The following is a 248,778-nucleotide window of genomic DNA, read 5'->3' on the forward strand; positions in this document are numbered from 1 at the left end:
GAAACCATTGTCAGAATCCATTCACATATGAAGGCATATGTGAATATTTTGATGTATTTCTTCAATATGTAAGAAGCAGTTTCTCATAACTCCAACTACTTACTCTGTGAAAGTTATCCTCCCCCTTTCTTTATAGATGAGGAAACAAGCTAAAAGATTAAATGATTCAAGGTGATTCAGAAAGTGGATCCAAGACCAGTTTTCTGCCTAAATCTCATACTCTTTTTAGTACTACATTCTTATACTTATTTCGGTAATGTAAAACAGACAATTTGAGATATCTCTGGTGAAGATATTTTATTTTTCATAAAAATATAATTGTACAATGCTCTTCAGAGAAAGAAAAATCCTTTCAATGCCCCCAAATACCATGTGGTTTAACAGTTATCTTCCACTCCCTTAAAACTAAATATATAATTGATAATAAGCAACTGATTTCTTGGGAAATGTAGCATTTATATTTCCCTTTATTTTAACTAAAGGCAAGTCCAGTTAGACCTATACTTTTGTAATAAGCCAAATCAAATCTATTATAATTCAAAAACAATAAAAGAAAATGCTAAATGGTAAAGCTGATAAATACTGCCAATTAGCTGGTAAACTGTGATATGAATTTGCTGCAGTAAGATAGATTCAGACTGGAATACAATAGAAAGATTTCAGATAAAATAGAAAAAAAATTTAAGAACTTTAACCATATCCTAAAACTTGACCCAGTCAAACTTATTCCATATCATGTTCAGTTGCTCTAATATATGGCAGGTCTGTGCTACATGGATGACGGATGATGACTGGGCTAAATACACAGTTTCCCCCGCACCTTCCTTTCTTTGGGTGAAGAAGAAAACATGACTCTGGCACTCAGGGAGCAAGGAGAATAGCACTGACCCAGGGAGACTGCGCTCACTGATTCTCACCCTCTTCTGTTCTCCCTCAGCCTGCCAGGACAGGTACGTGAGCGAAACTGGGATTTCAGTACGCTGCTCCTGAACTGAAATGGGGACAGAAACCAGCCGTTTAATCAGTGACATTTATGAACATGCTTCAAGTGGCCAAAGCGTGCAGTCAGCACAACACTCAGAGCAATCATGTTCCTTTTTAAAACCAAGGCGCTTTCTCTTGGTTTTGATCTACTGCAAAAACCAAATAGCTAGGTTTTGGAATAAACTCAAATAAATTGTAATTTACTTTCACCCAAAATTATACATCTTCTATCTGACCTGAGGACAACATCACTACTCTTGTAAAGATGCTGGGGGTGGGGGATATAGCTCAGATAAATAACCCTGTGATTTAAAATTACAAAAAGAGAAGAAATACTTCAAGCACAATGGAGACATTGCATTGAAGAGCCACATTCGTTTTGGAATGTTTGCTTTGAAAACAACTGTTCTGGGGAATTCAAAAGGTACCGAACATAGTAACATACAATACATCTTGGGTTGTTTTGCAAAATAAAAAATATACATTTGAGTAGACCAGAAGGCAAAACAGACCCATTATAGTCTGAACGCTACATTTAAAACACTGAAATTCTGAAGGCCTAAATATTAACAATCCTTTATCTGTATTTGTTATCCTAAAAAGACATTAAATACTCTTATCACCCCCATCCACCCAAACACAGAGAGGCCCAACAGTCTGGGCTAGTGGTATATCAGTAGTCACACAGGACTGGACTAGAGATCAGAGTTTGCAACCTAAGTACGGGAGGCACTTTATTCAAATGCATAGCCTAAGAGAAGGGCATGGGGAAGTACCTTGTAATCTGAAACTACGCGGTCCATCTCATGTTCCACCTTACAGACAATGTATTATATGACGCCTCCTCAAAAACTACCATTTCATAACAGAATGTAGTTTGTTTGGAAGTCAAATATTTGCTTCGTTAGAGCCAAGGACCATTATAATTTAGCAGCAACAGGGAACATATCTCCTGATTTAACTATGGGAAAGAAAAAAGAGAGGATCTCAAAGGGGAAACCAAAAGGTTCCTGGGTCTATTTTAGTGTATCATACTATGAGTTGGATTCCTCGACCATCATGCCATCGGGAGGTCAGGAAGACAGCAGACGTAGCTGCAGTGAGAACTGGAAAGGACTACTCTGCCCTCTGCACCTCCCAGCTGTGGTGCTGTGCACAACTCTAGCTCCAGTGTTTCACTCCAGAGTGGAGGCATCGCTGGGGATGAACCAGACGCACACCTACAGTGTGTTTCTTTCTGGCTCAGAACACATTCATAAGGAAACTCATGTCAGGGAAGAAACTAAGTGTTCTGGTTATGGCTACAGCCATTAGGTCTACCAGCAATTTGTTCATTTTAATCCAGGTCTCCTGAGGCAGAAACTCAATCTCAGCAGCTAAAGTTACTCTATTTTCTTTAGAAAAATTTTCCTAGTTGACTGCCCAAGGAAATGTGTGTGAACACTCAATCCTGTCCTCCCCACATACACATATAGACATACGATAGAAATACACACAGACATATACACTTTAGGTTGTCAAGATGATGTACACTGCTGAAATGCCTAAAAGGTTATTTCTTGCTTAAAAATAAAATTTGACTGATAATTCTCCAAATATGGACTGGGCCCTAACAAATTTTTATAAGTACAGTTTGAGAGGACAGCAACAGAAGTTCCAAATAGAGGCTGTCTTGAGGGCTTTCCTGATAGATGCTTTTAACAAGTACATTATTTAAAACAGGCATATCACTATGGGTTATAAAAATAGAAATGTATCTATTTGTTAATATATATTCACAGCTTATGCTGGAATGGCTCACAGGAGAAATCGTGGTTCATGCAGAAAACAGACGTTACTCAAGTAAATATAAAGAAATAAGATTAGGTCCATAAAGGCCAAGAACTTAGTCAGTAATCAGCCCATTTGGTTTCTCTTTGTAGGGCAATCAAAAACATGACAGGACGTGACACCTAAACAAACATACACATACAATTACATGGAAGGAATATAAATTAACCAATAAAGCAAGGTGGAGTTAAGGTGCAAAAATACAATCTTTACCCATTTTTCTCTACCCCTGTGGTTTCAAGCATTGCAACATGTTAAATGCCATGGGTGGCAATACCAACCAGGACAGGTCTTGAATGTCTGTAAATTTTCTAAGTGTTAAAAGTTAAAGCAAAACCCTTTGAGATCTATGATCACACATTTGGTAGAAATTGCAGATTTACAGAGATGACTATGGAGCAGTAGGTAGTAAATGGAGCCAAGAAGTATAATATTGTCCATTCATCCTTCATAGGAATCAGGATACTGATTTCAGTCACTGACTTATCATTTTATATGATCTTCACCCTGAAAAATAAATCAAAGTTACCAATGTAAGAATGTTTTTAAGATCATTTAGTTAATGTGTTTTAAAATGCAGCTGACTTGTCTGGGTAAATCCCTCCCATTGATCTGCCAACAGCAACCAACACTCCACTATGAGAGGAGAGTATACTCAGCCCACACGAAGTGTGCACCTCAAGTACCCAGCTTGGGTGTTAGGGGAGGCTGTGCCACTGAACCCTACAGGATATCTACTACATTAGGCCATGCTACCAAGACAGAGAGTCATAGCAGCTCTACCTAATACATAGAAACAAACACAGGGAGGCTGCCAAAATGAAGAGACAAAGAAACATGGCCCAAATGAAAGAACAGATCAAAACTCCAGAGAAAGAACTAAACAAAATGGAGATAAGCAATCTATCAGATGCAGAGTTCAAAACACTGGTTATAAGGATGCTCAAGGAGCTTAGTGAGGACTTCAACAGAATAAAACAGATCCAGGGATACACCAATTGAAATGAAGAACAATTTATAGGGGAACAACAGTAGAGTGAATGAAGCCAAGAATCAAACCAATGACTTGGAACATAATGAAGCAAAAAACAACCAATCAGAACAACAAGAAGACAAACAAATCCAAAAAAGTGAGGACAGTGTAAGCAGCCTCTGGGACAACTTCAAGTGTTCCAACATTCACATCATAGGGGTGCCAGAAGGAAAAGAGGAAGAGCAAGACACTGGAAATCTGTTTGAAAAAACAGTGAAAGAAAACTTCCTTAATTTGGTGAAGGAAATAGACATACAAGTCCAGGAAACACAGAGAGTCCCAAACAAGATGGATACAAAGAAGCCCACTCTAAGACACATCATAATTAAAATGCCAAAGGTTAAAGATGAAGAGAGAATCTTAAAAGCAGAAAGAAAAAAGAAGTTAGTTACCTACAGGGGAGTTCCCATAAGATTGTCAGCTGATTTCTCAAAAGAAACTTTGCAGGCTAGAAGGAATTGGCAAGAAATATTCAAAGTCATGAAAAGCAGAGATCTACAGCCAAGACTGCTCTACCCAGCAAAGATATCACTTAGAATCGAAGGGCAGATAAAGTGCTTCCCAGACAAGAAAAAAAAAAACGAAAGAAATTCATCATCACCAAACCATTACTGTATGAAATGTTAAAGGGATTTAAGAAAAAGAAGATCAAAACTATGAACAATAAAATGGCAAAGAATACAAATCTAAACAATTGAATCTGAAAAACAAACTAAGCAAACAAGAACAGAGACAGAATCATGCATATGGAGAGCTTTTGATGATTGCCAGATGGGAGGGATATATTTGGGAATGGGTGAAGAGGTGGAAGAATTAAGAAATACAAATAGGTAGTTATAGAATAGCCATAGGGATGTAAAGTACAGTATAGGAAATGGAGCAGCCAAAGAACTTATGACGCATGGACATGAACAATGGTGGGGGGATTGCTTGAGGAAGTGGGGTTGCTGGGTGGAACAGGGCAAACGGGGAAAAGATCAGGATAACTGTAATAGCATAATCGATAATATGTAAATAAAAAATAAAGTTTGGTATCTACAGGAAGGCTGTTTTAAAATATAGACTGAAAAAAAGCCTGAGTTGATTTGCCTTTTTTCCCCTTAACTCAATTTAGATTAAGCAAATGTTATATCATCCTTGAATTTTATAAATTTTTTAAAAGATAAAAGTTTATAACATTTCAAGTGCTCCCAAATCAATCACAATGATGAAATCAATGACGTGACATCTTCATTCTATAATCTATAGTCTCCTTATTAAATGGTGTTGGGACAACTGGATATTCACATGCAAAAGAATTTAGACTTCTACCTCATACCATATAGAAAAATTAGCTCAAAATGGATCAATGACCTAAATATAAGAGCTAAACTAAAATCTATTAGAAAAAAGATAAGGGTAAGTCTTCATGACCTTGTATTTGGCAATGGGCTGTTAGATGTGACATGCAAGGCAAGAACAACAACAACAAAAAATAGATAGCCCTGGCCAGGTGGCTCAGCTGGTTGGAGTGTCATCTCATACACTGAAGGGTTGAGGATTTGATTCTTGGTCAGGGCACATACCTAGGTTGCGAGTTTGATCCTTGGTCAGGGCACATGCAGGTGGCAACTGATTGATGTTTCTGTCAATCAATGTTTCTCTCTCACATCTATGTTTTCTCTGTCTCTCTCCCTTACTCGCTCTCTAAAATCAATAATCATATCCTCAGATGAGGATTAAAAGAGAAAGAAAGAAAAATAGATAAACTGGACTTCCTTAAAATTAAAATCTCTTGTTCACCAAGGGATACTATCAAGAAACAGAAAAGACAACCTACAGAATGGGAGAAATATCTGAAAATCATATATTTGATAAATGTTTAGAATCCAGTTATATAAAGCACTCTTAACATTCAACCACAGAATGAAAAAGAACTCAATCAAAACCTGGGCAAGAGACTTAAAAGAGACATTTCTTCAAAGAAGATATACACATGACCAACAAGCATAAATATGAAAAGATGCTCAACATCATTAGTCATTAGGGAAATGCAAATGAAAACCACAACCAGCCCTAGCCAGACAGCTAAGTTGGTTAGAACATCATCCTGATATAACAAAGGGTATGGGTTCAATCTCCAGTCAGGGCACATACAAGAATCAACCAATGAATACATAAATAATTGGAACAACAAACTGTTGTTTCTCTTTCTCTTTCTCTAAAGATCAATTAATTAAAAAAAAGGTTTTTTTGGTGCCCTGGATGGTGTGGCTCAGTGGATGGAGTGCCTGCCTGGGAATCAAAGGGTCACCAGTTTGATTCCCAGTCAGGGTACACACCTGGGTTGCAGGCCGGGTCCCCAGTGAGGGGCACAAGAGAAACTACCATACATTGATGTTTCTCTCCCTTTTTTTCTCCCTCCCTTCTCCTCTGTCTAAAAATAAATAAAATCTTAATTTTTTTTTGTTTAAAAAAGCACAACCAGACACCACTTCACATCTACTAGGAAAGCTATAGTTTTTAAAAACAGAAAATAAAAAGTGTTGACAAGATGTAGAAAAAAGGGAAGCTTCATATTTGCTGGTGGGAGTGTAAACTATTTCAGCCACTGTGGAAAACAGTTTGTGGTTTCTGTAAAGGTTAAATATAGAATTACCACATGACCCAGCAATTTCACTTCTAGGTATATACCCCAAAGAAGTGAAACAGTTACTCAAACACACACTTGTACATGCATGTTCATAGCAGCACTGTTCACAATAGTCAACAGGTAGAAACAGAAATCCATCAATGAATGAATGGATAAACAAGTTGTGGTACTGATATACAATGGAATATTATGCAGCTATAAAATGGAATAAAGTACTGATACATGCTACAATGTGGATAAACCTTGAAAATATTATGCTAAGTGAAAGAAACCAGACACAAAATGTCACATACTGTATGACCCATTCATGTGAAATACCCATGTTAGGTAAAGCCATAGAGACACAAAGAAGATTCATAGGGCTGGAGGGAGAGGATAATAGTGAGTAACTGCTTAATGAGTTTGGGGTTTTCTTTTGAGGTGAGGAAATGTTTTGCAACTAGATAAAGGTGGTGATTTACAACATTTTAAGTAATAAGGAATGTTACTTTAAAATGGTTACTTTTTGAAGTAACTTTAAAATGGTTAATTTTATGTTATGTAAATTTCACCTTACTAAGAAAATTCTTTACAGCAATGGGCTACTATACAAGATAGAGCCTGGGCTAGGCGAGGACCCTGCACACCTTACTTACCCTTCTGCTATTTCTTTGTCTATTAAAACAAAAGTATAATTCCTGAACACAATTATTGGAATAAATACTTAAAATACTTAAGTGAAAATACTTTGTAAATTGTAAATCAAAATACAAATAAAAGGTGTTATTAATAATAACTATGGTACACTCCCATTTATGAACTCGTTCAACTTAGTAAGTCTTCCATAAATTTATCAGTTGCTCTTTATAGACCTCATATACAATGCATTTCAATATTTAGAATCTAACCATTTCACTCAGTATACTACAAACAACATCGCCATTTTATTTATTGAAAGATATGCAGGGGGAAAAAAGTCACACAGAAGAAAGTGGTCAGTAGAAATCCTACTTTAAGACGCTCCTCTACATGTATATAAACTGTCCATCTATTGCACTCACAGGAATTGCTGTTAGCGTCTGTTTTCCCAGCTTTCGTGTGCCTGTTTAAGTTCTGCTGAGATTTGCTCTGCTCTTCTCCAGTGAGTAGTGCCTTTATTTCAGAAGGGATTTTTCCTTGGTCCATTGCCATACACCACTGCTTGTACTGAAATATTTAAAATATATTTATGTAATATTTTACTAGTTTGAGTTCAGAAACCACTGGTAGAAATGCTAGACATAAGAACTCCCATGCCCAGAAATCACACTGGCTGCTGGAAATCCCACCCTCCATTGTCTTTCCTATTGCCAAGCCAGGACAGGGGATGAGGCCTGCCACCTTCCACAAGAGGGTGAGAACTGCTGCTCGATCTTCTGGTGATGCACTGCAGTATCGCTCAGATTAAAAAGGTCCCTCTGGTTATAAGAATGTGTCTCCATAGTGTGCCACTAACTAGAATTCATCTCTTTTGGCTAATGCTCACATTATTATTTCTATTCCTAAAATAAATATTTTAGTAATTCCTTTCTCTCTTTCATAAACATTCATTAAACATCTACTTTCTACTAGAGTAAGTACTATGGACTCTGGGGTATACAAAGATTAATCAGCTGAAAGATTATGTCCTCAACTGCAGAAGGTGAGAAATAATTTATATTGGGTTGGCTAAAAAGTTCGCTTGTTTTTTTCCCATAAGATGGCTCTAGTAGTGCTTAGTTGTCTTTAACTTCATTTGAAACAATTTTGTTAGATTGTATAGTAACAGCTGTAATATCAGTGTGCATTTAAAAAAGACTTATCAAAATTGGTGAATTTTTGTGTAGCCATTTCAATATTGAAGACGGAAGATAATACACAACATTATTGGCATATTATGCTTTATTATTTCAAGAAAGGTAAAAACGCAACTGAAATGCAAAAAAGGATTTGTAAAGTGTTTATGGAGAAGCTGCTGTGATTGACTGAACATGTCAAAAGTGGTTTGTGAAGTTTTGTGCTGGACATTCCTCACTTGATGATGCTCCATGGTCGGGTTGACCAGTTGAAGTTGATAGGGATCAAATTGAGACATTAATTGAGAACAATCAATGCTATACCACATGAGAGATAGCCTATATACTCAAAATATCTAAATCAATAAAGTTATTGCTGAAAATGAAAAATCTGCCTTTTAGTTTACAGAAAAAGCTGAATGGACCTTTGAGCCAACCCAATTGCATAAGTCAAATTTCATATACTAACAAAAAATCTACTGAATAGTGTATTTCTGAACTTTCTTTATGCCTCAACCTTATTTTCTTACCTTCTAAAAAGCAGTGGTAGCCTGTTCTACCTTTGTTATGATCATAGTAGTATTCTCTCTCTCTTCTCCAACCTGCCACCTCCTCCCCAAGCTCACAGTAATGGGGCTTCAATTCTCTTTTACATTTCTACAATCACTACCCAAAATCTGAATGAATAGCCTTGGCTGATATGGCTCAGTGGATTGAGCACAGGCCTTCGAACCAAAGGGTTGCTGGTTTGATTCCCAGTCAGGGCACATGCCTGGGTTGTGTGCCAGGTCCCCAGTAAGGGATGCGTGAGAGGGAACCACACATTGATGTTTCTCTCCCTCTCTTTCTCCTTCCCTTCCCCTCTCTCTAAAAGTAAATAAATAAAATCCTTTAAAAAATCCAAAATCTGAATGAATAACTGAAAGCATGAAACATGCCAAATAAATAAATGTTTAAACACAAATGGTATCATACTAGTCATATTGTTATATTGCTTTTTCCACTTAGCAATATATCATAAATGTTTTTCTACATTAATAAATATATAGGTGCTCTGTGATTTTTACTGGGTGCAAAGTAGTCCAATATATGAATGTAGTATAATTTATTTAACCAATCCCCTATTGTTGTACATTTGGGTTATTTTCCATTTCTCTTCTATGATAAACAATCCCTCAGTGAAATAGTCATGTACATTCCACTCCTACCAGCAGTCTGTGAAAATGCCTCTTTGCCCACATACTGGCTGACCAGCTGACCAATGAATATTCTTTCCCGTGTTTGTCAACTGGATAGGTGAAAATTGGTTCCTTCACGTTTTAACACACATCTCTTTGACTGGGAAACAGAGGATTTTTTTTTCATGCATTTATTGACAGACTTTCTTACCATTTCCAGTTCCTCTCTGAGGGCACATATGGCTCTTTCCCGACTGGATACCAATTCTTCCAAGTACTGATACCTCAGTTTCTTTCTGGCCCGGCACTCTCTTGCACTCTGTCGGCTCCTCTCAAGTTTTGCCTTCAAGTCGATTTTGGCTGGCTTTCGGCCACGCTTGCCGGGCTTCTTCACTTTGCCTCCAACCACCTTCAGCAAGAGAGAGAAGACAAAATTTTTTTCTCTTAGTTCCGTGTCTACAAAGGTGACTACGGCTGCCTACTAGCAAGGAAAACATTTACAAATAATAAATTAATAAAGCCTGTGGAACTCAAAAAGTACAACCCCATCAAATGCCTCATGAGGCTTTGCTTCATAACTTTTTTAGTACTTTTGATACGATGAATATGAGAGAAGAAATAATGTAAGCTTTCACTATTTTTTCAATAAAATTTAAATAGTTTAACAGTAAACTTTATAAACCATATGTAGCTAGATAATAAAAAACTAAATGATTACCAAATTTTTATTGACTTGAGAAAATAATAAGTTAAAAAAGTCAATATTCAAAATTGTAAGTTCAGTATGATCTCAACGTTATAAAACACAAAGAAGAAAGGATGTTAACCAAAGTTCAATGAGGATTTCTGATAGGTGTGATTATATTAGCTTTTTTTCACCTGTATTTGTTATGATTCTTAAATTTTTACAATTAGAAAAATATAAAATTTATATGTAAAATTATGTATACATAAAAACAAATATGTATTCTAAGCAATATGGCTATAAATTCCCTCTTCAAATTCGTTGAGCTCAAAGAAACAGAAGGGAAGTCCCTGAAATTTTCAGGATAATTCTTTCCTGTCTTTAGAAGCCTATAATTATAACCCTAGACTGTCTCAGGAGATTCCTACCTGTTATTCATTTACCTGCATAGGCACAATTTTTTGGTGACTGGCAAAGTAATTTAATCTCCTTCATTGTTTAGCTTTGGAACCTCCCCAAGTTCTTATACAACATATAACTATGAGGTAAAGATGATGAATTTTTATATACATGAAACTAGAACTTACATATCAAATAAGTTTTCTTCAAAGCAGTCACTGTAAGGGGGTGGGGGTACATTTATTCCAGTGAACAAGCACTTTTGGAAAGAGCCAATTTCTTACAAGCCACAATACAACATGCCTTTAGAGGCTACATTATTTTAGAGCAATACATTTTTCTTTAAATTTCCAAACAACTGGAGCATCCACTTTGTTTATCTGATGAGGTTCTGAATGATGTCCAGTTCTTTCTGAAAACTACCCTCAGAGAATAAAAATGTCAGTGTACTGAAAGGAATATTGCTTTGGTGTTAAAGGACGTTCTAAAAGAGAAACACAGGCATATCATTAGAATAAATGCAGAAACCTTTCCAGGTAACAAAACTCAAAGGACCAATATTCATTTGGCTACAGAAATGCTGATTTGTTGGTTTGTTTGAAATCACTATTAATATCATACACCAACAAGGCCTAGTAGTACCCTATAAAGATCAGATCGTTACTATGCATAATGGCTAGGTCAAGAAAACCACAATTTAAATGTGGATCAGCCACATTTACCAGACCCTGTATCATAACATGATGGCTAACCACCGCATCTAGTATTTTACAGGATGGCTCTGAAATGAAACTGAATACTCCAAGGGAAAAAAATCTTTCCTTTCCATCACCATCTTAAAACCTAGTTGATTCAGTACTACTCCTAAATTAGTTTCAACTTTTCAAAACTGGTCTTTTAAAGCTTTTCTATGCTGCATCATTCCAATATAATGATACGCATCTCAGGAAATCTTCCTTCTATGTCAATATTTGACTAGCAATTCCAGGATGGCTAATTAATCCAAATACTACTATGGACTCAATTTTAAATTATGTTTACATCACATCAATTGCACAATTTTAATAAAATATTTTGAAATCATCCCACATTAAAACAAAGTATATTTACTTTGCTACAGTTTTTAAAAATATATATTTACAGCACAAACTCATGTCTACAGTGAAATAAATGGTAATCACATCTATTCTTTATGTAGTAAAATGAGTCATCACACAACAGTATAATCCAATACCTCATAGATTGCTGTTTTTAATTAATGCAGGAGTGGCTACTTTTGAAAAGAACAATCATAAAAATCAAACAGAAGTTATAATCCTTTGTTTAGTTTACATGGTAGCAAAATATTTAAATTGGAACTGTTTTATCCCCTTTTTATTAGAAAGGCATATAAATGAACCCAGGGTTCCTGTATTTTATGTCATCTCCTGTAACATTCCATTTAAAGCCATGTAGCCACCACATCTCGAGCTTAACTTTTCCTGAGGAAGTTCTGGCTTTTGGTCCCAGCTAACATCTGATTAGTGTACCAGTTTTCAAGAGTCAAGCACATCACAGGATTGTTGTAAACTTTAAGTAGAATAATGTGTGACAGAACTTTGTAAAAAAAAAAAGCATTATACAAATATAGAACCATACTAGTTGCTAACAATAGTAGTTAACTGAACTTTATATATTCCGTAAGCCATAAAGATTGGGATGGATAGGGGAAGTTAACTAGAAACTAGGAACCAGAAACTAAAACTGAAATTAACCCCACAAATTCCTTAAATATCTCTAGGCCAAAAATCATTCTTACCTATGTTTCATAAAATTTTCACAAACTCAGTGATAACTACATTGTCCCCTTGCTCTTTCCTACCTCCTCTGGGAGAAAGCTTTTTTCTCATCTGTATTTTTTATGATTTTTAAATGGTTTCTAATTTATGTGTTGAAAAAGGCTGGGAATTAAAATGAAACTACTGGATTTGGCCCAGACAGAGTTCTGGATCATTCTAAATGAAACCGTTACGGAGAAAGACAGAATAATCTGCGAAGGCCCAAGTGTGGGGAGCACAGGCTTCCCGGTCAACGGGTGTGCCTTCTGCAGGAAGAGGCGAGACTGCAGCTGCGTGCTCTCCAGGGCCTTGTTCAAATGAGGGAGCCTCCAGTGTCCAGAGTAAATACTATCCCGAAGGCTCTTGAATCATTTTAGTTCTAGCTCTTTAGGTACAAAGAACAACAATCTAAATTCAGAGCTAAATCAGGTGTGGTGGGGGAACAAGGCCTTGCGTTAGGCCCTCTACATGTTGTCTCGTATTATTTCACCCCACCTCAGGTGAAGTAAGTTCTCTTTTCCTCATCTTTTTCAGGTAAATGGGGAAAGTTAACTCCTTTATTCAACAATCATTTACTGAACACCCACTATGCCCCAAACACTAAAATTCTGGGAGTACTAAAACAGGACAGGGTCCTTACTTTTCAATGTATTTAGACTCGTGAGACATAGCAGACACAAAAGAAACAATAATGTTACAAAGGGCAGGATAACTGTACATACGGGAGTGCTGGTGGTGGACACAGACATACACAGAGGTACGCACAGTGATCTCTTTATTGTATAGACGACAACATTTTAGTCCAGATATTTTCAGTGTCAGAGAAGGCTCTGGATCCAAGTCCCCTGATTTGCATTGTAGCAACTTGTCACAAGGTAACTCACTCTCACCAAGCATGCCTATTCCTCTCCAGGTTCTTAGGTAACGCCCATTCACTTGAACATATAATTCCCTGAAAAGGCTCTACCTACATTAATATAGCAGTGTTTCATATGCACTGCTGTATCAATGCTATATAGCCATTCATTTAATCCAACTTGCTGTAGCATTAGGCACCTGATGGAAGGCAATGGTGAGGTTAAGTAACAACCTTTTTCATTTTATGCTTCTTTGAAATTTTCATCTACTGTTATGACTCTCCACTCCCACCCACTGCAGTCATGCCAATTTATTCCTCTATAAGATCTCTAGTTTAGCTCTTCCTCTCATTCCTACTACCTACATTAGTCAGGGTCCTACTCACAGATTATAATAATAAGTTCCCAATGGGTCTCCCTACCATCTCCCCTTTTCTACCCCCACTTCCCTAGTGAATCTATCTTGCAAAGAGCTGCCAAGTGGACCTTTCTTTTCAGCTTAATACTACCGTATTTGTACTTCAAGTTATCTTTCTTCACTGTAAAAAAGTAAGACCTGGTCATTACAGAACGGATAAACTTCAATGGCCCTTTGGCCATGTCACTCTCCAGCTCAAGAGAAGACCTTTGGCTCAGCACTGCTTCCTACGTCACCATACCCAGTGTATTAATAGTTGCCTGTGGCTGCTGCAACAATGACCACAAGGTGGCTTAAAACAACAGACATCTATTCTTTCTCCTCTGGAGGACAGAAGTTGGCATGCAGCTGCACTCCCTCTGGAGGCCTAGGGGAGAATCCATCTTTCATTTTTTCCAGGTTCTGGGGCTGTCAGCATTCCTTAATTTGTGGCCATAGTAATCCAACCTCTGCCTCTGTGGTCATGCTGCCTACACATCTGTCTGTCAAATCTCCCTCTGCCTCACTCTTATGAGGACACTTGTCATTGGATTTAGGGCCTATTCAGATAATCCAGGATAAATTCTTCCTCTCAAAATCCTTCACTTAATCACAGCATTTTGCCATACAAAGTAACAGTCACAGGTTCCAGGGGTTACGACACGGATACAGGTTTTTAGGGGCCACCAGTCAGCCCACAACATCCAGGTTTCCTCTCACCCAGCCACTCTTCTCCTCCATCATTCCCAACAGGCAGGCAGCCTCCCTATCAAGTCAGGTCAGTATCCCAAGGGACCCCATCCTGTGCAGTCCTGCCTATTTCTCAGCATTTCTTTAAATGTTCCTTCTCCACGCCCCCACCACCCAAAGGGCAAATACTATGCCTTCTTTGGTTGTGATCAGCTCTAGCCTTCTTTCTTTGAAGCCATGCTCTGCCCTTTATTGCTTTTTTCCCAGATTTTTGAAACATATAGTTAATATCATACTGAATCTATATGTTCTATTGGGTTTTTGGTTGTTTTGGGTTTTTTAAGTGGCCTCACAGATTTAATTTCTAGCTCTTCCAGTAGTGAGAGTTCCTCAGGCACAGAAGCTATGTTTTCTGCTACTTATGCAACCCCCATTGTATCCAGCACAGGACCAGGCATTTATTAAGACTGATCATTAAATGAATAAATACAAGGAAAATTAGCAATATTTTAAAACTGACTTGTCGATTATTACTACCAACAACTTATAGAAATATGTTTTAAAAAGTCTCCCCATAAGGGATACAAAATCTGAAAAACCAATTAAAGACTCTTACTATGTTACCACTCTTTTTGTACTTATTTATATCCTGATGCTCTAATTCTTAAGACAACTCATACAAGCTTCAGTTTGTTAAGTCTAAGAGAATTAGTGCATTTACATGAAGGGATAGCATCAGCCCCATTTAAAAAGGAAAACAGCAGGAAGGCTTGTTTCACCTTTCTTTTAAAAACAAAGTGGAAAGTTATCTCCAGTTGCTTAAAGAAAAATAAGGTAGATATGTATGCGGCCCAGACACTGCTCTTTACCACTTGAAAGAATCAAAACAAGTAGCTGCATTTTCATTTGGTGTCAGGGCTCCCATAACTTCCTTCCCAGCTGTGGGTTAGACTTTTTCTCCTATTTATCAGATCTTCAGAAAGAGACAAAGTCTAACCATATCTTCCTGCTGCTAACCTTTCTACCAGCTTTTCTAGTCAACAGGAGAAACAAGATGAAGTAGGCAGCTCTGAAGTGAGAGAGCTGACCTCTGCCTCTCCGGATCCCTATGCCTCTCCCCCTCCCAGCCATGACTGTTTGAAGCTAAGTGTAACACTACCTATATGTGTAGCATTGCATGAAACTCTTAAGAACTAACTGTATAAGAGTGGTCTATACTTAAAACTGTCTTTGCTTCTTTCCCAGCCATGTTTCCCAGCTGCTACATTTTAGTTTCTGCCCTACCGCTCCATTGAAACTTTTCTGGCCAGGGTCAAAAATAATCTATTTTCCAAGTCCCATGGATACTTTTTCACTACTTACTTTACTTGAATTTTTTTGTAGCATCTCATATTAGAGACTAAGTCTCCTCTTTAAAATTCTCTTCTCCCTTAGGTGGCATAACAGCCTCTGTTTTTCTGGTTCTTCTGTGTCACTAATCTTTCTTTTTCCATTTATTTCACTAAGTCCTATTCCTCAGCCTCTTCTGATCATTTTAGAGTTTTCCAGGATTCTGTCTCTTTAGCTACCTTATGTCCACCTTTTTCACTCTTGAAGGATTTACACATGCTGCATTAACCACAGCCTACATTATAACAGGCTCTAAATAATGGTCTTCTGTTCAGGGCTTTCTTCTGAGTAAGCTAACCAAGCTAGTGAGGAGTCAGAAAGGACTAGCATTTACTGAGAATCCATTATGTACTAAAAGTTCTTTTGATATAGAATCACATATATAGTACATTTAATTTTCATAACTGTGGTTTTATTAACACACTCAATTTACAGGTGAAGCAATTCAGTTCTAAAGAGATGAAATAATCTGTCCAAAATCATAATAACTTGAAAGGGGTGGAAATGAGATCTGAACTCTGGTTATATGCCAAAATCAATGTTCCTTCCTAATTAGACCATCTCCCTCTAGTCTTGACCCAGTTCCTTCATCTTTACCCTCCTTAATCCATTCTCCATATAGCTATTAGTATTTTTGTATGAAAATACAAATCTGATGTTGTCACCTCTGCATTAAGATCCCTCAATGGCTCCCCAATATCTGTGGCCTTTGTCTTCAAACTTCAGTGAGCATATGAGCCACTCAACTGGGAAGCCTATTAAAATTAAAATCAAAATTCCCAGGCCCCATTCCCAGTCTGATTCAGCAGGTGTCTTCTTTATTTTACACACTGAAAAACACCAACTCAAATTTTTCAGCTAAACTTGCCAGGCCCTCATAAACTTTCAATCAGTATCTCTGCCCACACCTCTACTTGTGCCTTGTGCTCTAGCTCAGGAGTCAGCCAACTACAGCTCTGCTGGAAGCCAAAACCAGCCTGTTGCTTGTTCTGATAAATAAAGTTTTATTGAAACAGCCACACCCATTCATTACATTCTGACTGCGGTTGCCTTTGTGCTACAATGGCAGAGTTGAGTAATTGAGACAGAGATCACATGGTCAGTGAATACTTACTATCTGAACTTTTGCAGAAAATTTGCCAATTCCTGCTCCAGCTGGTACCAAAATACGTATCTGCCAATGCAGTATGCTTTAGTACAGGATATTCCTTCCCTCTTCCCCATTTTCTGGGGGACTCCTATTCTTCCTTATGAATCCTTATACAGATTCATTCCTACTGTTCAAACCCATGTCTGACATACCCAGACAGTCAGGTGTCCATTCTAGTGCCCCTCAAACCACTTTGCCTCTATTGCCCTCATTTCTTACCTCACTATACTGTAATAATTTTTCTATGTGTCTGCCTAGCCCACTGAAATGTAAGCTCCTAAGAATACTTATAAAATCTTATTGATCTTTGTATCTCTACTGTCTAGCACAATGCCTGGTACATATTAGATGCCCAACAAATGTCTGATGAATGAATGAATAAACTTTTCTGCAAAGAGCAAAACATTATTTAAACTTCAATTTTAATTGATTGTGTAGTATTAAAATTTGCCCCTTTGGGTTAAACTATCTGTAAAGGCACCCAAGTTAAAATGCACATGTAACCTGGATAGGAAAGGAAGGCACATTAAAACATTAATATCTACTGACAGACATTTATTTACTAGATGAGCTGGATCTCAGGCCCTAGTCTTGTGGAAAGTAGTGGTAAAGCAGAAGGACAGAAAAAGCAGACAATGCCTGGGCTTCAGGTGCTGCCAAAGAGGGCAGCTCCACCTGCAGCAAAGGATGGCTAAAGGGCCAACAGGAGCAACGTCAGGGGCCAAAGGACAGGTCTGGGAACATCAGAGAGATTTTTTTGACCAACTTAAAATTTTTGTGAGAGCAGCCACTACTCAGAACAAGTGACTAGAAGATAAGAACTGGTTGTCTTACCTAGGGAAGGTGTAAGAAACCTCATTTTCAGATAACCATGTGTCATATGGGTGACAGGGAAGTATGGAAGAGAACAGCTGCCTGTATTAATATATAGTGACCAGCAGCTGGCCCAGTCTCTCATCAGCCCCTCAGCTGGAACCTGATGCCCTGCCAGACTGGGTAATAATGTACAGTGGTCTTTTACCAGCTCAGAGTCTGCAGCAGGAACACATCCGGTCTAGGATATTTCAATTTATTTGTTCATTTATTCAATAAACATAAAATTCAAATATAAAATAAGAACCTTCTGTCTATGATTGAAGCCTCTGAAAAAGTCACGATTTTCTTTGTAACTGAATGCAACAGGTAAGGGAGAAAAGGCTTTCATAAGAACAAGCACTTTTTCCTAGAGGTGGACATGTAGGTAGGCTCGGGAAACTACCTTTCTCACATAACCTAATGGTTTGGGGCCCAGCTTAAGTTCATTTCATGTCTCATCGCACTTCCCCTGTCCCATTTGGGGGCACAGGTAGGAGCAGAGGGTAGTAGGGTAGACATAAACAGAACCATAAATGTTATGTGCGACAGTACACACTTAAGAATTACTAAAATGTGCATGTCAGGTGCCTCCTACACTGTGCAAAGGACCAAGGAAGTCACTGCTAGGAATAGTAACATTTTTGAGTGCCTACTATGTGTTAGACTCTATACTTGATGCAGTATCTCCAATCCTCAACAAAGCCTGTGAAGAAGGTACTAACCTCTTAACAAATAGGATGGAAGGCCAGAGAGGTTAAATAATTTAGCCAAGATTTGTTCCTTCCCAACTAACCGAGTGGAGATCTACTCAGTATTTGAACTCTGGTACTTAGCCCTTTCCCAAGAATGCACTTTTAGATATCCAACATAGTTCTTGCTCACCTCCAATTTGCTATTATCTGTATACTCTGTATATATCTGTATACTCTGGCTGGTTGGCTCAAAGAAGCACAAAGATTAATAAAGCCCAGGTACATCAGGGCTTTGTCCATAACAACATTTTGTTCCAATTCAATTCAATCACTATTAACAATTTAGCACTCTATGCTGTACCAGGCACAATCCTACACACTTAGGAAGCAAATCTGCACTCACATTCAAATCTGTCCTGCTCTTATTCCAGGAAGCTAGATGGCAGAATGTGGAGAGCCTTTGGCAAACCCGTTCACTGCCACTGATGAAAACAATTCAGGATACGGAATCTTTATAAAGGGTGGTCCTCACATTATCATCTGTTTTTTGACCTGCTCCTTCAAATACTGCCTCTCCTCTATCATTGCTGCTCCTGCTCACCTCCTGCTCTTCCTGCTGCCCTGGCCTCACTGTCGCTGTCAGTTTGTCATCCGTTGTGCTCTCACCAGTACAGCTGCTGTGCTTCCAAGCCTCAACCCTTACCTTCCTTTATACAGAAGAAACTGGAACTCGAGACTCCACCACCCATATATAATGTGGGGGAGAAGTGTGTTTGTGTGTGAGTATGTATGTATGTACTACAACAGGGGTGTCAAACTCATTTTCACCAGGGGCCACATCAGCCTCGCAGTTGCCCTCAAAGGGCCGAATGTAATTTCAACTCCTTAAGTTAAGGAGTAGTTACATCTATACAGTCCTAAAATTATTTCGGCCCTTTGAAGGCAACTGCAAGGCTGATGTGGCCCCGGGTGAAAATGAGTTTGACATCCCTGTACTAGAAGGACAATACAATTTTGTAGGACTCTTAACAACGGAGCACAGAAAAAGGCAGGACCGGGAGCTGCCAAAGCCTCATTTAAGGGCTGTTTCACACTACCTGGCTGCTGAAAGCAGTCCAGTCCTGCTGTGCCTGGCATTTAGATATAACTCACCCAAAACTACGCCAGGGAGACAAGGTGAAAGTAGTGCATTCACAGAGGCACTATTCACCCACACACATCTACAGTGGACTTGGTTTTCCACAATTATTATGGATTTAAGAAACTCGTGGAATCTAAAATCTTTCATAAAACAAAGATTCAATGAAAAATGAAACTGAATTTATTTTGCATACCTGTGGACCCTATAGGAAGTAAGTTATGAACAGTCTATCCCCCAAATTTAACTTCACCCTATTAGGCAAAACAATAAAATTTTGTCCCCCCAATACAGTTTGCTAATGTTAGAAATAACTGCTATGTGATTTTATAGGTAAGTAAAATAACCCCAAAACTTATGTATTATTCTTGGACTTACTTGAATTATTGAAGACCTTCTGAAAGTTATTAAGTATTTCAAAGATGTGAAAAGGAAACAACTGAAAATTATGTAGAATATTCTGTGAGAGTCACAAATCAAGAAAATGAAAAAAAACCTGTTTTTTTTGGCATTCTTAAACAGCAATAATATTATTTTCTGGGTAAGATAAAAGATATAGTATGCAGATTTAATCTCAAAATTAACACTGAAAGATCAAGCTGGCAAAGACTTTTTCAAAGTTATTTTCTGATTTTTCTGGAAAATATTCAGGGCTCCCCATTTCTGTCTTAGAAATACCACTTCCTATCAGGAGGGGTTTGCTACTTCACAAGTGGGCTGTTTCTCTAGTGAGGCACCATTCCAGAGCACTGCATGGGGCTTTCCCTTCTACCACTGTTCTCAGAGTCTTCTGCGGGATCAGGAAGAGGAGATAATGTAGAATGACACAGACAGTAGAGAGAAGCTCTAAATCTTTTCAATCTCTCTGATGATGGGCAAAACAAAAACTTAACAGCAGCAAAGTGTGATGGTTACCTGGACGGGGAAAGGGCACACAAACAAACAAACAAACAAACAAACAAAAAAGCTATCTCCAGCAGCATGCCAAAGACTGTGGAAAGTAAAACCTCTAGATAGCATAGAGAAGGAGCAATTTCCACTTCAAAAGTTGGCAAATGCTTGAAGTCTGATGATCAATAAACTGACCGTCCCTATCTTCACGAAGTAAAGGTAAACACTAATGAGGCTAGACATAAAGAAATAGGTTGTACAAAATGAATTAAACAATGAACATTGCCTGCTACCTTATAATCACAGGGATAAGTGATTTAAAGGGGGTGGTGATAGATCATTAAGGTAGATTATCAAGAAAGAATTCACTACTTTTTTTAGAGAAGTCTTTCCAGAGGAGGTTAGATTCCAGACTTTGGACGAATAGCAACAGGAGCTTAGCAGAGTGTTCCAACCAACCACAGGAAAATAGTTCAGAGGGGGAGTGAACTGATTATATGAATGGGGCATTGAGTAAGGGAACAGGAGAGAAGAAAGGGGAATAGTCAAGGGAAATAGGGCTCGTTCACGGTGTCCTAGTTAAGGTCACCAAACTACAGAAAGGCTGGGAGGGGCGTGGGGGAGGGCAAAAAGGAAAAGCAAAGTAATTTCTTCACTTATCTCGGCAGGCAAGTCAAGAACTAGGGTTTGCACTTCCTGGAAAAGCTGACACACAGACTTGTCTTGGGAGTGAAAATTTCCCAGGGTAGAGGGCCCTTTCTGGAACAACGCAGCCCGCTGTTCCCTGGATTCCTGGCTAGGTGCCCTGGGGTAATAAGTGAAGGCGCGGGGATGTCTAAGGCAGGTGTTTCCTGGGTGTCCGCGTGGACTACAGTACTGAGGCTCAGCGGCGGGACCAGCACTTAGGCGACAAGCAGGCGGCGGCAGCAGCTGCGCGTGCAAACCACAGGACTTACCTTACTGTCATCCATCGCGGCAGACAGGCCAGCCTGGCCAGGCGCTCCCTCCCCCAGCCCTCCCCGGCTCCGCCGGCCTGGCCCGGCCCGGCCCCCGCCCCGGGGGAAGAAGGGGATATGGTTCTGACTGCCTCCTCCTCTCGCCTAACAGTTCGCTTCCCTGATGCCACAGTCACGGGGACGAGGGACCAGTTCAGGAATGGCAGAACGGACCCTGGAGGCGGCCCAAAACGCCTCCCTTCCGCGCCACCGCCCCCTCCTCCCCCTCCATGACAGTCCGGGTGTGTTTACAGACGCCGCGGAGAGCAGCGGGGAGGGGAGGGTGGGCGGGACTGCTGCACGAGGAATGGCTCCGTCGGCTGCCGTAGCACCGCTGTCTTCTGGGGATTGTAGTTTACCTTACCGTAATCTGTACGGGGCTGACTGGAAGAAAAACTACAATGTCCACAGAGCCTCAGCCTAGCGTCTGTTTTCCTCCTGCCCCAAGTGCTGCGGAGGCGGGACCATGACGGAAGCCAAGACTACGCTTCCCACAGTTCTCCCCCTTGGAGGTTTTGGCCCGTGGGTTCCAACGGCTTGGGCACTGGGAGGTGGGAGTTTGGGGCCCCCGCGGAGGCAACCCTGAGGTGAGGGCCCTGAGAGCAGGCCTTCCTCCGGGACACCGCGGATACCCTGAAAAGGTGCAACCGCTTGGGGAAACAAATTGGCGGTTCCTCCCGATGTTAGAGTTACCATATGGCCAATATTTCCACGAGAATATGTCCACATGGAAACTTTCACAAGACGGTTCTGTCCTAGAAGCTTTATTCATAATAGAAAGTAGAAACAACCTAAATGTCCATTAGTGGATGGATATCACATGATGAATAGGCTAATTGAGGTATATTTTTAGGGCTATTAGACCATAAAAAGGAACGAAATACTGATCCATGCTACAGTGTGGCTAAGCCTGGAAAACATGCTAAATGAAAGAAGCCAGACAGGAAAGGACATATTGTATGTTCCATTTATAAAGAAATGTCCAGAATAGGTAAGTTTAAAGAAAAAGTTGATGAGTGGTTGGCAGGGCAAGGGCTGGGGAAACAACAGGGAGGGGAGCTGGGAATGGGGAGTGATTGTTAATGGGTGTACTGGGTTTCTTTTTGAGGTGATGAAATGTTCTCACATTGATTTGGTGTTAGCTGCACAGCTCTGTGAATATACTAAAACCCACTTAATTGTACATTTTAAATGAGTAAATTTTATGGTATGTGAATTATGTCTCAATGAAGCTGTTAAAGAAATAACTGAGTGTTGCTGGGGCTGGTGTGGTTCAGTGGATTGAGCACTGGCCTCCAAACCAGAGAGTGGCCAGTTCAATTCCCAGTCAGGGCCCAGGCGTGGGTTGTGGGCCGGGGTCTCCAGTGGGTGAGAGAGACATACACTGATGATGTCTGTCTCCCTCTCCTTCTGCCTTCCTTTCCCTAAAAATAAATCAATAAAAGTCTTTCAAAAATAACTTAGTGTGTTTGTGTAGTCCTGATTTAATCAAGTTAGTGAGCTTGTTGTTGCAGCCTGTCAGGCCATTGAGAACTTGGCAAAGGTTGTGTGCTATTTGATGTTATTCTGGAGAGCCCTGTGGCACCTTTCAGACACTTTCAAAACTCAGTCAAGGTACAGTTCCCAGATTCAGCAATAAGTGCACAAGACACATGCAATATTTGAGACACACTTATTTTTTTAAAAGTATTCATTTCTTATCTGAAAATGAAAATTAACTGGGTGTCTTTTATTTACATCTGGCAACTCCATACTGAGGAGGAGTATATAGGCAAGTTGAATCGTTTCTGTCTGATCTATATAAGCCTTCAGAGCACAGGTGGCAAATACAAGGCCCACGGGCCAAATCCAGCCCTCCACCTTGTTTCTACCCAGTGGCAGTGCCGAGCTCTCGCTTAACTGTATGGAGTAGTTACAGTTATACAGTCCTCAAATTACATTCAGCCCTTTGAAGGCACCCACGAGGCTGATGTGGCCTCTGGTGAAAATGAGTTTGACACCCCTGCTTCATAGGCACTATAAAGAATGTCACTCCTTCCAAATAAAATGGAGCTTAGGACTTCTGGTCAAGATGGCAGCACAGGCTGACATGGCCTGCCTCTTCACACAACCACATCAAAATTACAAGTAAAATATAGATGAACTATCCTTTAGGCATATCTGAAATTGAGTTGAATGGAAGTCTGACAACTACCGAAAAGAAGAAACCACATCCATCCAGGCTGGTAGGAGGGGTGCAGACGCAGAATGGGCTGGCCCCATATCCACATGGATAAAAATTTGGGAGAGATGTCTCTGGAGTGAGGACTCCCAGACCCACACTAGGTCCCCTATTCCACGATTCCAGTACCAGGAAGATAAGTCCCCACAATTTCTGGCTACAAAAACAAGCTGGTATTGAGTTGGAGGAGGCTGCTAGAGCCCTAAGCAGTTCGTCTTGGGGAGCCACACACCAACTCACTCAGCCTCGCTCCCACTGAACTCCAGTACCAGGGTGGCAGCTTGAAGGGCACCAGTGGTATACAGCAGGAGTGTCAAACTCATTTTCACCAGGGGCCACATCAGCCTCATTGTTGCCTTCAAAAGGCCGAATGTAATTTCAACTCCTTAACAGTTAAGGAGTAGTTACATTTATACAGTCCTAAAATTATTTCAGCCCTTTGAAGGCAACCACAAAGCTGATGTGGCCCTGGGTGAAAATGAGTTTGACACCCCTGGTAAACAGGAAGAGACTGAAGTGTCTGGCATCAAGGTGAACAGAGGCCATTGTTCCTGTGCTGAGTCTTCTCCCCACAGAGCCAGCAGGCTGGTGCCGTATCTGAGACTCCATCAATTTGGCTAAAACTGTGTGACCCACTTTGGAGATTCCCAGAAGCTCTATCCCACCCAACTTACAAGCCCACCCAAGTTGCTTTTCCATAAGAATGGCTGGTCTTATCTCCTAAATCCTATCCAACAAGCAACAGCTGGCTTCAATGAGCTCTAGCAGCAGCCAGATTAGAGTCACAGCTTGGCTTCACCTGGGAATCTCCAAGCCCAGCACACGTAGAGGCCATCTCAGATTGCTTTATAGCTCAGGTAGGGTGCCCCAGGCAAAACACAGGTCAGGGGTGCTGACCTTGGTCTGCATCACCCAGGAAACCCCTGGGCAAGTGCACCCAGTGAACAGCTACAGACCATATGAGAGCACCACCACCCTTCCCCTCCATGGCTGATCCTCCATGGAGGGCGGAGATTGGTGGTCAATGGTAACAGCCAGTCCTTGCAGCTGACTGGCCTGGATAAATCCCTCCCATTGACCTGCCAAAAGCAGCCAAGTCTCAACTATAAAAGGAGGGTATACTCAGCCCACACAGAGGACACACCTTGAGTACCCAGCTTGGGTGATAGGGAAGGCTGTGTCACTGGACCCTACAGGACACCTAGTACATTAAGCCACACTATCAAGACAGGGAGTCAAAGCAGCTCCACCTAATATATAGAAACAAACACAGGGAGGCTGCCAAAATGAGCCAAAGAAACATGGCCCAAGTGTAAGAACAAAGAAAAACTCCAGAAAAAGAACTAAAGCTGTTAAACAAAGTGGAGATGAGCAATCTATCAAGTGCAGAGTTCAGAACATGTTATAAGGATGCTCAAGGAACTTAGTGAGGGGCTCAGCAGCATAAAAAAGACCCAGTCAGAAATGAAGGATACACTAATTGAAATAAAGAACAATTTACAGGGAAACAACAGTAGAATAGATGAAGGTGGGAATCAGATCAGTGACTTGGAACATAAGGAACAAAAAAAAATCAGAAAAACAAGAAGAAAAAAGAATAAAAAACAATGAGGATAGTATAAACAGCCTCTGGGACAACTTTAAGAGGTCAAACATTTGCCTCATAGGGGTGCCAGAAGGAGAAGAGAAAGAGCAAGAAATTGGAAATTTATCTGGAAAAATATCGGAAGAAAACTTCTCTAATTTAGTGAAGAAAATAGACATGCAAGTCCAGGAAGTACAGAGAGTCCCAATTATGATAAATGCAAAGAGGCCCACTCCAAGACACATTATTATTAAAAGGCCAAAGGTTAAAGATAAAGAGAGGCTCTTAAAAGCAAGAGAAAAAAAGTTACCAGAAGGTTGCCAGATTGGTGGGTGAAGGAGGAGAATGGGTGAAGAGGTGAGGGGATTAAGAAATACAAATAGGTAGTTACAGAATAGCCATGGGGATGTAAAGTCCAGTATAGGAAATGGAGTAGCCGAAGAACTTAAACACATGACCCGTGGACATGAACAAGGGAGGGGGGATTGCCTGAGGGAGTAGGGGTGCTGGATGGAGGGGGGCCAAGGGGGAAAATCAGGACAACTATAATAGCATAATCAATAAAATATAATTAAAAAAATAAAATACAGCTTAGGCAAATAACAAGGTTAGTAATGGGTGGCATGCTGGGGTTGTGGCTGTGGCTGTTGGGCCCAGCCAGGCGTGCACCCTTAACCCCTAAAGCGCATACCTGCCTGTCTGAGAATTGCCTAGCCACTTTCTCTCTGAGGATCAAGGGAGCAAAAGTCTGTGCTAATGCAGGCTCTCTTCTGCTTCCCCACCTAATAACCCTTTTGCTCAACACCTGCAAGAGTTCCCTTCCGCCTCCTCCTAGCCTCCTCAGGTACACCCTTGCTGCTGCTAAGCCCTGTCCTTCAGGGTGGAACTGTTTTTCTCCAGAGTTAGTTCTCTGCACTCTTCCTGCATCCCAACTCACAAAAGTGCACCCGGCCCTTCTGTAAGCATGCTTATCCACCCTGCCCTGCTATGGATGGCCATGCGTGGCTGTGTGTGAGCAGCTCACTGACCCAATTAACAGCCACTCTGGAAGGAGCACTAAGATTGTTTGAACATGTAGTGGAAATTTAAAATCTTGCAGGGGAAGTATGTACCCCAGCTTCAGAAGAGTGGTCTTCTGAAGGGAGGGGACTGGGATGAAGAGGGTCTTGGGTGGTTTGGCTGTGAATTTAACTTTTAAAGAGATGGAGCAAATATGTTAAATCTGGTGGTGGAATGCATGTTATATTGTTCTGCATATTTCCGTGCCTTTTTTAAAAATCCTCACCTGAGGATATGTTTTTATTGATTTTACAGAGAGAGAAAGGGGAACAGAGAAGAGAAACAGCAATGTGGGATAGAAACATGGATTGGTTGCCTCCCATACACGCCTGGCCAGGGATCAAACCTGCAACCTAGGTATGTGCCCTGACCGGGAATCAAACACACAACCTTTTGGTGTATGGGAGGACACTCCAATCAACTTAGCCACCCAGACAGGGCTGAATTTCTGTACATTTGAAATATTACATAATTAAAATAGGAATTAACTTTTTAAAAACTGTAAACACTTTAAAAGTGGAAATACTTTATTTAAAATTTTTTAATTTATAAAAATAAGCCTTACCTTGACTAGTGTTGCTCAGTTGGTTGGGGGGTCATCCTGCAGAGCGAAAGGTCACTGGTTCTATTCCTGGTCAGGGTACATGCCCGGCTGGGATGCATAGGAGAGGCAACCCATCAATGTTCCTCTTTCACATCAATGTTTCCCTCCCTCTCTTTCTCCCTTCTTCTCCCTCTCTCTAAAAATAAATAATAAATAAAATCTTTAAAAAAATAAAACTAGCCCTGGCTGGCATAGCTCAGTGGACTGAGCTCAGGCTGAGAACCAAAGTGTCGCAGGTTCGATTCCCAGTCAGGGTACATGCCTGGGTTGCAGGCCATGACCCCCAGCAACCGCACATTGATGTTTCTCTCTCTCTCTCTCTTTCTCCCTCCATTCCCTCTCTAAAAATAAATAAATAAAATCTTTAAAAAAAATAAAACTTAATCACATTATAAAATAAGACTTTGTAAGTGGAAGAAAATCTTATTAAAGAAGTTTTGTGTAGTTATATGTTCAACATTTGCAGAGAAATACCCAGAATGGGTAACATTGGTGAGGAAGATCAAGGGGGAGTATTAGCTTTTATAAGCATAAATCCTCAAGAACTTTATAATTCAGGAAGGAGAAATTCACACGTATGGAAGACTATGAGCAATCACTAAACAAGACATCTGATGAAAAATAATACAGATCAAGTTTAATATCTACATGCTAACTTGTTCAGAGTGGGTAAGGAGAGCCAAGCATCAGACTGATTCCTAGAAAAGGAAAAGTGAACACAGTAAATGTATTCTCTCTCTCTCTCTTTCTTTCTCTCACTCTCTCAGGAGTGGGAGGAAGTTCAGAAGAAAAATGTGCTCTCCAGATCCTGGGCATACTTTATATCCATGGTTTTTAGTTTCTTTTTCCTACATCGCCTTCTCAAAAAGAACTTCTAAGGCATGCAATTCTTTTTTAAAAATGCCTTCAATTTTCTCCTCCCCCCCAAACTTCTCTCCCCAGCATACACACATATACTCTCAGACACCCCACAAAGAGGCACTGTTGGTCTATGATGCATCAAGCCTCTGCTGCTGCGGTGGAGTTTCTTGTAGTGAATTCCTAAGCAGCATGGCACACACCCACACCCACTAGGTCTGCATGCCTTCCCTGCCCTCATCCCTCTCCCTCCTGTTCTCCTTACCACTAGGCTCAAAGAGCACAGGTGTCTAAACAGAGCCAAGATGATCATGTTACTCCCTGGGCCACATGGGTCTGCTTGGCACATGTCCCTTGGGGAACATCAGAGAAAAAAGAAGCTCATTAAAATACCTTGTTAGGCTCCAGCTGGTTTTCCATTAAATTTGACACATAAGGGTCTAAGAATTTAAAAATTTTCTAGCCCTTGCCAAACTTTCATTGGAAATGAAAATTGCTTAATTCAATCCTGGCATGGAGATGTTTGCTAGACCCATCTCCAATCTAGAAATAGAAATAATTAACAACAATGCCTACCAAGAAAGAAACACCTTTGTGAAATCTCCCGTGGTAATTCTGACCCACCGTAACATACTCCACACACATGGGGAAGAAGGTATCCTGGAGTCATCACAGAAGTGACCAGCTGTTACTTCTCTGTCCCTGCTTGTCTTTTCAAAGAGTTGATCATCTGTCGCTGAGTAATAAAAATTTTAAAACAGCATGGTTATACAGTGAATTTGTGGATAGTTCAAATTTTGACAAAGAGACTGAGAAAGGAAAAGAGGAAAACTATTCAAAGAAAAAAACAAACCTCTGATTGAAGAGAGGTAGGGGGTGGCATGAGATTAAGTGAGGAGGGTAAGGGAACAAAAATTAACCTTCTTGTAGAAACCTCGAACAAGGGGAACAGTACAATATTCTACATGCAGGAATGCCATGGCTACGTTGATATGTAAATCTGGCACTCAAACAACAGAGTATTATTGCTGCTGATATGGTAATCTTGAGAGGTACAGAGAAAAAGTGGGCAGGTCATGTGAAATTTGTGAAATGCTTGAGGTGAGCTCACTGCTGAAGTATTAGTCACATCTTGCTTCATGTGTGTTTTGTTCCCAGTTTACTGTATAGATAAGTATTCCTCTGTACTTTTTGTTCTCGAGAAGATTAGTTTATTTTCATGAGGCTTTAAAATATTTCATCTCAAAAGTTTATTTCTGTTCTAAAAGGCACTTTGCAAAATGCCTCCCTTCTTTGGCCTACTCTGACAAATATGCCTACATTTGCATACAGCACAGTACCTATTTACTCTGCATTGGGTAGAAAGTTCAGAGGCAAGGGCCTGAAGGAACACTTTCAGACTGAGCACATAGCTCAACCTCCAGCTTGTCAGCAGGAGCAAAATAAATAAATAATTCCAAGAAGGACTGAAACAGTGTGTTGACAAGGAAAATGAGACCCCATCAGCATAAAAATAAGGAAGAGAAAATGAAGGTCAAGGAACCAAAACGCTCCATGTTCAAACTTTGCCCAGCTCCTCCCCTTCACCAATGTACTGAAACCTTCTCCTCAAACTCAACAGCTTTTCTTAATATTATCGTAACTATCATTTCTACTTAAAATACTGCTATTTTTGAAGTACAGCAGTATTAACCATTATATATACACACCTCACCCAGTAGAAAAGAGTAAAGTGTGCCCTTATTTGAGGTAATAATAGGAAATTTATTTGACCTATAAGCAACTGCCTAAAACTGAACTAATAACTACCCTTTGTAAGAGATGGCTTGCTAAGCACCACTGTTAGTCCTTTACACTTTAGTATGAATATGCTTTTTTTCCACCACTTACTTGCTACCTACAGATTAGTTTAATACAGGGTTTAGGTGTGGAAGAAAAGAGAATTCTATGGTTTTGAAGGATTTGGGTAGACAAGATTGCTGTGGTGGAACTTGATCATTTAAAGAACAGCAAATGGACACTGGATACCTGTAGTGTTAGGGCGACAGAGATAGGAGACAGATGAAGAACCAACAAGTAAGCAGGTACCTTCTTTCACAATCCTCCTGAGGGTTTACCCAACAGAAACACATTAGACAAGTACATCTTATTCTACTGACTCAGACCTGAAGAAGTTTAAACTTACAATGGCACATGTCATAGAGTAAATTAAAAAAACAAACAAAAAATCCAGCCCACATAATTGATCAGAAAACTTTTTATAAAAGCAGCTTTCTTCCCTCAAAGTTCACTTTTGAGGTTGTTCCCAGTGTAAGATTTGGTAAGCCCAGGGTTGTTTGCTGAATGAAAGTGTGGCAGAGCTCCTCTTCTAGAGCTGGTGTTTTTAAGGAGCAAATCACTCTGGAATCCTAGGCTACTCAGGAAGGAGTGTGGTTTTCGTACCTGGAGACGTTAGGAAAGCCACAGAGGAACCATTTCTTATTTGTGAATAACCTTAACTGCTTCAAATTTTGCTTTAATCTTCTCAGTTTCTAAGGGGGAAAAATGCAACCTAAAATTTGCTGTTGGGACCTCACCAGATGTACTTATGACCCTAAAGATACAGTCAAACCACAAATAGTATTTATGAGAATTTAGTGTTAATATTTCCTGCCTCCAGTTAAATGCTGTCTATTGCTAGATGCAAATACCTTTGACTCTTTCTTTCTGGCATTACTTTTTAATATTATGGATGTTATGATTTTTCTGTTTGGTATATGTATCTATATTTATTTTTTACTCAATTATACATACTTAGATTAAAATGTCTTTTAAAGTATATTTTCAAGCCCTTCGACTTTAAAGGCTTCCTGCAACTATATAAGAAGACTTCCATCCCAGGATATATCTTTAAACCCTTTTTCTTATACACAGAATTGTTTCCAAAAACATTTAAGTCTGAGGCTGGTTAATGTCAATCTTCTTTGATCAATACAATGTTACCTGAATGGTACAGCACCTATTATTCTGTATGATAAAACATGATAATAGTAGTAATACTACTTGACAGTAAAATATTTGCCTGAGTATTAGCTCATAGGAATGAAGGTATTGATTGCTACACAGTTGCTGACCAATTGTGCTAACAGTACAGGGTGGGGCAAAAGTAGTTTTACAGTTGTTTGTACAGAAAATAATACAATAATAAATAGTAATATAAGAATAAATTCTGTGTTTCACATCACAGCTGTAAACCTCCTTTTGCCCCACCCTGAATTTCTGTCACCAACAAGCAGTCTCTGGTGGAACGGCATGGTTGTTCTAGCTAACATTATCCTTAAAAGTTAGCAGGAAAAAGTTCTTTTATCTTAAAGTAATTTTATCTTAAGTAATGCTGCCTTGCTAGTTCTGCTGAGCAGCCATCTCTGTCTCTGCCATTCATAAATGAGTCCAAATCATTGCTTGCTTTGTGAAATAGTTCTAAAAATGTATATTCTAAGTCTATCTCAAATGGGTTTCAAAGGACACCCTTTGATTCTTATTTTGTAAACAAATCTGTGTTGACTCTGCCGCCACTGTTTATGATTGTTATAGATTCACAAAAAAGCTATTTCTCAGCCTTTTCCTATCCAGTTGAAGATGAAATGTATTGTTTTAAAAAAGTCTCTCCACACACATGACCCCTGTGAACTTGGAGTGGACCTGGCCGAGCAGTTTCTAACATCGACCACTCTCTTGGCAGCGGCAGTCACCAGAACTGTCTCAGTAACACCTCCCATCGTGTGCGGATGTGTGTGGAAGAACACTTCTGCTTGTTCATGTTTTAACTCGAGTAAAATTATTATTCTGGTCCTGGCTGTTGTGGCTCAATTGGTTGGAGTGTTGTCCCATATACCAAAAGGTCGCAGGTTTGATTCCTGGCCTGGGCACATGCCTAGGTTTTGGGTTTGGTCCCTGGTTGGGGTGTGTGCAACAGGCAACTAATTGATGTTTCTCTCTCACATTGATGCTTCTGTCCCTTTCTCCCTCCCTCCCTCCCTCCCTCCCTTTCCCTCTCTCTAAAATCACTGAGCATGTCCTTGGGTGGGGATAAAATAAAATAAAATAAAAAAATAAAATAATTCTGTTTCCATTTCTGTCCTGGACTTGGTGCTGCCACACACTTTCTGGGACCTTCTACTAGAACTTATGGGGCATGTAACCACAGTGACCTATAGGAAATTTATATAGGCATATACATATTTTTCATGCAAATACTAAGCTTTTTGTTCCTTTCATTTTTTTCTCTTTAAGTTAGATCAGCCACCTTGTTTCCCCCCAAAGATGGTATTATCAGAACTGAGGGCTGATACAACTAACTAGTCTGTTATAGGACTCATTTTATAATGATCATAAGAATGTAAAAGTCTTTTAAGAGTTTAATGCTACAGCCTCTCCTGACACTCCCACTGCCCTCATGATGAGGAGATTCAAAACACAAAAGTAGCGACACCCTGCTTCAGCTTTTATCAGGACTACATATTGTCCATTAAACGTTTCACAGATTGACTTTACATTTAAGCTCTGGCCTCTAGATATTTTTCTAAGGCAGAGTATTCAACAGAAAGCAATTTTATCTGAAGTAACACTGCCTTGCTCAAATAAGCTTCCTGAGTTGTATCAGTTCCAGTTCGAGATGGCCTTTGTGCTGGCTAATGCACATGCAGTTAGGGCTTGTGCAAGGAATGCTGACCTCTCACTGGAGTGTTTGGCACCTTGGTCATCAGCCTGGACTCTTACCTGCTCCTCCACGCTTCACCCTTTCCCTTTTTTTTTGTGGGATTTTTTGTGTTGTGTTCTACTGTTGTTGTTGTTTTGTATTTTCAGACAGCAGGTCCTAGGAGCGGGGGTTATTCTTTCCCTAATCCTGTAAGATTTTCTCCAGTTTGTTTTCTCTTGGGAAGCTTCAGGCCATCTGGTGAGTTTCCCTTAGATAGCCTCCTTTCTCACTCAGCACGGAACTTACCTACTGATCTGCTCTGTTCTGGCTGCTGCAGGTGAGGTCCAAATACATACTTGCTCCCCACCTGCCCAGTTATAGCTTCAGAGGAAAAGATCGTACTTCCTCTCCATGGTAACCCCCATCCTCCTGACCACCTCCCCCCCGCCCCCACACACACACTGTTGGATCCCTGAGGTAAGTGGTACCAGCTACACTTGCCCAGTTTCCTGCCCTCCAGTTGTGTTTTCCCTCATTCAGGCTTGGGAAGAGCTACTTCTGCAATTTCTCCAGGTGCCAGCAGGCAGCTCAGTCCTTAGCCAATCAAAGTGCTAAGGTACCCAGCACAGCTGTTCTCTTGTTTCCACAGGTGCTATTGCTAATTTTGGAGGGGACAGTTTGTTGTGGGGAGGCTGGTGACGGAATCAGACCCCCTTCAGCATTCTTCAAGGGGGCTGCCTTCCCAGATTTCTCTCTTTAACGTTTGCAGCAAACAGGTGGACACTCCAGTGGTAGTGAATTCCTGGGTATTTTTACCCAACATCCCAGAGACAAAATGACAATGTTATTGGACATGTCATACAACCAGGCATATGAGTAATGTCCTCATTAATCAATTTGCCAAAGAAAACAGGTTGCTACCTAAGCTTGTTTGGAGAGATGTTAGCTATGTGAAGGAAGAAAAACTCAGCCATCTGCTTAAAAAAGTACACTGTCAAGATTAAAATGACATATACTTGGTGACGTGGTGTGTTTCAAAGTTAACCTTTCCCTATGCAAGACAGCACCAACTGTACAGTGGACACTCAAGTAGTTGTTACAGGAACCTCCCTGTAATGCCTTTGGTAGTGCCCTTTGTGTGGGGACTGAGGTAGAGATAAGATGGAATCCAAGAGAGAGGCAAGTGTTACCAGATTTGTCACTCTATTAAGAAATGTCACACTATAAAGAAAACCTTCTGCTGAAGTATGCTTGATTCATTTTTTTTTAATCCATCCATTCATTTATGAGATGGATTGAGTGCTCTTTCCCACCACGTGTCGTGCTATACACTAGGCACATGAAGATTAATGAGACAGGGTCTTTGCCCTCAAGGAGCTTACACGCTAATGGAGGGTTCATTTGCATACTTCTCTGAGCACTTAAACAAATGCCTGAAGGATAGCATATTACATGGGATAATAAAGGTATACATATGAATAAAATACAGAGAAGATCTGGGGGAAATCTTTCCTGAAGAGCTGATTTCTGAGCCAGGTCACAAAGGATGAGTATAAGCTTTTCAAGCAGGCAAGGAAAATAAAAAACATTTGCGAAGGCATACCAACATGAAGTAACAATGGGGGACTGCAGATAATTTGGTTTGGAGTAACGTAGGCACCTCAGGAGATGGGAAGAGTGGTGTCAAGAGCTAGGGCCAAAGAAGTTGACAGGAGACAGATGATAAATCACATTGAATGTCAAGCTGAAGAGTGGGGACTTAATTTGAAGGTGCATGGGAGCCACTGAGAGTTTAAGCAGGAGACTGGCAATTAAATCTGGGGGGAGCTCAGCTCTTTCACATGCAGTTGGCGGCTCCTCAGTATCTCTTATTTTATAATATCACATTACATTATATTGTGCCACACTTACAGTATGTGCTATATGATGCTGTGGTATATGGCATTTAATATTATTGTATAAGGCCTGACATATATTAAGCTCTGAAAATCTGATGAGTGAACAAAGACTCTGACATAAGTCTCTCACCTTTAGTCAGATGGTGGCAGCAATGACAGGACCATAGGCCAAGTCTCATGGCTTTCTTTTTCTCCAGACTCTTTCTGTCACTCACTAGCAACTAGTGACAAAGGAGCTGTTGGGAGGTCTTCATAGATATGCATTTCAGCTATATGACAATGCCCAATATATATTCCAGAAATTAACTCCACCATCACTGAGAATTTTCATTTAATCTATTGTAATATCTCCGGGAAAGGACATTAAGTTTTAAAATGGTAGAAAAAACACGGAATTCACTCTAGAGAAGTCTCTTATTTTCACTTTTGCTGAACTATGCCTATTTGCAAGGTGAGTGATAAACTGGAATGAATGAATACCTGTACTGTTTTTGATCCTGCAGCCAGGAGCCTGCAGATGTGGAGGGCCAACTATATGCAGTGTTCTATGTCACTTTGTATAGAGGACTTAAGCATCCATGGATTTGATATCCATGGGGATCCCTGGAACCAATATCCACCCCCAAGGCAGATACTGAGGGACAACTAAGTTTGGGGGGAGTCAAAAGTTATACACATATTTTTTACTGTGCTCTAAACTCTCTCATTGTTCAAGGGTCAACTATAATTCTATTTATTAATCTTTTCTCTATGACTTCTAGATTTTTTGACATACTTAGAAAAACCCTTCTCCATAACAAGATTATCACAAACATTCATTGCTTTTTTCTACTACTTTATGATTTCATAACCACTTATCCTAACACCATTTATGGAATATTTTTCCTACTGATTTGGAATGCTCCCTTTATCTAAACTTATTTTGTTTGTACTTGGGCCCATTTCTGGACTGTCTAACTTTCTCCATTGATCTGCCTATCGATTTCAGCACTATACCAACTATTTTAATTAGTGTAGCTTTGGAATCTATTTAAAAACATAATGGATTTAGATTTTTATCATACCATGAAAATATTCCTAATGACATTACAATAGTGGATACGTGTCATTATACCTTTGTCCAAACTCATAGGACGTACACGACCAAGACTGAACCCTAAAATAAAGTATGGACATTGGGTGATTATGATGTGTCAATGTAGGTTCATCCTTGGTAAAAAAAAATGTACCATTCTGAGGAGTGATGTTGATAACGGGGGAAGCTATGCATACGTGGCGAGGTGAGAATACATAGGAAATCTCTGTGCCTCCCTGTCAACTTTCTTGTAAATCTAAAACCGCTCTAGAAAAAAAATAAAGTCTTTAAAAAATAAAATTTAAATTTAAAAAATCTAAGGGAACTAATTTTCATTCATCATGCTATTCTCATATTTATATTTCCAGATGATCTCTGTTCAAGTGCCAATCAAAATGTAATTATATGCTCTGTTGTACAGAGTAACAATGGCTAGTAAGATGATTTAAGGATTCTTAATAGCTAGTATAACTTTTATTGTTTTCATTTCCAATATTGTGGTATAAACAACATTGATTCATATCTACTTTTCATATAAACTTTTGGCTGAACACTGTTTGACAATGCCCCACTGTTTACTCAGTCTCCATAATGAACCCTCTGAAATGCACAAAAATAGGCAGAGCCTACTGAAAACTGGAAACACCAGACCTGTTGAGAAAGAGCGCTCGTGTTCATCATGCTTCTTTTCCCATAACGGCAATAAACGTAGAGGCCCAGAACCAGCACACACTGTCTTTTTCTCCTTACCAGGTATCTCCCATCTATGTATTTAGTTAGAGATGCAACTGTTCAGTCTTAGGGAAAGAGAAATTTACCAAAAAGTACTAAAAAAAATTTGGAATCTTAGTAACTGCAGTCACTGTGGCCAAATGCTAACTGTTACGTGGTTTACCATAGGCTACATCCTCCTTGAACCCAAGCCTTCCCCTTCTTGAAGTTCACAGGCATTCTGAAGGTCTCTGGAAACATATGAGTCACAGGTAGGGGGTTCGGAAATAAAAAGTTAGAAAGTTCAGAAATTACAACCAAAGGGAAATAACCAATGGTTTGTTGGTAAGTTCTGTCCTTCCTCATCATCAACACCCCCAAGGTCTGAAAGTTCAAAGCTAGACGTGACCTTTCTAGGACCTGCCTAGGGAATTTCTCGGTTAGGCTCCCAACTTCTGACTCCATTCATCTTGAGGTTTCAGATGGGCACTATTTTAACTACCATCTGCAGAAAAGCTGGGGAAACAGGAACCGATAGACTCAAAATAAGAAGTGGTTTTGACTGGCGTATGTGACCCTGAGCCAGATGCCTTGTGAAGTCATGAACTCTTCCTTTGAAGACTTTCTGCTTGGGTGCCTTAGATAGGTTTCCTGAATTGGGCCAGAGCTTGGCTGAAATGATCTTTCAGTCAGAGTGTGCGTGACTCATGGAAAGCTTCCCCAAGAAGGTGGCAGCCAAGCCAATCTAGAATGAGGGTCAAATACACAAAAGGGAGAGGACAACAGAAAACAGCATTTCAACTAGAGGGAAAAGTACAAACAAAGGCATGGAGATGTGATACGGCATAGCAGGAGCTACAAATAATTCAGTGCTGTATTTTTGGAATATTAAATGCCAGGTAAGGAGTAATAGGGATAATGTTGGAGAAGTAGGGGGTGACTGGGTCCCTGGGGAGTCCTGATATACCATGATTAGAAGATTTGGCTTTATCTTACAAATGTCTGAAGGGTTAAGCAGATGAATGACATATAATAGCCCATATATAAATATCATAATGATGACCTCAGCAAAAAGAATATAAGGCAATTTTGAAATTAACCTAATTAATGAAAGCTGGTGAGATTCTTGTCATTTATGTGCTAGAGGATCATCATACTATTCTAAGACTGACAAAGAGAAGTCTCCACCTAGCTTCTTACACTGGGTTAGGACGTTGCTGGGTTTATATATTTATTTATTTTAATTTTATGAAATTTATTGGGGTGACATTAGTTAATAAAATTATATAGGCTTCAGGTGTATGTACAATTTCATAATACACCATCTGTATATTGTATTGTGTGTTCACCGCTCCAAGTCAAGTCTCCTTCCATCACCACTTATTCCCTCTTTACCCTCTCTTACTTCCCCCGAGCCCCCGTTTCTTCTGGTAATCACCACACTGTTGCCTGTATCTATGAGTTTTTGTATTTTTTCTTAATCCTTTCACATTTTTTCACCTAGCGCTCTAACCACCTCCCCTCTGACAGCTATCAGTCTGTTCTCCGTATCTCTGGGTCTGTTTCTATTTTGTTTGTTAGTTTATTTTGTTCATTAGATTCCATATATAAGTGAAATCATATAGTATTTGTCTTTCTCTGACTGGCTTATTTCACTTAGCATAATACTCTCCAGGTGTTGCAAAAGGTAAGACTTCCTTCTTTATTCATTTTTTTTTATGACCAAGTAGTATTCCATTGGGTAAATGTACCACAACTTTTTTATCCACTCATCTACTTATGGGCACTTGGACTGCTTCCAAATCTTGGCTATTAAAAATAAAACTGCAATGAACATAGGGGTGCATATATTCTTTTGAAATTACTGTTTCAGGTTTCTTTGGACATATTCATAGCTGGATTTATCTATTGGAAAGATCATACTAGTAGTGTTGCAGGAAACTGTTTTAAGGGTATTGAGACTAGAAGTAGGAAAATACGTTGAAAGCATTATTGGAATTGTGTAGGTGAGCAATGATAGGGGCTTGAACTAGGGCAGTAAGTAGAGACATGTGTTGAAGAAAAAAATATCAGCAGATGTGTCTGAGGAGATAGTGTGGCACAATGTAGCCGCAATGAAAAAGTACCTCTTAGAAAAGATCCAACTGACTGATAACCCTCGCTTCTGCGCTCTGAAATCCATCACTGCTTCTTGCTAAGGTTATGCTTCCTTCAGGCTGTTTCATGAGTGAATGTGGGAAGGATATTAAGGCAGGCCCATTCTGGGAAATGTGGGACTTCTCTGATGGCAAACTTAGTTCAAAGATGTTTCATCAGCTTTGCTGAACTTTCTTAGAATTGCACTACCGTCTAAGATTCTTCCATTAACTCCCTCCCTCCCTCCCTCCCTCCCTCCCTTCCTTGATTCATTAGGGTTTGATGGCTCTCCCAGAGAACCTGGACTAAACTTATGGTGGGTAAGCTTTTGGGCTTTGGAGTCACAATAACCAAGTGTGAATCTGGCCCCACAATTCCTAGTTTTGTAAGTTCAAGTAAGCAATTTAATCTGTTAAAAGTACCAGTCTTCTTATTTGTGAAATCATGATAATTCTTGTATTAAATTCATGAGGTTTATAGAGTTCATACATAGCACAGTGTCTGGCACATAGAAAGTGCCTGATAAATATTAGCCATCCTTATTATTAGATATGGGGAATGAAGGAGAGGAAGAAGTCAGGGGTAATGCCTGGGTTTCTGGCTATTTACAATACAGGGGTAGGCAAAAGTAGGTTTACAGTTGTTCTTTTGGAAAAAGATGTGAAGGTTATGATTATGACAATAGCTTTATTAACTCAAAAGAATGTTACAATGTAACTGTAAACCTACTTTTGCCCACCCCTGTATGTAAAGTCATCACAAATATTCCTCAAGTTGACTCTCTTTTTTCATATAACAGATATCCTTTTTGGGTACAAAATAGATTAGGAAATCCTTCCTTTCTTTTCTCCCACTCCTAAATTTCTTGACTCCTCCAGTTCTTATGGCTATGGAAGATAAACTGTTTTTTAAAATTTAAGTCAAGTTGGTATACAATCATAAATTGGTTATATTAGTTTCCAGTGTACAATAGAGTGGTCCAACATTTTTATACCTTACAATGTGATCAATCACGCTGCTAATTCTAGAATCATCTGTCACCATGTAAACTTATCGTGATAATATTGACTATATTCCCTTTCTTTTTTTTCAAGCATCCCCTACTCCCTCCTTCTAGTAACCATCCCTTTGGTCTATATTTCTATGGTTTGTTTTGTTTGTTTATTTTGTTTTGTTAGATTCCACATGTAAATGAAAACACATGGTATTTGTCTTTCTCTGCTTGACTTACTTCATTTAGCATAATATCATCTAGACCCATCGTTGTTGCAAATAGCAAGATATCATTCTTAAAAGAATGATATATTTCTATTTGTGTGTATATATATATATATATATATATATATATATATATATATCACCTTCTTTATCCATTCGTCTATTGATGGACACATGGGTTGTTTCCATATCTTTGCTATTGTAAATGATGCTGCACTGAACATAAGGGTGCATAAGTCTCTTCAAATTAGTGTTTTCATTTTCTTTGGATAAATACTTAAAGATTAACTATTAAATGCTACATTGAAATGGACATAAAAAAGACTGCTCACCTCTGGGGTTTAGAGGGTTGGTCTTTCTTTCACCGCACTACCCCAGGCACTCAAGTTCCCAGGAGGGGATGAGCTGTGAGAATATTCTTCTGCCCTGTGAAGGAAATGCCCATTCTAAAGCTCCTTCCTGTAAGAGGGAGAAACGTTATCTGCCTTCCTTGAGGATCTGAAAAACTAAATGGGGAAACTCCAGATTAAGTGCTTTTTATAGAGTTTTATTTAGAACAATTTAACTATTAAATATGAGATAGCAAGCACACTGCAAAGTGCGTATTAGCAAATGATCTTCCTCTCTCCGAAACACACTAAAAAACTTAACAAAGATGGAGTTAAAACTAGCAAAATGGAATGGAAAGGGAAAATGTAAACTCCTAAACAAAATTTTAGGAAATGAATGGTTTAAACCTGGTATGGAGAAAGTCTGGCTGATCAGAGGTTTATATGAAAAATACCACAGGTTTTAGAGTAACTGCCAGCTCCATGGAGCCAACAGTGTCATTTTGGCTTGTAAAGAAATGAATGTAATCTTTGGCTGTATAGTACTGTAGAAGTATAATACCCTAATAATGGGAAACTTCAGTTTCCTCATCTGCAAAATTAGGGGCTGGATTAGATGATTTCTAAGTCTCACACAGCTCTATGATTTTCTAAGTGCATGACCTGAAGACTTTAAAGTTCTAAACCTGAATTGCTACCTATTCAGGAAATGACCATAGAAAAGATAAATAGGCTTGATGAAAACAGATAATCCATTTTAATCTGGTTGACTTTATAGCTTGACTGATCTCAGGAGGGGGGCAGGGAGATCTTTCTGCGTGCCAAAGTGACCCACAGATACCTCCCAAAACAAGTGTGGCAATGAGACAAACTTGCGTACGTCTATTTTGCACCATGTCAAGCTTTACACAAAACAATCTTTCTTGAGGTGGCAGGCTTGAACAACCAGTTTTTCCCGAAGTCTGCCTGATACACGTTTACGGAGAGCTACTCTGTCATTCCTCTATCTTGCCATAGCCTTGAAAGGCCCCTCCCAAGCCAACTAGTTGCCTGTTGACATTGGTAATCAAGGATTTCAGAGGCAGAAATCAAGGTCAACATGGGCAGAAATGACAGAAAGGACTAGAGAGCCCTGGTACACAGGGCCCCCTTACTAGGCTGTGCTGTATATGAGTTGAGGGAGGGCATAGATCCAAATTTTAGCCACAGCGTAATAGGCAGTCTGTGATGGTTTTGTGGGTAACCAGTGAGTTCCTCCCTCCATCAGTGCTGCTACCATTCTCTTCTGGACCCGTAAACAGGCATTTTCAGCATTTTAAACATCTTTTGAGAAAAAGGCATCAAAAGAGACCAATCATGGGGAATGCAAAGCTTTAATAAAAATAGAATTCCAAATATTTCAAATGGAATCTCTTTGTCTAGCTAAAAGAGATTTAGAGAATGGATCAGAAAGCCTGCATTTTCTTCGTGTTCTGCAATTAACCAGGTGCATGCCCTCAGGCAAGCCGCTCAACAACCCTGGGCCCCATTTCTTCACTTGTAAAATGAGGAGGAACACTATCTAGCTACTTCCAAGAGTATCAAAGTGCCTTTCGGCTGCCCTGGGTTATGGAGGACCCCTGACCTAGGAACAGATTATATACTAAGCAAGAAAGAAACTGTAGATAGACTTGGAGGTGATCTCTGTGAAGCCAGTTAGAAGAAGGACCCTAGAACCTTGAAGGTATGGTTCCGAAGGGCAATAAGCAAGAACTGAAATCACAGGGCTCCCTGGTTCCTGCCCCAGGTAAGTCCCTCCCAGGTACTGGCTGAGTTGCTCTGTGTCTCACTTTCTTAACTAGGTCAGACAGAAGAGGTCACAGAGGGTGGGGCTATGACCAATGGATACCATTCTCAATGTTCTGGAAAAAGGACAGAGGTAGCAAAAAGGCCAGAAGAGGAGTTTCCACTGCACATTAGCCTCAACTGACTATCTCATTCTCTTTCCAGATTGGAAGGGACATGGGAGCCACGTAGCTTCAGCATCCCTGGCTTCTTAAATACTCATCACCTCAGCAGCACAGTCACCAACTGGGACAAAGAAATCAAGATCTGGAACCAAACAGGGTAAGTCCAGGTGTTGCTAAATTAGATGTGCTTTTGGAGCTTTTTCTGGGATCCATCTACATTTATGTTTTCAGGGGAGACGTCTTTTTTTTTTTAACTGTGGTATAATATACAAAACATGAACTGTGCCACTGTTAACTTTTTAAATATACAATTCAATGGAGAAGCCTCTTCTGAGCATTTAGTTCTCTCCTGATGCTGATGTATTTATAGACTGTGTGCTCCCTACTAACAAAGTTTTTGATTATTCTGTAGGGTCAGACTACAGGGTCCCATCAGTTAAGCTGGGTTTGGCTCCTGCAATAGGGGAACACCCCAAAATACCAGAAACAGGACAGGAAATTATTCAGTGGTCATTTCTTCTTGGTACAGGCTAAGATCGTATTTGCTGCTATGTCCCTTTATTTTTATCTCTGCCTTGGCCCTAACCACTTGTTGAGACCTGTGGCTTGCCCCTGGGCTTGCTTTCTTTCATTATACTGCATTTTTGTTCTCTGACTCCTGTCTTACTCTGACAATGAAAAACCTCTTTTTCCTGGGATCAGGCTTGTCTTGCCCCTCAGTGATCCTGCATAGCTTATTTGTCAGACGTGACTGACAGCTTCTGCTCTCTACCTGAGCTCCAATCCCACATCCCTGACTGCGTACTGGTCATTTCCTCCAGAATGTGCCAGTTCTTCCAAGCATATTCTAACATGTACAAAAACAACCTTCATTTTTTTGCTACAAGCCAGATGCCCTTATTACCTCTGAGTCCCTGTCAATAGTTCATTAAGTCATTTCTTTTTTTTTTTTAAAGAGGAGTGTCTTTTTATTTGTTTATTTTTAGAGAGGGAAGGGAGAGAGAAAGAGAGAGAGAGAAACATCAATGTGCGGTTGCTGGGGGCCACGGCCTGCAACTTAGGCATGTGCCCTGACTGGGAATTGAACCTGTGATGCCTGATTCACAGCCTGCACTCAATCCACTGAGCTATGCCAGCCAGGGCTCATTAAGTCATTTCTACAGGAGCCAAAGTCCCCTTTGATTTAATCTCCTTTCATTGCCTTTAGCTGCTCAGTCCCTAAGAACAATCAGATTTTCTTTCAAACACTGACCACTGTTTCCATCCTTTCCTCCACCCCCCACCCCATGCCCATTTGTAGGTCCTTGCCACTTCTGACATGGTCTATTGCTGTGTCCACTCTTTCTCTAACTGAAGTTTCCGTGCCAGGCTGATGCCAGACCTAGACCTAACTTCATTAATCAAGTCATGTCTGTTCAAAACCTTGAAGTTCTTCCTTATTCCTGTCCTGTAGGCTTCTTGCCCTTATCAGGTTGTTAAAGTTTCCCCTAATTTGATCCCATTATAGAAAATTCTTCAGCCAGGCAGCTATGCTGTAACAGAAAGTTTAATGGACATGAAATTAGTGGACCTGCTTTCAGATCCTAGCTTTGTACTCAGCAGAACCACCTTGGGCCATTCAGTGACTGTTGGAGTCTTAGATCTCCATTTGCAAAATGGGGGATAATATCTATATCATAGAGAATTTTATGAGGACTTAATAAAATAAGTATGTGTAGAGGCAGGTTAGCATTGTGCTCAGAACCCACATTTGAGCTGACTACCTTGGTTTAAATCCAGACTTTTTTACTCAGTAATTATGTGACCTGGAGCAAGTTCCTTAACCTCTCTGGGCTTCATGCTTTTCATGGGTAAAATAGAGATACAACAGTGCATACCTCTTAGGTCTGTACATATATTGAGATAATATATCCAATGAGATAATATATGTAAAGTACTTAATACATGCCTGGCACATTGTAAGCTGTAATAGATGTAAGCTATTACTGTTATTATGTGCAAGAGACCTGTTGCTTGACACTTAAGGAGCACTTAATAAATGTTTGTTAACTTTGTTGATGAATTCACCTTATCCACATGATCTCATTTCCCACTAATTCTTGCTATGCACATTTTTGTGCCACCCTTCCTCCAGGCAGGTTGACCACCTCGACTTTCTATTAAAATATCTTCCACTTTCCTTGTCTTTGGTTTTGGTATTTCTCTTTTCCAGACTGTCAATTTCTCTTCCCTGCCTCTCCAAATTCTTCCCATTCTTTAAGGTCTATCCTAAACCCTGCCTCCAGGAAACTTCCCCTAATTACTTATTTTTTCAAATCCTCACCTGAGGATATATTTATTGATTTCTAGAGAAAGAGGAAGGGAGGGAAGGAGGAAAGGAGGGAAGGGGGGAGAGAGGGAAGGAGAGAAAAACATCAATGTGTGAGAGAAACAAAGATTGGCTGCCTCCTGTACATGCCCTGACCAGGGATGGAACCCGCAGCATTTTGGTTTATAGGACAATGCTCTGAGCCAGTGCAGCCAGGGCTCCCTCATTATTTCTGTACTTACTGATTTCTCACTTTTCTAAACCAGTTACCTTTGATTCGGCATCTTGTACATTCAGATACTATTTCCTGTATATTCATTTATCTTCAACTAGTTTAAAAGATATTCCTCAGTCTAGCATTGTTTCAGAATACACAGTAAAGACAGTGAATGTTTAATCTACTAGACTATTTTATCAACTCTGACTATCTCTTGGGATCGCATCCCCAGATTATAGTTAGGGTGGAATTTGGAGAAAGGGAAACACACATTGTTGTTTAAGGGTGAGGATAGATCCAGAATTCTGAAACAATTTTTCTGAACTAGAGTCTCTTATCAGTAGAATGACACCTGAAGGTGGGCAGATGAGGGAGGTGGGGGAGTAAGAAGCTACATGGAACAAGGCCCTGCGGCCTCTGGCCAAAGTGTTGGAGAAATGCTTAAAGATGGGGTCTCTGCAGTTGAAGGGCTGGAGGCAGACCATAGCTGACACAGACAGAAAAGTGTCCCCATTCGAATTTGGTTCTTGCTATGACAGGCTTTGCCTTTAACTAGTTTCTCAAGCTTCTTACACCATGACACAACATTTGCCCTATTGAGAAACTGGTTTTGCATGAAACTTCCCATGGCTTGAAGCAAGTATCCATGACGGTGTTTGCATACCATTGGGGTTTTACCCCTCCCAGATGTGCCAATAAAGATGAAGTGGCATTGAGATGACGTGATATGAAGGACATCACTGCAGCCTCCAAAACTGAAAAGGCTGGAACTATGTGAAAGTTCATACCAGGATTTCACAATCACAGTGAAGGCCAAGAAAGACTAGTCCAGATACAAGGTAAAGAACGTCGTCTTTGCCCCAGTTCTCACGAAGCCTCCTTTGAGAACTGCAGCCTACACTGATCTCCCGTCTCTGAACTCCTGTAGTACATACTGTCTAGACTATACAGTTCAGTCCCTCATTTTACATGGTCTTCTAAAAATTCTCTACGTGTTACTTGTGTTCCCCTAGCTAGTTGTAAGCTTCTGAGAACACAGACTATCTCTTAAACTCCTTTGCTATCTCCTGTGGAGCTTCTCAAAACAGTTTAACTCAGTGTTTGGTACAATAAGATTCTCAACAATAAGTGTTGATGATATGTTTTTAGAAACAGGAATTCATAAAAGGTGGTTCCACAAAGAGAAATAGAAGACTTGTGTTTCTCTTTTAAAGTTGTGGGCCATGGGAGTCCACCATCATCTATGGTGCTGTCAGCAGCACCAGCCTCCTTTCATCAGTCAGGGAGCTGAGACAGTACAGGTGGGACACAGGGTTCCAGTGGCTTCCCACTTAAGAGAGAGCGATGTGCTGCCCTAGAGCCTGAGACCCCTTCCTGGTTCCCCTTCTGCCCCACCACACAGCCATGCAGTAAGAGCAGTGAGGAGTATGAGAGATCGGGGGACTCAACGCCTTTATTTTGTAGATGAGGAAACTTGGGGTTCAGGAAGGAGCAGCTGAGGGTGGTGGAGGAAGGACATGTGGGTTCTGGAGTCAGCATTGAACTCTAATCCCAGTGCTGCCACTTTTTAGTTGTGTCATTTGGGGGAGTCTCTTCATGTCTTGGAGCTGTAATTTTCTCATTTTTAAAGTAGGGTAATGCCTACCTACAAGGAAGTAGTAAGAATTAAGTGAGATAATGGTATGGAAATACAGTGCTTGGTAGTTAAGAGATGCCCAATACCTGTTGACCCTCTTTCCTTTCCTTCTCTTGAGTATCCTGCCCAAAGTTATAAAAAAAATGAGTAAGTGCTAGCCTCTCTTGTTTTCCAAGCTAGATATTCTTTCAATCACACACTAAAGCAAGCCTTCTACCCACTACAGAATTAAGATTGACCATTTAAATATTTTTAAATTAACTCCACTGGGGATTTGGACCAATTTCTTTGGAGCACATTTATTTGTGTCAAGAAAAAGAAATTAAAAGACAGAAATACTGAATTTCAGAGCAAAATTCAAAGGTATGGAGGTTTTCCCCATTTCCAACCACACTATGTGAACCCTGGTGATCCTAAAATAGTACGGATGGCCTTTTACCCCTTAAAAAAAATCTTGTCTCTGATATATTTACAGGCTTTGCCTTTCAACCTGATATTTTTCACCTGTTTTTCTTAAACATACTCTTCTGTCCATTAATCATCAGTTGGAACTAAACAGTGCTGTTGAGGTTCTGTTAAAGAAATACAAAATATGCATTGATAATGATCATCATGGACTTGTGGAGTAGGTTGAGTCTCAGAAATGAAATGGACATTCACATCATTTGTAAGAATTAATGCTTGGTGGTAAACCTTTCTTTCCCATGCTGGAGAAGATTTACTGGGATTGTTATTTCTTTTTCAAGTTTTAGCTAGTTAATATTCATTGTGTTTGGCTGCAGATATATTTCTAAGCATGGAGCAGAGCCAGGAGTAGACCAGAAGAACAATTTCAGGATGAAATACCCCCTCACTGTAACTGCTACAATGATCAAATTATGATCGACAGTTTGTCATTTAATGAAAAGGGTAGGTCTTATAAGGAAGAGGAGCAAAGCAGGAGCAAACCTCCCTGAAGTTTTCTTTGTGGAAGGTGTGTTAGGCACAATAATTCCCCCTCAAAGCCCTGGTCCTAATCCTCAGGACCTGTGACTGTTAGGCTACATGGCAAGGGGGGATTAAAAGTGCAAAGGGAATTAAAGTTGCTAATTATCAGACTTTTAACAAAGAGGGATTAGTCTGGATTATCCAGGTGGGCTCAATATCATTTCAAGAGCCCTTTACAGGGGGAGAGGGGTCAGAGGAGAACCAGAGAGAGCATTAATGATGTGAGAAAAACTAAATCCACTGTTGCTAGCTTTGAAGATGGAAGAAGGGGCCATGAGCCAAGGACTGTGGCAGCCACTAGAAGCTGGAAAGAGCCAGAAAATGGATTTTTCCCCCTAGAGCATCCAGAAGGGAACACAGCCCTGTTGACACCTTGACTTTAGCCCAGCAGTACCCATTTTAGATGTATGAATTCCAGAACTATAAAATAATAAATTTGTGGCCCTGGCCAAATAGCTCAGTGGTTTAGAGCATCATCCTGATATACTAAGGTTGTGAATTCAATCCCTAGTCAGGGCACACATGAAAAAGATAATACGGTTGTGTTGTTGTCAGCCACTAATTTGTGGTAATTTATCTATAGCAGCAATAGAAAACCAATACAAAGGGTTTCGCCAAACAAAGGCTGACAGACCATTTTGCCAAAAAGATGCTGCCTGGCATTCTGGGATTTCACCAAATCATGGGCAACCTTTAAAGTTCCCAAAGGAACTGAGACATAAGGAGAGGCTAAAGATCAATGTCAAGGGAGCAGAGTGATCAGCAGTTAGTAGAGTGCTTCTCATGTTTGGCTCCATACGGGATGGAGAAGAATTATAACTCATAACCTCTATTATTAACAGCTCTATTTGGTATTTGTATCATATCTTAAATTTCACAAAGGATGTCACTTAAATAGTCTCATTTAATTCTCCCATCAAGCCTATGAGGTGGTAATTTTTACTATACTATTTTGTAAACAAGAAAACTGAAGCTTAGGTAGTTAATTTTCCTGAAATCAGACAATAGTAAGAAAAGTTGGGATTCAAACAGATCTGGTTCCAAAACATAGGTGCTTCAGTACCTTGATATCGGTTCTGTAGGTAGAGCCATTCAGGAAGGAAGTCAGTACATGTAGAAACTGCTAACTAGTTAGAGTAATGTCTATTAACAAATGGAGGTTGTGGGGAGAGGTATATACTTTATGGTGGATATCCACTCTCCATATGTCTGCTTCTCATAAATGTAAGAGTCTTCCTAGAATGCACCTATTATCAAAATCATCACTGGCCCAGCCCTGGCTAGCGTAGCTCAGTGGATTGAGCACCTGCTGTGAACCAAAGTAGTGCAGGTTCGATTCCCAGCCAGGGCACATGCCTGGGTTGCAGCCACAGCCCCCAGCAACCACACATTGATGTTTCTCTCTTTCTCCCTCCCTTCCCTCTCTAAAAATAAATAAATAAAATCTTAAAAAAAAAGCATCACTGGCCCAATGGTGTCTTCTTGGTAAATGTTTTAATTCACTATTTATCATAAACCTAAATTTGACATACAAGGTCTGTCTGGAGAAAGTCCAGCCATTGTTAATATAATGAGAATGGTTTGTGTGACATCGATGTAACCTGGCAGCCAAGGAGAGTGTACTGGAATGCGCATGCGTGAACAATGATGACTTCACTGTTGACCACTTCACTGTACTAGTCAGTGAGAGAGGTAGAAGCCATTGAGTGAGTGAGCATATGTACTGTCTGGCCGTTGCATTCAAAATACCTGAGTGAGTACAGCAATGAATCTGCATCATATTTTGTGTGAATCTTGAACATTCTTCTGTGGAAACTATTTGGATGATTCAGAAGGCTTTTGGGATGATGCAATGAGTGCAGCACAAATGCTTCAAAGATGGTCGAGCATCTGTTGAAAGTGACCCATGTTCTGGATGGCCTGAAACAAGCAGAACACCTGAGAATGCTGAATGTGTACAGGCTGAAATCAACAAAGACTGGCGACTGACAGTGCAAGAACTAAAGCTGATCTGGGGATTCCAAAAACTACTGTGTCTGAGATTCTGATGCAGGATCTTGGCATGAAATGTGTCGTGGCAAAATTTGTTCTGTGGCTTCTGCTGCCAGAGCAGAAGGAACATCGTACTGCAGTTGCTAATGATTTGATTCCAACCTCTACTAATGAACTAGATTTCCTCAAGAAGGTCATAGCCGGAGATGAATTGTGGGTCTACAGCTGTGATCTGGAAATGAGAGCCCAGTCATCCCAAGTCATCTGGTTCTCCATGACCAAAGGCAGTGAAGCAAAGTCACAGCAAGATCAAGACCACTTTAACCATGTTTTTTGAGTGGGAAGGTATTGTCTATCACCAGTATGCCCCTCCAGGCCAAACAGTCAGTAAATACTAACTACCTCAACGTTCTTCATCAATTGAGAGATTCAATATGATGAAAATGGCAGCAGCTATGGGCAAGTGGTGATTGGCACCTTCATCACAACAATACACCCTCTCATGCATCACATCTTATGCAGAGTTTTTTGGTGAAACATCAAATCACCCAGGTGACTTAGCACTCCCACAGCTCAGATGTGGCACCCTGCAACACCTTTGAAAGGGAAGATATTTCAGAATGTCAATGAGATTCAGGAAAATGAAATGAGGCAGCTGGTGGCTATTCCAATAAAGGATTTTGCAGTGTTTTGAACAATGGAAGAAACACTGGGAGAACTCTGTGAGGTTCCCAGGTACCTACTCTGAATGGGACTGAATTGTTCTATGTACCTTGTATCTTCTTCACTAGAGGTCTCTATTTTTCATATTACTTCCTGGACAGATCTCATACAAGTAAAATATAGGTCAAGCCTACCTCCCTCACCTGAATCAGACCTCTACCCTGTTTCCTATTTCTTTTAAGAATTTTGTTACTAAGCAAGTCATTTAGACTCAACAGCTATAAAAACAATAACAGCTAATACTTACTGAGCATGCATTCCAGTTATTATGCAAGCATTTAGACGTCATACATTTATCCTCCCAACAACCCTATGAGGAAGGTACAATCATTAACCCCATTTTATAGATGAGGAAATTGAGGCTTACATAAGTGGCCAAAGGTGACACCCTAGCATCATCTTTCATTGCTCATCTTCTTCACTCTCCATAGATTATGAATCACCAAGTCCTCTCAATTTCCCCTCTGTGCATATTTGTTGCTTTCTTTCCATGTCCATTACCACTGTACCAGTCTTGCCCCTCCCCCCTTTTTAATCCTCACCCAAGGACATGCTTACTGATTTTAGAGAGAGGGGGAAAGGAGAAGGAGAGAGAAGGGGAGAAACATTTATTGGTTTCCTTTGTATGTGCCCCAAATGGGCATTGAAGCTGCAACCTAGGCATGTGCCCTGACTAGGAATGGAAACCACTGCCTTTTGGTTTACCATAGGATCCTCCAAACAGCTGAGCCAGAACAGCTAGGACCTGGCCCGTTTTGACTTATGCCTGAATTGTTGCCACAGCCCAACATAGTCTATCTTTTCCCATGATCCCCTTTCTTAGATCTTTCTCATACGTGTATGCTTTGGTCAGACTAAGCCACCTAAAGTCCCACTTTTATCTCATCTATTTCTAAGTTCAAACCTTTAAACTGGAGAAGGTACACCCAAATGTCCCCAGAGGTTTATCCTTGGACAGTGTGATGCTGTGATGGTAGTAATATTTTTTATAAATTAAATAATTTCATTATGTTAAAATTAAAAGGGAAATATGTTACAACTATAGGTTGACATTACAGAACAAGATACATAATAAAGATAAGCACACATTGTACTGTATAAATGTATAGCTCAGACTTCATTTGTTCCTGCACTGGGGAGCTCTCACTGGTCATCTGACCATCCTAAATATGCAATTCTATTTTTTAGAGGCAAATCTTGGCATAAAAATTTATGTAAATGTGCTTAGTGTTTCCTATGTATTTGTAAACTTCATTATTAGTATTAAAATAAAGGTACATGATAAAAGAAAAATTGAATCAAAATACCACCAAAAGATTTAGGAATAAAAAATTTTCTCTCTCTCCCAAGGGTAACCATCGATTAAGGTGATTTATATATTTTTTTACACTTGACACTTTTCTGTAATTTAAGACTTTTAGCAATGTACATGTTTTGCTTTATAATAGCAAATAAGACCAATAAAGAATAATTTTAAAAAGAAACCAAATTTTCCACCATTCCCTGGTACTTATAACAGCTAAATTCTTTGGCTGAGGCCCTATGTAATCTGGCTTCAAACTGCTTTCCAGGCTTATTATATACTATTCAATACAAATGTTCTGCTTCAGTTAAACTATTGTAAACACTATTTCCCTGCTGTGTTTCTAACTGTGTGTTTTCTCTTCCTGGAATGAGCTTCCCCATTCTCTTTTAATATCCCAATTCAACCTATTGTTGAAGATCTAAGTCAGTTCCACATACAGTCTTCCTAAAAAAGGAAGGAATTGGTATGTAGTGAGTATTTACAGCATGGGCTATGTACTATATTTGGTGCTTTATTTGTTATTCATTTGAACTTCAAAACAGCTCTGGATGGCTTGTATTAATTACCTTCATTTTACAGATGAGGAAACTAAGTGTCCCTCCAGTCACAGAGGCAGTAGGCAGCAGAGCTGGAATGTGTAGCTGGCTAACTGTCCTGCCTCAGCTCAGTGAGCTGTCATTTTTTCCAACTTTTGAAGCATATGCCTAAGTAAGCGGGACCAATAATCACAGAAGCGCATTCTAAGATTGCTTTTACCGTTATTTTGAATACCTTATATTTTGTATTTTTGTTATTTTGTATGCCTTATATTTTGTATTTTTGTCTATCTTAACAAAACCTCCCATGGGAAAACTAGTGTTTGAGTTCTAACTTGCTCTTTCCTAACTATGTGTCTTTAGGCTAACTCTTTAACCTTTCTTACCCTCAACTTCCTCCACTGTAAAGTAAGAAAGATAATAATAATACCTCACTCTTAGGGTTGTTGTGAGAGTTAAAAACTCAATATATGCTTTGTACAAAGGAGCTGATTGTTGTGTGTTTGACTGAACATGGCAATATTGGTTTATTTTCAAATTCCATTTAATTCCTAGTTTCTTTATAGGGTTTAAGATATTCCTAAAACTCAGTGACCTCAAGAAGACCAGGCTTTTATCTTCAATATATTAAAAAACTGACTCTAGGGCAGGACAAGGGAGAGTAATGGGGGAAAATGGGGACAACTGTAATTGAACAATGAAAACAAAAAAAGGTGCTCCACAAAAAACCAAACAAACTGATTTTACATGAAATGAAAAAGTACTTTTGTACTTTTGCACTTTTGTTATTTGGTCAGAATATCCTGCCTTGCTGTTTAACCAACATTGAACAAGAGGTTCAGTAACTTGTTAAAGACTGTTCCTAACGGTAAATGTTTACTTACATTTATAAACAAGAATGTTGTTAGGGAATGTTGTCACTGCTAGTCCCGAAAGCCCCTGCGAATTTTTAAAGCTGAGCACATTGAGACCTATATTTACTTGGAAAATGAAAAAAAAAACTACTTAAAAATCCCCAACCTTCAAAAGTAGACATCATTTTTTTTCATATTCTTTATATCAGAGAAAAAAAAGAAATCACTGTGTCCATTCCAATTATTTTCCTTTAGGATCAGAGGAAAAAAAAGCAAAATTCACAAATCCATTTTAGCCTTTCATTGTTTTCAGCCTTTTGAAAGATGAATATACACCTAATATTAGAAATGATCACTCTTTTATCCTTAATATTTTATTTCACAGTTATTAAAAAAACTTGTCAAAATAACCTGGACAAAACCCCCAAATGTGTGTTCTACACGATAGTGAAAATAAAGTTTGGGCTATAGATATCAAAAGTCCATCTGCAACTTTTCTGCGACTGCGAAATTCTCATTTCTCAGGGTACTTCTCTAATACCTGTTTGTTATGAATTGTTCAATTAAAACAGAACAGCTTGGTTATCAGGGCAGTGGGATCTCGTGGGGTTTAAACGTCCCACACCTGTCTGTAGGTAGGTATTACCCTTTTTTTTCCTCTTAACAGTCAAGTTTCTTGAAAGAGTTGTTTCTGTTCTACTGAGGTTTTTTTTCCCCCCTTCCTTCTTATTCCCTTTTCAGCTCACTGAAATCCTGCAGAGGCAAGATTGTTTTCAGTAAAACCACTTTCTCCACAGTTACTACGGCTAAATCAAATAAAGTCTTTTCAGACCTGTCTAGTGGGGCTTCTCTAAGTATTAACTCTCTGGAAATATACTCTTTCCTGCTGAAACTCTCTTTTTTCTGGCTTCTGTAACAGCCATGTACAACACTGCTTTCTTTCTGCTTTTCTAGTTTCTCTTTCTTAGCCTCCCTATCAGCTTCTTATGGATTGACTCTTCCTGAAACATCAGTATTCCCTTGATTCCCAACAGCTTTTTTCTCTTACTCTCCCTACATGATCTCATCCACTGGCCACGACTGCAATTAAATATGACAAATGGATCCCAAATCTTTATTTCCTGCCCAGACATGGCCTGTGAGCTTCGGACCCATAGATGCAACAGTCTACTCCTCTAGAGGCTCCTCTATAGGCACCTTGAAGTCAACGTGCTTAAAATTCAACTTTCCACCTTTCCAACTGCCATAGTAAGCAGCACTATTATTCACCCATTTGCTCAAGCCAGAACCCTAGGAGTCATCCCTTGATGCTGCCTTCCCCTTAACAGTTCAGATCTAAGTGGTCAGCGGGATCCTTTTGATTCTAGTTTTTAATCCCTCTTACACTTGTTTTCTATTTATATTTAATTCTCAAATTTATACAAGTGTCTCTTATCTTGCTTTATATCCTCCCCACCAAACCATTCTTCATATAGCAAAATGCAGATCTGATCTGGTCATTTTTCCTGCTTAAAATCTTTCAGTGGCTCCACCATTGCATACCTTGAGTAAGTAAGGCCTGACCCCTTTGGCATAGCTCACAAGGCCTCTATGATCTTGATTCTGCCTAGGTGTGTAGTACAGGCTACTCAGATCCCAGCTCTTCCATTCAACTGTGCGCTCTGGAGCACATTAATTGTAAAATGGAGGATTAAATGATGTAATTTTCAATAGATGTTAGCTAATATTTTAAATTATGATTAATATCCTTCTTTATATGTCTTTGGGAAATAGTACTATTATTTCCTTAAGATAAATTCTTAAAGTGGAATTGCTGGGTATACATTTTTGAAGACTTTTGAAAACATATTGCCAAATTGCCCTGCAGAATAGTTATACCAATTTATGCTCTCACCAATGGTATTGAGAAGGCCTGATTCTTCACACTCTTGATCCAATGCTGGGATTAACCATTTAAAAATCTTAGCCAAATGGTAAGTGAAAAATCACCTAGTGTTTATAACTTTTATGTCTATTTACATATTTTCCACAGAAAATAGGTAAAGATCAGATATACACTGAAAACAGGGAATGTTACTGCTATGTACCCTTTCTTGGTTATACGTCTCATTTTGACATGGAGGTTTGTCATCTCTGTCCAAGCTGGATTTTATGTCCTTAAACTCCATTATGTCTCTCTTTCCTTCCATTTCTCTAGGGATAAGCATACCTCTGTTTGAATTCAATGACTGAAACACTTAATTCCCATTGGACTTTTAAGCACTCTATTTGGTTCAGTTTCTTCATAAACCTTTAGATGAGGAACACGGGTGAGAGTTGGGAGACCTGTTTCTAATTCCAGTTTAGTCCCTAACTAGCTGTGTATCCTGGGGCAAGCCACTTAAACTCTCTGGACCTTCACTTGCTCTTACGTAAAGTGAGTGGGGTGGTACCAGGTAATGTCTTAGGTATCTTCTAGTTCTTACATTACACAGGTAAAATTTTTCTTCCAGGAAGTTCCTTTGGAGGCAAACTCTTGGAATACTTCCTCTTACTTTGCTGCAAATACGTCCTGCTCTCTTGCAACACAATGTCACCTCTTTGAGGCAGAACTTGCCTCTTTCCAGAACTATGATTCATTTGTATGGTGCCATGAGCCCGAGGACAATAGCAGCAACTACCACCCAAAAAGCACAGCCAAGACTTAAGTGTAAAGTAGGTCACAGTTATTTTGTGGATAGCAAAACCCTTTGAAAATCTGTTGAAAACTAGAGACCTGCTCACAGAAACACACATAAGTATATATGCACAAAATTTTAGGGAGTCCCTAGACCCTCTGAAGCCTATTATGTATTACCTATAGATCCATGAATTCTAGGTTAAGAACATTTGATTTGGGGATATTAAAGGGAACCCTGGAGATAAACCAAATTACCAAAAATATTTCCTTCCTATTGGAAAAGGGTGCTGCTAAATATTTATAGAATATTATTAAAACTTTTAAAAACCAAAATAATCATGCATACATGCTTAAGTCTTTTAGAATAGAATGCAAACTCCTCACCATGCATTACGAGGTTCTACACCATGGTTCCTGCCCACCCTTGTTTTATACTTTTGAGCTCCACTGGCCTCTTTTTTGCCCTGGGAACACACCAACTTTCTCCAACTCATTCTTTCTGCTGGAGAGTCTCCCAGTGATTTGTTTCCTCTGCCCAGATGGCTTCTCTTGTCATATGGGCAGAGGAAACAGTTCAAATGTCCCCTCCTCATGAACGTGTTCGCCAACCACCTTTGTATCTATCCTCAAATTATTTGCTAGGCACAGCGCCAGTTTTCCCCCTGCATAGTCAGTCTTGTCACAGTCCTGGCCATAGTTTTTGTTTATTTGCTCTTTGTCTTCTCTCCCTAGAAGAATGTTAGTTCCAGGAGGGAAGCGGCTTTGCCTCTCTTATTTATATCTGTATTCCCAGAGAGGGGCACGGTGCCTGTACATACTGGGCTTAGGCACTCGATCACCAATTGTTAAATGAATGCTTAAATTTTAGCCAGGGATGGATGAAAACCTTAAGAAGGTCTAAGCACAAAAGATTATGGTGCTCCTCCTCCATTAATTCTAATAACATGTTTTTGTGTCCTACTCCCATATTTAACTCTAACTAAAAACAACACTAAATTAACCATACATTTACATGTACTGAAGTGAATATAGCTTATTTGTAGATTAATGATCTGATTTAAGGCCTTGGAGCCCCTGTTTTGCTGGTGCCCTCAATGGATGCATTTTGTCTGCCTTTGGAGAGCCTAGCACTCACGTGTCCCTTTAAATAGGCTGGAAGCAGTTTTAGGTTAAGCAGGTTTGTCTGTGCCTAGAAAAAACCTTGCAGCAATTTTGATAGTAATTGTGTTCATCTCTAGATCAATTTGGGAAGAATTGACATTATTTACTATATTGCTCCTTCCAACCCATGAATGTAGTAAGTTTCTTTAGTTATTTAGGTCTTCTTTAATTTCTTGCATCAGTGTTTTATAATTTTCAGCATATAGATTCCATACATGGCTCATTAGATTTATATCTAAGTATTTCATAGTCTTTGGAGCAATTGTAAACAGTACTGTGTTTTTAATTTGTTTCCACATGTTTGTTGTTAGCATATGTAGCTCTTTTAGTAGAACAAGGAGAAATGCACTGTTTAGTGAGTTAAACTTGTTCACTGTTAACCTGGAGACTAGTAACTATTTATCCTGATAGTCAAGAACCTCCATAATGTGCCTCTAAATCCCTTAAATTTAACCCAATTCTTAGTCACTCCACACAAATCTCTACTATTAGGTCTACTCATCCCCTCACCTGAATACACCTTATTCATTCCACCTCGTGTCTTTGCTCTGCCATTCCCACCCCCCCCACCCCCCGCCCCCAGAACAGTCCTTCCACTGAGCCATTTTCCCCCAAGTTGAAACTGAACTATACTTCAAGGATGAGGTCAAAGCATTCTTCAGCAGAGGCCTTCCCTGACAAACCCTACATTGCTCCTTTTCTCAGTTAGATTCTTTTAATCAATATTGTATGCCACTCAATCATTCATTTAGTTTTGAATTAGTTTTAATCTCTTTCCTAATTAGATGATATACATCAGAGAGGCTCCCATAATGGCTATCATAGAACCACAATACTTGAAAGGCACTCCAATTTAATTGCTGTATAGATGTAGAAACGGGAGAGAGGTTTCAAGATGTGTCAGAGGAAGGCTGCTGAAGGTGCAGTGCAGCATGTGTCGGGTATTCCACTAATTCTGAGTCTTCCACCCAGGCAAGATCCTTGCTCTCCACCACTAGAACAAGGATTCTCTCTCGTTTCCTTCCTCTCCCCAAATCCCAGGATCTCCAACTAAGCATATTTGAAATGCAGATCCTTTCCAACTACCCCTTCAAAACTTCTAAAACCAGCGGGTCTAGGGTTAGATTTTAAGCGGTTTTTCTAGAGCTCAGATAATCCATGGGAGTTGCAGTAACATTTCCTGGCCACCAGAGGACAGGGAGCAGCGGGGAAGATTGCTTCCCCTTAGCCAAAGCTTTAGAGGTCAAAGGCAGAAGTAGAACGTGGGCTCTCCATCTACGACTTTCAGGCTTTTTTTTTTTTTTTTTTTTTAATACTAATGGGCTCCTTTTCCTCCTCCAGAAGATGGGCCAGAAGTTCCCAAGGGCTTACCCCAATGCTAACCTTAAATGATTAGCAATCATAATGCACTTTAGTTGCAAGACCTAAAGGCAGAAAAGTATGGAGATGTTTTATCTTCCTCACCCACCCCAAACCTGCTTTTCAGTTCTTGAGCCAATTAAAAAAAAATCCCTTAGGGAGGGTCCAAATGGACATTCCACAACAAAGATGTCTTTAGGGGCCAATGTCCCAAATGTAGTACATTGCAAATGGAATATTTTAGGAGCTAGATTATTCCTACACATAAATTCTGGCTCGAGCAGTGCATTCGCAGTGTGCTTTTCCGTCATTAATCACATCTTTGTTATGTGATATCCACGTGAGTACTTCTCAGTAGAAGCAGCTTCATGCTCAAATGCTCAAAGAACACTGGAATAAAGCCCCGATTGTCCTATTCAGTGATTCCAAGTCCTGGTTTGTCACCACCTCAGGTCTCTAGTTTTTCAAAGTGTGTAATGTGTCTCAAAACAAAGGTATTGTAATTAATCCAAATAAAAAATGCACAAAGTGCATAGAGTTAAATCTCAGGGTCTGGCACCTCTCAAGAGGCAGTGAACCTCTGGTCTCATTTAAAGATGATTTTGCACTGCCCGATGTAGTAAACATTTTTAGAGAATTTTTAACTACTCATATCGTTACATTTGTAAATATAAATAAGCATAAGAAAATATAGCTAAGTAAAATAATAAATGTTAGGAACATTCATGTGGAGGGTCTCAACGACAAACATAATAGCTGAATGCCCGAAAACACCAGTGTAATTTTTCTTAAAGTACCTGTAACTTCTCTTTCATAACAGACGGCAGTGCCTTGCATTTTGGATTCGTCAGACTTTTTTAAAGTGACTGTAATTCTCTCAAATCATTGTTTGCGTTTCTTCAAGCTGGTGAGGCCGCTGGAAACAGCCCAAGGAGGAGGAAAAGGGTCTGGGTCTCGGCGCGGGGGAAACCCTTCAGTACCTGTTGGGGCGCAGCGCTGAAGGCGCGCGGCCGGGGCGAGGACCCGGCGGGGAGGGGTCGGGGGCCGGTAGCTCGGGGGCGGAAGGAGGAGGCCGCGCGGCCGCCTCCTCGGGCAGCCCCGGCTCCTCCCAGCGGCGCCAGCGAAACCTGCCTCCGAGTCGCCGAACTGGGGAACGGAACGTGACCCGACCCCTCCCCGCGTGGCCGGAACGGGGCGAGGAGCCGCGCTCCGGGCTCGGGCGGCCCCGGGATGGGCGGGAGGGCGCGCGGCCCCGCCCGGCGCCCACCGCCCTGCCCTCGCCTGTCTCCTCCTTTCCCCCGGGCTCCGCTGAGTTCATTCACTGGGATTGGTTTCAAGTGACGCCATCTCTTTATTTTTAAACCAATGACCTCATCCGCGCTTGAAGTTTCCTGACCAGCGACTCTTTCTCTTTTCCCCCACCCCCCCACTCCACCCCCCCGCCTTTTCCCCTTTTTCTGTGTATCACTGTTTGGGGGGGGGGCTTTGGTCAGTTTTTAAACGATTATTATCACCCCTTCCTCCCCCTTTCACGTTCTCCACGCGGCCCCCCATCTTCACCTCCCCAACTTTTTCACTCCTTTCAACATTGTTTTTTCAAGGCTGACTGGGGGTGGGGGGAGTGAAGAAAATTTGCAAACGTCTCCTTTCTTCCTAAGCCTCCCGCCCCCGCCCACCCCTCAGAGAAGGAGAAGATAATATAGTGAAAAGAAGACGAGGAGAGCGCGACGGGACGGACGGAGCGGGAGCGCAGCCGCCCTCCCGGCTCCGCAGCGGCGCCTCGAAAGTCCGAGAGGCGAGGGGGGACCGAGGGGTGACGCCGTGACAACCTTCGCTTCCCCCACAGGGAGTCGGGAGGTCGGCGGCCCCAAAAGTAAGTGGCCTCGGACCGGCCGCGCGGACAGTGCGGGCGGGAGGGTGCGGGGCTCGGGTCGCCCGCCCGTGCCGGTAGCATGGACGCTCCGCGGCTCGCCTCCACTCCGGACGCCGGGCGCCGCGCTCTCGCCCCGCCGCCTCTGCCTTCCCGGGCGTCCAGGCCACCTTTTCGGAAGGCAGGGTGGGGGCGACCGCGGCCCGTTGCCACACGAAACGTTTGAAGCGGGGGTGTAGGCCTGGCTGGGGGCCGGGCCGAGCGGTAAGGGGGCGGGCGGCTGGGCGCGGGGACTCGGTCCGTGCGGGCCCGGCGGCCGGGTCCCGCCGCGGAGCAGCCCCTGCGGGTAGCCGCGGTGCTTGCGCGGGCGAAACTGCTCAGTTGCAGGCGCGTCTGTTACTCAACACGCCTGCCAAATGGGGCCCCGGCCTGACTGTTCCTATTATCCCAAATTCGCCTTTGGTGTAAGCAGCGAGGCCACCTAGGTGGTGACGGCGTTGCTTTCTTAAACCCAACTAACCTAGCAACAACTCAATTTTTCATACTCGGGGCCCGAGTCATGATCTTGGGGGACCTGGTGCGCCGTGGACTTCTTTATTCACATTAGTCATAAAACGTGAGAAATAATCATAACAATAATAATAAAAAAGCCTTGGGTAGACAGCTGAGGATCTGTTTATCATGTGTGGTTCCATGTAATAAAACACCAGGAAGAAAAATATTTAGGTAAAACTGGGTTTACTCCTAAAACACACACATACACACACCGGTAATTAACGAGAAAATATAAGTGGACCTTAAAATGAATGGATACTGCAAATTCTAAACAGGATTATTAAACGTTGGCTGCAAAGATCGTCAAGTCCTGGGCGTCTCAAATTGTTCGCAGAAAGCACACCTCTAACCAGCCTATGATGGATAAAGTGGGGAGGAAAAACCTGTTGCATAATCTCATTTGCCGTGGGGTTTGCAGTGCCGTCCCCCTTGAATGAAGGGGAAGTGCGTTAAGATGCAGGGTTTTAAAAACTCAAGTTTTTATTTACCCAGTGCTCTGGCTGCCACTTCTGCTTTAAAAGACTGTAAGTAAACACTCTGCTCTTACAAGTGAACCAAACCTATCAAACCTGTTTAGAAAATGAACAGGTATGTTTCTTTTCTTTCTTTTGAGTGAGTGTGTGTGTGTGTGTGTGTGTGTGTGAAATTTACCATCCACGGAAGACCTTATGTCTACTATTTGGGAAACTGAAGGCTGTCAGAAAAATGCCTCTTTATGTCACTCATTTAATGGAGTGCACAGAGGTAACAACTGTTTCCTCAAAGGATTTGTACTCTTGTGAACTTCATCAAGAAAAGAGATTTCTAAAGAAAAGAATTCTTACCAGTTGAGTTACTTTTTAATTATTTACTTTTCCTCGAGAATCATGTGTATTGGTGGACACACAGTTTGGGAGACTGTGATTAATTAATTAACTCTTGTGGAGTTCTAGGTTTAGTGAAGGCAGCAGCCTGGAGAAGTAAATTGAAAAGCTAAAAACTTACAGCTCTGTGTAGTTACTTCAGTCAAAATGTGACTAGGCACGGTGAAGAAAATTTAAAAAGAAAAAAATAAAGTTGTGGAATTTATTGAGTTTGAGGACTATGTGAAAGGTTGCTGTTAAAAATGCTTGGGGGTTGGTTAATATTTAATGTCTTATGTAAAAATTTGAGCTAAATTACACCGGCTCAAAAGTTGATTTTTAGGTAAAATAATTTGTACTTACCAAGGGTCCACATGGAAGAAAAATTTAAAATGAGTTTATTATTAATTCTGCTGGTAATATGGTGACAAGTGTATGGAAAAAAAGTCATTTCAGGCACTATAAACCTACATTCAGATGTAAGATAACTGAGTACCTGTAAAGGAAGGAAAAATAGTCCAGTAAAATTGAGGATGAGGGGGTCTCTTTGGCCAAAAGCTTAATGGTAGTAACTGAAAATGGGGGCAAAAGAGAAGATCCTGTTAACCCAGTCCTTTTGCTTATACATTTGAAACTTATTTGTGGAAGTGAAGCAGAGATGAGATCTGAGGTGGGTGCAGAGTTTAGGCTGGGATCAGAAGGGCTAGGGTTGATGCGTGAATTTGTTTGATGCCGTCCTCTGTAAATGTCTATTCGGAATTAAATTCCATAGAGTTTTTGGTCTGTGGGATTATGTATTGATGAAGCTGACGTACATAGCTGTCCAATATTCATGTTTTTCGACCAGTCATAATATCCTACTAAATATAATTTGCTGGAATTACCAGTGTAATTTATCCTAGAAACCCAACTTTTCCTGGAATATCTTTTAAAAAGTGGAGTTTTCTATGCTGTGTTGTTTGGACTAAAAATTTCCCTGGATGTTTAATGTTTTTTAAAATGCTTTGCAGTCAAGAAAATAGTACTTTAAATTGAAGAAGTAAATGAATATAGGAAGTCTGATTTAGATCAGAATCCCAAGAAAAGGGAGAAAATATATCAGGGGAAACAGAAACCAGATTTTATGACAGATTGAAAAAACTAGTTAAAAGGGCTTCATAGAAAAAAATCACAGTTGATGCTTGATGGGCTTTTAAAAAAATTAACTACATCAAAATTTAAAACCAAAACAGTTATCTACCATCATAAAAGAAAATGTTGCTAACGTTGGCTTAAGTAAAAACACAATTAAGAAATTAAATCTTGGTCAAAGCCACATATGATACAGTCCAAAGCCAGATGTCATTTTCTTCTTGATTTTCTTGTGTTGTAGGTAATTTGATATTTTTGTACATTTCATTAGCCCAGATGATCAAGGGTTGGCTATGTGAAGAGGTGAGGTTCAAAAAAGGTTGCTGGATTTAGAGAAGCAGGCTCAGGCCTTACGAAGATGCCATTCTTATACATAGACTAAGAAAGGGAGTTTGAAATGTAATCAAATAAATGATTGAACTGGATGAAATAGGAGTGGCTCAAAAAGAAGTATATAAGGCAGATTATCAAAGACAGGGACAAAGAAATAATGAAAGCTTGCCAGGGGTATGGTCAGTAAAGAAGGAAATGGGATACATCTTGGCATAAAAGGAAAAAGGCATAAAGGGAAAAAATACCTTCCTATCCGTCAGCAACAAGAAGAAGGTAATGAAACTTCACCTCTTTCTTGATTGAGGTTAGATAGATATCACCAAAAACTCACAAGATTCTTTTATTACATAAAAATTTTAATCTTGGGGGAGGTAGGATGGATAAATTATGAGCATAAGTTATAATTGTATGAGCATGTAAAACTTGAAATTGCCAAAGACATTTAAAATAGAGGGGGGCCCACTACAATTTCAGTTGAGTAATTGGAAAGGAAGGGGTAAGTTATAAAAAGTTGAAACTTATTTATTTCTAAATTAATTACAGATATAAATTAATCAACCCAAAACACTTATTAATGAGTGTTTTTGAGTAAAGACTCATGTACTGAGGTGGATATCAAAAGTTGGGGATCTAGGTTCATGCCTTTAATAAGGACAGAATTATTAGTATTTTAAGGCAGGTATGTATATATGCAAAGATAAAACAATTATCAGACAGCAGGGAAGTGCCAAATTCATGGTGTAAAGGAGAATGAGATTGGAGGATTAGGTGAGGTAATCTTCATAGAGATAATGGAATTTGACCCTGGCTTTTTAAAGTATCATCAACACATGTATGGAGGAAAGGAAGTGGGGAAGGTCAAAGAAGGAGGCCATTCATCCATCTCTTCATTCAGCAGATTTATTTGGATTCTGTATTATGTGCCAGATGCTGTTCTAGGAACCGAGCATAGAGTGGAGAATAACAAATTCTTTACCCTTATGGAACTTACATTCTAGTGGGAGAAGAAGGACAATAACCAAGTAAACATTACGTGGAAAATATGATGTCAAGTGGTGATGTTTTGTGAAGATAATAATGAGCAGGGTCAGGAAATTATAAAAGGCTAGTTCTAGTCCCACTTATTCTGTGACAAACATATTTTGCCTATGATATACTGGTAAATAATGTTAATGATATAACCTAATATTTATTTGCAGACTAAACCAATTTGAAAAGAAGTCTACACATTAACTTCATCTTTAACCAATTTTAAAAAAAGAAACCTACAAAATGTTTTTTAGATTGAAGTATGTAAGCTTTGAGTTTTTAACTCCTCATTAACAATTTATCTACTTTTTTTTTTTGCTGCCATTTGCTAAACTCATTTTTTGCAGTGAGGTTAATATCATTGTTTATAATTTACTTAGGGTTGTGATATATCAAGCTTTATACTTAGATTCTCCATTAGGAACAACGTCCCAATAGTGCTATACAGTAAAACTAAATTCTAAGAACAGTTTGTTTTGATGGGCCTTGTGTGATTGCATAGGAAACAAAAGTTGTATAGACAGTATATGTAAGCTACTTGGCTTTATTACCAGATGGGTAAAATAGGTTAAAGGGTCTCTGGGTCTTGTCTACATGGTATAGAAATAAACAAATAAATTTGGACTATGTTGTGTTCCATGTATTTAATTATGTCCCTTTAAAGATTTGCAGGGGATTTAGTGGTCTCACTGGAAATACTGTCTTAAAATTGGCATTTTTACTCCCTTACAAGTAGTAGAAACCTGAAGCAAAGTGCCAGTTCTGAAATGGGGAAGTCTGGATTCTTCCTGCCAGTATCTGACTGCCAGGTTTTGTTGTTGAGATGATGTCCTTTACAGTGTCAGCTAAAAAGTTCTTGATGACTATTTCTTGTTTTTGGACATATTTATAAAGTACTTTTCAAGCATTCTTGAAGAAATATGTTCCCTTCCCTTCTCCATTATTTCTGCAATTTTAAAGATAAAAAAATTATAGGTGAAATTGAGGTAAAGGATTTATATTAAGTGTATTACTTTGGAAATTTTTTCTGTATGCAATCTAACCAGTTTTCATCGACAGTTCATTCTGATACACTTATGTAAATCTATGGAAAAGAAAATTTTTAGAGGAAGTAGGAAATATTTCAGCATTTGATACTTCAACATTCCTTTGATTTTCTTCTAAACGTAATACTCAATTTAGAGAAGTATTGTAGGTAAGAATACCGGAGTCTGTGGTATGTGTGTGGTAAAAGCTAATGTGACGTGTACTCTTCAAAAATGTTTGAGAAGGATAGTAAAACTCAGATTTGTTTTAGTGTCTGGATGAGAAGTGGGGCAAACTGTGGTTTTCAAGAAAAAGATGTACTGTAGATTGTAATGGTATATGGCAAGGTAATTAATGTTAAAAATCCTCATTCTTCCCTTTGAAATTAATGTGGAAAGATATACAGAGAAATATATGCTACTTATTTGCATTTTATAAATTAAAAAGCCCAAACAACTCATTCTGGGATAGTACCTGGTAGAGTTGTTTTTTGATGAATGTTTGCTGAACAAATTGAATTATTTTTCACAGTTGTTACTTTCTATTGTGGTTCTAGTACCTGTCTAGCTTAAAGCACTGGTTTTTGAGGTTTGAGTTGAAATGCGAAGGGGGGTAGGTTGCTTTACAGACTTAGGCATGTACCTGACTTTTTTGAGCAGTATGCTCACTCTGAAACCTGGACCCTGACCTCCAGATTGCCCGACCCTGTGGCTGACCTGACCTCATTTTTTTTGTAATGGCAGGTGGTTGTTTTGTATCAACTTCTCTTTCTGAGCAGCTGAGCTGTGTCTTCTTCTTGTTACTTCTCAGAATACTGAAGTGTCACAAATATGGCCTATTTTGTAGTGGGTTTCTTTTTTTGCTTTTATTTGTTGTTTGGTTGGGGGAGCGGAGAAACATATTCCTCAGGAAGACAGTTTGTTTTGTGGGGGTTTTTTAAAAGATTTTATTTATTTATTTTTAGAGAGGGGGAGGGAGGGAGAAAGAGAGAAACATCAATGTGTGGTTGTCTCTTATGCACCCGCTAAGGGGACCTGTCTCACAATCCCGGCATGTGCCTTGACTGGGAATCGAACCTGTCACTCTTTGGTTCACAGGCTGGTGCTCAATCCACTGAGCCATACCAGCCAGGGCAGGAAGATAGTTCTTGGTTTTATTTTGTAAGCTGCTCATAACATATTAAGCATGGTATTATTTCTTTTTTCTTCCTAGCTTTTACTAGAAATCTTGTTTTCCTTGAAAGTAAACTGATAAGAATCATGTTTTGATGGTACAAACTAACAGGCTTCGTTGGGGGAGACAGTCAGGAAATTAGAACATGGAGTATATATTAGGTGGTATTTAAGAATTATAACCATAAATTTTTTATCTATATTGTTGATATTGTGAGAATGTTAAAAAAAATATTCATATGTTAAAGGTACATATGGAAGTATTTATAGGTAAAATGAGTGGTCAAGATGGAGGCATAGGTAGACACGGTTAGCCTCCTTGTGCAACCATAGAAAGACTTACAACCAGATCTCAAAACTAATTACACCCAGAACCATCAGAAAATTGAGCTGTATGGAAGTCTAACAACCAAGAGTTCAAAGACACATTCATCCAGATGGGTAGGAGGGGTGGAGTCAGGGAGACAAGCGAAGAGGATGCTTTGTGTGGGGTGGAAAGGTCGTGGTGCTGGTATTGGCAGCAGACCGGTCAGGAGGGATACCTTGGGGGTAAGCGATTCCAGCTCCAGGCCAGACTGCATAGTGCAGGGTTCTAGTACAGGGAACATAGATCCCCATTACCTCTGGCTGTAAAAACCAGTGAGGATTGGGGCGGTGGAAGAAACTGTCAGATTTTTGCTGCTTAAAGGGCCAGCATGGTCTTATACGCAAACCCACTCACTCGGGTATTCACCACCAGGGCAGCAGCTGGAAAGGCACCAGTTGCACATAGGAAGGGGGTGAAGTGACTGGAAATGGAGCAAGTGCTGGGCTAACCTGGGCTAATCGACAGAAGCCAGGTGGCAGTATTTTCCCCTTTCTGAGCCTTCCCCACACAGCCACAAAGCAGTGAAGCAACTGGCAATCCCCTAAGGCTTTGCCCCACACAATTTACAGGTGCCTTTCTACATAGGCCATGCTATTAAGATGGAGTAAAAGCAGCTCTACCTAATACACAGAAAAAAAAACAAACAAACCCACAGGGAGGCTGCCAAATTGAGGAGACAAAGAGACAAAGAAATATGGCCCAAGTGAAAGAACAGAACAAGAACTGAGAACAAGAACCCAGAAAAAGAACTGAGCAAAATGGACATAGCCAACATATTAGATGCAGAGTTCAAAACAGTGGTTTATCAGGATGCTCAGAGAACTTGAGTATAGCTCCCCCCCCCAAAAAAAGAGGAAGAAATGAAGGTTACACTAAATAAAATAAAGAATAATCCACAGGAAACCAACAGAGACGGGAAGGAGGCTGGGATTCTAACCAACAATTCGGAACACAAGGAAGAAATAAACATTTAACCAGAACAAAAAGGAGAAAAAAGAATTAAAAAAAATGAGGCTAGGTTTAGGAACCTCTGGGATATCTCCAAATGTGCCAACATCCAAATCATAGGGATGCCAGAAGGAGAACAGGAAGAGCAAGAAATTGAAAACTTACTTGAAAAAAGAATGAAAGAAAACTTTCCTATCTTCGTGAAGACATACAAGTCCAGGAAACACAGAGAGTCCTAAACAAGTTGGACCCAAAGAGGACCACACCAAGACACATCATAATTAAAATGCCAAATGTTAAAGATAAAGAATCCTTTTTTAAAAAAGATGATTATTTATTTATTTTTAGAGAGGAAGGGAGGGAGAAAGAGAGGGAGAGGAACATTGATGTGCTAGAGATACATCAATCAGTTGACTCTTGCATGTCCCTAACCAGGGACCTGGCCCACAACTCAGGCATGTGCCCTGACTAGGAATTGAACCGGCGACCCCACTGGTTTGCAGGCTGGCACTCACACCACTGAGCCACACCAGCCAGGGCAAAAAGAATCTTAAAAGCCACAAGAGAAAAGCAGAGTTACCTACAAAGTAGCTCCCATAGGACTACCAGTGGATTTCTCAAAAGAAACTTTGCAGGCAAGAAGGGACTGGCAAATATATAATTCAAAGTGATGAAAAGCAAGGACCTACAACTTAGGTTACTCTACCCAGCAAAGCTATCATTTAGCATGGAAGGGCAGATAAAGTGCTTCCTACACAAGGTAAAGCTAAAGGAGTTCATCACCACCCATCACCACCAAGCCATTATTACAGGAAGTGTTAAAGGGACTTATTTAAGAAAAAGATCAAAACCATGAACATTAAAAAGGCAACAAATTCACAACTATCAACAACTGAATCTTTAAAAAAAACAACTAAACAAACAATGAGAACAGGAACAGAATCATAGTCATGGAGATCATTTGAAGGGATATCAGCTGGGAGGGGGAGGGGAAAAATGGGGAAATGGTGCAGGGATTAAGAAGCATAATTGGTAGGAGCAAAATAGACAGGGGGAAGTTAAGAATAGCATAGGAAATGGAGAAGCCAAAGAACTTACATGCACGACCCATGGACATGAACTAATGGGGGGATTGCTGGAGGGAAGGGGGTACCAGGCAGAGGGGGGCAAAGAGGGAAAATTATAACTTTTTATGCTATTACAACTGTAATACATAATTAATAAAACATTTAAAAAATGAAATCATGACTAATATTTATTTTAAAAGTTACAGGGTAAGCACAAACACAAGAAATAAAATAGTATTGGCAAATTTTTTATTATTAAAGCTGGATAATAGGTACATCGGGGTTTGTTACCACTTTCTGTACTTTATATAATTTATAATGTATATAATTTAGAAATAGTTATAATTAGTTAAGTGGTATAGTTAAACTATGCATTAGCAATTATAACTTTAAGGGAAGAAATCTAATACAGTAACCTTATGTGAGTGGATATTTTAGCTAATTGGCTAATGAAAAATCTTCACTTTGCATTTTTTGTAAGTTCTGCTTTTAGTAATATATTTTTAAGAAGGGAGAACTTTGTAAAAATATAGTCATTAGAAATATTTAAAACTCTCTGAGACCTTGTAATAATATACCTGTAGTTGATAAATTGCTTTTTCATATTTTGTCTTTTATCCTCAGAACAAGACATGAGTTATCCATTTTGCAGCTGAGGAAACTAAGGCCTTAGGGAGATTAAGTGATTTATCCGTATCTCAGAGCCAGTAAGAAGTGGTGCTAGAACGGATCCGAGACCTTCTGATTCATTTTCAGGTACCCAATTCTCTTACACGTAAATAATTATAAGTGCTTTTTTTTAAACCTGCAGTTTTCAAAAATTCTGGTGCTTTTAAAAATTATTGAGGATCCCAAAGATGTTTTGTGTTTGTGGACTATGTCTATCAATATGGAGTATGTTAGAAATTAAAACTGAGGAATGTTTAAAAGTGTTCATCCATTTAAAAATAAACTCATTAAAGGTTAATGTAGATAACATACTTTTATGAAAAGTATTTCAAAACAAAAAAATACAGTGAGAAGTATGGTGGTGTTTTTACATTTTGCCATTCTCTTTAATACATTGCTTAATAGAAGACAGATGGATTTTCAGTACTGCTTTTCAGTCTGTTGTGATATGTTGTTTGTTTGAAGTGTATAAAGAAAACCCAGCTATACACAGATACATAGGTGAAAAAAGGTGGATGGAGTATTTCACTATCTCCTCACGTAATTGTGAATATTCTTTGTTACATCAAAACTCAAAAAATGGTAGATTCTTAAAGGTTAGTTGCAGTGTTAACTTTGAAACCGTATCAATGAATTTTTTGTGCTCTATAAGATTAAAAATCTATTGGTTCATTTTGCACTTTGAATGGATCTTTGTGTATATGATTTTATAACATCATACACTGGTCATTTGAAAAATAATGGTGTACTGAGTTTGCAGATTTTTCAAATGTTGATATATTTGCTTATACAAATTACATTAATTAAGATGACCATTAATCTCATCAAAAAAGTCTTTAAGAGTTGGAAAGCAGTCAAGATTTTAGTGTTGAGTTCAAGTTGTCCATAATTCTATTTTTTTCTTAAAAGCTCAAATGTTATCATTGGTAACAGATATTGCCAGTTTTTCCTTGAAGTATCAGGCTCACTTTATTCATTTCGGAGAAAATGTTTGACAAATACCTGAGTCTGAATAAACTATAAGTTGTCTGCCAGTCATTCTCTTAAGCAAAAATTGTATACTATGAAGAAAAAACGTGTAATTTAGCTCACAACTCAATTTTGTACATGCGTTTCCTTAAGGCAGCTATTGCTTTAGGTATGTAGCAGGACAGATTTTTGTGTGTGCTTCCTATTTCACCGCACAGAATGTTAAAAAGAAGTTTTCTAGGGTGAGATTTAATAAAATTAATAACTTTTATCAAAAACATTGAAAGTAAAACTGGCTTTTTAAAAATAATTGATAGACAATGAGGAATATAATTATTACTGGTATAGTTTTGTCCCCCTGATTCATGATAAAGCACTAGCACTTTGTTTATTGCTTTTGTACCATCAGAGCAGATATCAACATGGTTGTTTCAGGATAAATCATGAGATGCAAAAAGTTATTTAATGCTCTGAGTAATTCAGCAGCACTTGTATTTGTCGTCAAGCATTCACATACAAGATGACCTTTTTTGATAATTAGTTGGCATGGATACTAGGATGAAAACAAAACTGGAAGTCCATCCACATCCATGGATTTGTCCACTTATAAAGCAAAAGTACTATCCTTGAGGCAAGATATTAACTTGTAGTTCATGTTAGCAGTAAAATATTTAATTTGATGAGATACTGCATCATTGGTAAGTGGCATTGCTGTGGTTTCCTCTGACTTTTCATTCAGCAGACATTCAGGAGTGTCCACCCTACAAAGCTTTACTAGTTCCTGGACTGTAGTGTGCACTGCTTCAACCAGAGCTGTCTGATAAGTTACCCACTGTGATGCTTCTGTGGCTTTTTCATTTCTAATTTGAAAACAATGTTTTGCTTTTAAAGAGCTTATCACATCAGTGTTTAAAACATTAAATTTATTTATCTTTCAGTAAATTCATTTGATGATAGCAAGAATGAAGATGATAGCAGGTATAATCAAGATTGCTATGCTAGGAAATACAAGTAATAAGAACACACTGAGTAAATTTCTTTAAAAAAAATGCATACTTAAACCTTAAATTTGCTACCTTAGAAAATTCTGAGAAACAAGAATATACAAGCATAGGTTTCATTAGCTGCCAGAGCGATACATTATCACCACACATCGTGTGTCCTTTGGATTCACTGTTGTACACTCATGAGAGAATGAGTGTGAAAAAGGCAAATAACCTCTGTGTATGACTAAAAATAGTGGTGACATGGTGAATCCCCTGGAACGGTCTCGGGAACCTCCAACCAGGAGTCTCTGGACCATACTTTGAAAATGATGATATAAACTAGTACGGTGTCTTAATAGATTTTTAGAGCAGTCTCACATCGACATCTGTGTCAATAAAGTATTGTTTCCATTTTAACTAATTAATGTGCCAGGAAGATGGGAATGTGCTAGTGTGTGGGTGGAGCTGGGTGACCCAGAGACCGTAACCAGTAGAAGGTCATATATCATCAGTGAGTGGTGGGATAAAGGGTAGACAGGGCAGGAGTCGGCAGAAGCACTTTACTATAGCTTAAAAAATGAGCTTTTGCTTTTCCTGTGTTTTTCTTTTTAAACTAAAAAAGGACTGAGTCCACATTTGTGTACAAAATACAGTGTTCCTTAAATGTCAGGGTCAGTCAGCCATTTTTCCCTCGAATGTCAACAGGAGAGAGCTGCTAATGTACTTGAGAGGAGAATGGATGCTCATGGCGGTTGTTTGTCCCTTCCACGTGGGGATGCTGTTGGTCTTTTCCTTTGTGGAAGCTGAGGGATGACAAGACACATGAGGTTAGAAAGAAGACACTGTGAAAGAGGGGGAAGTGGGAGCAGACATTGGTGATGATTGGTGAACAGCTATCGGCAAAGTGGGCTGTGGACGGACAGCAGAGATCAGCACTGAGGGTACAGAGGAAGACGTGGGTAAACTGGGCTCTCCCACGCTCTGGGCACAGCAAGAACGGGGCCCAGGGCAGTGCAGAGATGGGCGAAACAGGAGTCATGGGGATGAACATTATTTGAAATATTTCCATCAAAATGTGGTTGAAATAACTATTTAAATAATGATAGTGGATAGCCCGACTTTTAATGTCTCACCAGTATTTGAATTCTGTGGTTATAGCCACAGGAAAAGAACAACAATGCCATGAGTTAGTTTGTGGGGATGGTAAGTTGCTAAGCTTCGGTTATAAGCATGGATATATGAAAATAATTGACTGAGTCAGGATTAGAGCTATAAATTCAAGATGAAATTTTAACACTTCATTTTATTACTAACAGATAGTTATGACTAAGGAGACAGAAGTGTTTAGTTAAAAAAGATTTATCATTTATCAGTTTGTTATTTATATGGTACTTAATTCCAAAAATGATTTGAGATGCAGAAGCAACTATCAGAGTCAGTAACCAAAAACAAACATGATCTGAATTATGTTTTTTCCCTAATATTTTCTCTGCTGATGACATTTATGTCAATAGGGTCATACAGTTGAGGTACTGTAACTGTAGAGTAATCAAACAGGTCTCTGTCTGCTCTGCAGGAGAAACGTAATCCTGACACTTTTTAGTTGCATGTAGTGTAAACAATATATGTGTATAATGTGAGTGAGATTGGGCAGGAAAATCAGAGCATGCCACAGAAAAAAAAATTTTTTTGTAAATTTCAGGGCTGCTTTCAACTGCAGTTGACAGAAAGCTACCAACAGAGGCTTAAACTATGACCTGCTTGTATATGCAGTTCAGAGCAGTTTTGAGGTGGTCTCATGGTTGGTCCAGCTGCTCAGTCATGTCCCCAGGATCTCTCCCATCTTTGACTCTGCTTTCGTGTGTTCACTCATTGCCTCAGCTTTAGGTATCACATCCCTTCTCAAGGCAAGGAGGAGGCAGGAGACAAATCAAGCGATCCTTCCTCCTGTGCTTGCCTAACAGAGAACAAACCCTTTCTCAAAAGCGTCCATTTGGTTTTCTCCTCAGTATCATTTACTTGAACTGTTTCACAAGACTTCCCCACTCACAGTAGAGACTCGGGAAGTGGTGAATGGCTAAGGGAACAGGATTTCCAGGGTTGGTGTAATGGGCATCATGTGTCATTTCCTGGGCTTACATTGCTTGTTACCCAGGAAAAACTGGAATTCTGTTAGCAAGTTAGAGGGGAAGAAATGTCTGTTGGGTAGCTGGCTATAGACACACAATGTCTATTGTGTGTCTGTCACAAATATGCAGAAAGGGAAGCACGAAAGGTATTAAGTAATTTGTTACCTTTTTTTTTTAGTCTGGAGACCATTTTAAGTGTTCCCTACAAACAAGGCCACATCCATTTTCTTTCTTATTTTGGTGGGAGATTATGCAGACTTGTATCCTGATTAGTTGTAGAGCTAATTTAGAAACAATAAGGTCTCAGTTTTCTCAACTGTTAAATAAGAATATTGTATTAGGTAATCTCTGAGGTGACTTCCAGTTCTAAAACTCTTATCTCGTTTTTTCCTTGTCTTTTGACTATTTTACATTTTATTATCTTTTTTTATTAAAAAGTCGACAGGATTAGAGAGAGGATATGAAAATGTATGGCATTTTTAGGCATCTTTTTAATTTTTATTTATTTTATTCATTTATTTTTAATTTTATGTGCCCCAGGCATGAAACAGCTCTGGCCACCAACACAGGCATCAAGCTAGGGTGAACTAAACACTTGTTTTTTGGTCATCTTGATAGCTGGGTATTACCTTCACTAAAGATCTTGGTGGTATAGAGCAGCGATTTTCAACCAATGTGCTACAAGAATTTTTAAGACATGCAATACCTGACTATTTAGTCAGGGGTACTAACCAGTCTTTTTCCTTAGATTGTCAAATAAAAAAATGACAATGGCCAATGTAACAGTAGCTGTCCAGTGTGAACAAATCAAAATTATACCTATTTTTTGTCATATTTTTGGCTGCAGAATTTTAGTTATTAGTTTATGTGTGCCATGAGATGAAAAAGATTGAAAATCACTGGTATAGAAGGTTAAAGCCAGAAATAGATTTTGGCTTTGTGGCAGTTCCTCATATTCTGCCCCAAATTTCCATTAAAAATAGAAAACTAGTTGCATTTTATTTTAATAGAGGATCATATACATATGTGTAATAATCAAAATACCCTTAGTATTATACAGTGTTCTGAGAAAATGCCCCTTGTCCCAACAGAGGAGGCATTTTAAACACTGTTGTTAAAAACTTGGCAGAACATCCCCCTTTGGCCTTTGTTCTTATTTGTTAATAGTGTTCGCACTGCATATTTGCCTTAGATAAAATTAAAGGACAACTAAAGGAAAATGATTGCCTTCATGTACTATAGCAACTAAACTTTATTTGAATGAGGCAGAACCTTTGATGTTTCAGGTGCTTGAAAATGGGATTCTACTTGTGTTACAGAGACCGCAGTGATCTGGTTCCTCACGTAGAATCCTGTCAAGATTGTATGAATTTAGGTACACAGTGAATTGAAACTCATATTCCCATTTTAACAAGTTACAAAGCAATTACACTACTTACAAAAGAGGTTGTAAAAACATTGACCTGAAAAGGGTTACCCTTCTATTTATCAAAAATCTTACAGAAGGATCCCACTGTATTTCATTTGTGGTTTGTCAGCATTAGGCGATCCTAGGGATAAACATTATTAACTATGGCACTTAGGGGCCAAAAAACATCTGCAGTTTGGGGTGTATTTTTAAGAATAAAATGCATGTATGTGTATGTGTTTAACAGCTTCTTTAAACAGCTTAAGGGCAAGTGTCTAATTTTATTACCTAAGAATATCCAAATATCAGAAGCTTTTCTTCTACTGAAACCCCTTTAAGCATGTAACTAAAACAATTGTTTTCATTTTTCATTATGTGAATGACTAAGAGCCTTGTTAATGTAAATATTCAGGAAGCTTGATTTTATAGCTTCTTGATTTTATAGCCAACAATAAAAATTATGTACAGCGGAAAACCCCTTCTTTTCTTGTCTGTAGTCCCAACTGAAAGACAGACTCAAGTGTTTTTTTCTGGCCAATGAATGACCTGTGACGCAGGATCGTAGATGCTGCCAGTGGCTATCTCGTTACAGAATGTAATTGATGTGATATCACTTTAGAGAGATATAGTATTGGGATGGGGGAATTTCCAAGTGCCAAGTGTTGGGTAGTATGGGAACCATTTGCTAGGAAAAAGTTATTTTATACAAATTTTAAGTAAAAGTTATTGTGAAATCAGTAGAGATTTTTGTTAAAGAAATGACCTTAATTCATTCCTTAAAATTCCTTAAAATAAGCACTTTGGTTTCTATGTCTAGTAAGCTTTTTTCTGAAACAAAGATTCATTCTTTTCCCCAGTGGTCATCAGCACGTCATTGTAATGAGCATGAACAAATATTTACTGAGTGACTTCTAAGAGTGAGGTGTTAGAAGGGATGCAAAGAAGTAAAGCATCACCATCTTGGTCATCAAGGAGTTTATTATTGCCAGCATTTCTTTATTGGTTTAAACAAGTTACCATGAAAGTCTCCTTATTCTTTACCCTCAGGGTTCTTCAGCTGGGGGTCCAACACACCATTCCCCACTCTTGTAGGCTGAGAGAGAAAGTCACAGTCAGAAGCAGAGGTCAGTCCACCCAAAACCCTCTCCTGGCCGTTTTACCTCTCTCTTATGACTGCAGACTTGCACTGCTTACTCAAGAGCAAGCAGTGTGCTCACTGGCTGCTTCTGCCGGGTAGTTTGGGAGGAGGAAGGCAGTGTGCTCAAGCAGCTCTTGGCTCTTTTTAGAGTATGAAAGGTTGGGAGGGACACAGCAAGAAAAAGTAACAGCCCTATTGCTGTTTTCTTTCTTCTTTTTTTTTATTGAGGTAAAAACAAAATTTACCATTTTAATCATTTTTAAGTGTACAGTTCAGCAGTGTTAGCTATATTCATGTTGTTGTGAAACTGCTTTTTTGAACTTTTCATCTTACAAATCTGAAGCTCCAGATGCATTACAAAACAAATCCCCTTTTCTCCCTTTCTCCCCAGCCCCTGTTAACGACCATTCTACATTATTTTCTATGAATTTGACTGTTTCAGCTACCTTATGTAAGTGGAATCATGTAAGTGTCTTTTTGTGATCCATTTACTTAGTATAATGTCCTCAGGGTTCATCCATGTTATGTCATCTGACAGGAATTTTTAAGCTGAATAATTGAATCATTGTATATATGATCACATTTTGTTTATTCATCTGTCAATAGACATTTGGGTTGCTTTTGGCTGTTGTGGATAATACTGCTATGGACATGGATGTACATATATCTCTGGGAGACCCTGCTTCCAGTTCTTCTGGGCATACATTCAGAAGTGGAATAACTGGATTATATGGTAGTTCTACTTTTAATTTTTGAGGAATTGCCATACTATTTTGCATAGCGGTTACACCATTTTGTAATCCCACCAAAAGAGCACAAAGGTTCCAATTTTTCCACATCATTCCCAACATTTATTGTTTTCTAAGTTGTGTTTTATTTGTTTGCTTTTAATAATAGCCATTCTAACAGGTATGGGGTGATATGTTATTGTGGTTTTGATTTGCATTTCTCTGATGATTAGTGGCACTGAGCCTCTTTTCATTACTTGGCTAATCATTTATATATCATCTTTGGAGAAATGTCTACTTAAGTTCTTTGCCCATTTTTTAATTGGGCTATTTGATTTTTCTTTTTTATTGAGTAGTAAGATGCCATTTTCTTTTAAAAATATGAATAGCACCTTAGAACTAGTCACAGATTGGGTTTGCTGTAGTGCAGGGCTGAAAAACAGAGTGAGTGGATATGCTAACTGCAGAGTAGCCTCTCCCATCTCTGCATTACCAGTGAAGCTTGCTTAGTTGAGAACTTTGTACTCCAAAGAGGGTAAAACAACTGTGGGACATTTACATAATGGAATACTACTCGGCCATAAAAAAGAAGAAAATTTTGCCCTTTGTGACAGCATGGATGGACCTAGAGAACGTTATGCTAAGTGGAATAAAATACCACATGATCTCACTCATATGTGGAATCCAATGAACAAACTGAACTAACAAGCAAAATAGAGACAGGCTCAGACAGAGAGCAGGCTGACAACTCTGGGTGGGGGAATTAGGGGGTGGAGGGATTGAGCAAAAAGGAAAAAAGACTCATGGACATGGACAACAATGCGGTGATTCCTGGGGGGAGGGGAGGTATAAGGGGGTTGAATAGTAATGGAAAAAATACAATAACAATAAATTTAAAAACATTAAGAAAACAGAATTGGAGGCCTCAGATTCATACTCCTCTTCCTCATTACCTGCAAAATCAGGAGGGTGGACAAGACAATACCCGAGGTATCTTGCAGAACAAAAATTCCGGGTTTTGAGAGTATTATCTTTTACTAACTGACTTCTAGCATCTAAAATTTCTTTGGAACTTTGGTGGTATCTGTTCCCTAGACTGAGAAATCTTTGTATGGCTAGTATGAAGCACTCCACCGAAGGTCTTGGACCTTTAGTTTTCTGACTTTTTACTCTTACTCATTTTTTCCTTGGTATTGCTTCAAATCCTGGGCTGAAATGTTAATTCTTTAACGGCTGCTATACACAGTCTTTCATTGGGCATGCCATGGAGAGGTAGAGCTTGCACTTTGCCCTGGAGCTATAACAACAGTTGTTATATCTTCTTACAGTCATGAGGAAATAGAAGCCAAAGTTCATTGGATAGTGTATTTGTTGTTTTAAATACGTAGAGCAGACAGAATAACCAATTCAAATTCAGTGTGTTTTCATCTCTGTAAAATCAGCTATATTTTTGTTTTAAATGCCAGCTTTAAACATTACCCTGAAACAGACTCACAGATACAAAGAACAAACTGATGGTTGCCAGATAGGAGGGGGATTGGTGAGGGGACTGGGTGAAAAAGGTGAAGGGAGTAAAAAGTAAAAATTGGTAGTTACAAATTAGTCACAGGTATGTAAAGTGCAGCATAGAGAATATATTATAGTAAATAATATTGTAATAACTATGTATGGTGCCAGCTGGGTACTAGAATTATTGGTGGGGCATCACTTCATAAATTATGTTAAGTGTCTAATCACTCTGCTGTCTACCTGACACTGCTATAAAATAATATTGACTGTCAGCTGTAATTGACAAAAACATATTACTGAACTGATCTGTTTATTCCTTGTCCGTGACTTTCATAGTGGTACGTATCACAGCAATTAAAGGAAAGAAGTGTGATTGTGGTGGTTGAGGTTGAAGGGTACTGTGGACTCTGCTGTGATATACTTAGAATTACTGTTAGGTTCCGTTAGGTTGATACTTTAATTTTTTTGCGTCTTACAGATTCTATCTGTCAGGTAACCAGTCTTTAAGGGAACTTAGCTTAGTTATATGGAATTTAATGTTATTGCCATATGGTGCTATGATTAAAATGCTCTAATGCTAACAGTACTCTATGAGGTAATACGGTAAACAAGCCAAATATGGTAAACCAAATAGGAATGGAGGAGGAATATGCATGGTGACTCAGTAAATGAGTTATTGGAAATTTCTGCAGGAGAACCCAATATATCTAGTCTTGTATTGTCTTTGTGCTTGACTGTGGCATCTACATTGCTTTCTGGCCTGTTGCTAGCATTGGAACATTACCAAATACTAAACACTTTTGCCAAAATACTAAATATAGCTGGGTGTGTGAGCGAGGAGGTCATGCAGGGGACTAAGGCAACTTTACAGAGCTGTATTGTAGGAAGTTCCACAATGTTCGGGGCCACTCTAGGTCATTCTTAACCTGGATTATACAGTCAAGTCAAGGATTGAAATGCATTTGGTAACTTTATGACGATTGCATTGCAAAAGATTAGGCTCTGAGGGGGCTTCTCATCACCATCCCTCTGATCATAGGTTTGTAATTTAACTATGAAAAAAATACAACCACCAGAACACTGGTAAAATGAAAAGGTAAAACTAACATATGGTCAATTACAACTATAGGCCAGAATTCATTAATGTCATTTTTCTGAATCAGGTGTTAAGATTCCCTGCCATATGATAGCATTTCAGAAGTATATAATACATAAAACAATCAGATGTTTTAATTATTTTCCTTTTATTTATGTTGCATGGGAAATGTCTTATTTCAATAATATAATTTCATTTGTGGTTTCTAAAAGTATATAGTGTTACTGTTATTACAACATCAATCATCATTTGTAGTAGAAGTTCTTTTTCCTTTGGATGCTTCAAAATCCATACATTAAACTTTAGAGTGGTATGTGAGGCTCTAGGACTGTGCCTTGGTCACTGTGTCTCTGATGTGCTTTGTACTTGGTGGGGAAAGATCTGTCAGGAATTATGACTGAAGTGATCACAGAATTCTGGCTAGAGGGTAGCTTTTAGGATATCATTAGACTTCATTTATCCATGTACCTTCTTATCTATTATTACAGTAACTTAAGATTTGCCTATAATTTATACAATAATAAGTAGGCTTTTCTAATTAAATAGGGCATATATGTATAAAAATATTTTGATAGTATTAAAAAACCAGTTAATATAATTCACTGTAAAAACAACTGCAAGAAAGTAGAAAAACCATCTGACTATCTCAATGGATTCAGACAAAGCAGTTCTTAAAATCTAGTATCTGTTTATGACAAATAACTCCTAACAAATAAAACTAGGGACTTCCCAAATCTGATACCAAGATCTGGTGAGGATGCAGATCAAATGGAGCTGTCATATGTTGCTGATGGGAATGCACAATGGTGTAACTACTTTTGAAAACTGTTTGGCAGTCTCATAAATATAAACGTACCTTTACCACATGACTCATCAGTCCTACTGCTCTTAGGTATTTACTTAAGAATAATGGAACCTTATGTTCACACAGAAAACCTGTACTTGGATGTTTATGCAGCTTTATTTATACTCACCAAAAACCAGAAAGAACTCAAATGTCCCACAATGGTGAATGAATATACAAGCTGCGGTACATCTCCACAAACTATTGATGCGTGCAGCAATGTGGATGCATCCTGAAACATTTTGAGTGAAAGAATCTGCTCTCAAAAGGCTATGCAGTATGTGATTCAGTTTAAGTCATATTCTAGAAAGGCAAACTGCAGGTATGGAGAACAGGTCAGCGCTTGCCAGGGTCTGAGGGTGGGGACAAGGTGTTGATTACAAAGGAGTGGCATGAGGGAATTTTTTGGCGTTATTGAGAACTTTACACCAAAAAACATAAATTTACACCAAAAAGCTTTATATAAATTAAAAATAATACTTTTTAAAAAGTAAGTTTAGTAATATTCCTAGATACCAGGTCAATATAAAAAATCTGTATTTCTGTATAACAGTAATAACCAGAAAATGAAATTTTAAGATGACATAATATCATCAAAAAAATATCAATACCTAAGACACAACCTAATGAAAGATGTCCAAAACCATTACGGAGCTGATTCCAAAATTTATATGGAAATACACATGGTAAGAATATCTAAGGTAAGAATATTGAAGAAAAACAGACTTGCAGGATTTACACAGTTAGGCATGCAGTACAGGATAAACAGATTGATGGAATTGATAGAGACCAGAAACAGACCTGTAAATAATTACAAAAATTGATAAATCTAAGTATATATATTTGTGTGTGTGTATACACACACACATACACACAATTTATGATTAAGATGGCATTCATTATACAGCAGTGTGGAAAGAAAAATCTTTTTTTAATCTTTATTGTATTTAGTCCCCTTATATTCCCCTCTCCCCAGCAATCACCACACTGTTGATCCTAGGTCAGTTGCCTATCCATATTTTTAAAAAACTTGATTTTGACCCTATCTCTTATCATACACACACAAAAATTCCAGGTGAAGTGTAGATTTAAATATAGAAGGTTTAAAAAGCTTTTAGAGGCTCACAACACATTAGTCATCAAATAAAACCATATGAACTGCCACTGCACATGGACCAGAAAAGCTAGCATTTTAAAACAAATACAATTTAAAAACTTGAAAAGATCAAGTGTTGCAAGGTTGTAGAGCAACTAGAAGTCTAAATACTGATGGTGGAATTGTAAATTGATACTTTGGAAAATGGGTAGTACAATATTATGTTAAAGCTCTAATACTCATCATGCCTCTGACCCAGCAGATCCACCTCTAGGTGTGTACCTAACAGAAAGGTGTACTTACATTCGCCAAATGACGTGTATAAGAATGTTCACAGCACAATTCATAGCAACTCCAGACGAGAGACAGCCCAAAGGGTTCCTTAGTAGGAGAATGGATAAATACATTGCCTGTCGTATTTTCAATGAAATACTGTATAGTAGTGAACTGTTGCTAATCACAACAACATGAGCTCAAATATTATGTTGGGCAAAAGAGTTCAGGCACAGAAGAGTTCAAAAAAAACAGGCAAGACTAATCTGCAATGCAAAGTCCTTTAGGGAGGAAGGCGGGTTAGTTGATGGGATGGTATATGAGGCTGGCGTCTGGAGTCTTCTATTTCCTGATTGGGTGGTACTTATATGAATATGTTAAATTTGTAAAAGTTCTTTGGACTGTATAGTCATGCTGTGTATGCTTTTTGGTATATATGTTTATAATTGAATTTTTAAAAGTTAAAAGAAATTTTTAGAGTTAACCATAGGAGTGATTGGTATCCAAGATTGTATTAGTTGTTTTTTTTTTCTCATTAGAAAAGTTCATAGTATCAATGTTGTAAGAAAGCAAATTACTTGTATCTACAAATACAAATAACTAGCTCCATAAATAAATATAGAGAACAGGCTTAAATTCTTTCCTAACTAAATCAAGACGTTCCCAGGCTTCTTGAATTTTTTATTGCTTTTGTTACTAGGGGTAAACCCATTCTTCCTGTATCCTGCTTTCATTTTGTTTTTTTCCCTTAACAAAAGAACATATTTTTGGAAACCATTCTATATCAGTGCATATAGACAGAATCTTTCTTTTTAGATAGTCATGTGGTCATATTGGTTATACATTTAGTCTATATCTCATTCATTGACATTGAAATTGTTTCTGTTTCTGACTCTACAATTAAAATGTTTCAGTGAATAATATTTCACATATAATATACTTGAGCAAGTATTTATATAGGATAAATGATTGGAAGTAGAATTTTTATTTTTATTTATTTATTTTTTGAGTTGGAATAAGAGATCACTATCTTTATTGTCCTCATTTGAAATAACATTCTTTTATTTCATTTTCAAATAACATCAGAGTTACATGAGACCAATCATTGGTTAGGACTTTTCTATTTTATTTAGCTTTGATTTACATCAGCACTTTTCAGCTTGGCAGCTGCTTCCACAGGCAGCCATCTCCTGGTACCTCCAGGGGACTGATACCTGGGTCCCAGCCCCCAGAATTGAATGAATTTTTTTTTTTTAGAGAGGGGGAGGGAGGGAGAAAGAGAGGGAGAGAAACATCAGTGTGTGGTTACCTTTCATGCACCCCGCACTGGGGACCCAGCTGCAACCCAGGCATGTTCACTGACTAGGAATCGAACTGGTGACCCTTTGGTTCGCCAGCTGGAGCTTAATCCACTGAGCCACACACCAGCCAGGGCTGATTCATTGAGTCTTATGTGTGGCCAAATTTTTAGATTTTATTTAAAATTTTTTTTTGTCTAGAAATAATTTTAAAATCACAGAAAAAATATCATTGTCTACTGTTAACATTTGCTTCTTTTTCTTTATCACTTGCTCTCTTGTTGCATGATGTATTTTTCCAATTGAGAATAAGTTGCACTCATGAGGCCCAAGCACTTCAGTGAGTCTGCAAAGAACAGGGACATTGCTGCCCATAGTAGAGCTGTCACTGATTTAATACCACTGTCCAGTCCACCCCTTGTATTCTCATCTTCTCAGTTGATCCAACAAGATTCTTCATAGCATTTTCCCCTCTAGTACGGGATCCAGTTTGAGGATCAAATGCTGCATTCACTTGTCATGTATCTTTTTAGTTTTCTTTACATTGCTAGTTTCTTGGCTTTTCTTTATAGTTTTTTTTTTTTTTTTTGAGTAAAAACTATTTGGGATACAACTTAAATACCATAAAATTTTGTGAATTGAGATATAATTCACAATTATTTTAAAGTTTACTGATCTGTGGTTTTTTGTTTATCTGCAGAACTGTGCAATTATCACCACTGTCGAAATCCAGAACATTTCTGTCATTTCCAGAGCAAACCCTATATACATTAGCAGTCACTCCCCAACTGTCCTCACTCTTCCCCACAGCCTCTGGCAACCACTAATCTACTTTCTGTGTGTATAGATTGGCCTGTCCTGGGTATTTCATATATATGAGTTCATATGCTATGTGGCCTTTTGTGTGTATCTTCTTTTACTTAGCATAATGTTTTCAAAGTTTAGGGATGTTGTAGTAGGTGTCAATATTCATTCCTTTTTAATGCAGAATAATATTTCATTTTGTGGATAAATACCACATTTTGCATATCCATCCATCAGTGGGTAGCCTTTTGGACCATTATAAACAATGCTGCTATGAACATTCTTATTTAAGCATTTGTGTGTCCATGTTTTCAGTACTCTCATATCTAAAATCCTAGCTCACTGTGTCTCACTATAGCGCTCTGCAGAACTTTCTTGTCCATTGTTTCCTGTGGGGTCTGTAGTGGATCATTAGTTGTCAGAAACAATTGGCAGACATGGACCAGGCAGTTTAGTCACTCCGAAGTGGTCTGTAGACTAAAGAGGTTGAGGACCGTGGGTCAAGAGCCTGACTTCTCTGTAACAATTATTATAGATTGTCCATCTCCTAATAGTTCATGCTTTTTGCCTACCTTACTGGGCCTTCCAATAAAATGGACTAATTTTACTAAGGGTTCCTCTCGTTTTTCCTGCTTAGCTTTGTGGATGATGCTGTTGAGCAGAAATAATGTCAGTATCGTCTTGTCAGATAGCTGTCTTGTGTTTGTGTTTGTGTTTGTGTTTGTGTTTGTGTTTGTGTTTGTGTTGGAGGAGAGGACTGTGTATACCTGCAGTCTGAAGGAAGATGAACTGTCTTCCCCACCCTGCTTTCCCTCTGCTAAATCAGTGCCACAGTGAAAATCAGCAACCTACCTGTCTCTTGAAGATGAACCTGTTTCCTGGCAGGAAGCCCCCAGCCGTCAGGGAACAGCTGAAAAAAGGTTGCCTTCAGAATCCGAGGGAGAGTTTGGTGGCTAGAGATGTCCTCACTCCTTCACACTTCTCTTGGCCAGAGGTTGCTTGTGAATACAAAGAGATTGTGTAGCAGCACCCTAAAGAGTTGGGGTAGTAGGGCACTCCGAGGAAATAAATGTTGGTGAGATTTCTCACTTCTTTCTTGTTGACTTCCAGACATCACCACTAGAAATTCTTTACCTTTCTCACTCTTGGGTCACTTATATACTAGGCTGTGTAGGTATGTGTGTATAAGTTTTATTTCTACAATACCATCTTAAATTGTGTCCTCCAAAGGTGACTGAGCAAAAAGTGTTGCACAACAAAATAGATGTTCAAAAACTGTTGTGTATGTGAGTGAGCCACAAGTTAGACCCTCTATTCCAGGGAGACTGTCCAATGAGCATTTTCTAGTCATGTTTCTCTTGTATGTCAGTCAGGTATATTATTGAATAAAAACTGACTCTGGTTGAATGCCACATTTTTAAAAAAAAAGTAATTGCAGGTACAACCTTGAGAAGGGTGAGGAGGATGTCCTTTATTTAATGTAATATAGAATGTTTGGCTGGAGGCCCAAATCTTGGTTTCCGTCAGCAGCTTATTAAATGCAGTTTTACAGGACTGGATTAGAGGGAGGAATTACGAAAGGTTGCCTGCCGGTAGTGACGGGGAATTCCTGTGTGGAGATGTTTAACTTGCATTCATACACAGGTGAACACTGAGCTCTGTCTTGTCTCCTGCTAACCTTTAAAAATCTTTTCTTAACACATCTACACCTTAAAAATGATGGAGAAAGATTAGAAGCTGGATTGCTTCAACTGTAAATTCTTTTACTGAGCCGGAACGAGGCTCCATGCCCCAGCACATCCTCGTGCTCTTTCGGTGGTCCTCGCAAGTCAATTGTTGTGCTCCTTCATTATTCTCAGAATTAAAGAATTTGTGACGTTGGGAATTGGATCTATTACCCGACCATGTATTCAGGACCCCAGACTTCCAGCAGATATTGTAAAACCCACACCTCAAAATATAGGTCAGATGAATTACAGTATTGTGTGTGTCACCAAATTTCTGCTTTCCTTCTTCCTCTTAAATTTTGCCTTCCAAGTGGCCCATGCTTTGTGACCCTTTCCTTGGGAGGAGGTAAAGAATCCATCTCTACCTGTTTGTGTAAAAAGACTGATGCCTGAGCCCCAGACCCCAGAGATTCTGACTGACTTGCTTGAGGTACATCAGAGTAGCTACGAGTTTCCCAGGTGATTTTTAATTTGCAGTCAAAGTTCAGCACTGTTGCATTAGCCAACATCTCCTCCATTAATTCTGGATCAAGTTACTTTCTGTTTAGCAAATGTTGTAATTCACGAAGTACTATCCTTCTGCACACTATTCTCACAGCAAAAGAGCTTCTGGTTCCAAGGTTCCTTATTTTTCATGAGTGTTCTGTGCGAAATTGTTGTCTCAGCGTTTTGTCCTTTCTTTCATACATTTGTCTGTAACTTCATGGCAGGCTGGCATTTGGTGAGACCACCTCTCTTCACAGCCACTCATGTAGAGTGCTTAAAAGGGTATGTTTTTTCTTACTTTTTGAAATCTCTTGCTTTCTGTGCCTTTCACAAGTCTATTAAAATTTGCAGAATATTTGGTAAGCCCTATAGGGTTGTGGAAAGCACTGTTCTGTAGAAGCTGTAGTTTCTGTTCCACCATCAATGAATTGTGTAACTTTGGGTCAATACGTAACATTTTGTAAAAGGGTTATTATTAACCTACCAGAAGGCATGCATTAGACTAAATGGAAATCCTGTTTCAGCGATAAGATTTAAGTTTTTCTCTGGCTGACCTCCCATTCCTCCCATTATTGGCAATAACCAACTTCATTATTTTCAGTTCAATGACAGCTTTTGCACCTTTATGTCCTCCATGTGAGAGAGACTGAAAAATCAACAGGTTGTGAGGACTTATTGATGATAAACATTGAAAAAAACAGGTGTGTTTTTCACACTTGCCTGATCCTAAGAACCTCCTGGGCATTTGTTAAAAATGCATATTCACAGTCTACACTACAGACCCCAAGTCAGGCTCCAGGGGAGGGGCCTGGGTAATCATTTAAAAAAATATTTAATTAAAGTATATTTAAAATTTTTAAAATTAAATTTAAAATATGGCTGCAAATTTTTTTTTCAGCAGAAGGAAGTTTGCATTGAATGTTACTCTGTGTCTGAAATAACCCAGACCAGATGGAATAAGTGACTTACTGCCTAACTACTTAGAGGCTTGTTACTCAGATGTCACTTTTTGATGGGATTTTCACTGGTTATCTTATTGAAAATTATAAATTCCCCTCCCCTACGTACATCGGTGTACTGCTGCCTTTATTCTTTACGTGTTCCTTTCATTTGAATCTTTTAAAATGAGAATATATTCCAGAAATTACTTTACTGAAAATACTAAGATACAAAATTGGGACATTAAATGCCATGCTAAAATTGGAGTAAAAAGAATAGAATAGAAAAAATTTTAATTTGGACTGACATTGGTTGATTGGGCTATATAAATTTCAATTCCATAATATATCATCTGTATATTGCATCGTGTGCTCATCATTCACAGTCTAGTCTCCTTTGGTCACTGTGTATTTGATCCCCTTTACCTTCTTCATCTTCCCTCATCCGATGCTCTGATAGCCATCATACTATTTTCTGTGTCTGCAAATTTGTTTTGTTTGTTCATTTGTTGCTTTCTGTTACACATCCCACATGTGAGTGAAACTATATGATTCTTGCCCTTTTCTGTCTGACTGACTTCTCTTGGCACAATACTCTTAAGATCCATCCATGTTGTCACAAATGGCAGTATTTCATTCTTTCTCATGGCTGAGTAGTGTTCCATTTTATCACATTTGTTCATCAGAATTTTTAAATGATTCTTGTGATTAGACAAAAGTGGGAAGCTGCTCATAGGAAACTGAATGTAGTTGGTTTTCAGTAAATGAACACATGCCTATTCCACTAACTCATTTAATTTTTCTTCCTGGAGTTTTACAGATTAGCTATGGTCTAAAACCCCAGAATTCAGAAGAAAAAAACACTATTTGCAAGAGCAAAAAACTGAACATTTACTGTATTATATGTAGAGGGCCTTTTAGTCTCTGATATTTACTGCCTTGTGGAGCTTAATGTATCGATAGCAACTGTTAATGGTTTGGGTTTTTTTTAACCTATTTGACAATCTCTGCAGTGTGATAAAAGAGTAGAGCTTTGTAAAATAAACATTATTCTTAGGGTCTGTGCCATGGACTACATTTTAGATGAGATGGCGAAATTAGATGTTTTGGTATTTAAGTCATTGAGTTTCTTAATAGACAATGCTGTGTCCTTGCTTTATACTGAATTTCACTTGTGGCAGACTTAGTGTATTTGTAATGATTTTGTTTTAAATTTTAATTTGAAATATGGTCTTTGATACTGAAGGTTACATTTGGAAAAGGAACATTGCCTTGCGCTATATCATATATACTTATATTGCTTTGTATGGGATATATATATAATGCCTTGGAGCCTGGCTGTCATGGGGATATGTAATTATATTTTTAAAATCACTTTAATTATGCCCTGGCTGGCGTAGCTCAGTGGATTGAGCGCGGGCTGGGAACCAAAGTGTCCCAGGTTCGACTCCCAGCCAGGGTACATGCCTGGGTTGCAGGCCATAACCCCCAGCAACCGCACATTGATGTTTCTCTCTCTCTCTCTCTCTCTCTATCTCTCTATATATCTCTATCTCTATCTCTATCTCTATCTCTCTCCCTTCCCTCTCTAAAAATAAATAAATAAAATCTTTAAAAAAAAATCACTTTAATTTTTTCATGCTACTAAGTCATTGTTGAATGAATCTGAGATTCTGTATTAAAACTTACTTGGGTTGATGATCATACAAAATATTTTTTTACTTAGCTCATGCGGAGAATAGGACTCAGTATTTCAACTTCCAAATCTTCTTTCTTCCTCTGAATGATGTGAGCATGACTTGAGTTGTGATGAGTTGTGACCGATTAAAAATATGTATATTTATTTCCTGTTGCAAGTGATTTACGTTTATAATGAAAAATTTGGAAATTACTGAAGACTGTGAGAAAGTCTCCCATAATGCCAACATTGAGTCCATCTGTTTACATTCTACTTTCTTTAACTTTGGCCTTTTCATATGCCTAATTCTCCTGGTTTTATAAACAGTGATCTGCCTACTACAACTTGAACCTGTACATACTGCTCATTTTGCTTGATACTGGTCTATTTGAAGCAGGGACAGAATAGAGTACTGAGATATTTTCAGATGCTTTATGGTGGAATAATTTAATAATGTAGTTGAAATAGCCATTTTCATGGGCACATTCAGGCAGGAAGTCAGTTATTTAGTAAGGGTATATTTTGTGCCAGGAACACTGCCTTGGATTTCGACCATCACCAGTCTCTTGGGTCTTTCTTTTCCTGTCTGATTTTGTCGTCACCATTCTAGGCAGAGCCATCCTTGGAATACTAAAGCTGTGTGGTTGTAACTAGTCAGTCTCCTTCCATTTTTTCCTCATTTCAGTCAGTAGAAAGTTATGAGTGAAGCTCTTGCAGTGATTTTTCAATATTTTGTTCAGAAAGCACACAGTGGCTCGGGCAGCTTTAGGCTTTCAGGAAACCTCACTAGAGTATTCTGTTTCTCGCTGATAGAATCTGTGCTCCAGCCAGGAAAATCTGTACAGCCGTCCTCCTACCTTAGCTCATGCACTTTCCTTGTCTGGAATTTTGTTCCCTCTTCTCTGTGGCAGCTCATGTCCCTGTTTTCTTTCAAACTCTAGGACGCCTTTCTCTTCAACTTGCTGTACATCTGCTGGCATATTATCTCTCTATATTTTTCCAAATGTCATTGCTCAGCTACTTAATATTAGGGATCTTCTATCTCTTCTGTTTTTCCCCACAGGGTCCTGTATTGGTTTAAAAACCTATGTTGATTTAACTTAAACCAATACGGGCACTGACATTTTTCAGGGTGGGAAACAGAGGCTGTGATAGGAAGGTGTTCACTGCTGTGTGTGGCTTGCCCAGACCTGACTGACATCACGCTGGAATTTGTAGAGGGAGCAGAATGTGATACCATCCAAAGTGACAGAATAACCTCTTAAAAAAGAAAAATAACCCCAAACAAATAACAAATAGAAACACCATTTTCACAAACTTTCATTGTAGAGCAAGTGTTTTGTGGGGAATCTCATTTTTTTGGACTAAGGTATTTATTTTATTCTGTGGGTTGTGAGCCATGACTATTTATTTTACTATTCAAATTGTGTGGGATGTCCTTTATAAAAAACATAGCCAGTAGAGTTCCTAGGAGCTGAGATAAGGGGCCTGTAATTATTTAGTGTTCCACTCTGCCCTTTCTTATTTCTCTTTGAAGATCCTCTGGATGGGGTTTTGCTCAAAGGGGAAGAGAACTGACGGCTCACCCCATGTTGGGTGGCGGGGCAGGCCAGGCAGGGAAGCTCCTGGCCGGGGTGTCAATTGGACTGTAGGTGAAAGATAGCTTTGTCCACACGTGTAGAGGTTGCTTTCTGCTTTAGGAACCTGGGTAGTAGATTATAAAAGAAATCAGATCTTGTTAGTTTTCTTATATCTAGTGTGAAAACATAATTTGTGCCGTGCTCTGAGAGTTTAGATAGAAGGTTAACCTCTAGTCTCTAGATCATCAGGGCATTTGAAGGCTATTGAACATGTGAGATACTGAATGAATCATATCTACTCAGTATAACTGTGGATGAAATAGGAAATTGGAAAAAATTTTACCTCTATCCTCCAAAATAAAAGTTTTTATTTTACCCTAACAAGTAATCAGAAGATTTTAAAGGTTGATAAGACACCTGAATCCATAGATGACGATCTTCAAAACCATCCAGGGCAGTTAGGATTACTCATTATAATAGTGTGACATTAGGGCCTCAGCAGCCCCCCCAAAACAGACAAACAAACAAACAGAAAATGGATTAAGGATGATAGCTTAACTGTAGAAAGGAGACTTCCCTCTAATCATGAAGAGAGAAATGAAGATGATACGAAAGGGAGGGGGAGAGACAGGGAGTCAGCAAAGCCTCTGAGAACATATACGGGCACAGAAACTGCAGTTACATGATGTGATGGAGCCAAACTGGAGGGAAAAGACAGGAGGTGAAAAGGACAAAGTGGAAAAGAATTGGATGAGGACAGGGAACGTCTGGCTCTCGGCGTTGGGCTGCTCTGCAGATCTTGGAGTGCATGCTGCCCTGTGTGCTGTGATTCTCCCGCCCAGGTCCTGGCCTTGTCATCTGCTTTGCCCTGTAGTGGTGGCTTCCGGATATTAACTGCACCCCCCTCCCCTCCCCCACCATCAGGACCCCTGAAGGAGGGGCAGATGTAGCAACTTAAATTAGCACAGCCTTAGGAACCTAGAGTGAGCGGGGATGCTGCAGCCCCCTGGCCTTCCTCCCCTTTTTTCTTCCTTACCTGGGAGAGTAACAGGTTCCAGGGGAGACTTCTATAGAGAAGTGGAAGTTCTTGCCTCAGAGCCAACCTTGGAAATTCACCGCAAGAGAAATGATCTGGCACGGTGGCCATACATTTGTGGAGCCGTTGCCCAGGAATCACCCATTTAGTTTGTGTGCTGTAGGGTATAAACTCTTAACTCCTTAACGTGACTTCTTAATGATCAAGTCAGCCCTGCTACTCAGACCCTGGCAGGACACCCTTACTGAGTCAGCCCCAAAGTGCACCAACAGCGTTGTTGTGTTTTTGGTGAAATAATCCTCAAATGTTAAGTGATTGCAGGATTCCTCCTTCTGCAGGTGAAAAAAAAATAGGCTTAGGAATGTCAAGTGACTCTTGATAGGACACATTAGCATCTTTGAAGAAGAGCTGAAGTTAGGAACAAAGTCTCCTGAGTCTTGGTACAGTTTTTTGGTTTTTTTTTTAAACAGTGCACCATACAGCCTCAGTGTTTCTAAGTTCCTGGGATTAGTTTTGGTGTCAAGGGTCAAAGAAACTGAGCAGGCCCAGGATGGCGGTACAAAGCTTGTGGTGGGGTTTTGTGACTGTTGGGTTTTGTAGCTCCTGCTTTTACTGTTAGTGGAGCTGAGCAAGGGGCCTGCAGCTACCCTTGGGCCTGGCTGGTGTCCCATTTTTGAGGCCCCAGAGTTATTTTTAGCCTCAGGGCCTTGGAAGCAGGTGTGGTCCAGGCTTGAAGGCCACGCCTGGAATGTGTTCAACTCTTGTTGTGCACGTCTGTTTGGGAGCTGAGAATAGTGACGAGGCCACTCTATACAGGACTTTGTCAAAAGAATCTGCTTTTGCAGCGAGAGGAAGGAAAGTCACACTATGTTTCATTTGTAGTCTTTAAACAGGTTTACTTTGGAAACTTTATCAAATGAAATACATTTTAAGAGTTAGGGAATATATTAATTTTGAAAAGAAAACTAGCTATAAATCCTTTGTATATAGAAGAAACTCTGTATTATGAGTCATACCCCACTGACCTGTTTTAAAAGCCCACGTATATAAGTCACAAGTGTGTGATTTAAAATTTAATTTTTCTTGTTCCACCCCCACAAACATTATTGTTATGGAGAGTAATTCTTTCAAGTTTTTTTGTGAAGCAGAAATTCAGCTTTTGCCTTGAGGGTAAACATAAATTTTCCTCTATTGTATTTGTTCATTTTCTTACCTCACCCAAATCCACACCTTTGTTAACAGCATTGGTGAGGAGGAATGCAAGCAGGACTTCTGCAGATCTAGGACCTGGTGCTGGGGTGCGTCGTGCCCTTTTCCTGAATTTTTTTTCACTTTCCAAGATTGTGGAAAAGAATATAACAGTATTTTTAATTGCCCAAGCAGAACTATTACGTGTGTTTGAGGTCCTACTTTACCTACTGTTCTGTAACCTGATTTTATTTTCTTAATATATCATGACCATCTTTCATTGTCAAAAACTATGCTTTTGCACCATCCTTTTAAAATGTTGCATGATACTATGTCATAGGATTTTTCATAATTTATAACTTACTTATCCATTTCCCTTCTCTTGCTCATGCTCTTCCCTTTTCCAATATTTTTAACATGCGTTTTAACTGAAAGGTGAGACAGTGCCTTGTAAGTCACTTTGCAAGTATTCTTGTAAGCCATTTTGACATCATTACCTGCAGAAGAATGTAGTTTGGCATTCTAGTTTTGCTTATTTTAGTATTAAGAGATTTAAAGTAGGAAAAATTCTGGAATATTATTATTATAAAACTTGGGCTCAAGTGGAGATGGTGGGAGAGTTTGGTGTTGATGATTTTTTATTGTGTCTCTTGCTTGTTCCTAGAGCCTTCTGATCTTCGTTGGAAAAATTAAATTACAGCCTCTCTTCCCATTAGACTGTGTTCTAAATTGTCCAGATATTTACCCTGGTCATAATATCTTTAATAATTGAGCTCTTTGTCAGGAAACTACACCTTATCTTTCATGCAGTGGAATTTTGTTGTTTCGGAGGTGGGGCGGGATGAGGATTATAAACTCACATTAGTGTTAACCAGCTGCTTAAAATACAGTGACCTAACTTAGCAAGTCCTCGTGATATTTGATACACCTGAGACGGAGAGCTCCTCGAAAGCATTTTTCATTATTTTAATGGAATGATCCTTTAAACTAACTACTTCCTTGTTATATAGATCTGTTCAAGTATTTATCTTGTTTAACATGTCTTTGATATTTTCCTGTATTCTGCGCTATAAAACCAAGATTCTCTTATTAGGTACAAAATGTTCATGGAATTGGAAGGATTGTATTAAATTAACAGTAGTTTAATCTTTCTTATTACAGAATTTCCTCTCATTTCTTTGGCAAATAATGCACTAATACAGGAATCAAAGTTTCTCTGTTTGTAGTTTTATGGAAGAAATAGTACTAAACTTTCTTGTATGTGTATTATAAAAGTTTAAGTACCTGGAAATGCTTTATAGATATAGCCATAGTTCTGAAGAAAAACTGAACACCTGCCACATCTTTTATGGCCATTTGCCCAATTCAGCATTACCTTGGCCAATATACACATTGGCCTCAAGCATTTGACAGAGACAGAGAGCTGCAGTCTCCAGGCATCCAAGCAGCTCACTCACCTCCCCCGTGATCTTGACTTAACCATTAGAGTAAGGCCTTCTCTGACTAAATTTTAACCACCTATCCCAGCTCTTCCTTCCCTGCTTTACTTTTTCTCCATAGTACTTACCGTCTGTCATAACAACGTTCTGCTTTTGTTGGTGGTTTTTAATATGTGTCTCCCGTCACTAAATTAAGAACCAGGAGGACAGGAATTTTTGCTCACTTCAGTTTTGCAGCATTCCCTGCTGCAGTTCCTGACCCTTGTTAGGTGCCCAGGAACTATTAGTTGGCTGAACTTGTTACAGTAGGCCTGGCAGATGCCGAAGAAAACCAGGATGCACAAATTAGTTTCCATTTGACCTCTTTTCGGTTTGTTCTGAAGCTCTCCTCTTCAGCCTCTAGAACATCTTTATTATAAACATCCTTCCAAAACATTTCTCCTTAACTCTCAGATTAAGCCAACCCCCTGTCACATTTTCTCTTGCCCAGGGACTCCATCCAGGACCTTCCATTCCCACTCCCTCAGTACCTCCACCCTTATCTCTGCGCCCCTCTTCTAGTAGGGAGAGTCCTTAGTTCTCAGGCAGGATTCCAGGAGGAAGCACTCAATGGAGAGAGGTACGTGGTGGAGCCTTAGGGGTGGCGAGGGCTTTGTCTAGGACACATGGTTTGGTGGAAGGAAGAGGAGAGCTCAGGTGGATCAGGGATGGGGACACTGGTGCAACAGGTGTGCATAAACAGGAGGCAGTGCTAAGGAGGAATGATGGAGGCTCCACCTGAGCCCATCAGTCCCACGAATGCCTTAGCAGAAACTTTGTGAAGACTTCTCCCAAACCTGGACTCTGTCTGGGCTGGACTGTGTCTGCAACAAAGGCATTACATTCAGCCTTTGAAGGATGGCAGCTCTTCCAGCCTTTATCTGTGGATCCTTGAGATGTATGTAAACAACCCAAGCCTCTGATTGGAGTGAGTTCTTTCAACGTGCTATTAAGTAGTGAGAGGTGGCTGGATTTTACAGTGCTAACAAGTGTTGTTCTATGTCTAGTACTTTCTAAACAGTTGTGCTTCAGGCACTCTGTCCAGTTATTACCACCGCTTGTCAGAATATGTGTCCTCTAGTTTGGGCTAAGAAAATATAGTCAAGACATTAATAAACAACTAAAAAAACATATGAAGATCATAAAGCCTTCTTGCCATTGGGTTGTTTTGTTTGTTCTTTGTTTTGATACTAAATATATTTTACCAAATACCAGACATCAGAATTTATGTCAGGGTTAACCCACAGCATATGAGGCAGAGTTGCTGTAGTCAGTGTAGAGCGATGATGGTCCACAGGCAAGGTGCTCTGCTTGCTTCCAGGCATCATAACCTGCTTTTTCCTCTTGTGATTTGTTCGATTTTTCTATTATTGAAAGTCTGCTTAAGGTTCCATTGAAAGGTTGTTTGGTGTATCTTGTTGCCTATTTCTTCAGTTTTATTGAAGGAAAAAAAAATTTAAGACTAGCCTGTAGTTTAATAAAAGTAAACTTCTCACCTGATTATATCCTTTCCATAAATTCTCTGAGAATTTGAACTTGAGCTCAAGCCCAACCAAATAAGGCTCAGTTGTTCTCCTCGCTGAACAGGCCTTTTAAGCACCCCATAACTGTAGGATCCTTTTCCTTTTGAGAATTTCTCTGTAAAGAGGAAGTTTTTAAAATGGAAATGTGCCTCTCTGAGGGGTAACCCCTGCCTTCTCATGGATCCCACTTTTTAGACCAGTGGGCGTGTTCATGAGCTTTGTCCCTGACCCTGCCTGCTGTAGGCCTTGATGTGGGCCTTGGGAGCGGAAATGTTGGGGCAGCAGTGCCTGGTGTTGACAGAAAATAACCCACGGGTAGATGTGGAAACAGTGTGAGAAGGGTTCTCACTTTTTTTTTTTTAATATGCCTAGTGTCAGTATGCCTGACTTAGAAGCCAGGATTGTGTCTGGTAAGCTGAACAAACTAATGCCTCATCTGAGAAGGGGAGAGAGATGCTTAATAGAATCATTTAAAAAGGACCTTAATCTTTTTAGAATTTTCTGGTTGGGCACCAGCTTTAAAGGCTGCAAGTACTGAACAAAATCAAAAGAAAACATTTTTTGTCTTAGCTAGTTACTCTAATGGCAAGTATTGGTTTTTATACAGTTAGACTTTATATTGTTAATAAAACAGACTCCACAAGTTTGCTTTATCATTAAAATAATCTTGACTTATGGTTCTCTGACATAACTAATTTAGTAGTATACTTTATTTCACTGATATTCTATTTTTTATTATCCTCACTCAAGGACATGCTTATTGATTTTAGAGAGAATGGGAAAGGAAGGAGAGAGAGAGGGAGAGGAAAGTAATATTGATGTGAGAGAGAAACATCGATCGGTGGCCTCTTGCATGTGCCCCAATCGGGGACTGAACCTGCAACCCAGGCATGTGCCCAGTTTGGGACTTGAACCCACAACCTTTCAGGTTACGATTGGAATACACTGAGCCACACCAGCCAGGGCTTCATTGACAGTCTTGCAAAGTTGGGTACAGAGTGAATTTCAATAAATAAAACTCTACTGATTTCCATTATAAAGTCATAGATACATTTCTGTAGGTAACCAAATGGAATTTAACGCATGAAATAAATGACAGAAAAACTTTAAAAATTGTATATTAAAAGGGAAGGTTCTTATACAACTGATGTTAATATTAAATGTTGTAAAATATGAAATATAAATTGCTTGCTGAAATGTGGGCTATATCTAAATTGGCATTTCTTTAGGGGACTTGCCCATTGTGTTCCCTGGCTTGTATAGTCATTTTGTTATACTAACATGTTGTCTCAGCCTGTCTCTAAACCTTCCTAGATAAAGTCTTTAAAAACCTTTATTTCTGGAAGTGGGATACTTTGCAAATATTTGTTTAGTGGCCTTGGTTAAGGTTACTGGTGTTGAGTTTGATAAATACTAGTTTATTGACTTTTATTTTAGAGAAATAGAAAGCTTTATTGTATGTATAGAAAAGGGTTATTTATGGTAGTTGTCTTCTGAAAGGAGATAACAGCAAAAGTGCCTCTCACGTAATCGAGTTCGGAAAAGTCGGACATTGGGCATAAAGGCGTGATAGGAGGGCCCCAGCTGGCCTGGGGACAAGGTAAGAGGGGTGTAACTTAATCTTCATTTCACTTCCACTCTTTTACTTCAATTACATTTTCATATTAGGGTCACGTTTACCAGACCTTCGCTTGGTCAAGGAAAGGGTCTTTCTGTATCTGGAACTACTGACTCCGTTTCTCTGGGTAGTATTGACCATTTTCTGCCCGGTAAGATGGTTTGTCCTAGCCAATCTTTGGTGTCAGTGGTTTGGGCTCATGAGACTTGGCTAAAGGGAAGCAAAGATGAGAACTTGTAATTCGCCTTTTGCATGTTTGCTGTCATCTCCCTCCCTTTGTCCATTGATCTGCTAACCCAGATAACTGCTTTGTCCCATCCGGATTTTATCATTGCCAGGAGCCAATCAGACTTGGAGACTCGGTGCCATTGTTGGAGTCAGCTTGCTCTTGTTCTCGGATTTCCACTTTCTGTGTCACCCGGGCACTCTCATGGACAAGTCACGTCATTCTTTCTCAGTTCAGTTTCATTATGGGATGAGCACTTAGGGAAAACAGGGTCACCCAGTAGGAGGAGCCCTGGTTGGGGAATCAGACAATCTGAGTACAGGACCTTGCATTGCTGCGAACTGTGTCACTGAGCCGTCAGGACTTGATTCAGTGCTATAGCCTTGGCAGATGCTATGAAAGGGTATTAGTTGATTGGCCAGGACGAATTTTGTGCTCTAGTTTCTTCATTTGAAGGCAGAGATGACTTTTGTACCTCATTGCCATTAAGCTATACTAAAAATAAATACATTAATATAATGAAGACAAGAAATGGACTGATAAGGTAGTCTCTGGAGCTGATTTGTAACAGGTCAGGGTGGATGCAATGATTTCTCAGGTGCCTTCTCACTTTGTGTGCCTGGCTTTGTATAAGGGGCACAGCTTGGTTGAAGCTGGTCTGTAGGAGGGTGGAATTGCTTCTGTTTTCATCTGCCGAGTGGTGTCTTTTAGATTCCAGATGCAGGGCAGCTCTGTTCACCATTTTCCTGCTTTTCTCTGTATAATCTGTAGTTGCTTTTTCACTTACTTTAGAAAACTTAGATAATTTTGTCTTCAAAACAGAGTTTGTGAGGAGACAGGGTAACATTATATCCACATTTTCCAGATGAGGAAACTGTGGTTCAGAGATTATGTGATCTGTCCAGAATTACATAACATGTAAGTGCAGGGCCACTTCTCTCTACATCCTGCTGCCTCTTCTCTGTGCTTCCCTTTCTAATTTGTAGGTCTGAACTTCAGAAGCAGGGGCTCAGAGATGTTTGGGGGCTCTACAATTCTGGTCTGAAATCACTTAATCAAATATTTATTCAGTATCTTAAACTGTTTTTGGAACAAGGAGGATTATATTTAGAAAAGTGTCAACTGAGTGTCTTAGGTGCAAAACACTGTGGAGGTGGGAACTGTGATACAAAACCTCTGCCATCAAGTACGTTACCCTCTAGAAGTTGAGTGCCCATGGATGTTTCGTTTTATGTAGCAGAGAATTTCACATAAGCAGAGACGGACCAGGGGAGATAGGAATCTGAAAATGTTGAAGGTCAGGATGAGGTCCAAGCTATGGGCACAGAACTCCAACTAGTATTAGGAAATGGTCGATGATAGGAGTTTGGTAAGAACAGGAAGCATTGGGTCTAGTATGAAGGGCTCTCTGTGTGTAGGTTGCAGTCCTAGGTTAAGGTATGAGATTTTCTAAGGAGGGAGTCAGTGATTCTCTTAAGAATGAGGCACAAGAAAGTGAGGGGTGAGCCTGTGGAGAGTCAGGGAACTCTGAGGGGGGTGAACTTTGGGGGACTGGCCAGGGTTATAGCTGAAACTATTTTGGGTGGAGCCGGGTACATCACAGGTGCCCATCAGTTAGCTCAGCAGTTGGTATGACAAGAGTATTACTCACTTTTCTGCCTTTCTTCTCCCTGAGGGCACTTTAAAGGGATGTGTGCTGTTTGCACCATGGAGTGTGTGTGTGTGCGCGCTCTCATACCATTATAGTAATTCTCAAGCCATTAGAAAAGGGGTTTTTTGTTGTTGTTCTGAAAATAGGGGATTGCTGCCCTGGTCCTAGGCTATTGTTCTTTGTGTTATTTGCAAGAAATAAGCAAAGAAAATGAAGGGTACCCATTTGGAATAATAACACTTCAAGCAGCTTTATATAGCTCTTTTAATTTCATGCTATAACTCATTTAGTTCTGGGTCCATGGTGATTATAATTCATGAATATATCTTGTTTTGTCTTCTTTGTATTTTTATATTTTTGAGGTAAAACTGAATTATCATTAGCATGCTTTTCTGAAGCCATACCCAATTGTCCTTTTTGTTTGTTTGTTCAAATGAAACAGTGCATCAAGTATGGAATTAGATTAATGGAGTAAATATTATGAATCATACACTCTCTCTAATCCGACGCGCTTTCTTTTTTTGACCCCATGTTTTGTTTTCTGTCTGTCTTTCTCTCTTCATGTAGGCTTTTCAGTCCAGTGTCAAGCTGTTGCAGCGAGGGAGCAAAGGTAAAGAATGATGTAATGCACTGGCTGCCCCAAAGCATCTTTTGTTGTGGAATGGTTATTCCAGTCATCTCTTTATGAATCAACTGTGAGGGGCTGCTTTGTGGAAGGAGTCCTTTGCAAGAGCACATCAACGGGAAGAGAAAGAGACATTCACTTGGAGGGCTCTTGCTGAAAATGGGTTTAACTCTCCTTTTGCCAGTCACCACCAGCCTGACCTCATACATTTCTAGTACAATGGAGTGGCTGAGCCTTTGAGCACACCACCATTACATCATCGTGGCAAATTAAAGAAGGAGGTGGGAAAAGAGGACTTATTGTTGTCATGGCCCATGAGATGATTGGGACTCAAATTGTTACTGAGAGGTTGGTGGCTCTGCTGGAAAGTGGAACGGAAAAAGTGCTGCTAATTGATAGCCGGCCATTTGTGGAATACAATACATCCCACATTTTGGAAGCCATTAATATCAACTGCTCCAAGCTTATGAAGCGAAGGTTGCAACAGGACAAAGTGTTAATTACAGAACTCATCCAGCATTCAGCTAAACATAAGGTAAGTGCTTTCCATTTTCCTTTTTATAATAAATGGATATGCTGAATGGGGAATAATTTTAAATGAAGCCTCCTTTTTAAGGGGTGAAAATAATTCGAGGAAGTTTGGTTTTTAAACTTTGGTACCTTATGATAACTCAAAAGAATTATTAACCATATTGTCACATTTAAGACTACACATCTAGACTATACAAAGAGGCTAACTTGTTTTACTTTGGTTAGGTGCTATTTTTCCATTAATGGATTGCTAAAATTGTTTTATTAATTTAAACACTAATACAAAGTTATAATTAATTGTATTAATAATTGCTTTATTGGTTATTATGTATCAATATAAAATATTGTATGTATTGATAATCTATTAATACATTGTTTTATATAATCTACAAATTTATTGAAAGGAAATCATTCTTTTCAATTGTCTTGGAAATACAGTAGAAATAATTACATTAGAAAGTGCTTTTGATATGTAGGAATGTAAGGTGACATTGGTTAAGACTTAAGGATGTTATCTTTGAGGATTTATTTCTAGGATACCAAAATGTCATCTTTGTGACATAAATAATAGGTAAGACTATTATTTATTTTCTTCAGGAATAAAAATGAGTTTATATTTTAATTTTATTAACTGATTTCTTCATTGTTATAGAGAAGCCATTTTTAAATGGGTGTTTATTTCAAGGATTGTTATGTTTATTTTGCTTACTATTTTGTTTTTATGCTTTACCCTTTTATAGTACTAAGGATTTAAAATCAAGTAGTTGGGAGCACATCTACTCAGAAGTAGTTTCAAGTTGCCTTTTAAAAGTTGATTTTTTACAAGCATCTTAAAACCATATATATGCTAGGTTTATTCAGTAAGTTTATGTTATTTTAATAGAAAACAGGAAGTACTTAATTTGCTTTAGCACCAGTGGTTTATGGGATTGTTTTTCTCCACTTTCTTCCTAATAGCCTCACATTTGCATTTTAGGTCGACATTGATTGCAGTCAGAAGGTTGTAGTTTACGATCAAAGCTCCCAGGATGTGGCCTCTCTGTCTTCAGACTGTTTTCTCACTGTACTTCTGGGTAAACTGGAGAAGAGCTTCAGCTCCGTTCACCTGCTTGCAGGTGAGGCTGTGGTAGCAATGAAATGGCTTGGAATCTTACTGAACTCTGTGAATAAGCAGTATTTCACGATGAGCTCAAAGTTCAGTAATCATCACAACTTTGGGGTTATTGTGTATAGTGATTTGTTTATTGCTGTAAACTATTCTTTTGAATACTGTCATCCTTCCACAGTGGCCAGTGAATTTTTGACTTAGTTCTAATGCCTCTTCACTTGGTGTTTATTAGGTAGAAGTGCCACATACATAGATCTGTGTGCCTATACAGATAGCTCAAAGCCAGCTGCTTCTGTCCAGGTATTTTCCTTTCACCTGTGATCTAAGAACACCAGATGCTCTACCTCTCACTCCTGCTCTGGTATTAGTTGTTACTCCCTGCTGGTGTCAGCCTCTTATTAAACATTTATAGTTCAAGCATACTGCAGCAATCAGATCATGATTCTTAGACATTGTGAACAATGAGGAAGGGAGAGAATATGTGTAGACTATATCTTCTGATAATTAAGGGGAATATTTTAAAACTCATTTACTTGTTTTGTGTTTACAACGGAAAGAAAGTCTCTTGCAAATGCTAAGCAACCAGGTGCTTTTATAAAGTAAATGGGAAGACTACATATTTCATATCTGCCCTAAAGGAAGGCTGTGTGGGAGTTCTCTCTCATTGAATTCCAAAGCCTAATGTTCATCCCTTGCTTCCCCTGTTTTGCAAATATTACTGAAGCCCTTTCACTCACACCGGCTCATAGAGCTGAGAATACAGTTTGACAATGCACAGTAACCTTTCACACAAAGCTGCTGTGTCTGGCAGATTCTACCAGTGATAGGCAAGAAAGGGTGCTTTTAAAAATGTGATCTAAGAAAAACAAAATATTGATACTATCATTTTCACACCTTTACTCTTATTAGAAGGAGAGTGCTGTGAACTGGATGTTATTGGCAATTTGGTGTTAGAAGTATAGACATTTCAGTTTTAAGAGTGTAAGGTTAATCAGTTGCTGGTGTGTGAACACTGTTAAACTCTGTACAGGTTTAGATAAGATTTCCATGTCTCCAGGTCTTTCTTATCAGCCTTTGCTTCAGTTCCCAAAGAACAAAGATAGTTTCTTGTGTCCTTTAGATCATCTATTACCACACCTTTCATTTACTCTGTGATTTTCTGCCTGACCTCTCTATGAGTATCCTTAAATGAAGCCAGTTTTTCTTAGAATGTGGCTTTCAGAATTTTTGTAGCTGGGAATTATAGTACTAGGTTTTGGCTTTTGTTGATAGGCACATTCTTTTACTGCGATTTTTACTGTGTTAAATGTGACAACTGTTAGTCTAGTTCCACCAAACTAGGTTGGTGAGTTTAGGAACTCATTTTGTGTTTCTTGTAGCCACAGTGAGGAGCTTTGCCTTGGAATCCTGTTAATGGGACCTGAGTTTTTCCCAAAGACAATACACTAAGATGTGCTGCCCAGCAAAGTGATTATCCCACCTCCCACCTTGCTCTTGTTGGAGACAATTTTCCTTATGGGGGCTCTGACTTGACCTTTGGCTGGGTGAACACTGCCCTGGAGGAATGAGCTCATGCTGAATTTCTGGTTCAAGTGTTCTAGTTACTGTTTTCCCCTTTACCATAGAGTACACCTTTGTTACCTGGGAAGGTTCTTACCAGTCGTGTGTAGCTTTGGGTGGGGCATTTATTAGGCAAGGAAGAAAAAGCACTCGGTCTGATCAGCTAGGTCAACCCTAGGGACATATGGAACAGCACACGAAGTCAGAACTCTCTGACGTCTTCACACCACGCAGGAAAGGTCTCCTAGGCCTGAACGCAAGTCTCGGGAGGCAGCACCAGGAACCACAGTGAATGTATGGATGCACCGCATCATCATCCACACTCCACAATCCTGTATTTCTTTAGGAGATGGCTTCAGGGATGGGGACTGAAGTGCCTTGAGAGTTTCTGAGAAGCCAGCTCTCTTACCACACCTAAGAGAGGGTTCTGGGTGGTTAAAACTCTCCCCAGCCATCCGAAAGGTCCTGGCCAATTGGCAGTTCCCTTGGTTACTGTGTCTGTTCCACAGATGAGACAGGAAGTGGGGTGAGTGGGAGAGAATGCTTGGAAAGGTACAGCCGTCAGCTCTTGGCTCCTGTTCTTTTACCAAGGTTCAGCTGGTCGGAGGATGTTCCAGGACTATGAGAAAGAAGGACATCTCCACAAGTGTTTCTTAAATATTTGCTTGGTGAGGGTTGGGGGAGTAATCGTAGAAAAGCACACTAGCTCCTCACTTGTGCTACAGGAAACTAAAAGGTCACTGGAGACAGTTTTCACCACAAAATACCCCTATTGTTTTCAGCAGTTAGAGATGCTTGTCAGCCTCATTTGGATATGGTAATAGAGAGACGGAGTGGTTTCTTGAAGTAATTTCTCCATCAGACTGAAGTAGAACTTTCAGCCACCCTGAGATTATTCAAGAAGAGAGGCTCAGATATGTGAGGCATTTTTATGGTCATTAGACAGGGAAGTGAAGCACTGGGCCCTGAAGTCCATTTAGTTTCTCAGGGCTCCCTGACCCAGAGAACAGCGACTTTGGAGAAGGGGAGCAAGAGGGCCTCCCCAAGTAACTGGTAGGAGGAGTGTCATAATGAGTTCTTTCCCTCAAACACGAGGAGGCCCAAACTTACCTATAGGACATAGTTCTAAGGGCACAGGAAATGAAGGCTTACTTGAAGAGTAGGAAGGTTGGGTTAGGGGAAGTTGTACTGGAATGCAGTGGGCTTAATTCATTAATATGGACCAGGTCCTGCTTTGGGGATGGGGCTAGTCTTTAATAGCTATTATCAGTGAGACTGGATTCCTAAGCCTTCTAACCTTGAAACTTAGAACCTGGTTCTTCAATGAACCCTGTGTAGTGACCACACGTGTGACACTTCTCAGCCAAGACCTTGATCCCTGCCTGAACAGCTTTTCCTTTTTCTGAGCCAAGTCAATATTCTAAACGGAATGATTAATTTGATAGTCATATACTATCCTAAGCCTTTCATTTTTGTCTTAAAATCTTATTTAACATTATTTTGTCATTTATCTTATTTATTTGTTAGCTTAACTCCTCACTGGGCTCTCTGCTTCAGTTGAGGACAGTGTCTAGTTCATCTTTGTATTCTGCACAATGCCTAGCACCTCGTAAGTTTTTAGTAAATATTTGATATGTAAATTAGCTTGCATGTAGGTTTATACCATTTATATTTCATATGATTCATTTTATTAGTTTAGAATATAACTGATTGTATTAAACAGAAATGAAACTGATCTGAAAATGGAGCAAAGATGAGATTGTTTTGAAATAAACAATTTCCAAAGTATATTTGTTCAGACAGAGCAAGCATATAGTTGTTTTGGGAGAAGAATCTAATATGAAAATATTTTCATCTATAGGTAGATTTAAACATGATTTTAAGATTTAATAAAAATACTCTTGCAGTTAAACTGTGCTAATTTGGGTAATCCTTTTTTTTAAGATTTTATTTATTTGTTTTTAGAGAAAGGGAGAGAAATATCAATGTGCTGTTGCCTCTTGCAGGCCCTGCCCTAGGGACCTGGCCCACAACCCAGGCATATACCCTGAGTGGGGACTGAACCAGCAACCCTTTGGTTCTCAGGCCAGCACTCAATGCACTGAGCCATACCAGTCAGGGCAAGGGTGATCCTTAAATATTGAACTTTAATAAGAGCTAATAGTTCTTATAAGAGCTAAACCTAGCTTCACTCATAGGAGAATATAAGTTCTTGAATCTATTGAATTGAGAGCAGTGTAAGTAATTTATATAACTATTAACATGTAAATAAAGGTACTAAATCAAACCAAACCATAGCATTGTTTTACCCCATGAGGATTAAAGGGCTTATGTATCAATAGCACTCTCATCTTGGCAAAAAATAATGAATTTTGTATCTTTGGAAAGTTTTCCATTATCACTGATGGAGAGGTAATGTCAAAACCATTTTTCCACTTTCAAAAAAATTTAAAGTCAGTTATTAAATAAACACATACATATAGTTACAGACATATATCCTCGCATAATCGTCCTTAAAAATAAGGCTAAAGCCCTGGCTGGTGTGGCTCAGTGGACTGACTGCTGGCCTGCAAACCAAAGGGTCATCAGTTTGATTCCTGGTCAGGGCACATGCCTGGGTTGCAGGCCAGGTCCCCAGTGGGGGGTGCATGAGAGGCAAGCATACAGTGATGTTTCTCTCCCTTTCTTCCTCCCTTCTCCTCTCTCTAAAAATAAGTAAATAAAATCTTAAAAATAAGACTTAAGAATTTGAATCAATAGAATGACAGAATGGTGTGACATAAACATTTGTTTCACAAAAAATGATTGTAACTGAGGATCCCATTGTGAGGGTCATTTATTTATTTCACTTCCAAAAATTTTTACTGATTTGAGAGGGAAGGAAAACCTCAGTTTGTTGTTCCACTTATTTATGCATACATTGGTTGCTTCTTGTATGTGCCCTGACCAGGTATTGAACTTGCAACCTTGGTGGATCAGGACAATGCTCTAACCAACTGAGCTACCCAGCCAAGGCTATAGTCTTTTTTTAAAAAGAAACTATTATTGTTAGAAAACAAAATAGTTGCAAACATTGGTACTGGTACCTCTTTTGGTCTTGTTAACCTGCAGAAAATTGGCTCTCTAAAAAATAATTTCATTTCTTGGCCTTTACTTATTTATTATGTATCATTTTATTATACTTGCCTTTATTATATTTCTAAGGGTGCCAGATTGAAAATAAAAAATAGGAAAAAAGATGACTGTATTTGCTAACAGAAAAGTGATTAAATGGGTTAATTTAGTAAAAATAAAGATCAACCTACAGCTGAAAAATTCTGTTCTATTATCTTTCTCTTTCCTTACTGTTGTAGCTCTGAGTAAAAACAAAAGGGATCCACAACTCTTACTATTTTTAAAATTCTACAGCACTCATTTCTTTTTTTTTTCTTTCGATTTAATCTTTATTGTATTTTTTTCCATTACCATTTCGTCCCCCTTATACCCTCTCCCCCCGGCAATCACCACACTCTTGTCTGGGTCCATGAGTCCTTTCTCCTTTTTGTTCGATCCCTCCACCCGCACCCCAACCCCCCAGCTGTCATCTGCTCTCCATCTACAGCACTCATTTCTATCCTGTGCTGAGGCACAGGATAACCCTACAGCAAAAAAACCCCATAAATGAATCACAGACTTCAGCCCTTTCATTTACAAATGAGGAAAATAACAGAGCCCTTGAGTGACTCTCCTAGCCCTCACTGTTCCCACTGTGTGCCCAAGGCCCATATCCGCAATAATTCCAGAGTCTTCTGGAACTTCATCAGGAGGCGGGACTGGGAGTCAAGGGTGCCCATTTCAGACCAGGCTTATCCTGAAAGGCTCTTTTTGTGGTGATCCTCTCTCAGCCTCCGTGGATTTTGTCATATTCTTACTTCACATTTTATGGAATGAGCAATGTATAAAAATATCTTGCATATTACAAATGTTAAAGCATTAAGTTATTTTAGCCAGAGGATGCTGCCAAATAAAAGTCTGAGTACTCTGTTTTATGCTGAAGTACAGCTCTGAATAAGGATAGAAGATACTATTTCTTAAGCACTTGCCATTAGGTACAGTGTTGGGTACAGTGCTGAGGGCTTTCATGAACATTTAGTCTCTGAACACACCTGTGGTCCTAGATTAACGTTTGCTGCAGTTACAGGGCCAAATGCACATTTCTTTGTTTTAAGTTAGATTTGCTAGGGTAGTCAGAGTTAGGAGTGAATAAAAATGTATTTGACTCTTTACACATTTTTCAATTGCATGGGGATCTGGATTCAGTCAGTAGTACTGTATAATAAATGTGTAGCTTTGGTTTAATGGAATCAATTACTATTCTTCCTACTGGAAGTGCTGTAAAGCCTGCTTTTCTTGGTTATAGATTTTGCTGTATGTGCTATTGTTATCCTCAGTTCTGTTATCTAGTGTGGCATTTCTTCTGTCCCTTCATCTACAGAAGGGAGATCTTTAGTCATTCCATTTCAGACCTCTTGGTAGAAGAGATTGAATATTAATGGATTCCAGTAGAAGTACTACAGTTATTCAGGAATTGGCTGCTCTCGTGTTTAAAGAGCCCCAGTCACTGAGACCCACTGAAAACAGACTAAAAACAGGTGCTGTTTTGCCCACTGGTTGCCGTGTATTCGCTGGCTCTGCTCCAAGCTTCCGTTTGCATGAGGTTATTCAAATTGGATCATCTTTTCTCCAATTGCCACTTGCCAGTGTGTGGTAAGCCAGTTTGTGTCATTTCCCAGTTACCAGTGGCTGACATAATGCCTCAGGCTGTGTCCTTTTAAAAAATGGACTACAGAGCAGACTAAAGATAGTTCCTCAGTTCCTCATCCTGATATTTTGCACAAGGCAAACAAAAACACCCTAGATGACAATGGTGACATCAGTCTTCCTTTGCCCCGGTTGTGTCATCTGTGTGCTCTGGAGAAATGCCAGGTCCAGACTTTTTCATTCAGTCAGCCTCTCAGTGTTTGATGGGCACTCTTATGGTTGGGCTTGTGACTGGGCTCTGGCGGGTGGGATACCAGAAAAGTAAAAGGCTTGCAGATGTAACCTAGAAGCATGTGATCCCATGCTAAACTGCGTGCTATAGCGACAAGGGACGACACCTCAGTGTAGTCTGCAGAAGTTGGGGGATGTTTGATTGCGGCAGTGAAATTTTAATCGAACCTTGAAAGAAGAGTGAGACTTGGGTGGGGCACTCTGAGAGGAAAAGCATGATTAAAAATGTCAGGAATGAACCTAGATTTTAGGGAGCAGCAGGAGACTAGAGTGGATTTTTTTGTGATGGGGAGAAATGGGAACTGAGAGGAAATGAAATCGAATGAACATAGATTTTAGGGGGCAGCAAGAGACGGGAGCAGATTTTTTTGTGATGGGGAGAAATAGGAATTGAGAGGAAATGAAATCAAATTATGTAAGCCCTTTAACTCAGAAGAACAGATTTGTACTTTGTTGCAGTGGACACTGTGGGCCATTGGTGTTTTGACTGCGGCACCTCTCACCTGTCAACCACTGTGTCTTTTCTTCTGAGCTCTGCTCTTCCCCTGCTACCAGCTAAGTCCAGCAACATCATCCCTCCCTCAAATTGCTCCAGGAGCCTTCTCACATCTTCTGTCTTGCCACCTTTCAATCCATTACTCACACTGTAGCCGAACTTATATATATATATATATATTTAGATTTTATTTATTTATTTCCAGAGAGAGAGGGAGACACACATCAATGTGCAGTTGCCTCTTGCATGCCCCCAAATGGGGACCTGGCCCCACAACCCAGGCATGTGCCCTGACTGGGAATTGAACTGGTGACCCTTTGGTTATCAGGCCGGCGCTCACTCCACTGAGCCACACCAGCCACGGCTTATTTTTTTTTTTATTTTTAATGTAATGCTGATTATGTCACTCTAGTTTAATATGCATCAGTGTTTGAATTTAGGATAAATTCAAAAATTCTTACCTGACTCACAAGGTCCTGCAGTGGCTGGCTCCTGCTTAACTCCATCTGATACTGCTTTAAGCCCTCAGTTCGTTTTTATTTGTTATTCAAGCTCCTCAGGCCTCCTCTCAGGGCCCCAAGCCTGCAGTGCCAATCTCTCTGGGCCTCTGCCCCACTCACCTAGGTGTCACTTGCTGGATTCATTGAGGATGTCAGGCCTTCCCTAGTTCCCAGGTAAAGTTGGTTTCCACTAATATATGCACTTCTTTGGCCGCCTACCATAATTAGTTAATTACTCATCTAATTATTTGGTTAACATGTATGCCCACTAAACTGTCAATTCCAGAGAGGGCCTCTGTCTTGGTCACCACGGTCCCCATCACCTAGCACTGAGTCCAGCTCACTGTAGGTGCTCATTAAATGTCTCTTTGAACTTACGTGTGAATCCCTATGAACAGGTATCAGTCAACTTCCTCACTGCTCTGGGAGGTCATCAGGGAAGTGTGCAGTTAGCCAAAGAGGAGGACCGTTGGTGGAGTGGAATATACCAAAGCAGTCCTCTGGGAGGGCCTGCTGCAGGGTAGATTAGAAAGCTCTGAGCTTCACATAGAAAGGCCTGAGAGGTGAGTTGTACGGTGATTCAGGGACAGTTCACAAGTTAGTCAAATTTGATTCTTAAGAGTCATTCTCCAGAGACCAGAGTCATACTCCTTTTTCCTCTTGACTCATAGCATTCTCTCCTGATCAATAACCTGAGTCCATTGTGCCCTTTGATGATGGCTGTCCCCACATCCAGCAGCCACTCCCTCCTCATCTGGGGTGACTGTAACTGGTCTCCCCAGTTTCTTCAGGGATGTGCTCCTGATTCCCTGAGCCATGGGGGTATTACTGGACTCTAGACTTTGGGGCATCAGAGGAAATTCCTCTCCCCCACCGCTCATGTAATGGTCCCGGGATAAGCCAGAAGCACACTGAGAATGTGGGTAGAAAAATGTTTTTCTTGCCCTTTGCTGCCTTTCACTCAGAGAGTCTTCTAGGGCGTTGTTGTCTAGGAATAGGAAGCACAGTCTGGGTCCCCACTTGTGCCAGTATAGCTTTCAGCTATCGGTGGAATCAGGAAATCCCTTTGAACACCAAAAGTGTACAAGACTTATGTCCATCAACAGCTATTCATTGTAACAAGGAAAGATTCAATAAATACGTATTGAATGTTAATTATGTGCCGAGCACTGTGCTCAGTGCTGAGGTGATTACAAATACAGGAGTGTGAGGCATAATTCTTATCCATGAGGAATTTACAATGTATTATAGCTGGAGAAATAAGAGGTCACAACACACACAAGGATAATTCATGGTCCCAGGTCAGTGGTAAACATCAATTACCAGATTATTGCTATAAATTTTATAGAAGTTCTGAGTTGGCAAGGCCATATCTAGATACACTGGTCAGGTAAGATTTTCTCTTCTTCTTTTTTTAGATGCGACAATAGAATTGAAACTATCAGAGAGCATTTCACATAGTAAGGGAAGATTGCATCATGAAACTTGTTTCAGTGGTGATTGTATGTAGGTGTTTAGAAGGCTTTAACAAAAAAATAATTTTATTGGTCATAGTAAAAAGAAATGGGACATGCTGCTCTAGAAGGGGTGTACCTTCTGCTTGCCTGTGGTTTGGAAAGAAATATGAAAGGGATTAGAAGGACTGAATTGCCAGAGGCAAGGGAAAATTAGGTCGGGTTATAGATTGGGAATAGATTTTGAAGGGTCTTGAATGTCTAAGAATTTTGGGTTTTATTCTCTTTGGGAGCAGAAAATATATCAAAACTTTATTTTAGGGTTCTTAATCTGGCCACAGAGTGGAAACACATTGGACGAGGGACAAGTGGCTCAGAGAGAGCTGTTAGTGAATTTGTCTGAGAATGAGGCTCGAAGATGGAGGACTAGGGTGGTGGCAGGAAACTGGAAAGGCAGGGACAGGCAGAAGAGACCGGGAGAGTGGGCCAAGCAGGGATACAGAATGAAAGAGAAGGAGATAGGGCTTTGGGTTTATTTTGAAGTGTCAATGAAGTTTTTGGCATGGAACTGACCAAAGGAGATTGAAAATGTTAGATTGGAGTTTGGGACATGAAGCTCAAAAATACAGGCTTGGAAAAATTTAGTTTTCAGGTGAAAATGAGCAAATGTGATCTTCTTAATAACTCCTCCTTCCATGGCGAGGCCTTCTGATTCCTCCTCAGGAAGCCCCAGCACACTCCTTACCTGGGCTGTTGCCTTCCTGTGTTTAAAGACGCCACAGGAACAGTCAGTGAACCTGGCTTTCGTACTTGATGGTTTTATTCTGCCAAGTGGTAGATTCTGGCTGTATTTCTATCTCTTTGGTTATTTTGGTTGCATTTTTCAGACCAATCTTTGTTTGAGGGAATTTATTAAGAGTCCTGCCTGGCTGGTTTGTGTGTGTTTAAAGAGGAGGAATTTTCTGGGCATAGTATTGCTGATTTGAAATATCAGTAAAATAGTAAAAATATCACTCCATTTTTCTGAGCACTCTTTACTAAATGACACTTCAGGATTTTGCCAATTGTTCTAGTTAATGTTATCTTGAGGAATAATAACATCTAGACGTTATGAATCGTAAGAAATTGTAAGTGGCATTATTTTAGCATTTAGTGCTTGTTTTATGATAGTACTTTGAATAGTTTAACTCATTTATGGTATATGTGAAACTGTTAATTCAAAAATTAGTTTAGATAGAATTTTCCATTCCCCATCTGTGCTGGGTGATAGAGTTGTGTAATGTAGAGTGAACTTTTGGGGGGTGTTATTTAATGGGAGATGACTTAGGAGACAGAGCTACTTATTAGACTTCCTGGAGGGTCTCCACAGAAATGCTTATCTGTTCACTTTCCTCTCGAGTGGATGGAGTGGATGGAATAAGAGGTTCAAAGTAATGCTCTGTATCATTTGGGACTTTTCTCTGGTTCAGTGCTGCTCGGTGGAGAATTGAGTAGATAGAACATAGATGGAGTGATCTAGTGTCATTTCGGAAAACACGCCATGCTCTCTGCCCTTCTGTAACTTAGTTGTCCAACCTCTGGGGCGTTGCTTACCCAGGCCAACCTGTATGCATTAGGATAGTACAGTTCCATATTTTTGTTTGCTTTCTTTGGGAGGTACAAAATTACACTGCCTTTATTTTTGTTTTCATTTAACCAGTTTTAACTCTCTATGTGTACAGTCTGTTGACCCTAGAAGAATTGTAACCATCTTTTAGTCTGTTTTTAAGTAGCTAGAGAACAAAGTTGCCTGAATCAGTCACTTCAGACTAAAGCAGAAAATAGTGGCTTTTAATGACAATTAAAACACTTCATTGTGAGATATATATTTCAGCACTTTATTTTTTAATATTTGGGTTGTCTCCTTTGTGCCCCAGTAGTACAGCAGCAGATGTGTGTTTTCAGTGAGGCACGAACTACACTTCTCTCTGCAGGTGCAGGTTGGCTTCCACTTAAATCCTCCGCATATGTTCTGTAATACGTACACGAATGGGGCATATTTATGTCACAGGAAGGGAGTCTTTGTCTTATAAAGGGGTTAAATGACATGAGAGCTATATTTAAAAATTATGAAACTATAAATTCTGTGTAAATTCTTTAATACACAGAAATTAAGCTTTTATGTGACATATACTACTGTTTCTGTGCAGAGCCATGGAACCGTCCACCAAGGGGTAGGGAGCCGCCTGTCGCTCTCCCCACTTCGGGCAGCTCTGCAGACCGGCTTGCCCTGAAGCCGAAGTGGAGAAGTGCTGCTTCTCCTCGCAGGGAACCGTCTAGAGTAATAGAGTGAATGGCTGTCTCTAGTTTCACAAGAAGGATAGGGGTCCATTTTTAGAATTTGAGACTTAAATTTTTTAACATCACTAAGCTGCAATAAAGTGCTACTTTGGTTTGTTATGTAAATATTCTTTCATTTTAAGAAACGTGATTTGTAACTAATTGCAAGGGTCAGAGGGAAAGGAGGGAAAGGAGTGCTGGGAATTGTTTAGTACAGTTGTGATATGTATTTTATTTTATGTGGCAGGTTTCTTCCCTCTAAAAATTGAACTCTGCTCACATTGGCTTTCACAGAAAGTGGCGCCTATGTTTGGGGTGGAGGGGGCGCGCTGACGGAAGGACTTTCCTCGGCTGAGTCAGAGTAAAGTAACATGTAAATGATGACTGCCTTTCAGCTATACGAACTGTTTTCTGTGTCCAAAGTAATAGATATGTTTTTGTTTGCAAACACACATGCTAACGGTTGGATTTGTGGAAGACCAACATGCAGGAATGTGGGTTTTAACGTTGCAGTTTGTCTGCCTGTCCATCCAAATCTGTAGAGACCGAATGCGTGTGCACATCTCTGTCTCCCAGGACCCCATCTCCATTTCTCCACAGGCCGGGGTGTCTGCATGAGAGTCTGCCTTCCTCTTAAGAACAAATCCTTCTGGCATGATGGGCAGTAGCAGCTACAGCCATTCCTAGATTCAGGTCTAGCTCAGGGGAGCACGAATGGGCTGTACGACTTTTTGTTTCCTATGTTCCCAGATGATAAACAGCGTCAAATCCAGGGATAGAAGGGACTTGGCAAGACTGCATAGTGAATGAAGTCCTTGAACAACTTTTTAGAAATATTTTAAAACTTTTTCAAGAAGCTTATCGGTTTCCCAGTACCGCTTTTCACGCTCAGCAAAGGAGGGTGATGAGCTGCCGTTGTGTCTTCTGTAGTGCAATCCAACTCGGGGCGGGGGGAGCGCGGCCCGGGGCTGTGGTGGGGTAGATAACATGCCTCTTTATTTCGGGTCAGCCATTTGTAAGGAAAAGTTTACTTACATGAATTGTGCTTTTCTTCTCTTTAGGTTTAGTTTGTAAGAGGAGAGGAACATTTTAGACATATTTCAAAGCTGAGTTGCTGATGAGACCACAGATAGTTTTTCAACGGTTTGGGGAAATCAGGCAGTGTCTCATCTGTTGTTAATTAATGAAATGAAACTGGGGTCACCAGAGTACAACAATGAATGAAAGGTCAGTGAATGGAAAAAACTGTCAGTGAAAGAGGATGTCAGCAGAGTGGAACATTGTCATAGATAAAGATCAGGGAAAATGTGCCCTTTGGCTGAGAGTAGTGGTTTAAAAAAATTTTTTTTAATTGTTTTGAGGGGTGGGGGAGGAGGGGTTCATTTTGTTGTTCTGCTTATTTATGCATTAATCGGTTGCTTCTCGTATTTACATGCAGCCTTGGTGTATCCCACACACTTTAACCAACTGAGCTACCTGCTCAGGGCCCTGATGTAGCATTTTCTGTAGGCAACTATGTGCTATGGTTTGGGACATTTTAAGCCAGACTGAACACCAAGTAAATGCTCCGAGTTCAATAAAATCTGCTAAATATTTTAAGGCTGTTCCAGTTTGTGCTGGAGGTTCATTGAAAAAATTTGTGAAAAATAGGTTTCTTTTTGTTTTATAATGTGTTTTACAGTGTTATTGCTATTTTGTTTGCCTTTTGGGTTTTGTTTTGGGGTTGAATATGGGTTTCTTCTTTCATTTATTTCTGTTCTCTGTCTTAGAATTTTCTAGAAGCCACACTCACTTTTGAGGTCCACTGAAGTTAAAGTGCTTTAGGATCACTGTACTACTTAATGATGGAGCTGGACCTGGAAGAGCCCAGGCAGGCTGACTCGCAGTTATGGTGGTTGCAGAATCACATCCCCTCTGAAAGTGGTTCTGAGGGTGGCCTGAAAGCCATCAAGACATAGCTTCAGCCTCACTGCCAGCATGCAAACTGTGATGTTGAACAGACCGGTGACTGTGTTTCAAGTAATCCACGTGAAGGGCATTTAAAGAGGCTCTTGTGTCTGGGCTCCTGTCAGACTCCTTTCCCCTTTTTTTTTCTGTCACTGAAGCTTTTGAAACCATATGGCTTTGGGGAAACAGGTCTCTTCCATCACTTTGGGAGAGGCCCATGGCTGTTTTTAGCCTGGTCCTGAGACCTGGCAGGTCACCACCGCTGGTGAGGGGAGGACTCTGTGGGAATCAGCGGGGCGGTCCCACATCCTAGAGCAGGGGTGTCACACTCATTTTCACCAGAGGCCACATCAGCCTCGCGGTTGCCTTCAAAGGGCCAAATGCAATTTTAGGACTGTATAACTGTAACTCCTCTTTCACAGTTAAGTAAGAGCTCAGTGCTACTGCCAGGTAGAAACAAAGTGCCGAGCCGGATAAAACAAGGTGGAGGGCCGGATTCAGCCCAAGGGCCTTGTGTTTGCCACCTGTGTCCTAGAGAGAGTTGAGCCCACAGTGTCTGAAGAAGTGATGCAGCACCACAGCTGAGGGGACAGTCTCGAGCCAGGCTTCAGAGGCTCATATCCCAGCCCTGCCAGTTAGTACCCTCTGTCTCTCTGAACCTCTATTTTTTATATCTGTACTATGGGAATAGTAACAGCACCTAACTCATAGGGTAGTTGTAAAGATTGAATAAATACTTGTAAAGTGCTTAGAGCAATGCTTGTCACGCAGTAAATGTCCGATAATTCTAATTGCTTACATTATTTGTGAGTATGATTACTTATACATTTAAAATGCAATTTAAGCAGTTTCCTTGTATGGTCTTATTTCTCTTTTCTCTGAGAACACTTATTGGAATCTTGTTTTGTTGAATGTGAGTGAGAGACCATTCCATGAACTGTTTTAGAGCCAGAATTGGAGAAAAAGTATGGAACGGTTCTTCAGAGAAACATCAGAACACAGAAGTTAATAGAAGTTAAAATTTAAACTCATACAGTTAAATTATAATCAAAATAGTGCCTGACAGTTATTTTGTTGAGTAGGTGCAAGGTAGGCAAAGAAGGATGAGATGCTTTAACATTTGGACAAAAACTACTTGGGGAGGATAACTGTACTATGCAATTAGAGAGGCTGAAAAGGAACAAAACAATAGAAACAAAATTATGAATCCTAAACAGTGATACTCTCATACATATGCCAGTGTTGGCTGACCCCTTTTTTGAGTGTGTCTGCGGATTGTACTTGCAGGTATAGTCATTCTAATTGACTTTTTTCAGTAGGTGCAGTGGCTCTATAATATTGTTTCCTATGTGTGCATTCTGTTAACCTTTTTATACATTTAGAAGGAGGGATGAGTTAGGGGGATTCCATAATCAAATAAGTTTGGGAAACTATTTGAATTCAATGAAATTAAACAAGTTTCTTTGGAGATACTTTTTGGAGCCTTTAATATCCTTTAATATGCTAATGTGTGCTGTGACACTCCTGGGGACATGCGATATGCCGTATTTGTCTTACTTTTTGGACCAATATCTCGTCAGTCAACTTCCTGCAGGGCACCAGTGCTCTGGAGCACAGTTGAGAAATGTAACCTTAGAAGGATTTCTTCCCCCCGCCCCCCACCCACTTTGTGTCTCTGGTGAATCGTAACACAGTGAAATTAAAACAACCAGGTGTAGATAAAGGTTGGAGGAAGGCCTCACAGGTAAGGCTGCGTCCTAAATGTATGATCACTGCATTGAAGTAATCATTACTGATGCCTGTTAGAGTGCTTACTGTGTGCCAAGCACAAAGCACTCAGATGTATTCACTAATTTAATGCTTCTGGCAGGTCAGTGCAGTGGCTATGACCATTATCCCTGTTTGTAGATAAGAAGGCTAATAACCAGAGGGCTTAAATAACTTGCCCAACTTAGACTACCAGAACGTGGTGCAGCCAGGATATGAACTTGGGTTTAGGAGCCCAGTGTTCTTTCTTTCTCTGATGCTCGGCCTCGGGGCTTGAGTGTCATTTGTATGCTGTGGTGGAGTGGGGAGTGGTGTTCCTGGATGAGTGGAGAGCATGACAGTGTGAAGTAATGAGTTTTGTGTAGCTGGAGATCCTGGTTGGAAATGGTTTCATGAAAATGTGCAGGTACAGATCCTGAGGCCTCGTCTGTCACACAAAGGAATTGGGGATTTCTGTAACGGCACCACCCACTCTTCCCATCAGGTTACCTCAACAACTTTAGTAAGCAAATTGCTTCTGTGAAAACAGTGCAGACACTTAGGGGGAAGGCTAGGAATGCACACTTCTGCATTTTGTAGGTGGCCTACTTATCACTGACTTCCTGCCATCCTAGCTGGCTGCGTTGTGGCACCTATACGGAGCACAGGCAGTAGACACAGGAGTCTAACAGGTTATGCTTGAGTTGAACATAATCCAAGGGATAATGTGAGATGGCACTCTCTCCCTCTCCCCACACTTCGGCAGTTTTTGAGGTCATGTTTTGTATGCCTTCTGGAAGGGGACTGAATACTAGTAGAATGTAACTCAAGGAGATGGCTTTATGGATCTCATAAATATTTAATGAGGTTTTACGATCTTGTTTAAGGCTTGATTAAAGAGGTAAAAGTGGTGCTGCCCGCCCTGCCTTCTAATTAGACTTAACATGTTAGTTGTTTTTTAATTAAATAGTATTAAAATATATAAGTATTTCCTATGATCCAAATATCTTTGGCTCCTGAGTTTGAACTTAGTGAGTAGTGAAGGTTTGGATAGCAAGACATTTATCTGACAGTTTATCAGAATCTTTTTGGTTGCTGGGTTTGGATTTAGAGAGCAAAGGATATTTAGATTGGAAACCCAGTGAAGACCTTACACATTCTCCTTTTGTCCACCCTCAGAGGAACTGAGAGTGCCTCTGTGGCTGGATAGAGTTTTCCTTGTTAAGAAAGGGCAAGATTGTGACTTAATTAAGGTCATGGAGCAGGTCGTTGTAAGAACAGGACTAGAAAGAAGGGAAATCATCTGGGTCCAGGAATCTTGCCACAAAGCTGCATGTACCCTAACCAGTTAGGGTCTGTCAGCACTTCTTACAGTGCTCTGCAAAGTGAACAGGAGACCCCAGGACTTGGTAGCAACTAGGGGGCCCATGACTAACTGCCTGCCTGGGGAATCCAGGACTTGACATAGACAGGATTTGTACGTAGAGCTGAGTATGTTTCTGATACCTTTGCCATGAAAAATCTCTATAGTAGGAAGATTTAAACTTAATTCCAGGCAGATTTTTAACTTGATCAACATTCTATTTTGAAGAAATGTTGTCTGACCCCAGTTCACATTTTTTATGTCCACATTTTGCTTCTGTGGATAATTGTCTTGCCTTGGTTACTTGCTCCTTACCTTGAATCCTCTTTACATTCCACAACGAGCACTCACGGGTAGGGGAGCGGGGAGCAGATGTTGCAGGACATGTGCAGAGAGTGAGAAAGGGAAGAGTCATCTTGGATCAGGGCCCTCCAGGCCTGCGAGTCCCTGCTGTGGCCCCACAAGCCAAGACTTGGCCCTGGGTCATGTGTCAGATGCATCAGTCAGCAGTGAAGGCAGGAAGAGCGGTGTGTGCACGTGCGTCAACGGGATTTCATATTTCTTTTTTCTTCTTTTAAAATGTACTTGCTTATAAATTGCATTCATGTACTGCTGTACTTACATGTTATGAAAATTATAAAACATAAGATTTGATATTGGAAAGGGTAAGATAAAAATAAATATATATATTTTCCTAATATTTTCTCCTTTTTATTTTATTTTAAATTATAGTTTACATTCAATGTTTTTTGTATTAGTCTCAGTTGTACCACATTTGATTTTTCCTTTTATTTTATATCAGTTTTAAAATTTTTCAATTAAAGCTGACACGCAGCAGTATATCAGTTTCAGGTGTACACCCCAGTGATTAGACATTATATAACTTACTAAGTGGTCATCCCCATAAACCTCGCACCCATCGTACACTATACATAGTTAATTAGAATGTTACTGACTGTATTCCCTATGCTGTACTTCACGTCCCCATGATGACTTTTCTTTTTAAACAATTTCATTGGAGTAGCTCACAGAGGCTAATATTCATTCACCTTTGTGCCTGGCCTAACTTTGTCCTGTCTGTCCTTAGGTGGGTTTGCCGAGTTCTCCCGTTGTTTCCCTGGCCTCTGTGAAGGAAAATCCACCCTGGTTCCTACATGCATTTCTCAGCCTTGCTTACCTGTTGCCAACATTGGGCCAACGCGAATTCTTCCCAATCTTTATCTTGGCTGCCAGCGAGATGTCCTCAACAAGGTGGGTGCTTTGAAAATGTCCTTCATTTCAGGATTTATTGTTAATAGCTGGAAAAATAACGATCACTTGTCCGCTGTCATTTCAAACACACCTGGCTCCCAGGAAGAATGTTCACTGTCCTCAGGGTGACTCCCTGGTGAGCACTTGCATTGTCTTTTGGAGCGCTGTTTTGTTTGGTTGTAATAATGGCGACAGGAAACCTAAACTGTTGTCATATCTGCTTGCTCCTCATAGGTCCAAGAGACCTAGAATAGGATAGGATTTTTCAGAAGTTTAGCCTTATTTTCTTAGTGTATTCATTGTTCTATTTTAATTGGGCACACTCAGGAAGGCTCATGCTTCCCAACCTCATGCTAATAAATGTATTTGTTTACAGCAGCACACTGGAAAGGGACTGGGGTTGGGTCTGGATTGAGGACAGACTTCCTGCGGCTTGCTGGCTGGAGGGGAGGGGCAGCAGTAAAAAGACAATCAGGACAGGGATAAGAGTGTGCACTGCAGGCCACACTGTCGGAAGCTCATTGGAGCAGTTTGGTTGAGAAAGAAGAGGGAACAGCATGGATTCTGGCTGGAAGGGACATGGGCTATACAAGGTATGCGCAGCAGAGGACCCTGGTTGTTGAGGCTGTTGTTGTGTGTGACGGTACAAGCATGACAATAGTAGGAGAACTGAAATCTTTCTGCTTCCCTAGCTCATATCCTCTTAACCAGTCATGCTAGAAAACAATGCTCTCAGTGCCCAGAAAGGTGGTTTTTCTTTAAAAACTCTAATTTATATCACCTTTAGTTGAAAAAGCAATCAAAGATATTAATTCAGCTGTTGGTGATTTACAAGTGCTGCTTTCCTAGACGAAGGCAGCACCTTAACATTTTCTCCTTGAAGAACTGAAAGAATTGTGCTGGCTGTAAAAGAAGCGTCCCCATTGGCTTGTTCTCGCAAGGGGGAAGCCAGCTTTTCAGGGGGTGGGGGATGGGAAGAATACTCTATCACTGAGATGCAGTGAGGCATTCATATTTTTTTCTTTTTTGTTCTCAAAACTTCTGCCTTGACGCCGTTGTTAATATATCAGCTCTTACCTCGGGAGCTGCTTGGTTGAAATGTGATAGCTTAAGCTTGTAGGAGTCTTTCTGGTGAGGTCACCTTTGAGCATGTGATGATTATTAATTCTCTTTTAGAGATAAGCAAACTATGTCACAGAAAGCAAAATTGATTTCTAAAAGTCACATGCCTCCCTCGGGCAAAGCTGGAGATACTTTAATCCTCAGATCAGAAAATAAGCTAAAATTCCTAGCTAGGGATCCTGTGCACAGTTACCCCAGTAAAACTTAACCAGTCAGCCAGGATGCAAGTTCACAAATATTGTTACAGGTCATTTTGGTTACGTTTAACATGAAATTAAATGGCACATTCATTTTGCTACATACCTTTTGCAAATGTGTCAGTTAACCTTATGAGTGCCCTCAAGGTGAGAGCAGTTAAACCTGAACCTGGAGTTGAGGGAGACCATTTACCAAAGTGGGCACATACATAGATGCATTGGGAAGAAGAGGTTGTGGGGGAAGAATGAGTTTGTGGCAGTTCATGGGTGAAAGAACTTGGGCAAGGAGCTATTATGGAATGTTGTCAGAAAGCTTCTTTATTAGAACATGTAGGCTGGGGGATAGTGAAAAATAGGAATGCACTGGTAGGCTGGACAGCTGTGAAACTGATACATGGAAAATTTACACCCAACCTCCAGATTCAGTGTTGAGAAGAATCTTAGTGATAGAGGATTTCGGAGATCATTTACTCATCCGTCATTCTGTAAATGAGGAAATCAGTATTCCAGAGATGTCAGATGAATTTCCTGATGATGAGTTTTGGAAACAGATTGGCCTCTCTCTCACAGATAGCATAAACTGATCTTCCTGCTCAGCTCTCTGCTCTCTGACTTAAACTTCCCAGGAAAATAATATGCTTCTTCAAGTTCTTCAAAGATGAAGATTTTATAATCTTCCCTAATAGTACATTCCTTTTGATTAAAATCTAGAAGCTAAAATCTTTAAAAACAACACCCACAAGACCACTAATTTTATTAGTCCTTTAAAAAAAAAAAAGCCCTGTCTGGTGTGGATCGAGTGCCAACCTGTGAAACACTAGGACGTTGCCAGTTTGATTCCCGGTCAGGGCACATGCTTGGGCTATGGGCCAGGTCCCCAGTTGAGGGCACACAAGAGGCAACCACACAATGACATGTCTCTGTCTCTCTTTCTCCCTCCCTTCCCCCTCTCTCTAAAAATAAATAAATAAAATCTTTAAAAAAATAAAGTGACACCAAAATATGTTAACAGAAATTTCCTTGGGAGGATTGTAATACTTACCATTTAAAATGCTAGCCTCTTTATATTAATGCATTTAGCCCTCATAATAGCATTAGGAGATAGGTTGGCCCAGAGTTAAGTCATTTACCCAAGACACTGTGGCTAGGAAGTCCTTGACTTCAAAGCTGGTGAGTGACAGAGATTAGACTCAAAACCAGGCCTAATCTGGCTTTAAGTCCTGTGCTTCTGTGAAACCAGAAGCGCCCATCTTCTGGAAAGAGGAGCTTTTTAGAATAAGCTGTTGTGAAGGACTAAGAAATTTTAACAGTCTATTGAATCACAACTGAGATTTTTGTTCCCTTTTTCCATATCATTTTTTTTTTTTTTAGATTTTATTTATTTTCCGAGAGAGGGGAGGGGAAGGAGAAAGAGAGGGAAAGAAACATTGTTCAGTTGCCTCTTGCGCACCCCAACCGGGGACCTGGTCCGCAACCCAGGCATTTGCCCTGATTGGGAATTGAACCTGCCACCCTTCAGTTCGCAGGCTGATGATGCTCAATCCACTGAGCCACACTAGCCAGGGCTCCATATCATATTTTATACCAGCACTGTCAAAGAGAAATATAACGCAAGCCACATAGGTGACTTCAAATTTTCCAGTAGCCTTCGTAAGCAAGTAAAAGGAAACAGGTGGAATTAATTTTAATAACATTTCATGTATCGCAACATATTTAGAATATTATTTTCTCATGTAATCAACATAAGAATTATTGAATTATTTTACATTTTTTGTTGCAAGTCTTTGAAACCTGGTGTGTACTTGATAGTTACTGCACATCTCAGTGTGGATGAGCCACATCTCAGGTGCTCAGCAGCCATGTGAGGCTTGTGGCTACCACCCTGGACAGTGCAGGCCAATACTCCCCTTGTGTACTAGTTTTTACTTATGTTTCCAAGACATGGCTGTGTGTAAAAGGCCATAGGAAGTCACTGATAGCAAAAAGAACACTTTTATTTTCTGTTTCCCTCACAACTGTACTTTTGTTTCTCAGCCTGCTCTTTGTCCTCTAGCCTTTGTACTCGAGCTGGAACAGGAACAGCTTATTCCCCTGCAAGTGGTTTGCTGGTGCCCAGTTCACATCAGAACTGAGTGGGGTTTGAGCAAGAATTTCTAGTTACTATGTGAAAGACCAAAGTTTTTGATCGGTTTTCTCCCTTATCACTTAAAATTTCAAATAGGGACTTTTGTTTCACACTTAAATACACAAAGTGTATGATGGAATTACCCATTTTGAGTAGTGACCGAGCCAGAACTGGATCTGGTGAGCCACTCCAGCCTCCTCGCTCAAGTAGTTCTGCGGATCCCCTTTCCCCATTGTAAACAGTGTGCTGCCGGTGCTCTTTGCGTAGCTTCTGGTTTCAGTCTCTTAGCCTGAAATTTTGCTCCTGCAAAATTGGCATCACTGTGCTGCCTTACCGGTCTGCCCGCCACAGGGACTACTGCTTCTTTCTCTGTCGTTTTCTTATAAGAGTTAGGCAGTTGCCTAGACACAGTATATGCTGCTTTCAGGGTTTCCCTGTGACCTAGGAAGTCAAAGGTCCTCAAAATTATCGATAAAAATACAGCCTTTATTCAGTGTCTACTGTGTATAGAATACCACACAGTGCACAAATTGGTTAGACCGGACGTGTTCACTGAGCAGCAGTTCACAGGACGGGGTGATTGACGGTCTAACTCCCGACACTGAGGCAGCGTGGCAGCGTAGTGGCTGGGAGCCGGAGTGGGCAGTGTTGCATCCCAGGGCTCCACCTTACCGGCCATATCACTCTAGCCACGTTACCGAATCTTGGTTTTTTCACCTGCAAACCGTAATGATGCCTGCCTCTCAGTGTTCACGTGAGGTTCAGATGAAATGACATATGCCAAGCACCAAGTCCAGTGCCTGGTTTCTAGGGATACTCATTACTGGCATCACAAGGTGGACTGTACCAAAATGTAGGGTAAGTGGTACAGACATACCGTGAGTGTGGTTGGTTGAGGAAGGCCAGGTGGAGGAATTAGGAGTTAAGGTCACTTTTGAAGGCAAAAGGAGTGGTAAATGCAAAATCATTCATTGAATTGACTTCCAAAAGAAAAATTACAATTCCATTATCTAGAGTTGCAGTGCCTGTGGTGATTTTACAGGATCTCTGTTTTCAGCATAGCTGGACATGGGAGGCTTGACCAAATACAGCAGTTTTATTAGGGCTGTATATTAATCTGTATTCCGTGTGTTACTCCACAGTGTACATCAACAGATCATAGAGTCCATATTTAAAAATCAGTTCAACTACAGGGGAAAGTGTATTTAGGTTTAGGAGAAAGAAACTTAATGGGAAAAATAGTGCATGAAAATCATAATAAAATTAAGACTTATTTTTGATTCACAGATATTATTTTTAAAAGTTTTCTTAATTGTATATTGAAACCAGAATCCATTTTTAAACAATGTTAGGGCATAATCTATTGTACCTTGCCACATGGAGCCTTTTTTATTTCCAGCTTGCTATGTTCAGTGTAATTTCCCTACTTACGGCCAGTTAGGAGAGAGGACAGTTTGAATTAGTGAAAAATATACATTATAGGCTTTCGGGGGGAATTAGTGAAAAATATACATTATAACAGCTTTACTGAGTATAATTCATATACCATATGATTTCTAAGCTTTTTAATTGAAATATAACTGGCACATAACATTGTATATCACCTGTTTTACAGGTGAGGAAGCTAAAGCTGAGGGAGGTTAGGTAATATTCAGTTGTGTATGTTTTACACAATGTACTGGAACAACTGAATGAATAACATAAATATCTTCAGAATTTATCAAGAAGTCATTGAGATCCATCTATGAATAAAAGCAACCACTATTTTATAACATAGTTAGACCCATTCTTCATAACTGTGGCGCCGACGCAGTTCCATTGTCGGAAACGTTGACGGAGATGCCCTCTCAGCCACTTGTGTGCACGTGAGGACAATCGGGAGATGGAGTGAGCAGGAACAGTTATGTGAAACTTCAGCAGGAACCGTAACTGACTTCCGAGCCGCTCGCCGCCTCTGCCCTGATGCCCTCTGCGGTCGAGCACCCGTCTAAGGGCGCACGGGGCTCCTGGCTGCAGCACGTCCACCATCACCGCTGCCAGAGGGAGTTGTGTTTGTTCTCAAACCTGTTTAGGCCAGTGCGCTTGTTTTTACAATTATGTACATTCATTAAAGTATTACCTACACCAGTGAAATATGAATGCGGGAAGAGAGTTGTTTTTCTGTGACCTAAGTGAAATGTTTTCAAAAGGTTCAGGAAGGACACATTGCATTACATTTTTTTTCTGTCTAACTTAGGTAGGAGGAAGGCAACTATAAAATATTTAGGAGACAGTTACGATCTAGAAAGATTCTGTTCTGATATCATTTCACAAGTTCTTGACCATTAGAGAAATGGAAATATACGTGGTAGATGCATGTGGTTGTGACTTGCCTATGAATGCCAGTCAGCAAACCCGTGAAAATAAAAGCCATGCTCCCTCCTGCACCAGAAGTTAGCAGATTAATGCACTATTTTGGTTTTGAGTTAAAATGTTTCAAGTACATATATGTCATTTTCTCCTTTAACTGACTTTTTCCACAGATGTAGTAATTACAAATCCAGATGAGAGAGTACATATTTGTGGTATTTAATTCAGTAGCCAAATCATAGTTTATATGGTGACATTTTAGAATTTTTGTTTGCTTTTTTGTTTTTAAAATTGACTGTGTTTTATTAAGTCCCATGTTATTACAAAAAGAATTTTCAGGTACCACCTGGATACATTGATTTAGCAAATAGTTCTCTGAAAGTAAAATTTTTATAAATCAAGTAAAATTATTCCATTTCTTTCTCATTTTGTTTCAATTATTATCACTCCATTTCAACACTTCAATGTCTCTTTCCCTACCCCTTTGCCATTTACATAAAATAAAGCTAGTATTTAAATGCATCTTTTATAGTACCTTGCTTTATAAGTGAAGAATACTTTTGAGATAGAAACAGTGTTATAAGCTTGGATTATTGATGTTTCTTAAATTAGGTCAGGACTGCCCCCTCCACGTTTGCTGCCTGTGCGGCGTCACAGTGCAGCGTGGCGGTGGCAGCAGGCAGTGTGAGGCCAGGGAACGTGTGCTTGGTAACCGTCCCCAGCCTGCCACAGCAGCTCTCCAAGTACACGTGGCAGAAAGGCCAGCTCTGTGGTGCCTGCTGCCTGCAGGAGAGGCGACAGTTGGGGGTGGGGGATAAGACTCAGATAAGTCTCCTCAGATAGACACCTGGTGTTGAGTCAGTCTTGCCTGACCCTGTTCTTACGTGGGAGATACGGTAGTGGGTGATCTCAGCGTAGAAAAGCAGACGTGACCTTTGCTACAAGCACAGAGTTTAAAAGCTGTAGTAGTAAACACCATTAAGGTCTTCGCCACCTGATTATTAGTCTCACAGAAACCTCCAAGGCAATCAGAGGACTGGGGCTTGGGCACAGCTACAGGTCGGTCACTGTCAGAAGCTCCCCTAGTTCCAAAGGCTATTTCTTGACCTTGCCATCTCACAGTGGAGATGGGGTTGCATCTTATCTATAATAAAGTCTACTTATTGTGCCATATGTGGCAGATGAAGGGATTGGGGAATTGGCAAGTTTTAGGAGGGTAAAAAAGGAAGAAAATTACTGTCTTTCAGGTCTCTGGAAAAGGTTTATAGAGGAGGCAGCATTACAAGAACAGGAAGAAGTGACCAGAGTTGCTTTAAGAGAATTATTTCAGGTTTAGAACACTTCCTGAGAGGCAGCAATGGATGACTAAATGCAGCGGGTCGTGGAGGCTTGCCTGGGAGATGGTAGACGGGCGTAGCTGAAGAAACACGTATTGAACGCAGCTGTGTGCCTGGTGCTGAAGGTAGAAAAACAAGCAAGAATCAGTCCAAGAGCTCATACTTCACTGCTTAATAGCGCAGACGAGAATTATCTGCTAATTATAACATAGTATGCTACATGCTTTGCTAATAGTGTGAACAGAGTGCTTTGGAGGGACAGAGAATGCACTGGTTAATTATGAGCAGCGGGGAAGAGTTCACAGCGAGGTGAACTTAGAGCAGAAGAGGAACAGGACCTGCTAAGCACCGGAGCAGCGAGAGCAGCAGCACGGAGGGCGCGTGTCCATGCGACGCTGGGGGAGTTGGAGGTTGTGTGGACCTGATGAAATCCAAAGTGTGGATGAAGCACTCAGCCCTGTTAATTAGCCCTGTTAACTGTGCTCGTATGCTATTAGTCATTTTAATTACTCTTTCCCTCCACAGGAGCTGATGCAACAGAATGGGATTGGTTACGTGTTAAACGCCAGCAATACCTGCCCGAAGCCTGACTTCATCCCCGAGTCTCACTTCCTGCGAGTGCCTGTGAATGACAGCTTCTGTGAGAAAATCTTGCCGTGGTTGGACAGATCTGTTGATTTCATTGGTAAGCAGCTCAAGTAATGTTAGAAGTCCTCTGGTGTAGGTGTGCCCTCTCCCTCCCTCCCTCCCTCCCTCTCCCTTTCTTTAGAGAAGGAAGCCTGTTTCAGAGACATCAAAAGTCTGAGACAACACACGATGCTGCTCATCTCATCTAGTGGCCAGGGCGACATGTGCGTGCCACACGCTCCCCAGGGCACTGGCCATGTGACATTCTAGCTGACTGAACACTGCCCAGGTTAAGCCTGATAGGACCTGTGGTCGGGTGTCTGCAAGTGTTCAGAAATCAGACTTTCGGGGTTCCATCTCTCACCCACTTTTTCAAGTCCTGTAGAATACTTTGGAAACTTGGGTGGCTTTCCTTAAACTGTTTTGCCTTGCTGCTGTGTTTTTCCCAGAGAAAAGTCAAATCCTGTTACATTCAAAGTTGTTGTGTCACAGATTTCTGAGCCTTAGTCCATGTGCCAGTAATTTCAAGTAGTGGTGGATCTAGTAAAATTCTCTCGCACTCACACACACACTCACACACACCCTGTTGCTCATTTCTTTGGTGTTAGTTGTGACACGATCTGACTGGTGCCATGATGTCAGTCCTGGAGCCACTCCACCCCCGGCCCGACTCGCAGCTTCAGGTGCTGTCGTGCCATGTCGGTGCCGCAGGGTCCAGCCTGCTGCAGTCAGTTGGTGCTGTGTGTTTGCAGTGTGGTATTGGGGGGAGTGGGGAACAGAGGAGAGACATTGCTGCTCTTGAGTAGCGTAACAGGGTCGACTCTCAGTGTTCCACATGAGGAGTTTTTGCTCCTCCCCCACAAGGCACACAAATTTGAACGCTATGTAATTAAATACTCTGAGTTGGTTAACTGCGATCTTTTAAAAAAGAACTAATTCCTTTTAAAAAGTGAAATTATGTAAATTAAGACTCTCACTATATATACTTGCATCTGCGAGGGAAATTTTTTATTTTTAAAAGGTTTATTTATTTTTTAGAGAAGGGAAGGGAGGGGGAGAAACATCAATGTGTGGTTGCCTCTTATGCACTCCCAGCGACCCTTTGGTGCTCAGTCAGCTGAGCCACACCAGTCAGGGCTTCGAGGGGAATTTTTGAGATAATGTTTTTAGAACTTTATGTATTTCTGAAATAGTTCTCTTTTTTTAAGATTCCAGATTGCCAAGAGTTTTCATCTTTTTAAAAAATTTTTTATTTATTTTAGAGAGAAAGGAACTGGGGAGAAACATCAATTTGTTGTTCCATTTATTTATGATGCATTCATTGCTTGCTTTTGTGTATGTGCCCTGATGGAGATCGAACCACAGCCTCGGAGTTCTGGGACGATGCTCTAACCAACAGAGCTACCCAGCCAGGGCCGAAGAATTTTCATCTTTAATTAGGATGCATCTGTGAAACATCTTAAGATAAATAGCTTAGCTATTTCACATTTAAATAATCACAAACAAAACTCCTAAAATGAATCCCCCATTGTACTTGTAGGAAATACTCAGCATATCATTTAGTTTTTGCCTCTTTAAAAGATAACAGTTATGATTAATGTGCTCATTGCCCATGGCATTGATCCAGAGACATTTGGCTCTGATCTCAGCTCAAAAGTGCAATTTCAGAATCTATTTCAGAGAACCTGATCACATTAAGTCGTGACAACGTCTGAGCTTATGGAGCATTAATTGAAGAGAGAATGTGAATAGCTTTGCCCTCGACTTATTTTCTTCTTTCATGGGAGATGCTGGTGTCATCCTGCCACTTTTAATTCATCCAAAAGGAACTTTACTGTGTTCCCAGTTGGTGAAACACACACACACACACACACACACACACACACACACACGGTAATTTATTTGTAGTATCTGAAAATATTTTCACTTGCTTGACACTGTGTACTAAGGCCACCATCCTCATCCCGTCGAGAATTCAGGGAGAATTCTCCAGCCCAATATAGGAATCGGGCCCTTGTTCACTATGGCTGCTAGGCAGGGTGTTTTGAAGCCATGATCCATCATGGCAGAATATATAATTAGGAGGCATGCCCTTGTGCCAGGAGTTAGTAACTTGTAGACTCCTAGGTTTTTTATTATTTAAATTTCAGTAAGTTTCTGGGCTTCTTGAGAGGGCTCAGATTTTTGTGGAGCTGGCCTTTACTTGTAGTTAATGAAGGCAGCAGTGAGTGTGGTTCGCCTGTCCATGCTGGGGGGATTCATGGGGCGCCCCCAGGCCCAGCCAGCCTCCTGCACTGCCTCTGGCTCCCTCCTCACTTGGCACCGCCCCACCTCACCCACACCAAACTCATGACTTTGCATGGAGGTGAATAGCATGTGCTTCTGAGCCAAACTGTATTTTAGTCCTGCCTTAAGTGATTTTGGGTAAGTTACTTAAAACTTCTCTGTTCCTCAGTTTCCTGAGCTGGAAACTGAAGATAATGTATCTACCTCATAGAGATATCGTGAGGATTAAAATAGATAGTGTATGTAAAATACCTTGCAAAGTGCCTGGCTAATAAATAGTAGCTATTTTAAAAATTATTATGAGTCCTTTTTTCTTAGAGCTGTACTCTGTAACCTTCATTATTGCTACCTTCTTGTTAGCCTTTGAAACTTGGTGCCCTCACTGGTTCCCCCTTACCCTTTACATCTGTCATTTTCTCAGCCTTTGTTAACTGATTTCACCCCTGAATTGCTGTGGTTGTCACCGGCTTTTCTAAGATTGCCCGTCTCCACCCTCAATGTCATCTTGTTCCTCATTCAGGAAAGTGCAGAGGCTCCTGAACTGCCCCAGAGTCCTTAGCCTACAGACCCAGACCCTCCAGCACCTGCCCCCTCCTGCGAAACCTCTTCTCTGGTTACTTCCTGCGCAGCTTGTGAGCACCAGCCACTGCAGACTGTTTCGGGGCAGTTTGTCCCCATAGCGCTTTCCTGCACACATTTCCCTCCTCCCTGCCGGGTCTGCGTGTATTACTTCCTATGCTTTAAGGTTCAGTTTAGCATTCAGTCCTGCCAAGAAATATGTGGTAATGAACCCCACTCTGGTATAATCACTTTTTTAAAAATACGTCCTCAAAAGAGTTGTAAAAACTGTGATGTGCAAGAAATTTGTAAAACAGGGAAAAATGAAACCTATAACCTCAATATCCTAACACATCTGTTACCATGATTTTTAAAATATTTTTCCAACCTTTTTCAAATTTTTTAAAATAAAGATTGCTTTTTAAATGTATATCAGTTAGCCAGCCAGTATTTACCATGTGACCAGTGTTAAGTCCTTTGCGGGGAATTTTAGAAACAAGACCCTCTAGGTCCTTGTAATCTAGTTTTGAGATAATTATTTAAAATAATGAGAGAATATTGTCAACATTAAAAAATAATTTTAAACCCAGGCTACTTCCAATGAGAATTTAAAGCAGCTTACAGTAAGAGATTGAGATGAAAAAATACACATATTCACAGAAGTACACATTAAAATGGAAGAAAAGGGCAGGAACCAAGTAATAAGAGGTATAGTGAAGTCTGAATTACAGTTACCTGCTGAAAAGCTTAGCTTTGAGCTTCTTAGCGGCCAAGGTGAAGGGGAAATCCTAAGAGCAGTGTAGGCTAAATAACCACTGTACAGCTGAGAGAAGGAAGAGAACTGTGCAGGCCCAGGAAGGCACAGGACTTTAGAACATGGGTTTGTGTGATAGGTTATATAGTACCTACTAGTGTCAGTGTTGCTCTGTATTCCTTTGTTTTATCGTGTCTAATTTCTCTATTTAAAGGGAAGCTGCTTGGTTGTTCACATACTATTCAAAACCCCTGTAGTGCTTTGTACATAATGAATAATCGTATACATTAGAGATTTGTAATATTTATAACAGGTGGTAAGATTGGAGTAGCCTTGCATTATTCAGCTGTGAGGGCCCATTCCTTGGATATCTGTTAATCACAAGAAGTTTAATGTAAGGTTGGTACACGTTCGGTAGTATGCACTAAAGCAGGAATGAAAAGGGAAGAATTGAGCTCCGGGGCAGCAGCTCACGGCAAGCACACATGTAGTCATTTAGTGTCGAGGCAGTCACAGTGCTGGTACAGTGTCTGCTGCCTCCAGGCTGTGTGGGATCATTCCACCCACTCCCACAAGAAGGCTGCTGAAGCTCCTCAGCAGTGAGAGATGGCAGTGCTGTCTGCTGAATTGCCTTGGTTCTTGGCTCTGACGAGTGCCCGAGAGTCATTCCGCCACGTTATGGGTGTGAAGATCATGTAATCAGACAGTAACTCCTGGATCTCAGGGAAGGGGTAACACTTCTCTTGGTCTTCACTTAAGTGACATTCTAAGCCTGATTTATAGTATGTTTTGGTTTTCTTCTTAAATTCAGCAAATAAAGTTAAGCCACTTTATGACATATAGAAAAGTCTCCTGATGAAAAACAGGGATACTACAGGTTCTACGAGTCAGCATTTTAAAAGTGGCTTGACCTGGCATCTTTTTGTGTTCTGAAGTGACACCACTGTGACTAAGTCTGTCTGCCTCCCTGCTATTGAAAGAGTAATGTATGTCACATGTTTGAAATGAAGAATATTTAGAAAAACTTAATATCTCATATCAAATTATTATGTTGTACACCTATGTCAGCTATATCTAAAAACTGGGAAAAATGCATTATCTCTTAACTAGAAAAAAGTTGAAGTGACAGTCAGCATGAGTAAACAAGTATTAGGTAAATGTTAAGATTTTGGATGTTATTTCCTTTACATTTTTCTGTACTTCTGAATTTTTCTACACTAAACAAATAGAATCATGTAATCATAATATAGGATGTATACTCTGGGAAAGTTATCAACACAACGCAAAAAATACATGATGGACAGTACTGCGTAAGAGTCAGTCAACCTGAGTTAGGGGCAGACTGCTTATTGACATGGTTGGACCTTCACTGTCCTAGATGTAAACAGTGAGGAGATCATCTCCCCCTTCCTCCTTAAAAGAATATTGACAGGGAATACCTGTAAATACATGAGGCGTACTTTGGAGTTGTCAGATGAAAGACACTGACCCTTTTTGAATCTGACTCATACAGAAAAAGCAAAAGCCTCCAACGGATGTGTCCTGGTGCACTGCTTGGCGGGGATCTCTCGCTCTGCCACCATCGCCATTGCCTACATCATGAAGCGGATGGACATGTCCTTGGATGAAGCTTACAGGTGAGGACAGGAGCATGTCCTGTGTGGCTGCCTCCCCACAGGCCCTGAAACATGGTGAGATGTGAGGGGGTGGTAACCAAATTAAAGCTGATCATGCTTATTCTGGTTATGCTCTTTACAGGGGACTGGGTTTTTAAATGTCTTTCCAAAGATTGGAGAAGGATGCATTTTTATAATTTAGCATGAATTCTCTGACATGTGTCAGGTGTGTCCTCAGCTACTTTGTATGTTTCAGGAACAGCAAATCCAAACAGATCTCTATCCTGTTATGTGAATTTATATATTTTCCTAATTGGGAATTATATCATTTATTCTAATTAAATATGAGGGAAAAAAGCTCCGGGCAACTACTCATAGAATTTCTACTTTGCTTCCAACTTCGTCATTTTCATTGTAAGGAAGGAGTCTAACCCATGCAGATATCTCCAGACTAACACTTGTCAGACCTCTTTCACTGTGAAAGTCTCGTACTTCTGGAGTTGCCCAGATTTTGCAGTGTGTGATTTTGACTGAGTTCTCCCTCCCCACTTTGTCAGAATGGAGGGCAAGCAGGTGACAACAGCCTGCCAAGGACTGGGGTTTTCTTTTGTAACTGGAGAATCTGGGTTCTCTGCGTGTCTTATTGGATAGAGGTGGTTAGTCTTCATGTGATTAGGAATTAATAAATAGAGATGCATGAAGCTGGCCTGTTTAGGGACTTTTTTCTTTCAAATTGGGAAAAACAGAAATGAGCTGCCTGAGCAGCTTCCGTTTGAGGAAGCAGGTGGAGGAGTTGGGTCCTCCCTGTGTCTGCATTAGCCCTGTCACCCTTCCTTCAGGCTCTTCTTTCTCCCCGTGTTCCTCGCGCGACGCAGAAGCCAGGAGGAAAGGCACCCTTATGTCAAGTACAGTCTTATGATGAGGACTCCACGTTCATACTTGTTACAGTTGAGCCAGTCATTTCTAGCTTTGTTAAGTTGCTTTAAGTTACTTGATATACAAGGAAATTATTTTTTATTTTTCTCTTTACTTATTCAAATGTAAATTTTCCATGTAGTTTCACTCCTGCATCTTCTGAAGAGTATCCATGAGGGCCAGGGGTCGCTAGGGTGTATCTATTATCTCTTAAGTGTCTTTATTTCTGCAGTGAAACATAACAGCTGTTTATTGCTAATGTTGATTGATGAATCTTCTTTAACATGATGGTGACAAAAACAGACCTTAGACCTGGTTTTGAGTCCCAGTGCCACAGCACTTAGTAGCTGTGTGATTTGGGGCAAGTCACTTAAGGACTTCGGTCCCCATATGATGGGGATAATTATACCGACCTGACATAGCCTGGTTTGAGAACTGAATGAGATAATACTCTTACTTGATTTAAAGCATTAGCATAGTGCTAAGGCACACCCAGACAGGCCACTGTAGCTGTCATGTGGGGACAGTAAAGAGAAGGAACTTGGAAATGTGTGCTCCGATGCTCTGGCCATCTTTTTTGGTCATTAATTTGAAATGTGAAGTGTCTTGAGGCACTTTGGGGACTGTGAGAAGGCGTGATGGGAAATCAAAGGTGAAAAGGAGCTGCTACACGTGGCGGGGGGCTGGTGGTGAGGAGAGAACCGTTGCATCCATTGCATTGGAAGCTTTAGGTCCTTGAAAATAAGGAGAGTAAAACTAGAGCTTTTGGGGACCTGGCACGCCCCCCCCCCCTTTCTGGCATGTTCCAGGGACATGTTATAAAGCTCTCCCCAATGCAGAGGCTCTTCTGTTCTCTACCTTGAGGTGTCTCCCTAATTAAAACAATGATCTTCCAAAGGTATTTGGGAGGATATGTCTAATAATTCCCTATCATTTATTCACTTAATATTTTTAAGATAAAGAGTAGTCATAAAATTCAAGGGTTTTTTTTTTTTATTTCCTCTCTTCATAGATTTGTGAAAGAAAAGAGACCTACTATATCTCCAAACTTCAACTTTCTGGGCCAACTCCTGGACTACGAGAAGAAAATTAAGAACCAGACTGGAGCATCAGGGCCAAAGAGCAAACTCAAGCTGCTGCACCTGGAGAAGCCGCACGAACCTGTCCCTGCAGCCTCAGAGGGTGGACAGAGAAGCGAGATGTCCCTCAGTCCACCCTGCGCCAACTCTGCTACCTCAGAGGCAGCAGGGCCAAGGCCTGTGCATCCTGCCAGTGTGCCCAGTGCACAGCAATCACTGTTAGAGGACAGCCCACTGGTACAGGCACTCAATGGGCTCCACCTGTCCTCAGACAAGCTGGAAGACAGCAATAAGCTCAAGCGTTCCTTCTCTCTGGATATCAAATCAGTTTCGTACTCAGCCAGTATGGCAGCATCCTTGCATGGTTTCTCCTCGTCGGAAGATACTCTGGACTACTACAAACCTTCCACAACTCTGGATGGGCCCAGCAAGCTATGCCAGTTCTCTCCAGTTGAGGAAGTGTCGGAGCAGACTCCAGAAACCAGCCCAGATAAGGAGGAAGCCAACATCCCTAAGAAGCCGCAGACTACCAGACCTTCAGACAGCCAGAGCAAGCGATTACATTCAGTAAGAACCAGCAGTAGTGGTGCCACCCAAAGGTCCTTTTTGTCTCCCCTTCATCGAAGTGGGAGTGTGGAGGACAACTACCATACCAACTTCCTTTTTGGCCTTTCCACCAGCCAGCAGCACCTCGCAAAGTCTGCCGCTGGACTGGGCCTCAAGGGCTGGCACTCAGATATCTTGGCTCCCCAGACCTCTACCCCTTCCTTGACCAATAGCTGGTATTTTGCCACGGAGTCCTCTCACTTCTACTCCGCCTCAGCCATCTACGGAGGCAATGCCAGTTACTCTGCCTACAGCTGCAGCCAGCTGCCCACGTGCAGTGACCAAGTCTATTCCGTGCGCAGGCGGCAGAAGCCGAGTGACAGAGCTGACTCGCGGCGGAGCTGGCATGAAGAGAGCCCCTTTGAAAAGCAGTTTAAACGCAGAAGCTGCCAGATGGAATTTGGCGAGGGCATCATGTCAGACAACAGGTCGCGGGAAGAGCTGGGGAAAGTGGGCAGCCAGTCTAGCTTCTCAGGCAGCATGGAAATCATTGAGGTCTCCTGAGAAGGAGGACACTTGGGACTTCATTGACAGTTTTTTTCTTGTTCACACACACAAAAAATTCCCTGTAAATCTGAAATATATATATGTACATACATATATATTTTTGGAAAATGGAGCTATGGTGTAAAAGCAAAAGATGGATCAACGCAATTGTTCTCAACATCTGCATTTGAGAGACCAGCTAATATTTCTCTCAAGGCAAGTGGAAGGGCAGATGCTCGAGTTCCCGTAGACAGATAAAACAGTTCCATGCAGTGAATTGCACATCCTCTTGTTCTTACTAAGTCAAGTTTTATTTGGTGTTGGAGGACAAAATCCCCTCCTGTGTTCATGTTGTGCTGCAGAAATCTCCAGTACTAGTCTTTGTCCCTTCCTTCCATAGTGCACCTTAGCGCTGAGACTGAGCCAGCTTGTGGGTCGGGTGGGTAGACCCTACTAGGGACAGAACCTAATGGTAAATCCAAGAGAAATGATCACATCCAAAGCTGATGCACAAATCCAAGATCACTGGACAGCTGAGTGATTCGAGCATCATTCTCCTGTTCAGACCATTAGGGGCCTTGCCAAGATCTACTTTAGAGCAAACCCAGTACCTCAGACAGAAAGTCGGGGCTTTCACCACTACCACATCCGGGAGCCCGTTTTCTCAGCATTGTGAATAGGTTGGTAGCTAGTCACACTTTTCAGACCAATTCAAACTGTCTATGCACAAATTTCCAGTTGGGCCTGGATGGAGGTGGTATTTTCCTTCCTTCTCAGCTTTATGAAGAAAAAGAAGGGAAACCATCTAGGGCTCAATTTAACAGCCAGGAATCTAGCAGGTAATGACTTAAGCTAAGGTTGGGAGGCTAAACAAGTCTGCCTCCCTCTTTATAAATCACAGAATTCTTCAAAATGGGATTGGTAATCCTTTAAATGAAGATTAACTTGCTTTAAAGCCAGATGTGAGTTTATCTGGATTGTGAGCAGAGCAGCAGCACCTTCAAATTCTCAGCCAGAGCAGATGTTTTCCATTTGCTTCATTGCACAGATACATTTTTGTGAAAACAATAAAGTAGACTTTTAAGGGTAGCTACCAAGAGGGAGAAAGATTAAAGAAGTTTGTAAAATTGCTGAGGAGAAGCAGGAAACTTATTTCCCAATGGTTATTTTCCCCTTAGCATGTGATGAGGGTGATACTTCTATAATTTCCTTAGACTTTTAGATTTGCTAAAATCAGGCTGAGAGAGGCTTTAGTGAGCAAGGAATGTTCAAAACCAAACATTAGGAAGGTGAGGAGAAGGTGGTTAAATTTCGTTTCATTGAGAAGAGTGGGAAGCCAGAGCCAAGCTCTTCTCAGAAAGTACACTCCATTATGTGTTCCGTGGAAGGGTCACACTATACTGAGGGGGGGACCGTGGCAGTCTCTCAGTCCTTGACCTGCTATCACTGCGGGGTCAGTCCTGGTGGCTAAAAGTAGGCGATTAAAACAAGTACACAAGTGACAGTACAGATCTGCTTTTCAAGTCCTGGCTTGGGTTTTGTCACCTACCGTATGGTCCTCCTTTGAAGCCTTAATTCACGTCAGCAGCATTTTCTATTGGGGGTGGGGTGTTACCATTGTTCTTTACTGTAAGTGTAGCTAGTTGCTGACTCATATCTCAGGTTTTTCTATGTTTGAGAAATGGACAGTCTTTTGACAAGGATGTGACTTAATGTTTCCTATGGTGACTGCTAAAACCAGCATAGAATGACATGACTTGATCATAACAACGTGACCGGTGATTGATGCACAGGTAACGTGCTATGTGATATGGGCTTAAATTGAAGGCAGAAAGAGTGTAAACTGCACAGGGAGTACATTGTTACCATGTTGAAAAAGTTCTGTTAAGTCATCTGAGTTAGTTTTTCTTCATACTTTTAAATTTTGGATGTAACCAGACCTTCTCAAGGTTTCACACAGTAACTTTTGATGCATTAAGTGTACACACACAAATGTGTAACAACTCACTGCTTTCAGAGTTTGGTCACAGCTGCTGAACATTTTTAAGAAATGAAAGCAATAGCTCCAATGTTAAGTATGTTTCCGGAGGGATAGGGGACTTGGTTTAGATGGGATATCTGGGCAGAAATTCGCCCTCCATCATTTGGCATTTCTCTTGGCCATGGCCCCCTTCCTTCTTGTGACTGTGATGTAGTCATACATTACAACCTGTAGTCCTTGATTGTTAATGTCAAATAATCAGTTCTTGGAATCAAGACTCCCATGCTGAAGGGCAGCCTGCAAGGCGCACGCTGGAGCACGTGGGCGTCTGCAGGCAGCGGGGCGGCCGCCTCTCCTCAGCATGCGAACCCAGGGGAAGCCCTGGAGTCTACTGGGATGATGCAGAATGGTGATTTTGAAGAGCAGAACTAGACTTCTGTGTGAGAAATGCTGGGAAATGGTTTAGGACATTTGTAAAGTTAGGTGGAAAGACTGTATAAATGTTTAATATGAATATAGTGTTCTTTTGGAGTAAGGTAAGCTGTTGAATGGTTAAATTGTGCATTTCTCATGTTGATGTGTCATGTGTGTTCATACGATGAAATAAAATCAAAACTGGTACCTGTTTATACTTAAATTGAGAAAGGACCTCTCTTTGCAGCTATAAACTTGGTGGGAACAGCAACGTCCAAGTGGCTAAAGGAGCGGTGGTGGAACCTATCCTGCTGTCATGTCAAAGAGGACTTAGCCTGAGCTATCGGGTCTATTATGTGCTCTGTCATTCACGTGAAACAGTGGGTCGTGAGCAGTTTCATGCCAGCCCTCATTCTTTCACACCTGCACCAAATGCACACTACAGTGTAGAAACCCGAGGCACTTGGTAAGTATCTGCTGACTGATCAGCAAATACACAGCATAGGAAGCACAGCGTAGGAAGAAGACAGACCAGGTACACATCTGTGGTGCACTGTGGTGGTACACTTCTGGTAGGGAAAAACAAGGAGGAATAGTTACTGAAGGTCTGTTCTCCATTCTTGCCATGTACATCTTCATGACTTCTCTGCTTATCGGTGACACTGGACATGATGACTTAAGAGACTAGAAGGTTAGTCTCATCAGTTTGTTAGTGAGGAATTACACAGTGAAGGAATAAAGCATTTACCTTCAGTGCAAGCAGATGGAGTGAGGATAAGAATCACAGGTGAAGTCATCATTTAAGTTGGTGGTGCAAGGTTTCTGGGTGAAAGTTATATTTAAGAAAATTTAAAAGGAGGATTGGGCTGGGTGAGTAAAGACAAGGAGAGCTGCATTGGCACAGACCTTGCAGAAAAACGGAGGTGTGAACAGAATAGAGGGCGTGTGGAGTAAACCTGCCTCAAGATGGAAGGTGGCAGGTGGGAACCGGTGTTTCAGGGGGAGGCTTAGATGAGGTATAAGTGTTGGGAAGGCCTACACCCTCCCCAGATCTGTTTTAAAGGCAGGCAGATTTGGGGGGTGAGTACACTAGTGTTGGAAGGACTAGTTAGGGTCTAACAACTAAAATGTAAACCAAGGGTTAGGCTGAGGGGAAATAAGGTGTAAACGTGAAGGGTAGGCTGTGCATAGTGGGACTAGTCGACAAAACCGTCCTTATCCTTAAAACTTTACCTGCCATTTTTAAGTACTCCTGTTGGGCTTTGTTCTTCTGACACATAAGGAGGAATGTTTTCGGTCTAGTAAACAAATTTGTCTAGGTGCTTTTCTCTGAGTATTAGTCTTCCACGTCTATAAATGGAAGAGGGAAGTAAGTTATTTCTAGCATTCTGTGGGGCCCGTTCATCTTTGTACAGCATAATTATACTGGTTATATCTTGAAAGTGTTGCAAAATCAACTGGGAAATTACAGCACCTTCTTGGAAGATGTTTACAAGTCATTCATATTGTTGCAGTTTATGTGCATAAACATCAAACTGTGTTGATGTAAAAACAAGTTTAGTTCCTTTGGTTCTAGAGTCTGAAATGCTAAGGCCACAGGAAATGCAGACTGTCGCCTTGTAGGAGGGTTAGTGCAGCCAGGGTCTAAATGAAAAGTATTCGCTTCACAAAAGCTCTCGGGTAGATTGTGCCTCACCATGTAATAAAAGGTAGCAGCATCATTAATGCCATCAGGCCTCACGGTGACACAACGTAGACCAAGTTCCTAAGAGTAACAGGTGCGTGTGTACACACCTGCATACCACACGAGACAGGTTACACTAGGAGCCAACTAGCTTTAGTTGCTAAAAATGTTTTGACTTTTTCATCTGAAACATGACTAATTTATCTGGTTACCCTTCCCTTTTGTAGCCCTGACACTGAATGCCTTGTATGTGTGCAAGAAGTACAATGTTACTTGTAAATGAGTGAACAATGACATCTCTGGGGCACTATGTAGCTCTTAACCGAGGGATGAAAGGGTGGGGGAAAGAAAAGCGAAATTCTCAAATGATTGAGAAAAACCTTACACCTAAAAAGTCTGCAAGAAGAAAATATTTTACTTCACTCTACAATCTTTAGTATCAACATTTAAGGTAACTTCCTACTGAATACTATATATCTAGGTTTAGCTGAGGTATAAAAACAAGTTGGGAAGAGAAAAATTTCAATCTAGAATTTACTGTATAGTAAATTCTGTAGAAAACACTGTATAGTGTTTGCTCACAACCCCCAATTTCTGAAGATTCCTGATATTGCTTTGGGACTTGCTAGGGGTAATGCCAAAGCTCAATAAATTCCACAAATCCACACAACCAGTGGCACATGTCAGTCCCCTAGGGCTACTGGCTTATGTAACCTTGGAAGTGGCACGGTTGTAATACCTGTAATGTACCTTTTTCATATATATATTAGAGGAAGAAACAAAGATATAACAACAAGAAAAACCCACGTCTTTTCCCAAGTGCACTCCTGTATTTCAGGGTATGAAGTCCTCAAAACTGATTTCATCAAATAAGCACTCTGGCAGGGAATATAAGTGAGTTACTAACAGTGAGGAAATTTTGAGGGAAACCAAGACACAAAATCTGTATTAAGGCACTCATGAAGTCTACATTATCGCATGCTCTTAACCCCACAAATCATGTTTTGAAAATTTACATACACATAATGCAAGGAGTGAAGGCCAGCTTCTGCAGACCTACTGCAGCTAGTCAAACAAGAAGTCTTCATTACAGGAGCCTGTTTGGTGGTGTTCATAAACACAGATGAATAAACTGACAGGCAAAACAGATTCATAAAAGAAGGGAGCCATGGGATACTAAATTTATGATTACAAAAAGAAGGAAAGCAGCTCTCCCTTAGGAACTCAGAATTCAGAGTCATTACGCCAAGACCCTTGGCCATGCTTGGGCATGACAGTTAAAGATGGTCCTCGTTGCTACCAAAGAGTGTCAGAATTGCAGGCTTGGACTCAGAGCTGGAAGGTCTTGAGCACCCATCCAGCCTAGCTCATGCCATAGGGAGGTGGCAACAGGTCCAGGGGAACATGACTTACCGAGGATCAAGGCTGGAAACTCCAAGCCAGGGCTCTTGCCACAGCTCCAGCGGCCTCCTTGCTTTTGAAACATACTGTAGTAGCCAGATGGGTCACTGAATATTACCCAGCAGACATCTAGCATAACTTTCTTGAAATAACAAATCATTCAGATTCCCAGAATCTGCTGGAAAAAGTGAAATATTCAGGAAGGAAAGGACAGGTAACACCAAGTTACCAGAGAAGAACTACCAGGAATGATGTAGAATAAGGGGGTTCTTAAAGACACTGCTCTTAAGCAATTAATTACAGGAGTTGGTAAAAATTGAATCCCAGTTCAGCTGTTTTTTCTTCACCTAAAGTCACGAGGCCAATAGGCAAAGCTGGATAGAGCAGAGCCAGTACAACTGAAGCCTGCAAGCAACAAGATACAACCAGCACCTGTCTCTCACCAGAACCTACACAGGCCTCTCTTCTAAGCCTTCGTCCCTGCTGCAGATGCCCTGAAGGAGAAGCTGGCCCGGGGTTTGGAAGAGCAGCAGGCAGAGTTCTCTGGGATCTGGGGGAGCTGGAGAAGCTGTGGGCCCAGCTGCTTCCCACAAGATCCATGAAATGTGCATGAGATGCCACATGGCCTGACCGATAGCAACTCTCAGTGAGTAAGCATGGTCGTTGCATTACACTAACAAATCTCCTGCACATTTGTCTTGTGGCCAAACTTAGCCAGAAATAAACAAGGATGGAAATTCTGGGAAACAGTGTCAGTCAGCCAAGTGGACAACACTGCAAAACCACCACACACCATAAATATTTAATGCACTAGAATTCTTTAAAAAAATATTGAATTTACCTATTGTTCTTCTCCACTGCTCCCTAGTCATAAGTAGCCTACTTTGTTAGGACTCAAATCTCAGTGAATGCCATGTTTTGTCTAATTCATTTTATTATGTACATTTTGAAGTGCAGTGAGGGGACTGACACCTGAGCCCTGAGCTCTGTAACAGCCCTGTAGACAACCAGCCCTTCCTTCTTTGAAAGCTACAAGCATGTCCTCATGTTCAGAGCTGGGTCTTTATCCTCCAGGAACTCGAAAACAGATCATGATGGTAATGGCGTTAAAATGCCACTTACTGTCAGTCAAAGGGGAAAGGGAGACGAGTATTCTTTGTATAATTTTTTTCACTTTTCTGCCAGTTTGAAGATTTAAAAAAATGAAGTTAAAAAAATAATAATGAGAGTAGGTGGGATCTAGTATAGCCATATTAGAATAATATAAAAACAAATAGACAACATGAAACAGTATGCAAAGACAGATTGGTGGACTGGAAGGCAGTCCGGAACCAGGTCTCTACTGCGTGGAAGTGTAACGCATGAAAGAAGGGGCACTGCACATCAGTAAAGGGAAGACACATTATTCAATCAATGTTGCTGTCTTCTCCTCCATGGCATCTCCCAAATAACCGAGCTATTTAATAGGTTTCTAAGTTACTGAGCATCTTTCTTGATTTGACCTCTCTAATGAACTGCTCTAGAAATAAATGGTTTATGGCCCCATTAAAGCCCTGACCATCACCAAGAAGATAGAAGATTCCCAAACTCTTTTTATGAAGCCAGCATCATTCTAATCCCAAAACCAGATGAAGACATAAGAAAGAAAACCTCAGGCCAATATCATTGATGAACATAGATGCTAAAATCCTCAACAAAATATTGGCAAACCGCATCCAGCAATATGTTAAAAAGATCATACACCATGATCAAGTGGGATTCATCCCAAGGATGCAAGGATGGTGCAATATTTGAAAATCAATAAACATAATACATCGCATAAAACAAAAGACAAAAATCACATGATCATGGCAATAGATACCAAAAAAGCATTTGATAAGGTACAGAACCCATTTATGATAAAAACACTTAGCAAAGTGGGAATAGAGGAAGCATTCCTCAACATAATAAAGGCCTTATATGAGAGACCTACAGTCAACATCATACTCAATGGGCAAAAACTTAGAGCTTTCCCACTAAGATCAGGAACAAGACAAGGATGTGTGCTTTCACCACTCCTATTCAACATAGTATTGGAAGTCCTAACCACAGCAATCAGACAAGGAAAAGAAATAAAAGGCATCCAAATTGGAAAGGAGGAAGCAAAACTGTCATTGTTTACAGATGACATGCTAGTGTACATAGAAAATCCTATAGACTCCACCAAAAAACTGCTTGACCTAATAAGTGAATTTGGCAAAACAACGGGATACAAAGTCAATATTCAGAAATCAAAGGCATTTTTTTGTACACCAATAATGAAATATCAGAAACAGAAATCAGGAAAAAATTCCCATTTGATATGGCAACAAGAAAAATAAAGTACCTACAAATGAATCTAGCCAACGATGTAAAAGACCTGTACTCAGAAAACTATACAACACTAGAGAAAGAATTAAGGAAGACCCAAACAAATGGAAGCATGTACCATGCTCATGGATTAGAAGAATTAACATCATCACAATGTCCATACTACCCAAAGCAATTTACAGATTCAATGCAATCCCTATTAAAGTACCAATGACATATTTCACAGATATAGAACAAACATTTCAGAAATTTCTGTGGAATCATAAATGACCCTGAATAGCTGCAGCAATTTTGAGAAAGAAGAACAAAGTAGGAAGGATCACAATACCTGATATCAAACTGTATTACAGGGCCACTGTAATCAAAACAGCCTGGTACTGGCATAAAAACAGGCACATGGACCAGTGGAACAGAACACAGAGCCCAGAAATAAACCCAAGTCTCTATGGTCAATTAATATTTGACAAAGGGGGAAGAAGCACAAAATCGAGTAAAAATAGCCTCTTCAACAAATGGTGTTGGGAGATATGGACAGCTACATGCAAAAAAGTGAAACCTGACCAACTTACACCATATGCAAAAATAAATTCAAGGTAGATAAAGGACTTAAATATAAGTCATGAACCATAAAAGTCCTAGAGGAAAACATTGGCAGGAAAATCTCAGACATTTCATGCAGCAATATCTTCACTGATATGTCCCCTAAAGCAAGGGACATAAAGGAAAGGAAAGAATAAATAAATGGGACCTCATCAAATTAAAACGCTTCTGCATGGCTAAAAAAACAGCATTAAAATGAAAAGAGAACCACCTATATGGGAAAACATATTTGCCAATGATACTGTGAACAAGGGTTTAATCTCCAAAATATATAAAGAACTCACACAACTAACTCCACTCCAAGAAGACCAACAACCCAATTAAAAAATGGGCAAAAGACTTGAACAGACACTCTCCAAAGAGGACATACAGAGGGCCCAGAGACATATGAAAAAATGCTCAGCATCACTAGCCATCAGAGAGATGCAAATTAAAACCACTATGATACCACTTCACACTGGTGAGAATGGCCATCATAAACAAATCAACAAACAAGTGTTGGAGGGGATGTGGAGGAAAGGGAACCCTAGTGCACTGTTGGTGGGAATGCAGACTGGTACAGTCACAGTGGAAAACAGTATGGAATTTCCTCAGAAAACTAAAAATGGATCTGCCTTTTGACCCAGCGATTCCACTGCTGGAATTATACCCTAAGAACCCTGAAACACCAATTCAGAAGAACCTATGCACCCCAATGTTCATCACAATTTACAATAGGCAAGTGCTGGCAGCAACCTAAGTGCCCATCACTAAATGAATGGATCAAAAAACTGGTACATTCACACAATGGAATTCTATGCAGCAGAAAGGAGCTCCTACCCTTTGCAACAGCATGGATGGGACTAGAGAGCATTATGCGAAGTGAAATAAGCCAGGTAGTGAAGGACAAATACCATATGATCTCATCTTTAACCTGAACCTAATCAACAACAACAAAAAAAGCAAGCAAAATATAACCAGAGACATTGAAATTAAGATCTGACAGTAACCAGAGGGGAGCTGGGAGGGGATAATGGGACAAAGGGTTTTCAGGAACAACTATAAAGGCACATGGACAAAACCAAGGGGAGGGGGTGAAAGCAAGAAAGGGAGATAGGTTTGGCTGGGGTTGGAGGGACAACTCCAAAAGCAGACAACTGTAATTGAACAACAATAAAATAATTTATAAAATAAAACCCTGACCATCAAAAGGCATTATAAAGACAAACTTTTTTCACCCACCTGGCCCAACAAAGGTTAAAGGTGTAGCTCCCCATTCCCACACATTGCTTCTGATTCCTCCATGGCTCGTGCAGACCACTTTACCTCCTCAGGCTGATGGCCCCACCCCACCTTACTCAGGGGGAAAGAGACACCAGCGCCCAGGAGGGCAGAAATGGAAGCTGAGGGTTCCCTTGGAGAAAGGTAGATGGTACCCTGGCTTCTTTCTGGGGCTCTGGTTTCCATCTTTGCCTTTCCAGGTCAGAGGGAATGAATAATCTTGGCTTTTTTTTTTTTTGGTCCTTAGAAAATCCTGGAAGCTGTTGTTACTTTCATATGTCTGAATTTTTTTACGTTACTTTTTTCCATTTAGCTTAAAATGTCATGTTTCTTCTGTCACTCAGAATGTAGTTCAGAATATAGATCATCTTGAACTATATTCCATTCTGGACTACATCGTCATCCACTGATCCTTCTCTGCACACTGTTTCAGGCTGTTTGCTTCTGTTCTACATTTTATTCTGGGTTCTAACAACCTTGCAATATAGTATCTGATTAAAATCCAAGATTTTAAAAATGTAAAAATCCAAGAAGCAGATAAAGTTTACCTGAGATATGCTAAGTTAAATAAGATCATCTTAAAACATACCGCTGAGATTTGGAAGAGCAAAGGGAGCACCGTGAGACCTGCACCCTGCACCCTGCACGGTACCCCGGCCTGGCCCCGGGCTCCCCTTCATCCCTGCTCTCAGTCTCAGTTTCCCTACCTGGATCTGGTCCTACATTCCACTGCTTTGCTTCTTCAGTCTTTTTTTACATTAAAACATTTATGATGTGCAAAGTACTGCATGAAGTACTTTTGCGGTTACTCAAATTGCTTCATTTCCTAAACTCCCGTAGAATTTCAGCAGCATTTTGAGTTCACTGTCTTCAGAGAAGCAGGGCAGGGACCCTGCAGCCACTTCTGTGTCCCCAGTACATCAGATGGGCTCCGTAAGCACCTGCTGAGCGAGTGCTCTCAGGTGCCCTGTCAAGGCCTGGCCGCACCACAGGTTTGCCAGGCCAGGGCTGATGTAGTAAAAGGAAACCTACACTATGCCCCAAGGAAACTAGTTATCAGTGGGGAAGATGAACCGCTGAGGGTGTGCAGAGGGAGTCACCAGTTTGCGAATGAGGACACACGAGGGACACCACAAACTGACAAACAGGAACACCAGCATTTCACCAGCATGGAATGAGGGTGCCTTGGACAAAGGCCTGCTAGGGCGGAAACAGGGCAGGGACAGTAACAACACACGGACTTGGGTTAAATCACTTCTTTATGTGTACAGCCCGTAACCCAGCGAGCCTCGTGAGTAAAAGTTCATGGAGGCTTCTTAAAATATTTCTCCCCTTCTCTCCAGATTTCCACTCTACACACCAGACTAGATAATATACACTCTCAATTACAAAAAAAAACTAAACAAAAATAATTCCCAATGCAGAGTTCTGTAAAGAATTCCTAATAAAACTGTTCCAACTTTCAGTAACACCGAGGATGGCTTGGGTTCACTTTGCAAAGGGAACCGCATCAAGGAAAGGGGTTGGAAGGGCAGAGTCAGGTTTCTGAGCCAGCGGGGCTGCTTTGCCTCCCCTTCAGCCAGCTCCGAGCCCTGGCCACATCGTATGACTTTGTTTCCAAGTGTCCTCAGGGTATCGGTGGTGCCAGGCTCTGTTCCCACCGGCCACCCGCTGGGCAGGAAGGGAGAAATGCTTCTACAGCTTGAGCTCCCGGTCTGGCTTCATGCTGAAGGGCTCCAGCCGCTCGGCCTCCGGCAGCATGCTGTTGAGCCTCTCCATCAGGGGCACGGTCTGGTCGATGCCCATCTGTATGCGGCGGAGGATGGCGGACATCTCGTTGACTTTCTGGATCTGCTCGGCGTATTTGGCATATCTTTTCTGGCGCTCTTGCATGAAGCTGAAGAGAGTTTCTACAGACAGATCTATCTGTAGAAGGAAAAGAAGTGAAGTGCATTAATGTAGTTCAAACAAGTCCTTTCAAAAGTGTCAGGTGGTCAGCATGCCTGGCATGAGGTCACAGCTGACATCAGGTGGGAGCTCACGAGAGCTTTATGGGAAGCGCTGGGGGATTAAAACACCCTTCATGAACAAACTGTTACCCCAGAACCATCTTTAGAGGGAGACAAAGAGACAACTGTCTCTGGCTCTCTGGGAATGTGAGCCACTTACACCTTGAGGAGACCCTGAGATTTCTATCTTGACCTCTCTATGTGAAAGAATCCTGAGCCTGGAAACCAGACGGACCCGGGTTTGAACCTGGCTCTGCCACTTGGGTTGACAATAATTATGCTTTGTATCTCAGGCCTCCATCTGCAAAACAAGGGACAAACGCCAGAGTCACAGGGCTGCTGAGGGGATAAATAACATGCAAACACTTCTAGCACAGCCCTCGGTGCAGCACAGAGGGGCTTTAAAATGTGTTCTTCGTGCCTCCTGCTCTTCCCCGAATGGCTGCAGGTAGGTGAAACTGCAGGAAAGGAGTGGCTCTCCCTGCAAGACCAAAAATGCCAACCAAGGCTCAAGTCCGCACCCGTGGGGCGACCTGTGTGAACCGCTGCACGGACCCTCTCCGCCAGTTAGACAAATGATAGGCTCTGGGCTCCCCTTCTGGGACCTCTTGCTTCCCTTGGTGAAGTTTTTTGCAACCTTCCATCTGGATAAAATAGCGGGAGGGAATCTCCAGCATGCTGGATGCCTGTACCCCCTCCTCTGAGTAGACCCCACATCCACTCCCTCCCCTTTCCTTCCCCAATCAGGAAAGAAACGGTCAAACCATCGAGATTCACTTTGCCATCCTGGAGTTCAAATGCCACTTTGCCCTCTTCTTATCTATTCCAGAAGCATGCCCCTTCCCAACCCAGAATCATGCAAAGCACTGGCACTCAATCCTGCTACCATGGAGCATCTGAAAATGGTGTGATCAAGACAAAAATAGAACTAACACGTACAAGACCGAAGATAACCTCAAGAAAAAAGAACCAGTTCTATTTTCATATGGTGTCTGTGTGGAGAGGGATAGTGAGGAGGCAGGTGCTAGAACTTAGTACGTGATTTCTGGGTTGGTTCTTCTCTTCCTTTCTCTCATTTTGAAATGCCTCAGGGACAAAAAGCAAGTGGGAGAGGGGGTGCAGGTAGGGAAAGAAACATCTGAATGGGAAACCCCAAATAATGTGGAAACAGCTGATAACTTCAGAGGGTTTTCTGCGACCTTGTTCAGTCACTCAGCACTTTGGAGGTAGTGAGCCAGTAAATGATCATGTTCCTAACAGCCGAGTGCCAGGCCTTTTTAGGATGGCAGTTCAATCCAGCACCTAGAATCCACCTTCCGAGATACAGTGGGAGATGTGGGAGCCAGTTGGAATCCTCATAAAAGACAGCAGGGCTCACTGAACACCCGGCTCCATAATTCAGAACCTTCTCAGGTTATCACATTTCACTTGGCAGGGCATTCCCATCCCCCGAACCCCCAACTCTAACAGACTAGACATGCACTTGAGGAGTTTATCTGAAATGGCTTCTAGGGCTCTGATTTATCCTATCCCAGCCCTTGGCTATTGACCCATTCCCTCTAATTCATACTTAATCAGACAGTTTTACAACCCTATAGGCAAGGTGTTTGTCCAAATGGCACTCACTTCCCTACACATTTCCACATGCAGCTGGGGCCCATGTTTAATGTAGCCAGAGCTTTGTTCAAAGCCACATCATATTTCATGCTTATGTGAGAATACATCATTCAAACATGCTGTTCATAAATTCTTATAGTATGTTTTTCAAGAGTCAATTCCATAACAGTCCACACACACACAAAAAACAACAACCCACAGAGGAGGTTGAGTGACCTCCAAGGTCTCAGAGTGACAGAAACAAGATCTCCTCAGTCCAGCATCTTTCTTTTGCGTGTATTTCCTAGGCAAGAGAGCGTACCATTAGTGACACATGAGATTTCAGCTGGAATGTGGCTTGGCACTAAAGAACATGGAAGTGCGTGATGGAAAAGTCATAGCCTTAAACCTGTTCCCATTTTTTCTGAATGCTGCAAGAAAGTCTCAGTTTGGTGCAAGTTAAGACTTCAATACCTGGAGAAGTATATAATAAAATTGGTGACACCTACTTCTCTTGAGCCAAGACTGTTCCCTAATCCCTATCTTCGTATGTGGCAATGATATGCAGTTCAGACTTACCCTTGTGCATCTGACATGACTTTAGGCAATAAAGTCAGTATCTAATGCAGTTCTGGATCTTACCATTTTGACAATTTGGGACTTATCCTTATTAACCTTTCCTGTTTCTATTTTTGGCACAAGGATTCTAGAAACATGAATATAATATACAGTCAATGGACATTTACTGAGTACCACAGGGTGCACCACGCAAAGTCCTAGGTATACAGATTCTGAGAACCAAAACTATTCACACCCACACAGCTTAGTGTACATTAATGTGACTTTTCTTTTCCACTTCTTTGTTAACATAACTTTACTATTCCAGAAAACTCAGGCCCAGAAAGAGAAATGTTGCAAATAACTTTGTTTCAGGAACTTCCAGAAACACCATTTAAATGTTAGAAAGAAAAAAGGTGTAGGTTTTCCAATACAGAGAATGACTATTTATTCTCCACAACTCTTGCCGTGAAACCCTTGCTTTGCTGTGACCACATGACTCAGCTCCAGTCAGTGGGAGGTATTACATATGTGGAAGTCTCTTGCTCAGGCTGTTAGGGGACACACACTCTTGGTATCTCCTCCTCCGTGTCTTGGTCCCTTTCCTCACCCTGCCGTTGCTGGGATGTGGATGTGGCCCCCTTCGACTACAAGGATAACTAAGGTCACATCATCGGTTAGGCAGAGCAGTCCGCTCGAGAAGTCTGCGTCCACCGGGACTTCTGTGGCTGAGAGCAGCACCGGGCACGGAAGGGAAGAATACATTCCCACTCTGCGTAAGCCGCTGCAATTTCGGGTCTCTGTAGCACCAGTTGAATTTAATCTTTTACTGATAGAAAATGAATTTGATAAAGTCCCTGTCTTCAAGGAACCAAATATTTACTCTCAAACTCATACTTCTAACCGTGTCCTATATATTCTGTGTTGTTTTTCATGTCAGTACATTTCAACGGACAGGTGGAAAAGGAGATGAGATTATTTGGGGGGTACCTGCGGGCTTCACTAACACTTTAGATTTCTGCAGAGCGTGCTCAAAGCTGTCCCAGCATCCGGCAGGAACGGTGCAGCCCATCTGCCCTCATGGACAGGCCACTGCCAGATATGGATCCAAAGTGTCAGCACGTCAAACCCAGTAATGCACAACAGGGTAATAGTCCTAACCGAGTGAGGTTTATCTCAAGGATGCATGCTGTGTCAGCATCTGAAAATCAAAATAATCTGCCATTTCAACAAAATACAGGTTAAAAAAATCATATAATCAATTCAATAAATGCAGAAAAGCATTTAAACAAATTTAATTATAAATAATTTCAGCAAACTAGAAACAGAACAACAGTCCTCAATCTTATAAAGGCCATCTACGAAAAACCTCCAGCTAGCATCACAGTTAGTGGTGAGAGACACTTTGCTCCCTAAGATCAGAACAAGGCAACGATGTTCACTCTCATCACTTCTACTTAATATGGTATTAGAGGTCCCAGCCAGTACCATAAATCAACAGGTGGAAATGAAAAGCACAGGAACTGGAGAGGAATGAATAAAAGGGGCTTTATCTACAGATGACACGATAGTACAGGATCCGGCAGCAGTAAGGCCTGCTTGAGTGTGGTTTGTAGGCTAACAATATGGGTGTAATAACTTCCAGTTTTAATTTGAACATTTCACCTAAAATGTCATATGGTATGCTTGAGTGTGATATTGTTATATCACAGAATTGCATGCTTATGATTTTTGTAATAAAAGATTTTGCAATAGCCCTGGCTGGTGTAGCTCAGTGGATTGAGCATGGGCTGTGAACCAAAGGGTTGCCAGTTCAATTCCCAGTCAGGGCACATGCCTGGGTTGCAGGCCAGCTCCCCAGTGGGGGCCATGTGATAGGCAAACACACATTGATGTTTCTCTCCCTCTCTTTCTCCCTCCCTTTCCCTCTCTCTAAAAATATTTTTTTAAATAATTCTTTAAAAAAAATTTTGCAACAAAAGGGGGTGTTGTTTGTGCTGGACCCTGTATATTTAGAAAATCTTAAGGAATCTACCAAAAACTAATAAAACTAACACAGGGATTCTGCAAGGTTTCAAGATACCTGGTCAGTATGCAAAAATCAATACATAGTTGCAATGAACAACTAAACAATGGAATACAAAAATACTATTTAGAATGCATTAGCAACCTGAAGTATGGAAAAATTCAACACACTATGTACAAAATATACTAATATTACTGTATAATAATTTTACAAAACCCTGCTATGAAAAATTAAAGAACTCAAAAACTCAAAAAATGGAGAAATATATTGTGTTCACAAATTGGATGATTCAATACCATTAAGATGTCAGTTCTTGCCAAATTGATTTATTGATTCATTTGCATTGTGAATCAAAATTCTAGAAGGCATTTTTTGGTAGGTATTTGATAGGCAGATTCTAAACACATAGACTGACCAAAAGAATTTTGAAAAAGAACATGGTATGTACATTTATAGTATTTGATTTCAAGACTTACTATAAAGCCACAGAAACCAGAATAGTGTAGTATTGCCACAGAGACAGACATATATCAATAGATCAATGAAACTGAACAGTGTAGAAATACAGTTAAACATATTTAATTAATTGATTTCTTTAAACAAAGGTTCCACGGTAATTCGATGGAGAAAAAGAAGTTTTTCAACTATTACTGCTAGAATAAAGAGATACCTACACAGAAAAAAAATAAACCTGGGCCCCTACACCTCACTCCAGGAACAAAAATTAACATGAAGTGGATCTCAGACCTAAACATAGAAGCTAAGACTTCCAGAAGAAAACACTGTACAAAAACCTTTGCTAACTTAGGGTGGGCAAGGATTTCCTAAGACAGGTTCAAGAAGCACTAATGATAAAAGAAAAAAATCATTAACCTGAGCTTCATCAAAACTTAAAACTTCTCTTTGAAAGGCACCATTAAGAAAATGATAGGACAAGCCACAGACTAAGAGAAAATATTCGTGTGTGTATATATAGATATACACACACGTACACACATATGTACATACATGTTATCTGATAACAGACATACCCAGAATATATAAAGAACTCTTATAACTCAATATTAAAAAAACATCCAAATCTGGGATCCTTCCAGAAGAACTGCCCTGGCATCTCTGTCATAAAAACATTAATTGAATATCTAAGGGGAAAAAATCAGCTCTTAAGATCTTTAAGGAGAATCAAGATCCCTTCTAGGAAGGTGAGCCTCCAACTGATCAGTTGAACATCAACCAAGTTTATTTAAAAAAAAAAACTAGGGGGAGGGGCCAACGAAGAGCCACCGGAAATGAGCGAGGAGTACAGGGACAAGGCCTGCAGGAGACCCCGAGCAGTGGGAGCTGGCCCTCTCGAGGCAAAGGACCCAACGAGGTAAGAGTGGAACTTGTCTGAAGATTGTATCTGAGGATGCTGTTAAGCAAACTGGACTACAAGTCAGGAAAAAAGGGTAGGTGGGTGTTAACCAGACAAGACAGTTGTCTGAAGAGAACACCCTTGTTGAAGGCCTGACAGTGTGGAAGGAAGATGTAATCTGGTCAGTTCTCACACCACTTTGAGGATTACAGAGGCTTCCAGCTCATGACCAACAGCACCCTGAATCCAATCCTTTGTCTCTGATGCTTACTGCTGTCAAATGAGAAGTGGCTGTCCAGGACACCCATGCCCACACCGAGGTTGCACACCTAACCTCGGCAGGGGCCTGTTCTGTGGAAACTCCCATCCTGCCTGCGCTGGAGTGGCAGAATAGGACTCTGTTTCAAACTCATTGGCTTAAATACTCAATAGTTCAGTCCTGGCCAGGTGGCTCAGTTGATTGGAATATCATCCTATCAAAAGGCTGAGGGTTCGATCCCTGGTCAGGGCACTAGGTTGCAGGTTCGATCCCCAGTCAGGGTGCATATGGGAGGCAACCAATTGATATTTCTCTCTCACATCAATGTTTCTCTCTCTCTCTTCCCCCATCCCCGGACCCTTCCTATCTCTCTAAAATCAATAAACATATCCTCAGGTGAGGATTTAAAAAATATATTTAATAGTTTACATTCTGAGGTACAGCCAGAGCTTTTACCTCAGGTGTAAAATGACCATCCAGACCCTTCAAATATTTAGATATTTGGAGGCATTGCTGAGCTCAAGTTGAGCGACTCAGAGTCACTTTGAATGGAATGGGCCTCTCTCAGAAGAGGAGAGGGCCTCTATAGAAGCAGCAAAATAAAGAATTAATGCGAGGCTGAGTAACCAACCATCTAGCTTTATGACCAAGTACTGTATACACAGTTTGCAGATGGAGACAGTAGTGTCAAACAGAAGTGGGGTAAAATCTTGGTTCTGCATATGATTGATTACCTGTGACCTTGAACCAGTTACTTAACCTCTTTGAACCTCAGCTTCTTCACCCTTAAATTGGGGTTAATAAGCATACCTGTCTCACAGGGTTGATGTGAGGAGTGATAACATGTACAAAACACCTAAGCGCGGGCTGCGAACCAAAGTGTCGCAGGTTCGATTCCCAGTCAGGGCACATGCCTGGGTTGCAGGCCATGACCCCCAGCAACCACACATTGATGTTTCTCTCTGTCTCTTTCTGCCTCCCTTCCCTCTCTAAAAATAAATAAATAAAATATTTAAAAAAAAAAACACCTAAGAGAGCCCCCAGAAAAACAGAGCTCCATAAATTATAAAATTCATGTAACTGAAACAGAAACTACATCTAGAAACCTCTTCTACATGAAGAATGGAAAAGCAAGGTAAGAAACTCAATAAATAAGGGCAGGAAAAAAGGGACGGCACGTTGAGGTATGCAAGGAGACACCCTCTGCCTCTGTTGTGCAGGCAGGGGCGCTTACAGTCGTGACTCATCTCTGTCATGCTGACTGTCTTCATGGCTTTCACAATCACTCAGGTGGCAATTTACCATTGTGTGTTTTTTGCTGACATGTTTTATTTTTGTTCTAAATTTCTGCTACTGAAAATCTTACAACAGAGTCCCATTACTCATCCCAAAGTTTCCCGAACAGGGAAACTGTTTCCAGAAACAGCTCATACTACGTACTCACTGAAATCACTATTTGCCTACAAGCCCTGCCCTGTGTTTTCGGTCTGTAGGTGCAGCCGTGCGAATGAGTAACTGTTACCACTGTTTGGTGTTACACAGCATGGTAAAATACAAGAGTGCTGACATGTGTATTTCTTCTTCAAAAAATATTTTGAAAACAGACAGAAGAACTTTCATATAAGTTCTCCAACAAGAACACAAAGCTTAAAACTTTTTGTTACATAAAATTTCCTGATAAAATAAGTTTTGATGCTGCTGTGGGGACAGGTGGGTCATCCTTTGGAAGATGGCTAAATGCTTGATATGCTTTCCTTTTCAAAGGGAAGGTAATCTTTTTAAAGTAGTGATACATACTACAAAGGCTTATAGTTTTAAGTTAGAAAAGATGCATGATACAAGAACTTCATATAGATATTGTACATCTTCTAAATTCTAAAACCTTAATTGAAGATATGTACAAGATGGCCAAAAACAAGTTTAATAAATTTTTCATAGGTCGAAAGACAAATGAGCAGGTAAACTGTGTTCCATGGTTAACAGAATTCAAGTCCCACATGATCGATAGGCTGTTGCTTTTCCCACCTACCCCTAAGTTACTTAAGTTTACAAGAGACGTTAAAAACAAAGACAACTGCTTGCAGGGGTGTCCAACCCGTGGCCTGCGGGCCGCACGCAGCCCAGGATGGCTGTGAGTGCAGCCCAGCACAAAATCATAAAATTACTTAAAACACTATGAGATTTGTGTGTGTGTGTCTGTGTGTGTGTATGTGTGTGTGATTATGTGTTGCAATGTATTTAACATATGGCCCAAGATAACTCTTCTTCCAGTGTGGCCCAGAGATGCCAAAAGGTTGGACGCCCCTGGTTAAGGACTTAATGGAGACTATATTTAAAAAATCAGTCACCTCTCCACCCTTTAAAAGTAATTTTCAGCTTTTAATGTGATGTCTCTCAGTTAACGTAAGCCTCAAGGTCAATTTCTATTTGGTCTCAATAGCTAGTTCACTTTTTCTGCACTCATCCTACACTTAAATTCCTGTTTCCCAAGGAGGTCAGTTTAGGAATATGAAGATGGGGAGGAGGGGCCACAGTGGGCCGAAGCCAGCTAACCAAGGCGTATCCCACCGTCTTCTTGCATTCTGAATGCAGCCCCGGCTCTGCTCCTCCTGTGCATGGCCATCCTCTGTGCTCCGAAACGTAATCACTACACAGTGATATACAAGTCTGCTCTTTCATGGCGACTTTTTCTGGTTAGAGGGGCTAAAAGAAAAGAATGGCACTTCCTCCTGTTTTACGACTGTCCAAATAATGAGTTCTGAGGTCAGTATCAATCTGTAGGGACTTGGCCATGCCTCCACTGTCTATTTGAAGATGGACATTTCACTGATTTTTGGCAATGTTGGCTCACCCCCACCATAAGTCCTTGACATGGCTATAATTCATTACCATAAAAAGAGAGAAGGCTTGAATTTAAATCCCACTATTTGTATGACAAATCACAAACTAAGTCTCAGTTTCCACTTTTTTAACGTGGTAATAATACCCTGTCGACCTATTTCACAGTAGTGTCATAAAGATTACAAATGAGAGGATATACATAAGAGTGATCTAAAAATAGAGCTATAAAACTGAAAGTTTGTATTATTATAACAAATTCCACTGAATGGTCAAATATGCTTAGAGACTGGTTTCTCATAATACTAAAATACAATTAAATTCTCAGACTCTATGATCCCATTCAAAGGAAAACGCTTCACTACTTTACATAAAGCTTCTCCCTTTCACATGTTCTGAATCTCAGAGCTACCAATTCTCCTGATTAGAGAGCAGTTAGCATAACTACATAAATCAGCACTGTCCAAAGGGCAAAATCTGGTGTTGGAAATATAGCTCATTTCTCCAAAGAAAATCTACAAATGTCCGATAAGTAGATGAAAAGATGTTCATCCTCATTAGCCTTTGGGGAAGGGAAAATCCTAACCACAGAGAGATGCTCCTTTACATGGACTAGGGCGGCCAAACTAAAAAGACAGACGATAACAAGTATTAGTGAGGACGTGGAGCAGTTAGAACCCTCATGCACTTTTAATGAGGATGTAAAAGTGTACAGTGCTTTGGAAAACAGTTTGGCAGTTTCTCCAGAAGCTAAACATAGAGTTTCCATATGACCCAGCAATTTTACTCCTAAGTGGACACTGAAGAGAACTGAAACATCTATTCACACAAAAACTTGTATGGAAATGTTCATGGAAACATTATTCATAATAGCTCAAAAGTGGAAACAATCCAAATAGCCACTGACTGATGAATGGATAAACAAAATGTGGTATATTCATACAACGGAATATTACTCAACCATAATAAGGAATACAACACTGACATAGGCTACAATGAGGATGAGATTTGATGATATCATGCTAAGGGAAGGAAGCCAGACACAAAAGGCCACACGATTCCATTTATATGAAATTATCAGAACAGGCGATCCATAGACACAGAAAGTAGATTAGTGGCCGCCTGGGGATAGGAGAACAGGAGATGGGGAGTGACAGCTAATGTAGACAGGCTTTCTTTGGGGGGCGATGAAAATGTTCTGGATTAGACAGTGGTGTTGGTTGCACAACTGTGCAACTATACTAAGAACCACTGAACTGTGCACTACTAGAAAAGGGGAAGAGGTACCTCAAAATAGAGTTCTTAGCAATCTCCTGGAAGTTTCTTTGCTTGTTCTTAAACTGACTCCATAATGGCCACATTTTTAATCTCACTTCTGATCAGAGGTACCTTCTTTTTAAGGTGTTTCTTCTACTCTAAGCACCCAGTGCTTGGGCGCAGTTGCTCTAGCTTGTATCCATCAGCTACCTCCTGATTTTGTCTTTGACTCATTAGCTGCTTTTACTTCAGAGAGTGGAATGCCTCTTGCCACCAATCATAAATTTGGCACATTCTAGCCCACCTTCCTTCCCTTCACTTGACCTTTCTTGGAGATTCGGACAGATTATAAGAAGTAGGGCGTGCTAGGTGGCAGCACAGACTTTTCCAGATCAGCTCTGCGTGTTCTGGCTGTGTGACCCTCCTCCAGATCACCACTCCCACAGAGGGTTTGGGCGTTCTCTGTGGGAATGTTCTCTGGGATGCCTCTCTTGCACAATGGACAAACAACGGGCAGATGTCTTTGTTACATACATCACAGGCTAAATGTCACCAGTCCCCACAGACTGTACATGTTGAAATTACCCCATTTCTGAAGACAACAGTTTTCCATGACAGCTTATAAGAGTAAACTCTTGCCATTTATTCTCATATCACATGTTTGACCTATAAATTAGACAGGAAGGGAAACAACTCTTCTCTGGCAAATCTCAGTCCACATGGACTCAAAAACAAAAACTGAAATGCGTGCTAGTGGGACGGTATCTTTTAGGAATCTCTGTACATCACATTAGGATGACTGGGTAGGTAGAACACAGTATACAGTATTCAGTAATTCCCTAGTTATTTTAATTAATGTAATAAAATAATGCACAGCAGTTACAACTACTATTAACTAGCTATTATGCATCAGCTGAGCATTACACTATGTACTGTATTGTCTTTGCTCCTCACAACGACCCTGTAATGAAAGCATCATTCACCCAGTAGAGACGCAGGCGGACCTGGGGATTCAGAGGTCACAAATGTGCCCGGGGTCACAGCAAATACCAGCAGTGAAACCAGATTTTAAACTCCTGCTTTTTCACCTAATCTTCACCTATCTTTTCTACAGAGCTCATCAACTAGAATGTTGATTTGGTTCACTGAAATACATGCCATGTTGAGCGGTGTGTTCAATACGTTTTCAAACATACTGAACAGACGAACTTAAATGGCAATTTTTAGTTTTCAAGTGCAATGAAAGAATACTTTTGTTTCTAACTTCAGCACCAATATTTATTTTCTTTAATAACAAAAATAACAAATTACCAGACACAGCATATATATTTATAAAAACAAAAACCCAGAGGAGACCAAAGGGATAACTATCATTAGCAGATAAACTTGAGTGATGTGGCCACTGGCGAGGTCCCTGTGCACACTGTGTCCTCTGACATTGACTCCTACGAGCATTAACAATCCTTGACTCCACCAATGGGGCGGAGACCACAGAAGTTTAGAGCGGCAAGGGTCCTGAGAGAACGTTCGGTCCTGCCCCCTCACGGTCCCAGACCACTCCAGAGTGGCCGGGTCATGGCTGGTGCTGCCAGAGCCAGGCTGGGCTCCACATCTCCTGAGTCCAAGGGCCACCGCATGATGTCACTGTCAACTGTCCCAAGCAATTAAGTTGGCCTGGGACACCTCCTTTTCCATAGTTAGTTCTACCTTGTCAGATGAGTTATAACTGTGAGTGAAAACTGTGGTCTAAAACAAAGTTTTTCAATACACTATTTCTGGCCATAAGGAAAATGAAAATCTACTGTTAATTAGTGTCAAAATCAAATGACAAGGTCAAAACAAACCAACACCTCCAAGTCCATTAGGAACAGAACCTGTTCAGGCGGACCTAGATCTGCAGCTAGAAGCCCATCAGTCAGAACTGTGTGCAGTCTCTGCTTCCTTCTGGAGTTACACAAGCCTTCTCCAGCTCCTTATGAAGTCTGCCGTTTCCTGTTGCTCAGCTGTTGAACAATGGGCAGACTGTCGCCGTGTTTTCATTAATTACACCACAGGCTGAATGGCACGGATTACCACGTAGTGGACATTCTGAAGTGACCCTGTTTCCTTTGTTCAAACAATGTATCTAAATGTGTCAGTAAAGGAACAAATTTTATTTGGATCTTCAGGAGAACAGAGATATCAGGACCTCAGGAATGTGAATTGCATCACATTGTTCCAATTGTTATTTTATGACTTGCCCACCTTCCCCTTATGCCTTTTTATCCTTGGCAGTTATGTCTAGGTGGGAAGGTGGGAAAGAAATCTCAACACCTTTAAGCAGTTTCCAAAGCTAAATTATGTTCGTAAGGCAGATTACCCTCTTCCTCCCCATTCCCCCAGAACAGGGCTAGAGGGCCCCCGAAAGGCGGCAAAGCCAGAAAAGAGAAAGAAGGTCAGGGTAAACAGATGAGCGTGCCCTGGACTCCATGAAGACATTACTAGTTCGGGGCACACTGACACCTTGCGAGATCTTTTGCCTCCTTGAGAAGTCTCTGTCTGCTTTCTTTCTAATTAAAGGCCTCCTTTCTCTGCATTCCTTCCAGAGCGGGGCTGGGGAGGCACGAGGCAACTCATACAAGTCCACTCTGGCTTCCCTGACTGTGGCCCTCTCAGTCCACCTTCATTACAACCACAGTCCTCAGAGACCCTGTAAAAGGGCCCTTTCACCAAAAAAGTGATGGATGGGGAATGTAGATAAGTCAGCCTCAAAATAGGCAGAGCTGGCACTTTAAAGATGTAAATGTGGGTTTTTCAGGGTTACTTTAAAAAAATTATTGATTGATTTTAAAGAGAGAGGGGAAAGAAGAGACAGAGGGAGAGAGAGAGATGGAAACATCAACTGGTTGTTCCACTTAGTCATGCGTTCACTGGTTGCATCTTGTATGTATGTGCCCTGACTGGGGATCGATCCCACAACCTTGGCATATGGGGACGACACTCTAACCAACTGAGCTACCTGGCTAGGGCTTCAGGGTGATTTAAGGATCACTTTTGAAATACAAAAATATACTGTGCAACTATGAAGGAAATATTATAAAGGGATACTGGGTCAGGGAAAGCTAGCATTAGGTACAAACATGGAGAGAGGCTGGGAAGTAAAAACCCTCACATTAAGGATTGGGGAGAATGAAACAAGAACTGCAGAAAGCATCTGGAGCCTCAAATCTGGGTTTTAGATCTGGGTTTTAGATCTGGGTTTGAGTCCCAGCTCTAGTACTTCACAACAAGGTCACCTTGAATGGTTTACCTTTCAGGTCTCGGAACTTGTAAGAAATGACAGCTGTGTCATTATTGTTACTACTACTACTGCTACTACTACTACTTCCGTCAGAGAGGCATTGTAGACGCCACGTTGGTAGGTGGAGAGGGTGGACGATGAAGAAAACCTGAGCGCCACATCAGCAACCTGGATGCCCCTTCCCAGTGTCCAGGGTGAAAGGGAAATTAAAGTAAGTTTGTATGACCTAAGTGATGCATTTGATACTTTAAAACCTGAGCTTAGGTGATTATTAAACACCATAAAACTGGATTAATTGTGTGCTCTATAAATGCCTTATTTAGGCACCCAAACCATCCATGAACACAACCCCTCAGAGGAGAGAACAAGCCTTGCAGATGGTGTGGAGACAGAGAGTTTACAGCTGAAGTCCTCCAACTTGGCAGTGCCCAGCCCTTTTGGCATCAGGGACTGGTTTCATGAAAGACAATATTTCCACCAACGGGCTGGGTGGGGGTGGGAGGGAGACAGGAGGTGGAGCTCAGGTGGTAATGCAATGGTGCCCACAGACATGGAGGACAGAGGTTGGGGGTCCCTGCTTTAACTTAAGCCTAAAAAACAGACAGGAGATCCCTACTATTAGGAGGAGGTGATAACAATGATGATGATGACGACGACGACGACGATGATGACAATGATACTAAGAGACTATCTGGGTATCTCAGTTGACGCCGGAGTCTGTGCTCCTAACAGTGAGCAGGGCAACCTCTCCTGACACGAGAGCCTGTTCTCAAGTATCCAGAGGTTCACAGCATCACCCATGCAGAGAGCTGAAGTGACAGCTCATCTTCACTACATGAGTTCATCCAGCTAACACTTCCTGAGCACCAGGGGAGAAATGAGGCAGGAGACCCCCTGTAAACAAGGGGAACCAAGAATGTGTTGTGTACGTGCTGTTGGCACGTGGCACGTGCTGATGGGAGTGCCGAATTCATCAGGCAGCTAGGGGATCCGATTCTAGTAGGAGAGAGCACAGCAGAGGCCACGGAGCAGGAGTGGGGAGCAGGAGTGGAGACCAGGGAGCTGTCTGAACTTAGTGGATTTTGGAGAAGATAATGATGATTATTACAAGATGGAAAAGCAAGTGAGTGGCTGGTTATACAGACTCTGGTCTCAGAAAGGGTGAAAGAGAGAGTGGAGAGTGGTGAGGTAACTTAGGCTACAGGAAGAAATCACTGCTGAATCTTTGCTGTAACTGTGCCACAAAAACTTCTGCAGATTAACATCACCTCCTCCTTGGTCTTGCTGCATTTGAAATAAATAGCTTTTACTCCCTAAAATAACTGTACATTCCTACAGAGTGCTTGCCCATTCATTATCCCACTTGCTCAGAGTACACCTTGGCTACCACCTTAACTTCCTGCATGAGCCATCCCTAGTAATGGCTTGATACAACCTTAGACAAGGGATCTGTTCTCCACTCACGTGTAGAATGAGCACTGAGGAAGGGGTACACCTGAAGTCTTATAACATTAAAGTGCAGCCTGTTGGGATGGGCAGAAAAAGTTCACTGTTGCCTCGAGCCCAAGGAACTCATCCTTGAGAAATCCCTTGGGAATTCTTGGCACCTAAAAGAGTTAGAGACTTTTTTTAAAAGAATATCAATCTGAAAGTGTCCTCCCAACTAACAAGAGAGATAGCAAATAAGTCCCTAGTCCAAAATACCCAGTTGAGTATGGCAATGACTAGCTTGTTAATAATGCATAGACCCTTGGGTACTGTGATAGTTATTGGTTCAAATACTGGATACATTTTGGGTATAGACAGAGACTGAGCGAGAGTCTCTGGGCTTGCTCTGTACGAACACTAGTCAGCAGGTCTTTGTATTCGAAGTTCCTTTCTAGCAAAGCCTTCCTGGCCCGCCCTACCTAAGCTTTCCGCCCCACTGACATTTCAAGTCCCCTTTCTTGCTTTATATTTTTATTCTTAGCACTTGTATTACATGCTATATATTATACTTCATTGCCTTGTTTATTGCCTGTTTTGCCAGTGGAACGGAAGGTCTATGAGGAAAGGATTCTGTTTCGTTCAGTGACGCATCCTCAGCACCTAGAGCAGAGCCTGGCACACAGCTGAATGGGTTCATAAATGAGACAGACACGTAAAGGCACATGCACACACAGTTCTGAAAGCCTATTGTTATCCCAGTGAGTCAAAAATTACAGTGCTGTGTCCTGGTTTTTTCTCTTAATGTTAAAAGCTTAATGGTTTTCTTAGTATCACTTGGTTTTCATTGATGAGAGGATTTAAAAGGAGTGCAATTTACCATGGAACCTTGCACCACCTAGTCTTAATATCCAAGTTGGGCTACACGTGCACTTTAGGAATGTAAGTTTAAGGATAACACAGATGCTCAGAATGTAGCTCCAATTTTAGTATGACCCTGGGCACACATGTAGACAACATTTCCCAGCCTCCTTTGTAGTTGGCCATGTGACGGAGTTCTAGCAAAGTGATGTACAATACTTACCCCTTTGGCCCCTAAGAACCTCCATCTGTGCTATTTCACTCCTTTCCCCTTCCAGCAACTGATTCTATCAGCAATGTGGCCCCTGGGTATGCCAGAACCACAGATGCGAGGGGCCCGGGCCCCTGAGCTTAATGGAGGAGAGTTACCTACTGACCATAAACATCCACCTGGAGCATGAGCAGGAAAGGACCCTGTGTAGTGTTTGAGCCGTCGCACCCTGAGTCTGCTTGTGGGTGCGGCCCAGCCCACCCTACCTAGTGTAGCTCTCATAGCCTTTATTTTTCCAATACAATAAGAAAGCTTATACTGAAATAATGGAAGAATATATTAAATTGTTCATTTAACAAGCATTTATTAAATGTTACTGTATGCCAGGCATTGTTCTCAGGATTGCAGCAATGCTCACACTTGTTAAAATCCCTTGTTTTTCTTCCCTCAAAGAGATAGAGGACAGAATCCCAGCCCTACTTCTGGTTCTATAACCCATGTGCCCTTAAAACCGCTTACTAGCTGCCTTACAGATACCAGTCACTCTGCCACCCCTCACAAGACAGGCGGCTACACGGAGCTTCTTACACTGCCCCCTGCGACAGACTGGAAATGAGCTGGGGAAAGGCGAGGGAACAGGGGCTCCAGTACCTGGCACATGTGGCCAGTACTAGGAAAGCTGGCAGCGCCCGCTGTCTAGGGGCATGTCTGGGGCAGACAAAATGTGGGGGCAGGGGGGATAAGGCTGCTGTTCGCACATACTCACATGTCAGTATACAGAATCTGAATGGCGTTAAATCTCGGAGTAGTCAAATGACTGGGCTTTGCTCATGCCTTCGCCAAAAAACACAAGCCTACATTTCCAAAAGGCAAGTAATGAACTTGATTGGGCCCCCTTCCAGGATTTCTGCCTTTTGGCAGGGCAGTGCTGGTGTAAAGGAAGCGTGGGGCCAGGCCGGAGGAAGTGGTGCACGGCAGCCCTTACAGCCAGACGAACCAGGATAAGCCCAATCCCCCATCGCTGTTTCCTGCCACCCAAGGGACCAGTTGTATTTCTTACCAAAAAGAAAGGTTGCCCAAAGGACAAGAAGGGGGGCGGGGGAGGACACTATAATTATATTGTAAACTCTTAACCCAAAATTTACACCAGGGTCACTTGTAAGATAGAAAGGGAACACAAAACTTTCTTGAAATGCCTTGCCCTCACTATTTCAGTAAAAAAAGAGCCCAACATCTCAATGTTCTCGTGACAATTTGTAGTTTTAAATAAACACTCCCACTCCATTTTATAGTTTGAAGTCAAGCAAGCAGCAACCAATGCCAGGGTATGTCTCAAGGAAGCAACAGCAATCTAACAATGTCATTTAAAGGAGAGTCACAGTGCAAGGTAGCAGGCAAAGGGGAATAGCCTCCCGACCAATGGTTCACAAGAACCAGGCTGTGAACTGAAGGAGATCGGAAGGAGCGCTCACAGCAGTTCAGACACTGCTTCTCTGCAACACTGTGAGCGACAGATTTAACCTTGACCAAGCTCTCCCCCGGGCTCGTGGGAGGAAACATGGTACAGGAAGTCAGGTCAAATACTTGGAAAATGGCTCCAGCTAGGCCTTAAATATTACAGTGCCATCAACAGAGAGAATCCCTGCCTGCTCTGCGCACAGGCCCCTGAACAGTAGCTCACACCTAACACACCAGATGAATGCCTACTGCATGAAAAGGGGTAACTAAAAATGAAACGAAAGATTCCAAAGTAGACATAAGTAGTATGGAAAAGCAGAAGAGAGGACCTGAATCAGCAAGACTCATCTAATACCTTACTCATTAACTAAGAAGAGCATTGGTTGGGCAAGTCCCAAATAAACTCCAAGAACCTTGGTTTCTTTATTTGTGCAATGAAACAACTAAATTAGAGAAACTTACGGGTCTCTTTATAATCCTATGTAATCATGTGGCTTTTTAAGGATTGCAATTCTTTTTCACCTGTTCATCTAAACCTGCCCTTCCATGCTTCACAATAGTTTATGCTAAAATAGCCTGGCTTATGTCCGAGCCGGGGTGGGCTTGGTTGGAATGTCCTCCAGTACACCAAAAAGGTAGTGGGTTTGATTCCCGACCAGGGCACACACCTAGGGTGCAGGTTCGATTCCTAGTCAGGGCGTGTATGAGAGGCACCCAATCAATGTTTCCCTCTCATATCTCTGTCTCTGTCTCTGTCTCTGTTTCTCTCTCTCAAGTCAATGAACGTATCCTTGGATGAGGAACATATATATAATAGCCTCCTTGTCAGTGCACCTAAGAATGAAAACACTGAGACTCCTGGAATCATATCATGAATTTAGTTTCAAGGCCTTTAAGCAAGCACATAACAACTGTAACAAAATAAACCTAGTGGCTGTATCTTAGTTAAGAGGTGTTCTAATTTATTTACACATTGATAGCAACTAGAATGAGGCAGAAATTTGATCTAGGTCAGTGGCAAGGATTCCACTGAATGTCTCAACTATGTCTTCCTGGGGCTATTTGCCACCTCCCTCCTTCCCTCCACCCTCCTCGCCCCTGGGGAAAAGCACCCACATTAGGCGGACACGTGCCTCTTTACCTTTAATTTAACCCAAGTTTCAATGGCAGGTGTTGACAAAGTGACACTTTGTCTGTCTGTCAACTCGAATCCTTAAGTAGAAATATGAGATAATCACAGAAAATTTTGGAAATCATAAGTATGTATCTATAGTCTAGAAGCCAAGAACAAATCATTTGCTGTCATCCCATCTCACATTTCTCATGAACCTTTGTGACGGATACCGGCCAGCAGTATCCATCGCTGCAGATGCTCGTTGAAACACAAGAAAAACATACACACAGACAACCGAGTCCTGTGGGGAAACAGGGACGAAACGGCCACTCTCTCCAGTGGGGAGCACGCCGTTTTCCTGCCCAAGCAGGCTTTTATTAAGAATACAGATACAGTTTGTGGATTACAGTCTGGCAGGGAAGGTCAAACGAATAGGTAGCTTTCAAAGAGGCTGACAGAACTCCCGCTGAGATTTGGGGGGTTTACATTTAAAAAGACTACAGGACTTAAAAGGCTAGTTTCGTTTTCTGCCCATGCCTTCATATTCTAATTCAAGAGCATCCTCCAGCAAGCAGATCTCACAGGATCTTGCATATTCTCTGTTTCAGGTCTAATTACCCCAGGGGTCTGCTGACTCTGGTCTGGACTGCACCACCCGTTATTTCTGCAGGCTTGAGTTGGGCAGAGGAGACAAAGGCAGCCAGGAGACTTGGATTTCTCACAACTAAGAACAAGGACTCAGGATTTGACAAAGCCGAGGGGGCAAGGGTCAATGTTGATCACCCCTTCATTTCCACAGCCCCCTGAGTCTCTTCCCTGAGGCCTCCACATGATCATGCCTGTCTTAAGTGATTCTTCCCTTGGGAAATCTTACCCGTCATTAGCTAACTGATCAAGTATTGGGGGCCAGGCAATAGAACAGGTAGCGTTCATGCCAGGAGAAATAAGTTTTGTCTCCTTAGTGTCTCCTGGTTCGGAGGTCTCTTACTCAGCCTTAGCCACGGGGGGGTTACAGCTTCCTCAAACCAGGCAGGGAGGACCCCAACAAACCTCAATGAGGTGAACACTATTCTCATCCCCATTTAACAGAAGAGGTAACTGAAACTTAGAAGAATTAAGTAACTTGGCCAGTTAGTTAGGGGGGAACCAGGACCTGAACCCAGGCAAGGAGGCTTTGCAGTTTGTACTGAGAACTGCTATGCTAAATCACCCACAAAGACAAGGCAGAGGCATTCCTTCTCGTCTGAGCCCTTGGTGACTCCCAGTGCTCACAACCGTACCACTCTGCAGTGGTCAACTCAACAAATGACCTCCCCTCTTCTTCCAAGAGAACGCACGGGCTCCGCAGGTGTGAGCGACCTGTGCCAGGTGCCCTCTTTTCATAAACTTGCCCACATCCTTTGTTTTCTCTCAAAATAAACAACCCTCCTCTCGTTCCCTCAGGAATCTTGCTCTATGAATCCCCTCTCAATCTTTCATCTTTGATCTCTTCTGTCTCTTCCCCCTTAATCTGTAAACATGCTCAAGTATACCACCTTCAAAAAATAAAAATAAATACAAACGAACCCTCCGTTTATCTTCGCCCACTCTTAGTTCCATAATTAAGGCCACTCTCTCACTCTGTGACCCTGGACAAATGACTTTCTCTAACAGACTTCAATTTCTGTACCTAAATAATGACGGCACTGGACCGGGAGGTCTCCAAATGCCCCTCACTCCAACATTCTGCAGTTGTCAACGCAGAGAAGATTGCTCTGACCAGGTTTAGTTTCTTTACTGTCCCCTGAAGCCCCAGAGTTAATTTTTTTCTAGGACTGCCAAGCTGTTCCCCCAGCCAGCAATGCTCTCTTGTTCTCTCCATTCATTTCCCAAGCCCTGGTCTTCCTTCAAGACCTAGCTTAACTCTCGCCTGCTCCAGGACAGCCTGATCTTTAAACTTAGAGAACTTCAATTGTAGGCCATAACTGAGCACTCTCCATCAGCAGTGCCTTATCTCTCACGTTACTGTTCTGTGTAGCTTTGTTCCCTCACCTAGACAACTCTCGGCATGCAGGGACGCAGTCACATTTCTCCGTAACCCCTAAAGGACCTCGCACTCAGTGGGTCTGCAACAGGGGCTCAGCAGTGTGAGCTGGCCAACTGAGGGGTCGTGATCCTGCAGCCATTGCGGAAACTGGTGGTCAGTGTGTATTACAGCCCTCCCTGAACATGAGGGAAGACCACCTCTGACTTCTACTTCTGTCTCATACACACACTTCTAAAACATGAACTTGTCATTCAAGAGGAGTATCCAAATTTAGCAACAGGAAAGCTTAGCCAACTCCTTGATTTTTCTTTTATTTGAATCACACACGGTTATAGTCATGTTTCCCTTTGACCCAAACTTAAGTGATCACGAGCACTGTAACTTTATAGGCCTCTGGGTGATCCAGGTTCTGCACTTCCACTAACACATATTCGCCATGGTTATTAGGTTCCCTCACTTTTCAATACATACAGCATTATGTTACTTCCTCACTCTGGCAACCAAGCTTCAAGGAAACATCTGGAATAATAGTAGAGTTGGTGTTTGATTAGAACTACATCCTCAGCTTTACTCATTTGGAAATGACTAATTTCAACCTTTGGGTCTGAATTGAGCACAGAGGGAGGTATGCTTCAGGAGTTTGCTAGCACTTTCCCACAGAGACAAGTCGCCAATGCAAACCCTGAAACAGCACTTACCTCCTCCGCCCTAGGAGAACGACTGAGAGACCGCTCCGTATTGTGAGTGCTGTTCAGGGGCTTCCAACAGTCCTGGGTTAACTACTGACGACTCAAGGTGAATCCCTAAGTTCCTTAGACAGAATTTTTCAACTCAGCTGAATTGTTTTAAATGAATGTTCCAGAGCACTGGTTCTCAACATTGGTCACAGGGCACTTTCATAAATACCAATGCTGGGCTTCCTACCCCTCGCCCGCCCCCTTCAAAGATTTCAATCTATCTGGTTCAGAGTGACACCCATACCTTAGTATTTACTTAAATGCAGCTCAGCTGTACTGAATGAATTAAGATACTATTGTTAAGTATTTTAGCTATGATAACGGCATTGTGGCTGAGTTTTTGAAACGGAGTTCTTCATTGGTGGAAAACCTGGTGAAATTCAAACAAGGTCTTGGTTTAGTTAATAGTACTGTACCAGTGTTAATTTCCTGGTTTTGATCTTGGTCCGTGTGGTTCTGTAAGATGCTCCCTTTAGAGGAAGCTGTGTGAAGGATATACAGGAACTCTCTGAATTATTTATGTGCTTTTTCTCTAAGTCTAAAATTGATTCAAATTAAAAAGTCTTTTTAAAAAAGTCTTTTAAAGATACATGCTTAAATATTTATAAATGAAATTATATGCTTGCTTGAGGTTTGCCGTCAAACAGACAGGCTGGGGAAGTGACGGGGAGTACGGATGAAACAGGAGATGATGCCTGGAGCAGGCAGGCACCGAGCACATGACGGTTCCCAGTATTTGTCTACTTCAGCATGCATGTAAAACTTTCCATCATATATACGGGAGGACAAAAGTTCCCAGGTGATTCTGATGCATACTCAGGGCCAAGAAACACTGCTCTGAGTCTTGAAAATGTATAATGAGAACCTCTGTCTTTACTACCTTATTACCAGCTAAAACACTTCATCCAGCTCTTTAAAAATGAGCTGGTCAATCTTTCTGAAGTACTACACTTTCCTAAACTACAAAATGACAGACATAGATTAGAGGATCTCTCAAAAAGAAGATAAGAAGCATTTAAAAGTTGATTTTTTCTAAAATTATCTCTCTAAAAGTTAGTATCATGGTTAATTTCTAGCACAATAGTCAAAAATGGTAAAGCCTTTATGTGTACAAGAGCGTTTTCCAAAAAAGTTTCTTAAAAAATGCTAATTCTATAAGATGTTAATAGATGTTAACTAATATAGGAGTTCTGAGATCAAAAAGCTAGAATACTGCTTATTTTCTTTACTGTAAGATTCCTATGAACTTTTTAAAAATAAGAGAATATGCATGTGACTTTCCAAGGTTGTGATGGATTATGCAAAAAGCTGGAGCTTCCTTACATGGACTAGTTTTGTAGAACTTATATTGGAAAACAGTGCTGTAGATCAGTGGTTTCCAAATCCCAGGTAAGGGAGAATGGCATCAGAATCATTTGGTAAACTTACTAAAACAATGGTTCGCAAAACACTACCTAGACTAGTGCTAGGACAGGGGAACTCGGTATTAAAACAAACAAAAATCCAAGGGATTCTAATGCTTAGTCATGTTTGGGACTTGCAGCTATGCAGATCATAATGCAGTAACCTAGTTCAGACCATTTGAAAGGCCACAGCATTGCCAAACAATACGAAAGGTCATACTGAACAGTCTCTTCCAAATAAGAGACTTCCACGAGAGAACATGTGCAGGACTTTGCACATACTAATTAGAGCTAACACTTGAAATAAGTTAGTCAGAGAAAGACAAATACCATATGATTTCATTTACCTGTGGAATCTAAAGAACAAAATAAATAAACAAAGAAAATAGACTCATATACAGAGAACAGACTGATGGTTGCCAGAGGGAAGGGGAGTTGGGGGACCAGGTGAAAAGGGTAAAGGGATTCAGAGTACAAATTGGTAATTGTAAAGTACAGCATAGGCAATATAGTTAATAATATTGTAATGACTATTTTGGGGGCCAGGTGGGTACTGGAAATAACAGGGAGAACACTTTGTAAAGTATGTGACTGGCTAACCATTATGCTGTACACTTAAAACTGATTCAAAATAATATTGAATATAAATTGTTATTAAAAAGTAAAATTTAAATTAAAGAAAAAAGAGCTAACACTTAACTGAGCAATTTAATCTTCACTCAACCCTTGGGGTAGGTAGTACCATTTAGCCCCATTTTTCAGATGAGGAAACTGAGACCAAGAGAAGTTCAGTAACTTGCCCAAGCAATAAGTGGTGAAACAGGATTCAAACTCCAGACTTGTCTAGCTCCGTGGACTACTCTTTTTCATCGTTATATTTTGCTGTTAGGAAAGAATCCCCCAGGACTTTCAGCCAAGATGGAGGCATAGGTAGATACACTTTGCCTCTTCCCACAACCAAAAGAAGGACAACAACAAATTTAAAAATAAAAAACAACCAAAACTGCCAGAAAATAGAACTGTATGGAAGTCTGACAACCAAGAGTTAAGGAAGAAACATTCCTTCAGACTGGTAGGAGGGGTGGAGACGGTGGCCAGGCTTATTTGAAAAAATAAGGAAGGAAAACTTCCCCAATTTGGTGAAGGAAAAAGACTTCCAAGAAGTCCAGGAAGCTCAGAGTATTCCAAAGAAATTGGACCTGAGGCACATCATAATTACATTACCCAAGATTAAAGGTAAGGAGAGAATCTTAAAAACAGCAAGAGAAAAAGAGACAGTTACCTACAAAGGAGTGCCCATAAGACTGTCAGCTGATTTAAAAAGGAAACTTGCAGGCAAGAAGGGTCTGGAAAGGAGTATTCAAAGTCATGAAAGGCGAGGACCTACATCCAAGATTATGCTAGCCAGCAAAGCTATCATTTAGAATGGATGGGCAGATAAAGTGCTTCCCAGATAAGGTCAAGTTAAAGGAGTTCATCATCACCCAGCCCTTATTATATAAAATGTTAAGGGGACTTAACTAAGAAATAGAAGATGAGCAAAAATATGAACAGCCAAATGACAACAAACTCACAACTATCAACAACTGAACCTAAAAAAAAAAAAAACTAAGCAAACTAGAACCGGAACAGAATCACAGAAATGGAGATCACATGGAGGGTTATCAGTGGGGAGGGGAAGGGGAAAGAATGTGGGAAAAGGTACAGGGAACAAGAAGCATAAATGGTAGGTACAATAGGCACGGGGAGGTTAAGAATAGTATGGGAAATGGAGAAGCCAAAGAACTTATATGTATGACCCATGGACATGAACTAAGAGGGGGAGAATGCTGGTGGGAAGCAGGGTACAGGGTGGAGGGGAATAAGGGGGAAAAATGGGGTAACTGTAATAGCATAATCAATAAAATATACTTTTAAAAAATAAAAATAAAAATAAAAATAAAAATAAAAATAAAAGAAAGAATCCCCCAAAGCAATGAGGCTACATGTCAAAACTTAGGTGGAAAACGACTACTTCACGTAAAGCTCTACTGCCCAGGTAGAAGAGGACTCAGGAGTCACAGGGAATCACAAAAACAAGTCAACAATGTCATTTTCCTACAATACTTACCTCTTTGATTCGTTTAACCAAAGCATTCTGATCAAAAGCAACGGCCTCCGCACACTGGTGGAGGTGATCCTGATATCGGAGGCAGAGCTGTAACACCTGCTGAGAATCCAGTTTCTCCAGTTTGGTGTTGGTTGGGGAAGTCTGGCCACTCAATAGCCCTTTAAAGCAGAAAGAAAGGATGAAATCAAATGAAATAGAAATAACTGTTAATAAACCTAAGAATAAAGTAGCTTAATAATAAGTTTACTATAGACTGGTAAGAGACCTAAATTTAATCTTGTATCTTTTGTTATATGCTAATGACATCATAGCAGCTATCATTTACAGAGCATCTATTATGTGCCAAGCACTGGCAAAGTGCTTCCTGTGCATTGTTATATACTCAATATCACCACAGAAAGTAAGGCATTATTAGCCCCATTTACAGAGGAGTCCATGACACAGAGAGGTTAAGTAACTGCCCTAAAGTCACATAGCCAATAAGTGGTTTTTCCAAGATAGAATTCCTGACCTTGTGCCACTACTTCAAAGCATCAGGAATATAAATCCCTTCTTGATTGAAAATTTGGAATATGTATTTACTTCATTCCTTTTAATAATTAAAATGGCTGTCTGAGAAACTGAAAAAGAAATAAAATGTATAAAGAAACTATTAGGAGGAGATGCAAAAATAAAAAAATTAAGAAGTGAACAGAATATCAGCTGACACACCATAAACTTCATTCTTCATACTTTCTTTCAACAAAAGTTTAGTCATATAACTATTAAATTCCTTTACATTTGCATAGGACATTATATTTTCAAAGCCTTCCATGTAGAATGATCTTACTTTTCTTTAAGGCATATAGAACAGGATAATTATTAGGATTTACAGAAGAAGAAATCAATTAAAGAGGTTAATGACTTCCCCATGGTCACACAGCCAAGTCCTGACTAAGCCCACCAACTTTTGGCCAAGTCCATTCTGTTAAGCCAAAGTTTCATGCAACCTTTTATCTTCTCAAAAATTACTGAGGACCTCAAAGAGCTTTGGTTTATGTAGTTAATATCAATATTCACATGTTAAAAATTAAACTGAGAAAATCCTTAAATACTGATTAAATCTTTTTAAAATGATAATAATCCCATTAAATATTAGCAATTAACATATTTAAAAAATAATTATATTTTCCAAAACAAAAAAGAGGGACACTTGTTTACATTTTTCTAAGTCTTTTTCACATCTGGCTCAATAGAAAACAGCTGGAGTTTCATATACGCATTTAATATGTTGCTTTTTCACATCATGTAACCTCTGGAAAACTCTATTGTACACTTATAAGAGAATGAGTGTAATTAGCAAGTGCCTCAGTATTATTGTGAAAATGATTTTGACTTGAGAGAATCTCTGGCAGGGTCCTGGGGACCTCAGGGATTCCCCCACCACACTCTGAGAAGCACTATGACAGACCATGCTCTACCTCACACCAGCGCCAGTGCCAGCAACTCAGCGCAAGGTACACCAAAATAAACATGACAGTGGGCACATGCTGGGCCTGACCAGGGGGGACCTAGTCAACACCAGAAGTCATCTTGGGAACACTTTCGCATTCCTGCTCCCAACCACCGAAGATGTCCAGCCTTCACTGGTTCTGAGGTATTGGAGCCCACGCCAGGGTTCTTTGGTCCCTAGACAGGCTGTACCATGGGCTACCCAGCAGGCGATCCAGAGAATGCTCAGAGTGCCAGTCACTGCTCTCAGACCCTCATCTGCCTGGCAGAACAGAATGCAGGGCTGGGCGAGCCCCTGCTTTGCCCCCCAACACTCCACTGCCAGCACGAGGTCCCTCAGCTGTCCCACTGCAGATCCCAGCATAAAGAGCCCTGGTACTCCAGTGGACCTGCCCTCCACAGCAGCTTTTGGTGAGGCTGGAATTTGCAGAAATGGGAATTAATTTTTTAATGGAAATTTTTATTGAGATCCTGTGTACAGGATCTTGTGTATCTCTTTACTCAGTTTCCCCCAAAGGTAACATCTTGTAAAACTACAATACAATATCACAACCAGAATACTGACATCAATACAATCCACAGATCTTATTCAGATGTCCCCATTTTATTGCACTTACACTCATTTGTGTGTGTGTGCATGTGTGCAGTCTGTATTTAATTCTTTCCATTTTTCACATGTGCAGGGTCACATGTCCGCCACCACCATCAGATCCCGAGCCATTCCATCACACAAGGATTTCCTGAGCTGTGTCTTATAACCACACCCACCTCCCTCATCATTGCTAGGGGAGCGTCCTTAATCCCGAGCAAACAGTAATCTGTTCACCATTTCTAAAACTTTGTCATTTGAAAAATGTTTTATAAATGGAATAATACAAAGCCCTCACTCTTCCCCTTAAAAAAAATTGGGGGAAGATGGATTTCAAGAAAGCTGCCAGGTCTAGAAGGCACACTAAGGTGTTCAAGTAAAGTTGCCCACCCAACTTCAAAGTAAAAAAAATTACACTTTAAGTCACCCTTAAAAATCACAATTGTGCCCTCTTAATCATCTGAAAACAAAGCCCAGGCTCATGGATCTATTGTCAGAATATGCTTCTTTGGCTCACAGGAATCTGCCTCAAATCCTGCTCTAGATCATAGAAGGAACAACACAGAGAAAAGTGATGGGCCACTTTTTCTACTCTTGAAGTTACAAAGTTATGGCAACTGAGGCAAATTCTAGAAGCAATAAATACAAAGCACTCCCATCTCTCTCAAGCGGCAAGAACCCATCTCCCTCATTTTGATGAATGAATCACCCCTATATCTTCTGATAAAAGGAGGAAAGAGAACAGAATGCTAGATTGAGAGATGGTAAATTGTGTCATTTTAAGGAGACCACAAACCACCAGACTTCAGAATTGTTTTTATTCTGAACACACATTAAGGATTTTTACAAATCTCCTGCTCTCTCACCCCCACCCACCACTTCCTATGTCTGGTACCCAGCCAGTTCACTCGTTCGTATTACCTTCTGGACGAACCTCTGGGGGCCTCTGGGTTCACCCCTCTGTTTTAATTCTTACTTACCAACTCTGATAACAACCTAAACCCTTGGGTAATAGAGAATGAACCATATGTTACCTTGAAATCATTTTTGTATAATTTTATAAACATTCTTTATAATTATAATTTTATCTTATTTTACTTTTTATTATATACATTTTCAAACATATACAAAAGTAGGAAAATTATACATACCCAAATATTCACCATGTAGATTCAACAAATAAGACTTTATTGTATCTACTTCATCTTTCTCCCTATATGTTTTCTTTTCCGGAGCCCATTAAACATCACAGATATCATGATCTTCCCCCCTCATATACTATCCTTCCACATATTTTTGGTCAGTTTCCCAAGTTAAATAAAAGTGTCTAAATCGTGTCTTCCTTGCTGTGCTAGGGAACAGAGCCATTACCCTCAGCTTTCTAATTCTCCTTTACCTTAAAACAGTGATGTACACAAAGTAGATGTTTATTGAGTTAAAAACCTGACCTAATAGATTGCATATATTTGGGTTTGCAAATGGTAAAAACTGGAGACATTTCCTAAGACCCTACTGAAACCACTTTGTTTATACAGGAATGGAGAGTGGGCTCAGGGAAGGGGTAGGACCAAGACTGAGTATTACACAGATCAAGCAAACTGCCATCTGTACCTACCTCTCTGTGTAAAGTGTTGAGTGGAAAAATAATCAGGGTTTGAAATTAGGAAAATATTTTGCTGAGCAATCTTTTTCTTTCTGAAATGTCAGATAGGGGAAAATGTTTTCCTGAAATATAGTAAAGAGCCACATGGGTATTAACCTGGGTTATAACCAAGCGGAATTCCTTGACTTTTAGAGGCTTAGTCACTTACAGGACTAAAAATAAGTATTATGAGTAGTGGGACTTAAATTTGAGAAATAGTAAAACAAGCTCCATTTCCTACCACAGAATCCAGAAAGCAGAAGCTATGTAACTTTGCAAAAGTTACCATGAAGGTACAATTAAGCAACAACAGATTATTAGAAAAGAAATTCCCCCTCAAACTAATAAGGGACTTTTGACTCAATTGGTTATGGTACATTTCAAAGACAAAAAAAAAAAGCATAGAACCCATGTGTATTCTTTACTTAAATAAACTCTAGTTCTCACAGGCACTCTCTCCCCTTATCTTAAAGAAAATGAAAAAGTCTAAAAACATCTGCCCAACTTCAACAGGACCTTATGATGTATGTTAATGCTCAATTTCTCCAGGGCATGTAGAAAAAGGGCACCCTCCACGACTGGTTCCCTTAGGAACTTTTATGTCCATTCAGTCATGACAGAGGAGCACAAATCTCACCCAGGAGAAGGGGCCGCTCAGAATGGCTATCATCGTTTTGGTTAAACTGTGTGGAAGAAGAAGCTGCAAGTACAGACGAGCCCAACACAATATGCCAACCCACCATAATGTTCAGTGTGAATAAAAACAATGCTCCTAGGATCTCTCTTCTAACAGTCTCCAAAAACCACCAGAAAGCCAAAAATAAACTGTCTCACTGAGGTAGTGCTACAGACTGGATGTTTGCATTCCCCTCGAAATTTGTATGTTGAAACCTAATCCCCAATGGGATGGGATGGAGCTGGGGCTTTCGGAAGTGGTTAGGTTATGAGGGTGGAGCTCTCATAAGTGGAAATGAGACCCCAGAACACTCACTTGCCCCTCCTAGTATGTGAGGACACAGCAAAAAGAAAGCCGTCTGTAAATCAGGAAGCAAGCCCTCACCAGACACTGAATCAGCCACCGCCTTGATCTTGAACTTTCCAGCCTCCAGACCCTAAGAAACAAATTCCTATTGTATGCAAGGCACCCAGTCCATGGTTATTTTGGTATAGCAGCTTGAACAAACTAAGACAAAGAGAATGGGAAAAGCTGAATTCAGTCCCATTATTTCTTACCTGTGTGACTCTGGACAGTGACAACTCGTGTTTCATGAATTGGAAGACAATACTATGAAAATGATCTACAGTTTCACTGTAACCCTGTCAAAATTCTAATGACATTTTTGCAGAAATAGAAAAACTCATTCTAAAATTCATATGGAATCTCAAAGGACTCCAAGTAACCAAGACAATCTTTAAAAGGAACAAAGCTGGAAGACTCACACTTACCTGATTTTGAAACTTACTACAAAGCTCCAGTAACAAATTAGTATGGTACTGGCATAAAGAAAGACATATAGGTCAATGGAATAAAATAGCCCAGAAATAAATCCTCACATATGTGATCAAATTATTTCCTACAGGGACCATGCAAAGGCAGAAAGGACAGTCTTTTCAACAAATGGTGCTAAGAAAACTGGATATCCACATGCTAAAAAAATGAAGTTGAACTCATCTAACACAACATACAAAAATTAACTCAAATGGGCCAAAGACCTAAAGCTATAAATCTCTTAAAAGAAAACATAGGGCAAAAGTTTCACATCATTGGGTTTGGCAATGATTTCTTAGCTATGACACCAAACACACCAGCAACAAAAGGAAAAATAGGCAAATTAGACCTCATGAAAACTTAAAGTTTGTGCATCAAAAGGCACTATCAACAGGGTAAAAAAGGCAACCCACACAATAGCAAAAAATATTTGCAAATCATGTATGTGGTAAGGGATTAATATTCAGAATAAGACACAGAGAACTAAAATGCAATGTAAAAAAACAACAACCCACCAACCTGATTCTAAAGCGATCAAAAGAGTTGAATAGACAGTTCTCCAAAGAAGATATAAACTGGCCAATAAACACAGGGAAAAGATGCTCAACATCACTAGTTGTAAGGGAGATAGAAATCAAAAAGTGCCGGTGAGAATGCAGAGAAAAAGGAACTCTAGTGCACTGTTGGTTGGAATGTAGACTGGTACAGCCACTGTGAAAAACAATATGAAATTTCCTCAAAAAATAAAAAATGGAACTGTCTTTTGACCCAATTCTATTGCTGGAAATATACCCTAGGAATCCCAAAACACCAATTCAAAAGAACTTATGTACCCCAATGTTCATAACAGTGCAATGTACAATAGCCACGTGCTGGAAACAGCCTAAGTGCCTATCAGTAGATGAATGGATTAAAAAACTGTGGTACATTTACACAATGGAATACTATGCAACAGAAAGAAAAAAAAAAGGAATTCCTACCCTTTGAGACAGCATGGATGGAACTTGAGACTATTGTGCTAAGTGAAACAAGGCAGTTGGTGAAAGACAAATACCATTATGATCTCACTTATATGAGGAACCTAATGAACAAAATAAACTAACAAGCAAAACAGAACCAGACACATGGAAACATGGAACAGACTGACGGCTACCAGAGAAAGGGAGTAGAGGGGAAATGGTGGAAAGGAGAAAGGATTAATCAAAGAACATGTATGAATGACCCAGGGACAGGGACAACCATGTGGGGGTTGACTGTGGAGCGGGAGGTGGGCTGGGCAGAGGAGGGAAAAGGGGGACAAATTGGGATAACTGTAAGAGCACTAGCAACTTAGAAGCTAGTGCTCACTAAACCCAGGTGTCCTCCACTTGCTCAAACATCAATACCCCAAAACTAGAGCTTTCCCAATGAAGTCAGGGAGGTTGTTTGGAGCACCAAAGGGTCCTTCCCTTTTGAAAGAGTTTGCTTTAAGGAAGTGAAAGTACTCTTTTTAAAACTGGAGTTTAACACATGATCCCACTTACAGTAGTTTGAAGCACAGAAATACAGACTTTGCAAGGCACACCACGATGACTATAAAAGAGGGGAGGGCATCATCAGAATCAACAGCAATCACAGCGGGGAGATGATTTTTTTTAGTTTTCAGAAAGATGAATCACAGAATTACTTTAATTGAAAGCAAATGAAGTACTAAGAAAAGATGCAACAAAAAAGAAATCTGAAATAGTAATGCCAGGACTTTGTTGCTCAAAGGAATTGTCCTTCTTATTCTCCTGTCTTCCCTGAAGGATTACAGACCCTATACTCCAATGGATAATGGAAGACACAGGATTGTTAACACTGGAAGAAAATACCTTGATCAGATGAAAGTTCTCACTTATTAGTAGCTTAAAATGCTGAGGAAATGCTACTAATATGTAACAGCTAATTCCTAAGAACAAGATTAATTTTAGATTGAAAAAACCCTGATTTTTCTACACGTGATGTCTGCTAATAAGGAAAACAATCTCAGCTTCTACCTGGATTATATATAATCAACAGGAAATAAAAAATGTTTCTTCTATACAGGAACAGTTAAGGCCCAAAAAGCTGGCAATACATTATTTACAATCGCTAAGATATGGAAGCAGCCCAAGTGTCCACCAATAAATGAGTGGATAAAACAACTATGGGACATTTACACAATGGAATTCTACTCAGCCATAAAAAAGATGAAAATTTTACCTTTTGCAACAGTAAGGATGGACCTGGAGAACATTATGCTGAGTGAAGTAAGCCAGTCAGAGAAAGAAAAATATCGTATGATTTCACTCCTATGTGGAATCTAACAAACAAACTGAACTAACACGCAAAACAGAGACAGACTCATAGATGGAGAGCAGGTGACAGCTAGTGGAGTGGGGGAGGTTGTGGGGTGGAGGAAAAAGGAAACTGAGCAAAAAGGAAAAGGACTCATGGACATGGACAACAGTGTGGTGACTGCTGGGAGGAGGGAGGTATAAGGGGACTAAATGGTAATGGAAAAAATATAATAAAGATTATGTATTTCTTTAAAAGGTGGCAATAAAGCCAAGTGCCATATATGAAAGCCTATTTGCCCATTACACTGAGAAGCTAAAGAACCTCTTTTTCCCCACCTGCCCTGCAGCTAGTGGCACACAAGCACATTACAGAAGTTCCAACCTATACACCCAACCCAGACCCTACACAGGGAGCAATGTTACAAAACAGGGACCTTCTACAACGTACACTTTCTGGTGATAGAGCTTTCCAGAAAAACAATGTCTCTGAGGCAGCAAGAGAAGCAGAATCATTTGCAAAGTCCAGGCACCACTGCCAGCCAGCACTGTTTGTAGTGCAAGGCATGTCAAGTGTTTGCTGGCAGCAGTAGTGACCTCAGTGGGACGGTTCTGTGGCATGATTTTGGCCACTGTGTTTGAGTAGGTAGCCCAAACCTGATTCTAGAGCTCTTATGCATATTCTGTACACTATTCATCATCCTTTCAATAACACTTAGCCTCAATTTCTCTACCTGTAAAAGAGAGGTAATACTATATACTTTAAAGGTGGCTAAGAGAATTAAATGAAATAATGTACAGGTAGAGCAAAAGTAGATTTATAGTTGTGAGTACGTGAAACATTTATTCTTGTATTGTTTATTAATTACTGTATTATTTTCCATGCAAACAACGGTAAACCTACTTTTGCCCCACTCTGTATGTTAAAGCCCTTTGTAAACAGTAAGTCACATATTATTATAATTTACTAAAATTTAGCTATTGTTAGTCACTATATAAACTCATTTTACACTATATAAACTTACTATATATACTCATTTTACATTTCACAAGTAAGAAAAACAATAGCTGACATTAATAATGGCACTCTCTCAGCCCAGCACTGTGCGAAGCATATTACATATTTTATCTTGTCAGGGTGACTGAGGAGGCATGTCATTATCCCCTCTACTTAGTAAGGAAAGCAATATGGTAGTAATAATAATTATGACAACAAATCACAATGGTGGAAATAAATGCTGGAATTCACAGAAAGAAAAAATACTGTAACGATTTTTGGTGACAGAAATATTACTGTAATTAACAATTTAAGGGAGATAACACAGTAGCCAAAACATGAGAGCTCTGGAGTTGCCAATTCTTAAAATTCTAGTGTATATAATCTGACAGCTTACTTGAGGAATTAATTTAAAATACGACTTTACTCTTAATTTATGCTTAAGATAGTGTTGCTTATTTGAGATTTGGTTTGGAATCTACATGTTTTCATTTATAACTAAATCTTACTCTTCATAGGCTGTGTCTCTAGAGCACACTTGGTTAACAGTTCATTTTGTGGATTTACCAGAGCATCATTTTTGTGTATTATTATTGACATTCTCGCTCTCTCCCCAGTTACCTGATAAGGTCCTCAAGGGAAAAAAATCATGTATTTTTATCTCTGGAAGACTCAAGCTACAAAAGTGCCTTATAAGCATATACAGAGTAGTTCCCTATAGATGTTTGCTCTTTTAGATACAGAGGAGTGCTTGTGTTTGAATGAGTTCTACAAACACACAACTGGTGGCCCCTTGGGCCTTGGCTAAACATCCCCAATTTCTGAAGGCTCAAGTGCCCAGTTACTCCATTCCATTTCCTCCAAGCAAAGTTCTTATTTAAATTTATTTCTCTCCAGAGCAAGAGACACACATTCTCTTCATATCTCTCCAAAGAAATGAACTCATTCCCGCCTCTAAAGTAAACTTACGTCACCCATATGTGAAGATATGGGCTCTTCTTGTGCAAGTAGTGCGTGAGACCTTGTCTATAAATCACTTGACTGCAGTCTTTTGAAAATTCAGCAAAGGCAGTTATGTGAAACTACAAGATAAAAGTGATACCAAAGGTCAACAAAACCAAGGATTAAACTTTGTTCCTTTTCCCCAGTAACTACATAAAAATACATACACCATATATTCCATCATCACTCAGTCAAAACTTGATTGATCTAGAGTAATTAAATCATATATTCAACAAACTCACTCCTCAGTTCCTTCACCCTTGGTCTCAAGTTCACTGAGATAACATATCAGAATCCCAATGTGACCATAAACACAAAGATTCCTGTCACAGGCCTAGCAGAACTGGCTTCCACCTTCCAAGTCCCTCAAGCATGTGCGTCACTGCCTTCCTTGTAGAAGATAACCAACTTATAAAAATTCAAACTTTTCCCACCATCCCTAAAGCACAGAGCTGTGAAAACATCCTCCTTTATGAAACACATCAATTGATAATATTCAGAAAAACTATTATGTAATTATTCGTTACTCTTTTCTCATTCTATGCTTTAGTATCCCCAGAAACAGGAAGGAGCACCATCAGGAACTAGGGAGAGATGGGCAATCATGGGAAGGGAACCCTTGGTGTTCCAACTAAGGGAGAGGAACTGAGATTTAAGAGAAGCAAGCAGAAGCAATACACTTCCAATATGACACACACACACCTCCAATGTGATGCACTAACCGAGTAACCCAGTGATTTTCACCTGGTGTGCCACAAGAATTTTTAAAACATACAATACCTGACTATTTAGTCAGGGGCACTGACCTCTTTTCCCTTATGTTGTCAAATAAACAAAAGGCAACAGCCAATACAACCGTAGCTGTCTGGTGTGAATGCCCTGTCTTGAACCATAAATATACAGGTCATGTAACAGAGTTGCACACAACTCTTATTGGTCACATCACATAATAAGGTTACATCTGATTGGTTAATTCTCGGTACCAAAAATCCTTAGATACAAGTACAGACACCTGATTTTTGAAAAAAGTCACTTTGGCCCTGGCTGGTGTGGCTCAGTGTACTGAGTGTTGGCCTGCAATCCAAAAGGTTGCTGGTTTGATTCCTGTGGTCAGGGCACACACCTGGGTTGCAAGCTGGATCCCCAGTTGGGGGTGTGTGAGAGGCAACTGATGTTTCTCTCACACATCAATCTTTCTCTCCCTCTCTCCCTCCCTTCCCCTGTCTCTACAAGTAAATAAATAAATAAATAAACAAACAAAATCTTTTTTAAAAAGTCACCTTGGAGCAAAAAGGGTATGTAATAACTATTAATATTTTTTTTTGTAAATCAATCAAAACTATACCTAATTTTTGTTAGATCTGCAAAAAATATATATTTTTGGTGTGCTGCAGAATTTTAGTAATCAGTTAATGGGTGTCATGAGATGAAAAAGGTTGAAAATTGCTGGTGTAATCCAAAGACATGAACATCTTTAGAATAGAAATACATTTGATTTTATGACACTAATGTAAGTTACTTATGGAGACAGAAGACTTGCAAACTGGTTACATATACAGATTTTAGATTAGACCTGGTTTAAATGCTGGCTCTACCTTTAAAAGCTGCGTGGCAGAAAAGGTCTTGAACCCTCTCTGACCCTCAGCATCTTCATCTGCTAAATGAGAAAGATGCCTACCCTGAAGGGCTGTACAGGGATTAATGGAGGTAATATAACACCTTGTGTAAAAAAGGAGGGGTGGGGAGGAAAAGTAGAAGAAGAAGAAGAAAAGAAAAAGACAGGAAGAAAGAAAGAAGCATAAAGGGGGTTGTTATTATGTATTGCTAGTGGAAAAGTGGGAATGTGTATACCAAAACCACCGCTTACATGCAACTTCTAAAAATATAATAATAAAATAAGTGGTACTTAAAAGCACTCTGGAACTTTTCTGTCCATCAATTATAAAAATGTGTGGAAAGTTTTTCTATCTGACCCATTTTCGCACACATAATTTTCACTATAAAGCCAAGATAAAGTTAAATTATACCTTGGAGGAAAACAAAAACTAAAAGGAGGTAAAATGTACATTTGTTTTCATGCTAATTATAGCTGAAACTAGTAGATAATTATATAAAGGTGAAATATTTCCAGAATTATTTTTAGGGAGCCTTTCATTAAAAAAACAAACAATAAAACTCACAGACATGGACAGTAGTGTGGTGATTGCTGGGGGGAGGGGGTATAAGGGGACTAAATGGTCATGGAAAAAAATACAATAAAGACTAAATTTTAAAAAAGTGGAAGTTATAGAAAAATCAAACTAATCAAACTAACCCACTAATCAAAGCTGTCCAATAAAGGAACAGATTGCCCTTGATGACAATGAGCTGCTTGGGATCAGATACTCAGCAAGTCAAGGCTAGAAGTCTACCTACTTTGATGAGACATTCTACAAAACACTCAATGCAGGGACCCTGCAAGTAGCAGACTATATGATAAAACTCTAAAAGTCCCTTCCAGTTTTAAGTTTCTGTACTCTTTGAACACCGGAATGCACAACCAGCTCTCTGACATCAATGTTAGGACAGAATTCACTTCCAACTTGCCCTGACTAAAAGAAGGGTCTCCAAATTCAGTTAAGAGATAGATTTCTCACTCAATTCAAAAACTGAGAAGCTGAGTTAATAGATCTCATGACCCTCAAAACCTTATTATTTTCCTCTCTCCTGACTGCTTTTTTTCCTCACTAGATGCCTTTCTTATAATCTTTTCAATCGAATTCCATAAATATTTATTGACCTCTTCTAGAAATCTATCCAAAAGAAACAAACTGAAACTCAAAAGAAGACTTATATACCAAGATTGTTTACTCCAGCATTATTTTAATACCCAGAATGTCCTCCAAGGGGAGAATGACTATATAACTACATAACTATAATACACTTATACAAAGAAATGTAATGTGGCTATTAAAAATGGTGTTTTCAAACAATATCCAATGAGATTGGAAATGCCATACTATAATATGAAGTGAAATGTGATATAAGAGACAAAGTCAGCATGATTTGAAATCCAAAGTATACATATTTCATGTATGTGCTTAACTTAGAAGTAAATACATATCAAAATATTAACAATGGCTATGTCTAGGTGGTGGGATTTTAACATTCTTTTTAAAAACTATGCTTTCCAAATTATCTAAAATAATCATAGAGTCACTCTACTTCATAAAAAAGAAGCATTATTTAAAAAAGTAAATATGAGCAAACAATGCTAGGCTATAGAAATCTTGGATTTGTAACTCAAAATGAAAACAATTCCTTTAAAAGAAGAAAGCTTGGTGTAAAAAAAAATATCAGTTTGCATCTGGCTCTAATTTGAGATAGTTGCTAAGCACAGTGCTGACTTTAAATTAATCAGTGAACAAGGAACAGCTGGGACAATATTCAGTTTTATTGCAGATGCAGAACACCAGGAACTCATATACAGCTAATAAGGACTTAAATCAGAACGGCCACTCTGAAGAGCAATTTGACTGTATCTAGTAAAACTGAAAATACATGTGCTTTATCGGACAGCAATTTATTCCTAATGACAGACCCTGGAGAAAACTCTCATGAACGTGCACAAGAAGACATGTATAAGGACGCCCACCGCAAACTGTTTGAGAGTGAAAATTTTAAAACAATTCAACATTAACTGTAAAATATTCATTCAATGGAATACTATACAACAGTGAAAATGAGGCATATATCGACATGGATAAATTTCAAAAATATAAGCCAAAAAGAGAAAGTTAGAAAAATATATGAAAGATGGACACAGTAGAATGCAGTTTATATAAAGTCAAACACATAAAAGAATATTAGACATTGTTTAGAGATACAAAAATATGTAGTAAAGCCGTGAAAAATATTCATGGCCATGATAAACCCCAGTCAGATCAACGATTCCCTGAATACAGGAAGGGAGAAGTCCTAGGGAATGTTACTAAAGGGTGGCAGGGGGTCTTAAATGTATTTGAAATGTTTTTCTTCTAGGGTCAAAAGAAAAAAAAAAGATCTGAAGCAAATATGGAAAAATATTAAAATTTGACAAAATTGGTAAGTGAAGATACAGGTGTTTGCTATTTTTGCAAAATGCTCAGATATTCCAAATGAAAAAATAAATTTTAGGTAGCAGCTGGCAATCTCTGTTGAGGGCAAGGCTCTATCCACAGCAGTAATTCTTAAATTCTTTTGAGTCTGAGACCCCATCGCAAACCTCATGGAAGCTATGGTTTTGCTTTCCACAGAATTTATTACACCACCACCACTCCACCCTCAGCCACCTTAGGAGACATTCAGGAAAACTTAGACCCTCTCTTTGCTATGTGGTTGACCAAGGTAATTTCTACTGATGCTAAGATGTAGCAGAACTAGCCCATTAGGGAGGGAGCAATGCCCTGGCTGCTCAGAAAGATCGCCTGCGACAAAAACAAGACTCACACTGAAGAAAGACTGCCTGAGTGTTTGACAACCAGTGAGAAGGCTAAAATAAAAACCCGGTGATACATGTGTAACTGAATGTCTTTAGGCTAATTAAGAAAGTTTAGGGAAACATTAAAAGAAATGTTCTTATACTTAATTAACTAAGCCTTGGTGTAAAACCAGGGTATAAATTAACCTGTGACTGATAATAAAGATGAGACAGATTTGTGTTCCTATTTCTTAAGACTTCCCTCTATTTTCACATGTTATTTAATACATTGAATTTGGCTAAGTTTTATGCTAATATTTGGCTAATGTTCATGCTTAGCTTTTCTAATAAAGCACTGTATTATTTTCAGAAACTCCAAATGAACAGAAAAAAATGACACTTGTAGTTAGTGACTCAGTTAACAAAATCTAAGGAAAATGTCTGTCGAGACCAAGAAGCCATAATGAAAGCAACAGCTGATGCTATATCAAAATTGCTGGCCATGTATCTAGAAGAAGAGAGTCTTTCAAACACAATGCTTAAATATCAAAACCACAAAAGCACAGTAAGTACTATAATTCAACATTTTCTTAGCATATTTTATTGATTATGCTATTACAATTGTCCCATCCCCCCCCCCTTTATTCCCCTCCGCCCTGCACACCCCCTCCCACCCACATTCCCCCCCTTTAGTTCATACATATAAGTTCTTTGGCTTCTACATTTCCTATACTATTCTTAACCTCCCCCTGTCTACTTTCTACCTACCATCTATACTACTCATTCTCTCTACCTTTTCCTCCTCTCTCCCCTTCCCACTCCCCTATTGATAACCCTCCATGTGATCTCCATTTCTGTGGTTCTGTTCCTATTCTAGTTATTTGTTTAGTTTATTTTTGTTTTTGTTTTTGTTTTAGGTTCAGTTGTTGATAGTTATGAGTTTGCTGTCATTTTACTGTATTTTTTATCTTCTTTTTCTTAGATAAATCCCTTTAACATTTCATATAATAAGGGTTTGGTGATGATGAACTCCTTTAACTTGACCTTATCTGGGAAGCACTTTATCTGCCCTTCCATTCTAAATGAAAGCTTTGCTGGATACAGTCATCTTGGATGTAGGTCCTTGCCTTTCATGACTTTAAATCCTTCTTTCCAGCCCCTTCATGCCTGTAAAGTTTCTTTTGAGAAATCAGCTGACAGTCTTATGGGAACTCCTTTGTAGGTAACTGTCTCCTTTTCTCTTGCTGCTTTTAAGCTTCTCTCCTTATTTTTAAGCTTGGGTGATGTAATTATGATGTGCCTTGGTGCGTTCCTCCTTGGGTCCAACTTTTTGGGACTCTCTGAGCTTCCTGGACTTCTTAGAAATCTATTTCCTTTGCCAGATTGGGCAAGTTCTCCTTTATTATTTGTTCAAATAAGTTTTCAATTTGTTGCTCTTCCTCTTCTCCCTTTTGACACCCCTATGATTCAAATGTTGGAATGTTTAAAGTTGTCCTGGAGGTTCCTAAGCCTCTCCCAGGTTTTTTTTTTTTTTAATTCTTATTCTTTTATTCTGTTCTGGTTGAACGTTTATTTTTTCCTTCTGGTCCAAACCATTGATTTGAGTCCCGGTTTTCTTCCCATCATTATTAGTTCCCTGTACATTTTCCTTTATTTCACTTAGCATTGCCTTCATTTTTTCATCTAATTTGCGACCAAGTTCAACCAATCCTGTGAGCATCGTGATTACCAGCGTTTTGAACTGTGCATCTGATAGGCTGGCTATCTCTTCATCGCTTAGTTGTATTTTTTCTGGAGCTTTGATCTGTTCTTTCATTTGGGCCACTTTTTGGGTCTCACTGTGCCTGCTACATATAAGGGGTGGAGCCTTAGGTGTTTACCAGGGCAGGGCAACCCATATCGATGTGTTGTGATGCTGTATGTGGGGGAGGGGTCAGAGAAGGTACAATGGCTCCTGCTCCACTCTCTGCTGGATTTCAGTTACTTCCCCCGCTACCCACAAGCAATGTTGGCCCTTCTGGTGCTGATTCCCAGGTGGGTTGGCTCGTGTACATTCTAGGACCCTGTGGGTCTCTCCAATAAACTCTCCTGTGAGGCTGATAGTTTCTCCTGCTGCCGCCTCAATCCTCACAGGTGTTTTCAATCAGTGGTTTGAGGCTTTATTTCCCCACTGGAACCCCGGGTTGTGAGGTCTATCTTGTTCCCCAGTTGTTTCTCCCAATTTATCTGCACGTGAATGTGGGATCGCCCGATCCACCAGCTGCCACCTCGCCAGGTCCTCTTGCTGGCCAGCTGCAGCCTTGCCTGTCCCACTCCACAATCCACTGCCTCGCTGGGTCCACCAGTCACCACCTTGTTCCCCCACCCTGGCCTCTACTGCCGCTTTGCCAGGAGTCCTCTCCTCTAAGCTGCCCGTCTCTGCCCCTCCTAGCAGCCTGGATGGATGTTTCCTCTTTAACTCCTTGGTTAACAGACTTCCATACAGTTCGATTTTCTATCAGTTCTGGTTGTTGTTTGCTTTCAAATTGTTGTCGTCCTTATTTTGGTTGTGCGAGGAGGCATAATATGTCTACGTACATCTCCATCTTGGATGGAAGTAATTCAACATTCTATGTGAAGATCTTTAACTGATCAGATTATCTCCGACAAGTTTTTCCCCTGGAAGTTCTAGATCTGTGATGCACTAAATTGTCCCAGAACTAGTAATATTGTGAGCTTAACAATGCCATGTAAAATCTCCAATTTCTTTCCTATTGCCTTTTATTACCTCCATGCCTGCCATTTTCATATACCAACCCAAATCTTTTCTTCACACATGCCTCTATCCCCTTATCACTCTGTCCTGTTATCCACCCCCCCCACCTTATCTCCTAACTCTGCCTCTCCTCCTGGGGTCTATACTTGCTGCCTCTAGAGAAAAAGGAACCACCCGCAAAACTGGAGATCTGGGGAAACACTAGCAGGCTAGTTGAGAAGCCACTTCCATTTCACCCTTTTCTTTTCTGGCAAGGTCCATCCCTGCCATCCAGCTTTCCAAACCGCTTTTCCCAATAGTGGATTTTCAAAAAATGAAATCTCTTCTGAATCAAAGCTATAAATGCATAATTTCCTAAGACTTTCCAAGACCTTATGCAAAACAAATGATAAAGAAAATTGTGCTGCTTAATAACGCTGAAAAGCACATACTGGTTTTAGGTCTGCCCCATCTGGAAGAATGGGGCCTCTCTGCTGTCAGAAAATGGAGGCACTAGTGATAGTTAGTGGAAAGGGATGCTCATCATCCTCCAGCACACAGGGCAGTCCCATACGATGAAAACTGGTCTACTCCCAACCCACTCCCATACCCTTGTTATGTAACACTGGACCATAGACATTCACTGAGCCAGAGAACTCCCCCTAAATTCAATAACTAATTGACTAACCTTGACATTTCCTGGCTTTTAGGAATATGTAAAATTGGCCATCAGGTTGCCCAAATTCCCAGTGCTACATGAAATTCTTGGGGGAGGGGGAACAGGTGGTAGCACATCACTCACACAGTCTGCAGTATTACCTTCTGGAGTTTGGAAATCCTAACTTAAAATGACTATGTTTTGAGTTTGGTGTCACTGTGTTTTAGAGACTTCACTCCTATTTGATACAGCACTCCACTGAGCCAAAACTGCTACAGAGGCCATTCTTCCCTGAAAATGTGTCAAGGCAGTTACATAACCCTCCACAGGGATCAGTGCACAGGGCTTGGGAGGGAGTGTAGGAGGAGCCCAGTAAACATCTCTCCCCTTCATCACTTCATGTTCCAACTCAGATTCCTCCTAACAAAACAAACATGGCTTTTATATCATAGTAATTCTTTTGTAGCAAGCAAGTCATTCTCACATTCCTTCTGCTTATTTTCCCCATAATTCTTTACCCTTTGCCTGCAATTCCTCTTCCCCGCCATGTTGTACTATTTGTATGGAAAAAAAAAATTGAGTTGCTTCTTGCCAAGTGTGACATCAACTCATTCTTATTTAGTGATGTCCAGCAAGAAGAACTTGCTCTCCCAAAACGTTTGCTAGTTTTGAAGCAACAAGATTATGAACTGCATTTTGTTTTCCCTGTCTCTTGCTTTTGATGGATTAGTGCACCTTCTGAAACAAATGATATAACACCTCATTTCTATGACCCAAAGGCACTAGCCACGTATGTACACAAGATCTTTTCAAACAGCTTCAGGAAGACAAAGTATTGCCTCTGTTACTAAAAGGGAACAGATAACATGATAATGAGTTAACTTGATAATTAAAGCTCCCTGAAAAAGATACCTCTCAGTAACAAGAAAGAGGTCTCAATACTAAAGAAAATGTAAGCCCAAAATTCTGTTCTAGGTGAAGAATTTTCATTATTTAGGAAGAAAAAAGGAAGAAGAAATATGAGTGACCTTTAAAATAGCTAACCAGACATATTACACTACTTCATGCTTAACATCTATTTGGCAAAGTGCTACTTTACTTTATGAATAATTTTGGAAAGCCAACAATTTTATTCTACATATAAAATAAGCTAAAATTCAGGTTAGTTTCTTGGAAAAAATGGTGCTGGTGTTTTTAATATGTGTCCAACTATGATGGAACTACTGAGCTATGTCAGGTACTAATCCTGCCTCCTGAAGTCTTCTGTAAAACCCTTTCCATTCCACTACTCTGTTAATTAAAAGGCACAATTGGAAACAGTATTATTCCTCAGTTCTCCTTCCTTCAGGGGATAGTACCAACAAACCACACTTAATTATCAGAATGCATTGGTTACAACAAGAACAACAAAAAATATTGCAAAGCTATGAAATGAAAATAGTAAAAAATAGTAAAAAAAAGAAAGGATGGTATATAAAAACAAAATATTGCATCTAATGACTTTTAAATTTATTTGATTCAATATTTAAATAGCTAGTAATTACTATGATTTTCAAATCAAACAGTATAAAAATTCACTGAAAAGCTTGTTGACCATGTCCCAGATCTTATATTCAATTAAGACAAACATATATTCTTATTTTTATCTCTTTGCTACCTAAAGATAACCTACTGCTTTTTAAACCTAATATATTTTAGAAAATTTTCCATATCAGTACACCTCCTCTCATTTTTTTATTATTTGCATAGTAGTCTCCTACTGAATGGCTGTATCTCTATTAAAAATACTGGGTTGTTTCCAACTTTTTATTTTTCCAAACGTTGCAACAAATTAATGGTATATGTAAATATACATACATGGGTGGACAAAAAGGAGTTTTAAAGTTGTAATACAAATAAATAATATAATAATTAAGAAATAATAATACAAAAAAAACTGTTCCACATACTCACAACTGTAAACCTACTTTTGCCCACCCCTGTGTACAGAATGCATCGGTTAGGACAGGTGTGGGTCTGTCCTGGGCATGAGTGCCAATGCTGTCACATTCCAGTATTTGCTGACCAGGATGGCACTGAGGAGCCTAAATCACACAGAAAATTGTTCGTGATGACTCTAACATTTTACTGGTTCATTTTCTACAATGTCAAGGCACTTTGCGGTTGCCAGTGCTACCCTAGAGGCATCAGTTTAGATACCAAGCACCTAGATATACTTTCAGAGGTGTTGCTTACAGCTCAGAAGTCTTAAAGGAGACAGCTAGTTCTGTTTGAGGGCTTCCAAAGTCCTTAGACATGCAAGGCTTAAAAACTGGGAGGAAAAAGAAAACATATACATTCCAGGGGGACTGCAACTACAGAACAAAAGCAAATGCAAAAAGTCTATTGAAAAAATTAAGAAAATCATAGGTTTGTACTTCTGTGTGTGTGTGTGTGTGTGTGTGTGTGTGTGTGTGTGTGTGTATGTGTGAAGTCAGCCTGAAAAAGACAAAAGAAAAGGCCTAGAAAGTTATAATTAGAGAAAATTGCTCAGGTGACTTCATCCCACCCACATGCTTTTGATTTTCAAAAAGTATGATGAGCGCTTTTTAAGTTAGTGTTCCGGAAAGGCTGCAGCTGCTCAGCACAGATTTTACATGCTCAGTTAAGAATATTATTTTATCAACATAAAGGTTAATGGCTTCTAAACGAGGGTAGCAATTTCCAACATGAGTACTGTAAATTCATACTAGTATTTGCTCTGTTTAAAGATACAGACCCAGAAAGATGAATTGGTTCTTGGCATGAACAGTGAAATAATAATACGAAGATTCGTAATTCTTTTTGACTCCCACCTAAGATTTTTAGCTTACCCTTTATAAAACACCACATCTGTGTTTAAGCACATCAGCACGACGGTATTTGCCATGACTATAATATTGTATTCAACAGATCCACTGTAAATCAAGTCAGGAAGACAGCAAACTTCGAAAGATACCTACCTGCCCCTCCCATTCCTAACACTCCCCACCCTACTCCATCCCAGCACACATGCTGGTCCTCGGTGACCAGAGGGGCACCGTAATGGTGCTAGGCCAGGGAACCTTCAGTGTGCAGCACTGAAACGACTCCTACCAGCTGCAGGTTTGCAGGGCCATTTAAAAAAATTAATCTCCCCTTTCCAATTCTGCTATCATTCTGCTCCCTGAGCAAGAAACCCTATAGCTGCTTCCATTTCCTTTATTTCCTACACCCAATTTGTGAAATTCTGTCATGTCTTCCTTGAAAGTGTCTCTTAAAATTTGCTCTTCCTTCCACCACCCTCACCCCAGTCCAGACTTTCACCAGCTCATCAATAGAAAACCACAAGTCTCCTAACTGATGTGCCCCTATCAGGTCACTGTCCTACCAATAATCCAAAAACCAGAGCTATCAATGTGTCAATATCTTGCTCCCTATTGCAACAAACATAAAACTATAATTGCTTCTTACACCAGCACCTCCAAACTCCCTTCCCTGGCTTTCAAGAGCATCCATGATCTGGCCACCATTTAGCTTTCTTACCTTACTCATTACTCTTCCCCAAGATGCACCTTTCTCCTTGGTCAAGCAGGTATCTCACTGTCCCGACCCTACTTCCCCAACAGTGGCATACTAAGGCCCACTTTGCTCCTCCTGTCCTCCACCCTTCCTCACCCAAGCCACCATATCCCACCAAAATCCTGCTTGTTCTTTTAGGCTTTGCACAATTAATATTCCTCTATATAGTTGTTTTCTATGTCTATGGTCCATCTCTTCCAGTGTGATGAAAAGAACTGGGTCTTTGGAATTTGACAGATCTGAGTTTTAAATCTCTGTGGGTGTCGAGGAAGTTGTCTAATCTCTCTCATTCTCATAGCTCAACATTCTTACTTACATAATGAGAGTCATCTTAAAACCTTCTTTGTAGGATTGTTTTGAAGATTTTAAAAAGATTCTGCAGAGAGAGCAACTGGTGCGGCACTTGGCATATGGTAAACAGGCACTCAACAAATGGTTAACTATTATAACATCATATAATAGTACATGAGCACTATGCTTCTAAAATCCTAGGCTTTAAATACATTATGATGTTTTGTTTTTTTCTACTAGGTTGTAAAATTCAAGAGCAAAAATAGTGTCCCATCTAGTTGCATCTCACTTATTTAATAATTTCAACTCACTGGACAGCCAAGAAACAGGGAAAAACAAATAAAATGGCCTACAGGCCACACAAATAGATTATAAAAAATTCTGTGCATTAATGCCAATGTATTTTAGTAACAGGAAGCTCTTCAGTCTGCCCCTGAAGGCCTACTGATTTTTATTTTGGTTTCCAAGTCTACAGTAACAAATTACAAGGTGATTGTAACTTGCTCTCAGGAAGGAAGACAACAGACTAACTGTACAAAGGAGATAAACACAGCTGATCTGTACAAAATTGTAAATGAAATCAAGTCTAACAACCAAAACTTTTGTGCTAATTGGAGTATTAGCAAGTATAGTTTCAGAGATAAAGTAGCTTGTAGCCCTAATGTTACATAATACAGAGAGAAACATACAAAGTTATAACGATGATGGTCTAAGTCCAACAAACGTAACTGTTAAGGTTAGAAGGAATTTCTGTACAATTATAACAACTACATGTTGAGTTCCCAATATACCAAATACATACTACATATAACCCATGGTGTTCACATAAATTAACCCCCTCACTAACTCCCTGAGGTAGGTATTAGTATCCTTATTTTATTTATTTTGAAATTAATTATTTTATTGTTGTACAACTGTCTACATTTACCTCCCCACCACTCCCTCCACCCCAGCCATCCCCACCTCCCTCCCCTGCTTCCATCCCCCCTTGGTTTTGTCCATGTGTCCTTCATAATTGTTCCTGAAAACCCCTGACCCCTTTCCCTCTATTATCCCCTCCCACCTCCCCTCTGGTTACTGTTAGATTGTTTGTAATTTCAGTGTCTCTGGTTATATTGTGCTTGCTTGTTTGTTTTGTTGATCAGGTTCCAGTTAAAGGTGAGATCATATGGTATTTGTTTTTTACCGCCTGGATTACTTCACTTAGCATAATGCTCTCCAGTTCCATCTATGCTGTCACAAAGAGTAGGAGCTCTTTCTTTCTTTCTGCTGCATAGTATTCCATTGTATAAATGTACCATAGTTTTTTGATCCATTCATTTAGTGATGGGCACTTAGGTTGCTGCCAGCACTTGGCTATTGTAAACTGTGCTGCTCTGAACACTGGGGTGAGGATGGCATGCAAATTAGTATCCTGATTTTACGGATGAGGAAAATGGGGCTCAGAACAGTTAAGTGAGTAGCCCAAGATCATAAGGCCAATATGTGATATTTTCCATCCCTGAACTAACCCCAAACTTTGTGCCTCTCCCCCCCATTATGCCACACTGTCCCTCCACACACTTATGAATTGCAAGAATTGACTCTAAGTATAGAAGAGGATCCTTACCATTCTGCTTAAACATATCTAGTAATGGACAGTTCATTACTTTGCAAGACAGCATAGTGGTTATGAACATAGGCTTTTGAGACCAGTCAGATATAGGTTAGGAACAGCTGTTGAGCCCTGGCTGGTGTGGCTCAGTGGATTGAGCGCTGGCCTGCAAACTGAGGTCACCGGTTCAATTCCCATCAGGGCACATGCCTGGGTTGCAGGCCAGGTCCCCAGTTGGCGTTGTGCAAGAGGAAAAAGACTGATGTTTCTCTCTGTACATGGATGTTTCTTTCCCTTTCTTTCTCCCTCCCTTTCCGTCTCTCTAAAAATGAGTAAGTAAAATCTTTAAAAAGAAAACAGCTGTTTAGCTACTTCCTAGCTGCACAACACTGAACAAATTAATTTCTCTTAACAACAGTTTTCTTACCTATAGAATGAAACTAAAAAGTACCCATGTAACAAGGTTGCTGTGTGGATCAAATGTGAGGTGCTGCATGAAAAGTGCTGGGCTCATTGCCTGACACATTGTAATTGCTCAATAATTACCATGAAAATGATTATTATAGAAAGTTCTTTATATGAAAAGAAAGTCCACCTCCCAGTAAACTCTCCCCAATGGCCTCAGTTCTGATCATCCGACTTCACAAAAGTAGATGTAACCCTATATCTATTCAGCAGCCATTTATTATAATATTAAAACACAGATGTGTTCCCCCTGGGCCATCTTTTCTCTGACCTCAAAACTCATATCTGCTCCAAGACTTCTTTACATGAGAAGGTTTCCAGACAATGACCTTCTGGTTAGGCAATTCAGCATATACCCTAGTTTATAAATATCTTCTTAAGCATGACACCCAGCACACTCTCGCAGGTATAGAGTGACCAGTGCCAAGTACTGTGCCTGAGACTCCTGCTCTTCCACTCTCTGATCTTGGTAGCAATAAAAGCCCCCAGTGAATTACTTTTAAGCTGATTTTCTCATATTCTGTCCTTATGCAACTTATTGTTTTAATCTAAATGTAGGACTTGACATTTATTGCTTTTAAATATCAATGTGGTCTCAGCCCATTTCAAATCTACTGAGATCATTTCGGACACTGGATCTGTCATCCATCATGTTAGAATTCCTTCTAACATTTCATCATCTGCAAAATGATTAATATGCCTCTACCTCCTTATTTAAGGTCAACCAACAAATCTTTAATGAGTATCAAATACGTCCAGGGTCCTTTGGTAGGACCTAAGTCAACTGACATAATGTTGAATAAGACAGACGTCTAGGTCAGAACCCCGTAGCATCTTACTTGTGATCTGTGGGCTTATCTTGAAAAATTTTAGCTTGTAAAAGACAAGGCTGATGTAGACACAAGACAGTGTATAAATATTTTCTTTTTTTTTAGAAATTTGGTTATTGAAGGACTTCTTTTTTTTTATAAAGATTTTATTTATTTATTTTTAAAGAGGGAAGGGAGGGAGAAAGAGAGAAAGAGAGAAACATCAATGTGCGGTTGCTGGGGGCCGTGGCCCGCAACCCAGGTATGTACCCTGACTGGGAATCGAACCTGCGACACTGTATATAAATATTTTAAAAGGCAGCAAGCTCTGTAGGTACGAAGAGTTGCAACCAATGTATGGAATGTTACAGGGATGCACATTTTGGAATCATCTCTCTTTCAACTGTCCCCCTCTCCCTCCATCGCTCCCTGTTTTGATGGGAGTACTTTTTCTTTGTCTAAGCTTCTGGACCTCTTCAGTTCTCCACAATTCATTAAAGATGGCAGTTCAGAAACTTCACTGACAAGTTCTTTCAGTTCCCTGGACTGGAGGGGTGAGGATGGAGTGGAGGGACAGAGACAGGGTGAGGAGACAAGCACCAGAAAACAATATATTTTGACCAGCTAATTGTACCTACAATATACTCTATCTAGGATTTTAACTACTCCTTTGTTCTATCATTAACAGTGAATTATCTTTGCTCTTGACAGAAAATAGGAAAGTAAAGTAAGTGTCCAATAGTTCTGCTCTGCCATACATTAGCATCACCTCAGCTGGCACAAGAGGCTGACTACATCTACTCACTGCTACCTTTGCTCTGAACATAACTTTTTATATTTCTAGGTATTCTTTATGCCTCACACCTCAGAAGCCTCTGTTTATTCTGTTTTTATGTATCCCAACCCTATTCAAGTCCATATCACTCTTTTTATACCTTTATGCCTTTTATACATTTGTTTCTTTCTACTTTTAGGACAGAACCTTTAAAAATTAGAGCATTTGGAATGTTCTCTGCCCAGCCACAGTGATCACTTCAAATATATTACCCTTTTCTTTCTCATAATAATTGTGTAAAGGTGGATCATATCAATGGAGAGAAAGTAAAAAAGATGATGAAGGAGATGGCTTGAGGCAAACTTACATTCTTGTGGGTGAGCTACTAGAAAGTAAGCTCCATGAAAGTAAGCTCCATGGAGGTGCTAGAGTCACACCTACTAGAACATTGCCTAGAGCTCACAGTAGCCACTTAAATATCTTAAACAAATGGACAATCAAACTCCTAAAGAATGGCCCTGGCCAATGTGGCTGAGTTGATCTTCCCATAAACTGAAAGATTACAGGTTTGATTCCTGGTCAGGACACATGCCTGGATTGCGAGTTTAGTCCCTGGTCAGAGCACGTATGAGAGGCAATCCATTGCATTGATGTTTCTCTCTCACATCAATGTTTCTCTCCCTCCCTTCCCCTCTCTCTAAAATCAATAAGCATGTCCTGGAGTGAGGATTTAAAAAAAATCTTAAAGGATGGTAAGATTTTAGCAAGCTTCAATAGAGAAGACAGCTTTCAGATAGAAGAGCATAAGTGAAGGCGTGGAGGTGATAAAGCAAGGGAAGCAGTCCACTTTGGCCTGAAGCTCACGACACACTCAGGCAGTGGGAGATGAGGATATAAATACTTCTTGAGATCTTCATGTCAAGCCAAAGAACTCAGACCTGAATGAGCCAGGCAGTATGGAGCAACCAAACATTCTGATCAGGAATTACATACTTCAGCCAGCCTTAAGAAAGATTCTAGCAGAGGTCTGTACAAAATGAATTAGAATTATCACTGTTCATGAAAAATGAATTTATTTGTACGGGCCTGGTGGGGCGAGGGCAACTCTGGCTAGGGATAGCTAATACCTTTCCACATACTTTCTATTTGAATCCAGAGCATTTGCCTCAACAACCTGTGTCCTGTCCCCGTGTTGGAAAGAGTAAGAGTCAATGAGTGTTACCAAAGCAAAAGCAGGGATAAAACAAAGCCAAAATAAAGAGGCCCCAGAAATGCAGCTTCTTGCCAGAATTTATGCAAGTCGGAGGAGGACTGGCTTCAACTTGCTAAAAGAATGGTTTAGTTGTCTAATCAAAAGGAGTTAAGCTCATATCTGGGAACATTGTTTTTCATTTCCATCTAGCACTTTTAACATGTGGGGCTGTCTTGATATTGTTTCAATCTTTTTTAGTATATTCGCAGGAAATGGAAAGAACAGCAGAAAGATAAAGCCCATCTGGCCACAGTGTTAATGTCAGTCTTCCTCCTGTCCTTGCACCAGACTTCCAAATGACTTACCTTTTCTTATATGTGCCCCTTATGAGTCTGGTTTCCTTTCCATAATAATTCATGCCTTGTCCTATTTTCCTTATTGCACTACTATGGAACATTCCCTGATACAGGGTTTTAATAATATGCTTATCTACTACTACTCAATGTCCACATCCAAAGAAAACAGTGAATGTTATGATGAAATTTACTTCTTTATTTATGGATTATTTCGTTTGCTTTTGGATATTAACTACCCTTGACTAACAGTTCCTCTTTGTTGATTTCATGTAGTCTAAATTAGCAGCAGTCATGACATTGCTACCCTATTTAGGTTTGGAGCAGGTCTTAAAATAGAATTTTTACTCTCCTTTGAATGGTGTGATTTTTATCTCTCTGGTTTTTATCTTATGGTGGCTGTGGCCACCATAAGTTTGGGAAGTGTGGTCCACAATGTGGTTTCTATCTCAGAAAAAAACGCCTCAACATTTTAAATAAGTATGGTAGGAATAATAAATATATGTAGTGGTAATACATAGGACACCATAATAGACACTGTATTAATGATATATATAAAATAAAACATGGTGCTAATAAAAACATACAAAAAGGACTCTCAATAAATCTCACAATACTGAACATTACCTCTCACTAATTACATGTAAGATGGCAATCTCCTTATCCCAAAAAATACTAAATAGAAATTAGAAATTTAAAAATATTCCTAACACATAGCAAGAGTTCCATATCAGTTAACTGTGATATGGCAGGAGCTCTCCTCTGGCTCTCTGACCTGGGTTTGTGCTATTGAACATTTTTTAGTGACCTCATCAGAGGTCACTCATAGTAGGTTAATCATGGGGGTTTACAAAAAAAACTCAACAAGCTAAAAACACATGCCAAATCTGACACTGAATTACAGATGATTATAAAGTCTTGCACTGAAGGTCCAAAAACTACCTGTAGAAATACAGAATGAAGGAGGAGTGACTTAACAGCAGCACACGTGAAAAAGACTTTAGGATTTTAGACGATTCAGTTTTGGCAGCCACAACTGCATGTGGCTGCCAAAAAAGCTACTCCAAGCTTTGGACTGTATTAAAAGAAATAACAGCATGCAGAGCAAAGCAGAAGATCCTGCTCATACCTGGAATACTTTGCTCAGTGCTAGGGGTCATGCTTTCGAAGGGCCAAAGTGGAGTATGTTTTAGACCAGAAGGCTGAGTGACACAACATCATGTTACACAAGGGACTGAAATTGTTAGCTTATGGAGGAAACAGCTCTACAGTTATTAATGAGCACATATTACTTTTATGATCAGAATAAAAGACATTTCCATTTTGGAGGGAAAAAAACATTTAAATAATGCCCTATGCTGAAGAGGATATTATGAATATGATATGTTCAGATACTGTTGGTTTTGCTATAAATTGGTTTATTAAATTTTTTGGAAAACAATCCTGCCATGTATTATTGAAGCCACAAAACTTGTTATAGTGGTTTCATAGACAAACTGGTAGATTCATAAAATGGAATACTGATCAGCAATAAAAAAAGAACAAGCTCCTAATACAAGCATATGGGTGGATCTCAAACACATTATTCTAAGTGAAAGAAGCCAGACTCAAAAGGCTACATTACCATATGTAGCCTTCATTTAAATGACATTCATTTAAATGATATTCTAAAAAAAGGCAATACTGTAGGGACAAAAAACAGACCAATGGGAGTCAGAGGTTGAGGTGAGGAGTGAAACTGACTATAGAGGGACATAGGATGAGTTTTTGAAAATGATGGATCTGTTCACATCCTGATTGTTAGGATGGTTAAACAACTGTACAGGTAACATCAATAGTCACAGAACTGTATGTCAAAAAGGGTAAATTTTACTTTATTTAAATTGTATCTCAATTTTTTTAAAGGAAAAGAAGAAAAAAAATCTTTAAGGCATCCAGAGAAAAGAGATATATTACATACAGAGCAAAAAAGATAAGAATTTTCTTTTAAAAATTACAAAGAAATAGTTTTCCAGAACTATGAAACCTGGAAGAATTCATTACCAACAGATCCATACTACAAGAAATGTCAAGGAAGTTCTTCAGGCAAAAGGAATATGATATCAAATAGAAACATGGATCTATATAAAAAAATGATGATCCCTAGAAATAGCTGAAATGAAGGTAAATATAAAATACCTTTTTTCTATTTTAATAGCTCTAAATAATTGATTGTCTAAAGCAGGGGTCAACAAAGTGTGGCTCAAGGGTCAAATTTTACCCATTTCCTGTTTTTGTAAGTAAAGTTATAATTGAAACACTGTAACACCCATTCTTTTATGTATTGTATATGACTGCTTTCACGCTACAGCAACAAAACTAAGTAGTTGAGACAAAGACCAGATGGCCTACGATGCCTAAAATACATACTATCAGGGCCTTTACAGAAAAAAGTTTGCCGCCCCTGATCTACAGCAAAAATAGCAATGTATTGTGGGTTTACAGCATATGTAAAAGAAAAATGTATAACAACAATAGCACAAAATATAAGGAAATTGGAGTATAAAAACCTTCCTGTGATAAAAATCCTACACTAATATGTGAAATGGTGATTAGTCAAAGATATGTACTATAAACCCTAGGGCAACCACACAAAAATATTTTATGTCTTAAATAATAAGCCAATAGTAGAGATAAAAATTAGACCATAAAAAGAATTGATTAATGTAAAGTAGACAGGAAAAAAAACAGGAAAAAGGAATAAAAAACATGTGGAACATATGGAAAATGACAAATTGGGAGAGTTTAATCCAACTACACTGAAATTACATTAATATAAGATGGCTAAAGATATTGTTTAAAAGACAGAGAATTCAACATGAATTTAAAAAAGCAAGACTCAACTACAGGGTAATGCAAAAGTAGGTTTACAGTTGTTCATATGGAAAATAATGCAACAACTAATAAATAACAATACAAAAATAAACTCTGTGTTTCACATACTTACAACTGTAAGCCTACTTTTGCACCACCCTGTATAGGCTGGCTACAAGTAACTCCTTTAAATATAAACACATGGCTAGATTAAAAGCAAATGGATGGGACAGGTGTGACTTCTTACTATAGCCAAGTGAGGCAATAAACAAATCCTCTCTGCAAAAAGCCACTATGAAACTAGACAAAGTTCATAAAAAACAACCCATCTGAGGCTTGAAAAACTACCTACAGGCATACAATATTCTGAGAAGCATTTATGCCTAAAAAACATGATGCTGAATAAGAACAGTGGGAATCTGTAGCATTCTGACAGTTGAAGTGGATGTTGTGTCAGAATGGGGGCGGGTTACCAGAAGAAGAAAATTTTTTGCTGCAGTAGGAAGAGGCCCATTTAATTTGGAGCAGGGCGTAGCACCATGCTCAGTGGTGGTGTCAGTGGAATTGACTATCTCAGAGATGGCAAGTGGAAGGGCCAAGCAGTCTACTAGCACAAGGTTGTGGTCATGGCTGGGGCAAGTTTATTCCTGACTGAGGCTGCATACTTTTACAGCAAAATCTGAGAGGATCCAACAGGTCACACACTCCTGGCTGACACTGAGACTGTGTGCTTGCCAAGAGAAGAAGTGAACGGGCCCAGCGGAATGTAAAAGGTGAGAACGACTTGAAAACACCCTAAACTTTGAATGTTTACCCCTGCCCTCACTTAGGTAAACTACTTACCCTCACACAGATCCACTGACAGATGACAAAACCTACTACATCAAGGTGGTTCAGTATAACCTCTATTCAAGCACTGGCTGACTAGTAAGTCATGTAGATATAGGGGCAATCCCTGGGGGGAAAAGACTGAAAATAAAAACCAGTTTAAAAAAGCAGTTTAATGAGCAGAGACATCAATGGCCGCAAATCACAGTGAAGTGAGAATTCACAGGTGTAATAAGCATGTTACCAAACAAGGAAACAATGAACAAATGAGAAAACTAACAACAGGATACATTAATTACAGTGTGGTGATTGTTTCACAATGTATATTTATATCAAATCATCAAATTATATAATTTAAATATATACCATTTTCAATTGTCAAATATTCCTCAATTTAAAAAAATAAAATAACAAAAATCTTGGAGAGATCATACTCCATAGCTCCTACATTATCTGAAGTACCCAGTTCTCAACAAAAAATTAAGAGACATACAAATAAACAGGGAAGTGTAATTCATACTCAAGGAAAAAAGCAGCCAACAGAAACCCCCTAAGTATCACAGCTGAATATAGTAGACAAAAATTTCAAAGCACTTATTACATATAAATGCACAGAACTAGAGAAAGTCATAATAAAAGAAATAAAAAATAAAAGTAGGGCAACAATGAATGCTCAGATAGAGATTTTCCATGGCAAGAAAGAAATCCTGGAGTTGAAAACTACAACAACTACAATAAAAAATTCACCAGAGCAATTCAACAGCATTTTTTTTAATTTAATTTTTAAAATCTACTTTAGTTTTGAGGTGGCAGGAAAAAGATTTGGTGAACCTGAAAACAGAAATTACCTAATCTTAATAACAGAGAAAGACTGAAGAAAAATACACAGACCTTCAGAAATACAGGGCAACATCAAGCATACCAACACATACACAACGGAAATCCCAGGAGGAGAGAAGAGAGAAGCTTACTAACTTTGATGAAAAACATTAATCAACACTTTCAAGAAACTCAAGAAACTCCAAGTAAAAGAGATCAACACCTAGATATATAACAAAATCAGTAAGCCAGAGTCAAAGAGAAAAAGCTAGAAAACAGCATGAGAAAAGTGACTTATCTGAAACAACAGAGATTAGAATAGAGTTGAATAATATACAGAAAAATTATGGGAAAAATAACTTTTTTCAACCAAGAATTCCATATTCAGCAAATTTATCCTTCAAAAATGAAAATAAAAGGTATCTCCAGATAAACAAAAACTTCATAAATTTATTGCTAGTAGACCTATATTACAAGAAATACTAAAGTAAGTCTCTTTAGGTTAAAAGAAAGTGACACCAGCTGGTGACTCAAAGCCACAAGAAGCAATAAGAAACACCAAAAACAGTAAATATTTGAGTTAATTTAAAATATTAAATGTGTTCTTAATAATTTTTTCTCTTAATGTACTTGAAAGATATAAACATTTCTAAAGCAGTAACTATGACACTGTATTTTTAGGTTTATAATATAAATATATTTTTAATATGAGACAGACTTTAGAGTCAATGACACAAATGAGTTTAAAGTAAAAGAACAACAAATATATATATATGTCTATATACATATACATAACACAGAATTACAAGATAGTAGCTATATTAGTTATCAGGTAAAAAAGACTGGCAAACAGTTTTATCAGCAACAGAGCATTTCATAGTGATAAAAAGTGACGTTAGGAAGCTATAATAATTATAAATGTATATATACCTAATACTTAAAGTTAAAAAAAAATGAAGGAAAAACTCACAGAATTGACAGGAGCAAGAGACAATTCAACAATACCAGATAAATAATTATTCACCTCACTCTTGATAATTGATAAAACTAAACAGAAAATCAGTAAGGATATAAAAAGTGTTTTGAACTGAATGAAAATGAAAACACATATCGAAAAATTTTTAAATATTTAATTTATTTATTTTTTAGAGAGAGGGGAAGAAAGGGAGAGAAATATCAATGTGTGTTTGCCTTTTGTGTGCCCCTTCTGGGGACCTGGCCCACAACCCAGGCACGTGCCCTGACTGGGAATCGAACCAGCAACCCATTGGTTCGCAGGCCCACACTTAATTCACTGAGCCACACCAGCCAGAGCCACATATCAAAATTTAGGAGATGCAGTTAAAGCAGTGCTTAGAGGAAATATAGCTTTTAAGTGTCTATTTCAGAAAAAAAGAAAGCTGTCTAATCAATAAACTAAACTTATACCTCAAGAAACTAGAAAGAGAAGTACAAATGAAACCCAAACCAAGCAGAAGAAAGGAAAATAATAAAAACAGAACAGAAAGCAAAGAAACAGAAAGCAGAAAAAGAACAGAGAAAACCAGTGACACCCAAAGTTGGTTTACAAAACAGATCAACAAAACTGACAAATCAGTAGCTCTATTGGCCAAAAAAATAAATTAGTAAGATACAAATGATCAAAATCAGGAATAGAAGAGAGACATATTTGACATTATAGAAATTTAGAGGATTAAAATATTATGAAAAATTCTATGCTAATAGATTAATAAAATAAACAAATTCCTAGAAAGACAAAAATTAACAAACTGACTCAAGAAGAAACAGAAAATTTGAATAGACTTATACCAAGTAAAAATTTCAGACCCAATGGCTTCACTGTGAATTATGTCAAATATTACAGAAGAAATAAGTACCCATTCTTCACAAACTCTTTCAGAAAACAGAGGAGGAAATACTTCTGAGCTGCCAGTATGAATCCAGGACCTTCCTTACATCAAAGGCACAGCCTACAAACTGCTCCCTTGTTTCCCGCAGGTCAGAGTGGTCTGAGTGTCCAGATACACGCATGCCGACTTTCCTTTTGTTATAAACCTTTAAAGTGCAGGGGTATACATATATTAAAGTGTGTTTTATTGAGAATTTAAAAAATTTCCAAGGTTATAAGTATATGTAAAATTCACGCACTGATTTTGAACAGAAGCGTACGCAATACCTCTACCTAAAGACAAGATGTCCCCCCACTATTATTTGGGCTTGCAGGGTAATCTAAGTAAAGATGATGAAATATATAGGGAAAGACCAAAGTCAGAATTCTGTAGAAAGCATTTTTTAAAAATTGAAATGCAAGGTGTGAGTTGACAGCAAAGCCCTGGGAATTCCGTCTCTTTAGACTACTGTGCACATCCTGAGAAGGGGGTGGGAAGTATTAAATAACGCTGACGAGCCAATGTTCAAGTGGCCTAAAAAGCCAGGGCACTGGAGAAATGTATCTCTTAGCAACAACATGTACAGAGCGTTAAAATGGACTCCAGGGTCCTCAGAAGTTCTACTTCCCTGTCTTCAAGGGAATTCACTCTCACCTTACGCCATCCTAGTGAATGTCTATCCTAAAACATCTACAAGGTATGAGACTCTTCTGAAGCCTTTCTTACAGCATCTGACCCCTCAGAAAAATAGTCCAAATATGGAACTGCAATCTTTTCCAATTATATTATGTTATGTTATATTATGTTCCCTTTACCAGCTTCCACTAATATTAATGTAGTACATACAATATCAAAACCAGTACACTAACATTAGGACAATACAATCAACTAAACAACATGTCTTATTCAAATGACCATTTTTACCACTAATACCTTTTTCCAATCTAGGGTCCAACTCAGGACCTCACACTGCATGTCTCCTTTGCTCCAATCTCTGACAGTTCTTCAGTCATCCTTGTCTCTCATGACTTGGACTCTTATGAAGAACAATGGTCAATTATTTTGTAGAATGTCCCTAATATATTTTTTGTGTTTTAATAATACTATTATCAACAAGAATCAGTGATTAAGGGTTTACTAAAATTCCAGGCACTATGCTAAATAGAAGCATTTCTAATAGACTTTAGAGAAGCAGCATTTTAAAATCAAAGAATAATCATCTTTAATTCACCCTTCTTCAAGTGCTAGTGTTTTGTAAACTACAAAGCACTACCAAACATATTATTATTATTCATCTACCCCAATGTTCTTTAATGTCTCCTCCCCCCTAAAAAATATTAAGTCCAAGTATAAACTTTAAATTCAGGGCCCTTGACCTTACCTTTCTGAATATTTACTGAATATAATTTCCTACCCTTGAACCCTGACCCATTCCTTTCTTCACTTGTACCTGACCTACCTTTTCTTCTCTAAATACCCTTTCTTGAGGACACCTCTGATCCCTGACCCTACCTCCCAAGAGCTACTAATCTGAAACACCACAGAATTTAACGACTGCAGCACTCATGTGGTACACAGATACTACCCTGAGCTGTGGACATACCCTTTTTGCAGATTCTGTCTCCCAAATGAGACTATCATGGCCTACCTTTTTCTCCCTATGACATAAAATATAATACAATACCCTAATGCTTAATAACACTGAATACCTACCAAGCGTCAAACTTTGTGCTAGGTTCTGGGAAACTAGAGATGATTATGATACAATCTCAACTGTTGAGAAATTTTTGGCATAAAATTGTTTTTGAGTATAGTGATAGCCTGGAAATAGTTTTCTCTTCAAAAAATTAAGGTCACTGAAAGTTTCCTATAGCAGTAAAGTTTTCCCTTTTCTGTTCTGATAAACATTAAAATAACTAATTATAGATTACTAATGTGTCACAAAGCATGTGTATTTTCCAACTAGCTTGTGCTAGAAGCTGTACATGGTTTTATGAAAAATCCAGATACTACAGAGTAAACTTTAATTAGCCAAAGGCTTTTGCAAATACTATCACAGGTTGTAGCAGTTGCAACCAGTTTACTAATTGTTTTTGTCTAGTGACATCTAGTGGCAAAAGTGTTAAAAACAGCGCTGTGAGAAAACGACAATAAAAGGAGGCCATCTTATAAAAAAAGGCAAAATATGAATGAATGATGATATTTATTAGCATTAAAGAATGTTTCAATGTCTCTTTGGCCTATATTACTGTTAACTCTCTCCATGGGATTTATCATTTGTTTCCTTATCTTGTAGCTGGTATATATTAACCTTGATAATGACATAAGATTTATTGAAATACAAGATACTAGTATTTTAACTATATGTTAAAGAAACGCCCTCAATTAAAAAGACTGAATGGAGAACACAGCTATTCCCAATTGTGATATGCCTGCTCCAACAATCTTGCAATTCAAAACTGCATTGTTGTTTGAATATATTTGCTTACTGACACATTCATGTTGATAAACTTATTTAAAAACCTGTTTAGAAACTTTTGTTAATGATTTTAATCAGCTCAATAAGGAAAATTATTATCTATTCAAACTCATTTTTTACAATATCACTTTGCATTTCATTGAAATGCAAATTTTGAATTTTGTGAAATTGAATTTTGATAGAAAAAATATTTAAACATTATGAAGACCTGTTTAAAAGATTCTTCCTCAAACAATGAATTGTCAGTGAGCCCAAACTTTAATGTACAGTCATTCAATGTGAATCAATTTTGAAAATAGAGTTCATCCAAAAATAGTAAAAACCTAATAGCATACTGAAAATACTCTTTTGATAACCAGATTTTAAAATACCTAAGTCATTTGGTTAAATGATTTAACAGCTCTGTGATCTCGAGTAGGAAACTTAAGTTCTAGTTCAATTTCTTCTAAAATGTGCTCCATGGACCCATTTCAGAATCACCCAGAATGCTAGTTTAACATATAGATGCCTTAAACCTCAACCTACTGAATAGATTCTCTCTGAGTTTTGGGCTCTATAATCAGCATTTTTTAAAAAAAGTTTCTCCAGGTAGTTTCTTATGCATAATAAAGTTTTGAAAATAATTACTATCAAGACCACAAATATAAATTCTTCTAAGTTGTTCTGGTTCTTTCTAGTCATTCTTTACTACCTTTCTTCAAATAAATTGTTTCATCCTTTAAGTTCTCCAAAGGGTTACACTTTATAGCAGTTATCATGTTGAGTCACAATTTGTCTGTTAATGAAAACATAGTTTCCCTCACTGGACTGTGAGCTCCACATGAGACAGAATAATACTTTTTGTTTTTGTATCTCTAAGTCTCACAGTATCTGACGAACAGCAAGCTGAAGTGAATATGGTTGAATGAATACATGAAACATCATGGTTCTAAAAAGAGCATATGACTTCCACTCGTGCCCAGTTCCAAATACTATATAATTGGCATCAACTTAATCTGTCCAATAGCCAGTCAAAATCTGGGGGTAGGGGGTACAATTTTTTTCCTTTATTCTAGGAATACCTTTAAAGCTCATCTTTCCTAAACATTTCAGTCTCCAATGACAGTACTGGTGTTTAAGAATAGAAGAATTTTTATATGTGGTTTTTGGAAAAGTAGAAAACAGCCTTAGAATATTTCTAGGCTGTCATTTAGCAGAAACTGCTAACAAACCAGAGCCATAAAAGGAAATATATACATATATCTTTATTGTCATATTCTAGGAGTAACTGGATAGATCAGACAGGAAATGACACTGCTTAGAAAGATATATCCTTACCCCAACTGGGTAGTTCAGTTGGCTAGAGCATCATCCCAATTCACCAAGGTTGTGGGTTTGATCTCCAGTTGGGGCACATACAAGAAGCAACCAACAAATGCATGAATGGGTGGAAAAACAAATCTTTGTCTCTGTCTCCCCTCCACTCTCCTCCCCTTTTCTCACTAAAATCAATTTAAATTTTTTTTAAAAAAACAAAAATATATTCTTGGGTACTAGCTAAAGTAAACCATGTATATTTTATTTAAACTCATAATATAACACAAACTAAAAGTTTAAAGAACCAAAAAGAATGAGTAATGTTATAAACGACCTGACAATTAATTATTCCAGTAAGTTAATGTTTAATATGGCTTGAAATTGAAATCAGAGTTTAACCTGCATACTTACTGGTACCTAGACTAAGAAATGAAAATCAAAACAGTATATCCCAGGTATAATTTTGGGCAAGAATTCTTTTGGTACCTTTTAATTATGTACTTTTATTTATGTGGACGACTCTTTACACCATGAATACCCTCCCTGACCCGGTCTTCTGTAGGTGATTATCTCCTATTCTCTCAAAGCTCAGCTCAAGTTTGACTTCTGCTGTGAAACCTGCTCCAAGTTCCCAGGTCAAATTAGTGATTCTTTCTCCCATGCATATGTAGTCTTTTGGGCACATGGTGAGTATTACTCAGACTATCTTATTATGAGCTATTAACCTGTCTGAATCACTCACAAAACCATAAGCTACAACTGTGTCTTATATTCTTGGTACCTGCATTGCCTGGGATAGTACCAGGCTCTTGGCAGATTTTTACCAATATACTGCAGAAATGAATGATCAATTCAATAATCAAGGTTGTTGGCATGGGGATCTCAAGTAAAATGGAAAAGGTGGTAATAAACAGAAAAATATGGATTAAAAAGCATTTTTTAGAGGATTTCTGATTCTGTTCATGAAAGATTAACTGCTATAATGCCTTCTGGTCATGAAGAACTAGAAAAACAGACAAAATACACAAAACACTCTTTTCATAAATTGTATAACAGGCAAGGCAGGACTTTGATTCCCGAGAGAGGGAAAATAAGTGAGCTCCACCATTTCTCCAGACCAGAGAGGGGTACCCATAAAGAACCCAGCAGCCTTGGTTCGAAGGCTTGAAGAGAGTGCGGAGTTTGAAGAGACTGAGGTGCTAGACACCTAGAATTTACATTCTAGAATTTACACAACAGAATATGGGAGAAGAGGGAGCTCCAAAGAGATCTGCACAGGACACCCGCAAATCTCTGGCTATACACTAAGCTGCACATTTATGAAGCGAGATTCCACAGGTTGAAGAAAGAACTACAGGAAAGCAGTAGGCCAAACAATTTCTGAAATTCATACAGAGCTAGGAGCAGTGCATGTTCTCACCAGCTAGCGTGGAAAGGCCTCAAAATACATGGGGCAACAGTGGAGCACACAGAAGGGTAGTGCCTTAGCAGTGAGGCTTCGTTAAACCAGACTAAAGGCTGCCCGGTGAGCCCTAGCAAAGCTTAAAAGCAAGCCTAGAAAGGGCCAGATTGGTTGGAAGTGACAACCTTATACCAGAACAAATTCTAATATTCTTTAAAGGAATAAACAAAATCCAGCACCCCAAAACAAAATATGCCATATTTGGCATACAATAAAAAATTTCCAGCCCTGGCCAGGTTGTTCAGTTGGCTGGGGCATCGTCCCATACACCAAAAGTTTCCAGGTTTGATCCCCAGTCAGGGCATATACCTAGGCTGCAGGTTCGGGAGGCAACTGATCAATGTGTCTCTTTCACATCTCTCTCTCTCTCTCTCTCTCTCTCTCTCTCTCTCTCTCTCTCTCTCTCTCCCCCTCCCTCTCTCTCTCTCTCTCCACCCTTTTCCTCTCTCTCTCAAATCATTAAACATATCCTTGGGTAAGGATTAGGAAAAAAATCCAGGCATGCAAAGAAGCAGGAAAATATGAGTTGTAACAAGGAGAAAGTTCATTCAGGAAAAAAACAGACCCAGAAATGATGGACTAGCACATAAGAAAGTTAAACATTATTATAAATATACTCTATATGTTCCAAAAGCAGAAGAAAACATAAGCACGATAGCAGAGAAATGAAAACCTTTTTTAAAGGGGTGTGAGGGAGGGACATTTAGTATGAAAAATACTGTTATCTGAAATTAAGAATACATTGGATGGGAGTAAGAGCAGCATAGATATGACAGAAATAAAGACTACCATACCAGGAAACATAGTAGTAAAAATTATCCAAAGCAAGGATAGAAAAAAAAGGTTTGGTTTTGTTTTTAAAGTAAAAGATGAGTCACCTGTGAGAAAATATCAAGTGGTCTAACATAGAAATTAAAGTCCCACAAAAAAGGAGAGGTGAGGACAGAAAAATATTGGATGAAATAATGGCCAAACTACTGGATAAAAACTATAAACCTATAAATCAAAGAACATGGAGCACTTAGTGGGAATTCATCACTCTCAATATATATAAGTAAATATAGAAATAAATATAGGTGCAAGTGTGTGTGTGTGTGTATTTCCTTCCTAAATGCAATGAGAGGGCCTGGACATGGTTTTACTACCACATTCTACCGAAAGAACTGGGCTCCTAGAGAAATGCCTGATTCGAGGGCTGAGGCCAGGAAAGGACAAGGCAAGTAAGGAATATTGTTCATATATTGTGCCAGAAAACAAAAGCATGTTCAAAGAATAATGAGAATGTCAAAAGAACATAGGAAGCTAGACTGATGGTGCTCTGACTAGCTAAATTCAGAGCATTTTGAGAATAAAAATAAATAATGACTGTAACAGATTATAACTCACTGAATAAAATAGGAATTCACTGTTCTACATTGGCTTAAATAAGTAAATAAATGGGGAGCAGACAAGGTCCTCCTTACAGTAAAATCCAAGCAACCATCACTGTATAATTAATGCAAGCAAAAAACATCAACAGATATTATAACCAGTGAAAAAACTGTGTTGAAAATGAAATTTCAGAGGCTCACAATATCTCCTCAAACACTTGGTAATTACAAAAAAAAAAAAAAAACCTGTAGCATGAAAAATGGGCAAAAATTGACATTTTCAGATAAATAAAAACAAAAAGATGTTTCCAGCTGAGGTGCACATGCAAGAAAGGATATAAGTTCTTCAGATTAAAAATAAATGATATCATATGAAAATCTGAATCTATAGGGAGGGATTAAGAATTTCAGAAATGGTAAACATGAGGGTAAATATAACATTCAATATTGTTTTTTTGCAGTTTTTTTTCTTCTCAATTTCTTTAAAAGCTTCATGATTGTTTAAAAGAAATACATTTATGCTATGGGATTTCTAATATATGGAGATGCATTACTGATGACAACTACAGCATAAAGAAGTGGGGTGAACAGACTACTGAAAGGTTCTTGTATTTTATGTGAAGCGGTACAATATTAACACTATTTGCACTATTATATATTAAGGACATGCTATTGTAATTCCTAGAGCAATCACTTAAAAAATAATGCAAAGGTGTATGACTAAGAAACCTAATAGAATTAAAACAAAATACTAAAAAATACTCAATTGGTCAAAGAAAGTCAGGAAAGAAGTATGAGAGAAAACAAAGTAGGCAGTAACAAATAGAAAATGAACAGCAAAACGGTAGACCTATATCCAACCACATCAATTTATACCCCAATTAAAAGGCAGACTGTCGGCCTAGTTACAAAAGCAAAACCCAATTACACAATGTCTACAAGAGATACATTTTAAATATAAAGACACAAATAGGTTAAAAATAAATAAAATAATGGAAAAAGATATATACTATGCAAACAATTAAGTGTAAGAAAGTTGAAATCACTATATTAATATAACACAAAACAGACTTCAAAATAGGGGATAATACCACAGATAAAAGGAATTTCATAATGATAAAAGGGTCAATATAATAATCATTACTGGGTATGTGCCTAATTACAAACTTCAAAAACACAGACAAAATAAAAGGAATAGACAAATTCACAATCACAGCTTGAAATTTTAATACCTCTTTCCATAAGTGATAGAATTAAAAATATAGAAGATTTATACAATACCATCAACCACACCTTGACTTATAACACTGTACCCAAAAACACATTCTTTTCAAGTGTACCTGAATGTGTCATGTTCCCCTAATAAAAATAAGGTTCTGTAAATGTCTGTTAAATAAATAAACACATACATATGCGGACAACAGTGCATGCTGAAGTGAAAGTAATACTTGGCTGTATTGACTAGTTCATAGTTGAATCAATGGACAAGAAGTTGAAACTTATGCTATAGACAGAATCATCCAAGCCAGTGATTTTTGACACTTTTTTTATCTCATGGCACATATAAATTAATTACTAAAATTCTGCAGCACATCAACAAATATATTTTTGCTGATATCACAAAATAATAAGTATAATTTTGAATCATTCACAACAGCTATTGTTATGTTGGCTGTTTTCATTTTTTTAATTTAACAATCTAAGGGAAAAGAGGTCCATGACCATGACTAAAGTCAGGTACTGCATACTTTAAAAATCCTTAAGGCACCCCAGTGTGCTGTGGCATGCTGGTTGGAAATCACTGATGTAGATGTCTGTATTTCACAATTACTTAAAGTTCACTAAACTAGATGCTAGAGACAAGGAACCTACAGAGGCAAAGACCCAGCAGGTGAAGGGAAAAGTTAAATGAAGAAGCATTAAGTTTCAGAGAAAGGCACAGATACCTTCTCAGATTTGTGCCAAAGAAACAACTGGATGCAGGCACAGAGATTTATTGGAGTGAGGAAAAGGGTGAGGCTGCTCTTGCAAATGACTTCACCTCCTCAATTGGTTTAAAGGACCATTCTCTTGGGGCTTCCCATTCTTCTGAGTAAGGCTCACTTTGCTGGTGAGCATCCTTGTTTAAAAAGTTGACTGAAGAGCCATTACACATACAAATCAGTCAACAACAAGGTAATCAGGAATAAGTTAACAACTTTTCAAATATGATGTTTGGGGGAAAATATACTCTTAAGATCAACCTGGGCTTAGAGCCACCTTCAGAAACGGCTATGCTCTGATTAAGATCCATTCTCTTGTCCCCTCTTTTCACACACCATTTTCCAATGCAGAGATGAGGTCTGACATCTGGAAAAGACAGGTGTCTGACAAATGCAAAGACTCTCTACCTTCATATTAATTGTCTGGCTAATAGATAAGTGGATGAGAAAGGTGTGGAGAAACTAGTCATTGGAAATCTAGCTTCCTCATGTCCTCCTCATCACCCTTTTCCATTGACTCATTCTAGCCCAAAATATATTACATTCTTCACAGCCAAGCACAAACCTCCCAAGAAAGCTATTTCGTACCATTGAAGTAACTACTGGACATGTTTGACCTTCCCTGTTCAAGGACAGTCTCTTCATTAGGCAGCAAGACAATCTTATGTTGTATACAGGGTAAACAACAAAAAATGATTGGTCAGCTGCAAAGAATGTCATATGTGTACCTGTGCATGTGTGTCTGTATGCACACATATATTCATCACCAGAAGGAAACAAAATAATTATTTATGTAATTTATATATACACATATATATAACACAACATTGCATTTATCTGTGAATAATTCATTTTTATAGAACAACATAGAATAATGGGATTCATTAAAAAATATCAGTGGTTAAGTTTTAAGTAAGAATTCTATAGAGCTTGTTTAATCCCTGGGAATCTGATTTGCATCAAATGTATATTTTGACTTTGTGTTCTATCATGATCATTTATTGCTACTTTCTAATTTTTTAATTTTCTACTAAATGCTTTACATTTTAAAATAAGTTGGGTAATTTGCACACAAATTTAAAAACAGAAATTCTTTTGACTTAAAAAAAAAGAGGAGCAGATATTTGGCATTAGCATGGAGCATAAATTATACTCTGGTACACTTATCCAAAAGGGTTAAGACCAAAGAAAGAATCTGCTTGCTTATTAAAAATGCAAACATTACCTCAGTCATACAAATGGCCCCAAACTCGCCTGCCCACAGCCTCTGCAGATCACCCACCAGCGTTAGCATTACATCATATGACATTACGGAACAATAGTGAACTCTGTGTAATACTTGAATATATTGTTTTGGAAGAATAAACTGTCATTAACTTGAATAAAAGCTTTCTGAAATCAAACCTGGGGGGTAGAGCCCTCACTGTGTGGCCCTTTTACTACTTCAAGAAACAGCCTTATCCTGAAAGCAGCAAAAAGGGAAAAAAGAGATTAGCGGATAAAGGCAACAGTGATGAGTGGCCCCAGCAGGCAGCCGGCAGGGCTTCAAATTATCGGGCAATGCAGGAGGCACAGCCTCACACCCATCACTCTATTTCCTATTACAGCCTAGTGATTTGAACAATGGGTTTTGCCAGAGTTGGAAACTGAGTCGTACTCTATGTACAAAATTGTTAAACGCTTGATGTCCTGATGCCATCAGAAGATGGGCTATCACTTACAGCTATGGGATTTTAGGCACTGAATTTAAGCTCTGAGCACCAATGTTTTAACCTATAAAATGGAAAGAATAACAGCTATTGTGCAGAGGTATAGGGGGAGGGAATTAGCTATTATGATGATCACAATTATACTTATTATTTCCGCCCAATTGTCCTCATTGCCTATCTTTTCTAATCACTGTCCAAGGTGTTTCTACTTCACAGTGAAACACGAGCATCAACTTAAATGCTCACTTGCTTTGTTTGTTTCCTGCAGTCTGGCCATTGTCACATGTTGCTATTTCTATTTTCATGCCACTCTCATCAAATGATTTCTCTATATTTCTAAATCCTAGATCACGTCTTAATTGCAGCCTGCTACTCACTAGCTTTCCTCCCTCGTACCTATTCTCAATGTTCTCCACAACCAAAATTCAAAGAGGTGAAAAAACAAAACCAGAGCAACATAGCTAGTTGGTGGCCAAGTCCAATGAAAACTTAGGTATCAATACAACCAAGTCCAGTTGCACTGCATTAACTCTACCACATTCATTATTCACTTTAAAATTCCCAGTGATCATTTTAAATGTGAGGTTAACTTCCCTTAACACCACGCCTTTTCCCAGATGTTTCCCTACTGGTCAATTTAATATCATAAAAAATGAATTATTTCAAATGCTTAAAAAAGAAACATAATCTCAGAAAATTATTAAACACATCTCAATGTTCTAGGGGTTTTGTTTTTTAGTATTTCCCTAAAGCAGGGACAAAAATTGGTCATATAAGGCTTTACCCAGGAGTAGAAGACTTTGGGAGGAGAAAGGATGCACTAACAGGAAACAGAGCCAGGAAAATTCTGACTGTGAGCAGTACCGCACTCAATTCCAGAAGGGATGGAGTAGAGAATACCAATGTCCACCTCTAAGTTTCTAAAGATAAAGGCTATATCTTTTAATACTATTGTGCAAGGATATGTGAAGATGGAAATTTCATTAATATTGGCTCTTTTGAAGAATCACATCAACCCTCAAAATCATGAAAACTAATAAGAAGATGGGTAACAGGATGTCATGTGTTGTTTTATGTAAGAGCCAGAAGAGTTTGCCAAAGTCTAAGTCTAAGGACTGTGGGGAACGGACTAAAAGCTTGTATTGCCTCATCGGTAAAACAGATGAAGTACTAGGAAGAATGGGTTGATATATGGATCATCTATAAAGTACCATTTATTTTTATATTTTCTTTTTTTAAGTATAGTGTGGAATACTGTAACTATTACAGAATTTTATATCAGTGATGAAGGCTGAAGTTCAACCTCTCTATTGGCCAGCTGTCTAACTGATCTAGCACAAATCATTCAAACATATTTAATGATATAAGAATTAAAGGAATGATATGTGTATGGAGAGGCCTTTAAAATAGATATATAGCCCTGGCTGGTGTGGTTCAGTGGATTGAGCACTGGCCTGCAAACCAAAGGGTCACCAGTTTAATTCCCAGTCAGGACACATGCCTGGGTTGTGGGCCAGGTCTCCATTTGGGGGCACATGAAAGGCAACCACACAATGATGTTTCTCTCCCTCTCTTTCTCCCTCCATTCCCCTCTCTCTCACAATAAATGAATAAAATCTTTAAAAAAAAGGTATGTAAATGTAAGATAACTTATATTCCTATACATTGTACCAGACTAAAAAATGGAGGACATTATGCTCATTTTATGCATCCTAATCTTTTGAGGGAGAGGGAGACAGAAAGAGAGATTCTTATAGTAGAAACCCCACTCCATTAATAGAAAATCATCACTACTACTTAATGGAGACATAAAAATAAGAAAATAAATTAATATACTTACTAATATAAATAAAATATAGAATATAATTATTAAATAAACAATACAATTCATATTAAAAGGTAACTACCTCAATATACACTAATGAGGAGGGCTGATGCCTTGTATCACTCTCTCCCCTCAATATAAACATTTTCCTCTCATACAATATGGTTGCCAGAATTTTATACCTGTATTTTTTGAACCATAAGATGCACCTAGATTTTAGAGGAAAATAGGGAAAAAAAACTTTAAAGCAAAAAAATGTGGTAAAATATTTAATAACATAAATAACAATATTTCACCAATGTAAATGTAAACAGAACTCAAGAGCAGCATTAACAACCATTATTCCTCCCAAATTGTGAGGAGAGGGCATCTTATAGTCCAAAAAATACAGTAATTAAATGTGTATCAGTGGTCATGGAGATTTTCCTCTATGAAGAAAATCTTCATATGGGTGGATCTGAACTAGTCCACCCACAGTCCAGACGAAGAATAAAAATCATGGAAATATAACAGGTGAGGGCCAACTCCAACATCATTCACTCACTCACTTATTCAGATCCTACTTTATATCAAACTCCAGGCCAAGTGCTAAGGATTTGACACATGGAACCGAGGCTGTCATGGAGCACACATTCTACTGCAGCAGAAAAGTACAGACAGTAACAAAATAAACTATGCAGCAGGTCAAAGATGAATCAGTGCAACAGAGAAAAACAGGCAGGGAAAAGGGCTGCAATTCTAAATGGGACAGTCATGGAAGGCTTCACAGAGAAGATGCCATTTTAAGCAAAGGCCTAAAGGAGGTGAGTAAAACACACAGGTATCTGGGGAGAGTAGTGGGGCTATGCAAACCTTTCCAGCAAATCCAGAAAGTCAAATGTAAGCCCTTACCTTTCAAAAGTGGTTGGAAGGTTGGAATCTCTTGCAATTTGATGACATCAGGATCATTGCTGACATTCCGTGAGGCCTGGGAGCCCTGAGCTACAACCACGATGTCATCCATCTTGGCTCTATGCTTAGCTGGAGAAGGAGTCACTGAAGATAAAATTACCTTATTTAGTCACCTCTGTCTCACCAAAGCTGCTTCACTGTAGTCAATAAACAAGCTGCTTCACTGTAGTCAATAAACAGAATATTTTTATACAACAACAAAAAAAATGCTAACTGGATTTATCCTGCAGTGGGGTCATAAGTAAGGGACAAGAATCAGGGAAGACCTCTATTTTCTATAGTAGTTTAAAAAACTCAAACATTACAGGAATATATATGAAATTGTTTTTGCAACTTAAAATATTTTACTATTCAACACACAAAAGAACAGCAGATTGTGTTTTTAATTTTTAATTCTTTGATCTGCCCTGGCCGGTGTAGCTCAGTGAATTGAGCTCAGGCTGCAAACCAAAGGGTCACTGGTTTGATTCCCAGTCAGGGCATATGCCTGAGTTGTGAGCCAGGTCCCCAGTGGGGCCATGTGAGAGGCAACCATACATTGATATTTTTCTCCCTCTCTTTCTCCCTCCCTTCCTCTCTCTCTAAAACTACATAAATAAAATCTTTAAAAAAATAAAAATAATAAATTCTTTGATCTTCTTTATGTCTGTCCCTATTTTACCAATGAAGAAATAGGGGTACTAAATTTGGCTGTGATTTGTCCAAGATCAACAGCACTAGACACAGATCAGGAAAGGAACTGGAGGTCTACAGATTGTTGGTATACATGACCCATCCCTGTGACACAGCAGTTGCAAAGCTGTCTAGCCACCCATCACAGCAAACCAAGTATGTTTAACAGGTCCTACTTATGGAAAAAACAAAACAAAAAAAGCCCTGACACTCAACCCTAGATAATGGGTGTATTTCTCAGCCACCAGCCACCTCACCCTTAAAGTTACAGGCATTAATTAGTCCAGAAGGTAAATAAAATAATCAGTAGGTCCCTTCTAGACTGAGGCAAAATTAAAAAACTTGGAGGATTGCTAGAGAGGTGGTCAATTTCAGGTCTCAGGAAAATGTAACCTACTTTGTAGGAAGTGATTCAAACCACCAAGGTCTTCTTAACCCAAGACATCCTCCACTCACCATATACTTTCCTGCTTGGGGCCAGAACAGGCCTTTAAAGTATTTTACACTCTATAAGGTAGTATTTGCAAGCTCATCAGTCAGGTTCTCAAAGGTTGGTCCACAGATGCCACAGAACTGCCCTGCCTCCTAGAGGCTAGAGTCTCCCATGGCATGGCATTCACTCTTCCAGAATCTCTGCTTTTATTGCTCTTTAAAAAACGTCTCTTGGTACTTTACCTAACGCACCCAAGGGTTAAAAGGCTGTACACCTGTCACACACCTGAAAAGGAACCTCTAAGACCCATTTTTAAGAAGGAACCTGTTCATAGAGGTTCCGTCTGCGATCCATCCACCGTGAGAACCAAGTGTCACTGTGTCAGTCTGAGTACCAAAGCCAATAATCAATCAGGTCATCTTTTAAACAGGTTGTGGCTGGGAGAAACAGCTGTTTTGACAATAAATAATGGGTATGGGCACCTATGCTGGCTTAGCTTGCGGGGACAGGCACTCACATCCATCGAGGGATTTAAGGTTAGGACTTTTTTTTATATATATAAGAAAAAAAAATGCACGGTGAAGGTTTTCTGTGCGTCCCAGTTCACGGGTCCCAGACCCTCTAGGCTGGGAGGCAGCAGGCTACGCACGCCGACACGACTGGCTGGAGGAGGTGGAAGTTAGGGCACCGACCTGAGGAGTTCAGATCGTTGGGTCGGCTCTCGGCCTCGGAGCTCTGCTCACTGCCCATCGTGCCGGCAGCGATGGCAGCGGAAGAACGGTGGGGCTGGCGATCACCGTTCCGGCGGGGCGACAGGGCAGGGACTAGGACTAGTACGGGATTGCACTGAGTCAGGGAGCCGCAGCGGGGCCGCCGTGTGCGGAAGGTGCGCTCAGCCCACGTAGGGGAACCGGCGATGGGGAATGAAGAGCCTCTATTTGGGGAACCGATGCGCAAGGCGGGGAGAAAAGGCAGCACGCTGTTCCCCCGCCTTCCTTAAAGGAATCCCAAGGAGAGGGAAGCATAGAACACCGGGCTTCAGCCTCGCCCTCCACTGGCCAGCAGTACCGCTCTCGCTCACTCGCAGAAGCGCCGCCGACTGCCTCCTTCCGGGACTCGGATTGGCTGCGCTGGCTGCGCAGGCCGTCAGTTCCGGGTTAGAGGGCCACTGCCCCTTGCCCCAGCTTGGGCGGGGAGACTTGCGCAGGAAACTAGGGCGACGCCCACTTAAAGGGCCCAACTGCCTGAAAACCAGACACACCCCAAAGAGTGAGCTTCCTGTTGCACTGATTTGTCACCTTTAAGCATCATATACACATTAGGCATTGTATCCTTATGTTTAGAACTTTACAACATAGATTTTTTTAAACTTTGTTTTACAGATAAAGCGAGGTGCTAGGTAGAGTTAGGATCCGAATCCACAATTGTCTGGATACAAAGGCAGTGGACAACCATACAAAAAATACTAAATGATGAAAGAAGGAGCTGGAAATGAGACGCAAATGGTGTGTGTGCATCTTCAAAGGAAAGTGGAAGCCACTTCAATCACTTTCTGGGGGCCTTGACAATGATCAGGAAGCTACCATCCTGAAACAAGCAAAGGCAAGAAAAGTATATAGGAAAAGCGAAACGGAAACTGCCAGTTTGGGCAGGTCAAGGACGTGACCTAGCAATGCAATGCCATCACGGAGTTGGTACAGCCTGGGATTCTCAGAACTTTGCGACTCATTTTATATATATTGTTTGCTTCAAGAAATTTCAAGCAAATGCCCTAAGATTTTATACACATACATATAACCTCAGAAGGAGTGCCAAATTTACTAAATGACTGAGTCCCTTCTATTCTATATCACAGACATTCCCCCTATTTTATTTTATTTAATTTTCACAACAACTGAGTCCCATAAACAGGTAACGTCCCCAGGCAGAATTAGTATTTAGTACTGTCTGATTTCAAACAACAGGCTCTTTCTTCTACTCAGCATTACAATACTGTGGGGAAAAAAAGTGTAAATGAATGCAAATTTAATATTCTGTGGGGTTATGTAGAACTAAAAACTACCTGAGAGATCAGAGTAAGCTTCTGGGAGGTGGTGTTTGCCTAGTCTTGAGGTTTACACAAACCACCAGTCTGATGGGACTGGGAAGGGCCTACTAAGCAATGTGGCCATGTCCTCCTGGAGAACCTTTCTCTTCCCTCCCATATATGCCCTCCTCTGGGGTGGGTGAGAGAGGAGATAAAAGGGGAATGCATAACTCATATTCTAGCTCTTATTATTCCACATCAAAGCATATGTATCCTATATTCCATACCCTACTTGATGCTGATGTGATGACATTTTTCATGCTTCCCTTTAGATGAACATTTCATTCTAAAAGGGATATTATATTCTGTTCATCAGAGGAATTGATAAATGTATCATCCCGTTCTCTACTGATTTGCAAGGTCTTTGGCTGAGACACAACTGATAGATAGCCTTATGAAAGTTACTTTGATAAGAAAAATTTTTCTAGCTCCTTTTAAAATTATATCTTTGTCTTTAATTTTAAACAGTTTTATTGTAATTTGTCTTGCTGAAGAATGTTTTGCATTGAAATTTTGAGGTGATGTATTAGCTTTATAAACTCGGATATCCAAATCTCTCCCCAGAACTTAGAGAAGTTCTCAGCTATTATTTCTTTAAGTGAGATTTCTACCCCATCTCCTTCTCTTTTCCTTCTGGGACTCCAATGGCACCTACTTTGTTTCTCTTAATGGTGTCCCATATGTCCCATAGGCTTTTTAAAATTCCTTCTCATTATTTTTTCTCTTTGTTCCTCTGATTGCATAATTTCAATCTGTCTTCTGCACTAATTTTAGCTCACCGATATTTTTTTTTCTGCTTAGTCAAGTCTGCTGTTGAAGCCCTCTGTTGAATTCTTTAGTTCAATGTATTCTGCTTCAAAATTAATTTTGACTTTTTTATGTTTTTTATCTCTGTTGAACTTCTCATCTTCTTGTATTGGTTTACTGATATCATTAAGCTACTTATCTGTGTTTGTTACCAGTGGACAAGACTCTACCTTTTGCCACCCCTTCTCAACAAGCCGAGCTAAGGCACCTGTGACAAGCTGCATGAAGGAGGGAGCACCCTCTGAGGGTGGGGCAAGGAGCCTGGAAGCTCGGCTGATCACAGCATCTTGGTGGTGCAATGCCTGGCTCCCAATCAGCAGGAACCCTGGAGGACACCAGGAGTGGCAGGGTGCTGCCTCCTGCACTGGGAGCAGTGGTTGGTCCTGGCCACAGCAGAGCATTCCCTCCGAATTAGTGGAGCTTCCTGGGAGGGGCCTGGAGGGCAGGGAAGCCGGGCAGCCTCAGGACCCAGCAGAGTAGGGGAGTCTCTCCCCACTGGCAGAATGGTGGCAGAATGGCAGTAGAGGGAGCTTCTTTTTAAAAGATTTTATTTATTTATTTTAGAGAGAGGTGAAGGGAATGAGAAAGAGCAGGAGGGAAACATCAATGTGTGAGAGTAACATCAATCAGTTGCCTCTCAAATGTGTCCCCCAACTGGGGACCTGGTCCACAATGCAGGCATGTTCCCTGACTGGGAAATGAACTGGCAACCATTCACTTTGCAGGAGGATGCTCAACCAACTGATCCACCCCAGTCAGGGGAGAGGAAAGTTCTTACACTGAGTGTGCTAAAAGCTGGAAATGTGAATGGACAGGTCCCTAGTATACACGGAAAGCTGGAAAGATGAGTGGACATGGCCACTAGCGGGCCAAAAGCTAGAAAGATAATAGGACAAGGGGAAAAGCCCTTGCCCTCAGCCTTCCATGACAGAATGAGGATGGGACCAGGGGAAGGCAGGCACATGGCCATAGAAACCAGAAAGGTGGCAGGAAGAGGTTCTGGACCCTTTTTTTTCTGGGGAAAGAAGGAATTGGTTGGAAGGTGGACCCACCAAAAGTGTGTGAAAGTTTAGGAAGTTGATTCTTTTTCTGAGAAAGTACCTGGCCCAGCCCATACCCAAAATGGATATAGCCCCAGGGGAACAAAGAAACTGTCTTTCCTTCTTGCTCCTTGCTTGCTGCTTAGGACCAGCTCTGCTCTCTTACTCATTGCTTGTTGCTTGGAACCTGCTCTCTCTTGCTCATCCCTCACTTAGCAGTCACGTGGCCCATAGCGTCCAGGAGGTAGTCAGAAGGTAGTCTATCTCTCCTCTTTCTCTTCCTCTCTCCCTGACCTGGTTAAGCATTTGCTGGTGTGTTTGGGTGTTCTCCATTTAGGAGCATGTGACCTTTTGGCCCTAGCAGTTGCATGGCCATGGCTATACCGGCTCCATACACAGCCTCCAGGAGGGAGCCCGAAGCTGGACAGCAGCTGAGAATAAGGTAAGCCACCTGGATGATCGCTGAGTAGCTGCCTAGGGCCCCATAGGATGGTACTTTAAAATGGGGCAGTAATTCTGGGTCATTCCTTTTGTTCTGGTCTTGCTGAGGATGGCTGGGTTTTATCTGGGTTTGCAGAGGAGATGAGCTTTGAGAGAGGGAGTCCCTCATTCTCCCAGATGGCTCAGCATTTGAAGAAAACCTTTTCCTTTTGCATCAGCACCCACCTCACAAGTTTGGCTTTTGTGGTGACAGGCATCCAAACCCCCATTTTTTCTTTGTTCAGTAATGTGTGCTCTTGTAGCTGTCTGAGCATCTCTGAAATGATTATTTTGAATTCTTTTTCGGGCAATTCCTAGAACTCCATTTCTTTGGGGCTGGTTACCGGAAGTGCACTGTATTCCGTTAGTGAAAACATATTTCCCTGGGTCTTCATGATCCCTGTAGCCTTGAGTAGGTGTCTGCACATTGGAAGAAGCAGCCATTTCCTCCAGACTTCGTGGACTGACTTCAGCAAGGGGAAATTTTCACCTGCAGGTGGAGGCACTCTGGAGCATGTCATGTCCCCAGTGGTACAGGGCACCAAGTGCAGGGACATGTGGGGGCACAGGGCACGGAGGGGCATGATGTCTTTTTGGCTCAGGCCACAGGAGTCCATAGAACCAACTACTCTGTAAGCCTTGGCAAGCACTGTGGGATATTTTCAGTGGCTGGAATGTCTGTTGGAGTCTTACGTGGCACCTGCAGCTTCAGTTGCAGAGGGCCGGCAGTAGATGCCTATGTAGAGCACGGGGCAGGTTGCAGACACACGGTAGTGGGAGGGGCTGGGGAATGCAGCAAGTTCTAGTGCCAACTACATGCTCACTGGCAGTTGTAGGGTCTCTAGTTGTTAATGTGCACTACTGTGGCTGCTGGGTCTTGCCAAGGCAAAAGAGACAGGGCTCTCTCCAGAGGTATGCAGGTGCACAGTTGGAGGGGCTAGCTGCAGATGAGTGCAGTGGTACAGGCCAGTGATGCAGGACAAAGCCAGATCCAGGCCCACAAGCAGCTGTGTGTATGTGTGTGTGGAGAGGGGGAGAAGTGGTGATTGGTATGGTTTCTTGTGGCTGCACAATCCCCTCAGGTGTACACACTACAGTGAAGATTGCTGACAGGTATCAGGCCTGCAGTACTCAAATGCACTGCTGGAGGGGCTAGCCGAAAGTGTGTACACAGCAGTGGAGGTTGACTGTGGGGGTCTAGGCTGCATCTTGCACTCATGCAGCCACAGAAGCCTGCACTGGTCGCCAGTGTGGTTCTGGGTATTGGAGCAGGGGAGAAAGCAGGGAAGGAATCTGGCATCAGTCAGCAGCAAATAGAAATACCTGTGGGGTAAAAGTTGTGAAATCTGTGCGGCCTTTACGGCACCTGTGCTCACCATTGGTTTCTTCAGCAGTGCAATTTGCTGGGTCTGTCTGCAGGGCAGATCACCAAGCGCCTCAATCGTCGTCATGTAGCTGCTATTGTAGCCCTTGATTTTCTTCTGCATTCCTAGCCATGTGTGCTGGTCTCAGCTTTGCCAGTAGGAGTGAGGTGCCCCGAAAGTCTGGTGCCTCACCCAGCTCTTCCTATCTCAGTGAGGGGAACTCTCTCTTGCTGGGAAGTTCCCTCTTGGCACTAAGCAATGCTGGCTTAGGGAGTGGGATGGTGCAGACAAAATGAAGCTGTCTTCCTTCTCTTCTCATGCTATTATTCTCAGGGTTTTTTGTTCTGCTATGTTGCTTAAGTTTCTTAAGTGTACTCCAGAGCTCTCCCAGAACTGTTTTTGTTTGTGAATAGCTTTCTAATTGTTGATCTTTGTGGGGGCACAGAGGCTGAGGACTCCTATGCCACCGTTGGGTTTTTGTGTTTGATAAATGGATAAATAAAATGTGTTATATCCATATAATAAAGTATTATTTGCCCCCCAAAAGAAATGAAGTAGTAATATGTGCTACAAGATGGATAAACCTTGAAAACATGCGATGTGAAAAAAGTCCATCACAAAAGGCTGCATATCATAGATGCCATTTACACTCATGTAAATATCCACAAAAGGCATATAGAGACAGGAGCAGGTGAGTGGTTACCTGAGGCTGAAGAGGAAGAGGGTGGAGGAGAAACGGGAAATGATTATTTATGAGCGTACTTGATCACACAGTTAATAAGTGATAAAGCCAGGAATCAAATGGGTTTTTTAAATATTTTATTTATTTTTTAGAGAGAGAGGAAGGCAGGGAGAAAGAGACGCAGGGAAATGTCTATGTGTAAGAGAAACATCGATCTGTTGCTTCTCAAAAGACCCTACCTGGCCTGCAACCCAGGTATGTGCCCTGACTGGAAATCAAACCGGTGACTTTTTGGTTCATAGGCTGGCACTCAACCTACTGAGTCACCCCAGCCAGGGCAGGGGTCAAGTGTTCTAAAACTCACAGTGTCTCTAATCCACTCCTGACCAGCTTCTCCTTTTATGTCTTTATGTTGCCTGGCAATCCATCCATGCCATCCCCAAGCCAGAAATATGCTTACCCTAACCCCCGCATCAACCAGTCACAAGTCTAGACCCTCTAGTCTTAATTTCTCTTCCATCCCTGTTCAGGGTCCTCTCATTTCCTCCATTTCTTAGAAAACAGAAGGACTCTGGTCTTACCTCCTTCAACCCATCCTACATGTAGCCGGCAGAGAGAATTTTCTAGAATACTAATTAGGTCTCTGGAGCTGTCATTGTCCTACTAAAAACCTTCAATAACTCACCATGTCTTCAGAGTACAGCTTGAAATGTAGCATATGAGAACCTTCGCGCCCTGACCCCAGCCGCTCTATTCCTCCATGCACACTGTTAACCTTCGTGCCAACCTTCAGGATGGAGTTCCCTGAATCTTGCATAGTCATGCTATTTTGTCTGTCTGGAATATTCAGCCTCATCGCTCCATCTAGCTAACTGAACTTCATCCTTCAAGACTCAACCTGTTGAAAATGAATATCCACACTGAACCTGCACTAGGTGTTTACAGCAGCTTTACTCATAGTTGCCCAAACTTGGAGGCAAACAAAATGTCCTTCAGTAGGTGGACGGACAAACAACAACGGATTGTTATCCAGTGAGAAAAAGAAGTGAGCTATCAAACCATGAAGAGACATGGAGAAAACTGCACATTATTAAGTGAAAGAAGCCAATCTGAAAAGGCTAAATACTGATCCAACCATATGACATTCTGGAAAAGGCAAAACTGTAGAGACAATAAAATGATCAGGGATTGCTGGGTTTGGGGTAAGGTGGGAAGGGATAAATAGGCTGAAATGGAAGATTTTTAGAGCAGTGAACATACCCTGTATGATACTATGATGGCAGACATGTCATTGCTCATGGTCCAAACCCATAAAATGTACACCACCAAATGAGCAGAAGATAAAAATATGGACTTTAAATACATACAGTTGTAACAAATGTACCTCTCCAGTGGGGGTGTTGGTAATGGGGAGGCTGGGTATGTGGGAAACCTCGGCACTTTTCCTATAGTTTCCTTGTGAACCTAAAACTGCTCTAAAAATACTGTCTTTTAAAAAAATGGTTGAACTTATGCACCTCCTCCCAGCAATCCACATTAGATGCCCCTCTTCTGAACTTCCTTAGTGAACATCTTCTATTGTGACACTGATTCACGTTTGTCTCCCCTACTGCTCTGTATGCATCTTGAAGGTAGATTCTGTGTCTTGTTGGTCTTCAATTTCCCCCATAGGAGCTTAATACATGTTTTCTAGATAAAACATTTATTTTAAAAATGTGCCTCCACAGAAACGGGACTCAGCCTCAGGAGAAGAGAATCAGTAATCTCTTCAGGCGATGAGGAATCAATGAATATAATTTCTAATTTAAACACCTCATTCATGTTAATAGAAAGGCTCTTTAGTCATTGTTTCCATCATTAATCATTATTTTAATTATGTTCAGTGTCATTATGAAGTGATACATAATATCACTTCAATGATACAGGTTCATTGTTTCAAAATGCTGAGTCTCAAGTTTCTGCGTGAGGGAAAAGTCACTTAATGCTTAGTATGGATACTCCTTACAAGGAGATTCAAAGACTGTGACCTCTCTATACCTTGGACCCTCAAGTATACCATTGTCAGAGAGAAAATGTACTGTGTATATCAGTCTCTTGTTGCATCAGGAAAATCACTCCAGTGGAAAATCACTGTGGAATTTCCTTGTCTTTGATAACTCTTTAAAACCAAGTTTTTGCAATATTATGGTAATTCAAAAGTAGGTCACCCTCTGTGTACCGATAGTTAAGAGTTAGTGTCACACAATGGACCATTATTTATGGGCAGTCTGTCAACATATGTTTCGTGTAGCTATTGGTAAAAGCTAGGAATAGCAGTTGCCTTTATCAGGACTGGAATAATAATCTACAATCGCAAAGTGCTTTAGGTTTGAAAGCTCTTTCACACCTACCAAAGTGGAGATATTGTCAAAGGTAAGACCTCTTGGCAACTTTAGTGTCAATGGTTTAATAATGTCACATTTGTTTGCATGTGTTTAGGGGTGGGGTGCAGTGTGCACTGATTAAAAACGCACTTCCTAGTAGTTCTTTTCCACTCCTTCAGTCAACAAATATACTTTGGTTAAATATTTACTGAGCAACTCTCAAGTACCAGTCACTATGCTAAGTGTTAGGGATACAATTTTAATAACTATGACACCATTGTTTTTTAAATCATTATACCTATAAATAATAAATCCTGCAGAGTTCAAATGTCTTCCGTGTGGCCTGACTTGCACACAATATTTAACTTAAGAATTGCCAACTCTTATGATAAGTTAAATAGAAAAAAAATGCAAAAGTTGAACTCTTATCAGGAGAAGGATATTTAAGTTTATCATTTACCATAATGTGAATCTTGAATCTTTCTATTAAACATTTTTCCTTAGAAAAAGAAATGTCAACTCTAATTGAGGACCCTTCAAGCCTCCAATTATCAAAATACGTTCTCATAACTATGCCCCAGATAGAATGCACTGTAGATTCTTGAACGTGGAGAAACTGCTCTCAGTGACCACCTCTGGGGACAGGAACTAGACCAGGACACTGGTGAGAGCCAGACTTTGCACTGTGTGCACATTTTGGTAGTGTGACTTTCCTCCTGTGTACATTCATGTGCATTCTTCGGCCCTGGGAAGCGAGAAGGCACAGCGGCAGACCTCCGGCACCCACGAGGGTCATGCCCACGCCCCCTCATCGCGCCCTTGGCCTAGGTCCTTGCGTGGGTAAGTGAGGCGAGGGCTGTGTGGGCCAAGGGCTCTCTGCGCCGCTCGCTCGGCCACCAGGAGCTGCAGTCACTTCGGGGAGAGGTTCGTGTCCCTTGTCAGTGCCCAGAGGACAGTGCTGGCGGTTGCTGGGAAGCAGCTCCGGGTTGCAGGGCAGGAATGTGCACCCCCGCCCCCCTCCCCGGTAAACTTTCGCTGCTGCGACGGAAGCAGGAACTTGCGAAGCACAAGCCAGCTGGCCGGGAGGCAGCTGCAGAGCATCCCCGGCCATTCCACCGAGAGCCTGGCTCAGGGTGGCCGCTGCTGTCCCGCGAGCCCCTCGGACGTCCTCGCACGGGTTGGGCCTCAGGGGCTCCAGGTCCCCTCAGCGCCAGGTAAAGGCGTCCCCGGCTGTCCCCTCCCGACCCACCCCAGGTAGCGTCGCCTTCCCTCCTTGTCTGGGGCGAGGCTGCACCGCGCATCCCGGAGCAGCGGAACACCAGGCTGGGGCGCAGGAGGGCTGGCCCGGCCTCTGTGGCCGGCGGTGTCCCGGAGGGCTCTCCAGGCAGGCCGGAGGCACCTGCCGTGAACGGCACCGGCTCCGCGGCGGCGTCATCAGCGCCGGCAGAAGAGTAGTTTAGTGAGCGACATGTATTTCCTAGAAGGAAGGGGAATTTTCCCATTTTCTCCCTTTATGATTTCGGCCCTGTATTCTTGTTCGAACCTACTAATTGTTACTCTGCAGAGGGTGTGTGTGTGTTGATTAGATTATGCCAGGAGTTAAGTGATTTCCAATATTTGACTTGGTTAAGCACACGTCTGTTTGACGATGGTTAAACAGGCATCAAAGCTCAGGCGCTTTCCGCTCGCTCCCACCTGCATCCTTTTCCCTCCATCTTTCGACAAGACTCAACTTGACTTCAGACCTTTAAGGCCTAAATAATAAGGGCTTAGAAGGTTAATTTACTTAATTGCTGAGTGTTTTAAATGAGATAAACTCTTCAGTACTTCTCGCTGTCCAGGAGCTACAAAGATGTTGCATACTGGGAGCATAGCTCCCACCCCAGCCCCTGAGCATCATCCAGGTTTCCTTGCAAAAACGTCAGGAGAGATTCTGTCAGAAGCCATTCAAAGTAAAGCGCTGGCCTGGATTTCCTCTTGTGTTCCTGCTTTGTTTTCTTTAGGGCTAGAAGAACAACCTGCAAAATGTGGCCGCCTGAAAAGTAAACTCCTGCCAGGACTCTTAACCTGGGGAGGCCATGGATAGTTTTCAGGAAGCCTGTGAACGTTGCGGTTGGGGGTGGGGGTGAGGATTTATTATTTTACTGATTTCTAACTGAAATGTAGCATTTCCTTCAAGAGGAAGGTAGGCAAAAGCCATCGTAGGGCTGAAGGTAGCTGTTTTGCCACCAGGAGAAAGTACTGGTATTTTTATATTAAATTATTGCACATATCTCCAAGTATAATTTATATTCAGCACTATTTCGAAATTGTGGCAGTTATTGAACATACTGCCATTGTTATTTAATAGATTAGGAAGCACATATAATACACAGCTGTTTTTATTTTAACTAAAGAATGGGGATAATAATGGGATCTGTCTCATTAGGATTCTTGTAAGGGTTAAATGACATGTGTAAAGTGCTTAGTATGGTGACTGCCATGTGAGAAATAGAAATGTTATTTATTATCTTATTGCTTGGAAAGTTGGACATGACAGTTAGCAAGGTAGCTGTTACACTCATGCTCTATTCCATATACAGGTTGCTTTGGTTTCTAGGGTTTTGAGCTATTTTGTTGTTTTTCACTTACTAAAGTCTGTTTATGTTAGAGTTCACTCTTTGTGTTGTACGGTTTTGTGGGTTTTGACAAACATAAGGATATGTACCTATCGTTACAGTGTCATATAGAATAGTTTCACTGCCCGAAAGATCTCCTGTGCTCCACTGACTTTTTTTATTATCAATGTAGTTTTGCTTTCTCCAGAATATAATCTATTTGGAATTATACCTTTTCAGACTGTCATCCTTCACTCGGCAATAGACAATTAACTTTTCTCTATGTCTTTTTGTGGCTTGATAGTTTATTTGTTTTTATTGCTGAATAACGTTCCTTTGTATGGATGTACCAGTTTCTTTATCCATTCATCAATTACAGGACATCTGGGTTGCTTCCAGTTTGGGAGCAATTATCAATAAACTTACTATAAATATTTGTGTGCAGGTTTTTGGTTTTTGCTCATTTTAATTGGGTTGTTTGTTTCCTTATTGCTAAATTTTAAGAGTTATTTGGTATATTTTGGCTACCAGCTCCTCACCAGATACGTATTTTGCAAATATTTCATCCCAGTCTGTGGATTATCTTTTTGTTCTGTTAACAGTGCCTTGCACAGGGAAGTTTTTAATTTTAATGAAATCCAACTTATCATTTGTTTTCCTTTCATGGAGTGTGCTTTTAATGTTGTGTATAAAAAGTCATGGCCTATTTTAAGTTCACAAAAATATTCCACTGTGTTATTATCTAGGAGTTTGATAGTTTTGCATTTTTACATTTAGATTTATGATCTATTTTGAGTTGAGTTAATTTTTGTGAAGGGTGAAAGATTTTTTTTACATGTAAATGTACAGTTATTCCAGCACCGTTTTTGAGAAGACTATCCTTTCTCCATTGCCAAAGATCAGCTGACTGTATTTGTGTGGGTCTGTTGCTGGGCTCTCCCTTCTGTTCCATTGGTCTAATTCGTTTACTCTTTTACCAGTGCCCCACTGTCTTGGTTATTGAAGTTGGGTAGTGTCGGTTCTCCAACTTGATTCTTCAGTGTTGCGTTGGCTCTTCTGGGACTCTTTTGCATTTCCATGTAAACTACAGAATGGGTTTATCGAGACCCACAAAATAACTTGCTGGGGTTTTGACTGGGATTGTATTGAATCCATAGATTGAGCAGGGACGAACTGACATGTTAACAATATTGATGAACATGGAATAGCTCTCCAATTATTTAGATTGTCTTTGGTTTCTTTCATCAGAGATTTATAGACTTATTTAACAAACTACTTTGATAATTATTTTTCAACATAACTGGCTCCTGTGTAATCCTTTATTTCATTTTATGCATTTTAAAATGTCTCTTAGAAGAGATCCTAAACCTCACCTGGCTACCAAAGAGTTCATTAACCACCCCCCACCCTAACCCCCCCCCCCAAAAAAAAACAACCCTAAAGAAGCAGTCATTCTGCTCTAGGCTATCATTTAGTGAGTAATTGCATTCTGGAAATGTAGGGTGAGTAGGTGGGTGAGGATAGTTTATGGTATGGCATTGACAGGCTAACATTTATTTATATTTCTAAAAGAACCAGCATACTAGTGGAGTTGGCATTATACATAGTGTGACTTTGGTGTTTTTAAGAATGTCAAAAAGAACACCTGCCCCTAAACTTGCCTTCAACTGAGCCATAATGTCCCCCTGCTGACTGGCTAATGCCTAGAATTAGATTGTTAGGGTTACTTGAAGAGAAGAAGCAACAAGAAAAGCAGCCTCCTTGCCCTCATCTATAAAATGAGGAAAGGAATAGCTTTTTTGCAGAGCTGGTATCAGGATCAAATAGAACAATATATGTAAATTTCTTAGAACATTGCCTGCCACCCAGTAGGTGATTAAAGGCTCTAATTGGTAACTATGAGAAAGGAAATATGCCCAAACTTATTATCACTGCTTCATCAGTGACTAGAGATTTTGTGTCCTCTATCCTTCTGGTTAGGAGAGGCAAGAAGAGGAAGGATTCTAGAACTCAGAGGCAGGCCTACTGCTTCTACCTCTTCCTTCACAGACACTTGTCAGCTTTTAAGCAGTGACAGCATAGCATACGTGTTTGTTAGTTCTTTGCCAAGTTTTTAACAAAAGCTTGTCTCAAATCTATTAAAAGTGAAATGAATACAAATACTTGTTTATTTCTGCCTTATAAATTGTGAGTCATTTACATTGACTTAAAGGACATGAAATGTCTCTTTTCTAGATTTGCTAAAACAAATAAAACTCATTGATGATTTCTTTTATTTTTTTTTTGGTTCTAGAGAGAAATTCTTTCATCTGTGCAATCTTCCTGAAGCAAACTAAGACCAGAGGGAGGCTTATCCTTGACCTTGGAAGACTAAAACTATACTGAAATAGGAAATGTTGTCCCGAGGAGAATGGACCTTGACCTACACTTCCGTGATCATTTGTTTCCTGACAGTGAGGCTGTCCGCCAGTCATGACTGTCCTGCCCAGAGCCTAGGAGAAGTCGTCATTGACATCCAGTCCTCTCTTACTAAGGGAATCAGAGGCAATGAGCCCATACATACGTTAACTCAAGAAGACTGCATTAATTCTTGCTGTTCAACAAAAAACATATCAGGTAAGGAATAGCCCCTTGACACCCCTTTATTCCATGTGTTTTCTGACATAAGTGGCTGGTTGACATGGCTCAATAGTTTATACTAGTGATTCTCAATGGGATAGAAAGGTGGGTGACAAACTCACCTGGGGAATGTTCCACAAGTATACCCTCCCCTCCCCTAAACTGAGTCGAAGTCGCTGATGAGTGTGCATGTGTATCACTCAGGTGTGTGGGTATAAAACGTTGAGGACCATCCGTGTTAGGTTCTAACAGGCATCGAGGATATTGAAACAAAAGTGCTCTTTAAATGCCATTGTTGTGGAGTATTGCAATACAATGTGATATTACAAAGAACATTTAAATGGAGAAAGAGAATTGAGACAAAAAAGAATTCCTAATTCATCCCATAGGAAAATAAGCATTTGATTTTTAAGTGGAAACACAAAATCTCCATTTTGTCTCCCTTCCCTGGAGCCAGTGATATAAGGTGAGTCAGGAAGGAACTGACTCCTAATTGAAGCTTCTAGGATGCTAAGGGGTGTGGGAAAGCATTTAGTGTGACCCACTCATATGACACGGAAGGAAACTACGACCACATGTTTAATGAGGACTTTGCGTATTTCAGGTTCCAACCCTATTACCTGAAAAGAGAAGTGTACACCTAAGTGGGACAACAGTTGTTTTTCAGTTGTGTATGGACCTACCCCAATTCCCTAAATGCAAAAAACAAACAAAACAAAAAACACCCTAACTTTATTGAGCACTAATGCATTGCTGGGGATAGGACAATAACATGGATAAGGGCTTGCCCTCAGAGCCTAGAAGAGCTAGTGAATGCTGGACTAGTGATTCTTACTTGACTTATTAGCCAAAAAAATCTTGTTTTCTCTTAGATCTTCCTCTTTTTTTTTCTGTAATGGTTGTGATATCAAAAGGAAGGAAGGAAGGAAGGAACAAAGGAAGGAAGGAAGGGAGGGAGGGAGGAAGGAAGGAAGATTTGGTCTTTGTCCCTGGTTCCTGGCACAGAGGTCCTAAAACCCTTGGAATTTCCTGACCATAGGAACTCTTTTGTTGTGAGATTGCACCAGACTGAGGTCAAAGCCAACTCTAGGCCATGATAGTTAGAATAATTCCTATTGGACATAAGACAAAAAGAAGCTAGAAATGAAAGTTAAGAGTGAACTCAGATTCTTTGTGGAAGGAGGCATGTTAGGTAGGATGCTGAATTTACTGACGCTGCCTAAGAAAGCCACGGCTTCATAGGTGTGTGAGATACCTTCAGGATGCAAGGGATGTATGAAATCATTAGGTTTGATCCATTTCTGAAGGCCCAACTCAGCTGAGAGGTATGTAAAGATTGCAAAGTCAGTATATTTTGGTGGATATTTTAGCCAACAGAAAGCTTATTTCTAAAGAATTAAATGTACTATTAAAAATTGGTTTTGCCAAAATTACCTAATTCAGGTTTTTAAACCTAATGTCTTTTAACATTGCTTCAATTGACTAAACTGAGGAAAAGGAAATGATTCAGCTGTCAGCAAGCAAGCGAACAAAAGTGTTTGTGTTGGACACCAGAATAAATGAAGTTCTTCCTGCCTGCTGCACTCCCTAGAAAATCCTGTTTCAAAATAATGCTTATGAAACCTTTCGTTGCAGGGGACAAAGTGTGTAACTTGATGATCTTCGACACTCGAAAAACAGCTAGACTGCCCAACTGCTACCTATTCTTCTGTCCCAGTGAGGAAGCCTGTCCACTGAAACCAGTGAAGGGACTTAGGAGTTACAGGATATTTAGAGGTAATAAGAACATTGCTCATTTTCTTTTGTGATTGGAATTATTTAAGGATATGGTTCATGTGAAAGATTTTCTACAGAGGAGTCTAAGTAAAATTGCCGAAAGGGGTCACATATGTAGAGACACGCTAGAAAAATCTCATGATCTAAAATTCAACTTTTAGCCTTGGCTGGTGTGGCTCAGTGGATTGAGCAAAGGGAAGCAAGTGGTTGCCAGTTCAATTTCCAGTCAGGGCACATGCCTGGGTTGTTGGGCCAGGTCCCCAGTAGGGGGCGAGCAAGAGGCAACCACACAGTGATGTTTCTCTCTCTTTCTCCCTCTCTTCCCCTCTCCCTAAAAAATAAATAAAATATTTTAAAAATAATTAAAATTCAACTTTTAAATCAAACTACTTCTTTCCAGTGAAAGACCTCTGAACTATAGTTTTTGTTTTGCTTTGTTTTTGTTTTTACCTTTTTTTTAAGCTTTTATTTATTTATTTTTAGAGAGGGAAGAGAGAGAGAGAGAGAGAGAGAGAGAGAGAGAGAGAGAGAGAGAGGGAGAGAAACATCAATGTGCAGTTGCTGGGGGTCATGGCCTGCAACCCAGGCATGCACCCTGACTGGGAAACGAACCTGCGACACCTTGGTTCGCAGCCCACGCTCATTGTTTTTACCTTTCTAAGATAAAAGGTGCACAGACTTTTCATGAGAACATTTTGAAACACCTGTTTAGAACAATGTCGGCAGCACTGGAATAAGGGTACAGATCTTCTGTTTTGAAAGGATTAGGACCTATGCAAATATACAAAATTCTAGTGTATTTATCATTAGGTTCGAATTATTTATAATCACATTATCTGAAATCAAACTCAGTGGATTTTGTTCTGTAGCCCCGGAGAGAAGTTCATTAAAAAATATTAGTTGAGCATCTACCATGTGCCAAATTCCGTGCAAAGCAGTGGAAATACAGTCTCCATGCATATGGAACTTACATATTTGTTCAGAATACAGAAAGTGAACTAAGATAATTATTTGGGTAGATCTTGGGGGAGGATTTGACTTGTTAATTTTTCAGATGAAATGCTTTCAGTATCAAATTTTCCTTGAAAGTTTTTGTCATTCTATCCTTGATTATTAATATGAATTTCTTTATTCAATAAACAAGTATTATTTAGTATCTTCTATGTGCCAAGCACTTTTTACACCCTAGAAATACAAGGATACAACACTAAAAGGCACTCACTGAAACTTAGGTTTTAGGAGAGAGAGAAGAAATAAAGACTGAAGAACAAAGTGCTGGGCAGATGACTGAGCTGAGACAATGTAGAAGATAATCCCCGAGTGATAATCTCTGGGTTAGGTGATCAGAGGAAGCATCCCTGAAGAAGTGACCCCTAAACTGAGACCTGAACAGTAAGGGCCCAGATGTGAGATCGCAGGAAGCCCTTCCAGGCAGAGAAAGTGGTCTGTTCGAATATCCCAGCTGGCTGACTGATAGTGAACCAAGCACTTAAAGAGTGATATGCCAGATGTAAGAAAGGTAGACCACAAAAATCTTTGTGAGCCAGAGCAGAGTGGGACGTTTTGTTTTGTTTTTTTTTCACTATATTTTTATTTTTAAAAATTATTTTACTGTTGTTCAAGTACAGTTGTCTGCATTTACTCCCCACCACTATCTCCCCCACCCCAGCCATCCCCACCTCCCTCCCCTGATTCCACCCCCCTTGGTTTTGTCCATGTGTCCTTCATAGTTGTTCTTGAAAATCCTCCCCCATGCCCCCCATTATCCCCTCCCACCTCCCCTCTGGTTACTGTCAGACTATTCTTAATTTCAATGTCTCTGGTTATATTTTGCTTGCATGCTGGCTTATTTGTAGTGTGTAACAGGAAGCCATTGCAAGTTTTTAAGCAGGCAAGGAGTATGGTGTTTTAAAGGTGATTGATTTCTCAAAGCTCACCGTGACTGCTGTATGGGGAACTGGCAATGACCCAGCAGCAAGAGGGGAGATGGGAAGTCAGGCTAGGAAGTGGGGGTGAGTGAGATCCACATGAAAGGTCGTAGCATGGTGGACCAGGAAGGTGGGAGAGGAGATGGAGAGAAGGAAATGTAGGGGCTGCTTCAGAGGTAGAGCTCCCAGGACTTGCTGCTGGCGTGGATGTGGGGGACGAGGACAAGAGAAGCACCGGAGCTCAGTAGATGGTGCCAGTCTAGATGGCTGGTGGCACCATCTACTGAGCTGAGGAAGATTTGAGGAGGAGTGGTTTTAAGGTTGGGAGGGAAAGTGCAGTCCGGGGCTCCTGCTCGGGGTACCAGGGTACTGACTCTGCTTTGTTCCTTGGGTGGGACCGTGGCTGAGTTTTGTTCCTGGAGCAGGAAAACTGGATGTATGAAACATTCCCTTAAACAGATTACTTGTAAATTCTTCCTAAATAATAGCATGAACCCAACTATAAAGAGACTGACACACAAGACACAAAGTTTCAGTTTTGCAAGATGAAAAAAAGCTCTGGAGATGATGATGGTTGCCCAACAGTGTGAATACACTCAGTGCCACTGAACTGTACACTTAAAAAGGGTTAAAGTGGTAGATTATATGTGCATTTTACTACAATTCTTAAAAATAACAATTTTTTAAAAGACTATGACATAGAACAGGTCAGGCTCCTGAGAACACTCAAAGACCTTACTTTGCATGGATGGTGTCTTGTCCCTCTCCCCCCTTTTGGGGCTTCAGTGGCCAGGGTGGCTCCTTCTGGTCTGTGTGACTCCTTTATTTCTCCTGCCTATCTGTGCATATTCTTGGCCAAAAACACAGGGGACCTGCAGTGTGGTGTGGATATGGCTTCTCACTGTTCCTCCTTGATCACCTGGAACATGGCAGAGCCTGTCGGACACCCAGAGGTGGTGTCCAGGAGGAACTAGATTTGCCAGTCTGAGTTTCCAAAGAGGTCAGGGCTCAAGACACGGATCGGAGCACTTGCTCTTCTCCTTCAGGAGCTCCCATCATGTGGAAGTTGGACCATCACCTTCCACCTGTATTATCCCTTCACACGACCTCTGCTTCATTCTGTCCTTTCTTCCCCACCTGTTTTACAATTCAGGCAGAATGTGTTAGCCCTGGCTGAGGTGGCTCATTTGGTTGGCACATCATCCTGTGGACTGAAGGGTCATGGGTTTAATTCCCAGTCAGGGCATATACCTAGGGTGCGGGTTTGGTTCCCAGTTGTGGCACATGCAAGGGGCAACCAATCGATGTTTCTCTCCCTCTCTCTCCCTCTTCCTTCCCCTGTCTCTGAAATCAATGGGCTCTGGGTGAGGAGGATTAAAAAAAAAAGCAGAATATTTTAAAAAATTAGATAATTTTAATCCAATAATTCTAGTTCCATAAAATCTACATTACATAAACAACACTAAAACATGAAAAACCTCTTGGTGTGAAACTTTTTATTATATAATTAGTCAAAAAGATCTATAAGCAACATAAATGTCCAATTGCCAAAGCATGGTTGGGTATAAAATATGAGGGATCTACATGAGGGAATATGATGCAGACGCTAAAAAATAAGTTGCAGGTGTAGAAACAAGAAAATTCACCTAAATATCTGGTGAAAAACATTAAGTTGTTTTTCACTTACATGAAAAAAATGTTTTAACTTAAAGGTACACAGACATGTTAATAGTGGCTGGGACATGACAACCAAAATTATAGTTGAACTTGTTTTCATTTTCATAATACTTTGGTAATGTTGTTGCTTTTATAATGCATATATAAAAACGCATATATAAAGGAGTATGCGGTAAAGGTTCTCTCCAGTGGAAATGAAAGAAAAGGGGACTTGGCATGTGCGTAAACCTTTTCAGGGTTAGTGTAAAGGTAATGAAGAATTAGAATCAAACAGTTCCGCTGGTAGCCACCAGGGGGTGTCATCAGCTAAGAGCAGGTTGATTAATTACATGCAAAGTGGCTCCATCTCCGGACCTAGTGAGCCGCGGACTGTTTCTATCTACAGTATGTTTACAAGCTGTGTGTATAATTCTGTTTATGCATATACCCATGTTGATGGATTGAGATTACCCATAAAACTAAATTATCTGCCTCCTGTTTGGAGTGAAATTAAATACCTGTTTGGTGATGTGTTTCCAGATGAACTCTATTTCACTGACTAATATTTATAGACTGAAAGTTTGAAAGATGGCAGTATATTCTGTTCATTCTATGAAACCACTTAGCATGGCATCATTTCATTTTGTTTTCAGTTTGTGGGATATCATTTCTACCAAAGACTAGAATACGGGAATTCTGAAGTAGAATACATTGGGAGTTCATTTCCTCAACTGGTTTTCAAGTAATAGTCAGTCCCTAAATTTTTTACTTAGTGAAGTCACTTAAAAATGAAACTCAAAAGAGGGGCTGAGGGAATGGCTGTTTCCCAGCCCCCTGTGGCATACCTCTCTGTGACTGTGACTGTGACCAAGAGAAAGCCCCCCGTCCCAAAGGCAAACTTCAGTGGGTGAGGTCAGGGCAGCAGGCGTGCGGGCTCTCTGCGCGGTTCTAGGCTCGCTGCCAGTAGATGCATCTTATTGAGAATGGGACCATCCCTTTCTTTGCTTTATTTATGAGCTTGCATTCTTGAGAAAGAAATAGCTGTTTTGCTCATTCTTGTCAGTGGCCTTATATAAGTTCTGAGTTCACACATATCACAGAGCATGTACTTTAAATAGTCTTTTTTTAACTTTAAAATGAAATATATTGAGTCCTGCTCTTTTTTAAAGTATCTGATTCTATCTAAAAACAGTGCTCTTTAGGTCCTGGTGACGCCACCTATGAATGTGGTATCACCAGCAGCAGAAACTCTTTTCTTCAGTGTTGTTGGAGGAAGGCGAATTCCAGGCATCCAGATCCTGTTTTAGGGTAAAGTACTATATCCTTGAGCAGGTGTCCACAGACTTTTTTGGTCGAGGGCCAAATAATAATAAGTATCGCACGCTTTTCAGGCCAGCGTTTGAGGTTTCATGGGTCCAATGCAATCCATCGTACTTAATCACCTCTGTCCTTGTATTACGAAAGCAGTGAGAGCCAATGTGTAAACAAGTGAACACGGCTGTGTGCCAGTATAAGTTTATGGACACAGGAGTTTGAATTTCATGTCCTTTTCATGCGTCACAAAGTATTATTCTTTTCATGTTATATATATATTTTTAAACTTTTTATTGCCTGATCCTCTTCCATGCATTCCTCTTCTCCTCTGTCTCCTCACTCTAGAAATAAACCACAGCATCTGGTGGAGAGACACTGTCATCAGGTCTGACTTAGCAATTTGTGTTTTTAACATTTTGCACAAGTTTCAGTGAAATGTCAAGTACCAACAGTATGGGTACTTATTGAACAGACTGATACATTTGTCTCTTTTAACCTACCTTATCAACTTGTCTCCGTTTCATTTTCTTTATATTTTCAGATTTGCCCTCATCGAGCAGAGCTGATTTGCCGAGCCCAGCAGTCACGCCCACACCTCCTCGTCTCACAGGTCATTCAAAGCCCACTGATGCCTTATGGAGAGATACATTTTCCTGGAAGTCTGGAGCTCCAGATCACTTGGAGAAGCTATTCAAGACTGATCCTGTGAGCACACAGTTCCCTGTTTATAAAGAAAAAGGCCATTCTCAGAGCTCACAGTTTTCCTCAGAACAAAAAACAACTCGTCTGCTGCCTGAAAATGTGACAACCTTCCCCACTACCGAGGCTGTGGCTTCTCGACATAGCCTCCCTGCTACTCCAGAGCCAGAGTTTCTCTTCCCCACCAGTGCTCCTGCGATACCGTCTGTGACTCCTCAACCACAAATGGCCTCCACAGCTCCGCCTGCAGGGACCGTCACTTCCCAGCCTCCCACAGTCGCTTCTACACTTTTGACACATACTGCGGTTACCCCGCAAGCTAACATGACTGTAACCATAGTTCCAACTACCATCTTTCAGGTACCTACAGACTTGCAAGGCCTAGCAGAAACGGTGCCCTTTAGAGAGATGTCCAACCTAACGTTGACGGCAGAGGCGGCCCAAAATTCTGCTACAGGTCTTTCGCCCAATGTGGATTCTTCCACCAGTAGAACGGCTTCCCAGGAAAATGGGAAGACCAGAGCAGGCGCCTCCTCCCAGCGCAGTTTTCCAGAAAGTCAACATGGCTTTCCTTTTGAAAAGTGGCTCCTCATTGGGACCCTGCTCTTTGGGGTTCTGTTCCTCACGATAGGCCTTGTCCTCTTGGGTAGAATGCTCTTGGAATCCCTGCGCAGGAAACGTTACTCGAGACTTGATTACTTGATCAATGGGATCTATGTTGACATGTAAGGACAAAACTAGATGTCTCTTCATTCATGTAGTTCCTCGTAGTCCAAGTGTACTGAGTTTCTGCTAACTTGCTGATTTTAGGGTTTTTGAAGTACTTAAGGCAGGCAAATGCCCCACCACTTCATTTTTGCTTCGTTTTTTTTTAAAGGGAAAGAAGACAAATCAGGTAATTTGTATGATATATCTCTAAAATAGTAGCTGAAAAAAAGCTCTACCTAAAATAATAAAGTACAATTACCATATAAATTTGAAAAGTGACTGGCTTTTTGCAAAAAAAAAAAAAAGGTTAGAAATTTTAGGCTCCAATTTGTTAATATTTCTAGTTCTAGATAGAGTCAACTATTTATGATATTAATTCTAATGGATTTACTTTCCTTTTTATATATATTCCAATAAAATTTATTCCAGATATATTTCCTTCCAATTAAATATTTGAATAAATCTTTTGCTACTCATAATGTTCTTGTAAGTCATATGCCCATCTGGATATCTTTTCATTTATTCTACCAGCAAAATGATTAAATGATGAAAATATGTGTTCTAAGTTAAAATGACAACCCCACTCCCCCTTTTACCATCAATGAGCAAAGAGGTTCCTTTGGGAGAATTCTAGCAGAATATTAGCCTACATGGAGACAATGATAAATCAGTTCTGATAAATGGCCAAATCTATTGGGTTGGCCAAAAAGTTCGTTTGGGTTTTTTTTTCCGTATAATGGCTCTAGTAGTGCTTAGTTATCTTTGATTTCATTCAAAACAACTTTATTTGATTGTATTGTGACAATTGTCATAGCAGGGTGCATTTTTAAAAATCTTATCAAAATTGGTGAATTTCTGTGCAGCCATTTTAATATTGGAGATGGAATAAAATGTGTAACACTTCCAGTGTATTATGCTGTATTATTTCAAGAAGGGTAAAAACACAACTGAAACACCCAAAAAAGATTTATGCAGCATATGCAGAAGGTGCTGTGACTGATCAAACACGTCAAAAATGGTTTGCAAAGTTTCTTGATACCATTGACATTTTGGCCAAATAATTCTTTGCTGTGGGTCTGTCTTACACACTGGAAGATGTTCAGCAGCCCCCCTGACCTCTACTCACAAGAAGCCAATAGCAGAAGATAACTGACATACTCAATATCCAAATCAATAAAGTTGTTGGTGAAAATGAAAAATATGTCTTTCATTTCACAGAAAAAACTAAACACACCTTTTGGCCAACCCAATCCTTTTCAATCTAGTTAACTTTAAAATAATAATAATAATAATATAAGCATTTTCTAAAATTTACTAAGTTTAAATGTAATCATATTATTCATAAATCCTTATCTAAACCTGACCAACACTCATTTTTGGCTTTACTTGGAATAACATTGGAAATAATAGATAGCACTTAAAATTATCATTCAATGATTAGTGTGTTGTAACTTTCATTGATTAGTAATTGAAATGCCTGAGAAATGCTTTCAATATATAATGTTTGCTGGACAAGTTACAGTGGGCAACTAAGAAGCCAGATCACCACATAGGTCAGTTTGACACCTCACCTCTCTGAACTTCCAGTTGCTTATCTGCAAAACAAGAGGTTTGGTCCCCGCCTAGTGATTTAATGGAATTCAGGTGAGAACTTTATACAGTGAACACTAGAGGGCAGTATATGGTTAATAAGTACAGCAAGGAAGACAAATGAAGAAAATCACAAAAACAGGCTTTTCTCTGTTTTCCTTCTCACTTCTTCCTTCCCATCCCATTTCCTGGAACCCCTCCCTCTTCCCCCAGGTTTATACTAAGCTCATTAAGAGAAAAGCTGGTCTATTGAAAACATTACTTTTCATATATTTTCCAACTTAACAGCTTGACACAAATCTCCAAGGGGTTTACATAAGCTTTAAGTCAATGAGTAAATAAAACCTTGAATCAATTTAATTTAATAAGCATTTATTGAATAGCCACCTGTAGGCCAGAATCAGATTAGTAACTAAGTGCCTCAGGACTGTAAAATTTCTCCCCTCTTTGTTAACGGAATTGCATCATGGAAATAAGGCTTTCTGTGGATGTTTATAAAAGCTTTCTCCTGGTTCTCCTGGAGCTCTCCATCCACCTTGCTGCATGCAGTCTTTCTGGAGATGGAAACTTGATGGGGAGCCCAGACCAGAGGCCTTAGCAGGAGTCCAGACGAGAGATGCTATGGGCCCAGACTCTGGCAGGGCCTGTGGGGAGGGATGTAGATCGTGGGGGAAATGCTGGATGTAAGAAAGACCTGCTTCTGAGAGGCAGGGTAGCTCTTCCCACGCTGCCCTCTCTGCTTGTTACCCCTGCCACCGTGGGTGCGACTGTGGCCAGGGGAAATCAGAGAGAAGGAAGCCTGCATTTGCTTTCTTTTAAAGAACAGGAACAGCGATTAGCCTAGCCAACCTTGTGGACAAGGTGCTCTGAATCACGACCTCTTCCTTTGGTTTGTGGGGAGGGAAGGCGACCGCCTAGTACAAGTGAGAAGACCACAATGGTTCCCCTGCTCAAAAATATCCTCTCTACATTTTTCACCAAGATACTCACCTGGTACCATTGACCAGGTGGTATTCTTAAAACAGAGAGGTATTCTTAAAACAGAGAGTGGCCATGAAGAATAGAGCCTATGGCTCATCCCCTCTCGATGAATACTGCCACATTCTTGTTTCTCAGTCGTCCCTGGCCTGAGCAAGGCATCCTTGAAAGTCTCTGGTTCCCAGATTGTGGTGGGCACTATAGGTTATCCACACAACAGCCATCCCCAGTTTCACTGCTGCCTTCTCTGTTTAGGTTGGAAGTGTCAGATTCTTTCTCCGCCCCTCTCATGGTTAGGGATGGGCCTATGACCCATTTCTAGCTGAAAGGAAACCTACTGAGGGCTTCTAGAAAAGATCCTCCTCCTTGACAAGTGAGGGTTGCACAAGTAAGAAAGCCCTTTTTGCTCCCAACCTCTTATTTGCTGCTTGGAATGAGGGTCATGTAGGTACAAGGACTTGGAGCCGTTGCATGCAGCCTGTCTGCCACCGTCAGGGGAGAAATGACTAATGAGCCAAGCATGGCAAGGCAGGATACGGGAAGAGCCTGGGCCTTGATGCCTGGGTTAGGCAACGTCACCAAACCAGGAACTGCCTGATTCCAATCGTGTTCTGTGCTAATAAATCTCTAATTTATTTTGTAGCACTTTAAGTTAAGTATTCTGCTACTTATTGATAATGATGGCAAACACCTACAAGGTACTTGTAGTATGTGCCAGGCACACTTTTACACACACAAACTCATTCCTACAACAATCTCCTGAGGAATTTTTATACCTATTTTGCAGATGAGTAAACTGAGGCACAGAGAGGTTTAAATGACTTGCTTGAGGTCACTTGCCCAGATCATCTGGCTCCAGAGTTCCCATTCTTTGCATTCTTATGTCTGGGATGATACACAGCATGGCCAAAAAAAAAAAAAAAAAGAGGTTTGCAGTAGATCAGACATATTCTAGATGACAGTGTTTCAACTTTGCTGAACTAAAGGATACCTTGAGCCAAAATCATTGAAATTAAGAGCTCAGTGGTCTCATTCTGGGATCGGCTTCCCGTACTTTTTCAGGTGCTGACATCCTCTCTTCTTGCTTAGTCGCTGACCACCTAGGCCAAAGTTAATGGCCACTCGTTAGCGGGAGGCGCACCAAAGTAAGGGACTCATCCTGATCCTGGCTTCTCATCCTCAACTACTAGTACTCCAGCCTCTAGTCTCCCCATACTGAGCAACTTCAAAGTCATACTCTACTTCTTTCTCTCCCTCAGCCTCTACCTCCTGGGTTGACCAAGTATTATTTATTCCCTTTCAAGAATGCTTCTCAGAATCAACCCCCCTCACTGCCACCTCCTGTTTAGTCTCCCTAACCCATTTCTCCTGACTCCCAAGTTACACTCTCCCTCCATGCGACCTCCAGTTACATCAGAAGCACAACACACACAATTCGTCGTGCACGACACCTCTGTGCCCCCCATTACCTGCAGGGATGGTTACCCATTGAGTGCTGCACAACAATGCTCCCTACCCTACAGCCCCAACCTCCCTTTACCTTCCAGCCCGAAAAACCTGGGCTGCGGCTCTACATCCCTACTCTGTTTCTCAAACGTGCCAGGTGCCTGCAGGAACCATGCTATTCCCTCTGCTTGTAAATGCCCTTTCCCTTGTATACCTGGCCAATTTCCACTCACCTTTCAAGACTCAGCTCAAGCATCACCTCCACCACTGTCTTCCCTGAGTTCCCAGGAGAGACATAATTCCTCCCGGATTCTGGCATGGTTCTTGATTTGCACCATTAGCAAGGCAGTTCCACAGTGTCTTCTAACGTATCAGTTTATACGTAGACTGTGATATGTTAAAGAGCAACATTTCTCTGATTCTCCATACTTAATAGTGTGCCTGGCACAGAGCAGACACTCCATAAATGATCATGAGTGAATTTTAAAACCTCTTTGTTGAAGTTCATTCCTGTCAGCAAAGAGCAGTAATGTGATCGGCTGTACATGCAACAGCTTCTATATCACGAAGAGAAAAATCCAGCTAAGACCCCCATTTATATGCATTTTTTAAGAGAACGGGATGCAATCCAAGTGCACAGGGATGAAGTATATATACTTAACTAAGACCATGTGCTGAGGACCCAGTAGATAAGTATTTTGATTTTGTTTATTTCTCTCCTTCAAGTTGAGGCAGAGCAAATTACTTAGCCTATAGAGAGAGTGAGTTGACAGAATGTTTTTGCTTGTGTTCTTATATTTTTGGTTAATTTTTAAGATAACTTTTGGAGTACTCTTATAGCCAAAGTAAGACTCAGATTCTAAGTTGTCTGTCCCGAAATCGATGCTGGTTAGCGAAAGAGTCAAAAATGAAACCCAGAGCTGCAGCTTCCTGATTCAGTATTCTCTCTGCCACAGTGTGCGACCAAGAGCACAGACGTGTCTCCGTGGAAATCGTGTGCCCAGGAACACACACACCCAGACACGGGGTTGGGGGCACACATTTGATGTTCAATCTCATTGTATATATCATAATATATAGTGTCTTTAGTAATCATTTGTTTTCCATCTTCTTTAAATGAGAAACATGTATTTACATTTAACTAATAGAAAATGGGGACGTAACACTTACTAAAGCCTAAAGTTTGTTTTAGTGATCATATGCAAATACTGTCCTTATATGCCACGTTACACTTGTCTTTACCTTTTCATTTGGATGATTTGTCTTCCCGGCAACATTGAAAGTACCTGGATGAGTAGCACTTCGTCTGACATTTCCTTTGACTAGCTCATGTCACTTACTGTTTGCCTCCCGTGGCCACTGTGTAGGAAAGGATAAGGAAACCACAACCCAGAGAACCGAAGCACCTGCCCAATCTTGCCCCTGACTCTCCACCCTTGCTTTTTCTGCCATGACAGCTCCTGCTGGCCCTTGCATCGAATAGTAAATATTGCTAATTTTAACATCTTCTGGACACTGAAGCTCTAAGGTTCTTGGCCTTTCTTTCATGGGATGACAGGAAGCCCAAACGCAGCCAGATGAGAATTGTAACAGGTGGGAGTGATGGGCCCTTCACAGGTCTGGCCTACACCACCCTTCATTTCTCCTGTTCTTCTCCCTTTTCTCCCCGCCACCATCCTCGCTCCTCAGGCCCTGAGACCTGTGTGGGCCTCCAGCCCCTGTCCTCCAGAGGCTCAGCTCCCATGGGAAATGGGGAGACACAGGAATGGGCACACCCTGCTTTGATATCCTCAGAGACTAGGTTTGCTCTCACAGTCGCTGAAAGCCACTCCCTCGCACCGTGGGAGGAAAACGGAAACCCTCCCCAGTGTTCACATCAGGTACCACGTTTGCAGGCCCTTTCTGCAGGCATATGCCTAATAAGCTTTCAAAATCCAAAACAACAAAATCTGAAAAGATGATATAGAAGAAATAGGATTTGGAGCTAATACATAAATTGATAAGTGGGCAAGTGAGGGTAAGTAGGTGAATAAGAGGGGACTGGACAGAGGAAATATGGACCAGTAAATGGATATTATTGTTTAATATTTAATGAATCTGTACATGGGACTAGATTTACCAGCCTTAGCCGGTGTGCCCTAATGAACCACGAGGGGGTCCTATGCTGGGCTGCTCAGGCACGGTGGCACACAGGCCAGACACTGCTGTCACCCAGCCTCCTTTTCGGGTACCCCAAGGCAGAGACCAGCCTGCACAGCTGCAGTTTTGCAGACAGCAAGGAGCTTTGGAGAGTCCCTCCTTCCCACCTGGCCCTGCCGTGCAGGCAGGCATTCTCACACTCAAGTAGGGCTCTGCTGGTCTGGTTTCTCTTCACATCCCCTCCAGTCAGCTTCACCGGCCATCTCCAGCTCGGCTTCTTATCTTTTAAAAAATCGAAAGCGCTTGCATTCGGAGGACTTTGCCCAGCGTGGTCACCAGTGACCTTCGTCTTCCCCCAACCCTGCCCAGCCACAGACACAGAACGCACCTCTGGCTGGACTTCTGACCTTCCCTCCCGCCCTCCGCCGTGGAGAGGAAAAGGGCACAACTTTGAGAAAAACAAGTATCAAGGGTGGATGGTGTGTGCTGAACTTTAGAATGTTAAATTACAGTGAAAAATATTTTGGAATAGAAACCATCCTCAAAATTGTGCTACATAGTGAAGTTAATGGAGCCCATATGTCGTCTACTAAAACTTAGAAAAACAAACTAAAAACAATACTTTAGCGCCTGCCAGACTGAAATGGGATCGACTTCTTAATATTCACTCAACCCAGAGTAAAACGCTTTAAAACGGTAACGGTTCCAAAGTGCAGCAGAGCTCGGCGGGTAAACAGCAGACCTGGAACACAGGGGGCTTGTGTTCTGATCCCAGCTCTGGGCAAATCGCTTAATCTCCCACTCAATTTTCTCAGCTCTGAAATGGGGACGTCGGCATTTCACAAGGTGTTTACAAGGCATACTAAAATGATTGTAAAGCACTTTACAAATGTTCAGTAACTGACGCTTTTTTCATAACTTGGCTCTGTCACATCCTTCATTATTCACTCAGTGGTGTGGAAATAAACGGAGACCAGCCAAGGGAGCACAGAGGCCGTTTATTCGGAGCTCGCTTTAGTGAGGGAGTCAGCCACCATCACTTGCACTTGGCAGAGACTCAAGCCAAGTGGAGTGCGGAAGCTCTACAGGGAATGAACAGTTCGGGGGGAGGGAGGCTTCAGGTACACCCTGATGGGAGGTTGCTGGCATGGGGCTACCTAGAAGAAGCTGGCATCTTATGTGGTTGGTTTGGGGAGCATATTTGGCTTTCTCAGTCAGTCCTGGACAGAAAGGGGATGGAGATCCTGAGTGGGAAGCAAAGCGGTTAGACTTCTCCAGCTGATTGCGGCAGAGGTTGTGGGCCAGAGTTCTGTTTTCATGTATGAGTTGGTTGTTGCCTGTCTGGGTGTTCAGTCTCTCACTGAAAAATAAAAGTTGGGAGGGGTCCTGCCTAAAGTAAGCCTAGGGAGTACGTTGCATTTTTTATAGCTTTGACTCACTTTAGAAGCAGCAAATTTAGAAGATAGACTGCTGAACCAATAACTTTTACATTCCACAATCAATGGGCCGACTACTGGACTAGCCACCAGCACACACCCCAGCCCTCTCCCTACCTCCACCCCCCTCTCATTCCCCTAGGGAATAGGCTGAGAATTCCTAGCTGTCTAGCTTAACTCAACCTTTGTTTTCGAGGATAAGTAGCTCAGTGTTTGTCAAAGGACCCTGTAAAGCCGATGTTTTAGAAGGATTGTAGAGGTGTGAGAAGGCAGACCCTGGCACAGGCCTTTGAACTCCCACCGAGTGAACTGGAGTTCTGAAAAGGTTCTGGGCGTCCTGTGGGGAGATTGGCTGACCTGACCCTCCCTCAGACTCCCCTTCTTTCCCACCTGTGACTCCACTAAGGTCGCCTTGTTTCCACACCTCTGCTCCTCCATTTTCCATCTCAGTGACAGGGACCGTTAGAAACGACAATTTCTGTAGGCCCCTGCAGGAAAGGCGCATACTTTGGCTCTTCCTCTCCCTCTTTCTCATCTGCCCATTTATATAAAAATAAGAGGCTTCTTATTGTTATTTTTGAATGAAGAAATATTTTTTTAATTTCTCATTTTAATTTCTAATATCGTAAATATTGATAGCTATAATGATATAAATAGACCTAAGCATGTGTCCATCGATGGATGGATAAAGAAAAAGTTCTCTCTCTCTCTCTCTCTCTCTCTCTCTCTCTCTCTCTCTCAGGAACCACTGTATAGCCAGAAGGAAACCCTGCCATTTTGAAGCACAGGGATGAAGCTGGAGGGCACTATGCTAAGTAAAATAAGCCAGATAAAGACAAATACTGTATGGTATCAATTACATGTGGGAACTGGAGAAAAAAAGGTCAGACTCATAGGAAGAGAGTAGAACAGTGGCTGCCAGGAGCTGGGGGAGGGGAGGGAAGAAAGTGGGGAGATGATGGTCAAAGGGTATGAACTTCCAGGGGTGCGATGGGTGAGTTCTGAGGGTCTAATGCACAGCGTAGTGGTTATAGTTGAACCACTCTATCCGTGAAATGTGCTAGCATTCTCACACGCACACACAAAAGTAACTGTGGGGTGATGGTGTGTGAATTAGCTTGATTGTGGTAACCACTTCACAATGTATGTATGTGTATATCAAATCATCATGCTGTACATTTTAAATATATTAAGATTTTATTTTTTTATTATACCTCAATAAAGCTAGAAAAAGAAGAATTGTAGTGATACAGGGAATAACTGGCAGGATAATATTAAATAAAATATGAGACCATATTAGGTATAATACAAATATTGTATATATATATGCATGTTTATGTGTGTGTAAAATCTTAAAGAAAATTTATCAAATACACCAAACTGTTCACTGCCATTATCCTTATTTGTGTTATTGGAATTTGGGGTTATTCGTTTCTTTATATATATTGGTATTTTACCCGTTATTTATAAAAAAATCCTCAATTTTTTTATAGTTAGAAAAACAAGTTATTTTTTAAAACACATAACACTGTATCATATTGTTTATACAGAAGCTTCTGGCTCCCCCCAAAGGACAAGGATCCACAGTTTACATTTTTCTTTGAGAAGGAGCATTTGCTACAGCACATGTAAGCGCAAAAATGTATGTAACTACTGCTTAAATATCCAATCACAAATCTGTAGTCTGAAAAGTCCTCTCCTTCATATACACAGAGCCCAAAGTACAACAAAGTTAGGCCAGAAATCAGGCATGCCTGTGAGAGTACGCAGAGGATGCTGGCCTGGACATCGGTGCAAGGCTAAGGACATAAGTCTTGGTGAATACGCCGAGACCGAAAGGTAGGCCTAAGGGGAAAAGGAAGATGGACTCTCACTTTCATAAACCAAATCACTGTAGATTCTGAGGGTCAGCTCCAGCTGGAGCGGGGAGACAATTGGCAGGTGATGGATGAGGCCAAAGAGGCCCTTGGCAACGGAGATTCAGCAGGAGGGCCTCCGGGCAATCCCAAGCTCTGGAACTGTGGATGA

General features: G+C 40.3%; 4 protein-coding genes across 6 annotated transcripts; 2 read left to right on the plus strand and 2 right to left on the minus strand.

Moving 5' to 3' along the window:
- Window positions 1–282: 282 nt before the first annotated feature.
- Window positions 283–21,660, minus strand: CREBL2 (cAMP responsive element binding protein like 2). The gene is made up of 4 exons (XM_045829809.1): window positions 21,367–21,660; window positions 9,662–9,859; window positions 7,520–7,664; window positions 283–3,321 (listed from the first exon to the last, which is right to left on the minus strand). Exons 1-4 carry the CDS (start codon window positions 21,379–21,381, stop codon window positions 3,317–3,319), a joined length of 363 nt encoding a protein of 120 aa, XP_045685765.1. The 5' UTR covers window positions 21,382–21,660; the 3' UTR covers window positions 283–3,316.
- A 36,908-nt stretch (window positions 21,661–58,568) lies between these two features.
- DUSP16 (dual specificity phosphatase 16) lies at window positions 58,569–136,476 on the plus strand. The gene is made up of 8 exons (XM_045829430.1): window positions 58,569–59,337; window positions 68,429–68,560; window positions 98,448–99,040; window positions 100,013–100,151; window positions 117,648–117,811; window positions 125,467–125,626; window positions 130,680–130,803; window positions 132,710–136,476. The coding sequence occupies exons 3-8, from the start codon at window positions 98,813–98,815 to the stop codon at window positions 133,884–133,886; spliced, it is 1,992 nt and encodes a 663-aa protein (XP_045685386.1). The 5' UTR covers window positions 58,569–59,337; window positions 68,429–68,560; window positions 98,448–98,812; the 3' UTR covers window positions 133,887–136,476.
- A 7,768-nt stretch (window positions 136,477–144,244) lies between these two features.
- On the minus strand, window positions 144,245–218,150 carry BORCS5 (BLOC-1 related complex subunit 5). Its single transcript, XM_045829566.1, has 4 exons — window positions 217,735–218,150; window positions 215,878–216,021; window positions 170,080–170,237; window positions 144,245–145,483 (listed from the first exon to the last, which is right to left on the minus strand). The coding sequence occupies exons 1-4, from the start codon at window positions 217,790–217,792 to the stop codon at window positions 145,253–145,255; spliced, it is 591 nt and encodes a 196-aa protein (XP_045685522.1). The 5' UTR covers window positions 217,793–218,150; the 3' UTR covers window positions 144,245–145,252.
- An 8,400-nt stretch (window positions 218,151–226,550) lies between these two features.
- Window positions 226,551–240,072, plus strand: MANSC1 (MANSC domain containing 1). Of its 3 annotated transcripts, none has more exons than XM_045829390.1 (4): window positions 226,551–226,704; window positions 230,755–231,077; window positions 232,716–232,856; window positions 238,296–240,072. In XM_045829390.1, the coding sequence occupies exons 2-4, from the start codon at window positions 230,855–230,857 to the stop codon at window positions 239,180–239,182; spliced, it is 1,251 nt and encodes a 416-aa protein (XP_045685346.1). In that variant the 5' UTR covers window positions 226,551–226,704; window positions 230,755–230,854; the 3' UTR covers window positions 239,183–240,072. The 3 variants fall into 3 exon arrangements, with proteins under 3 accessions (XP_045685346.1, XP_045685345.1, XP_045685347.1); XM_045829389.1 differs by lacking the exon at window positions 226,551–226,704 and adding an exon at window positions 226,728–227,078; XM_045829391.1 differs by lacking the exon at window positions 226,551–226,704 and adding an exon at window positions 227,947–228,049.
- The last annotated feature ends 8,706 nt before the right edge of the window (window positions 240,073–248,778 follow it).

Source organism: Phyllostomus hastatus, unplaced genomic scaffold, assembly GCF_019186645.2.
Source record: "Phyllostomus hastatus isolate PE091 unplaced genomic scaffold, TTU_PhHast_1.1 phas_scaffold_93, whole genome shotgun sequence".
NCBI lineage: Eukaryota > Metazoa > Chordata > Mammalia > Chiroptera > Phyllostomidae > Phyllostomus > Phyllostomus hastatus.

Excerpts from the sequence above, each read along its gene's own strand:
- CREBL2 (XM_045829809.1), bottom strand. Across the intron at positions 7,665-9,661 it reads TCAGAGAGGAACTGGAAATG|TACAAGCAGTGGTGTATGGC; the intron begins GTAAGAAAGTCT and ends TAAATATTTCAG.
- MANSC1 (XM_045829390.1), top strand. The coding sequence starts at position 230,855 with ATGTTGTCCCGAGGAGAATGGACCTTGACCTACACTTCCGTGATCATT. Across the intron at positions 231,078-232,715 it reads TTCAACAAAAAACATATCAG|GGGACAAAGTGTGTAACTTG; the intron begins GTAAGGAATAGC and ends CTTTCGTTGCAG. Across the intron at positions 232,857-238,295 it reads GAGTTACAGGATATTTAGAG|ATTTGCCCTCATCGAGCAGA; the intron begins GTAATAAGAACA and ends TTATATTTTCAG.
- BORCS5 (XM_045829566.1), bottom strand. The coding sequence starts at position 217,792 with ATGGGCAGTGAGCAGAGCTCCGAGGCCGAGAGCCGACCCAACGATCTG. Across the intron at positions 170,238-215,877 it reads CTTCCAACCACTTTTGAAAG|GGCTATTGAGTGGCCAGACT; the intron begins GTAAGGGCTTAC and ends TCTGCTTTAAAG. Across the intron at positions 145,484-170,079 it reads TGGTTAAACGAATCAAAGAG|ATAGATCTGTCTGTAGAAAC; the intron begins GTAAGTATTGTA and ends TTCCTTCTACAG.
- DUSP16 (XM_045829430.1), top strand. The coding sequence starts at position 98,813 with ATGGCCCATGAGATGATTGGGACTCAAATTGTTACTGAGAGGTTGGTG. Across the intron at positions 100,152-117,647 it reads CTCCGTTCACCTGCTTGCAG|GTGGGTTTGCCGAGTTCTCC; the intron begins GTGAGGCTGTGG and ends GTCTGTCCTTAG. Across the intron at positions 130,804-132,709 it reads TCCTTGGATGAAGCTTACAG|ATTTGTGAAAGAAAAGAGAC; the intron begins GTGAGGACAGGA and ends CTCTCTTCATAG.